At 42.6% G+C, this 237,313-nt stretch overlaps 1 protein-coding gene, 4 long non-coding RNA genes and 1 pseudogene across 8 annotated transcripts in view; 3 read left to right on the forward strand and 3 right to left on the reverse strand.

Annotated features, from left to right (window-relative positions):
* LOC125391287 (uncharacterized) overlaps positions 1-279 on the forward strand; it is a 2,797-nt gene extending 2,518 nt beyond the window's left edge. Inside the window, exon 3 of the long non-coding RNA XR_007229050.2 lies at positions 124-279. This is a non-coding gene — a long non-coding RNA (uncharacterized LOC125391287). The remainder of the gene's footprint in view (positions 1-123) is intronic.
* Positions 280-17,869: 17,590 nt separating this feature from the next.
* On the reverse strand, positions 17,870-79,346 carry LOC146891410 (uncharacterized). The gene is made up of 3 exons (XR_015735088.1): positions 78,520-79,346; positions 23,888-23,998; positions 17,870-21,769 (listed from the first exon to the last, which is right to left on the reverse strand). It is a non-coding gene; the product is annotated as an uncharacterized LOC146891410 (long non-coding RNA).
* LOC125391018 (small ribosomal subunit protein uS14 pseudogene) lies at positions 32,744-33,069 on the reverse strand (annotated as a pseudogene).
* On the forward strand, positions 77,988-189,316 carry Lpar1 (lysophosphatidic acid receptor 1). 4 transcript variants are annotated; one of them, XM_048420354.3, is made up of 4 exons: positions 77,988-78,179; positions 120,602-120,760; positions 139,204-139,951; positions 186,937-189,316. In XM_048420354.3, exons 2-4 carry the CDS (start codon positions 120,716-120,718, stop codon positions 187,236-187,238), a joined length of 1,095 nt encoding a protein of 364 aa, XP_048276311.1. In that variant the 5' UTR covers positions 77,988-78,179; positions 120,602-120,715; the 3' UTR covers positions 187,239-189,316. The 4 variants fall into 4 exon arrangements, with proteins under 4 accessions (XP_048276311.1, XP_048276312.1, XP_048276313.1 ...); XM_048420355.3 differs by lacking the exon at positions 77,988-78,179 and adding an exon at positions 78,332-78,463; XM_048420356.3 differs by lacking the exon at positions 77,988-78,179 and adding an exon at positions 80,629-80,808.
* A 7,402-nt stretch (positions 189,317-196,718) lies between these two features.
* Positions 196,719-204,197, forward strand: LOC148119536 (uncharacterized). Its single transcript, XR_015735089.1, has 3 exons — positions 196,719-197,010; positions 202,454-202,556; positions 203,305-204,197. It is a non-coding gene; the product is annotated as an uncharacterized LOC148119536 (long non-coding RNA).
* Positions 204,198-215,430: 11,233 nt separating this feature from the next.
* Positions 215,431-225,082, reverse strand: LOC125391347 (uncharacterized). The gene is made up of 5 exons (XR_015735175.1): positions 224,885-225,082; positions 219,820-219,899; positions 217,592-217,707; positions 217,384-217,482; positions 215,431-216,392 (listed from the first exon to the last, which is right to left on the reverse strand). It is a non-coding gene; the product is annotated as an uncharacterized LOC125391347 (long non-coding RNA).
* Between the last annotated feature and the right edge of the window lie 12,231 nt (positions 225,083-237,313).

Here is a 237,313-nt window from a genome sequence, read left to right on the forward strand (position 1 = left end):
AATAGTCGTTTAATCTAAACTAACCTGTACAACTAAAAAATGCTCTTCATTTTACCAGATATAAGTTGCCAAAAGAGAATCCAAATTTAGGGTTGGGTAAGGGTTTTGTTTCTGTCTTTTCAGGAGAATAAAGGTATCCCGCTAAGGAATCTGAAGACCACTGGACAATGAGAAAGGACAAATCATCCAGAAAAAAAAAAATGTGTCAAGAAAAAGAGTAAATTGGCCTATTTGTATATCACATTTCCAACAGGATAAAATTTTATAAATCTTCCTAAATGTTTGTTTCTGCTTTTCTCTACAGATATATAATATAAATACAGTCTTCTTTAAGTACCAGTCCAGCTAAAGATTAAAGCTCACATTGGAGTTGGAGTGTGACTCTATTCTCTTAACTCAAACATTCTTGTTAATATAAAATCCAAAATCTCTGTCCCATGTTGAAGGGCCACCTGATATGGGACAGAAGAGCAAAAGTTTAAGGACTGTTTTATTGCTACTAATATCATAATCCTTTGGCTTTATATTGACCATTTGACAGCTTTTCTTAAGGTATAAGACTTATACATACACACACACACACACACACACACATATTAAACTTTTTTTGTCATGGTATTAAAGGTCATAAAGAGTGCTTACCTAATTCTAGAAAAAGGTTTCATCTACCTTCTTGTACATGATTTCGGGTTTGAGTCTCTTCTCTATCAGTTTTCTACAGTGAACACCTAATAGCGATGCTTGAAGTCTCCAAAAGGAAGATGGGGTCCCACAATGACAACCCCTCCAGGACTATGGTAACAACACTAAACTGAAATACACCAGTTAAGGATCAGCTATGGACTACAAACTGCTCAGAATAATTTCTAAATGCCTGGCTGAGATGATTCAGCCTAATAGACAACTCTAGCCAGTACTTGAGACAAGCCCTGCACTTTCCCATTACACAGAGACTGGACAGCAAATGATACAGCTACCTTTCCCAGGACTTGACAATTAATTTACATTTTTCTTTTCTGGATCCCATAATAATATTGTCACACCCCCCCTAGACAGCAGGAAGTAAATTTAAGACGACCACACCCACATTCCCAAGAGGTGGGGTGGGTGATTTTTGGTCATTCATTGGGTTACAGATATTTGACATTGTTTAGGGGCTTGGCTGTCAGTTGTTACTAGTTACAGCCAGAAGAAAAGTTTAACAAAGATTAGATTCAGAGTTCTTGTTTTGAAAAGAAAAAATGAGGATACAGACATGATAGGATTAAAAGGTAGATTATTGAATCTATTCTGAAAAGGAAAAAGGTAGGATATAGATATGATATGATAAAAAGATAGCTTATTGAACATACTTTTAAAAAACAACTATTAGTTTTAAGTACTTTGCATTGGACTGTTGTATATTGTATACAAATTTTGTATATTGATACAAATTTGAGATTAATTTTGTTAGAACATACTGTACATAATTTCTACTCTTGTTTATGATATTGTACCTATACACCTAATTTAACAATGTAATGCAAATTTATAGCCCTTGAAAACTATTATTACCAGCTGTACAGGATAATAAAGTATTGCATGTTAGTAGTTAATCGCCTATTACAATTGAACTTATAGTCACATTAGGTATGTTTTCAAGGTCAAATAAAGATATATTTTATATAGACAGGCCATCTTCGAAAACTTTAGAGATCTACAGAATATGACATTTTAAAATTTTAATAACATATACTCTTTTTTATGACATTGAGACGCATCTGCTTCTGGCAGCACCAATCTACTTCAGAGAAGAGAATGGGCACTGAAGAAACTCCACATGGAGTTTATTTTCTTTGTGACAAAAGTAAGCCACTGTGCAAGGAAGTGCCCTTGCCTCAACTGCTGACAGTATGTTGTCCTAAATGGACAAGGAGGACACAAAAGGGAGTGATTGTCAAACACTGTCAAGAAAAGTTTGAGAATATCCTGCTTCTCAGAAAAGTCTGTTGGATATTCTAAGTCTGTAGGCCAAGGATGGATGCCCTAACATTGCAGAGGAACTTTGGGTAACTGTCCAGACAGCCAACTGTTTCTGTCATTTCTCACACTTTTTTGGAAGTTGCTTGCTTGCACTTTCTGCTTACTCAGTTAATATTATTTCCTTCTTGGGTCCGTGAGGGAGCTGAAGACTAGATAGTTATAGTTTATTTTTCCTTGATTATCAGACATAGAAAGCTTGTTATGATAGAAAATAAATTAGGTACAAGATTTTGGACTCACCAAGAAAGGATAGATAATGGAGTATTTTCTCTGAACTTGTCACATGCAAATGGACTAGGCATTGTTGATGTATTTATTGCCTGTATATATTGTACATAGTTATAGAGCTTATTGTATATAGTTTTTCTTATATTAGTTATAGCCTTCTTTTTAATTTTAGGCAAAAGGGGAAATATAGTGGTATATTGTTTGAGCTTTAATAAATAAGACTTGTCTGAAGATCAGAGGGGAAAGTATCCACTGCCTGGTCATACAGGCCAGGGAGTGGTGGCACACACCTTTAATCCCAGGACTCGGGAGACAGAGGCAGACGGATCTTTGTGAGTTCAAGGTTACCCCGGGGTACACAATATCGATTCAGAAACAGATTTTGGTGGTGGTGATTCACACGTTTAACCCCAATGTTTTAGAGTCACACACTTTTAACCCAAGCAGGTAGAGGTGGAGACCAGAGTGATATGATGGCTGGGCAGAGAGAGGAATATAAAGGGGAAGAGACAGGAACTCACTGGAGTGTGGAGTCTGAAGATTCATGGAGATAGGATTTTGCCCCTTTGGTCTGAAGATTTGGTAGAGGTAAAATGTCTCTCTAGGGGTTGACTGCCTTGCTTTTCTGATCTTTAGCTTGAACGCCAATATCACTTTCTGGGTTTTTATTATTCGTGCTACAATTCTGAACTGAAGCAACCTGGCCCTGGGCTTTTTTTCTTTTGGACGGTAGACTTTTGATGACTGCTTCTATTTCCTTGGGGGTTATATGTCTATTTAAGTTGTTTATTTGGTCTTGATTAATTTTGGTGTGTGGTACCTATTTAGAATATTGTCCATTTCTTTTACATTTTCCAGTTTTATGGAGTACAGGTTTTTGTAGTATGACCTAATGATTCTCTGTATTTCTTCCTTGTCTGTTGTTATATCCGCCTTTTAATTTCTGATTTTGTTAATTTGGGTGTTCTCTCTCTCTGCCTTTTGATTAGTTTAGATAAGGGTTTGCCTATCTTGTTGATTTTCTCAAAGAATCAGCTTTTCATTTCCTTGATTCTTTGTATTATTTTCTTTGTTTTTATTTTATTGATTTCAGCCCTCAATTTGATTATTTCCTGTTATCTGCTCCTCCTGGATGAGTCTGCTTCTTTTTGTTCTAGAGCTTTCAGGTGTGCTGTTAAGTTGCTAGTGTGAGATTTCTCCACTTTCTTTGTGTGGGCACTTAGTGCTATGAACTTTCCTCTTAAAACTGCTTTCAGAGTGTCCCATAGGTTTGGGTACATTGTGCCTTCACTTTTGTTGAAGTCTAGGAAATCTTTAATTTTTTTTCTTTATTTCTTCTTTGACCTAGGGGTGATTCAACTGAGCACTGTTCAATTTCCATGTGTTTGTAGATTTTCTGCAGTTAGTGTTGTTGTTGAATTCTAACTTTAAACCATGGTGATCCGATAAGCTACAGGGGGTTATTCCAAATTTTTTATTCCATTGAGGTTTGCTTTGTTTCTGAGTATGTGGTCAGTTTTAGAGAAGGTTCCATGAAGTTCTAAAAAGTTATATTCTTTTGTGTTTGAGTGAAATGTTTTATAGATGTCTGTTAAGTCCTTTTGAGTCATGATATCTGTTAGTTCTCTTATTTCTCTGTTAAATTTCTGTCTGGTTGACCTGTACATTGGGGAGAATGGGGTGTTGAAATCTCCAATGATTAGTGTGTAGGGTTTGATGTGCAATTTAAGTTTTAGTAATGTTTCTTTTACATATGTGGGTGTTCTTTTATTTGGGGCATAGATGTTCAGAATTGAGACTTCATCTTGATGGAATTTTTCCTGTGATGAGTATGGTATGTCCTTCTCCATCTCTTCTGACTAATTTTAGTTGGAAATCAATTTTGTTAGCTATTAGAATAGCTACACCCACTTGTTTCTTAGGTCCATTTGACTGGAAAATCTTTTCCCAATCCATTACTCTGAGGTAATGTCTGTTTTTGAGGTTGAGGTGTGTTTCTGGTATACAGTAGAATAATGGATCTTGCTTTGGTATCCATTCTCTTAGTCTGTGTCTTTTTATAGGTGAATTAAGTCCATTGATAATAAGAGATATTAATGATCAATGATTGTTAATTTCTGTTATTTTTCAGTGGTAGTGTTTGTGCGTTCCCCTTCTTTGGGGTTTGCTGATGGGAGGTTATCTGTTGCCTATATTTCTGTGGGTGAAGTTAGCTTCCTTGGGTTGGAGTTTTCCTTCTAGTACTTTCTGTAGGGCTGGATTTGTGGATAGGCATTGTTTAAATCTTGTTTTGTAATGGGCTATCTTGTTTTCTCCATTGATGGTGATTAAAGGCTTTACTGGATATAGTAGTCTCCACTTGCTTCCCTGGTCTCTTAGTGTCAGCAGCACATCTGCCCAGGATCTTCTGGCTTTCATGGTTTCCATTGAGTAGTTGAGTGTAATTCTGACAGGTTTGCTTTTAAATATTACTTGACCTTTTTCTTTTGCAGCTCTTAATATTCTTTTTTTATTCTGTATGTTTTGTGTTCTGATTATTATATGGTGAGGGGACTTTTTTGGTTCAGTCTATTTGGTGTTCTGCAAGCTTCTTGTACCTTCATAGGGATATCCTTCTTTAGGTTGGGAAAGATTTCTTCTATGATTTTGTTGAATATATTTTCTGTGCCTTTGAGCTGGAATTTTTCTCCTTCTTCTACCACTATTATGCTTAGGTTTGGTCTTTTCATGGCACCCCAGGTTTCCTGGATGTTTTCTGTTAAGAATTTGTTGGATTTAATGTATTTTTTCGACCATCGAGTCTATTTTCTCTATTGTATCTTCAACTCATGAGTTTCTCTCTTCCATCTCTTGTATTCTGATGGTCATGCTTGCATCTGTAGTTCCGGTTCATTTACCCAACTTTTCCATTTCCAGAATTCCCTCTTTTTGCATTTTCTTTATTGTCTTTATTTCAGTTTTCAACTCAAATGGCTGGGCATATCTGTGAGAGATTTTTTTCTTTAATTAAATTATTTAGATCTGAGAAATGGGAAGATCCCCTTTTAATCTGGACCATACCTTTTGCTGGCAGCCTACATAAAGGACATGGAAGAAAGAAACTTGTTCTCTCTCTCTCTCTCTCTCTCTCTCTCTCTCTCTCTCTCTCTCTCTCTCTCTCCTCTGCCTTCTTGCTCTTGTTAGCATCTTCATTTCTTCACTGACATTAGAACCTACTTCTTTTAGATTTGGGTACGTACTGAAGACCAGCTGAGATACCAGCCCCATGGGCTCAACAACTACTGGATTCTTGGACTGTCCATTGGTAGACATATATATGTGGTACTGTCTCCCCTGCTTTAAGTCACCCCCATTATTCCCCTTTTAGTTTCTTGGGTTTTTAAGGTTAGCACACAAAACTGAAGAGTCAGGGCATAGATGCATGTACCAGAAAAAGCATACAGTATTTGTCCTTCTAAGTCTGGGTTACCTCGCTCACTATACTATTTTCTAGCTTCAGTCATTTTTTGCAAATTGCAGTTTTCTTTACAGCTGAGTAATATTCCATTGTATATGTGTGCCTCATTTGATGGGGATCTGGGTTGACTTTATTTCCTAGGTTTTGTGAATAGAAATTCAAAGAAAATGGATGTGTGTCTTTGCTATAGAATTTGGAACCTGTGGGATGTATGCCCAGGATATATGTATATGTATATGTATGCCCAGGATACACAGGATATATGTATGCCCAGGATATGCCAGGATGTATGTACAGCTCATACAGCTCATTTATTTCTAGTTTTCTTTAGGAACCTGGTTTCCAAAGTGAGAATCTAGCCTATACTCCCACTATCAGTAAGTGAGGATCCCCTTTTCCCCACACCCACGCTGGTTACTGGCTTATCCAATGTGTTTGTCCATACAGAGAGACTGAGGAAGAGAGTAGGGTCCTTTCAACACCACCCTACAAAAAAAGCTTTAAGTTGAGTTGAACAAACATCAGTCATCCCTACAGATCATTGGGAAATCATTTGTAGAAATATCTTCCATCAAAGCTACATATTTTACTACATTTGTGTAACGTGTGTGCGCATGCTACACGTACATGTTCTCATGTCACACTGCACCTGTGGAGGTGAAAAGAACAACTTTTGGGAGTCGATTCTCTCTTTTCACCCCGTGGGCTCTGGGGATTAAACTCCAATCCTTAGGATTGGAGGTAGGCTCCTTTAGTCACTGAGCCATCTTGCCAACCTCAGTGCTACATCGTTTAAGTAGTCCATCTGGTGTAATCCTGTTATCATAATAAAATGATATACTTTCATTCTTCACGCATCTCTATGCTGTTGATTTCTATCCCCTCCTTGCTGTCCAGTGTGTTATCTTGTCCTCTTTGTTGTTATTAGCCTAGGAATCTAGGCTCTTCCCACAGCTCACTGAGGTTTCCTTGCTACCTAGATTCCAGGGGGTCTAATTATTGGTAATGAGATGTGGTGATGGTGGTGAGGGTGGTGGTGATGGTGGTGGTGGTGGTGGTGGTGGTATGTTTGTGTGTGTGTGTGTGTGTGTGTGTGTGTGTGTGAGAGAGAGAGAGAGAGAGAGAGAGCACACACAAAATATTTATTCCTTACCGGATTCAGCAACTTTTCTACAAATGTCGTTCCATATTAGTGACCCAGGGCACCACAGTGACTGTCCTAGTTAGGGTTTCTACTGCTAAGATAAAACACCATGGCTAAAAATCAAGTTGTGGAGGACAAGGTTTATTTGTTTTATACATCCACATTGCTGTTTATCAATGAAGGAAGTCAAGGACAGGAACTCAAGCAGGGCAGGAGCCTGGAGGCAGGAGCTGATGCAGAGGCCATGGAGGATACTGCTTACTGACTTGCCTCCCATGACTTGCTCAGCCTGCTTTCTTACAGAATGCAGTCCCAGCAGCCTGGAGTTGTCCTTACCCTCAGTGGGCTCTCCCCCATTAGTCACTAATTAAGAAAATGTTCTACAGGTTTGCCTACAGCCTGATGTTATGGAGGCGTTTTCTCAGCTGAGGTTCCTTCCTCTCTGCTGACTTTTGCTTGGATCAAGTTCACATAAGAGCAGGCAGCACAGTAACTATTTTCCCTCCATATCCCTCATGCTCACAGACCCGTAAGAGATCCCATCAGTGATGCTCCCCAGGTCCCCAAAACGACTACTCACACTCCTGTGAGCAAAGGTTTCCTCAAGTTCAGCATCTGCCAGGATTGAGTCTGGTGATGTGGATCCGCTCGGTATGCTGTGAGTACCATTGGTTAATAAAGAAACTGTCTTGGCCTGTGATAGGGCAAAGGAATAGAGGTAGGTGGGGAAAAGTAAACTGAATGCTGGGAGAAAGGAGGTGGAGTCAGAGTTAGAAGCCGTGTAGCCCCGTTGGAGATAGATGCCAGAACTTTACCTGGTAAACCCCAGCCATGTGGCAATACACGGATTAATAGAAATGGGTTAAATTAATACCTAGGAGTTAGCATTTAGAAGCTAGAGCTAATGGGGCAAGCAGTGATTTAATTAATACAGTTTCTGTGTGGTTATTTCGGGGCTGAGCAGTTGGGAACCAACAAGCAGCCTCCTACAAGAGCAGCTTGCAAATAGTACTCTGAAGATGAGAATTCTTGGACAAAATTTCCCTCTGATTTAATGAAGGAAGGTTATGTGTGGTCCCAGCAGCACAGATTTTCTCAGACTGATTTGTCTGTTAAGCTGATTGCCTACCCTGCTGATAAGCAATACCAACTTGAAGGGCTTACTACAGCAGCCTTCTCCAAGGTGACCTGCCATCACCAGCAGGTAGGAGGCAATGGTTTGTCCTCAGGAAAATACATGCACATTCCTCACAGAGCTGTGCCCTGCCATAACAGCGCTGACCGCTGATTTTAGATACTTCCCTATGTGATAATGGGAAATCATTACACATTTCTCCTACACAAGACACGTGGAAGAATACACTAGAGAGCGTAAGTCCTATTATGCTCTAGATCCACTGATGTAACCCTACACTTCATCTCTCCAAGCAGGGCGAGGCCTGTTGAAGGAGCTGGGCGTGATAGCCATGCCCTTGGATGTTACTCTGCAGGGTGCAACATATGCTTCAGATCAACACAGATATTTATTACATCACGTGATGCTTTCGGGCTTTCCAACATCTGGTCTCGATTTCTCTCCGAACTCTCAGATCTGGCTTGTTCTAGGCCACCCCTTTAGCTGGCATGAGCGTTGTTCAGCAACTCCCATCCGTGCAGTGTCTGAAGTACTTCCATTACTGCAGAGGTGTCGCAATGAACAGCCACGTCTTGCTGGAGGATTTCAGTTGTTTGGTCAAAGCAAAGCAAGCACTTTTCAATGCCTTGCTAATGGCGGTGTCTGCTTTCCTCCTTTATTTCATTAAAATGGATATACATTCATGAATATTATTCATTAGTTTTGAAATATCTTTCGTGAATATGAATTGTCTTATTAGGCTCAATTTAGGGTTTTGCTTTTACTTCATATTCATGTGACCATATAATGTGACAATATTTTCATTTTGCTAGTATTGCTCTGATATTTTTGACTATATCTTTTTAAAAATGGGGGGGGTGAAATGTGTGTGTATGTGTGTATATGTGCATGTATGTTTGTATATGTATGTGACATGTGAGCATATGAGAATCTGTGCCTGTTTTTATATGTGAGTGCAAGTGACTGTGGATCCTGGCTTTTCTTTGGAGTCAAGGTCTCTTTGGTTCTGTGTAGGCCAGGCTAGCCCATGAGTATAGATCTTTGGGAGAGTTCTGAGGCTCTGAAATCAGGTTGTCAAGCTCGTGTGGTGAGCCCCTTTACTCAAGCTCCCTCCCGATTTTCAGAAATCTATTTTGTGGCATACTCTTGCTCTGTAGCCCAGTGCTGGGATCAGTTTGACTTATCTTTTCAGAATGTTTTGCTGTTTTTTATTATGAATTTTGTAGAAATGGAATATAGCTGAACTATGTTTCCTGACATACCAGGGAGAGTTTTATTCACTAGAGATGGTGGTGACTGAATTCATTTAAGTCTTTCTGGGATTTTCTGCACTGTCTTTTTCCTTTCTCTATATTTTCTGTCTTTTCTCTATGGGTCATATATTCTTTTTTCCCCCACTCCACAGTGATTTGAATTTTATACAATTGCTGAGGCAGTTTTAAAAATCACCCTTCAGCTTCAATTTCTCTGATTATCAGAGAGTGGAGTGGGTTGTAACAGTGAGTACCCTCACCCATTATTTTGCTTCTTTTCTGTCTCATGTTACCTTTGGTATTAAAAAAAAACTATATAGAAATACACATCTAATATTTTTTTTCCAGAAAAATATCTGTGGATGATACATTTAAAAGCCTACTAGGAAGTTCTTAAGTCATGGGGGGGCAGTCAGGAAAGATTATTACAGGGACAGATACTTGTAAAACGGATACATGTGGGGTCTGGGAAAGCTCTCAGTTGGTAAAGCGCTCGCTGCACACGCATGAGGGCCTGATCATGCATGGTGGATCCTCAGCAATGATGTAAAGAGTCAGGGATGGTGGTATGTGCCTGCCATCCCAGTGTTGGGGAGGCAGAGATGGGAGGATCCTGGGGCTTCCTGGTCAGCTAGTTTAGCCCAAGCTATGACGAGCCCCAGGCTAATGAAAGACCCTGCCTGAAAAGTAACATGGCAGAGCAATCAAGGGAGATGCTTGAAGTCAACCTCCCATCTCCATACCTGTGGGCAAATAGAGGCAAGAAGAGAAACAGCTCAAGGGCAAGCTTGGCTTCTTAACAAGTTTGAGGCTAGTCTAGGTGACACGAGGCCCTATTGCATTAGCCTCCAAAAGTCAAGCTGTTTGCCCTCACTGTTTCTCCTGCCCTCCCTCTCTTCTTTCCCTCTCTCCTCCTCTCCCACTTCCCACTCCTTCTCTGATCCACTAAGAAGACTGCTGGAGACTGACCCCATGACCCTGGACCTCTTGGCTTCTAGTTCTCCGAGCCACGTGTGTTCTTGTTTATTATAAATCTCTCAGCCTGAAGCTGGGCGTGGTGCTTCACAACTGGAATCCCATCTCCGGGGAGGATGAGGCAGCACAATCAGGAGTCCAAAGTCAGCTCTGGATCTACAGTGAGTTTGAGGTCAGACTGAGCACTGTAGTGACGTGCCCCATCTCAAAAAATAAAATAAATAAATGAAGTTTTTAAAAGTACCCAGTCCGTGGCGTTCCATTGTAATAGTATAAAATAGAGGACTCAAACCCTCTTCCTACAAAGCAGACAAGCAGGCAGAAGTCCACCCCAGCCCTGTGGCCCGCCTCATCTCTGTGAGAGCCTGGAGAAGGTGATCCTGGTGGGTGGAGAATTTGTGCCTCGCTTTTGTGTATTACCATAACATTTTAACAAGAGAATGTTCTGAAGTTTGAAAGCCTCTGATCTAACCCGAGGGAGGCATGGATCCCTTGGGAACCCTGCTGGGGTCCTGCCTATGAAGGGCTCCCGGGCTCCCAGGCATCCAGTTAGAGAACATTCAGAGTCCTGTTATGGCAGCACCTGGGTGCATGGCTCCTTCCTCGATCAACCTGTTTCCTGTCCTCTGAAACACACCTGCTGACACCAGCTGTGAGCAGGATTAGCATGGGGGCAGCACGCGTACAGTCCTTGGTGTTCGGTAAAGGTAGCTCCTTGGTTTCATTGAGATAAACATGCAGGGTGTTCCTCAGCGGGTTATGGGAGCACCAGGGAAATTGCAATCTGTGGATCTGAACTTTTATCGCTTGTTTGTCTTATGGAAAAGAACGTGGCTTTTGGTCCCACACTGAGTGTTGGGAAAATGGAAGAAAAAAGACCTATAGTGATGATTGGTGGTACAGTAACCTTCATGGAAAAGAAGTAGCATCATGTAACATGAAGGGCCGGCTTGTTGGGGTTTCTATCCCGCCCGGTACCCCACAGCTGGCATGCTCCAAAGAGAAAATCACACACAGGACTCCATAAGATTATAAACTGTTTGGCCCATTAGGTCAGGCTACTTATTAGCTCTTATAACTTATGTTACCCCATTATCCTTTTCTACGTTACCACATGACTCAGTACCTTTTCCAGCGGGGCAGCTTACATCTTTCCTCTCCAGTGGTCTGGGCAGAACTGGAAGCTTCCTGCTTCCCAGAATACTCCCAGTCTCTTTGCTCCACCCCTACTTCCTGTCTGGCTTTCCCGCCTATACTGCCTGCCTGGTCAATCAGCGTTTTATGAAAATATGATTGACAGAATACAAACAATTCTCCCACACCAGCGTCAGGTCTAGGGAAGGCATACTTACCACAAATAATGGAGAAGCAAGGACGAGGGTGGATGTGGAGCCCAGCTTGGGGGTTTAGTTCTCCTAACCACGGGTGAGACACCTTAACATAAGGGCACAGTGAGGACCTGTGGCAGACTTTTCCTCTCCTTTGACAGCACAAGAAGTGCCTAGAATTATTCTAACTTACTGATGTGGAAGGCCCCTCTGTGTGCTGTGATCACCATTAATGAATAAAGAAACTGCCTTGGCTTGTTGATACGGCAGAACTTAGGCAGGCGGGAAAGACAGAACAACATTCTGGGAGGAAGAAGGCAGAGACTGGGGGACTCCATGAAGCCGCCACCACTGGAGACAGACATGCCGAATCTTTGCCGGTAAGCCTCTGCCACGTGGCAATATACAGATTAATAGAAATGGGTTAAATTAATATAAGAGTTAGCCATTAAGAAACTAGAGCTAATGGGGCAAGCAGTGTTTTAATTAATATAGTTTCTGTGTGATTATTTTTGGTGTAAGCTCGCCAGATGGCCGGGAAGAACAAGTGGTCCCCTCCCTCCAACAACTTACTTTTTCATAAATTAGACATTTTTAAGGAAGGTTTTCTATTCTTCTCCATTGACAAAATGACTTAAATAATGCTTGCTTTGCAGGATATGAAGCCTGCTTTCTAACTATGCACGTAGAATTTAACTTATTTCCCCCCCACAAATTATCAGATATTTTAACGAAGGGCCTTCCCAGGTACCTCCTTTCAGTGTGCGACTGTTTCATGTCCTTCCACAGGGTCTTTATTTGTACAGCTCAGTTTTCATATTACTGCTTTGTATGTATTTAGTTCTGGGGATTGAACCCAGAGTCAAACGTAGTCTAAGCATATGCTCTACCTCCGAGTTACATGTGAAGCAATGATTGGCCTTGAACACATCTTACTTACTTTAATAGATTAGAAATCAACTTAGAAGTAAAATCTAAGTCTTTCTTTATGTACTCTAAATGGTTATACAAGGGCCAGATCATAGTGTTTACTCTATTCATGTAGTTCGATAATACTCCTTACATCCTGTGAAGTATTAGTGAAATCCTTTTATCAATTGAGAAGATGAGTCTTAGAGGATTCAATAGCTTGTTCTAGATTGAGTCTAGATAGTGACATGGTAGAGATTTGAAATTAGCTCCACACCCTGCCCTCCTTTTTGAGTCAGGTTCTCATGTAGCACAGGCTAGCCTAAACCTTCCTGTCTCCACATCCCGAGTGCTGGGCTTACAGATATGTGTCATAATGCCTGGCTTATGAGGTGCTCGGAATCAGGGCTTTGTGTTGACTCGACAAGTGCTCTACCAATGAACTACAGTCTCAGCCCCAAAGTTATTGCTTCATGATGCCTCTGTCTTATGAGAGTTATTCTTCTGTGTTTTATACCTTTGCATTTCCTACAGATTTAGCTTTAGCTTTCTTTCTAAGGCTTTGTAGATCTTCTCTTGGTGGGTACAAATGGTCTATGTGACCCACCAGGTTTAATTTTCCTCAGATATTTCTTTTGGATATGACATACTATATTACTCAAACAACTACAACTCTGTTTTCTTTCATCTGGAGGAACTAGTCAGGGTCTTGAAGTTCTTATATGTCTTAAGTCTCTGATGACAAAACTCTTCCCCCAAACACAGCGTTCTCAATAGATATAATTTTGTGATTTCTTCATATATGTATTTAAAGGACTCACAGGCCTCATCTGGAATTCAAGAGGAACGAATGGACATGTATTATTTAACAAAATATGGGGAAATATACCAAGAATGTGGAATTTAAAGCTGATGTTCTAGAATTGAAAAATTCAACCAGTGCCAGTTGGTGGTGGTGCATGCCTTTAATCCCAGTACTCAGGAGGCAGAGGCAGGCAGTTTGAGGCCAGCCTGATCTACAAGAGCTAGTTTCAAGAGAGGCGCCAAAGAGAAACCCTGTCTTGAGAAACAAAAGAAAGAAAGAAAGAAAGAAAGAAAGAAAGAAAGAAAGAAAGAAAGAGAAAGAAAAATTCAATCAAAGAAAAATTCAAATCATACAATTAAAAAAGAAAAAAACCCCAAAAGATTGCTTTGACAACACATTTGTGTTGCTTCCTATTTTCGGAGGGCGATATGTTGAAATATTTTTTGTTAAAATTATTCATGCATGGAAAAACAGATACCAAAGGAAGAAATGGAATAAAAAAAAAAGCAAGAAGTCTCTTTACACTTTCTGTCTTGTGTTCTGTGAGATTTCCTGTTTAATTAATTTATGACTCGGTAATTGGAGAAATTGCTGGTGAGACTAATTATCATTAAGCATGTCTCCTTTGTATAGCTAAGCTTCCTGAGTCATGGCATTTAAATTGCACCTGAAGATGCCCTGTCCAAGTGCTTCCTAGGCAGTTGAAGGTTCCTGACATTAACTCCCGGTCCACGGCATCTGGGAAACATCCATGTTTTTGTTCTAACTATTTCTAGTCTCGTTGGTAAATGCCCCACTTACTCTGCATATTTTGTTGAACTTTAATTCATCACTACGATTGTACTACAGATTGGGCAAAAAAAAAAAATCAAGGAGAGGCAACATAGTTTAAGCATGCCTGCATTTCCTGTGTGTTTTCATGACTTCACCTCTGCATCACACGTACAGCATCTCAGATCATTTCCCTCCAGTCACTTCAGGATTCTTCCGTTCCAAGTTACAGCCTCTCAAAGGCAGGAGAAGTAACGAAGGGATCCCAACAGGTCTGATCTCAGCGCAGGCATTTCTAGACCGAGCGAAGACTGGAGATGTGTGAGGGCTCCCCCAAACACCCATGGCTGACTCCAAACTGGGCCCTGGTCCTGACTTCCGTTCTTTTCTGCTTGTTTTGTCTTTCTTCTAAAGCAAGATGGGAGCTGCTGACATTGCAACTGTAGGCTGCGAAGGGCCTTAAAATGTGTAGGATTCTAAACATCTTGATTCTTCATTTAAAATATCTGTAGAATTTAGACTGGATATATCGATGCTACAGAAGCCATAAAGCACTACTTTTTCGTTGGGATTGAAATCATTCAGAGCAATCTCACAATAGTTTCCTAGTATTTAGACAAAATGGAAACTATCAGTCAAACTACGATGTATACAACAGGTCTTTAAAGTCACCACTGATAAAATATTTCAGGAGTTATTTTAAAAATCATTCTTTCTTTTAAAATTTGCACTGAACCACTAAAGGATAGTTGTAAAACATTTTTTTTCTCTGTATTATTGGTAAGATTTTTATAAAAATGTTATTTTACGTGTATGGGTGTTTTGCCTGTGTGTATATCCATGCACTATTTGCATGATATTCCTGTAGAGGCCAGAAATAAGCACCAGATCCCCTGGACCTGAAGTTAGAGACAGTTGTGAGCCACCCTGTGGGTGCTGGGAATGTGAACCTGGGTCCTCTGAAAGAGTAGCCAGTGCTCTGAACTTTAGAGCCGTCGCTCCTGCATTGGTAGGATGCTCAGCAATATGAACAGAACCCAAGCTTTGAAACCAAACACAAAAACTTGAAAACGTTTCTGAAAAACAAGCACGTGTATTTCAGCTCTGAGAATTGGATCTGGTGGGGTGCTCGAGGCTCCTTTGCTCTGCGAGTCTTCTGTTTCAAACTTTGTGCTTTGCAGCCCCCTTTGGAATCCAGGAAGCCTGTATTTCTAACTGCCAGCTTGTCAAAACAATCTTTCATTCTACTTTCTGCTCAGTGTATCAGAGAGATTAAATTCAGTGAGGACTTCCGGTTAGCCATTTCTAATCAGGGCAGAGAAGTGCCATCAAAGTTGCTACCAGGATTCTGTTGGCCTCAGATGTAGAATCCTTTGATGGTAAATAAATCTTGATTCAGAACAAAGGGCACACTAGGGAGGTACAGTGGTTGACTTAGCTGGACGGAGATGTTGACATCAAAATTCTGATGTCTTAGTTTTTCCTGCTGCTGACTCATTGTTTACAATCCTTGTGTTTGCTAAGTCGGCTACCTTTTTTTTTTTTTTCCTGTTCTTAGCTTCAAAAACTCATAGTTGCTAAGTTATTCTGGTTCAACTAGAGGATCATTACTACAGATCCCACTTTCTGAGGGACATGATGCCTTGTGAGGCATGGGTTACCTGGAAATTTGTTGTATTTGAATTTTAAATGAGGACCTGGGGTGCTTTATGTGACTTTGAAGTTTATCTATTTGACAAAAATGTCTGCCCAGGGAATAAGAGGAGAAGGTTCCACTCACTCCTTCCCTGCTGGTGAGACAATGTTCCCTCAGGTCGGGGTCTGCCTGCAGTGACCATCTTCTGCTTTCTTGTCAAGACACAGCTTCCTTTGCTCATGTGAAGTTGTTACTACTGAGGCCAGTGGGAGCCAAGTCAGGACCCATCTTGTCCCCTGTGTCCTGTGGGTCCTGTTCCTTTCACAGACTACTCATTTGTGACTCTTTGGAAGGGTTAGCCCTACAAGTCATCCAGATACAAATCTACTTCTCTTTATTTCCTGTCAACCTGAAACCTGCACAGTGCCCTGGAGGAGTGGGCCAGAAGCCATAGCTTTTTCTGGCTAGGATGCTGGGTCATTTTCTGCACACAGCTAAGTTCCAGCCACAAAGTTCTTCTGACAGCCAATCTCCTTCCTGCATCAATATCTTGCCTCAGAACAAAGGAACACATTCACTATGAGACTATAGGCAGAAGAGTATGATAAACCAGGGACCAAAAAACAGCCAAAAAGTACCAAGCATCCATAGGGGAAGACCCCGTGAGTGAATGAGGTCATAAATAAGGTTTTAGGCTCACCACAACCAGATAGCAAAGGCGATGATAAGACCATACAGTCCTGGCAGTGACTAATGCTTCTGCTACCGGTCCTAGTACATCGCCCACCCCTACCCCATCTGATACAGGTCTTTCTTCCCTCTGTCCTTTCAGGTCAAAGGAGACACTGGTTTCCTTTACTTACTAGATTCATAGTGCATCCATATTCCTGGGTTTTTTCCATCAAGATCTTTGTAAATAGATCCTCCATTAAAATGTCTTCAAGAATTCAATCTGGCAGAGAGAGAGAGAGAGAGAGAGAGAGAGAGAGAGAGAGAGAGAGAGAGAGAGAAAGAGAAAGAGAGAATATGAATGAATGAATTATCCTTTTCTTTTCTAGGGTGTGACCATTAGTCAGTTTCCTATACCTCAGTGAATGGATCTAAACCCATGTACATATGGACAGCAGTAAGTGGACTTAGTGGCAGATAAAAAGGGGAAGGAAGAGAAGGAAGAAGGAGAAGGAGGAGCCAGAGCAGCAGGAGGAGGTAGAGACATGAACTTGGAAAGAGGGAGCTGAGGAGGAATGGACATCGTTTATTTCATTGTACATATATTTAAAATTCTCAAGAATAAAGAAAAATCATTTTGAAAATAAATTTCAAAAATTATTTTGAAAAGAACCCTGTCAGATAGCCAGGCATGAACATGTATGCCTATAATCCTAGTATTTGAGAGATAGAGGCAACAATGAACATGTATGCCTATCATCCTAGTATTTGGGAAATAGAGGAAACAGGATTGTGAGTTCTAGGACAGCCTGGGATATGTGAGATTTTGTCTCAAAAAAAAAAAAAACCCTCTTATCTAAGAGTGTGAATGGCTTCCAGTAATGTCTCCAACTGATAAAATTTTGTGGATTCTGAAACCTTGGGGACAAAGATTAAATTCTGTAAGTGTGGAAGTGGAGTTGGCAGCTTGGGAGGGGTGTCGACAAAGATTGATTTTAGATTTCTCGACAGCATTAGAGGAAGCCTGAAACCAATGAGTCAGTTTCTTGCAAATCTTGAATAAAAAGATATTTTCAGTCTAGAATCCGATTCCCAGTTAGGACATCAATTATGCATGAAATAGACCGAAGACATTATCAGAGACTGGGGTTCTCTGTGACTGTGCCATTCAGACATCCATTCCCAGAAAGCAGGAGGCAGGGCAACACAGCACAAGAGGATACACAAATGAAAACGAAGCTATTACCCTGGAGATTGGAGAGCCACGTGCAAGACCGAGAAGGAATCCTCAGAGTGAGGGGCCGGAGGTTGACAGCTGTTTAGCAGGCATAGGGAGCCCCCAGAACAAGAGCAAGCTGCAGAAAGCAGCTGCAAAGAGAGTAACTGAATGGAATAGTGCCACCAAGAGATCCCCAGAACAGGAAGGATTGAAGGGTTATTGATAAACAAAAACAAACAAACAAACAAATATTGAAATTCCTAATATCACTGAGAGCCAAATTTGTATGAAAATTAAAAAAAATGATTACAGAAAGACTTCTGGTTCAGCCAGTTTAATGTCATTCCTACTGATTTTAAGAAACCAAGAAACTAAATTAGTATTTTAAAAAGTGATATAGTGTTGGTATTAATTGTTTGATCATTTCAAGTGTGCATCTAGGGTATTTTGATCATCTTGGGGGTGAAAGGGAATAGGATTGGTGTATATATGTGTCTATGAGTGTGTGTATGTGCATGTGTGGATGAACGGGATGTGTGTAAGTACACGAGTGCATATGTGTATGTGGTATAGGTATGTTTGCATGCATGTGAAGTAACTAGACATGTGTGTGAATATATGGTGTGTGTATGTGCATGTGTGGATGAACAGAATGTGTGTAAGTACACGAGTGCATATGTGTATGTGGTATAGGAATGTTTGCATGCATGTGAAGTGACTAGACGTGTGTGTGTGTGTGTGTGTGTGTGTGTGTGTGTGTGTGTGTGTGCAGAGATGGTGGACCTGCAGGAGAGACAGAGAAGTAGTGTAGGCATAGGAGACAATAGGCAATGCCAAACTGATAAATCAAGAAATATGGATATGCAGTCATTATGTGATATATGGGAGGAGATGAAAAGAGAGGTGACTGCAGATTAAAGGGCTTTGTCACCCCAAAGCGGGGAACAAGAAGGAACTATGATGTGATGGACTGTGGGCTTTGCTTTTTGTTTTGTGGCTAATTGTCCTTTTTATAATAAGCCTTATACATTTTTAAGCTATGTGCAGGTATTCCTTTGTAAAATATAAAAACTAAGTTTAACATTGTAATCAGGTATTTGGAAAAGAGGACCTTAATGCAATTGATTTTATATTGTAAGAAGCAGAAATCAAGTGTAAACTCCCCCATTGACAGTCAACAATAAACCCTAGCACTTGGAAGGCTAAGGCAGGGGTTCAAGGCCAGCCTGTGCTGTACAAAAATATTCCAGACTAGCAGAGTCCCATCTAGCTGCTGCAAAACCAAACAAATGAGCAAACACACACATGCTTGTTTCCTTCCCAGTCATGGTGGGGGGTTTCTGTGTTCCAATCTCTCACTCTGGCTTCCCTGCCTCTGGACAGGTAAGCGGACTCTTGGCTCCTCAAAAGATATGTCCAAACTTGAAGCCTGGGTTTCCTCTGTAGTTATATTGGAATCAGAGACTGCAGATATAGGAAGGCTAAGGATCTTCAGTGAAAACATCTTAGCCTTGGGGTGGCTTTTAAGTCAGGCGGTGTCCTTTCATAGGAGAAGAGGAAGCGTGAATGGCAGGCACAGGAGACACAGGAAGGAGGCTAGCTGCAGGTGGACGCAGAGCTGGAGATGACCAGAGGCTGGAAGAGGCAGTGAAGGGGCTGGTCTAGGACTTTTGAAGCATGTTTGGCTCTGCAAAGCTTTGGTTTGGGTTTCTGGGCTTCCATTCTGTGAGAATGAGTTTCTGTTGTTTAGATCATCAACCATTGTGGCCACCTGTAGCCCATGCTGGTGCTGATGCAGGACACTTGGGCAGCACACCTTTATCAGGCTTCCTTTTCTACAGATGATGCTTACTGAGCACCTGCTCTTTGCTCAGCCCTTGCAGGGCCTCGGGCCTGAGTAGGTCGCTTGACAAAGGCCACCTAAAAGGCCTGTCTCAGAAATCGCTCGTAGACGTTGAAGGATTGTAAATCTGAGTTCCATGCTTCAGAGAAAAATCTCAGGGTATGGGGCAGTAGGAGGATTAGACCGTCCTGAGGAAAGCTGGTGAAATGTCAAACAGCTGTCGCTTGGGTTTTGAATGTGCCCCCAAGGCTCGCTCATGTGTTCAGGTCTTGAGTCTCAGCCTGTGGGACTAGCAGGTGGTGGAGCAACCTTTGAGAATGGAGTCCAGTGGTAGGCCCTTAGATATGACAAATGTCCAGTGGGGTGTCCTCTCTAGGGATTTGAGGTACCCCCCGCTCTGCCTTTCTCTGTCCTCCCTGACTCTTGAGAGAAGCAGTTTCTCTCAGTCATGTATTCCACGATGTGCAGTCTCACCACAGATCCAAAAGCAGCAGAGCCAACTGATTACTGATGGCTGCAACCAAAACTGTGAGCTGAAGGAAATCTTTCCTCTTCGGAGGTTGCTTGTGTCGGGTACTTTACTATAGCAACAGAAAGTTAGCAAGACTGGCATTGTGAGTTTCCATGTGAAGAACATTTGGTTTCCTTATTGACTGTCTCAAAGTCTTAGGCATGAGATTTGAGGAAGAAAAGACAATATGTCTCTTGCTTTTATAGCATAAATTATAAGGAACATGGATTGAATGTGGCTGGCACAATTGTGCACAAAAAGCATGGTAAACATTGTACAGTCATGAATTTTAGAGTTTGATAGAACGATTAGTGTTTCTGATTGTTTCAGCATGTACTATCCTGAATGCTGGGGTGTTTTTTTTTTAATTTTACTTCCTCTCTAAGAGTATTATGAGGCATTGCTGTGAACTCATTTCACGTATGTGAAGGTTTGGAGGCTTCTCTTTAGGCGAGGCTTTCCAATTATTAAGAGACGGAGCTGGGACTCTGACCCAAGCAGCTGTTCTCTTTGACAGTTACCCTACACTGTATACCCACCCACCTCAAGGCCTCGTTAGGTGGATGATAGAGCGATCCAAAAGTTAAGTGGGGTTGAATAACAGCAGTGTCAGGCAGCACTGATGGGGGAAAGTGATATAAAGGACAACTCAAAAGTTCCATCCATCAGACAGGCAACAAATGGATCTAGAGAAAGGGAAGTTAAGGAGGACATGGGCCTCTACGTTACCCATGTGTTTTTCTTTCTGCTTCTGAAGTGTCACGTGATGCTTAGAAATTTGGGCTTCTAACATTAAGAGTTTTGTATGTTTAACTCATTGTGATCTGGCCAAGGCAGATCTAAGCCTTTAGCTACAACGGAAAGGCTTATTCACCTGCCCTACTAAGTAATTATCATTTCATGGCTCTCTCTAAGATCTCTCTAAGGAGAGAGGATACTCAAGTAGCCACACACTTGTGTCTCTTCTGGGTGGTTTGACTGCTAGATACCTTGTAAATAGAGACGTGCGTTCTATAGAACACAAGTCTGCATATCAGCGCCCTACCTGCAAAGCAAGTCATATTTTTCTCTCCATCTAAGTTCTTCTGGGAGCACTGTGGGGCATACCTTATGTCACGTTAAATAAAACATTCCCTGAGTTGCTTTGCCAAGCTTGCCATAACAAGGAATCATCTAGCCTAGCTGCTAAACCAGAGAGGTTTTTTTTTTCTATCATCCTGAAGGTCTACAGTCTGATGTCAAAGTGTCGCCAGCATCTTTCTTCTCGGCTTGGAGACTGTTGTCCTCCCGTGTGTTCCCACCTGGCCTTCCTTCTGCAGCCGCTCTCGTCTTCATCCATAGCATCTCTTCAAGTCGCTTACAGTCCACCCTCAGGACCTAATTTCAGCCAACTTGTCCGTTACGAGACTTGGATCCCAAGATGTTTACTGGGAGGTTAAGTCATCGAGATCAGCTCACAGGCTTGTTCAAGGTCACGGAGTTCAGAACCGAATTCAGACTGTTCCAAGCTGTTTGTGGAGGGGAGGAGTTCCAGAACGCAGGCCATTCACATATTCAGAACAGAGCCAACAGTGACTTCATGTGGGACACTTAGGGGAGTTCCCTCCCTCCTTCTTCTAAACAGACGAGGTTTCAGTCAGCCCTTGGCTCTGTTGATGGCCATGGGGACATCCATGTCTGATACTGAAAGTGATGGGAACATGGGTGAGTGGACGCTGAAACTATTGCTGGTTTAGGCTCAGGAACAGGGAGAGGCTGAATGAAGTGGGCTGTTCTCAGGGGGCGGGCTGGAGCTTGAAGGAAAAGTTGGAGGTCTGTCCGATTGGCTAAAGGGGAAAATTCCTTGGGAACGTGTATATATTCCCTAAAAAGCAAAATGAGAGGAATATTATTTTTGCTACATTTTATTTTATCATGTTTGCATGTATGTACATGATGTGTGTATGTGTGTATGCATGTGTGGGCATTCACATGTGTGGGGGTTCATATATGGATGGAGGTTGACATTGAGTGGCTTCCTTGATCATGCACCACCTTTCAGGATATTGAGACATGTATCTCACATGCATCCAGAGCTCACAGTTAGTTCAGCTAGCCTGCTTACTTCAAGGATCTCTGGTCTCTGTCTCCAGCATCCTGAGATGATTGGCAGGCTGACATGACCAGCTGGCTTTCAACACTTTTACATGGATTCTGGGGATCTGACCTCAGGCACTCAGCTTGTATAGCACGTGCTTTACCCATTGAGCCATTTCTACAGTCCCTTTTTGTGACATTATATATATAACATACATACATATGTTATTAAACACACACGCTTTTTATACTTCACCTAGTTTATCTCTATCAACTTCTAAAAATACCCCAGTGAGTGAGTGAAAAAGTATATATATGATGGTTAGCTTTTCTTTTCTTTTCTTTTTTTTTTTTTAAACAAAGGAAAATACCCATAGTCCATTTGTTGGGAATGTGGGCGTAGTATTTTAGGCTACTTCCTGCTGGTTGGGGGCGCTGATGATCTTCTGGGGACCTAAAGAAAATTTAGAGTTATAATCAAGTCCTGACTGAAGTATCCTGGGAGATGGCCCAGATGTCTGAGTTCTACATCCAGAACAGATTCAAGACTGCTGCCTGAGATGATCAAGACTCCCAGGATGGTTAGCTTTACTTGTGAAATTGACCCAACCTAGAATCACCTGGGAAGACAGATTCAATGGGGATGTCTGTGGAGGACTGTCATAACTTAGTTGATTGACAGGTAAAGACATAGTCTACTGTGGGCAACACCATTCCCTAGGCAGGTCCTGAACTGTAAAAATGTGGAGAAATAAAGCTGCACATAGTTCAGCAAACAAATAGTCATGTGTGCGTTCACTGTTCTCTGCTCTCCATTACGGCTGTGACGTGACTAGCTGTTTTCAGTTCCGGCTCCCTTGAATTCCTACGGACAGCAACTTGGACCGATGAGCAAAAAGAATCCCATTCTTCCTTTTTATCAGGATAGTTTATCACGGGAACAGAAACGAATCCAGAGCAGAGGAACTATTTTCAAAGCGAGCACTGTTGGAAGTGATTCAGTCTCGGGGACCTATCCCTCATTAAGTAGTGACACTGAAGATAGAATTATTTCTCAAAAAAAATCCAACCTATTCTCAAATAAAGATAAGAAACGGGGTCAAACATACATAGAGAAAATTGTATCAGCCTAGAAACGAGTAGCCAAATGAGTCAACATATATTTTTGTTCACCCGAATGATCTGTAGGCTAACAGATCCTTTCAGTATTTTGGGGGGGGGGAAGACAGAGCAGGGAGGAGAGCACTGGTTTTGTGCCTAGAAAGAAGAAGCCCGCCCCTCCCCATCCCCAGACATACCAAGTTTATATTTACACAAGGCAGCATAGTTCCTAGTAGAGACGAGGCATACTCTGATGAATACAGCCATACCTTTGACTCTGTCCAGAGCAGGAAGGGAATGAGCTTATTGTCTTGGTGTAATTAACAAAGCCCCCTTTCGGTTTATAAATCGCCCCTGCTTAGGCAATGAAGTGTATGTCCATCTAAACCCTCACACATCACAAATGAATCAACAAATCAGTGGCTGAGGGATTTCCTAGTCTCCTCCCCCCTTGAGGGACCCGAAGATAAACGTCTGTGCTGTAGCTTTCTGTATTACACTCTCCTGCAGAAATCTGGTGAGCAGGGCATAACTCAGCGGCAGAAGGCAAGACTCTGCCTTCCTAATATAGAAGTAAAGTGACTCCCCTTCTAGCCCAGGTCTCTGAACTATTAACTCCTCCATTTTCTTCTTTGGAAAACGAATACAGAGATCAGGTCTGATAGAACCTTGGAGTCAATGAGGGTCTGGGGAGGGAAGCGCTGTGGGGACAGAAACAGAGACATCCTTGTGGATCAGCAGACTTGGCGACAATTTTCTAATCATATGGAGTTCAACTTTAACCCAGTGGTGAGTGAATACTTACTATGGTTTTAACATTGGTGCCACTTGATGGGGAATTTGAGTTGTCCAAACCAGGGTTAATATTTATTCATTAGCTTGTTAGGTTTGTCCTTTGGCCTTCATTTCAGAACATCTTGAGATCATGAGACAAAATGTAAGACATGAAAAATAAACAAACGCTTGCCCCTCCTATACTTTAGAATGAATGCACATTAATAGAAGTTTTCTGTGCTCCGTGACAGCAGGCGGAGGCCTGCTGATGAAGTCCTGTCAAATCTACAAAGTGTGGCACAACCATTAACATTAGCATTTAGCAGGAGTGGCCAGGCCCCCTGTCTCTAAGGGTTGCAAAAGCTCCCCAAATCGCAGGTATTTACTTAACACCTGTAAACCCAGACAAAGGGAAGTTCATGGGAAGGAGCTCTAAAGGAGGAAACGCCTAAGGGAGTGGAGAAAGCTAATTAAGGGGGAACCAGAAGCCTGCTGGGATTTCATTTCCTTAAGAGCGCCAACAATTATAGACTGGTTTTCTGGACTCTGCCGTGTCATGTTGTGGTCCTGCCTTCACTGCAAATGTCAGCCTGCTGCCTGTGGGAACACCTGCTTGGACAGCCAGTGGAGTACAGCCTCTCATCTGAAGTCTGGGAGCTGACCATGGGAAATACAGACAGGGTAAAATAGGCTGACAGTGTGGAGAAAATGCTCTATTTCATGATTGGCAGTTGGATGAGAGACCAGCTAGAGAGATGCGAACATAGCACAGAACCCAGGACAGTGTTTCAAGGTGTCAGAAAACATGCAGGAAAGTGTCGAGCCTAGAAATACTACACAAGAGTGTCTGGGTGTCATAGAAGCCATGGCTTTGGCTTCTGAGAGTCTCACAGGGACGGAAGGCATGTGGGGAAGAGGAGACACCCGTGGGGCCATTGAGATCATCAGAGTTAAGGTGGAGAACAGAACACTGCCCTGTATGCCCTTGACAGCAGCAGCCAGAGTCTAGGGACTGGCATTGCAGAGAAGCACACTATGCAAGGATGTGGAGAAGGATGAGGCTTATATGAGTTCAAGGGGGTAAAATGGGGGCACAGACTCTTAACGGAGGACTCCAGTTCAAAAGTTTCTGTGACCTACCTCTACGCGTTATGCTTTCATTAAGAACAATTGCTTCCTGAAGGAAGAGGCGAGTGGGGCTCTTGAGTGTTTAGAGGCCTTAAGTTCATGAATGAACTGCAGGTACAGTTGACCTGGTGGAGCCTGACTAAGCAAAGGCACATTCTTCCCTCCCGCGAGCTGAGTTGTTTTCCTGCGCTGACGTCTTGTTTAGCATGGCTCAATGCCACCTTAGCACAACCTGCCTTTGCCTATTTTGACCATGAGTAGAGTCGGGCAGATGGTTAGTAAGGAGAGGGGATTAACAGAATGGTTGTGATTCCTCTTTGTGTAAAGACTTTGTGTAAAGACTGATTCAAGCTCTTTGCCCCTTCTTAGAGCTTTCTCAGCAGTAAGTGAAGTAATTGGCGATTAGGTGTGAGACTTTAGAGTTAAACCCTCATTGTAAAGGCGAAATGATTGTTGGAGAGACCTGTTGGGGGCAGGAAGAGGCACCTTGTAGCTCCTTCAAACACTTGAGCCAGGGGTCTGGATCTCTCAACTCATTCACTCTAAGCTCTCAGAAGTTGCCTGTTGGTAAATCATTAACAAGCTGTAGATTTTCTTGACAAGTCCCTACCTGGGACTTCTTTTCATAAAGATGTAAATCTCATTAAGACCCTAAGGATGGTCCCTGAGGAGAGCAGGATAGAGACAGACAACTCCCCAATCTATTTCAGTCTAGGCTGCACAAGATTCATTGTCACAATAAAACTAATATCAAATCACAGAGGAATTACAGGACAGTGAACACACCATGTATCTATAAACTAAAATAACTCGATATTAAAAAAATGTCACCAAGAGGGCAGATTTATAGCAATTTAGTTTAATGACCTTAAATAACTTCTTTTTAGAAGTTCTAGAATTAAGACTTTTTAAAAAAATAAAACAGAATTATTATTTCAATGAACTCAGAAGAAAAAAATTGTTTTTTTTTTATAGATGGAAAAGGACTGGAAGAAAACAGAAAATAAAAGTAGTAGTTACAAAGAAAGCAAGCAGGTAAACAAACACAAAACAGAAGGGGACTAGTCATTCCAAAGTTACTTCCCCTGAGCTATAGAGACAGTGAGACAGAGGAGAACAATCCCGGCCAGTCCACCTCAGATTACATCTTTTGCTGTAAGGGTTCTATGCCCCGGAAACTTCCTTATCGCTCCAATTGGAACCGACCTGGTAGAGGAGCTGGGCTGTTATCCCGAACACTGATTTCTCAAGTCAGGTAGGTAGCTTGGTGTTCAACTCTGTGCCACAAATCTAGTGTGGGAACTTTGTCTAAAGCAGTAGCCTTTTGTCATTCTCACTCAACTATGCTGCAAAGGTAGATGTAAGGCATTATCTTCTTGTCTAAAGAAGGGGCTCTGAGTCCTTTCGGTGGGCCACTGTAGGTTCATCACTTGTAATAAACCACTCAGTTAGGGTTTTGATGGGACTGGGAGAAAATGAGAAATATCTGTGCCTCTCTCACACTATTGCTGAGTCTAAAACTGTTCTCTGAAAAAGTATTTTTAATCATTTTTTTATTTTTGAGATTATGATATAATTACATAATTCTCTCTTCCCTTTCCTCCCTCCAAACCCTCCCTTAGTCCTTGATCTCTTTCCAATTCATGGCCTTGGTTTTCATTAATCATTGTTACATGCCCTGTTTTTTGTTGTTGTTTTGTTTTTTGTTTTTTTTTTTGTTTGTTTTGTTTTTTGAGATAGGATTTCTCTGTAGCTTTGAAGCCTGTCCTGGAACTAGCTCTTGTAGACCAGGCTGGCCTCGAACTCACAGAGATCTGCCTGCCTCTGCCTCCCGAGTGCTGGGATTAAGGCATGTGCCACCACTGCCTGGCCTATTACATGCATATATATATATATATATATATATATATATATATATATATATATATTCCTGAATATAACCTATTCATATACAGAATGCCACAGTGTGTATGTTTTCAGGGCTGACCATTTGGTACTGGATAACCAAGTTGGTATTTCTTCTCTTGGGTAAGACTATTTCTCCTGTTCTCATCATTTCTTAGTTGCCTGCAGTTTACTACATAGGGTTGAGGCCTCATGGGCTTTCCCTGGCCACTTTGGCATATCTATTTTTATCTTTGTTTAGCTCATGCTTAGGCAGATTTGTTGAGTTTTTATGGGTGCTGCTTAAGGCAAAAATGGAAAAAGACTTGAAGCAATTCCATTGAAGTCAGGAACAAGATAGGGGTGTCCACTATTCCCAATCTTTTCAATATTGTGCCCAAAATGCTAGCTGGAGCAATAAGACAAGAGAAGAAATTGAAGGAAGATAAACAGGGAAAGAAGAAGGCAAGCTACTCTTGTTTGTAGGTGACATTCACTATACATTAGAGATTTCAAAAATAATACGAGAAAACTTATAGAAATGATAAACACACAACAAAGTGGCAGGATACAGAATCAACTCCCAAAAATAAAAAAATATTTTTAATACAACTATACAACACCAGCAAAAGTATAGACAAAGAGATCTTGGACACACTCCCATTCACAACAGCCTCAAAAAGATAAAGTTTCTAGAAACAGACCTGTCCAAGGAAGGGAAGAACCCCTGCAATGAGATGAAGACCCTGAGAATGGAAAGACATCTCATGCTCATTGGTTGATAGAATCAATGTTGTAAAAATGATCATTTAACAAATTCTATTTATAGATTCAACAAAATCCTAAGAAAGCCCCATGCCATTCTTCACAGAAATAGAATAGCCTATACTAAAATTCATATGGAATCATAAAAGACCCTGGATAGCTAACACAATCCTGAGAAAAGAGAGGATGTTGGAAAGATTTCCATTCCAGGTCTTAAAAGATATTATAGCAACACAAGCCATATGGTGCTGCCACAAAAAAAGACACGTAGGTCAATGGAACAAAATTGAAGACCTAAACATGGACACATGTAACCAGCCATTTAATATTTGACCCAAATGCCAACAACACAAGATGGAGGGAAAAAAGCATCTTCAACAAATGGTGCTAGGAAAATCAGATATCCACATGTAGAGGAATGAAATTAGACCCAGAGCTATCACACTGCACAAAACTAGATCCAAACGAATCAAAGACCTAAACCTGAAACAAGAAACACTGAAGAAAAGGTACATTCTCTTTAAAATTTCACTACACACCAGGAACTATCTTTAATGCCTTAAATTTCTTTTCTCTTCTAATCCAATAATGATTCCCATGGACAACCAATATTAACTTTAAGTTCAGGCTTTCTAAAGAAGTATTGGGCAATTAAACAAAAATTTGAGGGTTCCTTTTTCATTCCCAGCACAACTGACACATGACTTGCTGAAGTTTTGTGAGCAAGTTTTTTGCTTGCATCTTTTTAGAGAGGCATGGTGCTTTTATAGAATTGGGGCTTTGGGCAGTGCTCTTTTATGTTGAGCTCATCTGTGTCTTTTTAGTCTTCATCCAACAGACTAAGATGGGCTTTGGGGAGCAGCAATTCAAAACTTAACAGTTTTCTGAGATGGTTGAAATAGTAAAGAACGCTGCTGTTCTTAGGAGCTGATCAGACAGGAAGCATTCCATCAGGACAGACACCATCTCTACCGTCTGTGCATTCCCAAGAAGTGTACTCCACAGTTCTTTCTTTCTCCTTGTGAGCAGCTATCTTGCCTCACCTAGATCATTCCTTACGGCTCCCCAGTCCTATACTCTGAGCCCTCATGGGCTCTCTTTCCCAGGTTCTTCTATTTTGTTGTGTTGAGAGTAGTGAATTTCAAATGTGATGCAGTCTTTGGATTCTGACTGGGGCTTCTGAAAATACAGAACTTCATTCTCCATTCCAGACTTAACAAAGGAAACTATCTATAGATGAGGCAGTGACAATCTACATCTTAGTCCTCAGCTCAGTCACTGATTTCTTATAGTCAGGTTTGATAATCAATACAGAAAAATTAGTCTTATGTCTCCCAGGGAACCTAAATATTTCATGGAAATCGTCACTTTCTATGAAGCTGTTAGATTAAAAGGACAGAAAGCATCTTCCTATGGCAGTGACTCCCAGCCCAGAGTTTATATAAAAACCTTGGAGGTGGGGGTCTGTAGAAGGAAGTTTCTGTCCCACCTTGTCCCACAGCCATTAAGTCCCAAACAAACACACAGAGGTTTATCTTAATTGTAAATTTGTTCAGCCTATTAGCTCGGGCTTATTACTAACTAGCTCTTACTACCTAAATTCACCCATAATTATTGTCTATTTAGCCACATGGCTTGGTACCTTTTCTCAGTAAGAAATTCTCATTTTTGCTTCCTCTGTATCTGACTGGTGTCTGACTCTCTGTCTTTCCTCTTCCCAGGATTCTTTTAGTCTGATTGCCCTGCCTATACTTCCTGCCTGGCTACTGTCCAATCAGTATTTTAGTAAACCAATATGAGTGTTAAATCTTTACAGTGTACAAGACCATTATCCCATAGCAAGAGCCTTTAAATTCAAACCACTGCATGAACTACACTCACATACGACTAAATCAATTTCCAGGGGGAGTCATGCACCATGATTTTAAAATGGCCCTTTCTGGTGATTCCAATCTATACTTATGAACTCCAGTTCCACGGAATGGAGAGCAGGTACAGAACACAAGAGCCACACAGATCACCTGATCTTATATTAAAACTCAAGTGGGTGACTCTGTGATCTGAATGGTGCACAGGAATTTGTTTCTGTGTTTCTGGTATGTTTGTTCATTTGTTTGCTTGCTTGGTTGGTTTTGTTTTGATTTAAGGCAGGGTCTCACTATGTAACCCAGGCTGATCTTGAATTTGAGTTCCTCTTGCCTCTGCTTTCTACTGCTGAGAGCACAGGCATGTACCATCTTGTTCTCTGGGAATTTGTATTTGTAAATAAGCAGCCATGTCCCTGGACTATACCCTGAGTACTAAGGCACAAAATCCCTCATTCCCAAATGTTGCTACCTACCAGAACCAACTAAAGGAGTTTACAGTACCTTAGGTTTTTTTTTTTTAAAATCTCTTTGAGTAGAATTAGACATCAGTAGGATTTTTATTTGTTTTTAAACTTTCCAGGTAAATGTGACACACAGCATGGACTGTGAAACAGTACAGAACAGGAACAAAGAATTCATAACAAATCTTAAAGAAGACTGGGGCTTCAAACACACTGAAACCTCAGAGAGCAGAGAGCTTGATTCCTTAACTGACGACAAGCTAACATCATCAACAGATTCTCAAAATTGACTAGTAGGGAATTATATGTTGTTCTTAAGCCTCCACATCCGCCTAACAACGGTAACAACAACAGCCACCACCATCATACACACACACTCCATACACACAGACACACACTGTTACACCCCTAGGGTGATTGTGTTTCCTGTTTCCCATCATGCCTGAGGTGAGTTTGTGGTTGGTTACCTTGTCATATTCCATTATTTTGCCCAGACATGGTCTATGTTGATTTTCTAACTAAGATGTGAAGCCTAGAGAATTTAAGAACACATGAAATCTGTTTAATAAAAAAACCAGACAACTTGGTGCCCATAGAAAACATTTAGTAATATTGTCCAAGAAAACTTTCTGGAAGGGTCCTCTCTGCATTCAAACTGGTCTAAGTTATCAGCTTCTGGGAGCATCTAAACTGACTGGGTGCACATTGGGGTGACATGTCAGGGCTATTAGACAGGGATTTCAGTATCCTGCTTTGTGCTCAACTCCACAGGAACAGCTAGCTTATCTCCCCACTGTGATCTAACAGAGGATACTGCTTTTCAATAGGAAGGTCTAAAAATAAGTTCATATCAGCACTATGTCATCTGGCCTCCACATTTTCCCAGTGTGTGAGGGGTGCTGCTTAACATGTTAGCCAGCTTTACTTTGCTGTGACAACAGATTTGAGAATGTCAGCTCCAAGGAAGGACATTTTATTTTGACTCTTAGTTTTAAAGATTTCAGTCCGTTGCCAGCTGGCTCTGTCGATAAGGCAAAGAATCAAGGCAGGAGCATGTTGCAGGAGGCTGCTCATCTTGTGAGGTCCAGGAAGCAGATAGAAGGGCCCAGAATAAGAAGGGCACACCACCAGTTGGATTCCACTTCCTAAGTCTCTATCAACCCCCCACCATAGACTACCAAATTATAAAATCACAGCTTCCATAGTCCATTGGCTTCTGCAGAGTCCCATCTCTTGAGTCTCGCTGCACTGAAGGGCAAAGTTCCATACTTGAACCTCTGGAGACATGCCAGACACTAGAATGTCACCTTAGTTCTTTACCTGAACCTATTGCTTTTCTTCTAATGTTGTTCCAGAATGCTCAGTAATCACACAGTTCCTACCTGGTGGGGTTTTTTTTGGTGGTGGTGGGGATCCTAGAGGATACGGCACACACATTCCCTCGCTTCCTTGCCTGCATCTTCTGGTCCTATCTTGAGAGAGGTCTTAGCACTGTAGCCATGATCTCTTCTTTGCAGCAGAAAGCTGATGAAGGCAGTCTGCTCAGAAGAGTCCTCTGGAGGAAGATGAACATAGGCGGCACATGAACAGCTCACCAAGGACATAGTGGTGTTGTTCTGGAAACCTATATGTAGAGGAAGCATCTATAAATTCGAATAGTTTGATTTGGATAACCTTAGACAATCTTACTCTACCTTCTAAGACACCAAGAGCAATGGGTGCTTGGCTGTAGTCCCATTATTAAATGTTCTGTTCTACTTTCAATAGCCCAGTTTTCGCGGTCATGCTGAATTTGCACAGGCAGGATCCCATCTGCACAGCCTCTCCTGGATCCTTCTGGTACCTCAGCCTCCTTTTCTCTACCCCTCGTTCTTTGAAGACTTTTCTTGGTTTCTTATTTTCTAGAACTCAGAACGTCTCTCCACTTTGACGAATCAGAGAGGCGTTCTGGAGATATTCCACACTTGGAACCTGTGTTAGTCAGCTTTCCGTCACTGTGATAAAATCACTGAGGTCATCAACTCCTCAGGAAGAAAGGTTTTGGTTTTGATTTCAGATTTCAGTCCATGGGCATTTAGCCTTGATGGCTTTGGGCCTGTGTTCCCATGGAGCATGACAGGGACTCATGCTATAGGGTGTTCATATTATGGTACAAAGGAAGCAAAGGAACAGCCAGGGTCTCAGTAGACCCGGGAAGGGCATGCCTCCAACTAACCAGTTTGCTCCATAAGATCCTCCCATTCTACTCCACCTATCTAAGGGCTGGCCTTTCAAAAAGGCCAAGGCAGTCTCTTTATTAACCAATGAAAGTAACAATAGACAGATGACCCTCCTCCATCAGACCTCCATGGGCTCATATATTTGAATGCTTGGTTCCAAGTTAGTAATATTGTCTGGGAAGAGTTAGGAGGTGTGTCAGAAATAGCTTCAGAGAGAGAAACCTTGGGGATTGGGTGTCACAGTATGTTAGAGGGGTGTGTGCATGTGTGCACATGTAAATATACATGTAACTTGTAGATCTAGGGCTCCAGCAGGACTAAACAACAGCCACTATTAGGGTTTATTTAAGAATTTAATTCATAGGTATAAGAGCAATTCAGAATTTCGGTGTTTTTTTTTTTGTTGTGTCAGTTTCAGGACTTGATCAGGAATTTACTTATTTCACTTAAGTTGTCAAAGTTACAAACAACTAATAGCTTCTTATTTTTAACATCGTTAGGATTTATGCTGCCTCCTTGCTTCTTCTGATATTAACGGTTTGTGGGTTTTTTTTGAGATGTGTTCTTTTTTTTTTTTTTTTGACGGTCTTCACTTTTTTTTAATTCTTATGTACAAAGACTGGCATCGATCTGTTTCACTGGGTAGAGTCTTGAAGAATCCAATCAAGGTCGCTTAGTCCAACTTAATGAAGCCGATGTCTTTCGCGTACTGCTGGAAACACTGGCAGCACATGTTCAGCCTGTATTTCCGGATCAGACCATGGCGGTTTGAGCAGACGCGGCAGGAGGGGGATCCCTGGCCGAACTTCCGCGGGTGACTCCAGTAGAGCTGCTGGTGACCCATGTTGCCTCACTGACGGTCGACGAGCCAAAAGGCTGAGATGTGTTCTTAAGATAACAGTTCTTTAAAGGATTTTAGTATTTTTTTAATTAATTAATTAATTTGTGTGTGTGTGTGTATGTATGTATGTGTTTGAGCATGTCTGCCTATCATGGTGTATGTTTGGAGGTCAGACTCCTTGTGGAAGTCAATTCTCTCCTGTCACCCTCTGGGAACCCTCTTTGTAGACAGAAGTTTCCATCTTGCCTGGTCCAGCAGCTGTTCAATCTCAAAGAAACACACAGAGGCTTATATTAATTATAAACTGTTTGGTCCATTAGCTCAGGCTTATTATTAACTAACTTTTACAACTTAAATTAACTCATAATTCTTATCTATGTTTAGCCATATAGCTTGGTACATTTTCTCAGTGCAGAATTTTTATCTTGCTTCCCCAGTATTTGGGTGGTGACCATAGACTGAGCCTTTCCTCTTCCCAGAATACTGCTAGTCTGGTAGCCCTGTCTATACTTCCTGCCTGACTACTGTCCAATTAGCGTTTTATTTAACCAATACAAGAGATAAATCTTTACAGGGTACAAGAACATTATCCCACAGCACTTTCTCCTCTTTCCTCTCACTCTCTCTCCTCTCTCTCCCTTTCCTCTTTTATCACAGCTTCGCAATGAAGGACACTTGCTTAATAGATCCAAGACTAGAACTCAAGACCCGGTGTTCTCTCTGTAGAATTTGATTATTCCTATTTTCTTGTTCTCAGTCCAGTATCATCTTTTTGACTTTCTCTTACCTGTTAAATATAGATGTTAGAACTTCTTTAAAAACCATTTGGTTTTTATTTTTTAATTTTACAGCTGACTGCCTTTCTCTGGGATAAGAAAACCACATAATGAAAGATAAAATAATGTGTTTGTTTTATTCCTTTTCTTGGTGAAAGGTCTTGGCTTGTGGGATAAGTTAGCTTTACTTGGCGATTTGAGATAATCAGGAATTAATGATCTGAATGGTTTTAATCTCTTTATCATTTTAATCTTTGCATGCAGAATTAGAGGGCCACAGGCATGAGAGTTGTAATACATGTTTCTTTTTCTAAGGAAAAACAAAAACAAAACAGACCAAAACAAATAAACAAAAAACCAAACAAACAAACACCACAACAAAACTAAGTCAGAACAGCAACAATAACAAAACAAACCAATTAGAAGACAGTAGTGTGGGTACAATGAGGGCTTTGGGCAACCTCTGAGATACCGGTTGAAGCCCACCCACGTGACTCAGTCACTGGACCATTGTCATCTCCATTATAAGATGGAGATCATTTTGTGCCTTGAAAGGATTGTGCTAAATGTAGCGATGTAAGGGAAGTTTCTTGAAAGCAGCAGTTGCTATTATGTGTTCCTTATCAGGATTATGGAGGATGCTGGTGTGTGGAAAAAAACACACAAATACGACTTTAGTCAGATCCTTGCCCCTCCTCACCCCTCGGTCCTTAAAATGTATCAGCAAGAGAATTGCTGTGCAAGTCTCAGAAAGAACTGGTAGACTAGATGTTTCCTTCCTTTGGACTGGTCTCTGAGGGAGCTCAGTGGTCAAAAGACTTGGTCCTGTGGTCAGGCCATCTGAGACACTTTAGCTCTGAGCATGTAAGTTTCATTTTCAAAGTCTATTAGAAGGAAATGATGACAATTTCATTCATTAAAGATTAAGTTAAAATGAAATATGAGTCACCACATAGAAGTCAAAACACGCTGCTTCATATTGGCCAGATGGGGAAAGGCCTGGAGTGAGCGGAGGGTGGACAGACTTCCCAGAGTCTCCTTGGCCTCTGCTTTAACTCCTAACCATAACGAGGTATTTGTTAGATCCTCTCCCATTTTAATTATATTTTTATTCTCTTCCCCTTCTCCCCCTACCCTTCCTCTCTCTCTTGTTTTATTTGAGACGTGGAACCAAGCAGGCCTTGGACTTGATTCTCCTTGTCCTTGCCTAGTGATAGGAGTGCAGACCCAGTTCTATATTTCTTAATTGTTTTAAAAAATTGTTTATTTTATTTTATGTGTATGAGTGCTCTATCTGCATGTACACCTGCATGCCAGATCAGGATCCCATCATGAATGGTCGTGAGCCACCATGTGGTTGCTGGGAATTGAACTCAGGACCTCTACAAGAGCAGTTGGTGCTCTTAACCGCTGAGCCATCTCTCCAGTACCCCTCCATTTCTTAGTTTTACTTATTTTGTGTTGTGTGGTATAGGCCATGGTACATGCATGGAGGTGCAGGTTTGCATATCCATGGTTGTGCAGTGGTTGGGGAGGACATCTGGTGCCCTGCTCTTTCTCTCTCTGCCTCATTCACTGCACAGGACTGACAAGTTTGTGGGACCACACTCAGCGTGTGTGTGTGAGTGTGTGTGAGTGTGTGTGTGTGTGTATGCAAAAGAGAGAGAGAGAGAGAGACTTCAGTGCTCTTTATTTCAGACTGTAGCAGAGACTACTACAAAATGCACTCCTGTACGTACCTCCTGCACAGTACCCTGTATTGCTGCGAGCCCAGCCATCAAGTCCTGCTGGCCATTTTGTAATGGAGTCATAAGAATATCCTTGAAACTCAAGGTCTCGCCATTGCCCCCTCCCAAAAACATCCAGGGAGAGGTTTGCACCTGGAAGAAATGGAAACACTGAACCTGGGGCACTACCTTGAGCTCCACTTCAGTAGAACAAACTGGCCCTAGGGTATTTAAACAGGTCTTTTTCTTTTAGCCCACCAACCAGCTCCCAAATCATGACACAGAGACTTATTATTAGTTTTGAATGCTCAGCCTTAGCTTAGTTCTTACTTTAATCTATTTCTCTTTATCTACATTTGGCCTCAGGGTTTTTTACCTTTCATTCTTTCTGTATGTCTTACTTTCCTGCTGTCTCCAGTGTCTGGCCGGCTGGCGGCTACCAGGATTCTGGCCCCAGGCATGTCCCTTTCTTTCTCTTTTGTTTGCTTTTTCTCTTCTCATTTTCTCTCCTGTTCATTCTCTCTGCGTACCAGCCCCATCTATCCCTCTCCAGCCTAACTCTTGGCCGTTCCGTTTTTTATTAGACCTTTGGCAGGCAAGGTAAAAGAAGTGCAACACATCTTTACAGAATTAAACACACATCCTTACATCATTAAAACAAAGGCAGCATACACAAATATAACACTGTTACACAGTTAGAGTAACATCCTGCATTACAAACAAATGTAACTCATCTTTGCCTCGTTAAAATAATATTCCCAAACAGACATTCCTCAGTGTGGAAAGGTCAATTTTGTCTTGGTTGAGCTAGAATTCTTTTTCACTGATAATTTGGGGGGAGTGACTGGGCAGAAGTTCATTTTCACACAAGAAAACCCGTTCAGGAGAGGAGCACTCCTGATGGGCCCAAGTCTGAGAGTTCTGTGAGTGGAATATTTTCTGTTGTGACCCATGGCTTCTGGTCTTTATTGTGGTCTGATCTCCATGCTCAGTTTTTTGTGTGTTTTATGGGTGCTGTGTGACTAGAAGTTAAGGCCTCACAGTGCTCTAACTCATGGAACCAATTCCCCAGCCCCTAGTTCTTTAATTTTTCTTCAAGACTCTTAAGTACTAAAAGGCTTCCTCCTTCTCCATCTTTCCTTTTCTTTGTGTCTTTCTCCCTCTCTCTGTCTCTCTCTCTGTTTCTTCATCACTGTTTCTCTCTGTGTGTCTCTCAGTTTCTGACATATACACACATTCTCTCTTTCCCTTTTTTTTAACCTTATTTCCCTCCTAACAACCCCTCACTTCCTCCTTCCATTCCCCCTTTGTACTCTGAAAATTGAACTACAGAGAAAGCATTGAAGGTGTGGTAGGTCAGAACAAGAGATGCTATTTAAGGTAGGCTGACGCTGGGCACTGGCCAAAGATTCACCCATAAGAGGGACAGAAAGGTTACTGAGAAGGATATGCAACCAGCAGAGAAGGATGCAGGATGGAGTCCAGAAGGAGCTTGTGGAAATGATGTTCATTATGGTAGATAGCAAGTATTGGGAGAAATTGTGAGGGTAACAAGGGGTTTAGGGAACAACACTATGTGTAGGGTCTTTAGGGAGCCAAATAATAAATTTTGCTAGTGACAGTCTAACAAGAGGACAAAGAGGAAACAGAAAAGCCACAAAGGGTTTACCAGCCAGAGGTCTCAGAAGTCAACTGCACTGGGCAGTTCTTCTGTTTTTGTTAGTGTCATTTACCCGCCATCTCACTAATCCTGGGAGCAACCCCATTGGGAAGCACTATTATCAAATCACCCTTATAGTAATCAAAATGCATTAAACAACACACTGAAAATTTTGTAATAATTTGATAATAATAAAGCAGACTTCATTTTGAATCAATAGAAAGGCGTTTTGAAAGCTCACTTTTCCAAACTCGTATAAAAGTCAATGTTAGAAGACCTCATCTTATTTCACCCATTGTGTCATAGGTAATTTGCCTTAGGAATGAAGCTGTGCAATAAATCCACTGATGATAACAAATTCAATAGGAAAATTATGTGGCGGTATCTTTGCTAGAAATCGGTGTAGCTAAGTAAATAAATACACTAGACAAAGAAGGCTTGGAGGTGAATTTAGCTTGAACATAAAACTATTGGGAAGCTATATGTACCGCAAATGCCAATCTTGATACAAACTAAGTTGTTAATAATTGTTCAAATGAAAACTGCATGCATAAAATAATCTTTTTTTTCTATAAAATTTACCCCTTTGCTACAATGACAATATTCACAACTTGTCATACTTAGGGTTTCTATTGCCATGATAAAACACCATGACCTAAAGCAACTTGGGAAGGAAGGGGCTTATTTCATTGACACTCTACACCAGACTCTGTCATCGAAGGAACCCAGGGCAGGGCCTCAGGGCAGTAACCTAGCAACAGCAGCTGAAGCAGAAGTCATGGAGGAGTGCTACTTACCAACTTTCTCCGCACAGTTTGCTCAGCCTGCTTCCCTATATCATCCAGGACCACCTCCTTATACTGTCCAGGACCAGGAATGGCACTGCCACATCAATCACCAATCAAGAAAATGCTTCACAGACTTGTCTATGGGCCAGTCCTCTGGAGGCATTTTCTCAATTACGATTCCTTCTTCCCAGATGGTTCTAGTTCATGTCAAGTTGACATAAAAACCAGCCAGCACACAATCTTATCTAGATTCTTAGAAATCTGGGCCAAAGGAGTTTCCCTAGATCTTTTCAGGGAGCACATGGTTCAAAGAGCTCTTGCCAAAATTCTTTCACAAAACCCAAAGAGTTCCTACTGATCACATATGGCAGCTTAGCCTTCACAGGTCTCCACTGGAGTCGAAGCAGGCCACAGGGTATTTATCAATTTAAAATATTTGTCCAGATGTTTGGTCTGTTTTGGCATTGACCCTTACCTCATTAACTACTGCTAGGTGAGAGTTATCCTAAGGCGTTCCGATTCACTGCCTCCACACACTCTAGGACACTGGGATGGGGAGATTACACTATCCCTGTAGACTTCTTTTGAACTGGATCCTTCTAGAAATGATGGTTGGTATGACAAGTGACATCAGACTTCGCTGGAGTCCAGCAGAGTATCTACCCAATAGTAGCATTCAGTCATCTGAGTCATTGCTCGGCCATCACCTTCTCTAAAGAGGTCACAGAGAACCGGCTGAGGACTCTGGAGACCCACAGGATGGCCGTTTTCCATCTGATCTCATCGTGGTTCAGGATCCACTCAACTCTGGCTCTTTTAGAGATTCTGTCGGCCATGTGTAATCTGAGTTTCTGCCCCTACGACTGAGGTCATGAGAGCCATGCCTCTAGAAATTGCCTTTGCTTGACTCAGTTGTCCCAATACTACTTTAATTCAATGAATTGTTTCTGTATTTTGCCCAAGTATTCCCCAAAATGGTGCAGCCAAAACGTAACTCACAGCTCTCAAAGTTTCCCCTGGAGACAAGTTTCCACAGCTCTGCTGTTGATTTCAGGATGGGCAAACCTCTTTCTCAGTTGCCTCTTTCTGCCCGCTAGTCCCACACAGTTTTCCTAGTATGGACAGCTCAAGGCATTCTCTGAGGCGCTTCCCATTTTTTTTTTCTTAGACGGCACTATCAATTATTATAGTTTCCCACCCTAGGCCAGAGTGGAGTGTATAGATGGATGGATAGTCCCTTCCAGTTGAGATATCATTAAAGTTACTTTTTTTATTTGAAAAAAATGAATGAATATAATTAGATCATTTCCCTCTCCTCCTCCCTCCTACCTCTTCCATGTCTACCCATGCTCTCTCCCAAATTTACAGCCTCCTCTTCTTTAATCATTGTTGTTATGTATATATATATATATATATATATATATATATATATATATATAAACAAATAAATATATAAATATAGCCTGCTGGATTCATCCAGTATGGCTTGCTAACCACTTGGGTTGGCAACTCAGTGTTCAACAACTAACCAGGGGGCACATCCCTGAGGAAGACGAATTTTCTCTCTCTCAGAAGCTGTTAATTTCTTGGATCTCTTCATCTATGGGTGGGGTCCCATGAGATTTCTCCCCTCTATGTTAGGTGTCTGTTAACCAGTGTGGGGATCATTCAGGTTTTGTTTAGGCAGCCGTTTTGAGATTGCACGCATGTAACTTCCATATCACGGCTAGAAGGCACAACCTCACAGCGGGCTTGCTAGTCCTCTGGCTCTTAAAATCCTACCACCCACTCTTCTGTGATGCTCCTTGACTATTAGGTGCAGCAATTGTATTGCAGACATATCTGTTGGGATTGGGCGAGCCATAGTCTGTTGTTCTCCCCCTTTTGAGTAGCTTTTGCTTTTGGTAATGAAGTCCCTTGGAGCTTTGGGCAAAAGGAGGAAGTGAGTTTAAAAGGAAAAAAAAAGAAAAAGAAAAAAAAATTGACAAAGACTGAGAGAGACAGGTTCAGATCTTTTCCTTTTTCCCTTCTCCTTCTTCATCTAAGGGTAGGAGAAAATAATATTAGTTTTCAAAAGTCTCTAAATTCTGTTTATTTAGGGCAATAGAGATGGAATCCCGAAGGAATAGCAAAAACTAGAAACAACCTCACGTTAACACTGTTGGGAGACTTTCAAATTGTGACATTTCTAGACATAGTCTTAAGGTCTCTTTTCCATCCTACTGGAACATGAAAAAATATTTTCCCCTGGTGTATTGTTGTTGTTTGTTTGTTTTGGTACCTGTCAATTCTTTCAAACCAAATTCTAGAGATTAATAAGCTCGTGTGAACAGAAACACGAAAAGAGCACAACACAGCTAAGGGCAAATTTGAGAACCTTGCCTGTCCTATGCATTGGTTGGATCTGGGAGAGAAGCATGAACCAGTGGAGGAAGGGATGTTGTGTTACAAGGATAGCATTAACAGGGAGGAAAGGTCACAAGGTTGTTACCTAAGAAAGAGGAGTCGTCTGTGACGTCATCTAGGGCTTTGGCTTCCCTTTCTAGGCTAAGTGCTCAGCAAATGTTCTGACGAAAGTTCTCACGAAAGGATGCTATCAGTAGGGGCAGCTTTGATTCCTGATTAAAGCATTGTCAGTTCAAAGCTTCTAGCAGTTGTGTGAATGCATATGTGTGTCTGTGCATCTCTCTGTGTGCCTCTCTGTCTCTCTGTCTCTGTCTCTCTCTCTCTCTCTGTCTCTGTCTCTCTCTCTCTCTCTCTCTCTCTCTGTGTGTGTGTGTGTGTGTGTGTGTGTGTGTGTGTGTGTGTATGTGTTGGTAGCAAACATTTCTGTTGGGGAAAGTCCATTACAAATAATCCAATATTGGGCTGGAGACGAGAGATAAGGTTGAGCTTTCTATAGCATAAAGTCCTTCCGATTCTTGCAAAAAGTCGCCCTCATTATAGAGTTATAGATTTTGCATTCTCAAAAAAATGTTGCCTTTCTAGATTCTGAAATCTAAATGACAAACTATCACTGCAAATTATCCGTTCTTCTTACTAAGTTAGGTGTGCGTGTGTGTATGAGTGTGTATGTGTTTTCACAATTGTCCACTGGACACGGGAGAAAGGGCATGATTTCAGAAAGTACAGTATTTCCCAAACAGTGAAGTAATAATTCTCTTATAAAGAACATTCCTAGAAATTCATGGTGCTATTCCAACCTGAATAACCTAGACTTTGGAGATACTCCCATATCAGACATCTTCATCTTTTCCATCTTCCATACCAGACAGCTTTTAGTATGAGAAAGAAATTTAATTTTTTAATTTCAAATATCTTAACAACTCACTAGTTCTTTGATATTTAGAATTAAAATATTAAACGAAGTCACATGATCAGTGTCTTATTATAAATTGTAAACCTTCCTGAAAGTGATTCTGAATTCTAGAAATGACTTCTCTTTTTACTAGATAGGACAATGATTCTCTTAATATCCTTCTTTTTTTTTCTTTTTTCAATAATAATTTTAACCAGATTTATAGGAAATATTTACTATGCTGGGGCTGTCCAATTTAAAGCTAACCTTTATTTTGGAAATAGCATCGTGTCTGAGTTTTGGCAGAGGACTAGACTGATTCCTGCTTCATAAGGTCAAACTTGTGGTTCTTTCTTTCTTTTTCCAGATTCCCTTAAAGCTAAGAAATGGATACACAACTTAGGGTCAGCCAATCAAACAGGAATACCTCCCTTGTTCCTTGAATTTTGAGGTAGTAACTCAAGCAGTCGAGACCAGAAGAGAAAGACAGAAATCCTCAGTACCCATGAACATGTGTGACTGTGCTGTTTTGGGGTCCAGAGGTAGTAGTGATCAGGGTGCGAGCTGCAGCGTGGTGTGTTCAAAACAGCAGTGGCAGAGGAGCTATTACGTATGATCTGGTTGTGAACTACTTAAGAGTAGTTGAACAGCCAAGATGGCTGACATCTGGGAACTAATGAAGACTTTTTGCAGAGAGATACTGTGGGTCCTTACTTCCGAAAGATATTTAGACTGTAGAAACAAGTAAAATGGAGCTCATATACAAAATGTTGAAATTTGATAACAAATGAAATTTAGCCTTCAATGGAATTTTATGGAAATGGCCCTGTATTTGGGTCTGAGATTTCAGTTTGATATTGTCAGGAGGCCAATAATGGAAGCCAATTACCTCTCTGATGGAGAATGCTTCCTAGCTGGGAGAGACAGTTCCTTCTCTTTTTTTTTTTTTTAAGATGAAAATCCCTTCTCTAGACTTTTTGCTGGGACCAAATAAGCTTTTGAAGACACACTTTCTTGGTTGGTTAGTGTTGACTGAGGTTTCTGTCCTGCCAGGTACCACAATAGTTCAGTCCCAAAGAAACACACAGAGACCTACATTAACTATAAACTGTTTGGCCTATTATCTCAAGTTTCTTATTAACTCTTATAACCTATATTAGCCCATAATTCTTGTCTGTGTTAGCCACATGACTTGGTACCTTTTTCAGTGAGACGGTCACATCCTGTGTCCTCTGTGTCTGGGTAACAACTGCAGACTGAGTCTTTCCTCTTCCCAGAATTCCTCTTCCCTGCTATTATTGGCCCCCCTCTACTTCCTGCCTGGCTACTGGCCAATCCACATTTTATTAAACAAGTACAAGAAATAAATTTTTGCAGGGTAAAACCATTGTCCCATATCAGGTTAAGGTGTGAGTATGCAGAATTGGAAATATCTGTGCACTTTGCCTAGTTAAAATGTGAGTATGCGGGACTGGCAATGACTCTGTGTCTTTGTTTGTGGCCTCAGGAACCCTTAGGGCAGGGATCCTCTGTCAGAAGACCCTGGGATCACTTGAAAAAAAAAAGTTCAAGTCCTACCTAGAAAAAAACTCTAGTCAGCATTTCTCTGGTTAGGATCTAAGAACTGATATTGTTTTAAGGTGTGTCAAGGAATTTTAATGTGCAGCTAGTTTGAGAATCATTGGTTCTGAGCAGCTGCTGGTGATCTGAATCCAGGGCCTGGCTTGCACTAGACAAGCACTCAACCACCCCGTTACAACCATTCATTTGAGACACGGTCTCACTAATTGCCCAGGTTGGCCTTGAATTCACTCTGTAATCCAGGTTGGACTGAATCTGTGATTCTCCTGCCTCATTCTTTCTGAGTATTTGTGACTACAGACTTGCACTGCTAGGCCAGGCTCTGTGCTTATTTTGTGTATGAAATGGTCTAAACATCATTTTTGTTTGTTTATTTTAATTCCCCAACTTTAGTCCACTGCTAAAGGAGCTTTTCAAAGTATTCTTTGACATGTTACTAAAAGTAAACTTCTGTCATACAAAAATGATAAACTTTATATTATTGCATGAAAAAGAATATAGTATTATGTGTTAAGGAAATACGAACAGGTAGAAGTCTGCTTAAGTCTGAGAAATAGCAATTGTCTTAGCTACTTTTCTCTTGCCCTGACCAAACACCATGACTGAGGCAACTCATAAAAGAAAGAGTTTAATTTGGGGTTCATTCTTCCAAAGGATTAGACTCCATGATCATCATGGCAGGTACATAGTGGTGGGCAGACAAACATTGTGTGGTGCTGGAGCAATTGCTGAGAGCTTCCATTCTCATCCACAAACAAGAAGCAGAATGCTAACTAGGAATGTTGTGGGCTTGACTCCGAATCCTTCCCAAACAGTTCCACCAACATGGAACTCAGTATTTAAATAGATGCGTCTATGGGAGACATGACATTACCATTCAAATTACCACAATTTAAAATTATAAACATTCTTGAACCATCAGCTCCAGAAGATAGCAATGCCATAGACACAGTGCAAACAGAAGATGGCTCTTATGGTATATATGTATTTTGCGCAAATTATATATTATATAAACTATGTTCAATGAAAATGCAAACCTACGTAGCATAATAATTATAGAGGATAATTATAGAGAATAATATGTGGGTGAACAGTCAAGGAATAACTATCCTTATCTAACTTTCTCTGAAAAGGCCTCTAAGGAAAGCTAAAATTGCAAGAGCACTTACATACAAGACTAGGGTTAGAACGGGAACTGGGATAAGGAGGACATACCCTCGTCAAAGTCAAAGCCGGGAACGAATGTAGGGTGACTGGAATAAGAGGGCAGCAAGGGGTCTATGAAGAAAGATGGAAAGATGCTGTACACTGGAGAAGCTTGGTGAAAACTAAAGGTGGGTGATTCAGATTTTGCCAGCTGTGATTTGAGCAATAAAGAGGAGGCTTGTTTACCATAGAATCTTCATTTTTAAGCCTAGAAGGGACTTTGGAGGTGGGAAAAACACGCTGAGAACTCAATACCAAGCATGATCCTTTTACATGTTTCTGGTCACGGGAGGCACTAGCTTTGAAACCTGTTAGACAGAAATTCAAATCCTGGTTTTGTCACTGCCTTGTTCTGTGTGACTCTGGCCAATGAGCCTTTTGAGTTCCTCTTTCCCTGTGTTTGAGACACACAGAGAGAAAGCCCTCCTTTCCAAGGGCTCACTGTGAATGAAACTGAAACCGTGCCTGTAATGAACTAGACACGTAACCACCCTGGCTCTTAACTGTGGTCTCAAAATGCTTTGTCCAGCCTCCCCCGGCCCCCACCTTACAGGTCTTTTGCATATTTATTATGGCTTCCATTTTTTATAGAATTTCTGTGTGTACAAATGTGTGCTTCTACATCTATATGTGTTTCTTGTGCTTTTTCTTTGGCTCTTTCTTCTGTTTGTTTTGTCCTATTCTGGTTTGATTTTGTTTTATCTTATTATTAATTTTTAGATGCCTGTTTGTTTTCTAAGGAGAGAGAAAGAAAGGGTGTGGATTTGGATGAGAGGTGAGGCGGGAAGGATCTGGGAAGAGCTAAGGGAGGGAACCACAGTCGGAATATAGTGTATGAAAAAATTCCATTTTCAATAAAAGAAAAGAACTATATGCTATTCCTTTAATAGTGCGTTATGGTTTAGAGATTACTCATGTAGCTCAGGCTGGCCTCAAAACTGCTCCATAGCCGAGGATGACTTTGAACTAGAAGTTTGGCTAGATTTAGTCTTTCACCCTTTATAAGCTACTCAAATATGAATGGCCCCTAGTAGGCAAACCTGAATACACCCAGCAATTCTAGGCAACTATGCTGTTCCCATGGAGGTGAGAATTCCTTTCTGCCTCCTGGAAACTAGTAGAAATCATCCACGGTGTGGAGCTAGAAAGGCGAATGACCCCACCAGCTACAACTGTGGGCTTGTGATCCAATCTGATGATGAGCTACACACACAAACTCTGTGCAGTAGCACGCTCTAGTAAGGTAGTGGGCACGGAGCACATCAGAGCCAACCAAGGCTTTGGCTTATTGTGGATACGGGATGAAAAATGGTTTTTATTTTTTATTTTATTTTTTTTTGAGATAATATTCATGTCATTCATTTCCTGAGATGACCAGCTGGGTGTTCACAAGGCAGTGATGGATCCCAGAGCTCACATTTGGGAATTCTTGGGGGAACTGAAGCTTCAGAGTCTGTTGTTTGGGGGGATTATATGCTTACCTAAACACTCTGACACTCGCGGGCTGTCTTAGTCATGCTGGACAGATGTAAGAAGACACTGGATCAAACGCCTTTCTTCCTCGTTTTCTTTTCCCTCCTCCTATAACACGTGCAAGGATGATTACAAGCCAATCGCCACACGACTTGTGGTTTTACGAACTTACTGGTAGCTCTTTCCAGCGTGGAAGGTTCACCCTGCTTCTGAGACTACACCCCAGAAACAGAAAATGTAGATTTTCTGATGTGCAGACATGATTCAGAGAGCCCTTCCTGGGGTGGATGATCCCCAAAGGGCAGATGGGAAACAGGCAGGCTGAGCTGTGCTCTCAATTAGCAACAGGAAAGGCTGATGTCACTGTTGAGTCACTATTTCACAACAAGGCTTTACGCCTAGTTTTCATCCTTTCCGAGCTGACCCAAGGGCGTAAGCCTGCAAAAAGTAAACTAAAAGCATACTATGAAGAACGTAACCTATTCTATGCGCAGGAGGCGGGGGCAAAGCGAATGCAAACGGGAATCATTGTAGATGACTGAGTACCTCGGCTCACAGACACGTGGGCCCTGACGACCGACTGCCAAAGTCTTTTGGGGGCAAAAGAAAATATTATCTACCGGAGATGGATATTTAGCTGTTTTTTCTAAATGTGATACAGTGCAGATTTTCTGTGTTTTTCCAATTTCTGTGCTCTGGAGAAAGGATTTTAACCAAGTGAAGGGACAGACCCCTGGCACAGGGCACACAATGCTGGTCTAATCAGAGAGGGGAAAGACGTATCATTTAGAATAAACAAGAAGGGAAGAGCAATTTAATTGGCTCCTTATGTTCTGTCTAACACAGGCCAGAAGTCTTAAAACCTAGAGGCTTATTTTTATTTGTGAGTATATTTATTTGTATTTTTTTAAGTGAGTTTTCCATCTGTGTTGATAGAAATCCAGTCAAGGAACGTCCATCCTGGCCTCTTTGATCTTGGGCTCACCTTTCTGAAGCCTGGGAAGGTCTTCTATTTCCCTTACGTAGAAGTACTGCCAGCCAGCGGCTAATGGGAAGGAGATGTTTATCGTACTTGGGATAGGCATATCGAAGCTAGCCCGCGGTTGGCCCTTTCTCTCCTGTGCTCTTCTTTTTTCTCATAGTCACAATCTTCCCCATTGCTATCCTCAACTCACCGTGTCTCCTAACAGCGTTTTGTACAGGCAAAGCGTTGTTCTGAGAGTGAGGGAGAATCATAATGAGAAGGAACCAGACAGGCCTTCTGGGAAGCCTCTCCCCGACAGTGGGGCCGCGAAGGTTCCTGGGCTGACGGTTTCAGCACCTCCGGTTTGGCAGACCTTGATGAGAAGAGCAGGCTTCAAGGCAGTCCCTGGAAGATGATTCTCAGTGGGGGTCCCCTTGCATTTTCTTTCCCCCATATCTTGGGAAGCTATCTGTCCATGAATTATTTAAGTTCAGCAGACCAAACATGTCTCGCTGAACTCTTTTTAAAATAAAACAGTTTGTTTTCCAAAACAGCTGGTGACTATACTGGTGAAGATATGTTCCCTCTCAAATGAAAAGAGTACCCCTTCTTGGGCCACGAAGCCTAGGGATCAGAGAAGACTCTAGAACAAACTAGCATTTTGTTTTTGTTTTTCAAGCATGATTTCTCTGTGTAACAGTCCTGGCTGTCTTGGAACTCACTCTGTAGACCTGGCTGGCCTCGCTCTCACAGAGGTCCACCTGCTTCAGCTTCCTGAATCCTGGGATCAAAGGCATGCACCACTCTCCAGATCAAATTAGCATTTTTAAAATTCACTTGCCACAATTTTTCTTAAAATAAGCTGTGGTGCTTATTAGTTAGCTTATGTGTTGTGTGTGTGTTTTCTCATTCAATGGAAGCATGCTTATGAAATTTATATTTTCCAATCTTTTAAACAAAACATTCATCAAGTTAAAATGCTTCAACTTTAAGGGAAATTGATTTCTTCTTTCCTGTTTTATTATTCTTATTTTAAACAGGGTATCATATAGCCCAGGCTGTCCTTGAACTTGCAATATAGCCAAGTTTGATTCTGAACTCCTGATCCTCCTGCTTCTACCTCCAGATTCTGGAATCACAGGCAAGTGCCCCAAAATTTTTGGCCAACCTTAACTTACAAAATGTGGCAAAGTAAGATCAGCAGTTAGTTGTATAGCAAACAGAATCCATTAGTGGCCCAAAATTTTACTAAGTTTTCTCCAAACAATAGACTCTGGGGATACAGTTTGGGTGTAGTTTCATTTCCTATAATCCAATTAATATGCAACTTTTTAGTAGCTGTAGATTGTAATAAAAAGCAATAAACTTCTAAACAGTCTTCTTTGAACTTTCTGTTTTAATAAAATGACCCCCACGGTCTCTGCCTGTCTCCCGACTTCTGCACCTAGAGAGTTTGGAAGAAATTTCTTCGTCTGCTCGCACGACTTGAATGTCACATGGAACAATTAAGCCCTTTCCATGGAAGTTCTGTAGGGGGAAGGTTTCCTGGAAGACACCAAGTCAGTAAAATTCAGTGAAGGAGAAAGTAGGCGATGCTCTGTCAGCGCGTAGAGCCCCCTTTGTTATACATTCCAGACAACGGAAATGGACAGCAGGAGCAGGGGTGCAGCTTGTTTCTCTCTGAGTCAAAGAAGGGGGAGCTTGGCAGACGCCAGCCAGCTGTGCTTACTCTGGGGTTTCCTGGCTCTGTGCTCCTCAGTCGACGTGTCCAAACCTCGGGGGACGCTCTGTCCAGCGCAAGCCAGTCCCCTGCCTCTCCTTCCCTCCTGTTTCAGAAATGAAGAAGATCAGTTATGTGTAATACTCCTGGATGACCTGAGATACCAAGGGGGGGGGGAGGATAATGAGAATGGAAGGGAGTGTGGAGGAAAGGAAGGAGGGAGAGGAGGAGGCTAAGGAGGAGGGAGAAGAGGAGGAGAAGGAAGAGACACAAGGAAAAAGAAAGGACCAGAAACTTGAAAGTGAGTCCAGGGTGGTCCATTAAATTTCAAGAAAGGAAGAAGGGAAGGATGGAAAATAAAAATGGAAGCAGCTAAAGTGAAGAATTGACAGGAAGAAGGAGCCTTACCTAATAGGTCAGTGGTTCTTAAAAGTAAACGTGCTTCCGAGTCTTCCTTCAGAAGGCTTGCCAAATACGGAGTTCAGGATCTACCAAAACTGCTGATTTGTTGGGGCTACAGTGAGGCCTGGGAGTCTGCATTTTAACAAGAGAGAACTTACCGAGACATGCTAGAGTTGAAAATAAAGCAGGTTTGTGGGCTGGGAGAGGCTGGCTGTAGATGGGTTACATAGCATAGCATGGCATCTTGAGAGCAGAGGGGATCTGGGCTTCAGAGGGAATGGGGACAGGGAGGTGACAGGTAGAAGTGACACTAAATAGTGGGAGGAAGGGAGGTGAGGACGGACAGGTCCCTTAAGTGGTTCAGTGTGCAGGTTTGCCCAAAGAAGTCAAGCAGAAGACTGGGGCAAAAGAAGAAATAAGAACACACTGGCTTCTAGCTAAGGCCTTGATTAAAGTGGTTGAAAGTTGTATCTAGGTGCTCAAGTCTCTTGATCAGTCCTGTTTCCCAATGTAGACATGGGGTCTGGAGATGCAGATCAGTCATAGCATGCGTCATTTGTTGAAATAACCAGGCTAGCTATTGGCTAACAAGGTTCCCCATCACTCATATGTGCAGTGCCCTGGACTCGGTCCTGGCTTCACATGGTGAGCTGAATGAGTCAAGGAATAAAACTTAGTGCATGGTAATGGAGAAATGAATTGTGGAGAAATAGAGGGAGGGGGATTGTGGATGGTGTTGGGGTAATCCCAACACCATTTTTTGTTGTTGTTGTTGTTGTTAGATGCTGATAACCAGGCTACTCGCTTCTAAAAGTCTGCACAAAGCAGACTCACACAATGCCTCCCTAAAGCATCTACAAAACCACAGCAGGACAAACCAAAAACTGAGTCTTAAGAGAGACTGAAAAATGGCCTTTAACTTCCGGAATGGATGAATTGACTAGTAGAACTTGGTGTGCACATCCTACCACCTGAATGGAACAAGGGGAGATGTCTTTGCCTTCAGAGACACTTTGTTTTAACAGTGGTATTTACTGCTAATCTACTCAGTACCCCTGCGAAGGTACACGGGAACAACTGATTCTCTGTGTGGCTCACCCAAGGGGTGAAGAGCCTTCCATCTACCTAGCCACTCCTCTGTGGAAGTGCTGTGTCATACCTCTGTGGCTTTGCTGGGCTCACACTTTGAGCATGTCTAACCCTGGCTTCTCGTAGGTCTAGAAGAGCTGCACCGGAGCTCCAGGGTCCTGTTTCCCCAACCCCTTTTCTAGATTTTTTCATTGCCCTTTGCCCTACAACTACAAACGTGAGGATTATAAATCAGACACTCAGAATTTTGCAAATGTTTAAGGCACCGTTTAATACTCATTGCAATTTAATAAAAGAGGCAATGCAAACTCAAATAATCAGTGAGGACATCTTGGCCTCCTAGCATGGCCCTTTAGAAAGACTGCCTGAGACAGCACAAACTCAACAGCCAAAGGGAAACGGGCTATGATTTCAACCCAGGTTGTCTAATGTACTGGCTGCAACCCCATGACAGCACAGGTTACACTGTGTCCGAGACATGAAGTAATACACATAGCCTATTAGTTTGGTTTTCTGCAGGGTCCATTTTGCAATCAGTTTTGTTTTCATATTTTAGCAATAATATTTCAAATCTATGAGAATCCATCATTACTATCCATTTCCTACTTGCTACTACATCCTAATGGAAGCTCATTTTTATTGGAACTTCTAATTATCTTTTAAATCTCCTGGGAAACACTAGTTGGAATGTTTTCCAAGTCCTACTTGGTTTTCTCCATTACATTATCCTTCTGGGACCATTTTCTCTTGTTTTACACTCAGTGTCCCTCTTCCTGGTGGCCGGGGCTCTTCTAGTGAGGTCTCCCTGTCTGTGCACTTGTTTAGGAAGGGTTAGAATGACCAGCATAAGTAGTTGACTTGGGCTTTCTTCACAGTCTTGTTGAGTCACATTAAGTGTCCTTTGGCAGGCTTCTTATCTGCCTTGTCCTTTCCTCGTGCTGACATTTGGTTGCTGTTAAAACAGTATTAAGAGGTGGGACACTTATGAAGAAACTAGGTTATGAGAGCTCCACCCTCACTAGCAGATCTGTGTGATTTTAGCCAAATGGGTTTGGTTGTGATGTCAGTGGGCCTGATAAAAGGCTAAGTAAGCTCCAATCTTTCTATCCCGTGTGTCACTTCTTTGCCTCATTGTGAGGCAGCAAAAGTTGGTGCTGTGCACTTAGACTTCCCAGCCTTTGGAACATGCTATGGAATTCTGTTAAAGTGACAGAAAAATCCAGTGGGACACACCCACTCCCCGTCTTTGTGTAGAGAAGGTAGATGAAAGCATCTTCCTGTCCCAGATAAAACAAAATCATTTCGGCTAGGCCAGGAACCTTGCTTCTTTGAAAGATGTAAAGGCTACATCCACGTTTATTAATTCATAGCATGGAACAGCCTAGACATACACCAACAGATGCATGGATGAAAATGTGTGTGTACACAGCGGAGTTCCCTAAGCTGGAAAGAGGAAGGAAAGGATGTTCTTTTCAGGAGAGTGAGACAAACAGGTGGAGTCTGGAGAGATGGAGAAGAATGTGAAAGTGGAAGGAGGACTTTGAGTTGGGTAGAAGAGAGCCCCAAAGAAAGGGGACAGGAGAGGGTGGTGGGGAAGAGAAAGTCATAAACAATAAAAAATACAGACTGATGCCGGATAGTTCAGCACTCTGCCACCAAAACTGCCTACCTGAATTCAATCCCATGGATCCATGGAGTGGAAGGAGAGAACTGATTAGAGAGATAGATAGATAGATAGATAGATAGATAGATAGATAGATAATAGATAGACAGACAGATAGAGATAGATATACAGACAGAGAGAGAGAGAGAGAGAGAGAGAGAGAGAGAGAGAGAGATGATAGATAGACAGACAGATAGATGATAGATAGATAGATGAATACATAGATAGATGATAGATACATAGATAGATAGACAGACAGACAGACAGACAGATGATAGATAGATAGATAGATAGATAGATAGATAGATAGATATGAGAGAGAGAGAGAGAAGGACAGAGAGAGCAGATACCCAGAAACACACACACAGAATGGCAAGTAATACTCCCCAACATAAATAACTAGATGGATAGATAAAAAGATAAAATTAGATAATTAAAAAAATAAAAGAAAAAGATGTACAGACTACAACCAGATCCGAATAATAGTTTCCTTGTAGCACTTTTTCCAGTCATTGTGAACTGAGCCTCATTTAGTTAAAGCGAAGATCAGGCTGAGGGACATGCCAGCCACTCAGTGCATTGTCTGTAAATGGCTTTTATGTCCGTTCTTCAGGTGACTAAATGACTTTAGTCTACCCACTCACACACACAGCCTTTGCTCGTGGCAAATCTTGGAATTCCGGCACCTGATTGGAAATGCAGTTGCCACTGAGAAGCAGGAAGGAATTACCATGGTGACTAAGCATGAGTGGGCTTCTATCCTTAACTTGGACAGTTTTCTGTATGTGGTTTATGGTGGAAAATTCCATGTAGTAGAATTTTGAAATTCAACATTAACTTTAGAAGTCATCCACTGTGTTTATCTGAGCTGTGCTTGCCGAATGAACCTTGAAAGTAAACGCAAAAATATTTACAGTATGAGTTTCATGGATTGTATATTCATCATATTAATATGATGGTCCTCCTTATCTACAGGGATGTGTCCCAAGATCTCCAGTGCTCTGATAGCGCCAAACCCTATGTAGGGTTTTCTCCTTTATATACACAACTGTGGCAAGGTTTAATTGATAAGGTAGATATAGTAGGGGGTTAAGAATAATAACAATAAATTAAATAATCATTATGATATATTATAAGCAATTATGAATTATTATTTTTAATAATTGATATATAAATAGCATAATATTATCCAAATAATTGAGAATAGTCTAGAGGTAACCTAAACTATGGAAGGTAAAGTCATCAAAGGTTGGGAATGCAGTTCAGTGGTAGAGCATTTGCCTAGCATTCATGAGGCCCTGGGTTCAATCCCTAGCATTGCAGAAATCATAACTACAGCAACAAACAATGTTCCCCAACAAAATGACAATAAGAAGCATGGATAAGGGAGAACGAGAGTGTAAAAGTTAGCCATCAGACTTGCTTTGCTCAATGTCATGGTTAAGAAACATTCTTCTCCATCTATCCCAGAGTTCTGCAGCAGAGCCTTCTGTCACGCCACCACACTGGAGGCAGTGGAGATGAGAGGAGTCTGTGACCAGAGGGGATTCTTTCTCATGAGGAAATGTGGAACAAAAAGGTTTTATCCAGCTGACTAAACTTGGCTAACCAGATCCTCGTTCTTAAGAACTAAGATAATGACAGAGAGAGAGAGAGAGAGAGAGAGAGAGAGAGAGAGAGAGAAAGAAACACACATCGAGACAGAGAGAGACAGAGGGAAATGGGAAAGAAACATAGACACAGAGAAAGAGACACATAGAGAGACCAAGAGAGACACAGACAGAAACAGACAGAGACAGAGAGAGATAGAGAAGAGAGATGGGGAGGGAGAAGGAAAGAAAGACAGAGAGACAGAGAGAAAGGAAGAGAGAGGGGGGGAGATGCAAGAAAAACAGGGAAGAATAAAGAACACAGAGAGAGGAGCCCTGAGGTTCCTCAAGGGTCCCAAGCAAGCTCAAGTTATGGAGAAGAAAACATGTCATTTGAATTAAAGACATACTTAAATAGATGAATTCCACTGACAACAGTAACCAGGGTGAGTAGAAACTGGGATATGAATTGAATCACAGGTGTGTGGGCTTACCTGCTGCTCTCAGAGAGCCAGGATTCTCCATGGGTTGAGAGCAGAGCAGCAGGGTGCAGCTAGTCTGAGAACAGTGGACAGTGATACTCTCTAACTTTGGCTGGGGGAGACAATGGCGTTCTTGTTCATGAAGCAGTGCACAATATTGAAGGTAAGAAAAATAGAAACATTTCATCTACTTCATGGAGAAACAGCTTTTCAATTTTCTTTCCTCCTACTTGTTGCACCTAAAGTTACAGCACAAAATGCAGTATTTTGTTTGGAAATATCCCATGAGAATGATTAGGGGAGCAGAGAAAGACTTCCAGATGACGGAGAACGACACCACATTGCCCTCATGAGATCCAAACTAGGGAGGCTTTTTGGAAATGAATAAAATCCAATCTGACAGCACAGGGGCTCCTGCTTAAAAAAGTCGCTGAGCAGAGATGTTTTCTCAGTATTGTTTGATAAAAGTTTCAGTTTGTGGTGTGGGAGGTCCTTCTGTATATGTGTTGCTTTTATTGGTTAATGAATAAAAAAAACTGTCTTGGCCTGTGATAGGGCGAAAGAACAGAGCTAGGCAGGGAAAACTAAAGTGAATGCTAGGAGAAAGAAGGTGGGGTCAGAGAGAAGCCATGGAGCTGCTACCAGAGACAGATGTGCTGAAACTTTGCTGGTAGGCCACAGTCTTGTGGTGATGCACAGATTAATGGAGATAGGTTAAATTAATATGTAAGAGTTATCCAATAAGAAGCTAGAGCTAATGGGCCAAGCAGTGATTTAAATAATACAGTTTCTATGTGATTATTTCGGGTCTAAGCTAGCTGGTCAGCCAGGAACCAAAAACAGCTTTCTCCCTCCAACAAATTTGGTTGTCAGAGAGAAAGTAACTGAGTGATTGTTGCAGCCACTGATAGAAGTTGTCTGAAAGACCATAGTGAGACACGGCATGTGTGATGGTTTGAAAGAAAATGGCTCTGTAGATTGCTTTCTTTCTTTCTTTCTTTTTTAAAATGGCATCCAAAGGACAAAGGGAGTAGCGCTATTAGTAGCTGTGACCTTGTTGGAGGAGGTGTGGTCTTGTTGGAGTTGTTGGAGTATCTCACTGAAAGGCAGGCTTTAAGGTCTCCTATATGCTCAAGCCACGCTCAGCAAGACAGGCCACTTTTTGTTGCCTTTGTGTCAAGATGTAGGACTCTCAGCTCCTTCTCCAGCACCACATCTGCTTGCATGCCACGTCTCACTGTTATGATAATATGTTATGATAATACCCCACTGTCACTTTGAACTGTAAGCCACAATTCAGTGTTTTCCTTTACAAGAGTTGCTGTGGCCAATGGTGTCTGTTCATAGCAACAGAAACCCTATCTAAGACGGTGTGGTTTAAGGGAATTATGGGATGGAAATGACTTATTAGGGGAAGATGGACAAGGCTGTGCTTCATGATGCTAAAAATAAAGGTATTAGAGTATGTGTCGGGCAGCGAGAAAAAAGAGCCCCCAAATTCAGGTGTGTGTATATTTTTTTTTCTTTCCTGGGCCAAGTAACAATCTACTGTTAAGTAGTCCAGATTCAGGGAATAGCTCTCCTGCCTTCAGATAGCCATTTGGGGACACTGTTTGATCTTACTTCTTCAATTCCCAGGGTGTTGATTTAGCTGGTTGAAATTAGATGAAGCTAGAAAGAGAAAGCACAGAGATGGCCATGCCTCTTGCTTCCGCCGATGAGTATGAGTCACGTGACCCTACCTGCTACAAAATAGTCTGGCAGAATGGAAGCTTCAGGTGAGTGTCCATGTGCCTAGCTAAAATTCGGCTACTTGGGAAGAAGAGAAAAAAGTGTTTCTGGTGACTACTTGGATTCTGCTCTCTTGGGTCTGGAAATCCAGGTCAGCCTCATTTTCCAAAGCACTGGAAGCCATCTGTGGCTCATGGGCCAAAAGGTCAGCCTCTGAAGTCACACAGCAACACAAGTGGACCCTCTTAGCAACCACCATAAAACTTCACTTGCCTTTTAATTGCTGGAATCATTTGTTGGAGTCATTTCCTACCCACCCCGAGGATTTGCTGTTAAAGTGAATTCGGTGTTATTTTTCCTAAAGGAGCAGTGTGGATCCTCTAGTCTGAAGACCTGAAAGATTAGCTCAGCCCAGGGCTATTCTAAAGTCCTGTCTTGTTCTCTCTAGGACCTTCTTCAAATGCTTCACTCTTTTTCTCTCACAAACTCTTCTTAAATGGTTCCTTCCTCTTATAACTCTTTGATAGAAAGGAAGAATGTAAAAAGCTGAAATTTGTTGGCATTTGTTGACTTTTTAATTGTGAAAGTTCAGGGGTGGAGTGTGGGTGCAACTTGATACAGGTGTCTAAATATATCAAGAGTGCTGACTTACTCCCCCTTCCAAGTCCTTGTTCTTGGGGGTCTCTAGCATTGTAAGCTTCCAGACTCACAGTGTCAGTTCCAGAGGAAATCTAATTATTTCCCTTTTCAGTAGTGCCTGCAAAAGTCCCAAGATCACCTCTCTAGAGCTTGACTCCAGGCAGATTCCTGGCTCATTTAATTAATCAAAGTGATGAGGAACCCTGTGTGCTGGATGGTTAGGATCGCATCCTACATCAGGGGCAAAAGTTGGAAAACAGGAAATAATAGGATGTAAAGGCACACTGCTGTGAGGTCTTGTGAGCAAGGGAGCCAGGTGAGGGAAAGAAAGCTCCTACCTAGTTCATTTGCTTGCAAAGTTGAAGGGTGTGCAGTCATTTTATAGTGACTTAAATAATTAATTTCTTAAATTTTAAAAATTACGTCTTAAATGTGTAGATGTGGACTGGACATATGGGCCCAGGTCCCCCAGGATACATATGGGAATCAGAAGATGGCTTGTGTAGGCCAGTTCTCTTTTCTCATCACGTGGGTTCTGGGGATTGAACTCTGGTCTCTGGGCTAGAACTCAGGTTGTTGGGCTTGGTGAGAAACACTTTCCTTCATTGAGCTAGCTCCCCAGCCTTTGACTAGGCAATTCCCTACAGCCTCTAACTGCTCCCTTGCTTATGGAGTGTCTGGCAGTGTCACAGTTCAAATGCTTGTCTGCACGTAGCATGTCTCGACGTCCTGTCACTTGAGGACAGGCGTACATTGACCCGTCAAGACCTAGTGCACTGTAGTGTGTTACATCATGGTATTCACCACATCCTAACTACAGCTTTTCATAACTCTGACTTTCTATTCCACTTCTTCTTCTTTTTTTTTTTAATGTGCTTCCTGACCCTCATGTGCTCTGACATAATGGAGGCTACCAAGGGTCAGATTATAGGAAATCAAACCTTTGTTGCTTGAATGCACAAATATAGTTTTCCACTATTCAGTAGTATATTAGTTTTAATGGCAGGTGGTTAGACACCCTGGGCTAGTATCTCAGGCTTGCAGTAGACAAGATATGTCCTCAACGATAGCAAGATCATTCACATCAATGAGGACCAGGGAGCCGAGCATGCTAGCATCTGCTTGTAATTCTAGGATCTGGGAGGCATTGGCAAGAGGATTAAAAGTCCAAGGTCATGCTCAGTCACATAGTTAATATGAGGCCAACCTGAGCTACATGAGACCCTGTCTCAAAGAATGAGGGGGCGGGGGGAATTGGATAGGTATCAGAGAACAGACTGTTGCTATTGTACCCTTGCAGTGAGATGGGTTGGTTGGCACTTAGAACAGTTAAGTGTGTGGTAAGGTGCTTAATAACACAGAATCTGGCCTAAAATCAGTTTCACCATTTACTGCCTACCTAGGTTTAGGTATATATATATAACCTGACCTCATTATACCTTAGCTTGTCAGAATAGAAATAATAATGTTCACCTCATAGCACTGATGTGATGCTGAGATGTATCAATATTAATATATATAAAATGTGTAAAACGATTTAGGATCCAAGAAAGTCCCACAAAAGAGTCACATAACTATGTAATCCTAACTTTGTTAGTGTTATAATTTTTCCATGAAAATTCGTGTGTCAACGTTCCATGAACAAAGTGAGGGAAGCATTGTTCAGTAGCAAGTTCCCCAAAATGGGGGAAAAAAATCCCGAAGCACAAAACGCAGTTTTCTGTTTATGAACCTTGTCTGCATTATCCACCTCTGAGTAAGAAAGTGGGAATGACATACTAATGGAAAAACCGACTAATAAGCCCGCTCCGGCTTCACATTCGAAGGGTGGAATCATTTATGGGAACACTCTCCAAACTTTCTAAATGCTGCAATCAAATCCCTGCATGGAGAAAGCTACAAAACCAAGTTCCAAACAATGAAAACATCAGTTTCTCAGTGGAGCCGTTCCAACCATCTGGCATTCATATGTTGTCTGGGGGGTGGTGACCGTACAGGCGAGCAATGACCCAACCCCACCTCTAGGCAAGTGACTTTCATGCAGGAAGCTTTCTCTGGTCACTTGTGGCTGGTTAGGATTACCAGAAGCCTTCTCCCCCCACTTCCCTTGTTAATGTTTTAAATTCAGACAGATCTTTCTACAAAAGCACACAAAAAGAGACTGTGAGTGCATCTGTGGGTTTCAAGGCAGCGAGGGTTCAATATTTCATAAATAAACATGTTCTTTAAAGTGATTTTTCAGAAACAAAGGGCCCACCCTGTTATGCAGGCTGAATACAGTTTTAATGATAGTTGTCTCTTCTAAATGAATCTAAATCAAATATTGATAATCTTAGATCATGTTAAAGCTGATTTCGGATAAAACTTGGAACACAGACACTTGATACATCTTTCTTTGTTCTAAACTGTCAATTTTGTTAGCATTTTATCTTTTCCCTAGAGTGAGGAACTTGACATACAGTGAAAGCTACATTCTTTTTTTTTTTCATTTAAAATAATTAATCTAACGAGTGTTTGCTGAGCTACTAAGGGCTGGGTGCTAAGTTAGGGTCACTTATTTAGTGGTCTATAAGGTGTGGTTTAGAAATACTGGGACAGGTGTGTTGTGAAAAGGGAATATTGCTATAAAATGCTGAAAGTATGATAGGATTTTCTTTTAAATCCAGGAAGAGATAAAAATGAAGCTAGAAAACGGAAGAGAGTCTTCTGAGACAATGTAAACAAACTGAATAAGATATACATTGGGGAGATTGAAGGGAAACCTCAGTGGATAATGGGACTGGTCATGTGAATTCACAATCCTTGCACTATTCTGGTATTTGGGTGGTATGGTGATTCGAATTAGAATGGCTTCCATAGGCTCATTTATTTGAATGCTTGATCTTCAGTGGAACTATTTGAGAAGGATTGAGGATGTGTGCTTCTGAGAGTGAGCTTTGAGGTATCCAAAGCCCATCTCAAGAATTTAACCATACTCTAGTGAGTATATAGATAACACAAATTGGACTTATTTTTTTTCCTATTTTTATTTTGTTGGGTGGAGGAGTGGGCGTGGAAGGACTGGAAATTGGGTGTGATCCACATGTATGATGTGATCCTACTGCTCCAGTGCCATGCCTGGTTGGTTTCTACCATGAGGATCATGGACTAACCCTTTAAAACTGTAAGCAAGCTCCCAGTTAAATACTTTTTTTTTTTTTAGAAGAGTTTCCTTAGTCCTGGCATCTCTTCACAGCAATAGAACAGTAACTAAAACAACTGGGAAAGACAAAGGAATAAAAAATGACAACAGAGTACCTAAATGCTAAAAGACAGAGGACATGGAGTCAGTGCAGAGGTAGAGCTGACCCCAAAGGAGGCAGAGCTAATGAAGCAATAGCACCAACTACAGGGATAAATGTTCTCCAGCCTGTTTTGTTAAGGATTATAAACCCACACAGAAGTCCATTTTTAACTTGGAATATAGCTCAGTGGTACAGTGTTTGCCTAGCAGGCAAGCGGTCCTGGGTTCGGTACACAGTATGAGAGTGGGACAGGAGCGGTGGTACCTAGTTTTGAACACCTTGATGAATGTCTAGGTTTTATCAGCACCCCTGTCTCCCTCTGTCTCCTCCCTCCCTCTTTTCTCTTCTTCCTTTTGAAAACGACAAAGAAAGTCTAATATGTACAGGGATTGAAATACATACCAGTGATGTGGACCATTTATATTACTGAGATGAAACACATTAAACTGGCTAGTTAATCTTATTTTGTTTTGAGATGTTGCTTAATATGTGTAAGGACCTAGGCACAATCCCCAGCACTTGCAAAAGAGACTTCAATGGACAAATAATAATTGTGTGCATCATAGGGTATGGGCAAATTTTAAACAGAAGAAATTCGTGGATCATAGCTCTAAAGCTAGGATGTCCAATGTCAAGACACTGGCAGACTTGTGTCTGGTGAGGGGCTTATTTCTTATGTAGTTGATGTCTTCTCATGTTGTCCTTGAAAATGGCAGCATGGGTAAGGAAGTTTTCTAGGGCCTGTTATCCGTAAGTTCATCCATCTTACTCATGACCAGAGAATCCTCACCATCTAATCACCTCTTATGCCCCCTCCTTCTTATACTGTCACCCTTATTGTTGGGATTCAACATATGAATTTGGGTGGGACACAGATATTTAGAGCCTGGAAATCAGTCACAATGTCTTGTTCAAAAGTATAAAGTTGTATGCCAATTTTTAAATTAAAAAAAAAATTTAAAAAGTCTTTAAAAGGAAAGTCTTGCAGATGGATTTTTCTTTTCTTTTCTGCCAGCTCTCTCCCCACCCTCCCTTACACAACAAACCAACATGGATACTTATTATTAATTATAAAAACTCGACTTTAGCCTAAGCCTGTTCCACTAGCTCTTATAAGTTAAATTAACCCGTTTCTACTAACTTACATATCCTCCTGAATGTCTTGCTCCCTCTGAGTCCAGCTGGCAACTTTACCTTTCTTTTTCCCAGAGCTTTCTCTTTCCAAATGTCTCAACTATGCCTCCTGCCTAGCTATTGGCCATTCAGCTCTTTATTAAACCAATGAAAAGGCACCTTGGCAAAGACATATCTGCACAATTTACAAAAAATATTATTCCACAACAAAAAAATAAAATAAACTGAGTAGTGTTGTTAGTTTTTTCTTTTTCTCTTTGGGGGCCTACCACTCAGCTCCCAAATACACAGAGACTTAGTCTTACTTATGAATGTTTGGCTTTACCTTGGCTTATTTCTAGCTAGCTTGTTAAACCTAGATTATCTCATCTACCGTTTGCCTTTGTCCTTTTACCTTTCTCTATTCTCTATTCCTTTCTTCCCTTCTTACTCTATGGCTGGTTGTATGGTTGGGTGGCAGACCCTGCTGTCCTTTCTCTTTTTCTTTTTTCTCATTCCTCCTCCTCCTTTCTCTCTCTATTCTCTTTGCCTGCCAGCCCTGCCTGTTTTTCTCCTGCTTAACTATTGACCATTCAGCTCTTTATTAGATCAGTCCGTAAACTTGACAAAATAACACAGCTTTACAGAGTTAAACAAATACAACAGAAAAGAATGTAACACATCTTTGCATCATTAAACAAATATTCTATAGCATAAATGAATGTAATACATCTTAAACTAATATTTCATATTTCCCCCTTTGTGTCTAAGTAAAAATGTAAGGTTTTAATTTTAACATAATAAAACTACATACAACAAAACAGTTTTATCAAGTAAGAATTATATTTACAATATTCAGTCCATTTTTATTTAGCAACTTCAGAGAAAATACTTTATTATTTCTTATCTTAGTGATTCCAAAGTTTTATATCTAATTTATTTTCTATCATAAACTAAGAAAAACTATAGCTCGAATTATTCCTATTTAACCCCACCAGAGACTCCCAGAAAAATGTAACATTACCTAACAACAGTGATATCTGGCTGCTTGGTTAGTCACTCAAAGTTCCTCTACAATATTGGGGCAAATTTGGCCTATAGGCCTAGAATATCTGGCAGACTTCTAAGTGAAGCAGAAAATTTGAAGGATTATTCCACCTTGTATTGCCAAAGTTTTTCAGTAGCTTTCTTCTGTGTCATGCAGAATATCTGATAGACTTTTTTATCAAACAAGAATTTTGAAGTACTGTCCCAGCTTATTTTGGCAAAGTCTGACAGTACCTTTCCTGTGTGCCCTGCATATCCAGTCTGTATAGCATATTGCCAGCAGTCAAGGCAAGAGCGGTTTCTTTGCCCAGTGACTAACCTTGCCACAATGAAAGCAAACTCTATAAGGAGTTTCTTTGATGCCCATCATCTTCTCTGAAGTAAATTGGTATTGCCAGGAACAGATATGTCTCATTGTCATGAAAAACCTATGTTTTTTTTAACATCTATCTAAAATATATTTCTACATGATCTTGAAAGCCTACTTAATGTGACAATAAGTTTGATTTTTATAGATTAACTGCTAACCTCATTTCTTAATTGTACATTGCATTTTTGAAAGAGCTGCTTAAGCATGATGTGCTAAATAAGAGTAGAAACATATATAGTATAACAAAAATAACTTTAAATTTGGATCAGTATACCAAAATCCCTAACAATGCAATATATCCAGAGATTAATAGTTGTCTTCTTACCCTATATTCCTACATTCCCCTAAATAATAACATTCATAACCCACCAAATAATGAATGACCACCCACCCCATCTCTTGGGAAAGTGGGTATTCAGTCTCCAGACTGTTTCCTGTTATCGTGGGCAAACGCATCTTTAGGGGTTCCTGAGAAAATTGAGATAATGGCCAAGTCCTGAGAAGATCAGCTGTAACCGTTCTTGGTCTATATCACCCATCAAGATTCAGGAGTTCTCCTCCAATCAAACCTGATCCATATCAACTCTGAAAGAAGGCACAGACTTTTATTTCCTAGGGAAATAAAAGCAAAGCCTTTTTTTCCAAAGCAATGCATGTTTTGAGTCTCATTTTAAAGAAGTTAAGGCATTCCTAAAGTATCCCGGCTGGTTTATTTCATCAGTCCTTCTTTCAATCCCATGTCTCTTAGAAGCTGTTGTTTGCTTATCAGCAATCAAATATTTTAAGGGCCATACAGCAACATACAGGATTGTTGTAGAATAGTGCTCTTATACATAATAAAGATTCTTCATTTGTATTGGTTTAATAAAATGCTGATTGGCCAGCAGCCTAGCAGGAAGTATAGGTGGAAGAGTCAGGCTAGGAGAATTCCAGGTAGAGGAAAGGCAGAGATGCAGTCATCATCCAGAAGTGGAGGAAACAAGATGAGAATGTCTTACCTAGGAAAGGTACCAAGCCACATGGCTGAATATAGATAATACTTATGAGTTAATTTAAGTTGTAAGAGGTAGTTAGTAATAGGCCTAAACAATAGGCCAAGTAGTTTATGATTAATATAATCCTCTGTGTGTTTATTTGGGACTGAATGGCTGTGGGACTAGGTGTGACAGAGACTTCCATCTACAAATGGTGTCCAATATGGAATTGGAACCCGTGACCCTGGGATTGAGTCCCATGATCTACCTACTTAAGCATTATCCACAGCACAGGATCCAGACTCCCTGTGCATTTTCCATCTTTATACATCTCTATGTGGCTTATCCTATTTTTTTATTATATTACTTCATTTCTCTCTTTAAAGACTTTATTATTCTTAAAGTACTTGATTTTTTCTATGACCATTACAAACTTTCTCTTTTCTTAAGCCTATGCACATTGTCAGACATACTGTAACTTGTTTAGAGTTCTTTCTATGTCTGGAACTGTCTTTACTGTGTATCTCTAGTCTTTTTGTCTGCATGAGCCTTTAAACTGCTAAGTGGTGCAGTTAGGGCCTCCACCATGACTGGCTCCACTTGCTTCTCAAGTTGTGAGTGACAAGCCTAAAGCTTGTGGCTCTGTGAAGGTGCATTTGATCAGAAACTGCATTCGGGTCCTCCAGAGCTCTAGAATGCCGATGCTTGTGATATAGCAGGCATTCTTTTTTCACTTAGCTCTTTTCTTTTCTTTTCTTTTCTTTTCTTTTCTTTTCTTTACTTTTCTTTTCAACTTAATGTACTGGCTGCTCAAGGGCTTGCTATAAGAGAGAAACTCTTAAAGAAACTGTGTCCATTATTTATATTTTAAACTTTCTTGGGCTCTAGGTGGATATTCAAGCCTCATGTTGGTACACCAAAATGTAGTTGGTGTTTTATTTTTTAAAACTTTTTGTTCTTTGTGGGTCCTAGTGACCTATTCTCCTCCTTTTCTTGCTCCTCCCTTCTCCTATTTATTCTCTCTGCCTGCCAGTCCTGCCTGTCCCTCTCCTGCCTTGCTATTGACCATTCGGCTCTTTATTAGATCATCAGGTGTTTGAGGCAGGTAAAGAATCATAACTTCACAGAGTAAACAAATGCAGCATAAACAAAAGCAACATATCTTTACAGCATTAAACAAATGTTCCACATAATAAACAAAAGTAACACACCTTAAAATAATATTCTACAACAAACAAACAAGAAATGCATCTATTAGACAGCAACATCTAAGGAAGGAAGAGGTGACTAAGCAGTGAAGGCGGGGGAATGCCACCAAACCATGATGCAGTCTTCCCCACCCCTGCAAAACCTTTGCTAGCCCAATTTGGGCCTTGGGAGCAAAGGTGGCCCATCAGAGATGTTTCCCTTTATACAGAAACTGCCAGGCCTAACCTTTCTTAATCATTGGCCATGGTCCACCGTGAGAAGAGAATCATCTTGGCTATCACCACTTTGCTCACCACTGGTTGGAAGAATGTGCTGAGGAAAATTAAGTTCTATCTCAAAAGACACAGAGGACTGTCCAGATACCAACTACCTGCTAGCCACATCCTTTGAAAGAGATCTGGCTCAGGCTACAAGGATAGGAGATATAATGATATATCCAGAATAAAAACCACTACTCTTTCCAAGATGGAAGAAGCCTAATCTAGTCAACTGACTACAAGTTGCCAGCTAGTCTCCTTCAGTAATAACATATTCTAGGAATTCAGTGTTGGCTTCTGTATCTGGCAGTTTGCGTATTAAAAAACAACATTTGGTAGACTGGATTTGGTAGACAGAGACTATGCTGAGTAATCTTCATTTCTTCATTAGATTTTGGAGTCACCTAGGAGATACACCTCTGGGACATCTGTTGCTGATTGTGTGTGTTTGTGTTTGTGAGTGATGGTGTGTGTTTGTGTTTGTGAGTGATGTGTGTATGTTTTGTTGCCATTAGAATTTCCAAAGAGGCATAAGTGTGGAGGGAAGACTAGATGGTTAGTCCATAGACTGGGGTTCTAGACCGAATAAAAAAGGAAAAAAAAAACAAGCTGAACACTAACATTTACTTCTCTGTCTCCTGACTGGGGCACAGCGTGGCCAATTTCCCCATACTCCCACCGTAGCTAGAGCAGTTTTCTCTACTACTCCTTCCTTGTCATGATAGAGTGTTCTCTCAAACTGTGTTCTGACATACTTCCTTTCTTAAGCTGCTTTTGTTGGGTGGGTGTTTTACTGTAGCAGTGAGAAAAGTAGCTAAGACAGAGCCTACAACGCCAAACATACATGTGTTCTTCCTCTCTCCTTTGCTGGCCAATTCATTCCTCTGTTTTATGAGGTCAGACTGACCCAGACTGGCTCAGCCTCCCTGGCTGTGTAAATGAACAGGCATTGTGCTTTTGACCTCTTCTTTACAGTAAGATTTATAGGAGGACTATGTCTACTCTAGTTCACTTGGGAGTTATAATCATCTCGTTTGCACCTGCCAAGACTCGTCACTACAGGGTCAAGTCTATCTTCTCTTAATCAAGTTTCTACACACCAGTGCAGATCTCTTCTGGAGAAAAAGTTTATCTGCTTTTATTATTAATCTTTCAGAAACTTGAAGTCCCAGAAAGGACTGTCAGTGTGACCATATTCCTTTTCTGGATGTTTTTATGGACATGGGAGCTCAATTTCATCATCAGTGAAATCTGTCAAGGCTCAGTTGTTATAACTTCTCTTCTTTAATTATACATTTTATTTTTACTTTGTCGTTGTCTTGAGGCAGGGTCTCTTGTGCTTCATGCTGGCTTTGAACTCAGCATGTATCCAAGGACAATCTTGACCTTTTAATCTTTCTACAGGTACACTCCTAATTCCTTCCTCGTCCTTTTCTATAGGGTGAGTTGGAGCCCTGGTCCCTAGAGGGTAGCTTTGCCACTTGGACCCTCTACCTTAACATTCTTTGCAGTGTTTCCCCCTCTGAGGTCTTCCTGTCCTCTAACTCCACTTCCATGAAGCAGGGGCCCTCTGATGCTGAATACGCAGACCTCACTCAGCTACTGTACCACTCCTGAACTTGTTTCGCTGTCAGGCCTAGTCACACCACTCTGTGAATGACCTCTTAATCTTTCTGGAAATATTTTTGGCTCTTCTGTTTTCTGTCTTGTTATATACGTGCCTGAGTAACAAATTCAGGGCAAAAGGGAGAAGACAATATGGAATAAAACTCTCAAAATAGAGGTCTGTCTTGAATTATTATATCCTATTAAACCCAGAACATTCAGAGAACATTCAGTATACCCCTGTCTGCCGCAGAACTGTTTTATTTTTTTTAAAACAGGACCTTTTTTTTTTTTTTTTTTTTTTTTTTTTTTTTTTTTTTTTTTTTTTTTTTTTGCTGACCTGGAATCTCACTCTGTAGACCAGGCTGCCCTCGAACTCACAGATATCCACCTTCTTCTGCCTGCTGAATTCTGGGATTAAAGGTGTGTGCCACCACCACCAAGCTATGATTTTTTTTTATTGATATTTATTGAACTCTACATTTTTCTCTGCTCCCTTCCCTGCCTCTCCCCTCCAACCCTCTCCCATGATCCACATGCTCCCAATTTACTCGGGAGATCTTTCTTTTTCTATTTCTCATGTATATTAGATCCATGTATGTCTGTCTTAGAATCCTCATTGTTGTCTAGGTTCTCTAGGATTCTGATTTGTAGGCTGGTTTTCTTTGCTTTATGTTTAAAAACTACTTAAGAGTGAGTTCATGTTATAATTGTCTTTTGTGTCTGGGTTACTTCACTCAATATGATGTTGTCTAGATCCATCCACTTGCCTGCAAATTTCCAGATGTCATTATTTTTTTCTGCTGCATAGTAATACATTGTGTAAATGTACCACATTTTTCTTATCCATTCTTCAGTCGAGGGGCATTTAGGTTGTTTCCAGGTTCTGGCTATGACGAACAATGCTGCTATGAACATAGTTGAGCACATGTCTTCTGGCACAATTGAGCATCCTTTGGATATATACCCAAAAGTGGTATTTCTGTGTCTTGAGGAAGGTTGTTTCCTAATTTTCTGAAAAATCATCATACTGATATCCAAAGCAGATGTACCAGCTTACACTGCCACCAGCAATGCAGGAGTGTTCTCTTTACCCCACATCCTCTCCAGCATAGGCTGTCATCAGTGTTTTTGATCTTGGCCATTCTTACAGGTGTAAGATGGAATCTCAAAGTTGTTTTGATTTGCATTTCTCTGATGACTAAAGATGTTGAACATTTCCTTAAGTGTCTTTCGGCCATTTTAGATTCCTCTATTGAAAGTTCTCTGTTTAGGTCTGTACTCTGTTTTTTATTGGATTATTTATTCTTTTAATGATCAATTTCTTGAGTTCTTTGTATATTTTGGAGATCAGACCTCTCTCTGATGTGGGGTTGGTGAAGATCTTTTTCCATTCTCTGGACTGTCGTTTTGTCTTGTTGACCATGTCCTTTGCTTTACAGAAGCTTTTCAGTTTCAGGAGGTCCCATTTATCAATTGTTTCTCTCAGTGTCTGTGCTGCTGGGGTTATATTTAGGAAGTGGTCTCCTGTGCCAACGAGTTCAAGTATACTTCCCACTTTCTCTTCTACGAGGTTCAGTGTGGCTGGCTTTATGTTGAGGTCTTTGATCCATTTGGACTTGAGTTTTGTGTATAGTGATAGATATGGATCTATTTTCATTCTTCTACATGTTGATATCCAGTTATGCCAGCATCATTTGTTAAGTATGCGTCACTAAAAAAGATATAAGTAAGACATTTTCCTAGCCATAGAAACTTTCCTTGTATGCCTTTGAGTCTGTCTCCATTCTTTAGGCAACCACTGTTTTTGTTTCTATTATGATCGATTAGCTTCACCAATTTTAAAACCTTATATAATTATATAACATGCAGTATTTTGTGCCTGTCATCTTTTATTCAATCTTGTTTTACAATTATGTATTTATTTGTATGTGGTGTGTTGTGTATTCGATGGGGTGCATCTGCCACGGTGAGCAGGTGAAGGTCAGAAAGTTTCCTTTTCTTCTGTGTAGATGCTGGGGATGGAACTCGTCAGGCATGGTGACAAGTTCATACCCACTGAGCCATTTTGCTGTCTTCAACATGAGTTTTATTCATTTGGGATATATCAAGAGCTTGTTCCCAGTGTTGCCAATTGTCATGTCTGCGTGCGTGCGCGCGCGTGTGTGTGCGTGTGTGTGTGTGTGTGTGTGTGTGTGTGTGTGTGTGTGTGAATTCTGGAATGGAATGTTCTCTGGCCAGTCTCTGAGAAATGCAGGGGATTGGCAGAGCCAGTCATCTAGACACAATGCTTAATCAGGTAGCGTTTGCACAAAGGTGTAAAATCTCTCTATCTTGCCCTCTTTTAGAGAGATTCAGTCTAAGAGATTCTCTCTTGTTCTCTGACTCATCCACAGAGTCTTGGATGATAAGTTCAGTGGAGGCTCTGACCAACACTTAGAATGTCTGTAAATGTATGCCCAAGTTAAGCTAAGGCAGCAGGCAGATTCCCCAAAGTTAGTATCACAGAGAATAAGATTTATTGTTTTGTAAAATGAAAATTCAAATAGCAAGTTTATGTCAGCAGAAATGGGCTACAGGAGTCTTAGTGAAGTGCCACACACTGGACAATTGTGGGGGGAGAGGGAGGCATCTGTCAGTTGGAGGCCAGCCTGGCCTAACTAGTGAGTTATGGGTAAGTCAGGACTACATAGTGAGATGCTGTCTCAAAATAAAAAAAATAAAATATAAAGTAAGAAAAAAGAAAAGGGTACTTTTCCCATTTGATCACTTAGGTATCAAGATTATGACTGCCTATCATCTTTAATACATACCCTCCAGGACTGGTGTTGGAATTGCCACCTCAGAGAGCCACAGTGGACAAAAGGCTTGAAGAAATGCGTGTTGGAGGATTTTCTCAGATGATCCTACAGTTAAAAGAAGCCATCTGTATTGTATTTTGCTGGAGACAGCTTTGAGTTTGACTCTTTAATGTTCCCACTAGCTTGTGTTTAAGGGCTTTTCCATGTTTTAGTGGAGGTATATCGGGAGGCTGCCATGCTTCTTTGGGCATGGGGCCTGGCTGGTGGTCGCAGGTTACTAGGACTGGGCCTTTGAATATCATAGCCCAGACCGTGACTAGGGCTTGGTCTTCTGCTACCTGGTCCACTAAGCTGTGAACTGCCTCTACCACATGCCCTGCTGCTGTTTACCAGGTCACTCCACTATGCCTTGCCTAAAGGACTGACATCCTTTGACATGTGAGCCGAAACAGCCCCTTCCTTTCTAGGTTGCTTCTTTTCATTAGTTTAGCCACAGAGATATAAACTTACTAAAGCAATATCCTTAACTAAGTGCTAGAAGAGTCTGAGAAGTCTAAACTAGCTGGGTGCTGAAGAATATATACTATAGATAAGATGGTGATCACAAAACAAAATGAGTATACTTAAGGGTGCAGAAGTTTTATAGCGTTGATTGGTGTTAGAGGGGGGCTGCTTGTTCGTCCCAGCTGCCCAGAACTGAAATAATCATACAGAAACTATATTAATAAAAACACTGCTTGGCCCATTAGCTCTAACTTCTTATTGGCTGATTCTTACATATTAATTTAACCCATTTCTATTAATCTGTGTATCACCACATGGCTGTGGATTACTGGCTAAAGTTTCAGCATCCATCTCTGGTCGGGCTAGTTAGCTTCTCTCTGACTCTGCCTTCTTTCTCCCAGCATTCAGTTTAGTCTTCCAAGCCTAGCTATGTTCTACCCTATCAGGCTAAGCCAGTTTCTTTATTCATTAACCAATAAAAGTAGCACACACACAGAAAGACCTCCTACACCATTTCCTATTTTCTGTTTAAACAAAAATGGAAGACTTTAACTTTAACATAGTAAAATTACATACAAAAAACAAGTATCAAGCAAGAATTACAGTTATAATATTTATATCTACTTTATCTTTTATTATAACTAAGGAAAACTATAACTATAAATTCTTCAACTCCATCAAAGATTCCAGAAAGATATAATATTACCTAAGAAAACAAGAAGTGCACTGTAAGCAACTTCCAAAACTCTAGAATCGACAGAGACATCTTACTGCCTGGACAGTCACCTAAAGTTCTTCTGTACCTTTGAGGCATCCATCTTCAGCCTATAGGTTCATGGTATCTAGAAGACTTTTCCACAAAGCAGGACATTTCAAAGATAGTTTCACCCATATTGGCAGTTTGTCAGTCATGTTCTTCTGTGTTCTACAGAATGTCTGGCAGACACATATTAATGGGGATGGGTTAAATTAAGATATAAGAGTTAGCCCATAAGAAGCTAGAGCTAATGGGCCAAGCAGTGATTTAAATAATACAGTTCCTGTGTGATTCTTTCGGGGCTAAGTGACCGCGAACTAACTAGTGGCCCTATTCCAACAAATTGGGTTCTCAAAGGTTGACTCAATATCCAAAACACCTTCAGCACTTCCGGTTGAGGGGACATTAGCTGTATTGCCTTCACCTTGCTCTAGAAGGTATAAGGGGGCCGACAAGATAGAACAATAGAAATGACACAAAATATACAAAATACATGCCGTACAGAAAAATCCTTCTTTCTCACTGTTGCCCAGGGTGGCCCAATGCCCCTCACAGTTCTTGGAATGTTCTCATTGTGTGACTTGGCACAGATGGACAAACAATTCCTTGAGCTCAAGAAAACCCAGCCTATTATGCCACTCATATTTTATCTGAAAGAAAGGGCCATATTATTTTATGGGGCTTGTACTTTTTTACATCATGTGAAACATTTCCTGCTATTCAGTGACAAAGAGTCTAAACCTTTTAAGTTTTGCTTTGAAAAGTTAGGTTTTTAACTTATTAAAAACATGTAAAAGCAAGGCTGGAGAGGTGGCTCAGTGGGCAAGAGAAGGCAAGGTTCAATTCCCAGCACCCACATGGGGGCTCTCTATTGTCATCCCACAGCCATCTGTAACTTCAGTTCCAGGGGAACCCACAGTCTCTTCTGACCTCTGCTAGTACCAGGCACATATGTGATACACATACATACGAGTAAACAAAACACTCAAACACATAGAAGAAAATAAAAAAGCAGCATCTCAAAATGCTTGTAACGTTGGTACAAAGAAAGGAGTTATTGTTTTCTTTATATAGAGTGCCAGTCATCTTAGAACTAATTTGATTGATTCATCAGTTAATTATATGGAATACTATTTCTGGACTTTTAGTTTTTTTGGTGTCTATCAGTCATGGTTCCTTTTCTTAAGAATTTTCTTGATTATGTTAATCTCCTTATATTCTTCAATTAGTCCCATGATGTTTAGAGTCATTGTCTTTGTTTGGGTTTCTATTGCTGTGAAGAGACACCATGCCTACGGCAATTCTTAAAAAGGAAAATATTTAATTGGTGATGGTTTGCAGTTTCAGAGGTCCAGTCCATTATCATCATGGTGGGACATGGAGGTGTGCAGGCAGACATGGTGCTGGAGGTAGCTGAGAGTTCTACATCTGGATCCACAGGCAGTAGAAAGAGAGAGTGAACCACTGGTTCTGACTTGAGCTTCTGAAACCTCTAAGACCATGTCCTACTGACATGCTTCCTCCAACAAAGCCACGCCTACTCCAACGAGGACATACCTCCAATATGCCACTCTCTATATGGGGTCATTTTTATTCAAATCGACACATTCTACTCCCTGGCCCCCATATGCCTGTAGCCATATCATAGCGCAAAACGCATTTAGTCCAACTTCAAAAGTCCTCATAGTCTCTAACAGTCTCAACCCTGTTTAAAATGTGCAACGTCTCTTCAGAGACTCATGGCAATCTCTTAACTGTAACACCTGTAAATTCAAAATGAAAAAGCAGATCACATACTTCCAACATACAACAGCACAGGTATACATTACCATTCCAAAACATAGGTGCGAAGAGTGAGGAGATGCTGAACCAAAGCAAGACTGAAAACCAGCTGGGCACACTCCAAGCCCTCCATCTCCATGTCTGTTGCCAAAATGCTCTTCAGATCTCCAGCTCCTCTCAGCTTTGTTGACTACAACACACTTCTTTCTCTTGGGCTGGTTCCACTCCTTGTTAGCAGCAACCCTTGGCAGGTATCCCATGGCTTTGGCATCTCCAGTGGGGTCTCTAAGGCAATCCAGGCTTCACCTTCACAGCTTCCCACACTGATCTCTCTAGGCCTCTATTCAGGGACACGCTGACACACACCTGGCCCCAGTGGCTCTCCTTAGTTATGGAGAAAGATTCCATAACCCCTTTCATCTGTCCTTGACTTCCAAGCTAGAACCATGTGGCTGCAGCTGTCCAGTTCTGCTGCTTGCTAGGACTGGAACACGGCCTCCTCATTCAACGAAATCTTCACTAGTTTTCTGGTTGTGATGGTTACCTTCGCTGGTTAAGTTTAGCTGTCCTTGAACTCACTCTATAGACCAGACTGGCCTCGAACTCACAGAGGTCTGCCAGTCTCTGCTTCTGACGTACTGGTATAAAAGGTGTTCATCACCACATTGGGCTCTAAGTTTTTCTTTAATTCCTTTCCACAAGTTGGAAAATTAGCTGGGTGGAATCTTACCCTGAGGTTACCACTCTCCCTTTATTCCATTTCTTAATCTGTCTATCTCCTTGAACAAAGGACTTAGCTCCATTCTACTTTCTGGTGCTCCTTTTCTCAATCTCTACATTTTGTCTTTTTACTTGCTAGCTTGCTCCTTTTCATTATAAATCTTCATCAGAGTTAACACTAATAACCACCCGACAGTGTCTAAATTACACTGTTTTGAGGTTTCCTCTACCAAGGGAATTAATCCAAAACTTTCCACTTTTGCCTCAGGCAGACTCTTCTGACAAGGGCAAAAGGCAGCCATGCACTTCACAAAACTATCCCCAAACCAGCCTTCTAGGTCACGTCCTAACATTCTTCGCCTCTGCAGGCTCTTGGGCCAGGCCCCTAGAGTTCAGATCATCCTCATCACCACTGTCTTCCATGCCCCTACTAAATGCCCATTAAGCCCAACTTAAAACATTCAACTGCTTTCCTAATCCACAGTCCCAAGTTCCAGATCCCTTGAAACAAAAACATTGTCCAACCTATCACAGCAATATTACTGTCCCTGGTACCAACATCTGTGTTAGGGTTTCTATTGCTGTGAAGAGACATCAGGACCATGGCAACTCTTAAATCTCTCTCTCTTTCTCTTTCTCTCTCTCTCTTCCCTTTTTACATTCTGGCCTCAGTTTCCCCCTCCTTTCTTCCGAGCCCCTCCCTCACCTCCATTCTGCCTCCCCCCAACTCCTCCTTCATTTCTACTCAGGAAAGGTCAGGCCTCCCGTGGATAACAAGAAAACATGGCATATCAAGTTGGAGTAAGATTAGGCACCTTCACTCATATTAAGGCTGGTCAAGGCAACCCAGTATGAGGAATAGGGCCTCCAAAACCAGCAAAAGGGTCAGTGACAGCTCCTATTCCCACCCTTAGGAGCCCACAAGATTAAGTTACCCAACCATACCGCATGTACCTCTGTACATGGCCTAGGTCAGTGCCATGCAGGCTCCCTGATTGTTGGTTCAGCCTCTGTGAGTCCCTGCGAGCTCAGTTAGTTGGTTCTGTGGATTGTCTTGCACCACTGCAGTTCTTATAAAGGAAAACATTTAACCGAGGGTGGTTTGCAGTTTCAGAGTTTTAGTCCTTTATCATCATGGCAGGGCACGAGGCCTGCAGGCAGACACGGTGCTGGAGAAGGAGCTGAGAGTTCTACAACTTGATCCACAGGCAACAGGAGCAACTGTGTGTCACACAGAGCATAGCTTAGCATAGGAGACCTCAAAGCCTCTCTGCACCCCCCCCCCCGCTCCACCCCCACAGCGACGACACTTCCTCTAACAAAGTTACACCTATTCCAACAAAGCCACACCTCCCAATAGTGCCACTCCCGGGGGGGGGCATTTTCTTTCAAACCACCATAATCATTTTGTCAAGGTCTGCAAAAATTATCTTAATAGAGTTCTATGCACTACTTTATAAAATGTGTTTAGCTATCTTAAGATGACACTATGTTATCTATAAATGATGGCCCCCTTGTTTTTAACCTTTATATCATCTAATTTCTTTCTCTTGCCTTCCTTTGTTGGCAAGGGGCCAGAGTTCACTGTTGAATGTACATGATGCAAGCTGTCTTTGTCACTAACCTGAATAAGACCTCAACAGAAGGATCACTAACAGAAGTACCTCCAGACCAGTTTGTTGGTAGCAATGCCTGATTTTGCCTGAGAAATTCTTCCAAAACTGTAATTGAAATCTTCACATTCATAGTTAATTCTTCTTTCTTGTCTGTTTTGCGAGAAGCGTTCCTACCCTCTGTCTGATGCAGTAATATTTTGATTTGTCCACCTTTCCGACCCTTGCTTTGTAGTTATGTTTATCGTGAGCCCGAAAACTGTCAGCACAACACATGCACCTGTGCTCTCACCCTCTTTGCCCTCCCTTACTTGTGGGTCTCTGCTGTTTACTCAACTAGGTAGGGCGAAGGAATTACCAGCCCCGGGTCTGCTTCCAGCATCCTCCCAGTTATTCACACGGAGATGTGTGATTAGGCACAGGCAAATGCGTGATCACTCGGCTTCAGGTTCTAGTTTTCTTGCCGGCCTTATGTACACTGGGAAGCTCCATGTGCAGCCCCAGCTTCTAGTGCCCTTTCCTGGAATGTCCTTAGGCCCATCCCAGGGAAAAACACTAGAGAAGCTGAATGCGGGGAGATGGAAGAGACCCTTTGTCAAGCAAGCTGAAACCCTAAAAGATGCCATTTCCCCAAATTTATTCTTGAATCAATTTCTCCACCAAAGAGGGGAGGGAACATTCCAGCAAATCTCTGAGCTGAGAGTTTTGGTTGCACGCTAGTAATTTTTTGTTTGCTTTATTTCCAGAGGGAAGGGAACTCAGGGAGGAAGAGGGAAGTAGGGAGAACAGGCAGCAAACCCTCTGAACCAACGACAGTATCAAAGGAGCAGCAGATGGCTCTTCAAAACCCAGTAATGCTTTTCTGTTTACAAGTTTTGGGTCACTAGATAATCCGTGTGCTTTGAGATGTTTCGTGTGTGTGTGTGTGTGTGTGTGTGTGTGTGTGTGTGTGTGTGTGTGGTGTATGCACAGGCACCCATGTATGTGGAGGCCACATGACATCAGGTGCCCTACTCTGTCACTGCCTTCAAATCCAAGTCTTTCACCGAGCCAATTCCTAGCAATCCTTCCATGCTGCTGCGAGTGTTTTGCCTCTTGCTTGACAGCAGGAGCAGCTTGCTTGCCTTTTTTTTTTTTTGCCACTGCTGAAGAAGCACATTCGACTTAGCAATACCCAGGAGAGACACATTAGCACTAGGGTGACCATCCAAAGAGAGTTGGGGGACAGGAGGGCTCCAGACAGACATTAAATAAAGTGTGTCTAGACATCCTCTTCTCTTCACATCCAGACAACATCATAGATGTTAGGATTTTAAGGAACTTATTCAAATACATTTTCCTGGATAAAGACAACTTGGAACATGGCTCATGCCTGTGACGCCAGCCTTATGGAGGCTAAAGGATTGCTGAGAGTTTGAGACCAGCCAGCCTTGGATACATGGTGCCTTCCAGGCCAGGATGGGCTACATTGTGAGACCTTGTATCATAACAACATGTAAAATCAAAACAAGACAGCTTGGAATTCTGTGAAATACAGTGCACGGTTGCATCCTGTTTTACAGACTTGGACCTCATTTGGAACTGGCTTTGATGGTTTAGTCTAGGTTTGGCCCTACTGTTGGATTGTAGCTTACTGTCTCTCTTTTGTGCTGGACACCTAACCTACTTCTGGTTGTTGACCTAAAGCTGGTTGCGGAGCTGTCTCATTCAGACAGGCCTTTGCTTGTCAGCCAGACAGGTCTGTCCAGCCAGACCTCTTGTTTATTTCATCTTTGGCTGTGGTAGATGGAATAAGGAAGAGATAAAGCAAGTAACTTGGTATGTGTGTTTATGTGTATATGTGCATACATGTGTATATGTGTGTATGTGTGTGTGTGTGTGTGTGTGTGTGTGTGTGTGTGTGTGTGTGTGGTGGGCATCAAAACCAGCACATGCTAGGTTAGCAATCTACTCCTGAGGAACATCTTTTCACCCCTACTGTCCTGGTGAATACATGTGTTGAATGAAGAGAGACATCCCTGTTTGAGGTTGGGAAGGACCACAGAGTAGCTAAAGTAGTTAATACTGCAATAGTTGGGATAGAAGCAACTACATTCCTCAAGAAGGCAAGGGATGAAGCCAACATATTAAAATTAATCAATGTGAGTGCAAGCTAAGAGAAGCCCACTTATCGTGTGCCTTTAACCAGTGAGGAATGGCTAGCCATGGCAATCCCTTTAAAATATTCTTCTCTTTAAGTATGGATGTTGAGAAACAGAACAGGTGGGGTGAGTAGAAAGAGAAAGAAAATTAAGCGATAAATAAGATTATTATGAATTTAGTGGTGCTATAGTGAAAGCCCCTTTCAATGTATTCTTAGATTTTTTAAAATACATATGTATACTACCTGATGGTTTTCTATTCATCCCAACTTCCTAATAGTTTAAGATCAGCCATCATTATTTGTGATAGGAAGTAGTTTATATTTATAGGTTTATTTATCACTTATTTTTGTGGTGCTGGGGCTCAAGCTCAGGGCTTTGTACTTGGCAGGCACTGTACCTCCGACTAACACCTGCCATGGGATGCGTTTCTGCTTGTTGTCAAGAACAGAGTTGCTACTGGGTATGACAATATTAGCAATATTAAGGAGTACTTTTTATATTTTAAGTAGATAATTATAAAATAAGTCATAACTTGGTAGAAAAGGAGTTTGGAAAGCAGAGTCTTTTAAAAAGAGATTTAAAGAGTTTTTAGAGAGGGGGTCTTGGCCATGTAGTACAGACTGTCTCAAGCTCCCCTGGGCTGAGATTACAAGAGGGTGTCACCAAGCCTGTGGAGCTCGAACCATACTTTTTAGAAGTAAACAGGTTTGGATAATAAATGACCAGCTTTTCAGTTCAGCCTTGAACACTACGAAACACCACGGACAGGAAATGGCCATGGTCCTTTCAAGTCACAACCTGCTGAAGGCTTGAGAACTTTCCACCCCCACCAGGGTCTTATCAATGGAGCCCATTGCTGTTGGCAGGGACCTCTTTCTACCAGGCAAGGGCTTGGCGGTCAGATCCATTCTCTCACTGCCTTTCATTCCCCATCAGCTATGGTTACCTCAGCTGGTGCTACTTTACTGTGGTCCGACAATCCTCCATGTCCCCCAGGCTAGAGATGGTTAGGCCTTTTACTCCTAGGGGTCTGCTTTTGACGCATGGAGGACACAGCTATGGATAGAGGTGAAGAATTCCGATGACCCGGGAAAGCCTGGGGTGGGGCTGGAAGCAGGTGGATGGGCTGGCACCGAGAGACCTCTCTCTCTCTGCTGCTCTGTCTACTGAGTCACGTTAGGCTTCTGGGCTGGTACTCTCCAGAAAGTGATTCTTATGCCCTGCTCCCGCCCACACCTCCAGGTGTGCTCCCCCTCCCCGCCCTGCATTTAATTACTCCCTGAAAATCATAGCTTGCCCTTGCAAAGTTACACTAGGAGAGCGGAAGAGAAATTTATAATCATAGAGCCAGGGGCACAAAGCCGCAGTCACTTTGATTTGCAGTTGCAAAGACACGGAGACTTATGCACCTTTTTCTTCTTCTTTTTTTCTAGCGGCAAAGCCAACCCTTTGGCCTGCCGCTTTAGGGCCTCGCCGGTAGAAAGTTTGCTCTTACTGCAAAGTTTAGAAACTCAACTAGGAGGAGGCCCACATCAAGTCACCAAGTCTTTTTCCTTTTCTTTTCCCTTTTCGGCTCTACTGTTCGGGCTTTTCAAACGAGGGAAAAACAACAAGACAAAAATGTACCATGCAGGGAGTCAACCAAAGCTGTGCAAGCGGCTAGGCGCTGGGGTGAGCGCAGGAGGGGGCAGGGGTAACGGGGTGGGTGTGTCCGATGTGGAGGGTTGGGGGAGAGCACCAGGAAGGTACTGAATGGGAGGCTTAGGCTACCCTCATCCGCCACCCCCCCCCCCCCCGCCATAGCAGCTCGGGAAGTTCAGTGAATAACTGGGGGAGGGGACCTCAGGAGTTAGGGGCACTGGGGGAGTCACGCAGGTAAGGGGAGCTGCTGGGGAAAGGCGCCGGGGGCGGGGTGCGGGGAGTTGCTGATTTGTGCAACGTGGATGGGGCAGAAAGAGCCAGAAGGCGGAGGGAGAGGAAAGGAGGCTGGCACCAAGGCTTCTTTCCCTGCCGCCCGCCTGCTCGCAGAGTCCGGGAAGTCGGGACTGGGCGGCAGTGACGCCCCAGGACTCTTTTTTCCCCCTCCGAGCGAGCGCAGCGCTACACTCATAGCCTCCTGGCCGTGCCCGGGTGAGGCTTGGGCTAGGCTGGCCCCGAGGCTGCGGGGACTGCGGAGCTGGACGTAGCAGGTAAAGGCGCGGGCGGCCGGGTGTCCCCCGGCGCGGGTGGCGACGGCCCCGCCTCCCATCGGCGCGCTCGGCTCGCGCGGTCCCACCACCCGCGGCTTTGTGGCCCTGCGCGTGAGCGCCTGGGTGTGCGCGCGCCCGCGGGCCCGGAGTGGGTGGGTGTGCGCGCGTGTGTGAGGCCGCCTGCAGGAGGCGAGGCTGCCCTGGCCTCCCGCACCAGCCGGTGGAAGCCAGCCGGGGAGGGAAGTCGCCTCAGCCGCCCGGCGGCCCTCCTGCCCTTTGGCCAGGTCAGTGCGCCCCAGGGTCCGTCCGAGTGACGCGGAGGTGGCCTCCGGTTGGTTACCTGGGGTCGGATTGGGGGCGCGAGAGGGCTGGCGTGGGGCACTCCGAGTTCCTTGATGCCGCGTCCCCGAGGACTTAGATGGCCCGGGTTGTCCCAGCGTCCCTGCGCTCCGCTTGCTGGTGACTTAGTCGTCCCTTGACTCTAAGGAATTTAAAGTTAACATGAAGTCGCCTGAGGCTTAGTCAGTACCTGGGAAAAGCAAGGCAGGGGAGGGACCTGGCTTTGCCTGAATGGGTTGATCCGTTGTGCTGGCTCCTGTAGGAAGAGTTTACTGCGAATGCTTTTAAACTTTAGGCTGTTTTTTCTTTGCTGCCATTTGGCCTTTGATGTGAGGCATCTAGGGCTTGTTGCTGCTTCCAGGCTAGGGTCCTGGACAGTCTCTTTTCTTCCTCTCCTCCCCTTTTCTTTCTTTCTCCCTTTCGCTCGACGGTTTTCTTTTTTCTTTTTAGTTCACAGCTACGGGGATTTCTTCCATGTGGGTTTCCAGCGAGTACTGGCTTGTGAACGTTTCACTCTTAAGCTGTACCCATCGTCATCGATGCCTATTGCTCTCTGCAAACAGAAGGTAGCTGGTTATTAACGCAGAATCCTCTATTCTTTCCAGCAGTGCTGTGTGCTTGTGCTTTTGTGTAAGTGTCCTTTGCTCGCCGAACAAGACTGTGAAGTCGGAGGTCTGAGTTTCAAAGTCTTAGGAAAACGGAAGAACATATTCTTTGGTCAGATAGAATGGATACCAAGGAAGAGAAGTCAATTAGGCGTAAGGCCATGTGCATCGCAGTGAATACTGTTTCTGCCCTTGGTTCTCCAAATGCAACATTATGAATAATAATCACCAGGGCTCTGGTATATGAAAGTCGAATTTTTTTTTTAAAAAAAAAACTTTTATTTCCCCTTTCTTTGGTCTTGAGTGTTAATTTGAGGGAAAAGAAATGCAGAAAGAGAGGAAAGTCGCCGGAGGCAGGAAGGTTGAGGAGCGTGGCTGCAGAGCTGGGCCTTGTCCTCAGAGCCCCCGGTACACAGCGTCCCCTAGCGGCGCAACCCGGGCCTGCTCTGAGCTCCTGGTCTTGGTGTCAGGAAAAGGAATGGGTGGTATGATCTTTGCTGTTCCATCTATCTTTCCAATAACTGGGAGCTGGTGGTTATTGCGGGGGACTTCTCAATGATAGAATAAGTCGAGCGGGGAAATGGTAGTGCAACAGAAAGAAAACGGGGAAAAAAATAAAGAAAGAAACCCATTATACAGGGGTGCTTGGAGGTAAGGAACTTCCAGTTTTTCCTTTCTTTGCCCACGAGGGAACCGGCAATACGGTCTACTTATTATTACAACCCGGTGAGGCTGCTTAAAGCTGACATCAGGACTAAGTGATCCTTGATGTCTGACTGTCTGCAGGGTCAAACCTGCAGGGCAGAATCACCTGCCCTCTGTGCTCCTTGCATCCTCAGGTCAGGAGAGGGGCTGTGGCTCTCCAGAGCTCAGCATCCCTGTGGGTGATGGGTAAGAAGTCACAGAAGTGAGAATTTAAGTGGCAGCGTTTTGGAAACTTCTGTTTTCATTCAAAGCTAGTACTTTCCAGAATGTAATTTGATTTTGTTTTTCAGATTGTATCACAGATGTCGGGTTGTACAGAATCGGCTCTGTTTGCCCTAGTGGGACACTCAAGGGAAGAGTAAATTCTAGTTGCTGAGTCTTTGGGCTCACAAGAACAGTCTGAAATCTGTGATTTCTAGGGAAAAGGATTGCTCCAGATGCTTGGTAGAAAAGTCTGTACTCCGTGCTGACTTCGCTGGGAAGCTACGAGTGTGCGGCTCTTAATATCTTTAGAAGTTTAGTTTAAGGGCAAATTTTTAATGCTGTGCTTAATATGTGGTCGCCTTACCCTCAGTATATCCTTCCTTCCCTCCTTCCCTCTCATCCTTTCTCCTTCTCCCCTCCCACCATCCCTTCTCCTTCCTCCCTCCCTCCATCCCTCCCTCATTTCCTCCCTTCCTCCTTGCATCCCTCGCTGCTCTCCTCCTCTCTCCACCCCTTTCTCCCTCCCTCCCTCCTTGCATCCCCACCTGCCCTCCCCCTGTCTCCCTTCTTCCCCTCCTTTCTCTCTTCCTGCCTTCGTCCCGACTTTCTGCCCTTCGTTCTTTCCTTCCCCCTTTGCTCCCATTTCTTCCTCCTTTCTTTCCTGCCTCCCCTCTTTGGTACCATCACGCCTACACATGAGGAACATGCTTTCCTTTGAAGGTGAAGAAGGATGTCCTACAAACTGACCCATAGCCAGCTCTGACTCTGTCCACGAGGTCAGCATCTTGCTCCTGTCTGGTTTCTTACCTTTTGCAAAGCAGGATAATTCCAAGTCTCTATCGTGTTAGCAGTTAAGTAGCTGTTGTGGGTGTGTTAGACTGTTGGGAGCGAAGGAGAAAACTCTAATCCAACAAGCAGCCATTGAATTCTTGTTGTAACAGGTACAAAGAGGGTGAGGAGAAAGTTCTAGAGGGAACTGAAGTGCAGACGGTGGGAAATACAGATAACCGTGGTGTAGATAGTGAAGAGGGTAGCTGGGTCTTATTGCTTCACTGTGGGGTCACGGAGAAACCTGAAGAACCTGGACAGGCCAGGGAGCCAAACAGCCGGAAGAATGGCCTGTGTCTCCAAGATCAGTGGGGAGAGTGAGGACCTCTCAGAGGTGGCTGTAATCAGGGTCCCTGGCGATGAAGGAGGCCTGGGTGTTATTTTAAGATGCTGTGCTGCGACATTATTTAATCCTAAGATGCGTGAAGCCCCCGACTTGGACAGCCTAGCAGCAGGGTGGAGGTGAAATGCTTGAGAGCTGATTGAACAAGTGTTCTCTGCGTTCCATTGTAAGCTCGTAGCTAGGAAGGTGTGTGGCACCATCGCCAGTTTATTTCATGTTATCATATAAAGCGTCTGGAACAATCTGCGTGTCATTTCTTTCCCCCTTTACTCCCTCCAGACGACAGCTTCCTTTTGGGAAACTTAGTTTGGTGAAAACGGATGAGGCCCGTGGGTTGCACAGGGCCTCGTGGGGCCTTTTGAGCGTGTGTGTTCAAGCCCCTCCGCAGACACAAAGCTGTGCATCGGTGGGTGCTTTTCCTGTTTGGGGAACAGCTTGTGGGTTAATGCTAATTTAAACACAACTCTTCTCCACACTGGAATTCTTGACCCTGTTTATATTATACATAGCATCTTAACCACAGTGTGGAATATGTGTAGTACAGACGAGAGAGGCTTGTTATTCGCGCAAAAATCGGGCTAAAGGCTCTTTTAAAGATCCGGGAGGTATAGAGCCCTACAAACCCTCTATGGTGTTTGATTTCCAGTACTCCCTTAGAAGTGCCCTGCGGGGTGATGTGCACGGATTTTATTTTCTCATCTCTGAGGCAGTTAGCTCGTTATATCTCAGGGGAATCTCAGTGGAATTCCTTCAGGGGAGCAAGGACCCCTCTCCTGCCTTTTGGATCACTCCTGGGAAAGGCCGAGCTTTTCAGCTGCAAGTCAACCTGACTGGGGTGAAGATTCTGAGTTACCCTTGAGTCTAGAATGCAAGGCTGCCTCGGAGACTGATCACTAAAAGAGATTTGGTTAGCGTTTGTGATCTTCTGGATGCAATTTGAAGGCATGAACCTTTTAGTAACTTTTAATTTGTTCATTTACTTATTTTTTTAAAAATCTTCAGCAAGGTGTGAGGACTTAGGCTTGCAATGGCTAAAAAAAATCAGCTAGTTGACTAATTTTGGTAAGTCCCAGGCTAATGTACTTTATTTTAGGGTTCTCAATGGGTTACTTTTTTTTTTTTAAGTGAGTGGGGGATTATATTGCAATTTCTTGGCCCTTTGTTTTAGTAAGTTCATGCATAATGCACTTTACTTTAGGATTCTCAAGGGGTCATATTTCTTTTTGTTAGTGAGTGGGGGATGGTGTTGACATTTCTTGGCTCTTTGTTTTAGTAAGTTCATGTATTTATTTATTTAGTAAGTTCATGCGTTCATCCTTATACTACCTGGTTGCTGGCACAGGGCCAAGGGAATTGTATCACTACCTGGACAGTCTCTTCCACCACCCCAACGCTGTTCCGGGAGGCTTTAACCCTGGAGCTCACATGAAAGCCAGGGCTTCCCTCCCCGCTTCTGGAAATGAAAGGGAACTATTTTAATGCATCCACGGATTTAGGTTATAATTTATTTTCTTTTTGTGGTGCCGTTTTTAAAAAAGCGATATAATAACAGGGCAGACTCTTCACTTTAGTCCAGCGCTAAAACAAACATGTACGAGCCTGAGTGAGCCGGGGTGTGCTTATGGTAGAATAGGAAGAAAGGAAAGCGCTTTCAAAACCAGTCTCTTCCTCTAAAGGGGAGAGAGAAAGCTTCACTATTGGCATGAAACTTTGGATCTCCGCTGAAGTTGAAGCTGTCACTTAGAGGATATTTTATCAGTTGTGGACATTCTGTGTGCCTGTGCTTCCAGGATGCAAGTTATCCTGGGGGGGCTGTGCAAACTGTTCCCCACAGCAGGTTCACCACCTCCCCCTTCATTTACTCCAGCCCTCCCCTTTCCCTTGCTCTTGTGATAGGGTCTTATAAGGTAGCTCAGGTTAGCCTGAGCCATGAGACACTGCCTGGCCTCTGACTCATAGCAACCCTTCCTGCCTCAACAACACCCCAAGGGTTTGGATGAGCCACCACCACACCCGGATTTCCTTTTTTATCCCCCATTATCTAAATTTGAAAATCGGCTAGATTAGTCTTCCTGTCAGTGTACTCCATTCAGGTCTCTTTCCCTGTATCCCGGTGATTCTCCCAACTCTTCGCTGAATTTCCGCCCCAGTGAAGATAGTCCTTGCTCTTTGGAGGGAGGTAGATACGGGGCAGAGGAGGTAAGATCCTCTCACGCCCAGAGGTATGTATGTAACTGACTGTTGGTGCAGATAAGTCTTGCTAAGTACCAGGAATGGACAGACATGAACAATGCAAGACCCCCCCCCCCCCCCCGCCCTGCTCCCCAACCAAGAATCCAGTGAGGGTTCCCAATGATGGGTTCCTGGTACTCTGGGAACATCAAAGGCAAAGGGGCAGGGACACCTGGCCTTAGGAGTCAAGGGTCAAGGCAGTGGAAGTGGAAATGCTGAAGATGGGGGAGGACCCATAGATTAGAATCTGGAAGATTAACTAAACCTGGGGAGAACAAAAGAGATCAAGCTGGAGGGCGTTAGGAGGCCTGGAGACTGAGCTCTGCTGTGTCTGGTAAGTCAAAGGGCTTTTCTTTTTACATTTGTGAACTAGGAACACTATTTGTTTCTACTATTTGTTTCCCAAGTCTAGTTTCCATTCTTCATGTAACCCCATCTATGGCTCATTCAGGCATCCCAAGTTCAGTGGGTATTAGTTAGTTGTGCATCTACGTCTGGGGGACAGTCGGAAACAAGCTGTGTAAGGCCTCTTCTCTCTTCTATCATGGAGATGGCGTTCCATCATGTTTCTCTCTCTCTCTCTCTCTCTCTCTCTCTCTCTCTCTCTCTCTCCACTCCTTCACACCAGGTCCATCATGTTCTCTCTCTCTCTCTCTCTCTCTCTCTCTCTCTCTCTCTCTCGCTTCACTCCTTCACACCAGGATCACACCATGTAGCTCAAGCTGGCCTTCAACCTGCAGTTTGTCTTTCTCTGGTTCCTAAGCGCTGGAATCACAGTTATACACCGCCATGCCTCATTGTTTTTCTGTCGTATTATGTGACCAGCTGAAGGTTTTCTGAAACGCCTTCACTCAAAACGGCTTTTGAGTGGATTCTTCTGTTTCAGCAGCTTCTTCAAAGTCCTCCCAGTGTTTCTCCTGGGTGAAGGAGGCAGAGCCTGGTATCCAGGCCTTCGATTTATAAGCTTAAAACAGTTGACCGAGATGTCCCTGTAAATGTGGAGCCAGACACAGCCGTGCCTTGTCTGTAGCTTGCTTTCTTTCCCTTCTGGATACCCCTCCTTCTGACCCAACTTGTGTTTGAGTTTCTGCACTCAGTTTATGGCTGTCTTCCTAGAAAATTTCGAGTCTGGTGTTTGACTTTGATGGTTTTGGTGGGATCACCTAAGATCCAAACATTGTAGAAAGCGTCCAACCAGAAGAGAGGCACTGTGTGCCTTTGCGAGTGCAGACGGTTTTTAGTGATCCAAACCGTACACGTATGTCAAAGTAACAGATGTGATCTCTGCCACTTCTGCTGCCTATCTAAGGCAGCTGCTCCGTCATCTATTTGCCCCCTCCTCCACCCAGCCTTCCGTTCTTGACTTGATTGCTCACGCCTAGATCGCTGTGTATACTTTGTTTGCACGCACGGATGTATTTTCATACATTTGTGTGTAATCACGCCAATGTGGTTCCATTTGTCTCTCCTCCCCCTGGTCTTAGCCAGGCTGTACCCAAGGTTGCCATCAAAGGTGACTAGCGGAAGCCCGAATAACATGGCCTCGTCTTGCCTACAGCCTGACTTTGTTCAGTAGAGTTCTTGTCAATGATTTAAGGGAGACTTATGAAGCGGGGAGGGAGGGGGTGGGGGGTGGGGAGGCACAACAGAAAACTGTTTCCAGCTGCGTGACACTCAAGATGAATAATGTCATTGCAGGGTGTGTTCTTTCCACAAGGGCTCTGCTGCCCCTGGGTCTCCAGCAAGCCGGGGGGGGGGGGGAGGAGGGACATCTGGGGGCCTTTTGTGAGGTGGAAAATGAAGTACCAGGGGAAGACCTGGATCTACTTGTGGAACGGAGACAGGTGGAGTTATTCATTGTAGGGCAGGTTTCACTGTGGGAGCCTTAAACAAAGCCTCCCTCCCCCAGCTCCTTAGAAGTCTAATCAGGCCATGATAAGGATGGCCTGTCTCAGGTTGGAGGAGCACAGCACCGCTAAAGCGGGACTGCCTTTTGTTAAGGGGTCACCTGCCTCCCCGGACTCTTGTTTGTTGGGGAAGGATTGCCGTCACATCAGGAAAATGAAGCTTTCCTTCTGCCACTCTGTTCACTGCAGTTCCACGGAGAAGCCCCTGACCTCCTTGCTGAGGAGACCCAGACAGAACAGTTCAAAGGCCAGGGCAGTCAGACTGATGTTTCCAGATTCAGCAACATCTGCTTTCTAGTCGTTTTTATCTGAGATCCTGTCAGTGAACGCTCATGCATCTAATCTCTTAGAGGATTCTGGGTCTTCATGCACGGCTGAGAACACTTAGGAAGAGAAATTCAACAGCGGACCAAAAAAGCCCAGGTCTTGCTCTCAATTAGATTATAAACATGGAAAGATTCAAGCCAAGGATGACTCAAATCAGGCAGCTAGTGATAAATACTCCAAACCAAAGTTTAAACAGAATTCTCCGCACACTTCTGAGGGTGGAGGGAGAGCTCCCTCTGCCTTGGAGAAGATGAGTGATTGGCATGACAGCTGGGTGCTGGTGTCAGGGCCCTGGCTAAGTTTATTCCATGCCTAAGAATAAGAAGAGAGACTCAGAAGGAATGCGTGTGAGCAACAGGCTTGGGAAGATGCCTGGAATATATGGTTTGACAAACGGTGCGGGTGTGCAGGGGCCTGTCTTATAGGCTGAAGAAGGCACCGAACTATGAACTAAAATGAATGCCATTACCAAATAAGACACCAGAGTATGAGAGGGTTGCCATGAGGTTTGCTCGTTCTAGATATATCTACAACTACAGAGGCAGGTGTGTTCTCCTGGGAGTGGGAAATCTGGGTGCAAAGCTTAGTTTCGAAGACAGAGTTTGCCATGTTCAGGAAGACTCACAATACATAGGATATGATTTATTAAACACCATTGAAATGTATGTGGAAAGCTAGTTGGAACTTTCAAAGTTAGAGGATGTATTCAGACCTGGGATATGTTTCGGTAAAGTGCTTGCTTAGCCCACGTGAAACCCTGGGTATGATCTCTGCCATGGCACAAACTTAAGTGTGTTGGTGCAAGCAATATAGATGTAGGAGAATTCCTGAGAGTTCAAGGTCAGCCTTGCCTGCAGGAGACTCTGTCTGGGAAGAGAAAATCTACAATAATGGTTTAACAAGGACAAGATGTAATTTTGATCTTTGAGTGTTTTTCTCTAGTAGAGAACTGAACGCAACCAGTCACTCCTTGAGCATACATTATGGCTTCTCTTGATGGCATGGTTCTGGGTGGGTGGCTTAGACATGTAATTCCTGCTACTTGGGAGGCTGAAGCAGGAGGGTCTCAAGTTCAGGGCCTGCCTAGGCCCTGGAAATAAAATATTTTATATGTGATGGGATAAAATTCAAATGATGGGGTAAGTTCAAAGCTGGCCTAGGCAACTTCAACAGAGTCTCTCCCAATGAAGTTAAAAGAGGATCCGGGATAGCTCGGTGGTGGAGCAATTGCCTAGCCCCGTCCAAGGCTATAATGTCAGTCCCAGGCACCACCCAAACCACCCAAACCCCAAACAGGAAACGGTGTGGATTTTGGCATGATATTCTTTGGTGAGCACAACTCTCACCTCACCCCCAGCAGTCCTTTCCAGTTAGGATTGTCTGAGAAATAGTCTTAAAATTGTTGGGAGATTAATGGTGATTTGGGGGCTAGCGGAAGGAACAAAGCAGTTTTAATTAGCGCTAGAACTTGCTGTGGGACTCCTGTTGCCGCCATGACTAATAAAGGGAAAACTGAATCCTCGGAGGAACTTGGAAATCCCAGGAGCCTAAAAGAGCATTCTGAGAAACCCTAGCAGGCTCCCATGGAGGTTCTAGAAAAATCTAGTGAACTGCTTCATTGAGGTAAACAGTAGAACTTGGTCCAACTCTTTTTTTTTTAAACCTGGATTTAAACAACAACAAAATAAACTTTTTCTGAATAAGATTTTATTTCTACTTTAGATAATTATAGTGTCATGTCTCTTACATGACACTAAGATAAATTTTTTTTAAGCTGTTATGATTCTTTAAGTGTGTGCATATTTCATTTGGTAGTGAAAGCAGGGCCCACATTTGGGAATACTTGGACTGGATAGGAGATTCATCTGTAGTCTCTCTGCTCAGTAAAGTCTTCCTGATGCTGGCTGTGGTGGCTCACACCTATTGTCCTGGCACTTGGGAGGTGGAGGCAAGAGGACCAGGGACCCAAGGTCATCTGCGGCTATATAGCAAATTTCAGCCCAACCTGGGTGGAATGAGACCATGTCTTCAAAACCCAAATCAAAACCAAACTTCTTTATTGCATTTTGGAATAATTCCTTGCAGTTCTTAAACTACTAGGACCTACTGAATATTTAATAACGTTTTGCTTTGTAGCTAAACTGTCGATGCAATCTATGAAAGTATTTTATATTAAATGTCCAATGATAGGGAGAATAATCACGACATGTGATAAGCTCCATATTTAATTATCACCTTCTATCTCTGTTTATCTCTCATCAGTCTCTCCAGGGCTTGTGTTTCTTGGCCCATTGTTACCGGCTATTGACTTCTTTATCCCTACTCCAAACAGTCTCTACACCTGAGCCTACCCACACAAGGACCGTGGCCTCCAGGGCTTTCTGTTGACTGTTGTCTCTGTTGAGAAGTTTTTCTCTCCAATGATCTAAACGCATATTGTCACCAGGTCTTTACTCAAAGCTCACTACCTTCTCAGCGAGGCCGAAGCCATCTCTAGCTCCTGCCTGTAAAATAGAATGATCTTTCCTGTGTGTCCAGCTTGCTCCCTAGTCCCTTCTTCACTGTATTTTTGACTTCTTAGTTGAGGAAAAAATACTTTTTTTAAAAAAATTTTCATTTTGTTTTCTGATGTTTTCCAAGTGTTCAGCACAATACACTATACACGGCAGAAAGTTTTTTGAATAAAAAACTTGAATGAATGAATTTAATTGTCATAGTTAATTACATTTAATTATGATAAATAAATAAATAACTACATAAAGAAATGTATTTGTGGTTGTTGAGCATGCTAGAATAACTCAGATATAGCCTTGACTTCATGATGTTTACAGTTCAGTGAAGGCGGAGATGGCTTTTGGGGGGCTCACCCCGTAGCTTTAGGAAAACACAGTGGAAGAGGCAAGGCTGCCATTGTTTCTGAGATGGAGGAAAATGGGCCTGCGATTTGAAGGGGGAGCTAAATGAACTGAAAATGCGATGTGGGGTTGGAACAGGAATGGGGGGCGGGTGATGAAGACAAAGAAAAGTTGGTTCCTGGGAAAGAAAATGGGACCCAGCTTTTCATGTCTTGAGTTGAAATGAAGTCATTGGTTTTAAATGATGAGATTATGTAAGGGTAGGCATTTGTCATACTTATTGGTATTTTTGATGGGCAGAGCTTCATTTTGAATGCTTTTTAAAATCATCAGCAGTATTTTTATTTTAAACTTTGCTCATTTGTGAGGGAGTAGGGATTTTCCACTTGAAAGTGGGAATTTAAGCCCATGGAAGTAGCTTCAGTTCTGTGTCCGGCAGATGATGGCTCTGTGGACTGTATGCCTAAATTCTTTGTTTTATGCTAATGTTATTTCCTGCAAAATTTGAAACAGTACAGGAGAACAAATGTTCCTACAGGGAAGAGAGGTTCCTGGAACAGATACTAAAGCAAGGTCAGACTTGAAGCTCACTGCAACAAGAGTTCCAATAAAAAGCTTCTTTGAAAAAACAAAATAAACAAAAAATAGGAGTTATAAAGTGAAATGTATAAATAAATTGAAAAGGAAAACCACAAAATTCTTTGATGGGTGTCAGAGTTAGATTGAAACTTATTATTTGAACATTGACATTGCAAACAGAGAAACTTACGGACATACTGTTAAACAAGCAGCAACCAGCAAACCTGAAGACCAGATGTGCCCAGCTCACCATGCTGCAGATGTACAGAGCAAACAAGACATGGAAACAAGACAAAAAGAAAAGGCCAAGAAATACAACAGTAGGCAGAACAATGTAAAATTGCCTTTTTTTTTTGCAGTATAAGATCAAGTACAAGACATCCTATGTGATTTAACCCATCAATGATGGTAACTGTAATGGCGGCTCTTACACTAATAAGGTCAGATTCTTCATTTGGGCACTTCCTTATGTCTAGCTCATTCCTGAGACTGATCACCAAGGTCTAACAATCCGATTTCTTTATTTGTCTAAACTGGCTAACATGTCCAACCAGGACTTAATAACTCATCCTAGCCCAGGCTTCCCCATTTTCTCCCTAAAAACCACTCCAGCAGAGACACCTACTGTTGTCTTTGTCTGATCCAGAGGTAGCAACCCCCCCCAAATTAAGCCCTCCAGGGTATTAAATCTCCTTTGTGCTGAGAATTTGATGTCTGGGTGTGTTCTGTGCTGACTCCGAGGCCCCTTCATCCATTATAACAATAAATTTAAAAGAAATGTTTCCTCATCGAGAGATATCGCAGAACAAAATCCAGTTCAGTCTTGCTTACAGGCAAATACATGATAAAAATAACATGCAAAGTTTAAAATCAGACCTGCAAATGAAGGCATTTCAGATACAAGCACCACACACACACACTCAAAAAAAAAAAAAATTAGCAACATTTACTTGAGTGAAAAAAAAAGTTCCTAATGCAGAGGTTTATTTACACAGTAACTCACATTGTGTATTTAACACAGAAATTGTCAGAAAGTAGTTGACATTGGAGAGACAGACAGAGAGAGAGAAAGAGAGAGAGAGAGAGAGAGAGAGAGAGAAAACCACTTGTAGAAACATCATGCTAAGGGGGCATTATTGGTCTATAACAGCTCAAATAGGCTAACAGAATCTAGAGTTTATGAATATTAGTACTGTAGGTCAACTAATAAGCACATATTGTACTTATCACCCAGAGGAAAACAGGCTCAGAAACCCGAATCCCCAAGAAGTAAAAACTACAAAATCCACACTCACGAGAATCAACAGAACTAGCCATGGGAAGTCTACACCTACGGCTCACTTTTGAACAAATTTGAAGTATATGAGACTATCTCATTATTATTATTTTGAGACAGGGTCTCATATAGCCCAGGCTAGTCTTGAACTCACCGTACCGTAACCACTCATAAATAGTATTAACTATGGTCACTGTTTCCCATCAGGTCTGTGGAACTTAGCCATCTCACAACCAATACTTGGTAGGCCCTGGCCACCATTTTCCCATTTTCCCCCTCCAGTGCAGGTTTTCTTACCAGCGTGCTAAAATCAACTGATTTAAAGATGCCTAAGCCTCATTTGTGTCATTCAAATCATTCAGTCTTCTAGATCACATATTTCAATATGAAGATTTTATTATATTTCTTTTTTGTTATTTAGAAATTAAGGGGGAAAATAAGACATAGACCTTTTATTTAACTCTACCTAATTTCTCTTTTATAATCAGTACTTATCCTGGAAGTCCAGGCAACTGAGGATTTAGTATGTGCTTGGGGCTGATTCATCTGCTTGTTTCCCTGTTGAGTTCTTTCTCCTTAGTCTGACTGATACATGGAAACCAGACAGGTCTCCAGGCTCTCAATCTGAAACACAGGTATAGGCAGTGTTTGGGATTAGATGAGGTGTGGGTTCAGGCAGGTAATAGGCATGGGTGTTGCTTCAGGCTAATACCAGAGATAGGTTGGTCCAGGAGGGGGCAGAGACATGTGGTTAGTTCAGCCTTAAGCCTTAAGGCAGAGCCAGGAAGAATTCAAAGCACCCCTATGTGCTGTGAAGGTTCTGAAAGAGTCCTTCTGTGTGGGTCTGAGGGAAAAAGCAGTATAGATGAAAGACTAAAGCTTCCATGAAAAATGTCATTTTTAGAATTGGAAGCAGCAGGTGAATGTCTTGGTTTCAAGTGATCTCAACCCTGAGCCACTTGTTAGGCAATGAATATTCAAGAAAAGTCCCAGCTAATTAAGCATCTGGCTGTTCCCAAGGAGAGGGCCACGGGACCACAAATCCTCACCTGAATGAGTACTATCTTTCTAGGCGTAGGAATCAGAGCTTTCATGTGTCAACACATTTCTACCGCAGGAAAGATGAGTAGTAAACTGTATTCAGTATGGACAGAGTGCCCCTCCCCGACCAGTAGGATTGAAGCTTGAACCCCAGACATACCTGTGTTTGGGGAGAGGCCTTTTGGGGAGAGCTGTCATTAAGAGAAGTCGTAGGAGTATGAGTGGCGCGTCGATCCAATAGGATCCTTCCAGAAGAGTTAGCTCTCCAGATGTGCGCGCACTGAGGAAAGTCTGTGTGTACAGGAAGGAACGCCCTCACGAGAGCCAGCAGCTCAGTCAGCCATGCTCTACCCTGAGCTCCCATGTCCAGGCACTGTTACTCAAACTCCGCAATCACTGGTAGTATGCTATGACAGACTGTAGCAAGCTCTCTTGTTGGACTATCTTTGGACAGCCAGCCTGCAAGCAATGACCCGGAGACTTATTATTAATTATGAAAGCTTGGCTGTATCTTAGGCTTTTTCTCAACTAGCTCTTATAGCTTAATTAATCCATATTAATTTTTAATCAGTGTTCTGCGATGTGGCTTGGTTACCTCTTCTTATTACGAAACATCTGACTTGCTCCGGGTCTGCTGGCGAAATGGCGTGCCTAGAGTCTGCCTCCTCTCTTCCTCTCCCCGGAAATCCCGCCTATCCTTTCCTGCCTAGTTACTGGGCACTCAGTTCTTTATTAAACCAATCAGAAGGTGCCTTAGGAGAGACACATCTTTACAGGGTCCACAAATATTCTGCAGCAGTAGGCTAAGCTGACCGATAACATTCTTCGTTGATTTTGACTGGGAAGAAAGTATTAATTCTGGCCAGCAGTTGTCCTGGTAGATGCTGGTGGCTGACTTTGAGATTGTTATCACACACGAAGAATGCACATCACTTCTTTGCCTCTCCTTCTTCCATCTTTCCACCCCATTTTAATGACAAAATAACCCCAGGTGTAAAATTTTTCATTAAACACACTTCAAATATGTTAAAACTTCATCTCTCCTTCAAAATTGTTTTTACATGAAGTTGTGCTCAAAATATTAAAATGTTTTGAAACTACAAACAGTATATAAAGAACAAACCCAATCATCATGTCTACATTTCTATAATAAGTAGAATTATTATTTAATCTTTTTTTTCTTTTATGGTCTTTTTCCATTATTGCCTGTTTTATGGTCTGCTTCTTTGTAGAGGTAGTGAATGTGTGTTTTGTTTCTATAGGCCATGTTCTAAAGCCACTGTTGCACATGGTAACATGTTTGGAGTCAAATTTTAATAGCTTGATAATGAACCATTAAGTTGTTCAGTATTCCATTTAACCACTGTGCTCTCTAGTTTTATGCCAGCTTAGCACAAGTTAGAGTCATCAGAGAGGGAGCCTTAACAGAGAACATGGTCCATAAGATCAGGCTGTAGGCAAGCCTCTAGGGTATTTTCTTCATTAGTGATTGATGTGGGAGGGCTGGCTTACTGTTGGTGCCAGTCGTCCCTGGGATGGGAGTCCTGGTATCTATAAGAAAGCAGGCTGAGAAAGCCATGGGGAGCAAGCCAGTAAATAGCATGGCCTCTACATCAGCGCCTGTCCTAATGTAGCTCCTGCCTCTTTTGTGTTCCTGTCCAGGCTTCTTTCTTTGATGATGAACAGTGATGTGGACGCATAGTCAGATAAACCCTCTCCTCCCCGAGTTGCTTTAGTCGTGGTGTCCCACCCCAGCAATCCCAGCTCTAATAAGACAGCCGTTATAGTTTTGGAGTTGTATTTTCTGTCTCTTTACTGTCTTAAAAAAGTCTCACTCACAACTTGTCATGCATTTCCTTACACTGTACAACCGGAGTCACTGGTTTGAGAAAAATAGTACTTGGTTTTCAAGAAGACAAAAATATCCTTGAACTTTTTAACTCTCTGTAGAAAATAAAAAGTATAATGAGAAAAAGGAAGCCATAATTATTCTGATTGAGAGACAGCCACTGTCAAATTTGTGGGATGTTTTCCTCTAATGTTTCTCTGGTTCGGATCTTTTCTAGGCATGTCCTTCTGTCCCCTTAGCACAGTGACATAAGTAGGTGGTTTCCTTGCTCTCTCTCTCTCTCTCTCTCTCTCTCTCTCTCTCTCTCTGTGTGTGTGTGTGTGTGTGTGTGTGTGTGTGAATGCATGTGGAGATCAGTGCAAGAACCTTGGGTTTTGTTTCTCAGGTGCCATCTCTATTTTGAGACGGGGTCTCTTGCTGGCCTAGAACTCACCCATCAGGTTAGGCTAGACAGTGAGCCCTGGGGATCTGCTCGCTTCTGCCTCCCTAGCACTGACCTTCCAGGCGCTTGCCACAAAGGCTTGCTCTTTTAAGATGCTGCTTCTGGGCATCAAACTCATTTTCTTGTGGTGGCAAGGGGAGCATTTTCTTGGTGAGCCATCTTCATAATCTCTCAAGCGATTACTTTTGAGTGCATTCCCCAGTGACAGACAAACTGCAAAGACATTTTTTACTAGTCAGTGATAGTGATGGTGAAACTGATGTCCAAGCGATGCTCACATTTCATACTTCATGCCGCACAATCAGAGTGAAAACAGAAATTAGTGTCACCAAGGGGCATGACTTTTCATAGTGGGGAGGAGACAAGATGTTCTCTGTAGTTTGTCAAACTATAGACAGTTAAAATAGTGGGCAGTGCCTCTAAACACAATTTGTTGTTGTTATTATTATTATTATTATTATCAAAGACAAGGTCTAACACAGTAGCCCAAGAAAGCCTTGAATGACAGCCATCCTCCTGTCTCAGCTCCCCATGGGGTGAGATTACATGCGTGAACCACCATGCCTTATTCCAAACACTATCTTTACAGTAAGCGAAGTTTGAACAAAGCCACATTTAGTACAGGTCTGTGGCGTAGCGCCAAAGCTTATCTTAGGAAAGCAACTGTGAGCCAAAGGGAGACAGTTCAGACAAGTAGCCCTGCTGCCTCAGTCGGAGGGAGATGCTGCATGTTCCACATTCCTTGCGGAACGATGGGCTGGCAGCTTTCCGGATATCGCCTATAAATACTACGTTGCACATAATCATAGGCTTGAGAGTTGCTGAATGGGATCAAGCTCACGCTTACACAATCTAACGCTGCACCCTTTCCTTGTTGTCAAGCTATGTGTGGATCTCTGTGCTTCCAGCCTTGGCTCCACGGAGGACAGCATCAATGATGATCAGCCCGTGACCACAGTAGGGTATGCTGAAGAGTCAGAGGCAGGAGGATCACATTATAGGAATGGCAACACTATCCTGGCCAGTAGTAGCCCACTATGGATTACTTTCTAAATTCCACGGTGGCAAGGTTTGGCATAGTAACATGTGTGAGATCCTCATTTCAGACCATTTGATGGTCTAGTGGCTGAGGCAGCCCCTGGCAGGTCTATGTGTCTAAGGAGGGGAAGATGAGTGTGGTCCACAGACTGGAGAACAGAGGTAGAAGAACAGCCCGGATCGCTCATGGGGTGGAAGGTAGCAGGGAGAGGAAAGGGTGAGAGGAGAGGGCCCTGGAGCTTCCTGAGTAACGCCCACTGCCTTCTCCATGAGGGACCTGCATACTGTGGGCTGTCTTGGAGGGAAGAGGCCGTATGAGGGATGGAGAGAGCAAAGGGAAGTGGCAGATTTAGGGCTCAACTGGGATTAGAATACCTTGATTCATAGTGACAGCCTTATCTGCTCTCTGGTCATCTCCACAGGGCCCCTGGTGACTGTGAATGAGAACAGAACAGCAGTGTGGGGTTTCCTGGGGATGGTAGTGTCAAAGGGCGGACTGGCAGAAAGGACTGTGGGAGGGAGCAGGCTGGTCCAGAGGAGCTCAAGGACCGAGCATGCTGGTAAACTTGGGAGAGCTGTGTTCAGTTCCAATTAGAAAGGGGGATGTCGAGGACAGTCTTGGTGACAAGGGACTAAGCTACATAGTCAGTCACTCAAGGAAATATTGAGAAGTTGTTGTCTTTGTTGAAATTGCCCTCGACAGTGGTATGCCTGATGGCTGGTAAATCTGGAGAAAGACGGCACCGAAAGTCCCTTCCAGTCTTAGAATTTTTTTCCACAAAAATTCATTTATTGGGGAGGGGGCACTGCTTTCCTTTCCTTTCAATACATATTATTTTCAGTCAAAAGACCAGAACAAACTGTTAAAGAACTATTTAGCAATCTCATTTTTATTGATCTCCTTGTAATTGTAAATGTTTGACAGATTATGGCCTCTGTAAAGGCCTTAGGATCCTTTAACGCAGGCTGCACTGGGTTCACTCCGGGTCAAGGAGTACAATGGTCGGAAAGTGTTCCTTTTTTCTCTGTATCCCACCACATGCTGGCTTCTGAAGTCCTGTGATGGCCAATTAGGACCGGAAAGCAAGGAGTTGCTTGAGCTGTTTTTAAGGGAACATTAATTGGCTTCATCTTGTACCACATGGTCCGGGTCATGGTTAGTCCATTTACCGTTTGGAGGTTTGGCGTTTCACCTCTTGCTTGTGGAATGGATGGTTCCGGGCATTTTCAGAATAAGTTCTGTGGGTTTTATCTGAAGTTTGCATCAGTATTTGGAACTCAAGTAGAGTGCAGGTTGGAAAACTAGGACCCCAAGTGACAGAAAAGATTCTGTGAGTACATTCTATAATTGATATTTGAATACTGTCTTGATATGTGAAGAAGGGAATCCAGTCCTCATCCTGGAACATAGAAGAATGACCCTTTAGGATATATTATTATTATTATTGTTGTTGCAACCATCAACTAGCTTGAGTTTGAGCTTGCTTATTTGGGAAGATCGTTGTATCACCACATGAAACTGATACGAGAGACATTTGGAACTTGAACTTGGAGGGATGACATTCTAGCCTTCAGAAAGGCTGCAGGCTGTCTGGTGCAGTGGGAGGAATTCCTTGTTCTGGGGTTAGAGCTTCTTTCCTGTGTTTCCCCTCCCTCACTTTACTCTCTCTTTTTCTCTCTTGAAAGATTTCTCCACACTTGTGTTTTTAGTCCCAGAACAAAGTCATCAAGGTGAGAGAACAGTCACATTAGGTGGCTTTATCCCTACCAATTCAACCCCATCGGGACCACCCTGCCCCAGCCTTCCACATCGGAGATGCTGTCTTCTTTACTCAGCTTCTTAAACAGCGGATCATGACTCTCCGTGGGATCAGATAATTGAGTGCATTACAGGTTCCACTGCAGTCATGGTTCTATAAACCCACGACTTGCATTGCATGGGCCACCAAAGCTGCCCTAAACACTTCAACTCAGATTTGAGAGTATGGTATGTTATGGGTGGCAGTAGGCTTTTGGTTTTTGTTTTTTCTCTCTTCTGTACATGTCAGGTTTTCTTATAGAATCTTAGTGGCTTAGTCATGGAGAACAAACTTGTAGTGTTTTCCATGTGTCAATCCTCAGCCTGTAACTATCAAATTAATATGTCTTTGGATTCTGTTGTTTCAGAAAGTTGGATTTTTAAAATTACTGTTTGAATCGCTAACTTGAATTCCTTCCTAAATGGTCCAGTGAATTCGGGCTTGAGATTCGACAGACTCTCTTGCAATTTCTGAAATGACCTGAAAGTTACATTTGTATTTTGTATGGTGTACTTGTTTAAAAAGGCATTCCCAGTATTGTCAAATATATTCTTTATGATTTATTATCTGTGGAACCCTTGACCCGTCTTCCTGCTTTAAATACCTGTTTACCTGGGGTCACAGTGGAAAAGCTCCGAAGCCCTGTTTTAGATGACAGCTTTGGATTGGCAGGAAGATTTCCGAGGACTCCGCTCTGCTCTCAGCCTTCCAGTCAGCTACAACCACAGGGCACGCCTGCTCACTTCGTGTCTGCTTTGGTAGATTTATGGGGGGGCGTGTGTTTGAGTACATAGATGTGCATACCTGTCGAAGATAGAGTATTGGACTGTGACCACGGAAAGGAGTTGAAAACGTCAGAAGTAGGGATTGTGAGTAAGAAGCGAGGATATCATCTTTGACTTCATCATGTGATAAGCCTGGAGTGTTTGATGGATCAAAATTAAAAAAAAAAACAAAAAAAAAAAGCAAAAAACATTTGGTTGCAGGAGGAGCTAGCTGCCTTTGGTGGGCTCTTAATGTATTTATGTGTGTATGTATGTATGTGTGTATGTATGTATGTATGTATGTATTTATTTTGTGGTAGAAAGGATTGAACCCAGGGCATTGTACATCACAGGAAAGTATCATACCACTGAGCTACATCCCCTCTCCATCTTGATTGGCTTTTTAGGCACCATGGTTTGAACTATACTTAAGAGAGGATTTGAACGAGTGACTTGCCCAAGGACTTCACCGCTGGCTTTGGAAGGTAGTGAGCTTCCTGTAATGAAAGGATTCCCCGGCAGAGATTCCACAACAGATATCCTGTTGAGTGAAAACGCTGGATAAGGGGAGCTAGATAATTCTAAAAGTTTCTTTCCAGTTGCGAGAGATGTGTTCAATTTTATAATAAACACCACGCACAAACTACCTTGAGAACACTCTACAAGAAGCTAGATCTGAAGTAAGCCGAGTTAAACTCCAGTCTGTCGATTGATCATTAAAAGCAAACACGGACACACCCATCGTCCACTTATGCACACATGATAAGGGCAGGAGAGCGCTGCATTGCCTTTGAAGCTCACGATTTGCAGGTCGCAGTGTTTCTAGGAGTGAAGAGATTTCCAACCGTCTTTGACGACCTGATCTCTTCCTGTGTCCTCTGTGAATCTGGGAAGAACCGCAGAGTCGCTCCTTTACAGCCCAGGCAAATACTGGACAGATAACATTTACGTTTTCCACTGAATTTTGGTGCTCTTGTTCTCTGGCTGGGGATCAGCCTGCAGAGGTCTGCTTCTGGAAGAAGAGGGGAGGAAGTCATGATATTTTGTGTGAGCTCAAGCAGGCAGAGAGGTTTCTCTGTCATTAGATAATCATATGTATCCAAGGTCACATTAAGGGGCACTGCCTGTGGTCTGTGTTTTTACTCCCGACGAAATGGGTGATTAAGATCTGTGGCTTCCAGAAAGTTCAAGGATACCACAGCAAACAGTTTTATTTCTGATGCAGTTTTGATGCCATTAAAAAGGGAACCAGCAGGCAGATGCTCTCAGCTAGGCCCTGTCTTGAAAGGCCTCGGTAAATGTTGACTTTGCCTCTATGATTGCCGGGGATTGTAAATTTGAATGTGCTTTGGGACAGGTGGTCTCAGCTCCTACCTTACTTTCCGGTCTTTGTGCTTCCACCGCTCGGGTTCCCAAGAGGCAAAATTGGTGCCAGATGTGTGTCAACATCAAGACTCCCCCACGGACTTTCTTGTTCCCCCAATCCTCTCCCTGCTCCCCAGATACCAATGCAAGAAGGACACTCAGACCCCAGGGGCAGCCACTGTTAACACGACCTGCAGCAGGCCATCTGTGAGACCTGCAGGCAAGTTGTTCTGAGCTTGAGAATGTTCACACTCATAGACGAGCATATTTGATGTATTGTGTTAGCCACTGGTCTAGAAAATTCTGGGCTTTTTTTTTTTGCCTGCGTTATTTTTATGTTTCTATTTTCTGATTCTGAGGACACAGGTCTGCTTCTAATTCTGGGACTTATTTATTTATTTATTTGTTTATTTATTTTGTTAAGGCATAGCCCAGACTGGCCTCAAACTCAGAGAAATCTTTCTACTTCAGCCTCCCTAGTGCTGGGATTACAGGCCCGAGCCGCACGTGGTCTGTGGGATTGTCTCTTTTAAGCCTATTTCTTTACTCATGCTGCCTCTGTAGGTTGGCTATCTGCTCAGAAGTTTCTGAGGTTGCAACCCTGCCTGCCTCTACTCTTCACTTTCTGATCTTTTTTTTTCTGCCGCTGTTGACTGCTCTGTATAATTTCTTCTCAGTAAAACTCTCAAGTATTAATTCTCTCTTCAGCTGTTCTTTGCTGTATTATTAGTCTCTATTGAGTTTCCCAACATAAATATGGTACTTTCTGTTTCTGGAAACACTGAATCATTTTCAATTTTTTTTTTTTTACCATTTATTGACTTATTGGTGGGTGAGGGGTGGCCATGCATGCTTTTGGGGGTCAGAGGACAAGCTGCTGGAGTCTGCAGTTGGTTCGCTCCTTCTACCCTGTGGGCTCAGGTGATCAAACTCATACCATCAGATTTGGCAAGTACCTTTATGTTGTTGAGCCATCTTGATGGCCCCGTTTTCAAATGGAATAATTTTAAATCTATTGTCCTATTAATAATTAATATTTTTTAAGTTTAAATTTTTTAAGTTTTTAAATTTTTAAGTTTAAATATAATTTTCCATTATCATTTTATAAACTGTTTCTGACAACTCCAGTATGTATAGACTTTGCATTTATTGGCTTTGATGACTTCAGTATGTGCTGGCTTGTTTCCAAATGTTTTGTGCCCCTCCAGTCCCAACCTCTTCTTCCTGCCTCTGACCCTATCCTATTCCTGTATAATCTTATGTGGTTTTTTTTCCCTCTGGGAATTGAGAACATAAGGTAAATCAGTTTGGAAAAAAAATATGCCCTTGCTTTTGCTTCAACCCACGGCCACTACAGTTTCAATTTTCACTTTGAGTTTTTTTTTTTGTTGTTGTTGGCCAGACGAATAGAATTAATTTTCAGTCTCTAGTTAATTAATAGCGGATGTCTGGCTGTACGTTCTCCGAGAATTCTTTGCAACTTTCATCTAAGTCCCGAGGCAGTCACACTTCTGTGCCCCATCCCTTGTGACACACATCTGTGTTTACGTCTCTGCTTCACCTGCTGACATCCGGCTTGTTGCAGAGATCTTTGATGTGAGTCTGCTGTCCTGATTTCTGCCTGTAAACCCCAGAGCTAAGTGTTAACTGGGATTGGGATCTCAACATGGGCCATATTCAGCCTTCTTTCACGTCAGCTGATTGTTAATGTAGTTTGTTTCCTCGTATACATGTTGCTTTTTCCAACTTGACTGGAAAGCACACAGGTAGCTAGCTACTTGTGGGTTTTTGGAGGCATTTATGCCCTCAATGAGTTCAGTTGCTTTAACGCTGGAAGGATTTCAGGGTATTTGGTCCTTAATATTCCTGGAAAGACACCTACAGTATAACTTATTTTTTTAAAAAAATAAAGGATGTATTTCATCCTCTGAATGCATTTTGTAAAAAGATCTATTTATCTTTATGCATGTATGTATATGGCTGCATGAGTTTATACACACTCTGTGTGTATGGAAGCCCATGTAGGTCAGAAGAGGGCATCGGATCCCCTGGGACTGGAGTTTTGAATCACCATGTGGTATTGGGAACCTATCTGGGTCGGCTATAAGAGCAGTGAATATGTGTAATCACTGAACTATCTCTCCAATGCCTGGACTATATTTTATTTACCAAATAATCCCACTCTTCAGACTGTCACGTTGTTTTCGGGTTCACTGTCAGTTTTGTGCTGCTGCCTTTGTATAGCAGCAGTGTAGATTGCTGGTTATCTCCCACAGTGCTATCTTGAGGCAGAATTCGTAGGTCAAAGGGTGTGTCTGATTCTTGATGGACACTGCCAGAATTAGCCTGAAGGAGTAAAAGCACTTTGTCTCATAGAAACCTTCCTCACATTAGTGGGTAAACTGATAAAAAAAAAAAATCAGTAGGTTGGGAGAAATTGCACTTTAGATTTAAATTTAGGTTTAAATTCTGTTGATCAATCGAAAAGCACATTTTTCTGGCTTATTGACCACTTGTATCTCATGTTTATATTTCTTGTTTGTGCTTCTCAGTTTTTATATTAGGAATATCATTTTACAGCTTATTGTTGTTTAGCTTGTATATTAATAATATAGCTCTTGTCTTTTCAAGTTATTAATAGTCTATCCAAGATACAAAATGTGCTTCCAGTTGTGTGTTCCTTTCTTCCCATTCTTCCATTTAAATAGAAAGTGGCTTTATCTGTTTGTGTGGTTTCTTTTATTAGCCTTTTCTTTTTTAAGGTTTTGCATTATGATGAAACATACTCCTCCCATTCTAAGATGTTATAAACACTTAATTTTTGTTTAGCTCATGTAAGACTTTTTTAAAAATCATTTCTAGTTGTAGGGTATACAACATTTGCTTATGTACTGTTCAAAGTTTACCTGACATTGCAAGTTTTAAGTTGCTTGCCTAGGTACCAGTTAAGTGGTCTCTCTTCTTAGTTAGCAATCTCACTTGAGCACTGTTAGTATGCCTGTCCAACTGAGTGTCTGAGTGAAAAGGTTAATTATGGTGAGCTCTCCGTCTTTAAGATGTTCAAGGTCCAAGTGCTGATGCCTGGATGATAGAGGTCAGTGTGGTTAATGTCACTATGTGCAAGGTGCAGAGGTGACGGCAGACAGGGTACAACCAACTCCCTGCCAACGGTGATGGGTGTGTGTGGGAATGAGGAAGGAGGAGACTTCTGAGACTTTGGCCAGCCCTGGAAGATTGACAGATAAAAGAGTTCACGTTGTGGCAAGGGACTGGCAAGGGACTGGCAAGGGACTGGAAAGGGCCATTCTGATCAGTGAAAACAGGACATAAAGGGACATGAAATAGCCTGGTGTTTTCTAGCAACTCTGAGTAGTTTTCTTGGGTCACCGTGGAAGCCTTGCGAGTGGATGAGGCAGAGCCCAAATCGGGGAGTGTCTTCTTGGTCCCCTCCCTTCAGATCCTTGACAATAGCAAACATGTTCATGGTTTTATGTTAGATTGTGGGAGGTTAAGTTAGAGAGAGAGACAGAGAAGTGAAATAAGAAATAAGATTAAATATCCTTGCCATTGATCAGGGAGGTGACTGGAGCTACGTGTCAGTGAGTGGAGCAGGGGAGAGAATGGATTTACATCTCCTAAGAAGAGATGGCCAGATCTAATGACGTAGTTGGCACAAGGAAATACCAGGTTAGATTTGTCTCGACTCTGTTTACGATAGTAAAGTCCCAGGCTTATCCTCACTTCAAACAAGATTTGTACCTCATTGCTCTCAGAAAGCAATGGACCCTGTCAGATGATCTTCCTCCCTGGTTCCCTTCGTTTGTTACGTTGGGGGGCAGTTTCCCCATTTTTGAAAAGTTCTTTCATATTTCCCCCCTATCAGGTTATACTTCTGGGTTCGTGTGATGCTCTTGGCAAAATAAAATGGTTTGGTAAAATAAAATGATTTTTTTTTGTCCCCCAGATAGCTAGACTACACAGATGTATGGCTGTGATTCAGTTAGCAGACAGAATAAGGCACACATCAAATTGGTTTCTCATATGGGATGGTTTTGCAAAGGGGGAGATGAGTCTCAACTTAAAACCTTGTTCCTTTTAAAATAAGGAAGTGAACAGCTTTATTAGAACAGTTGTCATTTGATTAGCAACCTCGCTAAATCTGGCTCTGGAAGTGAATGCCCTGACAGTGGTTTGGTGCTGTTTTTAATCCGCTGAGATAACAATATTATATCGGTAGAGACAGCTGTTAACCTAAGTTAGAGATTAAAAAATAAAACACTGTTATTTTCATGCACGATATTTGATTTTGAGACAAGACGGACATATATCAAGATTAAATCTTACCCTACTGCTAATGGCGTCCTTCATGTGAGTTTTCATTTGGATATTTCTATCCAGTGGATTTTAATTATTCATGCAGCATTTGAGAAGGTATAACGTTTGTTTTCAAAACTGGATTCTAAATGGGCTTTTAAAGATGTGCTGCCTGAACCAGGAGCCTACCATGGCTTTGCTTGGTGTGGAAGGGAGACAGTGGTTAGTTCTTAGGGCTCAAAACACCTTCAAGTGCCATCACATTCTTAAAATTCCCATCTCTGTCCTGTTTCTTGAAAGCCACAGCTTTTCCTTCATGAGTCTTAGCATAGATGGCAGTACAAGGGTTCAGGAACAAAGCCAGAGCCAGGGTAGCTCAGTAACAGAGTGCTTGCCTAACACGCCCAAGGCACTAGGTTCAATCCCTATTGCTCCAAGTGAGAGAATAGAATAAAGAGGAATCGAAGCTAAATGGGAGGAAAATGTGAGCATGTCAAACAGGGCCTTGGTGTTTTCCTGGGTCAGACAGTCCTGCTAAGGGCTGTAAACCACTAGGGTGTTAGTTCTGTGTGTGATGTGACTTGGGGGTCTGCTTACTCCTCAGTCAGTATCTCTAGAGGAATAGAACATATATGTACATGTGTGTAAATCCTATATGTGTATGTATATAAATTCTGAAGTCCCAGTCTAATGCTGAAGATTTGGAAACTCCCTGGAAAGTCATTTGCATGTGGAAGGCTGAAGAAGCTGTGGTCTCAGGTCTTTGCTTCTTCCTGTATAAAGCCCATCATGTTTAGGAGGCTGTGGACCAACTGGCAAATTATTTATTATGCTTACTGATTTATGAACGAACATTTGAAAGTGGTCAGTGTAAATGAACATTTCTAGTCCTGACTGCCTGGTCCCAAATAATCACTCAGAGGCTTAATATTACTTATAAATGCTTCCTCGATAGCTCAGGCTTGTTACTAGTTAACTCTCACAATTTAATTAACCTGTATTTCTATTTATGCTTTGCCATGTGCCTCATGGCTTGTTATCTCATTTTTTATGCATCCTACTTTCTCGGTGACTGACTGGCATCTCCCTGACTCCCTTCTTTACATCAGTCTCAGTTTGGCTTTCCCACCTAACTTCCTGCCTGTCTGTCAGCTTTTTATTAACCAATGAGAGTATTACATATTCACAGTGTAGAAAAGGGTTGTTCCACAGCAGATCAGCGAAGGGGGAATGGTGGTACCATGGCCTAATGTTTCTACCCCCCCATCTCCTGGTTTCATATGCTAAAATCCTAATGCCCAGGGCTAGTGACATGAGGAGATGGTGGTAGAGATCTTTGGAAGTGATTACGTCAGGAGAGTGGTGGTGACTTTGCAGGAGAGGCCCTGAGAGTCCCCTTTGTTGGCTTGTGAGGATGCAGTGGGAAGATGGAATCTTCCACCTGACAAAAGTCCCTCATTAGTACCCAGATCTGCTGGGAGCATGGATCTTAGACTTCAGATCTTCAGAACAATGAGAAATACATGTGTGTATTTTGGAAGCCACTCAGGCAACAGTAAGGGCCAGGGCCGTTCAAATGCACCAAACAGAAGCTGGTTGCCCACCCGTGCAGGAAGCGGAGCAGCACAGGGTGCTGGCTTTCTTTGGGACTCGTCTTCTGGAGAGCTAGACGGTCAGGAGGACGTGTGACCCTCTAATTCCAGCTCTCCTTCCTTTTCAGCAAGCTTGGCTTCCGTCACTGCTGCTAACTCAGCTCCTTCTGCATCACAGGTGGTGGTCCTCCCAGGTTCCTCTCAACCACTGTTCTTGACTTCTGAGCCGTTTGGAGGTGTTTGCCCCTTTTGTTTCTGTTTGTCTGTATTTTAACTGGAAATTGGGTGTGCCCTGTGACCAATTGGGGATGATGTCCTCTTCACTCAGAAGTTACCGCCTTATTGATTAACTACAGCTGTCAATGCTAATGAACTTTCCCTGGGTTGAGCTGGTGTGGAAGATGTGAGGCTCTCATGTTCCTTAAGGACTGGCACAGCCACCCCAGGAAGAATGCGCTGTGCGGGAACGATCTGTCGATGGATCACATTTCTTCGGCAAATAACAGAAAAACCTGCCCACATCCACATTCTTCTGCCTTCTTTTAATATTACAATCTAATAACTTTTTTTAAAAGGCCTTTGTGTAAATTAGAATTGCCTTTCCAGTTGAGCTGTGATATGAGCGCAGGTCTGTGAACAGGATATGAATGTAGGCAATCTCAGACCCTTTGGCCGGCTCCTTTAGCGGAGGAGAGCTTGCTGCTGACTTTGTCTAAACTAAAGTCTGCTGCTTTTGGCAGCAGACTCCCCCAGGAAGATGCTCGGCAGCCAGCGGTTACGTCCTGTAGGCCAACCCCATGACAATGAGGGTAAAGCTCTGTTTAAAAAGCGATGTGTTCCTAGGCTCTTGGCGGAGTGGTTTTGTATCCAGGAGTAAGAAACGGCAACACCTACTCCCAGAACAGTGCCTCCCTGGCCCATAGGCTTTCAACTAATGTGTTTAATGAATGAGTCAGAAGATACATTCTGCCAGTCTTTGTAACTGAACATGTGAAATGACTCATGTTGTTTTAGTTTTTAAGAGAAAATACCCAATTTGTCTCTTAGGTTGGGTGTTAAAAACACATTCAGTTGTGTTTAGCCTATAGTCTTGAGTTATCTGCTTTCAGCTCTGCGCAGGGACATGTGGTGGCCTTGCTCTTTGCAATGGCCAGTCTGGTGAGGAGTCCCTCAGAACCGCTAACACTGGCACGGCCTGGGAACTTGTTGGTAAATCCAGGTTCACTGGCCCAGGCTGTGCGTCCTGAGTCAGAAACTCAGTGGCTTGAGGCCTGCTCCCTCTTTCTGAGGAGCTCTCCCTCCAGCGAACACTCAGAACGCCATGTGGCTTGCGGACTGGTTGAATGCACAGTCAGGTTTTCTGGGTCATGAGCTCCCTTTTTGAAGCTTGTTAAAATATGGACTTTTGGTCCTGCCCACAGAGGGGGCGTCAGGGGGATTTAGCAGGGTCCAGGAATCGGTTGTTTTGTTTTTGGTGGAAAAGCTTACTCCGTTCCCCTCCCTATCCCACGTGATCACCCTGTAGCTATCTGGGTCGACTATAACAGCTTGGTCCTATTCGGTATCTTTAAAGAATCCAGGTTACAAATAATCTAAGGTTTACTTCAGAGTTACTTAAGGAGATTTCAGAAATACAGGCATCTAAGAATATCTAGGTTCTACTAATTCAAAGCCCCTCACTAAGTTATGGTTAAATCTGGTTTGTTTAGTGTTTAAGTTTTGTTAATATATTATGCCATCTGAGAAACATGGTTTTTTCTCTTTAGCATTGATTGACGGTTGCTAGAAGGTATTACCATAGTAGTATCTTGTATTTTGTATCATGGGATGACTCTTACCAATATTCAGGAAAAGAAAATCTCAGTAATATACAACTTGTTCGTCCCCAGAGTTCTCAGAGTAAAATCTTACTTTAAAATAATATTTATTTACTTTTATGTATATTTGTATGCCTGTGTGGGTGTGTGTATATCACATGCATCAGGTGACCTGGAAGCCAGAAGAGGCCTTTGGATGCCCTGTAGCTGGAGTTACAGATGGTTGGGAGCTGCCTGATGTGAGTTCTGGGAACTAAGTCCTGGTCCTCTGCAAGAGCAATAAGCGCTCTTAACTACTGAGCCATTTCTCCAGGCTCTAATGTGTGATTAAAAAAATCTATCTATCTATCTGTACGTCTATCTATCTATCTATCTATCTATGTATCTACCTATCATCTATCTATCTGTCTATCTATCTATCTACCTACCTATCTATCCGTCTGTCTGTCTATCTATCTATCTATCTATCTATCTATCTATCTATCTATCTATCTATCTATCTAATTTATCTGTATTTCTGTATCGTGGCTGGGCATTGTTGGAGTCTCAAAACTAAGTGCTTGGTGAAATATCTGCTTTTTCCTTTGAAATGAGTTCCCTATTTAGTGCTTTTGTCTAAGCTAATGTCTTTCATTGGTCTCCTTCCACCTGATTGGCTGCACTGTGAGTACTGCTAGCCTGGCTATGAAAGGGTTAACGCTTTCCAATACCAAGCGAAGTCATAGGCGATGGGGAAAATCTGGTTCATTTTGTTTCAAAATAAACCATACCTCAAGTAAGTACAAACAGCTGCAATGCGGGCTGGGCGCCAAAAGAAACCAGTGTGGTGCTAGGAACTCCAGCCGAGAGGAGTTCATGTATCATGGATTTGAGGGCAGGCTCCATCTCGAAATCATTAGGTCCCAGCAGGTCACAGTCCTTGCTTGTCACGCTGGGCTGGTCGCCTCCCCAGTTACCAACCCAAGGAAAACTGAGGTGGCCTTTTTTCTTTCTTTTTTCTTCATTTAAAAAAAATTACACATGTACAAAAAAACAAAAACAAAAACCCACCAAAATACTCCTTCCTCGGCCCCAGAACACTGAACACACTACACCTGTACCTACAAAACAGGGAACTCTGGGGTGCAAGGCATTTTCCTCTTTGCTGCCTGCTCTTTTTAAATCCCCACTCGATTGGCTTCAGCAGCAGGCACACTCACCCTGGCCCTGGGGCACAGCGCTTCCTTCTGTAGAGTCCGGAAAGTGTTGGTCAGAGGAGAGGGCCTTTGGGGTGGTTTCTCCTCCCAAGACAACAGCTTATCAGGTTGGGAACACCTCTCCCCACCACAGGACTAGGGATGGAGCCCAGGACCTTACACAGTTAGGCAAGCTCTCTATCACTCACTGAGTTGTATGTAACCCTAGCTACACCTGTGTTGTTCTTCAGCTTGGCCACCGGCTCCCTCTGCATGCCAGTTAGAAGGCTGTGTGTGACATTTACTGTTTGCGTGCCATAGCCTCTTGGGGCTTTCTGGCCATGCAGGATGGTGTCGTTCCGGCTAATGATGAGATGGTTTGAAGCCTCCTAGACGTTAGGTCTCCATTTGGTTTTCCAGGTGATTCTGTGAGGGGAGGCTTGCTGGGTGATATCTTAGGAGTTTTACTAATTTCTTCACAGTTTCTTTAGATAAAGGAAGGGAGGTTCTTCCTTTGCATTTTCCGAGGTTTTCATGATAGAGAGCTTTAACAGTTATCTTAAAAGGTATTACCATTAGATAGTGATTGGACTACAGTTCGGGGGAGGGGGGGCGGTGAGAGCCAGGATGCTATCCCTGTGAGTTAGGCCCCACTTTTTTTCCCATTAGTCCTCATACTTTCTAAAATCACTGTGAATAGATAAGAACCGCTTGATTTTCTTTGTATCCGTTTCCTTGTTTCTTCAGTAGAGCCGCAAGGTTGAAATGCAGTTCTTAGGATTGCTATATGAAAAAATAGAACTCAGCTGTAAAGCACTTGCCTTGTAAGAATGGAGACTTGAGTTCAACCCCCTAGAACTCACACAAAGAAGTCAGCTGTGGCAAGTACTTGTAACCCAGCCCTGTGGAGGTGGACCCTGTCAGGTCCCTGAGGTGTGCTGGCCAGTCAGCCTAGTCTAGTGACATATTCCAGGCCAAGGGGAGAACCTGTCTCAACAAAGAATGTGGCCAGTGCCAGAGGAACAATGGCTAAAGTTGTCCTACACACACACACACACACACACACACACACACACACACACACACATAAATAGAAAATGAGGCCAGGGCAGGCTGTTCTTACTGATCCTTCAAGTTGGTAAAAATCATGTATGTGAATTGTCAGGAAATGGGAATATTCATATATGTTACACCCAGCTAGGAGTCATTGCCCTCCAACACAAGGCTCAGTTTTATTAGTTTCTCCTGTGTACTTGTAGAGAGAGTTCACTGAGGTGGAGTGGTGCATCCTGGGAGCAGGAAAGGAAAGGAAATTTGGCGCCTCGTTATTTTTCCAGTGCTAAAGTAGTCTACATCTCTTTGTTGCTGTTGCTAAACTGTTGGCGTGTGTGTATGTTCGATGCAGGCTTCATACCGATTTTCTTTAAAGCTGCCCTTTGTCTTCGGTTTGATTGGCGTATTACGGGGAAGCTAGGTTTCTTGTTGGGCTCTAGAACTTCGAAAATAAACAGAACTTTCACGTTTTCGAACAGCACTTTGTGGGCTGAACGACATCTGGAAGAGGTTATTCTCCTGGTAGGCGGAAGAAATCTCACAATCTTCTGTCTTCAAAGAACACAGCACCTTGTCACATTGCTTCTAGATCCTTGAAACAGAAGCCAGAGGGTCATGCTGCTGGGTCATCTCCTCTCTGTTGTGTAGCAGACATAAGTGCGTCGAACACTAAAGGCTTCTGTGGCTTTTGAAAACAGAGCCAAATGTGGTGGTCTGGGGTTGCCGACTTTCCTCTGAGTCTAGACTTCTTTTCTGGGAATCCTATTTGAGTTTTGGCAACATACTCTAAGTTTTGATTTGTCTGAGATGTCTTTTCTTGTCTTCTCTAAGACCAGGCGGGCACATGTGTGTCTGGGATGGTAATCTAATTTTTAACAATAACTTCTGCCCAGTTTGAAAATTACAAAATTGAGTTTATTCCTGGCCTTGTATGGGTAGTATAGCAAAATATGAATACTTTCATCTGTAATTTTTTTTTTAATCACAGATGTTTCTGGAGTAAAAGGACCTCACCTGGTCTTTCTTCCCCTCTTTTGATTCCATTTCTCTCTCGAGCCTATAGGAAAGTTGCAATTGCGGCACAGAGTATGAAGAACCTTTATCTCAGCAGTCAGTTGAGGGTGATTTGCTTACATTTATATTCAACCGTGAGCTTCAAGTACTTTATAATGTAATCCTCCCAAATGAGGACATTGTCCCACATAGCCAAAAACAGCTTTCCAAATCAATCAAGATTGTACTGTCTTCTGGTTTTCACATCCCATTCATGTTTTCTCAGATCACCATAGTTACATCCTTGGCAGCTAATGGTTCAGTTCATGACTTCACACTGTCTATACCTGTCCCAGCTCTGCCTAGTCTCTTTCATATGGAATACTCAGGGGCTGCACACAGTAACTTCAACCTTGCTTCACCTCCCTGTCCTCCCAGGCCTTCCTCTGAAATCTTGATGGAAGCCTTAACAACCGCTAACTCTTACATTCTACTTGACTGCAAAACCAGGATCACCTCTATGATACCCAAATCTGCCTGGTTGAGCAATAGTCAGCTTGGTGGATCAAAAATAAGGAGCTTCTTTGATGGGTGGTGCCTAAATGTCTTGTACTTACTCCCCTGGAGCAAGACAGTTCTCCTTTTAGTACAGAAAAGTGTTTCAAGATCAGCATGCTGCGTGTGTTTGTTGACATACGATTTCTCCCAGCGTTGTCATTGTGAGGACACATTTATACTTATCCTTTTTTTTTTTTTAACCTCTTTTCTGATTGGATACCAGACTGAATTCTCCCTCACTGGAATATCTGATATTTTGATGCTTCTGTGTGTTATACCCAGCGGCCCATGAATTAGATGGTCTTCCAGCTTTCCTGGTGGTATAGAGACTGATTCTCAGGTCTGAGCCGGTGAAGATCGGGTACCATTTCCTTTACTCAGGTGGCTGTCTCTGCTTCTCACAGTTTTCTCACCTGCATTCTCTGATAAGTTTTCTTTGAAACCTAAAGGAAAAGTACTTTGAATCTCTTGAGCTTTCTTTCTGTTTTCTCATAGTCAATTCTTGGAGCTGTAGTTTTTTTGAAGCTTCTTGGAGTGCCCGATCTATCTCCTCAACTCAGTAAGTGACCTGTGCTCCACCTGGAATTTCTTTGTATGGTATGTTTGACACTTTGAAAATTCTTTTAAAGGTGTAGGAACTGAACCCAGGACTTTGTGCATGCTGCCCCCAAGCCACACTCTCAGCTCACATGGACTTGAGTCAGGAAGTAGTTGGGGCAATTATACAGCATACTCTGTCGTTTTTCCACTTCTCTAGGATCATTGTCCTTTGTGTCTAGTGTCTAATCTTTGTATTATTTAATCATCATCTTCATCTTATTTATCATCATCATCCTAATTATTCCTATTATTATTATCATCATCATCATTGGTTATTAGATAAACTTTTTCATCTGGTCCATGTTACTTCCCTTGAGTACATTCTTTTTTAATAGAAAAATTAAATACACATACCACCTCAGAGAACAAAACCTGTTTAAGTATTACATAGTTTTCTGTGTGTTTCCCCACATAAGAGAAAGATATTTGAACACCATCTAGTCTTATTGGTTAGATACACCTGGATTGAATGTAAACATATCTTTAATAACTTAGTTAATAATACTATATTACTGGGTGTTCAGATGATTTCATTTTTTTCTGTCATATGATTTTGCATTAAAAATTCTTGGAGCTAAATATTTGCATGTAATACTCATTCCAGCATACTGTAGAGTCACACAGCTTCAGACTCAAAATAGTGTTTAAGGATTCTGATATATACCATGTATACACATGCCTGTCTATAATAGATTCCAGAAAGGGGTTAGCAATTGCATCCATGCTAGGTATATTTTTAAGTGGCTGTTCCTTATTCTTTACAAATCCACCAGACAAGTATCTTTTAAGCATGACTTTTGTTAGGTAAAATCTTAGGAAAAACCTCTCTACTGACACAAAATAACTTCAATTAAAACAGATTAGGCCAAATCAAAAATGCCCACATTTAATGAATACAGTGCTCCTGGGTGGACCGGGATACCATGGCAGGGAGAGGAGTCCATGCAAACCCCGGAGACCATGTGTTCCTTTTGCCAGCGGGAGCCTAAATAGCCTGTGGGAGTGGTCCTGACCCTTCATGGGGAGGGGTCAGCGCTTAGCAGGCTGGGAGTTAGAGTCCAGACCAAGGCAACTCCCAGGCCAGGGCCTGGGGTGACGCTTCCAATTGTTCCAGACTTCTTGGATATAGGGGTGTCCAAGGGCTGGGGTCCCACTTTCAATCAAATAACGTTTTTATGCTTAGCTATACTTGTTTTTAAAACACTTTTGTATCTTTTGTTATTGTTGTTCTAAACACTCAAAATTGATTTTGGTGTATTCTTCCAAAGAAGGATGAATGTCAGCTCCTTTGAATCTTAGATGTTGGGTAATACCCCTGGCAACAGAATCCCCACCTTTAAGAAACTGTTGTAGGGCTGGATCACTCTTACTGACACAACCACAGACCTCTATATTATGACTGTTTGTCCTCTCCCCAACTTGCCCTTACTTCTTCCTTTCGTTCATGCCCCTCTTCCTCCAATCTGCTTATATACTCGTTTCCTTAATTGAGACCATTTGAGACCTACTTCTGATGTTAGAAGTACATGTGTGTTCTTAGGAGGAAGCTTCAGCCTCTCAAGCGCAAGAGTTTTTCTTCCTCTTTAAAGGTTCTAGTACCATCGTTGGAGCCCCACGCCCACTCACTCATCATCTGCCTCCGCTTCCAAGAACCATTGGTGTAAACAGTGAATATGGGGATGGAATCGCCAATGTATAAACTTAAAAGATTTCTTTTTAGATTTCGTTTGTTTAATTTGTGTGAGTGTTTTACTTTCATGTATTTCCATCCACCATATGTGTTCCTGGTGCCCAAGAAGATTAGAAGGAGGTATTTGGACCCCCTGGGACTGTAGCTATGGATGGCTCTGAGCTTCTTTGTGGGTATAGGTGCAGGGAACCGAACTTGGGACCTTTGCAAGAGCAACATATGCTATTAACCACTGAGCAACCTCTTCAGCCCCAACACACAAGCTTTTAAGGTCACATCAAACCATAGCATGTAGCCAGTCTCTGTATTACAAGATTGTAATTCTATGCTCATTAAACATTACCCTCTGGCCCATTTTTTTTTTTCATTGTCTGGTAACACCGGTATGCGACCAGCTTCTTTCCCTTAGCAAAATGTCATTAAGGTCCACCTTTATTGTTGCCTACGTCAGGGCTTATTTCCTTTTTAAGCCATAATAATATTCCATTTTACATACCAACCAGTTTATTTATCCATTTATATGTGTGTATCCATTACTGGACACTTGGGTTTTTCTACCCCTGGGCCATTCTATCTATGCTATGTGAACACAGGTATGTGATTAGCTCCTAAAGGTCCCATGTTAATTACTTTGGAAATGTGTTCCAACGTGGGGTTGCTGCTCATAGTTTGAGTTATCTGAGGCTCTTCCATACTGCTTCTGTGTTGACTGCAGCATTTTACAGTCCTATGACCTTTATTCAAGGGCTCTAATCTTTTACTTCCTCCTTTTCATGACCCCTTGTTATAGTTTTTCTTTGAAACTTCTTAGTAGTCAGTGCTGTGGAGTTTTCCTTTGGCTGTTTTCTGTTCGCCTACACACGTCCTTTAAGGAAGTAGTTGCTCTATTCCTCCGCCCATCCTTTGTCACAGCGTTTGTTCTGGAGCTAAGAAAATAACTTTCCCTGATAGATCATCTCTGTTCCATTTGTTTTCCTCAAGTGGGCTGGTTATCCCTTTTTGAATGGTTTCTATGCTGTGAGCCATGATTTCTAACAAACACGGCATTCTGTCACCATGAATACCTGGTGCTCCCTCACCCACAAGGGCTTTCCATGATACCATTTTGGATTTCTCCACTGACACTTTACCTTTTGTGTGGTTCTAAACTGTTTGATTTTGGGTGTTGTTCTTTGCACTTCATTTTTTTTTTAAAAAATTGATCAGTTATAGATATTTGTAAAGTGTTAGCCCCATGGAGCTTGCTAAGAAAACTGAGTCTTTTTCTTCTGATTTCCCTGTTGTCCCAATGTGTGTTAGGTCTTTGTTTCAGTCGGGTCAGTGTTTATACCTGTCTATTGTCGTGCTGGGGATTGCATTTGAGGCTTTAAACCTGTGGACTGGCACACATGAGGTATGCACTGTATGGCTCAGCTGTATCTCCAGTCCTTCGTGATTGGGTCCTTCTTGGTATCATTCAGTCCCAGACCATGTGAAAAGTGTGTGGATCCCTTTCCTCTGAAAAATGTTTGAGTCTGTTTTAAGTCCATCATCTCTTTCATGCTGGCTTAGTTTTCTTTGTATTAACTCTTCATGCAATACCAGGCTCTCTTAGTGTTATAGACTCATTCTCAGTCTATCCGGATGAACAACTGGTCTACCAAGGATACCATCTCCGATTCCTGTGTGTGTCACCCAGGGATTGCTCTTCACAGTTAATTTCCTTTGAGTTTCTCTGTGTTAGCACTTACTGTCCTAGTTGTCACCTTCCTTTTCTTCCCTTTCCTTCCTGTCACATCTGCTAATTACTTCCCTCATCATTGTTCCTTTGTCTTCTTGCATCTAGGGATCTTATTCAATAGTCTGAAGGCACTTGGATTCCCACCTATTGGTTTACGAGTTTCTCTCCCTCCCCCTTTCCTGAGGTCTGTCAAGATTTTTAATTAAATTTAGGTTGCTGTTGTGGCTTTTCCAGCGTTGGTTTTTGCAGCGCTAGGCTCCAGTCCCACTGCTGCACACGTGTTCAACGTGCACTTGTGCTCTCCTGCTAAGCTGCAGCCTGTTTAGCTCCTCTAGGACTTTGAAATCTCTATGTTAATGGGATCCTATCAAAGCTCATTGATGTGGGTAGGCTCTTGTGGACCTTTTCACTCTACAGAAAGGACTTTCCATTTTAGGGGCTGTTTTGTGGTCTTCCCTCTCTCCCACCTTCTTTCTTTCTTAAACCCAGGGCCACGGATGTGTTAGTCAAGTATTCTGACACTGATCCATACTCCAGGAAGTACAGATCCTCTACTTATCACTTTTGATCTTGAGACAGGGTCTCCTTAAGTTGCCCTGGCTACCCTTTAACTTGTAGCCCTCCTGCCCCAGCTTGCATTCCTTTACTCCTTTATTCTTCTGATTCATCTCTTAGGGCTTCTACTCTAGTTCTCTATTCCTTTGCTCTGTTCTCCCGTTTTTTGTTGTTTTTTTTTTTTTTCTGAAAATTCTGGCCAGCTTTCTTAAGTTCACATTCTAATCCTTTTAAATTTGGAATTATCGCTTTTAAAGCATCCTGTTTTGGTTCCGGTGACCGCAGCATCTCTGTCTGGAACTTACTGTTGTTAAGTCTTTTCCTTCTGACCAGAGATCCTGGAGGACAAGCCTTTCTGTCTTATGCTTCTGGGGAGGGAAGTCTGGTGGCAGATGCTGTCTTGTTCTGGTGGAGGGACAGATGGGGACAGACATTAAGAAAGACAAGCTGGCTTGCCTGTGTCCCATCTTCTTGATACTCTAGGTCTTGGGTCCAGAAATTTTCTACTGAGTCTTCTGCCAGACTGTCAAGCTTGTTGCAGAACAATACACAGATAAAGTCTGAATTTTCCCCTATTTCATCTCAAGTGTGTATCTGTATAACAGTTATCTGAAAATTGGGGCATAATTTTATATTTCTTGATTTCAGCAATGATGATGATAATTTTTTTCATGTAAAAAATTTTTATACAGAATCTCTTGTAACCCAGGCTAACACCAAACTTGCCACGTAGCTGAGAACGACCTTGAGCTTCTGATCCTCCTGTCTCTGCCTCCTGAGCCCAGGATTATAGGCATGTGCTGTCATTTCCATCTTTCTTCCTGCTAGGATTTTGTTCACCTGTCCTGCGTTGGCGTTGGTCTTTAAATGCAGGTTTTCCCACCTCGAGGATCTGGTTTGCCTTCTCTTCACTGATTATTTTCTGTTTTCTGTTTCCTTCACTGCCTTCGCTTCAGGTCACAGTCCAGACGTACCTTTCTTCATCCCTTTGGTTAATGCTAACTCTTTTCTGACCTTGTGTCCTACTGTGGTGACATGCTCTGTGTTCAGAAATATACTGCAGTGTCCTCAGCCATCTTACGAACATGAACTAGGAGTTTCTCCTCTAAGACGTATACTTACTGCTTAAGTAAATATCGGCTCTGATTCTGGAATCTCTTTACTTAAACTCTGTCTTATGGGCTTAGTGCATTTGAAGGTCTCTCTGTTGCTAGTCTTTGGAGAAAGCCGGTGTCTACTCAGTCTTTCTTCTTTTCTCCCCCTCACCCTTTCTTTGCTGCAGATCTACCCTGCGATTTTTTTCAAGAGACTTGTATGAGTCACTCCTTGACCAAAATCCAGTACAAGGAAAAAGGTTAGGCTTGGAGTAGATTAATTTGCCAATTAGAGGTTTATCGTCTTGTGAGGCCTGGGGAGGGAGCCAGCTCCAGTTGAAGCAGTCAGAAGGAAATTTGCTTCCAACCAGAGTTTTTCTTTTAGGTCTTTGGTGTGGCATTCGCTAATTAGCATAGCCATTGTCATCTGGCATGGCTGGCCCCCTCAGCAGCCAGCTTGTGGCATTCTTCTCTCACAGTTTTCTGGTGAAATCTTCATAGCCTATGCAAAACAGGAGTAAGGCAGCCAGAGCTGACTTGCTTAGTTAGCTTCTGGAGGCAGAGGCTCTCTTGAAAGAGTTAGTGTGTTTCAACAGAGTCCCATCTCTCCCAGGCCTGGCGCCCTCCCACTGCTGAACATACTTCCAGGTCTGCTGGATTCTCGTTTGCTTATTTTCTGTATGTGCACTTGGAACTCACAGTTTCTCATGAAGAGGGTGTGGTGCCTTGGCTCATCGTGGCCCATCCATGTCTGTTTTCTTCAGCATGTGTTTATGGAGGTGTAGGCAATGGTTTCTGCAGTTTCTAGGACTGATTCCTAAGGTTTCTACCATCATCAGTCGATCTGGTAATCTATCACAAGGGATGGACCTGTGTGTAATATTTATTAGAAAATTTTAGTTTCCCCCTAAAATGATACTTAATTGCTTGCGATCCTTGGCACTCCATTTCGATTTGTATAATGTTTCTATTCCTTGGATGAGAGTCTAGATACAGCTTTCCACGTTGCTTTCCTATACCATAAGTAGCTTCCATTTCATTCCTTACTGTTTGTATTCATAATCCCTTTGTAAATTAAAAAAATTATTTTGTGTTTGTGATGCATAGGTGAATATGTGTTCATGTGTGTGTGTGTGTGACTCATATTTGTATGCATGTGATAGCCAGAGGGTAACTTGCTGTGTTGGCTTCTGGAGGCCAGATGTCTTTCTCAATGGCTTAACACCTCATTTCTTTGTAGGTAGAGTTTTAATGAGAGAGTGGCCACTACCAAATAATCATTCAGAAACTTAATATTAATTGTAAATGCTCAGCTGATAGTTCAGGCTTATTACTAAGTAGCTCTTAAAACTTAAATCAATCCATTTTTAATTAATCTATGTATTGCCATGTGGCTCATGGTTTTACCTGTTCTCCAGCATGTTTTGTTCCCTCTGCATCTCCTGGCAGCTCTAGACTCTGCCCTTCTTCTCCCAAGCATTCTCAGTTTGGTTCGCCTGCCTAACTTTATCCTGTTCAGCTATTGGCCATTCATCTTCTTTGTTAAACCAATCACAGTGACATCTATTCACACAGTATAAAGGAATATTCCTCATTTCTTCAGATGAGGAGCTCAATCATTTAGCTAGACTGTTTGAACAGTAAACCCAGAGAATCTCCTATCTCTTCCTCCTCAGAACTGGGATCATAGGATTCTCCCCGCCCCCATATATTTGTATACGTATGTGTACATGTGCCTATGCATGTTGAACCGGATGATAATCTTAGGTGTCATCCTCATCCTTAGGAATAATGTCTACCTCCTTTGAGACAGAGCCGAGGCAGGGTCTCTCATTGATCCATCAGTCACTGATTAGGCTGGACAGTCTGTGAACCCCAGAGACCCTCCCATCTGTACCTCCCCAGTCCTGAGCCCATGGACACATGCTACCACACCTAGAGTTTTGTGTGGATGCTGGGGCTCAAACTCATGTCCTCATGCCTGCTCTTACTAAATGAGCTACCTGCCCAGTCTAGCAGACTCTTTCAGTTGGAGGGTTGGCCTGTAGAAAGAACCTGGGTCCTGGCATCAAGTCAGTCCCGCTCCAGGTCTTAGAGCTCTCCTGACTTTGTGACTGTGACTGGGTCATGTAACCTTTTGAAGTCTAAGAAATCTCCCTTGCAACATGAGCTAAGGGCGTCTAACTGAGACCATGTGGAATGACTGCTACTGAGCTTGGTGTGCCGAGGGCTTTCCTTAACTCCTGGCCCCTCTCTCTTTTCTCTTGTTGTTAGTAATGATGACATATGACAGCTTGGTTTCGGGGGTGGGGGAGCATATCCTTTTATTGTTATAGACGAGGTGCTTGTGTTCCCCTCTGGGCAGTCTTTGTACTGAGGCAACTGAAGTTATCTTGCGCTAAAAGAAATGAACCAGATTATACAGTAGGAGTCTTCTAGAATAGAATCCTATTTACCGGCTTTTCGTTGTTATCCTGCTCTTTTTGTCTTCATTTATGAATATGGAAAGATGATATGAATTATAAATGCACAAGGAAAATAGAGAAATGAAAGTAGGGGTGAACACAAGGTCATGTGTTGCTATGAAACAGTGTGCCGTGGGTCCGACAATTTTCCTAGGGTAGAACCCACAGTCTAGAAGCTGTTGTAAAGAAAGACATCGCCCCTTCCCCCGGGCCTTTCATTTCAATTGTCAATGTCCTTCTCTTCCTCCTAAGAGTAGAGCTGAGGAAGATATCAGCATTGGCTCAGAAGAGCTGTGGCATCCCATGTAGACACTGGGCCAGGACAGCTTTCGAAGCTTGCTTGCTGTGCTTTTGTTCATAAAGTGGTTACCCTTCATTTAGAATCAGTAAAAGCTGATATGAGCCAAACTGTGGTGTGATGGCTTATTTTATTCTTATGCAAGAATAAAAATGAAAACTTGCAGGCCGTGGGAGTTGCTGTGTGACTGCGGCATTTCTACAGAGGCTCAGCAGCCTGGAGCCGGTAGCACAGCACACTGTGGGATCAAAGGACTGGGATTAACTGTCCAGCTTCGCTGTTCCCCCTGCACAAGGCTCGAATCGTTTGACCCTTGGTTTGTGACTCTTACTATTAAGGAAGCTGTCATTCTCCAAGAGCTGAACAATATTCAGGCATCTCCTTGTATCTTGGTGAAATTAGAAAGTGTGTTTGCAGCAGGGGCTGGCTCAGACCTATGTTCTCCTGGTTTCCTTGAGGTGCTCAGTCAATACATCTGCCTTCTCTTTTCCCCTTTCCCTCTCTTCTCTCCCACCCTTTTCCTTCTATCAGTTTTTCCTTTTCTCCCATCTCTAGAGCCCTTCTCTCCTTCTCCCAGCCTCCCTCCTCCTTTTCCCCCTTTCTCTCATCTCTCTTCTCTTCTTTTCTTCATATTTTTAACACCGGGGCCTTACTGTATAGCACAGGCTAGCATAGAACTCTTGATCCTCCTGCTTCTGCCTTGAATATTGAGATTAGAGGTGTGAACCACCACATGCCATCCTTGACCAATCTCTTCTAAGGGATTGCTAGGTGAGATGGAAGCTGTTGGAAGTGCAAGGTTTACTTAGAAGAAAGGGACGCTCATAGTTTCTTCAGGTGAAAATTTTCCCTTTATGAACTAAATTGCAATGCTCACACAACATGATTATGGAAGATACTCCCCACACCCCCATATTTTTAAGACAGGGCCTCATTGTGTAACTTTAGGTGGCCTGGGACTCACTTTGTAGACCAGAATAGCCTTGAACTCACAAATATCTGCTTGCCTCTGCATCTTCAGTACTGGGATTAAAGGTGTGGGGCACTACCTCTGGCCAGTCTTTGGACAGAACCAAGGTCCTAGCTCACTGCTGGAACTTCAGCATTTTTTGAGTTTCCTTAGTGAACATACAAATGAGAAAAGTGTGGGTTTTACTTGGTTGTTTAGCACCCTCTCCTTGAGAAAGTCAAAGAATTTTAGGAATTCCTTCTCTCTTACCTGTAGGCAGGAAGTCTGATTTGTGGAACCCCCCCACCTCCCTGAGTTCCTGTGATAGCTGGCCTTAAATCTTCAGAGCATGATGGTTGGGTACTTGGTCTTAAATCTCTAAAATGTTCACCATGCTTTTTTAAGAAATGTAACTGTGGAATTTCATCCCTTTCTTATGTCTTAACAAAAGTGTACAAGTCTCTAGACTCCTTTCTCCAAGCCTCAGGGTTGTTTTTGGTTTTGTTTCCACAAAAGGGTATGGAGGGCTAAAGCTGAACTGTAGTCTTTCCTAACTGCTTGGTGGATCGTCTCCTCACCCTTTGTATATAGATTATCAGATCTCAAATGTAGATTTTAAGAAAGCATTATTTAATGACAAGGTAGCTTCTCCTCTTGGGACAGTCTTCATGTGTCCCCAACTTGATGCTGTCTCTCCAGGACATCAAGTGTGAGTAGATGGTTTGGGAGTCATGCCTTTCATTGGTTGATGGCACGGGAGTCATGCCTTCATTGGTAGATGGTTTGGGAGTCATGCCTTTCCTTGGCAGATGGCATGGGAGCCATGCCTTTTGCTGGCAGATGGCACGGGAGCCATGCCTTTCATTGGTGGATGGTACGGGAGCCATGACTTTGATTGGTAGATCTACCTCAGCAGGCCCCTGTGCTCATTCAACTGTTATTTGTTTTTTGTTTTTTTTGTGAGTGACTTTTGCCTCACCTTGCCGGCGACTCTTCCCTAGCCCATGTGAGTCCTCTCCTCCTCACTCTGGGCTTCCTTATGTTTTTGCAGGTTTACAGTTCCTCCTAGCATGACCGAGATCTGATCAGCCAAGGCAAGCATTGTTTCCTGTGCCTGACTCTGCAGTGCTGGGGCCTCCTCATTGCCCCAAACTACGGCACTGTCATGGCGGCTGCCTCTACTTCCATCCCTGTAATTTCACAGCCCCAGGTAAGTGATTTGACCTGGGAGATGTTTTGTTGTTGTTGTTGTTGTTAACCATGGCTTTGTGAGTTTTAAGGAAGCATACTTTAATGAATCAAGCACACCTCTCATTGTCACTTACTGGTACTTTGACGGGGTGCCTTGGAGAGAGAGATGCTGTGTAGTTCAGGAAGCAGCTAGAACTGACCTCTGTTCACAGGGGACATGTTTACCACACGCAGGATGAGAATGCCCAATTGGCGCTCTTGCCATCAAACTCTGAAACAAGACACGCCAGAAGTGAATTCTGCTTCTCTTGTTTCTGCCTTCTTTGGGGGGAGGGTGGTAGTACAAATTTCTCCAAGACTTCTTCATTAGCCTTTTTCTGTAATTGTTATTTCGCCTTGACCCATTCTGGAAAACTTGAAAACAAAATGGAGTTCTAGAAACTTCTGAGCACTTGTCCCAGGAAGTTCTTTGGCTGTACACGGGGAGCAGAGATTCTTCCAAGATGCCTTCTTTGTTTAGATTATGGTGTTACCCGCTGCTCTGAGTGTGCTAGTATATTAGTCTCAGCAGGCAGTATGTGCAATGGGAGGGAAACAGACTTGAACTCATTAGGCCTTGGTTCATCTCCCTGTTCCTTGGACTGACGCCTCCTTGTCCCTCCCCAGCTTCAAACTCCACCCATGTTATTATCCTTCACACAGTATTCCAGTGGAGGAAACAGTAGCTGGTATGCAAAACACTCAAAAGCGTACAGTTTCCCAATCTTCTCTCCCTTTCTCTTGACTCTTCTTTATCCTGTGTGGCTTCTCATTTATGATGCTCAATGTTAGGCAAAGGTTTAAGAAAAAATGGGTACCTTTGAGCAAGAGACATTTTAAATGCTTATAGTTAGTACACAAAATACTGGGTTCCATTGTAACATTTTCATGTATCTTTGTATGCTCATTTTCCCTGATCCCTCTTTTGCCCTGCCTCTGTCCTCCCTCTTTCTGGTCTCCCCCCCTCCATCCACACCCCCCTCTCTCCATGCCATGCATATGGACTGTATTCGTTACTTTTTGCTGCTGTTCTAAAACACCATGAACAATGCAACTAAGAGAAGAGAGTGTTTATTTGGGCTTCTGGTTCCAAAGGTGTAAGAGTCCATCATTGTCATGGAAATGCAGCAGGCATGGCCTCTGGAGCAGCAAGCTCAGAGCTCACAGCTTGAAACATAAGCAGAAGCAGAGAATGTCCTGGAAGTGGCTTGAGAATGTTAACTCTTTAGGCCCACTTCCAGGGACATACTTCCTCCTGCAAAGCCACACCTCCTGAGTCTCCCAAACAGTGTTACCAGATCGGGACCAAGTGTTCAAATGCATGAGCCTATGGTGGACATTCTAACTCAAACCACCACGTGGGCATAGTTTTTAAATCTAGGTTCTGTATATGAGGGAACCGGAAGTCTTTTGTCTTCCCCAATCACCCAGTCTTGATGGTGCAGGACATTGTTTTACCCTTTTGTTTTCTGTCTCATTTAGAAACCTATTATATTTTGTCCATATTTAAAATAAGGGCATCTGGTTTTGTTATTTTTTTTCAAGAGAAAGTCAAGAAAGAGGGGGAAAGAAGGACGGGTCATTCTTCATTGCCTGTAGATCAGCAGTTCTCGACCTGTGGGTCATGACCCCTTAGGGGGAGTTAAATGACCTTTTCACAGGGATCACCTAAGACTATCAGAAAACACAGATATTTACATTATGAATCATAACAGTAGCACAATTATAGTTGTGAAGTAGCAATGAAAATAATTTTATGGTTGGGGGTTACCACAACATGAGAAAATGTATTAAAGAGTAACAGCATTCGGAAGGTGTAACAAGTTTTTCTTAGAGGAATATCTTTGGATTACCAACCCCCAAATAGCAACCCAGAGACTTATTTTTAATTATGAAAGTTCAGTCTTAGCTTAGGCTTGTCCCACTAGCTCTTATAACTTAAATTAGGCTGCTTCTTTTAATCTACATTTTACCATGTGGCTTTTTATCTTTCGTTTTGTATGTCCGACTCCCTCTGTGTCTTGTTGGTATCTCCACCTTTCTTGCCAGAGTCCTCTCTGTCCCTGGAAGTCCTGCCTACTTCTTCCTGCCTAGTTATTGGCCATGCAGCTCTTTATTAAACCAATCAGAAGGCTCCTTGGCAAAGACACTCTTCACAGTGTAGACAGATCCTCTACAACAGGAAGGTTGAGGACTACTGCTATCGATTAACTGGGGGTTTTCCACCAGGAATAAAGTTCTTGCTATTCTTTGACTTTTCCAGGAGTGTTTTTGGGGATGTTTGATGCTTGGTGTCATCCCCATCACGCCATTTCTCTTTAAGTAGCTGATCCATCATGGTTTCAACACTTGACTACTTGGGTGTCTTGCTTCTCTTAACCCCTGTAGATCTTTGGCACCACAGGGACTTAGAGAATGGATCAAGAGATTTAGTTTGTTTTACTTTAGGCTACCATTTCAAAGCCCGAGGCAACTGTTCCTGAGAGTGACAATTCTTGACCTTTTTTGGGGAAGTGAGTTAGGTCCTAGCATGGGCTTCCCTGACCAGACATTTCAGCATCTCTCACCGTTGTGTGTCAGCTTTTCCACTAACACTGACTTACCCACCATGCTCCCTGTTATGTAAACTACTATGGTTTGATGAGTAATATAAATGCTTTCAAGTGACTCATTCCATCAAAATGTCCAGTACTCTCCAAAGTAGAAGGGGATCCTATTTAATATAAACACTGAGAGAAATAGATACTCTTGAAAACTTTCTGGGGGGTTAAATTGGCATAGCTACTTAAGTGGGCGGGTATTAATCAGTATTAGTCAGTATTAATAAATACTGATGAGGCAGTATTTATTGAAGTCAGGTACCTTTGCAGTCATTCTGCTGCCTAAATAATAAGACCAAGGGAGAGTGTAAAAAGATAATCGCATCAAAAATTTCAAAGTTCCTGTTAGTCAGTTGTGGTTATTAATGAAGTTAGGTGTATGGATATGATTTAAATGGCACATAGCAGTTAAAACAGGCATTTCAGCATGCCTATGTTGTCATAAGACACCTTATAAAAGGAAAAGAAAGAAAGACATAGAATAATCCTCACAGGAAGAGATCATTAAAACTATAAAACAAGACCATGTGTTTTTTAAGCACTAACATATGGCTCATAAACAGAACTGCAGAGGGAAAAAGCCAGTGCATACATTTTCAATAGAATTCTATTGCCCCCCAGAGGGCCCAAATTGGATCTGGGGAGATGATAAATCCCTCCAAAGCTTAAGCCTACCCTAAAGAACTGCATTTTGTAGCGTGTGACTTCCTTCATTAGGGAGAATTTAAATTTAATTAAAATTTTCTCCTTGAGGATCATTATTAAAAAAATAAACAAAAATGGCATGAAACACCGTTTTTCGGAAGCATGCACACGGGTCCTCTAGCCACACTGCTTGAGCTCAGATCCTCCAGAGCCTGGGGGTGTGTGTTTACCCTCTCATTGCCTCCACATCCCGCTTGCAGAAGAAACAGGGCAGTAAAGAAGCCGGCCTTCTGGCATTGTTCGGAAAGTGTCATGTGCAATTATGCATTCAGCTCAGAACAACGGCTGGTGCATATTGTCCATGCACATTGGCATGTGTTGCCGTTACTGCTCAGCCACTGGACAGGCTTCTACGTGCAAGAGTAAGTGAGATAAATAAGGTTGTTGCCTTCCTAGAGTTGAGAAACGTGGTAGATGAGCAGATAAGGAAACCACAAGTTAAAATGCTGGGTCACCATCACAGTGGCGCAGAAGTATGGCTGTTCTTGGAATTAGCACTTTGGCTTCTTGCAGGAAGACCACCAGACCAGGAGCCCGTGCGTGGCTACGAGCTCCTTTGACAGGGGAGAAGAAAGAGCGTGTGCAAATGCCTGGCGGGCTATGGTGAGGAGAGCCACAGCCTTGGGATTAGTTCAGAGTGAGCACAGTGAGGTGAGGCATGGGGCTGTCTCCAGAGGCTCCTCTACTGGACCACAGATCTGACTGTTGGACTTTGAAGAATTCTGTGAAGGGCTCGGTACATAACTTAGTACTTAAGAGTGTGTATTGTTCTCTCAGAGGACCCGAGTTTGATTCCCAGCATCGTATAGAGGGCACCTGTACTCATGTGTGTGCATAAGCACGTGCGCACACACACACACACACCCCTAAATATAAAATAAATCTTTTTAAAAACCAAACCAAACCAAACCCAGCATCTGGTGAGCTGGTTGAAACCAGCCATGGTGTAGTATTTACACTGCAGAAGTTGACAAAGTCTTAGTGTTGGAATGGGTGGGTTATTGGGGGTTTGCAGGATTTTGAAAGTCATGTTAAGGAAATGAACAATATCTTAATGAAGCCTGTAGTGGTAGAATGCTTGGAGTCTTAGACCTTTGCTTGAACCCTGTCTTGACAATGTTCTTGACAAATTCTATAGCAATGCCAACCACAGTAAGCAAGTCCCATTCTCAGCCCACGCCGGCCATCCTTGATATAGCAATAGTCTTTTATATTTGGGAACCAAGACATTTGGGAGGAGTTAGCTGCGAGCTGGGATGATTATATCACAGAGCAAGGTGGTTTATTTTTCAGGAGAGATACAGACCTTTGGACCTAGGCTCTAGGAGTCTGGCTCTGGTCATGATGAGCCTCCTGATTATAAGCCAATTCTTTCTCTGGACTTTGTAGGCAGGATTTCCTTCAAGACAGGCTTGCCTGTACATCTCAGCCCATACTGATGATTGCTCCCCTATCAGCTGTTGTCTCCTGGTGCAGAGAAGGCTTGAATTATATGAAGGCAGCCTCTCTTTAGGTGGCACCTAATGAGCAGCTCAGACAGAGCCATCACCCTACCCTGACATTATCCAGCCCGCCAACTGCTCCTGCAAAGGGGACTGACTATCCAGGGTGAGGATAAACCCACATTCAAGTGGGAAAGGCCTGGAAATCCCTTTCCAAGGCAAAGGCAAGAAGTGGAAGAACAAGAAAAGAATGTGGGTTTTTTTTTGTTTGCTTTTCTATTCATCTTGGAACAAAGAACATTTCTCCAGTGAAGGCTGCCTAACACCAGACATAAACTAATTAATATGAACAAATAGCCGGCGATTGTTTCAAATAACAATAGGGAAGAAAGCCCTCGTTGTCACTCCCGATGTCTTCTCTGTTTAGTCAGCCAGGCATCAGCCTTGTGCTTTGCAGTGAGACAAATTTGTGTTCTCTGCTTGGCTGCTGCCTGGTCTCCAAGATGCAGGCTTGTTTTCTTGTGCTGGGCCAGCAGCACCCAGTCCTGACGTCACTAAGGTGAGTCCCAGGCTGACAGCTACAGGAAGTCGCCTCCACTGATTTATAGCTACTTTAGTCCAGAGTTGGTAAGAAGCTTCCATATCCACGGGAACCTGAGGATGCGTTTGTAGACAGGAATCCCTGAGATTGGTGATGTGTTCCTCCTGTCCTGTGGATGCTGAGGGGGTGGGGTAGTTGCCGTGTTCTGTTTCTATAACTCAGCTAAATATTTATTCCGTTGTGGTTGATGAGGTTCCGGGGAGTCGAATAGTAACATTTGGATTTCAATGTTAATGGAAGGGTCAGTAGCTCAATACCAGAGTCTGTCATGTGGTGATATGCCCTGGTGATAGAGTCCCCAGATGGGTGTCTGAGATCTTACAAGGTGCTTGGCTGCCATCCCTGGGATTCCAGTAAGGAAGGGACCTTTGCCTTCAGTGTTGTGGATGCTGTTCCCTTCTGCCTCTCCAGTGTAAGATGGCATTTGTGTTCACACTAGTGACCCAGAGAGAGTTTGATCCCCTTAAGTGATTTTGTTTTCATTAAAGGTATATGTTTGTGATGGTTTTCAGTGCCTTCCGGTTCTGCTCTGATGTTTTGAACTGTTTTAAAGCCTTTGTGTTTTCAAAAAGTCTTAGAAGCTTTTACTTTGAGTTGGATGAAAGCAACAGTTCTGCATTCCAACTCTGGATATGTTACTCTGAGTTTGAAGATTCTCTCTCTCCACTTCTTCCTCCCTCCCTCTTTTCCTCCCTCCATCTGCCGTGTGTGTGTGTTGTTGTTGTTGTAGAAGCTCATATCAAGGAGGTTTCAAACAGTCTCAAGAATGATCACAAGCCCCTGCTACAATCTAGAGTCACCAGTTACCAAAGCTTGGCCCATTCACTTCACTTGTAGAAAGATGAGACACTTTAAATCCACAGCTTTGCTCCATCTCTTATCTGTCTGTGTATCTCACTATTCATCGGCCAGATATAACTTGTTTATATAACCACAATTCCATTATCACACTTAAGAATTGAAAGCAACTGCTGACATCACATTGTGCTCCATCATGTTGTCTTGGAAGGTCAGCAGACAGAGTCATTCGTTCTTCTGTTACTAATCCATCCCATGAACTCTCATAGTTTAAAAAGGCAGTTACATTTTTTTTTCTCTTTACTTTCTGAAGGAGATGGGAATTATAACAAGACTTTCACCAACAAAGACTACAAAAATGAGATGCTCACTCTAGTGTTCCATGTAAGGAAGTTAAGGCAATAGGTGCCTTTAAAATTTGATTGCCAAGGAGTCAGGCATGATTTTTCTTAGGCAAAAACATGAATAATTAATAGTATAAAATATTATTTTAGTATGAATTATTCATTGCAGTATGATGTTCCCTGGGCCACACAATGAAGGCATAGCGTGATCTGGCGTTACATACATGGACCCGAGAAAGATAGAGAGTTCATAGACTTAGATCCCTATAGACCTTGCAAGTTTGAGCTGTTATACAGAGTGGCTAAGAGGCCTTTCACTATAGGTTTTTCTTTTAGCTTTATTTTTCATGTTGTAGAATCAAAACAACGTGCGCCTTACTTGAAAGTATAGACGGGAAGACAGGGGCTTAGTGCTTTGTGGAGTCTTTAATAGATACTAGGTAGCTGTTAGCTCTCGCCATGTGCCCCATGGTGGCTGTGAGAGTTCCTTATAGGGAGCAAGTGGTAGCTGCATAACAGTTTGTGTGTGTGATGTGCATCTTTCCTATGCCAGGAGACCCATCAGAGGAAAGCAAGTTAGATAAACACTCTATGGAAAACTCCCACGTGTTGCCAAGAATAAATGCACGTGGAGATAAACACCGAGATTTCTGACTTATTCCATCTTGATCTCTGCTCCGATTAGAAGTTAAGTTTCTTCTTATATTGCTATTTAAATTCATTTATGCCCCTTCTGTGTTTATAAACTCAGCAAGTTTGGGAGGGTATCTTATTTTGCAATCTGAGAGTGCATTTTCAATTTTTCTTTCCTAAGATAAAAATCACATGGGTGGTGGTGGGGAGCCTAGGGTAAACCACAAAAGATACCTATGGAGTTTGCTTATTTATCTTTCTAATATGTCCTTGTAATTGGTTCAGTCTGTGACGGTTAGTGAAGCTGCTTCTTTGTCCCTGAAGGGCCTGTGGCTTTCTTTTTCGCACCCACCCTGGTGCGTGTCATTTTTACGCCTAGGTTCTCCCGACACTTGGACTTGTGTTGCAGAGTCAGCAGAGATGTCGGAGTGTCACGGTGTCCTATTTTTACCATAATCACAGGGTCTAGGGACACCATCTTTTGAGCTCTGGATTGTGCTGTAACGAGCCTGTCATTAAAGAAATGAGCCTGAATTTGCTGGGTGATGACCCCGCCATACCATAGTTGCAGAGTGTCACTTAAGCACTGCCCTGGGGTAACTCGCAGTTGTAGGCCTGTGGAGAAGGGAAAGGTGTGTTTCTTCTCTGTGTTCCTTAGTGAGAACTGGGACTGTGCTTCAGACTCGTTTCTGAAGCCTGGGTTGGCCATGGAGCAACTTTGAGAGATGCATTCAGCTTCCAGCAGAGCTGTAAGACCTGGCTACTAGAAGGACGGGGTGTGTGCTTATGGGTGAACAACGGTTGTGTAACTTCACATTCGGGATGTCCAGAGGGTGATCTCCACACACCAACGTCAGGACAGCCTGAACCAGTCAGCAAAGGGGGGTTTAGGAGTCTAGGTTCAGGCCCAGGTAGGAGATGTTCACTGAATTGATGCATGAGGCCCAGCTCTGAGCACTTTGCTCCGGAATTCTGCTTAGCAAGGCCTTAACTACGGTTGGTAAGCCAATAAAGCCAACCAGGAGAATTGCAGTTCCATGGCTTAGTGGCACAGGTCATAGTTCAGGGCTAAACTGGAGGGATGAGTTGGGTTGTGTAGAGATGACGTGGTCAGGTGATCCCACCTCTGTGAGTCATGGCCACATGGAGGGACTCACCTGCAACATCACACTTTCATGAGGAGCCTGAGCCCTAGGGCTCCACTGAGTCTGCGTGTGGGAAGCGGGTAGTGAGAGGGCATGCCACTGATGTGAGGACCACAGTCCGCAGACACACTGGACAGCATACGTTTAATTAGAACTAAAAACAACTGTTTTGTCAGACAGGATTTCCCACCACAGCCCAACATAGCCTTGAACTTGTGGTAATTTACCTACCCACTCCTCTTTTTTTTCTTTCTTCATTTTGAGGCAGGGTTTCTCTATGTAGCAGTCCTGGCTGTCCTAGAACTCACTTTGTAGACCAGGCTGACCCTGAACTCACAGAGATCTGCTTGCCACTGTCTCCCAAGTGCTGGGATTAAAGTTGTGAGCCACCATCACCCAGCTTGACCCCATCCTCTTGTGTGCTGGGATAACAGATTTAAGCCATACTACCTGGTTAAAGTGGATTTTTTTCCTTTTCTTTTCTTTTTAAATTACATTTTGACCTCGATGGTGGCATACGCCTTTAATCTCAACACTCAAGAGGTAGAGGCTGGCAGATCTCTGTGTTCAAGACCAGCTCAGTTTGTCTACATACAGAGTTTCAGGCCAGCTAGGGCTACACAGTGAGACCTTGTCTTCAAAACAACTAAAAATATATGTCACTTTAGTTGTTTATCTTGCGCTCCCCGTGTAGGTGTGTGTGTGTGTGTATGTGTGCACTTGCGTGTGTGCATGCTTGTGTGTACTCACATGTGTGCACTCATGCATACACATGCCATGGCACATACGTGGGGGTCAGAGGACAATGCAATAGAGTCTGTCACCTCCATCCACTAGGTAGTGTTGCCAACAAGGTAGGACCTAGGGACTGAACCCTGGAAGTGAGGCTTGACTGCAGATGCCACTGTCTACTGAGCTAGCTCACCAGCCCCAGAATTCTTATAAGTACCTTTGGTCCAAGTTGTTTCTTAAAGTTATTAAATTTTTCTCTTGATATGTAATATAGGGAAAGTGGCTTTTTATTGAATATTGTATTACTTGATTCTTAGTCTACTCAAAGCAAAAGCAGTTTCCCAGAGCAGTTTTTCCAGTAAGGAAATGACAAGAGAAAGTGGTAGATGATGCTTTAAAAAAAAGAAAGAAAGAAAGAACGAAAGAAGGAAAGGAAGAAAGAAAGAAAGAAAGAAAGAAAGAAAGAAAGAAAGAAAGAAAGAAAGAAAGAAAGAAGTGTTTGCTGCTTATGTTCTAAAACTGGAACAGAGTAAGTTGTAAGTAGGATATGTTTCAGAAAACTTAATGCACACTGAATATGTAGCTTTGGCCTATCCGTTCAGTTACGACTGCTTTACAGACACTGTCTGCGGTCCATGAATTCTCAGTCCCTGAGGGTTTTGATTTTTGTGTTAGCAGAACAGATGCAATAGAAATGAGTACCTGATGCTCAGTCTGAAAACAAGGTGGGTTTAGGTTGAGTGTGGTGGCGCATGCCTTTAAATCCCAGGATTCAGGAGGCAGAGGCAGGTAGATCATTCTGTGGAGCTGAGAGGGCCAACCTGGTCTGTATAAGGATTTGCAGGTGAGCCAGAATTGCATAGTGAGTCCCCATTCCCCCTTCCTTAAAAAGGTAACTTTTTCTTCTCCAATTTTAGACGAAGAAATTACACTCTGTTCTGTTCATGCACACATGTGCTGGCGGAGGTCAGAGGTTCTATGTTATTTTTTGAGACAGGGTCTCTTACTGCTTTTGGAGGCCCTGATTCAGCCAGAGTAGCTGACTAGCAAGCCCCAGCAGGGCCCTTCCTGTCTGCTGCCCCCAGCACTGGAGTTCCAGGTGTACTCCACATGGAGCTGTACCTGGTTGCTGGTGGTCTGAACTTAGGTCCTCTTGCTTCTCTGGCAAGCACATTACATCTTTAGCCATGATGTCCCCATCCCCACCTCCTTCTTTTAATGGCTTAGACTGAATCATTTTTGCAATGAAATATGTTAAACAACGGTGAAACATGCAGGAATGTGTCCATTATTTTGCTTTGTAAAAGCTTAACCTTTTGATGCAATTTCTCAGTCTTTTGTGTTTGAATAAATAAAGGAAATGAATACTTACCACCCAACAAGGCCATTGAAGTCCTTCCTACTCTTTTCCCAATGCTGTGAATTTTTCATCCAGATCAGAAACTGACGATTATTATTCTCTCTGCATGTATTTGAGGGCATTCAGTTCTGTGAGAAAACATGAATAATTACAATCAATTTCTACAATTTTTAAATGCAAGAATTATATGCTACATGTTTACCTGTGCAAACTGCCTTCATGGTTAGTGTATGTGAACTGGCTTTATTTTATTTCTTTTTAGCAGTTCCTTGCCTATATTTTAATTCATTCCTCCTCTGGTGGTTCAGTATTTATGTTGCTTCTTAATTTTAAATTATACGATATTGGCTCTCCTTAGGCCCATTTGCGATCCTCCCCACCCCCTCCAGAGTCCAGTGTCTGAATATGTGAATTTGAGTCATTTCTGTGAGACCGTTTTTCAAAGCCGTTGTACTGAGTTTCCATTCTCTGGCATTGTACGACTGCCCTCGCCGGCAGTGACATTTTCAGACACGTTTATTGTGCTGTGTTGGAAACAATTGGCCCTTTCTGTCGATGCCGCTCAGCCTTATCTGGTTCCTTCTGAGGAGAATTTTCATGTGGCTCTCGGCTGGTATGGCTTTCTCCTGGGGATTGTCTGTCCATGTCTTTGCACATGTTTTTTTTTTTTTTTTCACTGAAATCTTATATTTTTTTTGATTAGCTAAATTTGGTCAATGTTTTGGTTTCATTTGGAAAAAAAATCTTCCCACTATTCACAGGTTATAAAGTTATAAATACATTTTTTATTTTCTTTCAATTTTTTCAGATTATATATATTATATATAATAACATATAAAATAATATATAATAGATACAGCACAATAATACTTAATAGAATGAAAATAATATGTATTATATAATAATATAATATGTATTTTACATATATATATAATGCCTCAAATGGCATTCTGTATATAAAAGTGACTTATATAGCCTGATGTGAGTTTCTATCCATGATATAGGTTATTATTTTTAAATAATTGCATAGTTGATGGGTATAGTTTGTTGTTTTACTCTTTGATTCTTTTGCTGGGCCTGCCACAGCTCCCAAATGGAGAGTCTTACTATTACTTATAGCTATTTGGCCTCAACTTAGCTTGTTTCTGGCCCTCTTAGCTTAAATTATCTTGTCTGTCTTTTGCCTCCAGACTTTTATCTTTCTCTATCTCTGTATACCTTTCTTTACTTCTTACCCCACGGTTTTGCTGTGTAGCTGGGTGGCTGGCCCCTGGAGTCCTCCCCTCCTTCTTTTCTCATTCCTTGATCTCCCCCGCGCCCCCCACCCGATTTCTTCTCTATTTATTCTCTCTGCCTGCTGGCCCTGCCCATCCTTTCTCTTGCCTTACTATTGACAGTTCAGCTCTTTATTAGACCAATCAGGTGTTTTAGGCAAGCAAAGTAACACAGCTTTTCAGAGTTAAATAAAAACAACAGAAAAGAATGCAATACATATTTACATCACTAAACAAATATCCAACAGCATAAATATGTGTAACACATCTTAAAATAATGCTCCACAACAGATGGAGAAAGCCATGCTACCCTATCAAGCCGCCATGTGTGTGTTTCAGCCTCTCAGGCTAGTTCCAGAGGGTTTTCATGTTTGTCTGTGCTTCCTTGACTTGCGTATTTCACCTGGGCCTCCTGAGTACTGGAATTACAGGTCCACACCACCATTCCTAGTTGGGTAAATCCTTATTCCTCTAATCGTTTTTCTCCATTGAAGCTGATCTTCTTATTACCTGCACTGTGTGCGAACTGATCTTTTTCCTTATCCATTATTTTACTAATGTGGAGACTATTAAGACTTCTGACACTACTGGTGGTGTTTAGTTCAAACTCACAGCCTCAGGCATCACCATTTCTGTTTCTCAGTAGCATTTGGGAGCTGGAGAGATGGTTCAGCAGTTAGGAGCACTGCCTGCTCTTCCTAAGGTCCTGAGTTCAATTCCCAACAACAACATGGTGGCTCATAACCATGTGTAATGAGTCTGATGCCCTCTTGAGGAAGGGACCTGGTCAGTCGTCCTCATCAACTTAGACCATGAAACCCAATATGGACAAGTTCAACAGAACTGCCACACATGGGCTGCCTAAATTTCATTCATTCAAAATTTCCTCATTGACCACCTTAATCTGCCACAGGTGTAGCCCATTAACCTTGCTTTGTAGTTCTTAATTGGCTCAGAGAAGCATCTAAAAGACTTGCTATATTTAATACTGCACATCTTTGGTATTATTAATGGCTTTTATCATTCCTCCTCTTAGCAACAACTTAAAATTCTCTGGGAATCTGCCAGTTTGATGATGTTTCCCTTTCTTTAGCTTGGTAGAGAAGAATCTTCAGGAGAAGGCTCTCATGATATAATCTTACTGACCATATATATATATAATCAGTTTGCTCTCCACATGTAAACATAGTATTATCCTGCTACTTGCTTTATAAGACAAACCACTGGAGGTATTATTTTCGGTGAATTTCTAAAATACTAATTATTGCATCTTCTTCAGCATCCTAAGGAACCTAGAATTAAGCCATCTTGTAATTTGTCAGTGTTGCATTCTAATGAGAAAGCATGCCATTTTTCTTATTTTTAATTTGAGACTCTAAGAAGGATGAGAGATTATTTTCCTGGTAGTAAACCTAGTAACATTTGAGTAAATTCCATGTTACCTATTTTTCTACTCTTGTCGGGAGAATGGTGTAAATGGTTTGATTATTTTAGAGTTAATAGCTGGAAATGAAAAGGACCTAGAGATCCTTTATGCTTCCATTTCAAAAAGAGAGAACGGGACTAGGAGCCATCGCCTACCTTTTGATCACATGACTTGGTGAACATTGGACACAGGAAGAGTCTAAAACTCCGAGCCGCACATGCCCTCACACATTCCATTGTGTTAATAGAAATGGAACCGTGTGATCCTGAGGAAATGGAGACAGGTGGCTCCTCAGTGCACATGGGCCAACCAGCCTAGTCTATTCAGCCAAATCCAGGCCACTGAGAGATCCTGTCTCTATAGCCAAAGTGGATGAAAAACAGTACCCAAGGTGGACCTCTGGCTTCCACATGTGCACACACATATGTGCCTGTGCTCTGACACACACAGACCTATGTGCACATATGCATACACAGAAGTGGGGAGCAAGTTGACTTCACTTATATCATACTGCGGGTTCTTTACCCAGAGTAGATTAAGATGCCCTTAAAGCATGCCAGGGGAGTACATATTTACTTTCTTCTCGGACTCTCTACTAAACCGCAGAGGTCTAATTAGTGTCTTGTGAGCTTTATGCCAGGTGTTTGTTTTTCCTTTTGGCTAATGAGTGTGTAATTACCTTCTGGGAGATTAAAAGGCGTGTCAAATAGACAGGAAGTGGCTTCAGCAGGCACTCAGGTGTATCTATTGTTTGGTGCCCTTTGAAGGCATAGGGTTGAGCTGCATTCATGCCTGACATTCCTTAATTCCTGGGAAGACAGAGAGGGGTGCATGAAGGTCAGAGACCCCAGACAGCGCCATAACAACACCCTTTAGAGTTCAGGATCGACAGACTGCCGTGACTGAAGATCACGGGTAGGGTGAGGAGATTCCCAAGAGGGACATCTGCGCAGAATAGCCACTGAGGCCCCACCCCACCCCATGATTCCTTTCTGGGATACAGTGACCACTGAGGCTCCACCCCCACCCCATGATTCCCTTCTGGGATGCAGTGACCACCGAGGCTCCACCCCCACCCCATGATTCCTTTCTGGGATGCAGTGACCACTGAGGCTCCACCCCACCCCATGATTCCTTTCTGGGATGCAGTGACCACTGAGGCTCCACCCCACCTCATGATTCCTTTCTGGGATACAGTGACCACTGAGGCTCCACCCCCACCCCATGATTCCTTTCTGGGATGCAGTGACCACTGAGGCTCCACCCCACCCCATGATTCCTTTCTGGGATGCAGTGACCACTGAGGCTCCACCCCACCCCATGATTCCTTTCTGTGATGCAGTGACCAGTGCAGGATGGATGCGTGTGAATGCCGACTTTCTGCCATCGAGAGACATTTCATTTAAAAGTAATTTTATCTGATCTGCATGTTTAGTCCCTCTCCAGGACAGCATTTGGCAGCTTCTTACTGGACAAGGATCTTGACCTGGAGTGATTTATCCTGTAGAGCAAACGCTTTCACTGAAAAGTACTTACTGAATTCTGTCTGAGTGTGTGTTTGTGTTGTTCCTCTGATTCTAACAGTAACTGCTGGTTTCTCAAAGTAAAAACCACTTAAGATCTTACATAGATACATTTGCTGCTTGCATCCGTGTTTGCCTTTTGCCCTTTACTTCAGTACAGGCAGCTGGAGACCAAATGCTCATTTTCCTCAGAGGTGTGGAAAGTGACCTTACTTCAGTAACTACCCAAAGCCACTGTGTTTACCTCTGCCCATTCCGGTAATTTCTGCCGATTGTCACAATTTAAATAGTATGTTCAGTATGTTTGGATTTCTTCCTCCTCCTCTTCGTCTCTCCCTTATAGGATTCTTTCCGAAACAGTAAGAGAAAATGGACAGACATTTACATCCTACTCCCCCAGCTCAAGGACTTTTGGTGCAATGATAGATTTATGCCAATATTATTAAATTATGTCTTGTGTAATTGGTTTTAGGAGTTATTTTTATGTTTCCATTTTTGACCATTTGAAAACAATTATATGTCTTATGAATTTTATACACCAGGGATTTTGGCTGCATGTGTGTACATGTGTGTGTACATGTGTGTGTGTATGCAGAAGTTTTGTGTTTATTAGTCACTTTCCTTGTCACTGTGGTCAAGCTCCTCATGAGCCTGTCGGGGGTTTCCTGTACCTAAAGATTCTCTCTACAGAGCAAAGTTTTTCATACATTGGGTTTTGTCCTAAAGCAGTGGTTCTCAACCTTCCTGATGCTCTGACCCCTTTAATACAGTTCCTCATGTTGTGGTGACCCCAACCATAAAATTATTTTTGTTGTTACTTTATAACTGTAATTTTGCTATTGTTATGAATTGTGATGTAAAAATCTGATTTGTAGAAAATTGTAATGTAAAATCCAATATACAGGATATCTGATATACGACCCTGGTGAAAGGGGCATTTGACCCCCAGAGGGGTCGCGATCCACAGGTTGAGAATCTCTGTCCTAAAGCTCTCACATCAGAAACACTTGGGTTATTCTGTTCTCTCCACCTTCCTCATTTGGTGAGCTTGCTTTTTCTTTATTTTTCCTTTATGCTTATAGAACCTTCCTTTACCTTTAAGATTCCAAAATCTTATTAAGCTATAGGAAAATTTTGACCTGCTTTTAACATTGTTCTGTAATTTATCTAAATGTAAACCGGTAATTAATGTATCTTCTTAAGCTGTGGCTTTTCCTTGTGTGAAGCTCTGCCTCTCCAACTCCACCCTAGTCCTTGGGTCTCCAGGTGTTTGTTTTAATCCACGCCTCCATTTCCTTCTTGTTGTTTCTGACCCTCTCTATGAATGCTGGGTGGATATATTACATCTTTTATTTTATTTGGCATTTCTACTCTCCAGGAATTTTGTCTTTCTTTTTTCCATTTATTTATTTATTTTTGGTTTTGGTTCTTGGTTTTTTGAGACATGGTTTTTCTGTGTCATGGCTGTCTTGGAACTCACTCTGTAGACGAGGCCGACCTGGAACTCACAGAGATTCATCTGCCTCTGCCTCCCGAGTGCTGGGATTAAAAGTGTACACCAACGCTGCCCAGTTCTACTTCATTTTTTTTATTTAGAAATTATTTTTTATTGTGTTCTGTCTGACAAGTACAATCATGGCTTCCCAAGATAACCATTACTAAAACCACAGAACTTCTGAATAAATGACCTTAGTTGGCAGAAGGGATTTTTTAGAAGTGGTTTTATAGGAGATTTGAAATGAAGAGATGATCTTATAGATTCAGGCTTCTTAAAAATGTTCTACTCACAACCCTTTTGTGCCTGAAAACTGTTCACAAATCTCTGGACATGTCTGCTAGGAAGTTTCATGATTGAGAAGATTAAAGTGGGAAGGCCTACGCTAACTATGTGTGTGGGGGGGGGGACGGGGGAGGCGACATTCCCTAGCCTGGAGTCCTGGAGTGAATACAAAGCAAAAAGCCAGTTGACTATAGCATTCTATGCTCCTGCATCCTGAGTGTGGATTCAGTTGTTGCTTCCCATTCTACTGGCAAGACTTTCTGATAGAGCAGACCACATCTTCACACCATCAGCCCGAAACGAGCCCTTCCATCCTTGACTTACTTTTGCCAGTAATATTGCTACAGCAATAAAAGAAACAATTAGCACAGTAGCTGTTGTTAATATAATCAGAAAATTTCGAATTCAGGTCACCTTGATGTCTTCGAGAAGAGACTATGTTCCTGTGTTCACAATAAAGGGACTGAATCAATCGCTGTGGAACCTGAGTTGGATGAAAGAGGAAATGCAAAATAGGGAGGGTGATCCAGCAAAAAATAGATCGAGAAAATGGATACCTTAAAAAGACACAGGTACTAGACATCACATGAGAAAAATTGAAAAATGAGAAATTATGATTAGTAATTAGAATGTCTCGAGTAAGTATTTTCGAAAGCAGGCAGTTCTGGGTAGGTGTGGTCTTGGGTGTGGGTCACTGGGATGTAATGGAATAGGTCACTAGAGGTGAAGGCAAGGAAAAGACAGGTAAGGAAGGTTGATGAATGACCTAGAATAAAGGCAAGATCTGAGGTGGAATGGAACACTAATAGCCGAGTTCTCTGATGTGTAGTGAGAAAGACACTCTGGACTGTGTAGAAGATGCCAAGAGATGTAAGACAAGGTTGTGGAGTATAACTTCTTTAATGAAGAGAAGAACCTAGAGGTAACCATACAGCAGCACATTTGCTTAGTGATTTAGGACTCAAAGCAAGAGAAGAAAAAACAGAGTGTGAAATTTCTTCAGGGACTAGTTTCTAATTCTAGAAGTTTCCAGTGAACTGAAGGACTCAGGAAGAGAGTTGGTTTTTTTTTTTCCTTTTTCTAGCTGATATGCATTTCCCCCTTTTGTGTTCTCCATTATCTTTTATTTTCTAACTTTGCTTTACTGTTCACTGATTACCCGTATTCTATTTAGACCGCCTTAAACCTTTCTGTACTAATGTGTAAGTATAAATAGTATGCAAATATATTCCAACTGTTTCTGATTAAAAGAAAAAAAAGTAAGTAAACACATTACAAAGCAGCATCATTCCACACTGGGAGGCCTGCATGTCCTCTAAGCTAATTATATTTTACTTCTTGGGGGAGTAGTGTCAGGTATCAGCTGCTTACAGTAAGCCTTCCAAGGGGGAAGAAAGTTCTCAAGAGTCACAGACTGGTAGCTGGATGCTATTCTGGGGATGGGGAGTTCTGGGGGTGGGTTGTGCTGACCACAGGAATGTTGAACAGTACATGCTGGCTTTGACTAAAGGATCTTTGATGCATAGTATGACCTTTGAAATGTTGGGCCCGATGGCCCTTCTGCGAGCTTGTGTTACAAAATGTCTGTCACAGGTCAAAGCCACTGTGTGAGGTGAGAAACGCAGACTAATTGGCCAAAGATACCATATCCAGAAACTACCTCTGTTACTAAATAACAGGGCAGAGTAAATTTCAATAGGATAAACACTTCAATTGCAAAGTTCTGCAAGATTTTTGACTGTTTGGGGTATTTTAAGAAAGTTTTTTTTAAAATTTTTTATGCATGCCATGTGGCTTTTCTTGAAGACTTCAATGACACAGAACCACCAAGTAGAGACCTTGTCATTTATATGTCTCACTGTCTTTAATCTTGAGTACTAAGTGGCCAATGTGGCTGTTGGACATTATTCTGAGTCAGGTTTCCAGATTCTTTGATTTTATTGTTTCATTTGCAGATGTTTTAAGAGTCTTGTGTTGTCTGTCAATCTTTATATTTGGATCTGTGGTTTCATTCATTCATTCATTCATTCATTGCTTCATTCATTCTTCTTCTTTCTCAGTTCACAGCCATGAACGAACCGCAGTGCTTCTACAATGAGTCTATCGCCTTCTTTTACAATCGGAGTGGGAAATATCTTGCTACGGAATGGAACACAGTGAGCAAGCTGGTAATGGGACTGGGGATCACTGTCTGCGTGTTCATCATGCTGGCCAACCTACTGGTCATGGTGGCAATCTACGTCAACCGTCGCTTCCATTTCCCTATTTATTACTTGATGGCCAACCTGGCTGCTGCAGACTTCTTTGCTGGATTGGCCTACTTCTACCTGATGTTCAACACGGGACCCAATACGCGGAGACTGACTGTTAGCACCTGGCTCCTCCGGCAGGGCCTCATCGACACCAGCCTGACGGCCTCTGTGGCCAACCTGCTAGCTATTGCCATCGAGAGGCACATCACAGTTTTCCGCATGCAGCTCCACACACGGATGAGCAACAGGCGTGTGGTGGTGGTGATTGTGGTCATCTGGACGATGGCCATCGTGATGGGCGCCATACCCAGTGTGGGCTGGAACTGTATCTGTGATATTGATCATTGTTCCAACATGGCACCCCTCTACAGTGACTCCTACTTAGTCTTCTGGGCCATTTTCAACCTGGTAACCTTCGTGGTCATGGTGGTTCTCTATGCGCACATCTTTGGCTATGTTCGCCAGAGGACTATGAGAATGTCTCGGCATAGTTCTGGACCCAGGAGGAATCGGGACACCATGATGAGCCTTCTGAAGACCGTGGTCATTGTGCTTGGTGAGTTCCGTCTTAACTCTTGTCTCCTTTACAGATTCTCAATGTTGTCATGTAGCCACATTAATTTATGGTAATGATAAACAAGGGTGTGGATATTTACCTGGCATATATGCAACATTATGAGAGAACAGGGGAATTCATTTTGCAAGTCTACGGCAATATCAGCTTACCATTCTTTTTGCTAAATACTGGTCTCAGTGTTGTGGTGTAAATGATGAAATGAGAGATATCATAGAAGATGTTTCCTCCCTAGAATACCATAGCATTCAAGGCCCCACACCACCAAAATCAAAACAAACAAAAGCCTCAGCAGAATAAAAGATTTTATTAGAGGCCACATCATACGATACTTGCCCTGAGGTCTTTGCTTCACAGATGTCCAAATGGATGGTGCTTTATAGGATATGAACACCCTAGATGCTTTCCTACATAGTTATCTATTAGTTCAAAAAATAACTACAGCATGTAGTTATTTTTTATTTTATTTTTGAGAATTTGAACCATGTATACAAATATCATCATATGTACCTCCACTTCCTCCACTGGTTCTCCCTCTATCTCCCCAATAAGCCCCTCCCAACTTCATGTCTTTGATTTTGTCTGTTTCTTTTAATTTTTTTGACAACCCACTAAGTCCCATGTGCATGGATGTGAGGTATGGGAAACCTACCAGTATTGATTGCCTTCCTCCATAAACAATGATTCTTCATCCCCCGGCAACTACCCACGAGCAATAGCTCCTTGGTATGGAGTGGGTCCTGAAGATCATCTACCAGTCTATGCTGGGATGAACTTGGGAACCTTTTGGCTGTCTTGTTCATGTGATGGTCCAGTGTAGGTAACCACTGCACTGTGAGGTCATGATTTAGATAGCTCTGCTATGTACGGGAGCAGCATTCCTCAGCACCCACCTCTCCCCTCTGGCTCTTACATTCTGTGTGCCTCCTCTCCTGTGATGGTCCCTCAGCCTTGGTGGTGGAGATGGGTGTTCTGTGTAGAGCTGAGCACTCAGGGTCTCCTTCTCTGTGACCAGTTCTGTGCCTCTCCATTGACTGCTGTCCAATGTCTAGGGAAAGAAACTTCTTGGGCCAAGGTGGAGAGCAGCCCAGGGCTGTCGGTAGCAGAACCTGGGAAAACTCTCTATAATTCTTAACAAATTCTAGGCAAATAGTTCAAGGTTTTATAGAAATCTATGGCAGAAAGCTTTAGGGAAATTAGTTTTGCAAAACTAATTTTCTCTTCATATTAATAGACATTACTTCACAGTTCAAAATTAAAAATGATGATGTTCCTTCTATAAACTCAAATAATCTTTGTATTGTCTATTTAAAAAATTAAAGTATAATTATATCATTTCTTCCTCCCTTTCCTCTTTCCTCTCTGCAATCAGTCCCATGTTTCTCCCCCTACCTATCTATCTATCTATCTGTCTGTCTGTCTGCCTGCCTGCCTGTCTGTCTGTCTATCCGTCTATCCGTCTGTCTGTCTATCTATCTACTATTGATTTAATTTTGTGTTGGCCATCTGCTTCTAGGTGTGGGACCTGCCCATGTGTGGTTTGGATACCCAGTGAGACTTTGTTGGAGAAAACTTAACTTTTCCTTTGTGAGCAGTTGTCAGTTGGAGATAGTTTCTTGGTAAGAGATGGGGCTGGTGTTCACTTTCGCTCTTAGCCCTGGGACCCCATATGACTTAGGCCTGTGCAGGTCCTGTGCAGGCTGCCCCAGTCTTGGTGAGTTCGTGTGTGTGTGTGTGTGTGTGTGTGTGTGTGTGTGTCCAGAAGGTCTTGTTTTCTCGATGTCTTCTACCCCCATTGGCTCTTTCCATTTTTCCACCTTCTCTTCTACAAAGTTCCCTAAGCTCTGAGGGGAAGGATTGGAAGGAGACATCCCATTTAGGACAGATGGTTCCAAGGTGTCTCATTCTCTGTCCACTGTCCAGTTGCGGGTCTCTTTATTTGTTCCCATTTACTGTAGGAGGAAGCGTCTCTCATGATGATTGAGCAGGTCACTGATCCATGAGGATATCAAAATGTTACTACGAGTCATTTTATTGTTTCATTCCTTTAGTAGAACAATTGTATCTGGTTTACCCCTAGGTCTGTGGCCTATCTAGTCTAGGATTCTTGGCTTCCTGAGCACTGTTTAGCATTGGCTACATTTCATGGAATGGGCCTGAAATCCAATGAAATAGTTGTTGGTTCTTCCTACAGCTTTTGTGGCACTGTTGCACCAGCATGTCTGGCAGGTGGGTCATCATTGTAAACTGAAGGGTTTGTAGCTAACTTGGTATTTACCTTTTCTTCTGAAGTGTCCTCTGAGTCCTTTTAGTACCAGACACTCCAGTCAGTAGGGAATAAAGACTCTAGGTAATCACTAGGTCTACTTTTCCCTATTGAGTGAGTGCTGGAGATGTTGTCTTCAGCAATAGGGACTTACTACCAGTGTCTGAAGGGCCATCAATAGCTTTGGCAGTATCCAGTGTTATTTGGGAGTTTCCTTGGGGCCCCTTTGTCTAACCCTCCAATTAGACATAACCCATTCATGGTACTGAGGGTTTCATTTGGTGTTGAAAGGTAGACTTTTTCTAGCAGGTTTAAGGCCCCAGATTAGATCCCCAACAATGCAAACACACAGACAAACAAACTTTCTTTCATCTTTGCTTCAGAAGTTGAGTGAAAAGGTCCTGTAATCCTCTGCTCTCTGGAAAGCACAGTGGGGTGAATAACTAAGGATTATGTGACATCTCTGAAACTGTGGTTTTCACTCATTTTAGTCCATAGAAGCAGATGGAACCCAGATTACCCTTAAGTGAATTAGCATCCCTGAGAGAGCCTTCGTCCCATTCTTTTGGGTCAGGGCAAGCGTGTCATGATGATCCTCTATGGCTCTATTGAGTGTGACCTGTAGACCTGGGAGAATGAGATTTGGGCCATAGATTCAACAGCCCCCCTGAATTTGCTGTCTAACTGAATATTCAGGAAGCATCCTCACTGGGGACATGAGATATCTAATTCCACCCAATGAGCTCAAAAACAGCTTCTTCCTCATTTAATTACAGTAAAACCTTGGCGCATCTCTGAGCCTCCAGACAGCTTTACCTGATCTGAAGAAAACACGTTTCAGTTTGCCATGGACATTATCTGTGTATGAGATGAGGTGCATAACCTGAGACATTTTGCTTCCATATTGACGCAGACATTTGTTTGCTGGCCGTCAAACGTTGATGGACACTGTGATATGCGTGCGTGTCTTTTCCTTTATAATCTCAGACACTGTTTAGTTCACGGAGCTCTAAACGACTGTGGCATTTGGACTATGAACCCATCAAGTTCTTACTTTAATCTTGACCTTTGCATAAGATTCCACATATCTGCATCACGCACTACACTTAATGATTCATGTAAAATTAACAATTGTACCTCATGGGTGGTTTGTCCTCCACCTTAAGCAACACTTCTGCCACCTATCACACGAATTTCAAATGTGTGTAGCAGAAGTCGTGTCTTTTGAGGCTCACACTGTCAACCTTCACAGACATCTAATGCAGTTAATTTTCTCTGGAATAAATAATAATAGTTCTCTGGCCATGAAATGGAACAAGTTTTAGAACAAGGAAAACTCCAGTCAGAATGATGCGTGAAAACAACTTGAAGCAAGATGGAAATATGTTTGTAATTTAGGAAACAGAGGTCAATAAATGAATAACAACCTTTTTGAGAAGAGCAGTAGGAGTGAGAGGGTGGGTGGGCTCCGCATGGGAAAGTGGTAGAAAGCCCCAAGAGGGAAGTCACGGCCCGAAGCAGCCACGCGTTTGTCACAGTGCTGCCCAGTGTCTCTTGTGCTGTTCGCTCTCTGGCTGGAAGCGGTGGATCTGGATATTTGGAAACCATGGCTTCGTCTTGTGAAATGAGCGCTGTCATTGGCCTGGCGATCATCTCATTATTGGTTCACTGACTAACAATGTGGATCTTTGACTTTGGCTCTGGCACAAATGGTGTTTAATATCCGAGAACTATGATCTGTGAAGATTTTGGCCTGGGGAAGGTGAGTGGGATCGACTATTTTGTTGTCTCTTTTCTCTGTGTGTTCTTTCACAGCTGTCTGGCTCCAAGTAGGTACGCAGCAAATAATTGCTGGATGAATGGATGGATATGGTGGGGAAAGCAACTTTCTGAGCTTTCAAGATGAAAAAGCAGAGAGCCTCTGTGAATTTTCTATGGTATCACTTTAGCCAGCTATAAGGGGAGACATACCTGCCTATACTTTTATTATGTTCTGTGAGTTTAAAATAAAGTCAGCTTTTTATTGAGACAGGGTCTCACCATGTAGCCCAGGATATCCCTGAATTCATGATTCTTCTGCCTCATTCTCCTGAGGCTTAAATTAAAGGCATGCCCCACCATGATAGGCTAGTAGTTCATGGCTGCTAACTAGAATGTGAACAACTTAGAAAATGACTGGCTATTGTGGGTGTTCAGTTAATAGCAAATTAATTTTACTGTGATTTGTTCTGGGCTTGCTATGACTTATCACTTATGTGGAACAGCCTTTGGTTTTTGCTATATGAGAATGGTCTACGGCATTTAGACCTGTTCAGTGTCCGTGTTCAAGCGAGCATTTGTTGGTCAGCAGCTGAGTTCTTAGAGAAGAGGCATCTTGGAGTTTCACAATGGCAGCACCAGCAGGGAAGGAAGCATGAGCGTGCAGATAGCTGCTTTTGAGTGAGTATTGCGTCTTAATAAGAATCTTATTTCACATGTGTACAGCATTACTTGCTCACTCAGCACTCAGACTACCTTGGAGGTCTGGATTTGGAAATAACAACCCTACTGAGCATGGGTACCATGATCGATTTTCTGTCTTTTCCCTGGGTGGTAAAAAAGGAAGTCTAGGGACTCTGGGTAGCTTGCCTGAAGTCACACAGGTAGTAAGTGTAGGAGCTAGAATTCTATACAGCTCCTGACTTGGATTCTATGATCTGTGTGGGTTTTACCTCCACATCATGCTATCCTGCGTCTTCTTGGACAGTTTGCCGGCCAGCGGGTTTTTTTGTGTTGATCCTAATACTTTTCCTTGATGCTGCCAAACCCCACCTTTGCCCTTTTTCCAGGGGCCAAAGAAATACTTGAAGGTGTGTTCTTTTCCTTTCTCTCCCTTCTGATACCGCTCAGGATTCCCATGCCGGCCACCGTTCCCCATGGAATTACAGCATCCACAAACCAGCTGCTTCTCACTGAGGGAATGTTTTGTTCAAGGTGTAGTTGACTCCCCATTCCTTGCCCCAGCGTGAAGCTAGAGATCGCCTCCCCATCTCAGGCTTCTATCTGCTTGACATCTTACCAAGAATTCCTTGAGTCGGTTCCCCCAGTGACTCAGGCAGTGGAGGCGTTCTTCCTTATTTGACCACAGGCTGTCTCAGGATGGGAGTCCTTTCCCTTTCTGCTCTGTTATTTGTGGTGACACATCTGAGGACAATCAGCAAAGAGGAGAACCAGAGTTCAGAAAGGAAAGGGAGCCCAGGGAAGGTGTGGAGGCTTTGACATCTGATCCATGGGAGGCATAGAAAATAGAACAAATGTAGGGGTCATCTCTCTTGGCAAAAAGGATGCATTTTTTTTCTAGTTTGATCATTGCAATGGCCAGTGGTCACCAGTAAGGATAAATTACCCACTATTATCCATGTACTTCGTGCCAGAGTCAACACTCGCCACCACTCTTAATGTTGTTTGGACCAAATATTAGGGAAGGTTTCTTTTTTCCTCCCATTTTAAACGGCAGGTTATTTGTGGACAGCCTTCTCTTTGGAAGTGGCAAAACAGTCCAACTGTAGGGATGGGCTTTGCGCACTTCCAGCACAGGGTGCTGAGCGTGAGTTCTCCTGGTTTTACTTCAGCGAATCTGATGGTGCTAACAATATGCTCAGGAATAAACAGACCAATTAGGACAACCCTTAACGGAGCTTGCTTTGGAGAAGAAGCCAAGAAAGTACTGTAAAGCAGTTGCCTCCTTGTTTTGGTAGGGATGGGGCAGAGACCTTGAGTGACGGGAAGGCAGGACTCCAGAAGAGACAATATTGAGTAGATTCATAGTCTCTCTCCCTTCCTCTGTCTCCCCCCATGTATGTGTGTGTGTGTGTGTGTGTATGTGTGTGTGTATACATGTGCATGTGCACGCACACAGGCCACAGTTTGACACCATGTGTCTCCCTCAATTGCTTCCTCACCTTATGTTTTGAGGCAGGGTTTCTCACTGAGCCCAGAGCTTTGGTTTAGCTAGACTCACTTGGCCAGCAAGTCTGAGGCTCCCATGAGCCTTCCCTCGCCGGCCTCTTCAGCATTGGCATCACAGGTGTGTGACACCACACTGGGCCTTTTACGTGGGTGCCGGGGACCCACGCTCACGTCCTCACGCTTGTGTAGCACATACTTTACCCTGAGTGGATTTTGGAAAGGTGTAGAAGAGGAGTTAGTCATACCATAGTGTGGAGGTACAGGGTGGGGGGCGCCAGTGGGGGCAAGAAGTAGCGTGAGCAATGTTTATCTTCCTTGCGAAACTGAAAGTACTCAGGCATGATTTACATGCCATGGTTATGCTGGGTAGAATGTTGACCAGATGGGGGGAAACTTCAAAATGTACTCTGGCGTCTGGGCTTTAGGGTGACTGATAGGAAACACTAAAGTACATTTCCTAATGAGCATCAAATCTTATGGGTAGGGCAGTGGACTAGCTGTGATCCAAACAAACATACTTGCAGTACCAAAACCGGACACTGATTGGTTGGAATGCTGGTACCACAAACGAACCCATGTATCTTCAGGAGACTTGGCGTATCTGGTTCTTTTTTTCCTATGCATACTTTCTGGGTTCCTGTTCTTTGCTGTTCAAGTGTGAATGTTCTTACTACATAAACATGATAGGAAGAATTATTTTTTTAAAGACGAATGTCTTTTTTTATTTGTAATTTCAGAACTTCGAGGGTCTTTAAAAACCACTCCATTTTTCCCCCCTTCATCTGAAGAGTCTCAAGCTCTCATGTTGAATAATTAACCCAAACCAGGGACCAGTGCGCTGTCTCCTGTACCCCAGTCCCATCCATACTCTGTTTTTTCCTTCTTTCTGAACACCAGCGTGGTTTTGTGAGTGTAGCTGGAACTCGCTCTAAACATAGTGAAAGGTAGCTCTATGGGAAGGGCCTCTCTGAATTTGGTCTCATTAGCAGCTGGTAGTATCTGGCCAAAGACTTTGTCACATGACAACCAAAACCAAATTGCTTGCATATTTTGTAGCTTTGACATATTCTTTTGACATATTTTTACAATTTTGTTGACTTTCTTAGGAAGAGTAGGATATTAATGCCTTTATTCAGGTATGTGTGTTCTTACTTTTATTGACTCACTTGGTTGCCTCAGATCCTCACTCTGGCATTGATTATCTGGGCAATGATGGGTAAATTACATCCTCTTTGTGTTAATTAATATCTTTTTACCTTTGCCCATAGGATAAGTTGGCCAGGTTGATTTTCAAGATTACTTAAGGTTCTATTATTTTATGAATAAGATTGTAAGGATAAAATGACCAACCTGTAGATCTTTCTAGTGGAAAAATAAGAAATGGTATAAAAATAAAAATTATAGACTACTTGTTCTCTCTATACAAAGTGCTTCCTTCTTCAGTGATTCCTGTTAAGATGCCCTGTTGACCATTCAATGCCGTGGCGCCTTTAGAATCGTCTCTGAGAAGTCTGGTTTTAACATTTTATTTTCTCAGAGACCTGGGTGGCAGTGAAGGAGGGCTTCCCAGTTGGTCCTGCTGGTCAGAGAAGGGAATAGACACAGAGTCTCTTCTTCCCTGGCCACAGGTGACTGAGCTGCATACACATCCTGCACTGTGGAAGGGAATTCAAGCTACCTCAAGTGTCCTTCGGTCCCCGTGGCATCCCTGTGAAGGCTTCTTTGAAGAAGAATCTGAGGGAGAATTCATGAGCGCCTTGGCTGTTTGGCCAGTCCTAGGTTGGTTTGGACTTATGAGTAGTGGCCAGGAGGGACACTCTGCAGGCGTAGTGCTGCCCTGGCCCAAGCCCCAGAGAAAACACCTTTCCAGCGGCAGCTCTTTGTTGCCCATCTCCGTTCAAATATTTTTATTCCAAGGAAACAGTCAAACAGAAACAAAACCCCCAGACCACATGGACCCAAGAGTATTCCTTTTGAGGTGTGGATAGATGATCTTACGTGGAGCTCTTTCTTATTTTAGGTCTATTGGAGTGACTCAGGCCTCTAAAGCTGAGATACTGAATGCTAAGGTCATGTTCTTGTCCTTACACGGAATAAAAGACGCACGTGTTCAATTACTTTGGTGATTTTGATGAAGGTGGGAATAGCTGTTGCCAGGGGTTATAAACTTAGATTCGGAGTGAGATGGGACAGTTTGAACCTTGGCTTCTCACCACAAGCTCCCAGAAACTAAGAAAAAAATGACTTTAACTTTCTTTAACCTCTGTTTCAGAATTCGGGTTCTATGAACTGATTTCTTAATGTAAAACACATTGTTCAGCCTCTCCCAGAGAACACTTACTATAGGAAAGAAAGGCGTCCCAGACTAGTAAATCTTAGCCACACAAGCAACTGTCCCTCTGTCTGTTTCAGACACATTCATGTCCACAACTACCCACACACCAAGCCCACTATTGCACACAATGGTGTAGTTTCATTTCTCTGACAAAGAAGAAAAGAACCATTGTGTTTTGGTAGCTGGCACTGAGAGTAGGTTGTACATTTCGTTTCTAATGTCTTTGCCTTTTCCATGCAAAGGAAATGGCAGTTTTGATCTGCTTCACTCCCCACAGGTGAATTTAACTGGGTTTGCTATTGAGAAATGTTTGGGAGCAAAAGAGACCCCTTGGTCAGTATCTGTTTGAATGCCATTGTCTTTTGTAGGTAGATCCACAATAGCTATAATAATTAAGGTGCAGCCAGCAGCCCAAAGTCCTGCAGAACTAATTCCTTTCTCTTTCCTTTTGATGAGTGGTAAAAGACCATGTCTGGAGAACATGGAAAAACTGTCAGATGAACAATATATTACTTACTTTTCTGATGCTGGGTAAAGCACCATGGTCAAAGGCAGCTTAAGCAAGAAAGAGTTTGTTTGGGTTTATGGTTCCAGAGGGATAAGAATCCTCATGTGGTGGCAGAACGGAGGCACAGCAGCAAGTGTCGGGCAGTGAGAGCAGGAAGCTGAGAGCTCACATCTCAATCCCAAGCACAAGAGAGAGAGAGAGGAAGAAAGCAGGTTTATTTTTGTTTTGTTTTGTTTTTCTCAAAACCCATCTGCAGTGAAATACTTCTCCCAGAAACTAAAACCTAAACCTTCTAAACCACCTAGCCCTCCCCCAAACAGCCCCTCCAGCTGAGGATCAAGTGTTCACATAAATGCCCAAGACACTGGGGGGTGTTTCTCATTCAAAACACTACGTATAAAATCATGATACCTTGTGCCATCCTCAACTGCTCCCAACTTCATAGTGGGACCACCTATGGGACCTGGAATGTGGCTTCTGTCACTATTCCCCTGGGAAGAAAAGGCCATGAGCTCTCAGCTTCTCGCTCCAACTGTCTTTCTGAGCGAACTCTCCCTCTGGAACTGTGAGCCAGAATTGACCCTTTCTTCCATCGGTTGGTTTTTGTCATGGTTACACAACAGCAGAAAGTAACTAGCTTGCTCTTTTTTTTTCTATTTCTCCTTTTTACTTAGAGTTGTCTGGAAATAAATAAAGAACTGTAGGGTTGTTTCTCAGAAATGACACATGCACCTGTTTGTGAACAAGTGATTGTGCACACCACTGGGTCAAAACGGAATTATTTTCTTCTTTTATGTGTTCATTGTCCTATTAGCTGAAAAGAAGCACTTTAGTTATGTTTGCTTGTCATAGGAGCAAAAACTTATGGTTTACTTTTCTACATAGGGTCTTATACCGTTCAAAGGTGGTTTGGAATTCACCATGAAGTCTAGGTTGGCCTTGAACTCATGATAGCCCTATTTCAGCCTTTCTTATGTTGAGATAATGCATATGATTTGCCACACCAGGCTTGTAAAAGATTTGTTTTCTTGTATTTATTATAACTTCAGTATTTTTTCTCTGTGGTCAAAGCTCCATCCTTAGCCTCTGAGAAGCTTTTTATTCGTGTATTTGCTTGAAGATGACAGAGTCTAGACTGAATGTGGTCACAGCTTTACTTAAACCCTGGCAGGTCTCCTTCCTCAATAGAGGACATATCACAGTGGTCCAAAGCAAACACGAAGTTCTCCCAGGGCGACACAGCAATAGCAGGGTCTTTCTGAAGAAGTGGGATTTAATTTGGCATCAGGAGACTGGAACTTCATGGCTTCACCTATTTATCCTCCCTAAGTAGGCTCTTATTGACACAGAGAGCACCGCATTTGAAGCAGGGTTTCCATGAGTTCATTCTACATGGGCATTTCTGGGCTTCAGAAAGCGTCCCTATGTGGCAAGGGTGAATTTATTTACTGGGGTTATTTTTTCTTTTCTCTTTAGAAAAGGGAAATTAGGTGTAAAGAAGCCTCACCTTAAAGGACCCATGAAAGACAGCCAGCAACAAAATGTTGTGCTGTAGCCAATGGGTCGCCATTTTGTAGTGAAGTGATTTGCCCAGCTGACCTTGCTGATGCCATGACGTGCGGCCTGGCGCTTTCATACACTGACCTGATTCCAAAGGAAAGGCTATGCTGTGAACCACACTGCAGTCAGAACAAAAACTGGAGAAGCCAGAGACATCCTCCAAAGAGTATCCGTGGTACATGCGTGCGTGTGTGTGTGTGTGTGTGTGTGTGTGTGTGTGTATGTGTGTGTGTGCGTGCGTGTGTGTGTGTGTGTGTATGTGTGTGTGGTATAGCGATTAAATAATCAAACAAAAGTTGTGGAGATAAAGCCCTATCTTTATCTTATTTAGCAAAAGGGGAGATGTTTTCATTGCAAACACTTTCTAAGTCTTGATGCATATATATCCCATAGTATTTAAAACCACTAATAACTGAGAAAAGTTATTTAAAAATGGGAGCAGATGCAGTCGAGACAAGGTGACAGTAATGCCACTGCACTCTAGATACTGACAGTGTGGTACAGTGGGAAGACCGATGGAGTTCTGTGCTAGAATTTTCCAGGGTTTTATTTAGTTTTACCGGAATCTTACCCACCTCTGAAGCACGGAATCCATGACTTATGCATCTGCGCATGAAACAATACATACTATAGTTGGAAACGGGTGCAGAAAGTGTATCTCCATGTGTGTGCTTTGAGCTCTGTATAGCATACTGCGTAACTGCTTGGCTGCTGTCCTAGGATGACTGTGCTATCCCTTGTCAGTCACTGACTCATAGCTATTATTGTGGCCATGCATGTAGTTATGTTTCTGTGTGGCTAATTGTGTCGAGCAATAGTTTGACCCATTGTTGTAGTTAGATTCTGATTACAATAATGTAACTGTGGATGTTTGAGTGCTAATCCACATGTAAGTGGATTGTGTTGAGAAGGGTACTTTCTGAACTGTCTCTTCTTAGTTAACTTCTACCTCTTCAGTAGTTTAACTCATAAACATACTTGAAATATCTTCAGTTTGCTTCACTTTTTGACTCAACTAAAAAATCTGCAGGGTTAAATCTTTTCAAATAAGTTACACAAATGCTAATTTTTAAAAATTCATTTATTTTAATATAAATATTGACAACTAAATCATTTGCCACTATAAATTTTTATTTGACTTCATCTTTCAATACATATCATATTAAAGGGTATAGCATTTGACTGATTTCAGTTTTATTGCCATTTTTCCCCTAACCAGTTTAAGCTTTTGCTGGGTCAGTATTTTTAGTCTTTAGAGAGTTTCTATAAACATATGTGGATGGTAATGGCGAGCGTGAAGTGCTCACTAATCACCAGGGCTCATTGAGTCCTGCTTTGCCATACATGGGTAAGGTTTTCAACAAGAATTCCTCCCCCTTTTATTTCAGTTCTCTGAGAACTTCCTGCCGTGCATTTTCATTACATCCGCTTACCACTCCCCATTCCTCCGAGGTCCCCTTCCTTACCCACCCAGCTTTGCGTCATCATTAAAAAAAAGCCCCAAATTATCAAGTCCAATTCTGAGCAAGAGTATTACCCTCTTTGAACTTCTGCCCCCTTATCAGTCAAACACAGGAAATACTTTCCCAATGATCATCTGTGATGGTCAAGAAAGATCTTTTTATAGGAAGTCCTGCCCATGTGTCAAGCGCGGGTGCTTTTGCAGCTGCTTATATATAGCTTACAATTTATAGGGCAGCGGCCCGAAGTTTGAAAAATGTTTGGCATGCTACACGAGAAACACGCCGTGGTGTGAAAGGCTCTAACTAGTCTTGCTCCAGGTTAGCTGCTTGGTGGCCGACGTGCTGTTGGGTTACCCACTTAACGTCCGTGACAGCTTCCTGTGCACGCCACGCCGGCCTGCGCTGCGTCAATGTGTTGTCAAAGGACCACCTGCGTGTGAGTCACCTGGGATGCTCGTTAAATAGGATTGGGTCTCTGCCCAGACCTACTGTAGTGGAATCTTTGTGTTGGCATCCAGACATGAACACGTCAGTCACACCAGCCTGGCGGTGCCACCAGTCTCTAGCTTTGCTTTAAATGACCTGGTAGTCAACTTGGTTTTGTTCAATTTTCAATCCAACTTTTCACCTTCTCCTCTAAACTTGGCAAATTTTTTTTTTTGGTTCCGTTTAAATATTGAGTTCTCGTGATAGTCCCAGACAAATCTGTTGCCATGCTGGCTTTATGTAAGCGAGGATGAAACGGGAGAGAAAGAGAAAGGAATGGGGAGCTTCTGGGCAAAGCTCAAAAGTATAAAGATAAAATTCTCGAGTCCTGAAGAAACTTCCTATCAATGAAAATTGATATTTTTATACAGAATGGTTGTTCTCAACGTATTTGAAATGACGACTCCAGGTACAGTACCCTGGGAAAATGTGTCATATGCAGTTTAAGGACTGAAAAACGGACATGGTACAGCAATACCTTCAGAAATCACAAAATCTCTAAGCATATTTCATGAAGACATGAGAGCTGATGCTGTTTTAAGACTCTTTATTTTCCTCAAGAGAAGAGATGGAACACAATGCCTGGCTTTGTATCAATCCAATAAGAGTTGTGTGTGTCTGCATAGGGACTTTTGTTGAGAAGGAAACACTGACATTACTCTTTCCCAGGCTAAATAGGGAACGGGAAATTTTCCTTTCCTTGGTTCAACATGGTATAAAGTTTGAGATTTGGAACCGCATGTACTTGTGTTTAAAGTCCCAATTATACTGATACATTAACCCCGTAATGGATCTGATCTTCCTGGAGTTTCTTTTGCATTTCTAATACAGAGAATACTGTATTGGCTATTTTTTTCTGTTGCTTTGACAAAATACCCTGACAAAAAGTGACTTAGGAAGGGAAGGGTTTATTCTGGCTTATAGTTCCAGAGGGATAAAGTCCATCACAGTAGAGAAGACACGGCACTACACAGGGAAGGCCTGGTAGCAAGAAGCTGGAGGATCCCATTGCATTCAGGAAGCAGAGATGGGGTGGAGAGCGAAGGCAGGAGGAACAGAAAGTGGGGACAAGCCCTCAAAGCCCATCCCCAGGGACATCCTTCTTCTGGCAAGGCTCTACCTCCTAGCGGTTCTATAGCCTTCCCAAATAGCATCATGAACCTGATTGGGACCAATGTTCAAATACATGAGCCTATGGGGACATTTCTCATTCAACCCACTATAGCCGCTGTTTCACAAACGGGGAAATGCAATGAGATGTTCAGATGCTTAGCACAGTGCCTGGTACACACTGAACACGACCTTCTCCCGCCTTCCCTCTGACTCACAGACATGAAGGTACCATCTCTGTCATCAGTTGGCTGAAACTGTTTTCCCAGAATGCTCTTTGGAGCAGTGTAGCTTCGTTCCCAGGCTTCTGCAATGAAGAGCAGCATCTTCCCACTCCCTGGGAGCCAGGGGCTCTGTATGTGAATCATCCTATTAGTGTCATGTTATTTCTTTATCTGTCCATTACAGCATTATCTTCTACCACTCATTTTACCAACTAGTGTAGAACTGTGACAGTTTGGTGTTGGGATGGAACTGTAAGGATTATAATATCTGTATCCTTTTTGAAAGCCAGGCTTGAGTTGTCTATATTGTAGCAATTATAGATAGGTGTGTGTGTGTGTGTGTGTGTGTGTGTGTGTGTGAGTGAGGGAAAGAGAGAGAATGAGACTTGTGTGTGATCCATATGTATCTGTGTATTATAATATGCATGCATATCTATAGAAAGGAGTCAGACTTCAGATCGATGGAGTATGCACGTACAGACACATGTGTGCACATGTTTATCACTGTATTAGTTATTTTTCTGTTGCTGTGGTAGATTACCATTACCAAGATAGCTTATGTAAGAAAGAGCTAATTGTGACAGAGGGGTAAGAGTCCATCACAGCAGAGAGGTGTGGCAGCAGCTGGCAGGTGTGGGGAGGAACAGGAGCTGAGAGACCATACCTTCAACCTCAGCCCAAAGCAGAGCATGAACTGGAACTGGTTCAAGGTTGTGAACGCTTAAAACCCACCCCTAAAGATATTATACTTCCTCCAGTAAGACTGTAGCACCTCCCCAAACAGGGCCACCAACTGGGGACCAAGTGTTCAAATCTCTGAGCTTATGGGGGCTTCTCATTCAAGCCACCACAGTCCCAAATCTAGGGAAGAATATGCTGATATATTTGGGAAGGCCATCTGCCGGATCTGATTCTGTTTGCTCTCCGCCATCAAGAGCACTGCAACCATGAATGCCCCATTCAGCACCAGGGACGTGATTTCTTCCAGTCATTGGGGAAGGTAGATGTCCAAGTGTCTCCTGCTCCTCTAGAAATCTGGGTAAGAAATAAGAGGGAGTGGTAGACAGTCTGCGGCAGATGTATTTATGAGGCAGAGGGAGCCTTGCCATTCTCAAGTCTGCAGGGACATGGCAAGGGTGCTCTGTATAAACATGTATTGGCATGGAAGGCAAGCGGTGATGGAACTGCCCTAGAAGAGGTGCAGATGACGCTGGAAGAGACAGAGACTCTCTGTCAGTGGTGGCCTCAGGAAACTATGTAAATGACCTGTTAACTTGGCTGTGAAAACACAGGCAAGGTCTGGGGACTAAGTTAATCTATTCATCACTTTTACCTTTTTAAATACTGAATGCTGTTTCAACAGCAGTTATTTTTAAAGTTAGTGTACACACTGATTTGGAAATAAAAGAAAACCAATGAACTAATTTAAATGATTTCGAATTTTATTTCTTATAAAAAATCCAAGTATTAAAACACGGATACTTTTTATATTTCTGCATGCTAATTAATACCATTGAAGTCATGTAATATATGTAGTTTTCTGAATGATTTTTAAAGTGAGGAGCATTTCATATGTCATTAAGGAATCTGTGAAAACGTGTTTCCTTCTCTACATTTTATTACATAAATATGATAGAATATTGCATACTTAATGGGTATTTAAATTTGTCCTCTTTTCCCTTTGCTAGTATAAGCAGAATTGAGATAAATATGGAATATAAGTACTATCTGTGAGATTATGAATTCTACCTATTCTTAAATGATTGTGTGTAAGTTCATGTCAGTTTCTATACTTATCATACAGGAACAAGTTGTTTTGCTGCTTTTATGTCCAAACCAAGTGGTTACTTTTTTCTTAACATTCTTATTTTGTAACTACTATCGTTCCTGAGAATAAACACCAGCAAACACTCTTCTGACAAAAGAGCAGACACAGCAGCGATTCTGAAACTACGAATAAATAGAAACAGGGATGCATCTGGTCATGTTTTAAATATGTGTCCCACTTGAAAATTCTTTGTGCCCTATAAAGTCTAAACTTACTTCTTCCAGAACCTGGATCCTGCTCCTCACAGCACTGCATACCAAGGGAGTCAACTTGGGCATAGTATTCAGCTTGTCTGTAGAATGAGCGATAAAGCTGAACTTCAAGAGGTTAAAGGAAGATAGGTCACTGTGTGAAATGCTGAGGCTGTCAGTACAAAGAAAACACGTAACTCAATGCTTTCATCTAGTGACTTGATTTCTCCCCTGAAATCCGAAGCCCCATCTTTTCCCTTGCTGTGGGAGACGGTCATCACACTGTGAGAAAGCTCAGCCTCAAGGAGGGACCAATCTTGGCTTTGCAGCTTCCTGGGATGTGTGTCCCTGGGCTGGACCATGGCAGGGTCAGAGGTTCCTGAGACTTGGGGAGCAGATGTGCAGTTCACTTGGAAGAACCTTCACTGAACTGTCTTTCCAGGCAGATTAATCCCTGGATGATGTTCCCGTCCCTGGTCAGTGCAGTGTTCTTACTGCAGATTTAATCTCTGGATGATGCTCCCATCCCTGGTCAGTGCAGTGTTCTTATTGCTCTACAATTTTTCAGCGCCCTTTTGCCTACCACCCCCCAAATTCTTCCAAGTTACATTCAAAAGATTAAATCAGTGTAGTAAGCATATAGATCCTAACCACGTAGTAACTGTTTGATAAAATGAAACACAGCTACATAACTTCAAGACCGTTATTTTAAATCTCTTTCCTATGCTCCGAGCTTTCCTGTTGGGGTGTGCACACTGTCTTAAAACCCAGATTCAGGCGGGACACTGCCATCTTCACTTCCTGTTCCGCACTGAGTTTCCATTTTGATCTCATTCACATTCCCCTTGTGGATCTCAGCTGGCCTCCTATTGGCAAAGGCATGCTGTCATCAGCATTGCTGTCTAATGCTCAAACCGAAACCACCCCATAGTAGCAGCTCAGAGGGCGGAAGTCAAATGTCACCATTTCTTATAATACTTGAGAAATTGTCATTTTGGAGATGATAAAACCGAGGCTCCCTGGAAAGATGGCTCAGTGATTAAGAGCAGTTGCTGCTCTTGCAAAAGACCCCGGTTCAGGTCCCAGCTCTTCTGTGGTGACTCGAGCCATGTGTATCTCCTGTTGAGGGAACCTGTTGCCCTCTTCTGGCTTCCATGGATGATGCACATATACACTTGTAGGCAAAACTTCACATACATTAAACAACAACAAAAAAATAAAACAAAACCAGCAAACAAGTGAAACCCCCCAAGGCTCCAAGAGACTGTGTGGAAGGCTCAAGATAATTTAACATTTGCCAGACCTTTGTCAGCTTCTGTGGGTTGCTTCTCACTTGCTGTGCTACTGGCTTCATTGTTTCATGAGTTCTAAATTTAAGAGGAAGGGATGAAGAAAGGAAGAAACAAGAAAGAAAGAAAGAAAGAAAGAAAGAAAGAAAGAAAGAAAGGAAGGAAGGAAGGAAGGAAGGAAGGAAGGAAGGAAGGAAGGAAGGAAGAAAGAAAGAAAGAAAGAAAGAAAGAAAGAAAAGATGTTTATTTCTTAATTGTTCTAAGTTATAAAATTGTGTTATTCTGTTTTGTCTGGCACCTCCGAGTGTTACTGTGACTTTAATTGGTGTTTTAGAATTAAGACCATTGGAAGAAAATGGCCATGTTTTATATTAAAAGCAAGCAATTTTACAGACCCTAATTGGACCGCATATCAAAAGCATTGTATTCACACTTCGGAAAAGTGTAAAGGAAGAATATCGAAGCTTGGTTTCCAATGGGCAGACAAATGATTCTGAAAAACGGAAAGCCATTCCCCGTTTCTCCTTTCCTCTAAATGGCCACATGCCTCGTCCATCACCCACGCGCGTGCTGCTGCTTCCTGACCGCTTTCTGGGCACAGCTGCATGGAAAGACATCGTCAGGGTGTAATTTTGTGCAGAGCACAGAGAACATTGCTATTACAGAGCAGGGGCTCGGCTGAATAGCTTGGCCGTGGACTGTGTTTTGGTCTCTGTGTTAAAAAGGGAATGGAACAGTGCCTCTTCCACTCAGGCCTGTTAGGAAGTTTCTGGTCCTGGTCGTGTGCCTGTTGGTGATCTTCATAACTGAAGAGCAGAGCCAATAGGGAGAGCCAATCTTTCGATCAATTGCGGTCGGAGGCCTGGACTTGAGTTACTGGAACGGTGACTTTAGATTGTTATTATGCTGAGTCACTCACAATCTAAAAATGTGACCGACTGAAAAGCTGTGGAAGCCACAGACTGGCCAGACTGGACATTGTCTGGCTTATTAATAGAGGCAGGTGTCTTCGGATGAGCAAGCACGGATGTTCTCTGACTGACCCTGGTTCTTCAGCGTGGCACCTCAGGAATGGAGACAGCCATGCCAGTTTACTACCAGTAGCACACTTGTGAGAGAGCTTGACCAAGTGTGATGTGGGAAGTTGAGAAGGGAGTTTGAGGATTCCGATATTTTTTTTCTTTCTTAGTTAACAGAAGGCAATGCTCATGCAAATTGACTCTCATTTTTTTTAGATGTTGCACTGGTTTTCTCTGCTGTACAACAAATCACTCCAAATTTATAGGTTTTCAAAATAACTATCTAGTATTGCTTGCTTTCTATAGGTTAGGAGTTAAGATTTGTCTTAGCTGGATTTAGGGCTCAGGGGTTGCTAACTGAAGTCCACACACTGGCTAAGCTACATTCTCTTACGGAGACATGACAGGGAGCCCATTGCCAGTTTGCTTAGCTTGTTAGTAGATTTAATTTCCTTGGGTCTGTACAGTCATGGCAGCTTTCTTTTAAAAGGTCAGCAACAGGGTTCCATCTCTGAAGCTTCCAGTTTCTGACTTACCCTGTCTTCCAGTATACTCACTAATTAGATCCAGTTGACCTAGGATTAATATCCCCATTGATTACCTTAAAGCAAATTTAATGACGTCGGCAAAACCCCTTCATCTTTGAATTTAACAGATCCTAATCAAGGACGTGACAGCCTGTAGATGGTGCCATGTTCTATTTGTGGGAAGCAAATTATAAGCATTGTGAGATTATAGGTTCAGGTTCCAAGAAACCACAAGAGAAATCAAACTAAACTAAGCATCATCATCACCATCGTCATCATCATCATCATTATAGGTCTACTCACATCTGTGAGACAGAGGAAACTAGGCAGGGTGGGAAGTCATGTCACCTTAGATGTTACCATCATGATGTTCAGTGTGCTTGAGTATTGCCAAAGAAAAAGTAGCTTTTCAACCAAGGTATTTCAAAAAGAATTATTGTCTTAACCAAGGTATTTAAAAAAGAATTATTGTCTTATATTGAAAGCATGGGATATAACTTATTTAAATCCATGCTGGTTTTGTTGCTGTTGTTTCACGTTCTGCACCAAGAATATGTGTCTTCCCTTGAAGAATGCAATTCTTAGTGCATTTCCCCTTCCTTTGGCTCCTGAGGCGTTGCTTCTCTGAGCTCCTATCTTTCATTCTTGTCTGGTACTTCCTTCTCCCTCTCTGAGTGTTGATTTTTAAAATGCCACATCTCTAACCTTGGCTTACTCATGACAAGAATAGTTCAAAGTCCTACCTGCTACTCACTTCCTGAGCACGGTGGCGTGCGAACACATAACATGATGCAATTGTTACCTTGCAGGTAAGCCAGCACTGCAATGCTGGGGTCACAGTGTAATCTGCGTGTCTGCAGCATGGCTGTGGGTGACAGACCTTAGTCTACCTGTTAAAACAGAAGCAGATACTTCAGAGTCTATAAGAGACATTCTGGTGTCATTTATGTAGGTAATTTTAATGTCCAGAAGCAGTATTATATAAACACTCTTAGAGATCTTTGCAGAGTATAGATTGGCCTGTGTTTATACATAAACTCATAACAAAAGAGTTCAGGATAGCTTAAACATGTGTATGTGTGTATATATGTATATAGTATATATATATATATACATAAGTATGTATAGTTCACATACACATATATACTATATATGTAGTTAAACATATACACACACTTATATGCGCGCGCGTGTGTGTGTGTGTGTGTGTGTGTGTGTGTGTGTGTGTGTGTGTGTAGTCCAGAGGACGAAGGGAACTGGAGATGGCTCAGCAGTAAAGAACATTTTCTTTGTTATCATGAGAAGTGGCATTAAGATCCCAGCACCCATGGAACAAGTCAGGCATCTGACACATGTCTGTAGCTCCAGCTCTGAGTCAGGCAGAGTCAAGAGAACTACTGGGACCTGCTGACTTCCATCCTAGCCAGGAAAAGGTATACTCCCAGTTCAGAGAGAGACGCCCCAGCAATGGAATGGCTACAGGCTCATAGAGGAGGGTAACCACACCATCTTCTGGCCTCTCTGCATCTGCACAGATAAATACATGTGCATGCCCACGCATGTGCATGCACACACACATATGCATGTGCACACAAACAGGTAATTAATTACCAAGGCAAAGGAAGGAAAGGGAAAATAAATATAATAGAGTAGCAGGGGGTCAGACAGAGATATCTTTCCCTGCAGTTACTACAATCTAAGCATAACTGGTTCTTCTGGTACCAACATTCTTGGGGCAGTTTGTTATCTGTGCATTGTGAGAAGGAACGGCTCCTGTGTGTCTGACTCCTCCACTATACCTAGTAACATCCCTGACAACAGAGAGAAAGCAAAGAGAGAGAAAGCAAACCGCATCTTTATTTTACCTAATTTGAAAGAGTAAGATCTTGAGTTTGCCATGTGTGTTATAAAGTTTTCTCCAAGTTTTATTTTCCAATTGTCTTTCTTGAAATCTGGACAGACTAAACAAAATGTATATCTCACCATGTGTAAAATGGTTGAAGTTGCTGTAGTCAGAGGGTGGGTAATTAGCATTCCCTAATCCTCTAGGAGCTTAAGACACATCTGCCTCATTAGAGGGCTTTTATACCTCAACTACAAAGAGAGGAGAAAGGACTTTAAGGCAGGCCAAGGGTCACCACCTTATAATAATGGGTGTCCCCTAGCTCTGGGCCTTATGGTTGAGTCACAAAGTCTGTATGCAGGACTTACTTATTATTCTCTCCCTTAGTCCTGGTTATGAAGTAATCATACCCAGTGCCATTTCTTTAAAACATGCAGAAATGCAAAAAATAAGAATATAAGTTTCCTCATTTGTAAACTAGAAAGAATCCTGTTTCCATAGGCCTCAATGGATGTGTGTGTGTGTGTGTGTGTGTGGTGGGGGAGAATTGATGTTGCACCCAGTGCCGTTTCCTTTATTTTATGTCTGAAGCCTGACTTCTGATCAGAAAGTCCTACTGCCCTGGGCAGAGCTGTTTGCCTTTTGCTCACTCACATTGCTGTTTTATCGTGACTTTAATGTTTACGGTTTGATAATGTATGAAGTTATGAGGTCAGATGCTCAAAACTAAGCAGAAAAATGTAAAAGAAGATAGGCTGGCTACGTGTAAAAGTTTATTACATTTACTTCCTGACTGTGGGGATGGCGCACTGTGTCACTGTGTGTGTGTGGAGGTAAGGGACAACTGTGCAGAACCGGTTCTCTGAGACTGAACTCACGCTGTCGGGCTAAGCAGCAAGCACCCTTACCCACTCAGCCATCTTGCCTCATCAAGCCCCAATTTCTCTTTTTCAAGAAGTCAGTTGCTGTTTCTTTACTGCTGACAAGAATGAAAATGTACATCTAAAGAGTTTAAACCGTTTCTTTTTTTTTACTCCTTTGTACCGTTAAAAGTTTGTTTTAAGAAAATTACCTTTAAAGATATGTGCGATGTGTATGTGCGTATGGGTATGTTCATGTGTGTGTTCATACTATGTATATATTTGGTACAGGATGTTCACAGGTCAGATTCCATAGGTAGTATTATAGATAAATTTTTATATATTTCATTTTTACACTAGTATTTTCAAAGTAAAACAAAGAAAAAGCATCAAATCATAACTACAGTTTAAGGGTGTAATTTTATAGTGAATTTAAAGATTCCTTGAGTCTAAAGTCAGCCTGTTTAGTCGATGACTTTTATACTAAGTGCAAGCTTGAACAAAGGAATGCTTGTCATCCCCAAAGATTGGTCTTTGTCCTGTTTTGGTTTTGTTTTCTTTTTCAGTTTGTGAGATTTGTATGTCCCTTAACTTCCTGGGCAAGCCAGGTGGCTAGGCTCTGTTCTCATTGTTAAGGATGGGGTCAGCCTGGGAACCAAAACATTTCTTTGTACAGAGACATGAAACCAAGAAGTACCGTCTCAGCAAGCAAAATAAAACAAGACACCTCCCACTCCCCACCCTTCATCCCCTACCCTCCCCCACCCCGCTCTGGGTCTTACAGGAGACAGGAAGTGGAAGGAGATGAGGGGTCTTTTCTTACATACTTTTTAAATTACTTTCCATGTAAGTATCAATGTCTGTCACTCTTGGTAAGACTGTCCCGTGTCTGGGGAAGAAAGAAGCAGAAGTTTGTGGAACATGATGCTAAAGACATCATGTAGATGGGAAGAAGGCACTGGGGGTTGCAGTTAGAACCCCATCCGTGGGTGTGGGGAGCTTACATCCTAGGGAACTGATCTACCTCACAGAGGCTTACAACTTTTTGGAGAAACAAGCAAGGGAAAAAAGTCATGTCCCAAAAGGAAACACCTTTTGTCCCATGTCTCCTGCTGAAGATAAACGGAAGTAAGTGGCACTTCTCAAGCCTGGTCCTAGGATGTTAATAAATATGATGATGATGATGATGATATGATGATGATGATGATGATATGATATGATATGATGATGATGATGGTGGTGGTGACGTGATATGATGATAAGATGATGATATGATGATGATGATGATGACATGATGATGAAATGATGATGATAATATGATGATGATATGATGATGATGATGATGATATGATGATAATGATGGTGGTGATGATATGATGATGACGATATGATGATGATATGATATGATATGATGGTGATGATGGTGGTGACGATGGTGATGATATGATGATGATGATGATGGTGGTAATGATGATATGATGATGGTGATGATGATGATGATGATGGTGATGATGCTGGTGATGATGGTGATGATGGTGATGATGACGGTGGTGGTGGTGATGGTGATGATGATGGTGGTGGTGGTGGTGGTAGCGATGATGATGATGGTGATATGATGGTGATGATGATGGTGATGATGATGGTGATGATGGTGATGATGCTCCTTCCTTTCTGTGGAGGGATGCTGCAGGTGCCCAGTTAAGCTACCTAGCCATTCTCTCTACTTTCAGCATTCCATCCTGTGCTTCACCCTCCAGAGCATCCCTTTGAGGCTCCTCTGCCTAAGAAAGCTGCATTGTAGTCTGCCCTTCAGCCTTAAGGCAGACTGTTCCACTTGCCTATTCTTCTCCATCTAAAATGGATTTATTAGTCATTAAACATATAAGCTTGTCTCCATTCTGTGCTGCAGCACAGAGGTTTGTATATCTAAAGACAATAATGGACACATTTATTAAGATAGTCTTACCCAAAGAAGAGCACACCAATTAATTTTGCAATATCAAATGGCCATCCCTGAAAACATATATATGAGTAACATTATAAAGTCTGAGCAGGCTGTATTTATGTATTTAAGAATTTATAGGTATATACAGAAACATATATGTATATAACAACAATTAATTAAAAAAAGAGGCCATAAATTTGAAAGAGCAAGGAGGGGTATATGGGAGGTTTTGGAAAGAGAAAAGGGAAGAGGGCAATTATATAATTACATTATAATTCCATAATAAAAATATACAAATAAGTACACATGCACACTTACATTTAGCACTATCTGTTAAGGTGTTTGTAGACCTTTGACTGAGAAACTTTTAGAATCAATCAAATGTCACCATGCAGAATGATAGATTGGTATTGACTTTCCTTTGGTAATAGAGGGAACCTTTCTGACTTTATTATAGGATTGATACTAACATGGTAACTGACTCCTTCAGAAATCTACATTGAATCTGTCAGTTGCTCTAAAAGTCTATATGTTCCTTATTTACTTTTTACTAATTAAGCTTGTTCTTTTGACAATTTTGTTTATGTATATCATGCATCCTAGCTGCTCTCATCCATACCTCTTCCCTCTCTACTTCCTCTGCCCACCTCCTTCCTACTAATCTCTTTTCCACATTCATATCTTTTAACTGTGTCCCTCTTGGTTTGATCAGGACATCTGTGTGACCGTAGGATTGAAATTATCCACTGGAACCTGGTGTATTCATCAGGGGGTACACAGATAAGGGCCATGACTCCCTTCATTCTCAGAGTCTGTTACAACACAATGCACCATTCCCATTATAGAGCTATTGATATGTATGCAGATATGATAGACAGATGATAGATTGTAACACAGTTCAACACTTCCATTATAAAGCTATAGATACATATGCAGATAGAATAGACAGACAGACAGACAGACAGATGGAAGGATGGATGGATGGGTAATAATAGGTAGATGGATGATAGAAAAATATATTGCAACACAGTTTAGCACTTATATAGATACAGAAACATATGCAGATAGATGATAGAGACAGAAAATGTAGATAAATAAATATATAGAGAGAAGGAACTTAGTACATATCAGATGAATTCTAAGTCAGAATGTAACAAAAAAAATCTAGATTTAAACAAACTTCTGCTTGCATGGTAGTGAGATGAGGGGCCTTATTTTAGCATTTTAGTTTTAGATCCTTCACTTTGGAAAGAGCATGGACATCTCATCTTCAGGTGCTTGTGGAAGAGTCAATGACAATGAGATCCTCAGGCAGTGTCCACCAGCCTCCTTACCACCTTCCTGTACTGAACTACCTGAGGTTGACCAGATGACCGTCCTTAGTTTCCCGCTTGCTCTTTCCTTCTGAGGTCTTTCATTCATTCCAGCTGTCCCAAGAGAGGCACAATTTAGCATCCTGTGAACTGAGAGTGAACTTTTTCATTGGGTGTGGTGGGGTGGTGAGTAAGGAAAGACAGAGTGTCCGTGGTGGTGTTTAAAGTGGAATGTTGAGCCCTTTTGCCGGCACACAGTGGAACCATGAAGAAACCCGTTGTCTTGATAGTCTTCTCTAAGAAACATGGGACTGAATTTTAAAGTTGGTTCCAATTTAGATTGTGTCATCTTCTGTAGTCTAATGCACAGTTGAATAGCCAAACACTGACTCCATTATGAAATCTCAGTGCTCTCTGACTAGCCAACATCTAAGGATGGGTTTTATGGTGAAAGAAAACTGTCCTTTATGTTTCCCCTCTGTTTCTAAAATGAGAAAAAAGTAATTAAATGAGAACTCAGTAGTTGGCAAAAGATCTTTGCCTCATAATAAATCTCTTTATATATTAAGTGTGTGTGTGTGTGTGTGTGTGTGTGTGTGTGTGTTCATTAAAAGGCAAGAGTTTCTTTTTTCACAGTTTGATGTTCCATCTCCGAGTCAGGAATGAGATGTCTGCATTTGTGAAGAACAAGACCTTTTTAGAATGGAAAGTTCTAGTAATACTTGAGCTCCCAGGTTCAGCACAGCTCTGTGCTGGGTAGTTCTGGTTACTTTAGTGGTGAAAAGGGTTATGGTGAAGTGACTTGGTCTTCTGGGTGGTCAAGTGCTGGGTGTGTGTATGAAGAAACTGTGGTTTTCTCTCCAGTTTCTATTATTGTTAAAGAGCCACGATTTATGCCTTTGTTTCTGCATTACGCTTGTGCTTTCATTTCTCCCTTCTGCAGCCTTTTTTCTCAACTTCCTCTATCACTAGAGGTTTCCTGCCCAGTAGATTTTCAGTGGACTGTTGCCTTTCCTCTCCATGACTCAATAAAACACACCCTTTGCCTTTCTATCTATTGTAAGTATTCATGTTCATCTCAGCTGAGAAACATAAAATAATGAAACCATGGGAAAGATGAAGGAAGATGTAGATACTTCCAAACGTTTACTCTCTGATTGGTAATTCTCTTGTTTTTTTCTGAAATTGAAACTAAAACGTCTTCATATGTGAGGATACCAACACCTCTCAAAGGATGCTAAATATGTAATAACTGTTCACCACTGTAACAAGATATCTGAGGCAAAAACTTAAATGGGGGGGATTAGTTTATCGAATGATTTCAAAGGTAATCGGCACATCATTGTTGACTCTGCATGTCTGGGCCAGTGATGAGGAAGTAAATTATGATGGAAGGGTGTGTTAGAAGCCACTCATTTCATGGCATCCAGGAAGCAGAGAGAAGCAGGGAGCATCTTGGGTCAGGCGTGACAAGGTCTACTTTCAGAGTCACACCCTGCTGACTTGCTTCTGGGGGCAGACCCCACCTCCTGCTTCCTGCTGTTCTCAGTGATGCCACTGTCTGATAAATCAATCAGTGAGTTCATCTGTCAGTCAGGTCAGAGTCCTCTTGATCTGTCGCCTCTCAACCACTGGATCCACCACCTGGGGCACAAGTCTGCAACACGTGTGCTTCCTATGGGAACACTCATGTCCTAATGGCACTAGGCATGTTATCTATGGGAACACACATGTCCAAACCATACTAGGCATGCTTTCTACAAGAATACCCATGCCCAAACAGTACTAGGCATGCTTTCTACAAGAACACACATGTCCAAACAGTACTAGGCATACTTTTCTTTTTTCTTTAGCATGGTTTTGTGGGTGGGTTTAGCCAGCACCCCTAGAAGCTGTCCCTTAGAGTTTGCAAGGCCCTCTGGGAAGCTGTACTCATATGACTGTTTTGTTTTGTTTTGTTTTTGTCTACAGAGAAAAAGGCATTCCTTTATAATGTCTAGTTAATTGCACTGCCTAATGAATCTCTTTTCAAGAGATTAGAGTGTTTTACTCAATGTATTTATTAAAATCCATTTATTCTTTCAAGCTATTATTCTACTTTATAATTTGTTTAGATTTCTTTTAAAGATATGATGTCATTGATTTAACTCAGAATTTTCTGATTTAATACTTTAACAACTAAAATCAAAGCCATTATAACTCAGTTTATTTATATTGTCTCAGTGAAATAGCCATGTAAAAAATAGTTTATTAAAATTCCATTAAGAATTAATAATTTACTACAGATTTATCTAAATCAATATTCTAAAAATTATAAAAGTTAAAATATTTTAACTAGCTTACCATTTCTAAATATTTAAATAAGTAATTTAACAGTTATTTAATTTCTAGATTAAATGGAAAAAAATTCCAAAAATGTGCTTAGATGAAAAATACACTCCTCAGTCCCAAGAACATGATGAGAGCCTCAGCTGTTGGTTGGGTTTGGGTTGATCTCTGTCTTTAGTAATACAGATTCCTGACTTAAAATCAAGGCATCCTGTTTATACATGTAAAGTATAATTTGCATGATTCAGTGCATGTATAATACATAGTAATTAAATCCATCTTCAAAAATTCACTTGTTTCTATTCATATTCCAATTATATGAAATATGCCATATTGTTGTCCATAGACTAGGGTTTCCCTGCTGTGCATGGGACACCAGAACCAACCCTTCCTCTGTGTTCAATGCTGTGTGTTTAACTTATTTTCAGTCTTTGTCGTCTGCAACTGCTCCTCCCAGTCCTTAATGACTCCTTCTCCAGGCTATTATTTTATAGGATCAACTGTTTCCTGTCTGTAAGTGAGATAAAGTGTGAGACTCACGGTTTACTGTCTTATTTAAGTCAGCATCATTTCCATTTCCAGGCATGCTGCTGTAACTGTTAGCGACCCATGCTTGTTGTGGCTGTATGGTATTCCTTGATGCATATGTATGTATGTCCAGGGTTTCCAGCAACAGAATTCATGGTAACTAAAATGTGGTGTCAGCTATCAAAATCTTTAAATTTAGGGCTTTATTCAGATCCATTATTATCTCTTCCTGCTTGTTAAAACAGCATGATTAGTGCAATCCTTAATATTTTTAGATTTGTACTAACTTTTGTGACAAGGTAAATGCATGACAATACCAGAAAATACGTAGGCATTCATAGATAGCGTTTCATTGTCAATTCTAGATTTTTTGAAAACTGTTGCAGGGGGAGGCCACTTGTTTGTCCCAGCTGCCCGGCTAGCTTAGCCCTGAGAAAACCACACAGAAACTGTATTAATTAGATCACTGCTTGGCCCATTAGCTCTAGCTTCTTATTGACTAAGTCTTACATTAATTTAACCCATTTCTATTGATCTGTGTATCACCATGTGGCAGTGGCTTACTGGCAAAGATTCTAACCAGCATCTGTCTCAGGTGGAGGATCCAGGATTTCTCTCTCCATCTCTTCTTTCCAGCATTTAGTTCCGTCTTCCCCACCTACCTAAGCTCTGACCTATCCACAGGCCAAGGCAGTTTCTTTATTAATCAATGAAAGCAGCACATAGACAGAAGGATCTCCTATACCAGAAAACTATTGCCTATCCATAAAATCTTTCTTTATATCATAGTTCTTAGACATACATTTCCTTTATCCTTAGGACTGGAGAGCAAGGGGGAGGGGGAGAGGGGATAGTGGGAGGGAAATGGGAGGAGGTGGAAATTTTTAATTAATAAATAAAAAAAATATATCTAAGGTCACTTTTAAAACTTCAGGACTTGATTAGATGCATAATTCACAAATTTCATAGAATATATTTGTTAATTAGGCTTTTTTATTGTTGTTGTTGTTTTTGCTGAGCATATTGTGCATTTTATACGGAAAAACATTTTCATTCAAAGAGTTTTTCCTGGAAGAGACATGGCGGGCAAAGCATTTGCAAAAGGCTTTGATGGTGTGTTATCTCCTCCAAGAGCTATGTTGTTGTGAAGCATTTCATTCTCCTCATGGTGAGAATCAACCCAAGAAAAATATTTAAATATGAAAAAAGCCCTACCACAGAATGAGAGGAATGTGTACTTTTAATTTTCGAGGCAACCATGTTGGCAAATGTTGGGTTGATGTTTACAAGGAACAAAGAAGCGTGGTCTCTACCACAGGCTAGAATGTGGTGATGATGGTATTCCTCGTCATTGATGACTTTACCCAGAAGTCTGCTACTTGGAAAAAGAGTACACAGCTTGAAATAAGCTTTGGAAGAAAGCACTCGTGTCCTGTTTACAGCATACTCACACGCACGCACGTACACACACACACACCCACACACGCACAGAGCTTACCCAGTTAATGGAACACATTATACCATGAGTGGAAAGGGTCGGCACTCTCCCATCATGGAATGTGGCAGTGTGTTTGATCTGAGAGTCTCCCCCTCTTCAGGTCCCAAACATAAGCACAGGAGAACTTTGGCTCCAGTGGTGACATCTGTCAGCTCTCTAGAACTTGATGTCTCTTTTTGTTCCCTGATCCTCACTGAGCTGACTTCCTGAAATTTTATCTAAAGCCTTACTGCCTCTGATAACAAAGTTTCTTGCAAAAGGCTTGTCCTGGATTAGAACAGCTACTGTGGAATGTGCCTCTCATGCCAAGAACTTTAAATGTATAAGTCCATTTGGTTCTGCTAGCAGTCCTTCAAAGTGGGGGTTGTCATGTGCTTTTATAAATGAAGAAACTGAGGCCCAGGGTGGTAAGCCAGGACACTGCCAATAAGTACACAAGCTGGGACATTCTAGCCCAGGCGCATCTGACACCAAAGCCCGATGCTTAACCACTAAGCTGGGTGCAATCCTGAGACACTCCATCTGCTTCTATCTCGGAAATAGAATTCCATTTCGCTATAGAAAACAGAGAGATGGAGGGAAAAACAAAGTCTTTTGAATCCTACATTCTGTGAATTAAAAAGAAAGACCTTAATAAGTCAAAGTAAACCAAGGCATCCAAACTTGTTTACAAAACACAATAGTGACCTGTTTTTGTTTCAAATGCCTTTCTTTGTTTACTGTGTGAAGCTCTCTGCGATGACTGCTGACTTCCCAAAGGTAAATGATCTTTGACCTCTGCAGACAAGGTAGGTGGAAGAGTGAACTGAAGCAAAGTTGAAGGTGTGTTGAATAGGAGTACCACAGTCAGCATCAGCCGATTTTCAATTTCTTTACTTGTGGATTTCAGGGTGGATCTAAAAGTGGGGACTCAGTGAGCAGTGGGAGGTAGCTAACTGTCTCATTCTTCCCCCTGCCAGTAAGAAAGGAACATCCATCTGGGCGAAAATGGTCCATGTACCAGCGAGTCTGTTACATATTCCTCCAAATCTCTCCTCAATTCTCTGGGACCCCTGAGAGCACCGAGTATATTATACGATAGTGACCTTGCATCAGAAACTGGATTCAGAGGTTTTCGGTCCATTCTCAGAGAACTGCGCATCACATGCAACAATGTAGGATGGGTGTAGAAGAGAGATTTGGAAGAGTTGACGTGATTAGTTCTGGAGATCGTCTTACCTTCACAATCACCTCCTTGGAAGGTGGTATGCTGGAGCCCAGAAAGTTCTAGTAACCTACATTCCTAGTTAGAATTGGGTTTGTCCCAGAGTAGCATAGGCTTCCTTTCTAGTGCTGGGGTTGCAAGTTTGTGCCAACATACTTGTTTTGTTTTGAGTGGTATGTTTTAGGGATCAAACCCAGGTCTTTGTGCATGGCAAGCACTTTCCTGACTGAGTTGCCTGCCCTGGACCAGCTTCACACTCTCCTGGATGACTTTATGTTTTTATTTATATCGAATCACCTAATGAATAGAATTCCAAATAAACATTTGGGCTTTTGGAATTGCACCTTAATTTATTTTTAGTATATCTTCTTGCATAGTTTTCTTATTGGTTGCTCTCCTTTAAATGTTTATTTTTTTCACAATTCCGTGCATACATAGTGTTCTTTGAGTAGTTTATACCACTGTTATCCCTCCTATCTGCCTCCAACAGAATCCCTGCTTCCCGGGTTCCCATCCTGTTTGCAAGTCTTCAGAGCTAGATTTTTGTGAACCACTGCATCTAATTGCAATCGTCTGCATGAGCATGGGCAAGGCTTTTTAGCTTGCTGGGGAGCATCGTGCATGTGGTTAAACCACTGAAGATTAGGATTCCCTCACCCCACCCCCACCCGTAGTCTTTGGTTGCTTATAGCTCCAAATTGCCTCCTGTTACTACAGATAGATAGACAAACAGATGGTATTTATCATAACAAGCCAAGGCTGGTATTTTTATCACTTTGAAGTGTGGAAGCATTGCTTCTTTACCTTCCTCCTTTTGAAATATTTTGTCTGGTGCATCTGGTGGTGTTTAAATGCTTGTTCTAGTGGTTTGTCCTGTAGTGCTCATGGGTGGCCATCTACAGAGGTGACCACGTTTCTGCCTCCTCTTTTCTCTTTTCTTTTACTGGATGTTCTAAAGATTCCTTTTTGCACCACTTCTTCCTGTTTGGAAAAAGATTATCTTTAAAGCTATTCCAATAAGGATAGGTCTACTAGCAAGCCCTAACCCTTTATCTGATAATGCCTTTATTTCCCCTGCATCTCTAAGAGTTAGTTTTTTTGAATACAGAATTTGAAGACCATGTCTCTTGTGTTTACTCATTGGAAAGTGACCCATTTCCTTGGGAGCTCATGGTTTCAGATGACAAATTCACCATATCCCAAGTCCTGGGGCTCTGCTTTCCACTCAATTTCAGTCTTTTTTCTCTGTTGTTCAGATAGAGTGAATTCTACAGCACTGTTTTTTCTGTCATTGCTGCTTTGCTATTGAACCCATTAAGCTAATTTTCATCATTGGTTTTATAATTTCCATTTTTTTAAAAAAAAATAAAATGGTTTTAAAATTTTTGCTGAGGTTTGCTGTACTTTCAACTGTTTATAAAGAATTTGAAATTATTTGTTGAAGCATTCTTGTAATGGCTGCTTTGAAATATTGTTAATTATTCCATCATCTGTTTCTCTGCATCATTTGTCATTTCTCCAAGTTATGATTTTTCCAAGGTTTCATTTGATCAGTGAATTTTTGCTGAATCCTGGACACTTGGCTACTGTGTTAGGAGACTCACAGTCACACTTAACATTTCCTTTTAGCAGACTTTTATCCCTGTTACTTTTAGCATATAAGTCGTAATGTATTGGATGTACTTTCACTGAGAACATGATTTTCTGGGACTCTGCTGCTACCTTGGTCTGCTTGGTGTATCGGATCTAGTAAGCTTCCACCAATCTCCAGGTGTCACGTGGTGGGATCTGGGTGGGGCTTTCTGATTCCTCCTGTGTAAGAAGGAAAAGACAAGTAGATTTCTTAAAGTCCAACACTTCTGATGCCCTTCCCCAACCAGGTGCAACACCTCAAATGGAGTCCTTTGCTGTTAAGGCCCCTCACCTGCCTTCCCATTGAGACTAAAGAGTTTTAAACCTATAGTGTGGGAATAGTGCTTTCCCTGCTCAGTCTTCTTACTGAAAAGTGAGCATGACCCTTCCCTTCACTATTACACTGGCTCCAAGACTGAGCCAGTGACCTAGGCCAGAGCAGACCTGAGACAGCAAACTCCACAGGAGCAAGTACAGGGGAGCTACTGCACTGGCTTTCTGGTATTATTTGAAGGATGCCTGTAGGATATGGGGTGAGAGGAGGAAAGGAGTGAGCTTGCCTGGGCTGCCTGGGCTGCCTGGGCTGCCTGTTCCTACTATGCTGGGCATCCAAAAACTCTGGGCCTGGGTCAGCCTATTTTGTGTGCTTTGGATTGTGAGATGCCCTGATACTATGATGTTCCTCTAGTTTTAGGATCCCATCCCAGTTCATCTTCATCTTTGTACCCTAGAGTTCTCTTTGCCTCTGATGTGTCTTTCCATGGTTTACATGTATACTTAACCGGGAGGATCAGGGAGAAAGCCTATACTGTCTTGTCTATACTAGACTGAGGGATCTTTTTTTTTCTTTAGGGGTTGGAAAATCTTAAGCCTACTCATAATAGAAAAAAATATGCATTTGGTTCGTGACTTTTTTTCCCAAAAGTCTTCCATCAGAAGTGTCCAACCTGTGGCCTGTAGACTGCTTCTCACCATACATGGCCAAGACAGCTATGAACACCGTCCAACACAAAATTGTGACATTTAAAGTATTATGAACATTCCTGGGGTCTGAATTGCAAGGTGCTTGAGCATGCCCTTTATTCATGATCGCGTCATTCATCCATACCAAAGGTTGATGTGCATGCATAAGCCTTTTAGTTTCTGCCCCTCCTAGCTCTCTGTGAAAACAAAACTGAAACAAACTTGGCTCTCTACTCTTTGCCTTCCTCCTGCTCTGTGATTAATCCGGGTCTGTGGGTTTCAGTGGGTGGAGGTCCCATGTCTTTAGGAGTGCAGAAGAAAAGTTGATCAAAGTCCCAGTCTCAGCTGGCCACACTTTCTGTGGCCAAGTGAGTCAACTAGTCTTCCCATCCGCAGGCCACTACTTCTCCTTTCCCTTTCCACCAAGCCCAACTTCTCAAACCTGGAGAAACTGGCTTTTTTAAGACAGTTAGTTGAATCTTGAACATATCAAACTTCTAATGGGGAGAAACCCCAAGTTTCTCTGGACTCTGCGTCTCCTAGGAGGCTTGTGACATTTTTTCTTTTTGGTTCTGGGAACTGAATGCATTCTAGACAATCCCCCATCTATTTTAGAAACCACCAGCTTTTATTCTAAAGAACAGCTCCTGGTAACAGATTGAAGAATTTGTTTAAAACCATTTGGAGCAATATTATGTTTACTTAATGTTGTCACTAAGTGTTTTGCAACTTGAGATGCCTCACCTTGAGTACACATGAGCAAAACCATAAAAATTATAGGCAGGTTGCTAAGAGGAAGACGTTGAGACTACTCTAAGGGGTCTAAACCCTATTCTGGACTCTGTGAGGAATCCACACACATGTGAGGACTGCACACACATGTGAGGATTGCATACACATGTGAGGATTGCATACACAGACCATGATGCTCTCATATTCATATACACATCAGTGAAAATAAAAGTAAATCTTTTAAAAGAAATTCTTCTCTGTTCACTTACATTTCAATTTTATTGACCTTACCAAGTTTTTGTATTTTAATTGCTTTTAATTAATTGCTTTTTATTTTGGCGGAAGCTCACTTTTAAACTTATGGTGGACAGGCATGAGTCATTTCACTTATCCTTACTCTGTTATGAAAGGATGGCTTTCTGAACTATCCTAGACAGTCTTTATCCTGTAGATTGATGTTTTTTTTTTAATCTTAGCATAACTTCTTTATTGATTCCTTGGGAATTTCATATCATACACCCCAATTCTGCTCATTTCCCAGTCTCTCCATATCGGCCCTTCATCCTTGTAGCACCTTCCCGCAAAAGAAAATTTAAAAGAAAAAATTAAAACCAAAACAAAACAAACAAAGAAAAAAACATCTTTTCTGGCTCTCTGACACTTCTCCATTTGTCTCAGTGGCAGTGGGAGCTGAGGTGTGTCACACAGGACACCCTTTTGACCTACCAGCTTTCCTTGCACATGTCCCTTTCATTGAGTTGGTGGTGGTTCAAGGCCTCTGGCTTCTGGCATCACCGTTACTGAACCAATCACCACAATTCCTCTGGGATATCTGGGATATGGCCTAGATACTAGTTGAGCTGGTCAGACCTGTCTGCTATGGCTGCCCCTGCCGGGTGCAGTCTGGAGTCAACTCTTCTAAGCCCACACCATCAGGGCCAGCTCTCCCACACCCATGGTGAGGGCTGGGGCCATCTCTTCTGAATGCAGTGGGCCAGTTCTCCTGTGAGAATCAGGGCCAGATCTCTTGCTGCAGTGTCCAGCAAGGGGCTTAGTCCAACCCTCGGATCTCATCTTGCATGGTTTTTATGCCCCTCTGTGGAAATGGGCCACAGACATCAACACAGACCCCCAACTGCAGCAGGACCATGAACCCAGACATGGCCCTTGGCAGCATCTGGGGCCCAGATGTCACCATGGCCTCTGTGGCCATTCAGGTCACCCAGATCAGTATGGCCCCAGTGGCAGAATGGCTCTCAGACACCATCATGGTCTCAAGTGACTGACTAGAACTCAGGCATCTGCAAGGCCCTTGGTGTCCCAGACTTCAGATCCTAGCTGGACTCAGACATGGTCCTTGGAAATCGGGCCTGGAAGTCACCGTGGTCCCAGGTGGCAGCTCAGTCTACTCAGATTGGCATGACCCTTGGACAGACAGTGACATGGCCCCAGGTGGCAGCCCAGACCCCAGACATCCGCATGGTCTTTGATGGTTACAGAGACCACGTATAGCAACACAGGCCCTGGCCTCAGCAGGCCATGTATCCAGACATGGCCCTCAGCTGCAGCTCTGGTCTGGATGTTACCATGGCCCCAGAGTGGGTCAGCACAGGCCACCAGATCAGCATGGTCCCGGCAGCAGCAAGGTTCTTGGATACCAACATGAACACAGATGGTGGCTCAGATCCAGACATCTGTGCAGCCCTTGGAGGCAACATGAGCCATGGATGTTAACACAGGCCCCAGCTGTAGTAAGACCACGGGCACATATATGGCCCTCGGCAGCAGCCCGGGGCCCGGAGGTCATCATGGCTCTGGGGTGCAGCATAGGCTACCCAGATGAGCACAGCACAGCTAGCTGCAGCATGGCTCTTGGACACCAACATGACCTCAGGAGGCAGGCCAGACCCTGGGCATCCCCATGGCCTTTGGTGATAATAAGAACCAAGGACATCAACTCAGACCCTGGCTACAGTAGGGCCATAAACTCAGACATAGCTCTCAGTTGCAGTTGGGCCCCCAGCATCGCCATGACACAAGGTGTCAGTGCAGGTCACTCAGATTGGCAAGGTCCTCGTGGCAGCACTGTCCTCCGACACCTGCATAGCCACAAGTGACACTGGGCATCCTCATGGCTTTGGTGACAACATGGGCCATGGATGTCAACACAGACCCCAGCTGTGATAGGACCATGGACCCAGACCCAAAGCAGTAGCCTGGAGCCCAAAAGTCACCGTGGCCCGAGGTGACAAGCAGTCTGCCCATATTATTCCGCTCCTCATCGCCTTTACTCTGTCTCATTCTAGCTCTTTCCACGACACATGATCCATTCTGCCTCATTTTCTCCCATTTCTCCACCATAAATTTGCTCATCACAATGGCACCCTCCTGTCCAATGCCTTGTGACACCATGTGGGCCTAAGAATGTCCTCAGCCAGTCCAGACCTGGAGGATCCAGGCTGACCTGTGGGTACTTTCCACCTGCCTGAGCTGAGTGACATCAGGCAAGCCTATCGAGTTTTTAAAAATCTGCCTTGGATCTAATGCAGTCATTTGCTTGGCTTACATGATGAATTCCTTATCAAAAATACCTATTCTAGTGCAGACTGACTGAGGTGTAATGAACTTCTGGCGGTTTAGCTCACCACCAAGTATGGTAATGGTGGCAGTGGTGGGCTCCATATGATTGACTTTAGAGTTAATTGCCAAAATAGTGATTATGGTAAAAAAAATGTCCATGAAGAGAAATAGACAGGGAAGCAGTGTTCTCATGACAACTCTCATGAGAGTTCTCATAAGTGGCAATAACCCAGCTCTAATGTAGTTTTCTAAGAACAGACTCTGTCATGAGGATGTGTAGGTAGGCAGGGGTGAACATGCCTTGGTATTTGCACTATTAGTCTTCCTTTCAAGGGAAGAGGAGAAGATAAGGTCTCATGGAGCCCAGGCTGGCCTCAAACCCACCCTGTAGCCACGGATGACCTTGAACTAAGGACCCTCCTGCTGCCACCTCTTAGGACTACCTGTGTCCATGCCAACTGATTCATGCAGCACTGGGGATTGAACCTATGGATTTGTTCATACTAAACCAATGCTCTCCATTCCCAACCCACACATTTGTTCTTAATCACCTCTCTGCCAACAGGATATAAATTATAACTTTATAAAAGGTAGCAGTAAATGCCTCAGCCACTTTCCCTTCTGCTGCAGGAAAACTGCGCCCAATTCGACTTTGCTTGCGCTGCCCGTTTTCTTTCCTCTCTTGAACCTGTTACAACGAGGCTTCTGTCCTCAACGCCACCCACTCACCAGCAGCAACCTTCTTGTCACTAAATCCACTTTTTACGTTGTTCTCAGGCTTGACTCCTTTCCCCCTCAAATCAAGTCCACAAATCATATCACCTGGGCCATTGAAATGTCACCTGCCTGTGTTCAAAGGCAGCAGCATCTCTTGTGGTCACACTGAGGAGCCACCTGTATCACCACTACAGGGGTTCCTCACGGTTCTGCTTACTCTGTCTCCAAACACCATCCCCTATTAAGAAGCATTGCACTTACCTTTCTGGTTGCTTTTCTCATTCCTTCTAGAACCTACTACCTTAAAAATGCTTGATGTGTTTGTGCTTGCATGATTTAAAAAGAAAGAAAGAAAGAAAATAGTACAGTATCACTTAAAGGTCAATAATTTAACTCCTGACAGTTACCAATATCCAATTGTTTTTGTTCCTAAAACTTTACACCAAACTATCATAATTACATAATTTCATGTTATCCAACAAATAGTGATTGCAAACAAAGAAAGCATGAAAGTGTCAATTAGGTGAATATTTTCCTAAGATTAAATAAAAGCAAATGGAAAAGAAAGATGTTTGAGAACATCTGGGGAAAAGTTCTGCAGGGACTTCACAGTCAGACTGCTGTGGAAGACTGACTGCTGTCAGGCGTGGGGGTGCTCACCCCCAATCTTAACCTTTGGGAGGCACAGTGGATCAGAAGTTCATCGCTAGAGTTAGGGAGTAAAACCATGTCTCAAAAACAAAAGCAAAAATTAGGGGGTTGGGTGGTTCGGCAGGTTAAGGCTCCTGCCCCCAAGCCTGATGACCCTAGTTCAGCCCCTGACCCCCCACAGAGAGGAAGAAGAGAAGCCGTAAGTTGTCTTCTCATCTCCACATCCACACCAGGACACGTGTGTAGCCACACACCTGAAGACACACAAAATAAAAATGTAAATGTGATTTTTTTTTTGAAAAAAAAAAAGCATTTTAAAACAAAAAGGAAGAAGAAAGGAAGGAATCGTAAGTGCTGACTCCATATTGGAGGAGCCGAGTGGGAAGGGGCTCGTGATGACCTTTTCTTGGAAGATGACACAGGGCTTCAGTCCAAAGACCCAAGCTCAGATGAACAGTCTGGACTGTGTTTCAAAGCACTGGCAGACGCAAACAAATTTTGCTTTTCAAGTTGAGTAGCACGTCTAATGTATCATCTTTATGACATTCTAAATTGACGATTAGTCTTAATTGAGGCCCATGTTGTGCAATTCTTGGTTGTTGCTCTTCTCAACACAAAGCTGGTGGCAAATTATTCATATTTTACATTTTGTTCTTTTTAACTAATACAGTTATTTTTAGATCATTTGGTAGCAATAAAGACAGAACATCCTAGTCTTAGACATTATTATGAGTTTACCTTTTGTATACAATGTGATTTGTTTTATTTTCTATGGCAGTTGTTATTCTTAATTTTTTTTGAATAAGCAGTATTGCAAAGAATTCCTTGATCGTACATAGTTCGTACAATGGTTGGATACATTTATAGAATAAATTTCCAGAAATGATATTGCTGGAATTTACATTTAAAATTTTATTTATTTTATATGTATGAGTGTTCTACCTGTATATCTGTGTTTCATATCTGTGCCTGGTACTGGAGGAGGCCAGAAGAAACTATTATAGCCCCTGGGACTGGAGTTACAGACAGTTGGAAGACCCCTTGTGGGACTAGAAATTGAACCCTGGTCCTCCGGAAGAGCAACCAGTGCTCTTAATCCCCCAGCTACCTCTCAAGCCCCTATAGTTTATCTTTAAAGCATTTAGAAAACATAGATTGATGTTGCTTAGGTATTCTGTGCTACAAAACCTCACTAAACTACATTTAAAGTTGCTTTGTCAGAGCTGACCCACTAGGTTTTCACTCAATAACTGTTATTAAAATAATTGATATTCATGCATAAAAAATTACTTATAACCATGGAAATCTTAACCATAAATACCTCTAACACTCATTTCTCAATTACATTTTTTAAACCTGTATTTTTTTAAAAAAAAATTAACCATTTTTGATAACAGGAGATATCTTCAGCACACGGCTGTCATATTAGTGTAGAACAGACAGTACCTCCCTCCCACTCTGCCAGGAATCTGTACTTTGGGAAGGTCAGCCCAGGACATCTGGCAGCCAGAAGAGACTCAACAGATCTCCAAAAAACAATCACATTGACAATTTGAGCCATTCTTCTTTTCATGTCTTTTGGACACTAGGTAAAGAATACAAGTAATAAACATTTTTAGATTGCAAAAAACCACACAAAAATATTTGCCTTTGGACTAAACTCTAATTTCCCCCCTTTTGACAGTAAAAACAAAAAAAAAATATGAGTAAATGAAGTTTCCATTATGTCTCTGCCCCTCTAAGTGGCACACATCGTGCTATCTGTGTAAGCGGCTCACGAAGCACAAAGATTAAAATCCTCTGGATTTTGTCCCTTGCTATAATCTGTGAGCTTTTGCAGCCAGATTTCAGCACTTGTTTAGATGCTCACCACTTTGGAAGAATCTTAATTCATAGCTAAAAATGAAATACACTGCAAAACCATTTATAAACTTCCTGTTTATGCTGAACTTTTGCAAGGGAAAGATTTAGGGGAGTTCATTTATCCCTTAAATGGGATAAATATTATTCAAGTTACCTTGGTAACAGCTGGTCAATAGTCACGCTGTAAGTTTAATGTTACTTTTTCAGTTAACTGATGTCAGTCTAGAATTGACAACAATAATTTTCCTGGGAGAGCTAAGGGCTTTTAAGAAAATCTTTGGTAAGGCTGTGGGGTGGCATTGATGTTTGGTTATCGATGGGCAGTAATTCTCTGTTAAGACAGCCTCAGCTTCTACGACATCTTTACTTTGAGACGGAGGTAGAGGTACTTGAGAAAGCATATACAGGGAGGAGGGGACAGGTGGTGACCCCTCTTACCATTGTTTAGACTACTATACAGTTTGTTCTGCTAAGGGTAAATTAAGTAATTTCCTGTTTTGTATGCTCACAGAGAGAGACCTCAGATATCATGTTCTACTCCTGAGCGTCTTAGCTGCTGCTGAAAGCAGTAACTGCGTGTTTGAAAGGATGTCTGGCCCTGGGTATCCTGGAGCTGACTAGGGAGACTGCGTGTGTGTGTGTGTGTGTGTGTGTGTGTGTGTGTGTGTGTGCGGGTATGCATGCATGCACATGTGCGTGTTTGAAAGGATGTACGGCCTGAGTATCCTGGAGCTGACTAGGATGACTGTGTGTGTGTGTGTGTGTGTGTGTGTGTGTGTGTATGCTGGCATGCATGCATGCACATGTACGTGTTTCTTGTCCTCTCTTCATGTGGTTATCTAACTGCATTTGCCTACACACCAGATTGTCATCACTGGAGATGTAAGTATAGGCAAAACTGTTTTGGACGCAGTTCATTATACTATCCTCCACAAAATAAGAAGTCCTTTGTGTAGACTTTTTTGCAATGGGAAGCCCCTCGCCGAAGCATGGTGGCCTCCAGTGTAGTTGAAGGTAAAGTGACAGCTTACATGGAAGCCGAAGCACAAATACTAAAAACTCAGGGGTAGATGTTGGGGTTCAACCTGAAGACCAGAATAACAAAGCAGCCAACCACTGGCTCTTACCTTGACCTCCATCCAAAAATGGCGATCCTGCCTCCAGGAATCTCAGAATGAGACTGAGATGGAGCGCTGTCTCCTCCCGTTTTATATTCCTCTCTAGGAATTGTCCTCTGACCTCCACACAGGCACTATGGCATAGCTGCAACCACATTCACACAGAAGAACACACACATGGACACACACAGACAGACACATACACACATGCACACAAACACACAAAGCATGCACAAGGGTTACAAAACAGATGTAGAAATTATCGACATTAACTAGGTGGAGTACAATTGGCGTTAAGATAGATATTATAACATGGGGCTTGTGGAAAGATGGCTCAAAGGGTAAGAATGGATATTGTTCTTACAGAGGACCTGGTTTTGATGCCCAGCACCCATGTCAGGCAACTCACAACTGCCTGTAACTCAGGCTCCATGGGTCTCAACACCTCTGGTTTCCATACTTTCTGCCAAGTACCCACAAACATGGCATCCATGGACACAGACAAACATATACATATGATTAAAAATATTTTTTAAAAAAATATAGACATAAAACCAATAAATCAATTCTTTTCAATGGGCAGGGAAATTAATGTATGATAATCTAGAGGTTAGGTTAGTCTTCTAGAAAGAACTTTCACCCCAGAGGCCACCGCAAGCTGGAACTGGTGGCACAAGCCTAGAATCACAACTGCGCGGGAGGCTGAGGTAGGAAGGCTGAAATCTTAAGGCCCAACTGGGCAAGATTTTTCTAGCTCAGGATTCCCCTGGGCAACTTGGTAAGAGTATCTCTCAAAATAATGTTAAAAGACATTGGGGATTTATCTTAGTGTAAAGCATTTGTCTAACATGCTTGAGGCTCTGGGTTTAGTCCCCATTCCTGCCTAAAAACACCACCTGGAGTTATATCACAATGACCCCTTAGCTACTGAACAGAAGAATAAGCTTTATAATATCCATGGTCCGCTACCTGAAGCATTTATTCTGATTATATTCAATAATTCAATAATATCTGATTATTCTTTATCAGTAAAAACTTGGGAGGCAGATATCAGGGAAAGAAACTAATTGGTTAGAGAAATGGCAGAAAAGCAACCAGTGACCTCCTCTCTCTCTCTTTCTCTCTCTCTCTCTCCCCCCTCCTCTATCCAAAAGTCTGAGATTTTTTTTCCTCAATCCCTCCCTACTACTTCCTGTGTCTTTCTTTATGTCCTGACTCCTCTACAACCTCTATGGCTAATTTTGGTCAGCTAGTAACTAGTTCTGCCCTCTGATTCAAAGTAAACTTAATTGGCAGTCTCAGGAGTGTCAGCTTGCAATCAAACTATCCCACAACAGCCACCTCACAGAGTCCTTTAAAATGTATTAGGTGAGAACTGTTACAGCAGAATCACAAAGCACCTTAAGAGTGAACTGGAATTTGAATGGGTCCTGGGCTACAACTGGCCTACCCGGAGGGAAGACACAAATTCAATGGCACTAACGGAAAAAAAGAAGTTTCTGGCATCTTCATCAGAGACATGAAAAGAACCAGGACATGGAGAGGTTAATCCGGGTGTGGGGCTAGTGTAGAATTGATTTTCTTTGACTAGTTCCAAATCTGTGGAATTGTTGTTTTTTTTTTTTTTTTTTTTTTTTTTTTTGTGAAAACACAATTTTGCCAGCCCAGGCTGGAAATGCTTTCTGCTTTGCTCATCCGAAATCTTGGGCTCTCTTCCTAGGGGTCCTTTCTGGCCCCTGCTGCCTGTTTTTTCTTTGGTTTTTGTGCTTCATATGGAAGAAAAGAAGCAAAGATCAACCGGCTAGGAAAGAGCCATTCCAGAAGAGTGGCTGAGTGGTGGTGAGCACCGTGCTGCTGGGGGGCTGTGTAGTCGGAGGGATGGTACGGTTGTATGACTGTGGCCTGCAGCTGTGACGTGTTGTTCTAAAGCTGCTCCCTTCCTCCCTGCCTCTTGCACCAACATTCCAGCACCTATCTTTCCATTTATGTGAGTATCAGGCCCTCCAAGATTGCCTTGACAGATGTGTAAGAAAGGCAATCAAAGAAAGGCAACCCTCAGACACATTTTGAATAGTTCCATCTTCCTTATGACTGAGACAAATTGGGGAACCTTTCTGCACCCTGAGAGGCTCCCCAGCCTCAGCCTTCCAGGAGCCTAACAGGGTGACTTGAAGTGTCCCCATCTGATATCCTTCAGACACCTCAGACAAAACACACATGACTACCCAGTCTCCTCACTATTGCTCCCTGCCTCCACCAACAAAATGCCAGTCTAGTACTTTCTCTTGCTTCCTCCCTCAGCACAAGGCACTACCCGTGATGCTTCATTTAGTTTGACAACCCCAGATATCACCCCAGACTCTCCATCTTTCTTGCCATCGGGGGAGGACAGCCTCATAAGTCTTTTCCCAGGCTTTTACACTTCTTTCTCTTTATTGCTGCCCTGATTCAGCAATAAATTATTTTATTCCCATTGTATGAACTAGAAATAACTGAGTATGCATACATGTATGTGTGGTGCATGCATGCACGCCCACACATTCTATTTATCTTAGTCATTTCTTCTTCCACTCTCACTAATCTGTGTCTTAAATGGAAATCTGATGGCTGAGGCTGGTGAGATTAAAATGACGGTCATTACTCCTTGCAAGCCTCTACTTCCATTATTATTACATGAGACTTAGGCTGAGAACCAGTGCTAGGCTGGAAAATGAATGTCTTAGCCAGTACACAGCGTTTTTCTGGCCTTGGACATCTCTTCTGCCACTTCTGGCTTTGAAGGATGTAACCACAAACTATTTGTGCTTCCTCTTTTTCGTACGGTTGAATATCATCCTTTGGTTTTGTGCCTGGGTCTGTAGAGAATCTGCCATCAGAAATATGCCACATTAATATTAATAGACAGAACACCAAAAGCAGTCTTCCCGCTGGCATTCTTTATTATTTTTATTTTCTATCTTGTGAAGCGGGGAGCTGAAAAGCTGCAGAGCCATCTGAGGCTGAGTTGCTTCCTTGGGATCTCCCCCCGCCCCCCGGCCTTCTTGTTTCTTTTTCATGCCTAACTGTGAGTCCAGGGACACTCTGGCCATCTGTGTAGCTCTGTAAATGCCAAATCTTCATGGCGCTTCTCACATTCTCTTTTGGGCCGAGGGTCTATGCCCAAGCTGCATGCACAAGCTCTCTCATCTGTGACACTCCTGATGGCACTGGGGAGCTCCTTGTACCCCATGGGGTAGGAAGAGAGCTGATGCTTCTCTGCTTTACAGGTAATGAAATGGGAATTTTGTCCAGCTCATCCTCACGTCTCTACACATGCGGATGGATGTGTGTGCACAGCCACTCTCTGCAGACTCGATATGGTCCATCATGCACACATGGAGTTGTGCGACCCAACTCAGTTAGAGTTGACTACATATTTTTAAAAAGAAAAAAAAGATGGATGAGACTTTCATTCTTAGAAGCTCAGAGAGAAATCTGTAACTTGAGCAAATTTGATTTTTTTTTTTTTTGCTATGCATTTCCTATGATTTAGGAGCCCAATCACAGTGGACTTTTCCAGGCCTCTTGTTGCCCTTCTATTATACACTGTTGTCTCTGGGTCACTTTGATTCAAGACTCCCCGAGAAAGAGAAGGAAAAGAGGAAGGGAAAGGTCCATGCGATTGGGTTTCAGTGTGGATTTCTGAGGCTGTCAAATATTCATCACTAAGACATTTGATTGCGTCTTGAAGATTCCGAGACAATGTGGTTGGGCCTAATCACAATTCTGAAACCAGTTCCTTCCAGTAACAGATCAGGGAGAGGACTCTGGAGTTTCCTCACACAGTGTTCACCTGAGCTGGCTCCTGTCAGGTTGTGGCATATCCCACTTCCTGTAGCCAAATCTAACAGGTGGGGTTGCTTTGTTATTTGAAGACAGGGTCTCTCTCTGTGCAGCCTTGGCTGTCCTGGAGATCAGGCTGGCCTCCAACTCACAGAGATCTGTCTGCCTCTGAATTAAAGGCACGTGCCACCCACTACCCACATTTTTTTTTTTGTCTAAAAATGAAGGCCAGAGTCTCATTTCCAGAGCCCTCTCTTTCCTAAAAAGACCACATTCTTGTTGAATTTTAGCATTGGAAGAAATCATAAACAACCCATGACTGTATCTGGATTCTTTTCTGGTCAAGTCAAGCCGACTGAGCAACTGCATGAGAATAAGGGCTTTTCCTTACTGTTGCCAGCAGGGGAAAAGAGGTTGTTTTATTTAAAATATATCTGCCTGTGCTTGTAGCCAGTCAAGTTCTGAAGTTGAGCTCAATTAGAGCTTTGATAAAGGAAAAGGGAAAAGGAACTTTTAGAATTGCACACCCATTCGTGTGTGTGTGTGTGTGTGTGTGTGTGTGTGTGTGTGTGTGTGTGTTCCAAGTAGATGAATAATGGGACCGTGCATTTTCCATCCAAGCATTTTCCACCCGGAGAATAATTTCTTTCCTGGCTTCTCAATGAATAAGGCATTATTTCTGAAACCCAAGAGGCATTCCTTTGATTTCCCTTCATGTTTAGCTTTCTGAGTGGTTTTCAATAAAGGAAATTTGGTGACTTGGAGTGAAGGCTCTGTTAACACTTTTAGCAAGGTTCAGAGAGTGGCCTGGCTATTATCTGCTGTGATTTGGAATATTATTTTCCCTCTCTGAGGAGAGCCGAGAGTATTGTATTTATAAGAAAAACGAAGCACCTTGGATGGTCTTCAAAGTGAACAGTGGTTTAAAATCAATGCACATTAGTGTTACCGAACAAAGAGCTTTAGGGGGCCTTTGCTTCTTGCTTTATTTGTATTTCCCTGCTGAAAAGGTTCGGGGAAAAAAGAGAGAAAGAGAGGTAGGAAGGAAGAGAGAGAGAGAGAGAGAGAGAGAGAGAGAGAGAGAGAGAGAGAAGAGAAAGAGAGGAGGGAGAGAGAGAGAAATAAAGAAAAAGAAGAATGCTCACATTCAAGATTCAAGGCTGGGCAGTTTAGAAACTAAACCGTATTTGTTTACTGTTAATGAAACTTGTTCCTTGAGACGGATCCACGCTGAGTACTCCTGCCTAAGTTGACGTCCACCAAGGCCAGCATCACTGTGTGTATCTGTTGGATATAGAGATTCCAGTGCATGCGAGGGCTCTCCCAACTCAGCCTCTGTGCACTAGATAGCTGTCTATCCAACATGGGGCCTCTTAGACAAGGTCTAATGGTACACTCTGCTCTACTGGCTCCCATTCCTTCAGTGGAAGACGCCCAGCACATGCTAAGAGAACATAGTCATCAGGGCCAATTAATCATCTTGCGACTTACACATCCCCTCAGATCCAAATGGAAAGCAATCCCAGGAACTAAATGAGACAGGATGATATCTTTTCCTATCTGAATTTCCAAACCACGTGTGATCATAGAAGAAAATCTTAATAATACAGGGTAGTTGTTGGGGAGAAAGCAGAGAATTGATCTAAATTAGAGAACAGCTGAAGTATAACATTTGGGTACAAATGCTTAGCTTTGGAACTCCCTCGGAGTGGAAGGACAGTGTAGTGCTCTCAGGAATGTGGACTCCAGAGCCAGGCTCCTGGAGGAGAGAACCTGGGATTTGCTGCTTGCTCACTCCTTTCCAGTGTAGTGGTCCTTTTAAGCAAGGTATTTAAACTTCCTCGGTCTCAGTTTCTCTGTTTGTACAGTGAGGGTTAATTTTGCCTGCTATATGTGCAGAGTAGATGAGTTATCATTTGTAAAGTATGGGCAAGAACTTTGATTGTTGAGTTAAAAACTAGAGCATTCATCGCCGGAAGCTCCTTTTTCCATGCCGCAGAGCGCGGAAAAACGACGTTGTTGACTGGGGTTGTGAATGTACACTGGGTATTTTCTTTGTATCCATTTGCAGTTTATAACCAAACCCAAGAGGTAACAGACCATGCCTGTTTTTCAGATGAGAAAACATGAGACAAAAATTTAAACCACCTAGTTCCCCAAAAGGCAAAGAAAGCAATGATTTATGCACTGATAGACAGACAGCAGAAATTGTGCCTTTACTAATCGTGGAGGCGTGTTTATTAATGTCTAGCTTTTACCCCACTCTCACTGCAACCATGCCTTTAGGAGATTTCTTTTTCTAAGGACTTAGGAGGTGGTGTGTATTTCTGATGCATTTTCTTGTGGAACAGCTGTTATCAAACTCTGTGTTCTGTTCAAAATAATTAATATGTCATACATCCTCAGATTTAAGTGGGACTTGAATCAACAGCACATCGTTAAGGTGATTATTTCTTGTGTTTCAGAAGCAAACATTTCATTTGTTTCCATGATTGATGGCTCTGGTCTTATGATTTGCACACAGCCTTGAAGTCATATCACTTTTTGGTTATATCCATTTCACAATGATATTCATTATTCTCCTCCTAATGCATGATCCCTCTCCTGTTGCCGTAGGTGCCTTTATTGTCTGCTGGACTCCAGGACTGGTCTTGTTACTGCTGGACGTGTGTTGCCCACAATGCGACGTCCTGGCCTATGAGAAGTTCTTCCTCCTCCTTGCTGAGTTCAACTCTGCCATGAACCCCATCATCTACTCGTACCGCGACAAAGAGATGAGCGCCACCTTCAGGCAGATCCTGTGTTGCCAACGCAATGAGAATCCCAATGGCCCCACAGAAGGCTCTGACCGCTCAGCCTCCTCCCTCAACCACACCATTCTGGCTGGAGTTCACAGCAATGACCACTCTGTGGTTTAGAAGGAAGCTAGCCAACCTCTGTGAAGCTGTGAACCCCCACCCCTGCCCCATTGCCAGGGCAAGGTGGGGAGCCAGAGGACAGGAAGACACTCCCATACTTAAACACTAACCAATGGCAGTATTTGTCCCGAGACCCAAGAGACTTGACATAGCCTGAAGATGACCTATGTGGCAGCCCCCATCTTCTCCTTTGAAAAATAGAAAGTGTTTGTCTGGCCGTGGCATTCAGAAACGGACTCTGGGGTAACCATGTAGCCGTCACTAACTAGACTTAAAAGATTTTTATGTGGTTTGGCCTAAGCCAGAAAAAAAAAAAAATCTGCCAAATTGAGTGCACAACTTCATACAGGCTTCCCCTTTAAAATATAAAACAAAGCAAAACAAAAAAGTCTGGAGGATACATTTCATCTAATAAGTATGTTTATTTCTGTCAGCATGTTTGTGATGGAAAAGACTGCTAAATTGACATAGGAGATTTTTTTTTCCACTATGGAGAAAAACTGTAAATTGGAATGATTTTTGTGTTTGTTTAGAAAGCAAGCATGTGGCGTGTGTATACAGTATGTTTTCTTTAAAGATAAAAGGATACTATTTTAAATCTCCTAGGTGATAGAACAATCTAGTAAAAAATCAGTATTCGGTTAGGCTAGGGAAGAGACAGTAATATCCTTACCACTTTATCTTACAATGAAGGTTTTGGAGCACACACGGGAGGCAGGGAGTGTGTGTTTTTCACCCAAAAATCATGTACTCTAAGATCATGAGATGAAGTGCACTAGTGTTGTCCCTGCATAGATAAGATCTTCAAGTGCATTCTTAGAGCCAGGACAGTAGTGGATTTTTTCTAAAGCCTGTGGTTTTCCAAGTTATAAAATAATGCATACTTACTATAGAAAACTTGAAAATTGCAGAACTGTGTGAAAAAGAATGAAAAAAGAAAGATTGTTGATATTATAACCTGGAAGTAACCATCTTTACCAACTCATGCATGTATGCCTACAGACATATATTATATACTTTTGACATAATTGGGATGATATTGTAAAATGTTTTGTAACTTTTTCTTTCAGAATTGCCAGGTTTTCCTATGGCATTAATTTTTTTTTTTTACAAAAACAGTGTTAGTGGCTATATAATATTCCATTTAATGGATGCAGCTCAGTTTATTTAACCATTCCTGTATTGTTGACTAGGTTTTTTTTAATTTTTATTGTTATAATATTGGAAGAATCTTGTGTACATAAAATGTTGCCAGTATCATTGGTTATTTACTTAGGAACTGCTCCCATGAAGGACCTACTTCTTAGAATGTGAATTGTCCTCGTGTGTTTTCATTCTATAAAAAGGGACATTCTACTTCCAAACTGCAGGGGTGGCAGTGCTAAGTGCTCCCCAAATTACCTTCTTACACAAGAAACACAGTGGTTACTCTAGTTGAGAAGGACTTCTTAACAAGCTGTTTCCCAATAACCAATATGCCCTAAAGTAACTAGCAATTTCAATGTCGTGTTTTGAGGAAATGGCGATCCCGTTCTTGGCAGCCATGGCTGCCGTGTAGCATTGAAGAAAACAAAAAGAAGTGAGTCCAGCATTGCTGTACCAAGTAGCCTGGGTGGGGTATGTTAGCAACTGGCTGCTGTGTGGTCTCCACAATCGCCCAATCGCTTGTGTGCAGAGATGCCTGGTACATTGTCTGGGTGACTAGTGGTTCTACTGGTGCGCTGCAAGGAGCAACAAGGAAGAAATACAGCCCTGAAGCAGGTGTGGAAAGGTCAGGAGGATGTCTGAGAGAAAGAAGTCCTGGGGAGAGCGGCATTCTAGGGAGGAGGAAGGTGGAGGGTGGACTTCGTCTGCACAGAGGGATGGCACATAAATTGCACCTGTTTTTGTTTTTGTTTTTATTAAGTAGGTGGAGAACCAGTTAGCAGGAAAAAAGATTTGTTCAGAGTTTACACAATGTGCAGACAATTTATACTGGAAATGAGTGAAATGAATTTGGAGTTTTATTGATGGGGTGATAAGGGCTATTTGAATTGAAAAGCATACTAATTGGACCTTAATAAATCATTCTCAATCAGTGTTTGGCAATGTGTGGTTCTCATCGGTGCTATTTCTACTGTTCAAGAAGCTTCTGGTTTGTGCTGGGATGTCTTCCCTCTCCGACCTTTAAGTCAGCAGTGTGAGGCGAAGCAATCGCTGTCCCTCCAGCCCAGAGACTTGTTCCTGTCCTGTGAGGTTCATGAAGGACTTGTTACCTCCGCAGCATGACTGCTAGAGCAAGGTGTTTCCAAGAGATTTATTATAATTATTATTATTTATTTTAAATAAAATAAATATAGTATAGTAAGATAAAATAAAAAACTGACATTGGAATTGGACAAAACAAATAGACAGAAGAAAGAGAGCCCAAGAGAAGGGACAGGAAACTGAGGCCTCATTTGTACACTCAGGAATCCCACATAAGCACTAGACTAGGAGCATACACACACACACACACACACACACACTTATAGGACCTGGTGCAGACCCTTTCAGGTCCTGTGCAGGCTGCTACAGCCTGAGTTCCTAGAAGCTTTGGTCTTGTTAATTTAGAGAGCCTTGCTTTCTTGGTGTCCTCCATACCTTCTGGCTCCCACACTCTGCCTTCTCTTCTGCAGGGTTCTCTGATCCCCGAGGGGAGGGATTTGCTGGAGACATCCTGGTTAGGGCTGAGTATTCCAAGGTTTCTCACTCTCAACCTCTCCATGTTCAGTGAGTTGTGTAGGTGTCGACTTTAGCAATGGGCCCTTGGTGTCAGTTTGTGGAGAGCAACTTAGTCGTGGCAATATCCCGGGGCATTTGGGGGATTGCTATGGAACCCCTTTGTCCAACAACTCAATTAGAAGTGACTCGGTTCTAATATTGGTAGCTGCCTTGGTGACAAGAGATAGCTGTTGTTTGGTGACTTCATTTAGATTGCCTTCACATATGTATCTATGTTAGGAAGTTTCTACTGTGTTGGGTTTCCATACTACCCCTCAAATGATTCTTAATTTTAGCTGTTTTTCCCCCATATTTTCTCCCTCATTCCCACATCTCCCTACCCCACCTGTTCTTCCCATTCCACCTCCCATCCATCCATAGTTATACTCTATTTCCCTTTCCTAATGAGATCTATCTGCTGATACCCCATTATTTATTATCTACCAAACCTCTTCAGTTCTGTGGACTATAGCTTGGTTATTATTGACTTAAGAACTAATATCCACATATAAGTGAATACATATCATGTTTCTCTTTCTGGGTCTGGGATACCTCACAATGATTTTTTTCCTACTGCCATCCATTTACCTATAAATTTTATTGTTTTTAATGGTTGAGTAAATGTACCATTGTGTAAATGTACATATTTTTATCCATTCTTCTGTTGAGAGACATCTAAGTTGTTTCCAATTTCTAGCTATTAAGAATAGAGTACCTATGAAGATGGTTGAACACGTGTCTTTGTGGTAGGATGAAGCAACCTTTGGGTATGTGCCCAAGTGTTGTATAGATGAATCCCCATCTTCATGAAGAACTGCCACACTGGTTTCCACACTGTGGTCGCTGTACAAGTTTGTATTCCCACCACCGATGGATGAATGTTCCCCTTACTCCACATCCTTGCCAACATGAGCTGTCACTTGTTTTATGTATCTTATCCATTCTATGGATGTAAGATAAAGTCTCAAAGTAGTTTTGATTTGTATTTCCTTGATGGCTACAGATGATGTTGAACATATTTTTAAGTGTTCCACAGCCATTTGAGTTTCCTTTTTTCAGAATTCTGTTTAGATCTGTACCCCACTTTTCAATTGGGCTATTCCTAGTTATTTGAGGTCTTTTTATATATTTTGGATATTAGCCCTATATCTGATGTGTAGTTTGTAAAAAAGAAACCTTTTCCCATTCTGTAGGCTGCCACTTTGTCTGAATGACAGTATTCTTTGCTGTGCAGGAGCGTCTCAGTTTCGTGAGGTTCTGTCTATCATTTGTTGATCTTAGTGCCTGTGCTAATGGCCTTCTGTTCGGAAAGTCGTCTTCTGTGCCAAACAGTCCAAGGCTATCCCCACGCTGTCTCTTCTGTCAGGCTCAGTGTATCTAGTTTTTTGTTGCGGTCTTTGATCCACATTGAATTGAATTTTGTGCAGGGTGATAAGTATGGATCTATTTGGAATAGGTCTATATACCCCAGTCCCCAAAGCATGCACACCCATCTCTGGGGTCAATACTGTCCAGGCAGAGGTACAGAGGTCCAGTCTGGCACTTCCTGGGGTACCTTGGACAAGGTTATGAAAAGTGAGGTGTTTCTTTGAGAAACAAATCTGATAGGAACAGCTGGTCCACTCATCGTCCTGTACACTTGCACTTTGGGAGCCCAGGGCAGGCCCCTCCTCCCATTTCCCAACAGGGGAAGGGGATTTCCTGTAGTGAAAAGGAGTGGTGGGCTGTGTTCCCACCAGGATCCCAGCTCCCCGGCTAGTTTTACACCCAAAATAATTACACGGAAACTGTATTCTTTTAAACATTGCCTGGCCCATTAGTTCTACCCTCTTATTGGCTAACTCTTACATATTGATTCAGCCCATTTCTAATAATCTGTATGTCACCACGAGCTCATGGCTTACTGGGAAAGATTCAGCATATCTGACCTGGCGGCTGGTTCCATGGCATCTGCCTCATTGCCTTCTTCCCAGCATTCTGTCTGTTCTGTCTACTCCACCCACCTATGTTCTGACCTATCAGGCCAAGCAGTTTTTTTATTAACCAATGAAAGTAACACATAGGCAGATGACCCTCCTACATCAATTTCCTTAAATGTCAGTTTTAGAACAGCACTCATTAGCCCAACAGCCCCCTTTTGACATTTCAGGCAAGCATGTGGATTTCCCCTGGGCTGACTATGCACCCCTTTACCTGCAGGACAATTCCTTTTGAAATGTCCCAGTGGCCTGAAATGAAAACAAGTCTTTGGTCTAGCTCCACCTTGATGTCCCTAAGAGCAGAAGCAATTACCTATCCCATAACATGAATGTCATCAATGTTCTTGCATAACCGGATATAGTCATTTAAACTCCTATTTCTATGGGGACATAGAGCCTCATGACAGTATTTGTTAGCATTTTTGAAGACCAATTGCTTTATGATGGGCATATCTGTGTTCATATCCCCAAAAATGAGAACCCCCCAGCTGTAACAGATGGTCAACAAATTCAGAATAAGGTTCTGAGGGTCTGTGAAGGATCTTAGACAGTTGTTCCCCTGCTCCTTTGTTAGGTAGAGCTTTCTACACGTAAAGGGTCACAGAACCCATCTGAGCATAAACAGCAGGGTCATAAGTAATCTGTGCTGCTAAGCCCATGTACAGTTCTGCACCAGTTAACATGTCAAGGTTACTCTGGGGGAAACCCATGGCCCCGTTAAGCTGCATGGTATCTGTGCAATTTTCCTGTATTTAAAGGCTGAAGGAGTATACTGTCTGATCTGCTATCCTTGCGGACCAATAACCTCCAAAACAGGATAAATTTGCCTCTTTCTACTTAGATTATTTAGTCTATTTTGGATTTATCAGATTCCCGCTTCTAAGTCAATAGGGGCAGAGGCAGCAACAAAAGGATCGAGGCATCAAGGAATGGATTCTGCTGCGGGTGTCTCATAGAGACATCTCTGTTTGCTTTCTTCCTTTCTTCTTCTTCCAAATTTGAAGAAGAATGCCTAAAGAGAATAATAGATGGTTATTTATTTAGGGGTAGACTCACAAATCAATATCCTCTGCTAGAATGGAGAACAGCAACCGAATCCCGCAGCCAGAAAAGAGGCCAGACGCAAGCCTTACATTGGCGTATATAGTATAAGAGGCCATGTCCCAGTGTGTGTTTGTGTGTGTGGGGGGGGTAACTTAAGGTCTACTGACTGTAGGATTTCCTACAACACAATTCCATTTTTAGTAGTACAATCTCCCTTTCTAAAGTCTTTTCTTCCTCTTCTATATCCCTTTTAGTACTTTTAACTTCCCCCTCCTCAAAGCTTTTAATAGACTTCACAGATTCTTCATCCTGAATCTCTTCAAAGAGATTTGAATTGGTTTTGGCCAAATTCTCTAATTGTTCTTTTTTCTTTTTTTCTTTTTTTCTTTTCTTTTTTTTTTTTTTACATCATCACTGAAAAGAGCATCTTTGCCTAAATGCCATAGTGAAAATGCTCTATGGAAAATTCTTCTGGCCCTCGCTCTTTTAACACTTTTTGAAAGTCAGCTTTCACCTGCTCCCAGTCAGGAGTATTAAAGCCCCCTGCTTGTAGAAACTAGGGACTAAACTCTAAAACTGTCTTAATGAACTCTTGTGCTATCTCAGTTTTAAAACCAGTGCCTTGCTTCTCCAAAAGAGCTATCAATTGATCCATCAATTGACTCATCAATATTGGAACAGAATTACGAGCATCCATCCTCAGTTCACCCTCACCATCAATATCTTACCTGCTGGCCAGCCTTTCGAGGGTGATCTCTCAGGGGTCCCTACTTCCCAATCTTGCTGTTGGCCTCCAACTGTAATGCCTGTGCTACTGGGTTCATGAGTTGGGCAAAGGGCTGGAGATTGAAACACAAGAGACACTGGTCATCCATTAAGAAAGAATGCTGAATGCCATTTATTCAAGCTTAGAAAAAACCTTATATACCTAACTGCTACACAGTGGAAATCCCCCCCAGGCAGGTAGAAAATTACCAGGCCCAAAACAGAGTAAATAACAGCCCTGTAGCTAACCACTGGCGGGGGGGTAGAGGGAGCACAGGAACAAGCAGAATGTTTTGCTGGAAAATGCAACAAGTGGTTTACCAGAAACTGCAACCTATCCTCAAAATGAGCCCTGGGAGGAGGGGTAGACCTGTGGGCTCTACACTGTCGTAATGGTTAAAATCAAAAATACTGAGGACAGCTTATATTGGAGAGAATCTGGAGTTAATGGAACACTCCACTACTTTTCAGAACAAGATACCTGAATCTGATCTCTTTTGTTATGTTTTTTTTTCCCCCTGGCCATTCCCAATAACAACTTATAGCTAATCCCCCCCTTAAATGATAACAAACATCTATAACCCAACTTTTGGCAATGGGGTCTCATTCTCTAAACTACTGATTGTTGTCTGTGGGCTCTGGTGTCTTTAGGGGAACCTTAAGAGAAACAAGATAATTTTTAGGTCCTGGTTGGAGTAGTTTGTGAGGTTGGACCATTTCAGTCAGCAGCCTTGAAGCTGTCTTAGATACAGAACTCTCAGGAGACTGTAACAGAGGCATTCTGAGATGCTGGGTCACCAGGGCCATCCATTTTTATTGGTGTCCAGTCTCCTTTTTCTGAAAATTCATAAACTTTTAAAGGTAACATATATTACAAGTATTGAATATGTGGTATACACAAGTCAATTAAAGATATTTTTGTTTTATATTTAAACAGGTAAAATATACATTATGTGTTTTGTGTTTTCTAGGTTTATTTCTTTATGTATATAGTCAGGATTTTCAGAGGTCTTTCCTGATCAAACATGACCTATATCAATCTGAAACAGATACGTAGCCTCTCGTTTTCTGTGGAAATAAAAGCATAACCTCTCTCCCAAAGCAACAAGCCTTTTGACTTCCATGTTGAACTTAAATTATTTTTAAAATATATAGATTGGTTTAATCTAACAGCTTTCATAATCCAGTGTCTCTTAGTAGCCAAAAAATTTAAAAACACAATAACATACAAGATTCAGACTCTGTGTATTTTCCATCTTTACAAAGATTTGTAAAATATATTACTTTATTTCCTTATAAGGACTTTATTTTATTATTTTTAAACTATTTTAATCTATAACTGTATATACCCTTTATCTGTTCTCTCTCAAGCCTATATATATTTTTAAACACATTCTAACCCATTTAGAGTTTTGTTTTGTTTTTGTTTTTTCCCCATCTGGATCTGTCTTTATTAAGCATCTGTAACCTTTTCTGTCTGCATGAGCAAAACCCAAAGCCCGCTATGCAGTGTGCTGGGAGAGCTTGTATTAGTATCTCAAGCCTGCAAGCAACAGCTGGGAGATGACATTCTGTGTTGCAGCTGGCATGAGAGACATGAGACTAGAAGACATTTTTGTGTGCTTAGAAACTCTTTTTAAAGCTTTCTCAGGTTTTATGTGGATGTAGGTGTGCCACATTGGAGCATTGTACATAGGTGGAGTTTTCCTGTCCCACAGCCACTCCCAAATAACCATTCAGAGATTTAACACCAATTATTAATGCTTGGCCAATACCTCAGACTTATTACTAACTAGCTCTTACAACTTAAATTAACCAATTTCTATTGCTCTATGTGCTGCTAAGTGACTCATGACTTTACCTATCCTCCAGCAAGTCTTGCTGCCTCTGCATCTCCTGGTGACTCCTCTGACTCCACCTTTCTTCTTCTTCTTAGCATTCTCTCTGTCCCTCAAATCCTGTCTAGCTATTAGCCAATCAGCTTTTTATTAATAATGAAAGCAATACATATTTACAGTACACAGCAATTGTTTCACAGCAGTACTCACAGGTCTATTCTTATATAATTGGCATATTTCCCAGATGCCATTTATTGGCACAAATAAATCAATTAGTCTCTTCTGGTGTGCAGATGAAGTTATTTACTTGGGTAACAGATGACAGTCCTTCTTTCTCAATGCTTATACTCAAAATAGATTAACTCAAATCAAAATTGTTGTTTCACAAAATTGTATCATTCTAGGTGAGACAAGACCTTAAAACAGATATTCCATTCAGGAAATAGTAACACAGAGCCAGCTAGCTTGCTCTTCTTACTAACAAAGTGCTCACTGGTGAGAAACTAAGAGCTAGAAGATTTCTCCTTAAGATCTGGAAGAAGACAAAAATATTTCTCCTCATCACTCCTTATCAACATGGTCATGGAAGTCTTAGCTAAAACAATATGAGAAGAAAAGGCTACAAAGAGTACAAAATTAAAACCAAAACTATACTTACCTGTTTATGGTATGGTAGCCCATATGGAAAATCTGCAGGAACTGATAAAGAAAAACCCTCCTGTAATTAGTTATTATGACTGTCATTATCTTGATTTCTTTTCTATTTCTAATAATAGAAATAATAATTTCTATTATTCATTATCTTGATAAAAATACACAAAAAGAGAAAGGGTTTGTTTTAGTCGATACTCCTTGGTTGTCTCCAAGGAAGTTAAGGTAGGAGGAACTTAAAAGAGCTAACCACATCATTAGCACAGTGAAGAACAGGGAGAAGTGAGTGCATGTATGCCAATGCCCAACTCACGTATAGAGTACAGGACCAAAGACCAGGGAATGGTGTAGAGAGCTGTGTGGAGCCGTGCCTTTAAGATGACGCTGGCTGCCACCCTCCGCGAGCCGAAAGTGAGCGCTCTCTGTGACAAAGAACTCCTTTTATGGTTATGGCCCATAACTCGCTATGATCGTGTGTCGCTTGCATATGCTTGAGCCTGTGGGCGATGTCCACGTGGCACTCCAGGATAGGCAACCATAGCCTATATAAGGGCTGGGAGAGGTCTGCCCGGGGAGAGAAACGAGAAAGAAGCGAGAGAGAAGCCATTGTTCAAGGTCCTGAATAAACTGCCTGTAAGAAGAGCTCCGGTGTCACATCGTGGCAAGTGGTGGCCCATACAGGGATTTCGTCCACTTTCTCTCCGCGGAGCCCAGAACTTGCAGCAGTCGGGGGTGCACCAATAAAGTCCTCGGGTAAGTTTGGGGATCTGCGATAAAAGCAGGATTAGTGACCGCGTCCAGAGTGGGGATTAGTGACCGCGTCCAGAGCGGGGGAATCAGTGACCGCGTCAAGAGTGGGGTTAGAGTTTCACGAAGCAGATAGTCTAGGTAGGAAATCAAAAGCAAAAGCAGCGCCACAGGCTGTAAGAGCGCTGCCGAGAGTTGTCAAGCCGACAAGTGGCTTCGCGAGCTGTCAAATCGAAACCGAAAGAAGCGGTATCACAAACTCTCAGACCGAAGCGATTTAGCAAGCTGTCAGACCGAAGCAGTTTCGCGAGCTGTCAGAATTGCCAGGCACTATTGATACAGTGCTCTGGTTCATCATTTTTACTTGTGTGTGTAGGGAGTGTATTGAGAATTCTCAGTGAACATGGGGAATTCTCCTTCACACCCAATTTTTCTGACTCTTAATGAGCTACTTGGATCTAAGAGTCTGAAAACAAGAAAAGGCACGTTGGACAGATTTTTAAATGAATGCGATACAGTGGCTCCCTGGTTTGCAGTCTCAGGCAATCTTAATGTAGCGTCTTGGGAAAAGCTGGGACATGATCTTGATTTTGCTGCGGAACAGGGTACACTAAAAAAAGGGGGTTAGGCCGATTTGGAGACTAGTATGAGGGTGCCTGGAAGATCAAAGGTGTAGTAAAGCTATGGCGCACAGTCAGGCTGCTTTAGAAATATTACAGGAAGAGAGATCTGAGTGAGCGGCGTCAGAAAAAGCCAAGTCAGATACGGGGTCAGACAAGAAGGAAAAGGGAAAGGCAAGAAAGAAAGGCAAGAAAGGACAGACAAGACTATACCCTAGTCTGTCAGAGTTAGAGGATTCAGATACCAGCATCTTGATGGAGTCAGAGGAAGATGAGGAAGAAGAAGAGGTGAATATGACTCCCCTAGAATCTCTTCGACAGTCTGTGTATCAGATGAAGATCAGGAAAAAGGCCAGGAAGAAACAAAATTCAGGACAAAATAAAGAAGGAGGGCGAAGCTTAACCCCTTCGGCTCCACCTCTGTATCTGGAAGTGGTTGGCGCTGAAGGAGGAATGACTTTCAACCCGGAAGTGTGGAGGGAAGTAAGGACAGGGATGTTGACAGCTTTTCCAGTATTTCAAGACCAGCAAGGTAATAGATATCATGAGCCATTAGATTTCAAAACTGTTAAGGCCTTAGCAGAGTCCGTTCAGACTTACCGCATTTCCACTGCCTTTACAATGGCTCAAGTGGAAGCCTTACACAGATATGCGATGACTCCAGCAGATTGGACGAACCTTGCAAGGGCTTGTCTTCCCCTGGTCAATATCTAGATTGGAAAGCATTTTTCATTGAATTTGCCAATATTCAGGCAGCAAGGAATTTAGCTGCTGGGGATGCTCAAGCAGCTTGGGATGCAGATATGCTATTGGGCCAGGGCAGATTTACTGCTCAACAAAATGGATATCCCCCCCAGGTGTACGATCAAATTAATACTCTTGCCACTCGCGCATGAAAATCTCTGCCCAATAAAGGGGAAGTTATTGGCAATTTAACTAAGATCACACAGGGACCCGTAGAGCCTTTCTCTGATTTTATAGCCAGAATGGTGGAGGCAGCAGGTAGAATATTTGGGGATCCTGATACTGCTATGCCCTTTGTTAAGCAATTAGTGTATGAGCAGTGCAATAAGGAATGTAGGGCTGCAATTAACCCGCATAGGAGCAGAGGGCTAGAGTATTGGATGAAAGCATGCAGAGAGGTTGGAGGTCCTTTGACGAATGCGGGCTTAGCAGCTACTATCTTGAGATTAGGAAAAGGCAGAGAGAATTCAGGAGCCTGCTTTGCTTGTGGCCAAACAGGCCATCTAAAGTGTAACTGCCCCCAAAGATTTAACCCTCGACAGGGCACCCAAGGACCACAAACAGGCCGGCAGCTACAACCAGGAACGTGTCCTCGATGTAAAAAGGGAAAACTCTGGGCAAATGAGTGTAGATCAGTGAAGGACATTAATGGACAGTCCCTCAGTCCCATGTCAAAAAACGGGCAATGGGGCCCTCGCCTTCAGGGCCCACAAATATATGGGGCAATGGAGGAGCAGGAACAGGAAGTGAGCCACGAGCAATGGCCAATACTCAGGGACCCCAAGAACCGAGGAGAGCCACTGCAGGTTCAGCGGGGTTAGACCTCCGTGCCACCACCAGACTCATATTAGCACCCCAAATGGGAGTCCAGGTAGTGGATTCTGATTTTGCAGGTCCTCTACAGCCAGGTACAGTGGGACTGTTAATTGGAAGATCATCCATGACTCTGAGAGGCCTAAAAGTTTATCCTGGCATAATTGACCCTGATTACACAGGCATTGTAAAGATCATGGTGGAATCGCCGAAAGGCATTACAGCAATTTCCCCAGGTGATAGAATAGCTCAGCTAGTGATACTACCCAGTCTACATGAACAACATCCCGCTAAAAAGAAAGACAGAGAAGAGAAAGGATTTGGTTCTTCAGGAACTGACTTGACATTTCTATCCTTAGATTTGGACCAAAGACCTACCTTACACTTGACAGTTAATGACACAAAAATTACAGGCCTATTGGACACAGGAGCAGATAAGAGCATTATAGCCAGCAAAGATTGGCCAAAAGGATGGCCTATTCAGAATTCGTCTCACACCTTGCAGGGATTAGGATATGCTAATGCCCCTGACATCAGTACTAACCTATTAAACTGGCAAGATTCAGAAGGGCATTCAGGAATCATCCAACCTTATGTTCTTGAGCTCCCCGTATCTCTATGGGGGAGGGGACTTAATGAGGGAAATGGGCTATAAATTGAGTAATGAATATTCAGAGAAGGCGCAATCCTTTATGAAAGATATGGGATGTCATCCAGATTTTGGACTGGGAAAATTTCTACAAGGTCGCAAGGATCCTATCACACCACAACCTAGAAAGCCCAGACAGGGGCTGGGTTTTTCCTAGGGGTCACTGAGGAAGGTGTCCCCATTTCCTGGAAATCGGACATGCCAATGTGAGTTCCTCAGTGGTCACTTTCTTCCGAAAAACTGCATGCAGCCCATCAGTTAGTTCAAGAACAACTAGACAATGGACATATAATACCTTCCCTTTCCCCATGGAATACACCCATTTTTTGTTTTCAAGAAAAAAATCTGGAAAATGGAGATTGCTACATGATCTTAGAGCCATTAATGAGCGGATGAATATGATGGGACCAGTTCAACATGGTCTCCCTTTATTATCTGCTCTTCCTACTAACTGGCCAATAATTGTAGTGGATATTAAGGATTGATTTTTTTCTATACCCTTATGTGGCAAAGACAGTGAACACCTTGCTTTTACTTTACCATCTGTGAACCATGAAGAGTCTGACAAAAGATATCAGTGGGTTGTCCTGCCTCAAGGAATGGCCAATAGTCCCACAATGTGCCAGCTATTGGTAGCTGCTGCATTAAGACCTCTGAGGACTCGTTTCCCAAGTTTGAAATGCCTCCATTACATGGACGATATTCTTTTATGTGCCAAGGAAGAGTCCATGTTACAAGAAGCCTACTGTGTCTTTGTACACCTGTTGCAGGCAAAAGGGCTACATATAGCCCCAGAAAAGGTACAACAAGATAAGATGATTAATTATTTGGGATCTAAAGTGACACATGATCAAATTGTTCTGCAAAAGGTGGAAATTAGAAAGGACCATTTACATACTTTGAATGATTTTCAAAAATTATTAGGAGATATAAACTGGATAAGAGGCAGCTTAGGTATGACTAATGATGAATTAAGACCTCTATATGAGATCCTGTCGGGGGATGAAGCCCTGGACTCCCCCAGGTACTTGACTGACCTGCACTTGCTTTGGTAGAAGAAAGACTATCCAAGGCATTCTTTAAAAGAGTAAAATCTGTGGAGAATATCGCACTGTGTATTCTACCTACAAATTTACAACCTACAGGTATATTATGGCAAGAGGGACCACTGCTGTGGATCCATCCTAAAATTTCCCCTGCTAAATCTATAGAATATTATCCCACTGCTGTGGCTATACTTGCTCAGCAGGGTGTCCTAACCTGTTTACAACATTTTGGATGCCCACCTAAGATGTTGCTAGTCCCATATGATAATACTCAAATAAAAGTGTTATGTGCCACTGTCGAAGATTGGGCCATCTTGCATTGCTCTTATTTCGGATACATTGATTGTCATTTTCCTAAGCATCCTCTCCTGTCATTCTTTAAAGAACACCCCGTAATTTTCCCTAAAATAATTGCTACACAGCCTATAACAGGGGCCAGTGTTATATTTACAGATGGATCCAAAAACGGTTGTGGAGTCTACATGGTGGATTCTGCAGAGCCTGTTACACACCAATTTTCCCCAGGAACCCCCCAACATGTGGAATTAGCTATAGTAGTAGAGGTCTTTAAGGCCTGTTCCTTTGCATTTAATTTGATTTCTGATTCGGCTTATGTAGTTAATGCTTTAAAACATCTTGAATGTGCTGGACCTTTAAAAGCATCAAGTTCAGTATATGCATTATTTGTCCAACTACAGTGCCTTTTCTGGCAGAGAAAACATCCCTTTTTTGTGCAACATATTCGAGCACATACAGGTTTGCCAGGCCCTCTAGCTGCTGGCAATGACAAGGTTGATCAGTGTACCAGACAAGAATGGATGTTTCTTGCCTCTGCCCTGCAGAGGGCTCATGACTTTCATAAAGAGTTTCATGTTAACGCCAAAACACTACAACAAAAATTTGCCATTTCCCGTGCTGATGCATGCAAGGTGGTTGTGGATTGTCCACAATGTGTCATACATCATCACCCTCAAACTTTGGGGGTCAATCCGCATGGATTGCTCTCCCTTAAACTGTGGCAAATGGATGTTACTCATATTTCAGAATTTGGCAAACTGAAGTATGTGCATGTTTCTGTGGATACTTATTCTGGTATCATGCATGCCACTCCCATGACAGAGGAAAAGGCGAACAATGTGATTGCCCACTGTTTAGAAGCATGGGCAGCATGGGGCAAGCCCCAACAGCTAAAAACAGATAATGGCCCTGCCTATACTGGTAAACAGTTTACATCGTTTTGCCAACGTATGGGTGTTCACCTTGTACATGGACTGCCTTATAATCCACAAGGCCAAGGCATTGTGGAGCATGCCCATCGCTCCTTAAAAGAAATGCTTCAAAAACAGAAAGGGGGAATTGGCTTAGAACAATCCCCTAAGAATAGACTTTCTTTGGCCTTATTTACCTTGAATTTTTTAAATTTGGATAATTCCAACCAATCTTCAGCAGACAGACATGCTTGTCCAAATAGCCAACCTAAAGGTCTAGTGAAGTGGAAGGACATTCTGACAGGGGTCTTGTATAGCCCTAATCCCGTGCTGGCATGGACACGAGGTTCTGTTTGTGTTTTTCCACAGGATCATTTGGACCTTATTTGGGTACCGGAGTGCTTGGTGAGAAAAGTACAGGTGCAGAGGAACGACAAGCAAGATGAAGCCTCAGACTGTGATCGTACTGATGGTGACGGTCCTGATGTCCCCATTGTTGATCCAGGCCAATGAACAAATCTTGTGGGCCATAGCAAAAGCATGGCAAATTCCTATACCTGTTCATTCTATGTCAAAAGTTTTAAAATACTTGGCCCTGGTTTCAATGGATTCTTTCTAATGAAAGAGGGGCCTTTTCATCCCTAGAGCCTTTTGCTGCCCTTCGTAATTTGACTGTTCGGCTACTTAACATCTCTGCCAGCAGAGATACGAAGGGTGTTCCTTCAAATGTTACTGTATGACTAATATTACCAATGCCACAGAGGATGTGATCTATTGTAATTCCTCTAAGGCAACTTGCCTTGCAAGTCAATGCTGGAATGGTACTTATGACACAGCTGTGGTGATGAGAGTTCCCACATATGTTCCCATCCCGGTCAGAGTTGATACCAGTACCTTCCCAATCGCTCATTTGCTCAGAACAAAACAAGACTTTGGGATAACAGCAGCCCTAGTCTCCGCAATTGCTGTATCTGCTGCAGCTGCCATGACAGCTGCTGTTGCCATGGCTGCAACAACTCAGATTGCAGAGACAGTTAATGAAATTGTGGAAAGAACAGCCTCCACAATGACCACTTTGAAATCCATCAATGGTCATTTTAAAGATGGCATTTTGACAGTAAACCAAAGAGTAGACCTCTTGCAAGAGCAAGTAGATAATTTAATAACCTTAACCAGTGTAGGATGTATTCATTCCCTCTCCTCTTTATGTATTACTTCAGATTGGCTGAGAATTTTACAAAGAACGGTATCCTGAGCCGACAGCTGAGTGCATACCTCCAGGGAAAATGGAGCAAGGGGTTTGAGAACCTGACGGACACCTTGACCAACCAGATTATTTCCCTGAATGTCACATGGCTGGAGTTACCTACTGCTGATGCTTTTCTTAACATGCTGAAATGAACTTTTAGTTACTTTAAGGAGTGGGCGGGAATAGGAGCCCTGACAGGCCTAATGGTGCTTGCCTCCTTGGTGTGTTTGTGGTACATATATCGCATACGGACCTCACAGTGTCACAACGCAGCTATGATCATCCAGGCTTTTATGGCCATTGAAGCAGGACAGTCTCCCCAAATATGGCTAGCTACGTTAAAAGATTGTTGACACAGGTTGCAAGGCTTGTGCACTGCACTTGAGAGCTCGTAATGTTGGTCTCAAGAAGAGCAAGTCTGATTGCATGTGGGTTGGTGCCTGATCTCCCACCTCTGCACAAAAGGCACCAGGCGGATCTGGCGTTTCTCTGGGTGGACAGCACCTGGCTAGACATCAGTATATTGTTCCTAATTTTTTGACAGAGATCAGACCCCTACTCTTACCTATTGCTTGTGTGAAAACAAAAAAGGGGGAACTGTAGAGAGCTGCGTGGAGACGCACCTTTAAGATGGCGCTGGCTGCCGCCCTCCGCGAGCCCGAAAGCGAGCGCTCTCTGTGACAAAAAACTCCTTTTATGGTGATGGCCTGTGACCTGCTATGATCGTGTGTCGTTTGCGTATGCTTGAGCCTATGGGCAATGTCCACGTGGTACTCCAGGATAGGCGGCCATAGCCTATATAAGGGCTGGGAGAGGTCTGCCCGGGGAGAGAAATGACAGAGAAGCCATTGTTCAAGGTCCTGAATAAACTGCCTGCAAGAAGAGCTCTGGTGTCGTGTCGTCCTTGCTGGTTTGAGGCGGTCGTGACAGAATGGTGCCACCCATAGTGGATTGAGTCAACCCACATTAATTAACATTATATGAAGACAATCCCCCACAGCCATGTCCACAGGCCAGCCTGATCTAGACAATCCTTCAGTGACAAGATCATCCCAGGTGACTCTAAATTATATAATCAAGTTGATGATTAAGACTATTGCGAAAAGAAGTAAGAGCAACAAAAAATCTAAAATACTGATAACACCAAACATGGGTGAGGATGTGGAACAATGGAAACTCATTTACTGCTTGTAGAGACACACAGTGGTGTAGTCACTTTGGAAGACAGTTTGGCAATCCCTTATAAAGTAAACATACATTAAATGTGACCCAGATGTCAAGACCTTTGGTATTTACCCAAATTATTTGAAATGTTACTTCCACATAAAGGTTTGCACATGACTCCTTATAGCCATTTTATTTATAGCTGTCCCAAATTGGAAGTAGCTACCATGATCTTCAGCAGGTGAATGTATGAATAAACCATGGCACAGCTTGACCTGGAAATGTTATTTAGCATTCAGAAGACGTGAGCAACCAATCCATGAAGACACATTGAGAAACATCAACAACATGTTCCTAAGGAAGAGATTAGACTGAAAAGACTGCATACTGCAACCGTGAGACATTCTGGACATACAGACCTGTGGAGGCAGTAAAATGATCAGTGCCCGCCAAGACTTAGAGAGGAGGAAAGGGTGCCTCGACAGAATAGGGACATTAGCGAAGAGCCTGCAGGGACTATCAGCTTTCAGTATGCCTCATCTACACTGACTCAAGGAAGCTATTCTGAACAATGGTGTGAACATATTGGATGCCCTTCTCTACACCCACAGCAAGTGTAACTCCCAGAAGTGAGCTATAACGCTGATTGGCTGATTCTAATAAGTGCACAATGTCAACAGTGTGGGAGCTCATGCGTGTGGAGAAGTACTGAGGATGTGCCAAAGTTGATTGGCTTATTCTAATAAGTGTAGGGTGTCGACAGTGTGGGAGCTTATGTGTGTGGTTCTGAGGGCATCTGAGAACTTTGCACTCTTCCTCACTTTTGTTGTGAATCTAAAACTGCCGCTCAACAAAGGGTGAATCACACATGCGTCGTCTTCCCTGATGCTGCTTAGCTTGCAAACGGTCCATTATTCTGCCGTCGGTAGGCCCTTCATCTGTGATGCTCCCAGTGTTAACTTCCCACTTCTCCTGAGCACTGATGGTTCACGTTTTGTCATCTCTGTGGTCTAACCTCTTCTCTGAGCCCCTGTCTCTGTCATCAGGCTAAGGACATCACCACAGCTTCCTAGCGTTTCTAGTCCAGTGATTCTTCATCTGTCTTTCATTTATCTTTTTTTTTCCTTCAGTGCTTCTGGAAAGAGTCCCTGCTGAGCTCTTCTCAATTTTTATTCATTGTACAATATAGACAGGTCATAGTCCGTGGTCTAGCTCTCAGCAATAGGATAAAGTGGAAAAAAAACCTACCATGTGCTTCAAGAAATCTCCCTTGGGGGCTGGAGAGATGGCCAAGTAGTTAAGAGAACTTGTTACTCTGCAGTGGACTCAGATTCAGTTCCCAGTCAGTACCCATATGGTAACTCACAACCATCTTTAACTCCAGTTCCAGGAGATCCATCATCCTCTTCTGGTCTCTGTGGGCACTGCACAAACATGGTATGCACAGCTGCATGCAAGGAAAACACTCATAACGATAAAAATAAAAAATGAAAGTAATAAACAAAAATAGTTTTTTAAAACTTCAAAAATAAATTTATCAGGGCCTCAAAGAGTGGCACCTCCCCCACAATAATTCAGTTAAGAATGTCTATGTGTTTCTATTCATCACAGCTGAGTATCTTATGATTTACATGGTCATTAGATCATATCTGTCTTTACTCTTACTCCAGAAATAAATGTATACCTTTCTTTCTAAACTTCTTTTCAATTTTTGTAGCAGCCAGCAGAGAATTTTTTAAGCACCTGGAATGTAAGAGTTCTGAGATGTGTCTCCCATAGCCCTGTGAAGAAGGTGCTGAAGTGCGTTTACTTTCTTTCTCAATTATGTTCCAGGTGCTTAAAAAATTCTCCGCTGGCTGCTTATGTGAGGCGTTTCTCCAAGAATAAATTTCTGTGGTCAATAGGCTTTCCTGAGAAAGCAACTGTAAATTTTGTAGCTGACGACTATTTAGAAAAGACATAAGTGAACTTGGGGGCGCCGGAAAGCTGGTGGAATGTCAGGTGTTAGATTTAAAAGCCTATACTTACAGCCTGGCTAAGATTATATGCATGGAGCATGAAACGCATTGGGATAATTGTCAGGAACTGCGTTAAGACGAGCCCTGTAATTTACGCTAGAGAGATTTCTCTTTATCCTGAGGAACAAGCTGCCGAAGGGCTGCAAGACTGGGAAGAAAATAATGAGCTAGGCAGTGTCAAAGATGGCCGACCGCCACCGTGAAGAAGGGGATATGAACAGGTAAGGGAGAGCAACAGAATGCCACCAATATGTCTGAGGGCGGAAACGAAGTAGCTTAGATCACGGTGGTGCTGAAGGGGTGGATGAAAAGGTGCAATCATGTTTTAGATACAGTAAGAGGTCAACCAACCAGAGGCCAGAAGACTGGTGGCCGGGCTGTGGGTGACACAGGAAAAGGAGATGGTGAGGAAGACGGTTTTTCTTTTGATTTAACCACCTGCGTGAATAGTGGGGTCATTTACTAAGATGGGAATTTTCAGAGAATAACAGATTGAAGGTCAGAGTGGTGGAAGACCAGAAGTTCACATATATATTTAGATAGTATTTGTCTCTGGGATGCTCTGCAAAAGCATCTTATAATAGGACACTGCTCTTGCCTAGAAGAGCAATGTCAGAGATGAAGACCAACAATTCACTGACTAATAGGTGGCTCTGGAAAATATGTGTTTCCAGGACGCTTGCATATTGCTCAGAATGGGGACACACCTGTAAAGGACACATCTGGAGAAAAAAAATGCTAACATTCATGGAAATAAATGGGTTTAAAGAGGAATCCATATCAGAATCTGTAGAGGCACAATTTAAAGAGAATTGACATTCAGACACTTGGAATCTTTCTGTCTTTACAACTTTTAAGTCTTCCAGTTACATTGTAGGGCCTTTGATGCTGTTGCTAGCCATTTTCCATGTGTTTATATCTACGTAGTTAATGTGTTGTTAACAGCTACTGAGGGGAGGAAGCAATTAATAGTCCCAGCCTGCTGTGACTTTTATGAAGCACAACGAAGACCAACGTGGCAAAGCAAAGGTACAGTAAGTGATCCTCACATGCTGGTGGCGACCAATATTTGCCTAATTGGACTTAAGCCTTACTCAACTGGAAGGAATTCTTGCTGGGTGCCAGAAACCTACCCAACTACCCAGGGCTAATGAGTTCATGGACCTTAGAGTCTACTTAGAGCTACTACTGCCACTTTGCTAGGCCAGCATAATTCCTGACTACATTCTAAATGTTATTCTTATAGCACAGATAAGGGGTGTAACTACCACCTTCCCTTTGGGGAAAAAAAAAAAGGAGACCGTTACAGAAAACCACAACAGGACACAAAGCAGAATTCAATGGCTAGTGGGGAGCCCAGCCTAGATGGATATTTCTGCAGCACAGCTCCTGAACAGCTAGCTCTGGGGACATCACAGAAGAGTGGGTAGAAAGATTACCAGATCCAGAATCCCAGGAAGTCTGCTGTGCGGGTCCCTCTCTTAGAAAGAGCAGCACAAAGCAGATAAGAATTATGGCAAACGCAATAGATGTGTTAATGTCGGTGGAGGGAAAGCTCAGTGGTCCCAGCCCTAGACAAAGAACTACAGGCCGCAATGACTGCAGGGAGAAGGAGAGTTGGATTCTTCCAGGATGAGGCCCATATTGACTGTCTAAGGCAGAGTGGTTAACACTGAAACCATAGTTACACAAAAAACAAAAACAGATTCACCAGGGTGTGTTTATGTATTTCCGCACTTGTAACAATAATAATAAAAGAAAAATAAGCTATCCATTTGAGATCGGGGGGTGACATGGGAAAGGTTGGAGGGAGTGACGTGGGAGGAACTGGAGGGAGAAAAGGAAGAGTAAGAAGCAATATAATTATATTTTAATTAAAATGTATTCAATTTGTAAAGGAAAAACTTGAGTGGAATGTTTTCTTATATTTTTTTAATTGGTTATTACTATTAGAACACTAATTTTTGTATGCTCATTTATAATTAATGACCATTCTAAACATTCTATGAAATAAAGAAAAGAAGATAGAAAGAGCGAGGTGGTGAACTGGCTCAGTGGTTAAGAGCACCCACAAAACCAGAGTTCAGTTCTCAGCACCCACATTGGGTGGTTCACAACCACTGAAACTTCAGGGAATCCAACATCGCCTTTTGGCCTCTTCTGGTAGTGCACTTATGTGCACTCCCCACACATATTTTTGTAAAAATAAAAATCTTTTAAAAATAAAAATAAACAGACTGTGTAATTTGCCATCTTAGAACATTAGTTAGGTTTTTGGGAGGCAGGGTTTGCAGTTGTGAAAAAAAGGCAGAGGGAGTTCTCCCGTTTTGACATTGCATTGTTTCCTTGGGGGAGGTCTGAAGTTTTGCATATATATTCTTAGTTAGGTTTTTTGGGGGCAGGGTTTGCAGTTGTTGTAGTACAGTCTTACCTTGGCAAAGTTAAAACAGAAATTAGTTGAAAGGAAATTTCAAGTTCTATAAAGTTAATTAGACTATTAAGAAATTAGGTTTGGGAATCAACAGGCTAAGAAGTAAGAATAACGAAAACAATCTTGGTTCAGCTAAGATGAATAAATTCTCATAATTTTTGGTCAAGATTTATATTCCATTAAGATATGTCTTAGATCACATCCCAGTGCCTGGACTTCAGGCGATCAGAGCATAGCACATGCATAGGAGTCTGTACTCAAAAGAAATGGTAGCTATGTAAATAATAATTAGGGGATAATTAAAAAAAAACAAAGAAAACACTGGTCAGTAATGACATGAAATGTCTGCTATTCAGGATTTTCACAGGGAGAATCACAAGATCAGCAAAGGACAGCAATTCCTCTTCTGTCCATATGTCTCCCATTCTTTGGTTTCTTTATCCACACAGAAGCATGTGGGCAAAGTAATTGAACAGATATTAGTTTGGGGGGAATAATGGTCACTCTGGAGTCCAACACAGCCTCACCACGTTGTTTTAGAGCCCTGGGTTGGAGCAGAAGTGCTGTGGTAGTGCTCAATACTCTAAGCTGCAAAAGTTTTCCGATCACCTCTATGAGGCCAGAAGAGAGCTTCGGGTCCCCTGGAGCTGCCCCTGGTGGGTGCTGGGAGAGGACTTTGGTCCTCTGGAAGGGTAGGCTGTGCTCTTAAGCACTGAGCTAGCTTTCCAGGCGCATCAGATTCTCATATCATCATAATAGCTTCCCTCGGGTGAGATTCAGGAAGCAAACCACCAGTTCAGTACATGTGCTCAATTCTCTCTACTTCCGGCTGTCCTTCAGGATTGCCAGTTCTGCACAAGCCTGTTCTCTTCGCCTGTACTAGTTAGGAAGCAATTCTTTGATTTTTTTTTTTTGCAAAATTGGAATATATTTCTCACTTTTAATTTTAATTTCTTTTGCTCATTGACAACACTGGTGATGGTTTTTTATAAGTTGCTTTTCCTTTCCATCGCCTTTGTCTATTTTTATAAGTTGGTTATGTTTTTTTAAAATTTGCAGCAATTTATCTATCAACTTCTTAATTCTTTCTTAGATATTGAGAATGATTGAATACATCTTTAATCAATCAAAGTTTTGCTTATTTGTTTGACTTCACATTTCTTTAAACATCAGCATTCCTAAGACTCCTGCTTACCCCTCAGCTCATTTTTAAGTTCCTGTTACATGGGTAATGTATCCTACGAACAGAAGAATTTTTTTTTTGCTTTCTTTTACTCTTCATTTCACAAGGCTTTGTATATTAGGGTTATTTAATTGACTCTCTTTATTTATCCTTATTATGCATGTGTGCCTCCCTTTCTCTGTTCTAATTTGCCATCCTGAAATTATTTGTTCAATTACTTTGAAGTTTTGTGCATTTAAAAGATGGCTTTCAGAAACATGCTAACATCTGTCAATGCAAATCCATGTGTTTCCCTTTCTCAAATTCAGTAATTTGCTACCCATTCACCAATTTACTTCCTTCCCACCCCTTTCTCCAGCATTCTTCATTCATTAAAATAATTTGCCTATTTATCCCCCAATCCTTATTTTCCACAGTTTAATTTTGCTTTGAAGGGTTTTTGCTAACTTCTGCCAGTGAGTCCTAAGATAACATCCCTGCTGGTCAGTGACGTGGGCTTCGTTTCTGTTTGTTTGTTTGTTTAGAAATCTCAGATTTCATCTTCTCTTTCCTTTGCATCTTTAACAATTTAATTATTATTATTTTTGGCTTTCCTAAATGACTTCACCACCAACCCAAGAAAACAGACTCGTGACAGTTTAGGTGTGTGGCATGTGTTTCATCTTTCTTCTGCAATTTTGAACATAATATTTTCCTTAAGAAATGTTAAGGCACGGCTCTATCTCCTCCAACCTACATATTACAGACTGATAAAGCATGACAATCTGGACCGTTAGCGTATTTCAGCTTTATTCTGAAATTCAGAAATCACAACTGTGCATCGGTATCCATCTTCTCAGTGTAGTTCCATGGCTGGGTAGAGCTAGCATCCTCCCAGAGTTGAGTGCAAAATTCTGCATTTTTGTTAGACTGAGCCTGTTGATTGTGTCTTAAGATCCCTGCTGTCCTCTTGCCTTTCCTGGCAGTGACTGAAAAAGGCAGAGTGAGGTCTCCCATTTTGACAGTGCATTGTTTCCTTGGGGGAGGGTCTGAATTTTTGGATATATATTCTATTTCATTAGCAATAATCATGTTTAAAATATTCTTTCTAGTTAGTTCAATTTGATGTCACTCTCTTTCTTTTTGTAATTCTTTGAGATTTTACACAATGTGTCTTAATCTTATTCTCCTCTAGCCTCCAACTCTTCCCAGATCCATTATTCCCTTCCCTACCAGGCCAAATTTATGTCTTTGTGTTTTGTTTGTTTAAACCCACCAAGTCCAATTTATATTGTTCATATAGTTTTAGGTGTGTGCTCATCTACTAGAGCATGATCAAACACCTGCGAGGTGCACACTTTTAAAGCAAATGGACTTTTTTGCTCATAGCATCTCTTAATTGCCAATAATTCCACAGCTAGGAGTGGGATTTCATGCCTACCTCCCCATTCCTGGATGAGATTTTTGTCTGAGGCACGAACAGTCAAGGAGCAGAGAATATGTGGCTATCTGTGGTAGTTTGAATGAGAAGGGCCCCAATAGGCTTATGTGTTTGGATGCGTGGTCCCCAGTTAGTGAAACTGTTTGGGAGAATTAGGAGGCGTGGCCTTATTGGAGAAGGTATGACCTTGTTGAAGAAGGTGTGTCACTGAGGGTGAGCTTTGAGGTTTCAAAAGCCCATCAAAGGCCCAATCTCACTCTCTTTCTGTGTGCAACTTGCAGATCAATGACCTCTCAACTACTGCTCCGGCGCCATGCCTACCTAGCTGCCTCCCGCCTGCCTGCCTCCCACCTCCCTGCCTTGGCGATCATGGACTAGCCCTCTAAGACTGCAAGCAAGGCCGCAGTTAAATGCTGTGTTTTAAAAGTTGCCTTGGTCATAGCGTCTCGTTTAGGGTTTCTATTGCTGTGAAAAGACACCATGAGCACAGCAACTCCTGTCAAACAAACATTTAATTGGGGTGGCTCGCTTATAATTTTAGTTGTTCAGTCCATTATCAACATGGCGGGGAGCATGGTGACATGCAGGCAGACATGATGCTGGAGAAGTAGCCGAGAGTCCTCTATCTTGTGGGCAACAGGAAGTTGACTGTGACACCCATCAAGGCTTAAGCAAAAGAGACCTCAAAGCCTGTCTGCACCGTGACGCACTTCCTCCAACAAGACCACGCCCCCTCCAACGCGGCCATGACTCCTAATACTGCCCCTCCCTATGAGTTGATGGGAGCCAATTACATTCAAATTACCACACATGGTGATTCATCACAGAAACAGTAATGAAGACACTATACTTAAAAATACCTTTTAGCAGGGTGGTGGTGGCATTCACTATTAATCCCAGCACTCAGGAGGTAGAGGCAGGTGGATGTCTGTGAGTTTGAGACAAGCCTGGTTTACAGAGCAAGTTACAGGACAGCCAGGGCTACAGAGAGAAATCCTGTCTTAAAAAACCAAAAATAAAATAAAATACCTTTTAAATTAAAACACTTTAAAATTTGAAATTATTATAACTTATTTTCTTTGAACAATTTCTGCTGAGGGCGCGGTGAGTCCTTTGGATGCAAACCTCTGTGAGCTCAAACAAATTTTCTACTGTCATTTCTTAAATTACAGTGAAAATACACATTACACTTCCCCAAAGCCCCATGCCCCATTTCAGCCATGTAGAATGATTCAAGCCAGCCATCCCTGGATTTCACCACTAATCTGGAAGGTCTACAGCCCTCTTTTAAGCCACGGGGCAGTGCTCAGCCCCATTCTTCATGGTCAGGCGATTCTCATACAACTTTGTGTCTTTGCTTTGCCTTCTTACCCAGCTGTCAGCAGAGTAAGCCCCCTTGATTGCTCCAAAGCCCAAGAGATCGAATTTCCTCTCCCTTCTTTTTCAAGTTCTGTTGAAGCTGGAGGAGACAGTCAAAATCATATTCAGAGATGTCTTAGGGAATCATACTTACTTTTTTTCCCCCTGTGTGGCTTTCTGAATGTTTCACTTCAGACTTTTTGGAACTATCTCTTCTATCATTACTCTCTTCAATATCTTTTAAATTTGGTAATTATGATAGTTTTACAGTTTTGGAGCATTGGTAGACACAAATTTTTGGCCACACAATTTCAGCCACAAAATTTCATCTGTGAAAGTTTTTTTTTTTCCAGACAATGTGAGTTAAGTTTTGTCCTGCCTTGGCAAGTTTAAGGTTTAACCTGCCTTTGTCCAGAAAGTTAGATATATCCATCATACCCACCCCTGGTACCCATACATGGGCATGTGGGCATGTGGTTCATCAGGCTGTGGATATATTGGTCCTGGACAATCACCACCAAAGGTTTTGGATATAACCATCCATAGCCTCACAGGAATGGAAAAGTGTGGTTAGCATTCATCACAGACATGGATAAGGAAAGTCAAGGCCTTAGGTAGAGAAAGGCTGGTATTTTATGAGATGATCTGATGGGTCTCTCTGTAGAACTTACCATAGACACAGGCATGGCTGATTTTTCTCGACCTTCTACCTACGTGGAAAGTGACTGATCTCAGGCTAATCTATTATCTATTATAATATTAATATAGTTTCTGTTTATGTTGTCGAGGGCATGCTCCAAGAAGCTACTGAGTAAAAGTTGAAGGTCCAAAGACTTACGTTCAGGATTTGGTTGCCTTTGGAGACCCCTCAAGTCCATGGGGGAATAAAAAGAGTTAAGGGGGCGACAGTTGACACACACAACTTTCCGGTTGCAGAATTTACTGCCCTGATGAAATGATGAACTTAATGATGGGCAGAATGCGCAGGAAAATGTTTATGCTTCAGAAGCCAGCAAGATGCTAGTAGGCTTCTCCAAGGTTGCCACGTGCTGGCTAAGGTTCAAACTGTTTATTACCCAAGGAAGGCTTCTGCCCTCCTGGTCACCTGCCCTGGTAGTGGCAGAACCTGGGGTGGGGCTGTGGGTGAGGTAGAGAGGCTCATTCGTGGTTGCGGTTGAGGGGAAGAGGGACATCTAGTGGTAGTTCGCAATCAGGACGACACGTAGGAACACAACTTCGGTGCTCCAGATCTGAGACCCCCTGAAATTAAATATTAAGTTGTTTCCCAGGAATTTGGCCACCCCTCAGCCTCAAGTTTAGGAAGGAGGAGCCCACTTTGAAGTTACCTGAAAGCAGAGTTACAAAGGCGGTGACAAATAGCCGAGACAGAAGCACAGCAGGAAATGAGACTATAAATGAGTTTCTGGGCTCCCTACTTAAGTGTTTCTCTCTCTCTCTCTCTCTCTCTCTCTCTCTCTCTCTCTCTCTCTCTCTGTGTGTGTGTGTGTGTGTGTGCGAGCGTGCCTGCACGTGTATTGTTGTAGGGTAGAGTTTAATTTTGACTAGAGAAGAAGAAAAACTTAGCAAAAAAGCCTTATTAATCTATATAAATCACTGAACATGTCACCTCTCCTGAGAGATTTTTTTTTTCTAATTTGCTTTGGGAGAATGGGAGACAGAGATACATATGAAGTCAATCTCCATGGTAACTCGGGAGGAAGACAAGGATTTGAACCAGGTACTATTTGCCACTGTTGTTGCTAAGGACCAGTATTTGTTTCCAACTCCCACATGGCGGCTTGCGTCTACCTGTAACCTCAGCTCCAGGGGACCTGGGGGGCTTGTGTGGACCCTTGTACTTACACTATGCATCTATACTCACGAAGACATACACATACACATAGGTGAAAAGGTAAGAATAAAAAAGATTTAAGATAGGTGCATTTTTCTGATGAAATATTTCAAGTTCTTCAGCAAAAGATTGTATATGATATATAGCCTCTTGTCTAATTGAAGAAATAGGTTGGAAGAACATTTCTGGCACATGACTTCGGGAAGCAGCAATCTTTTAAAGGGATCTGCATCAGAAGGACACCAGTCTCCACAGAGTCTAGAGATCTGTACCCAGAGAATGAGAGAGTCATTAATCTCCACCCTAGTTCAGAGAGGAGGACATTTCTGCCTGGAAGGGGTAGTTACTCCCTACTGGAATTGTCCTGTAAGGGTTTTGTTTGTTTGGTTGGTTTTTCTCCACCATTTTGTTGGGGTTCAATGTTCTCTAAGAATTTATGTAAGGATATTTCTTTGTACAAGACTGTTACTATTTTCATAGTAAAGTTGTAACTTTATATAAAATATGTTTAAAAATAGAAAGTAATTGGTTATCCAATACTAAGTGTTCAGTTCTGAAGTCATATAATACAAGCAATACTAAATGGACTCAACAGGCTATAGTTATTTGTTTCTGAGCAATTACAATTAAAGAAAAAGAGACCACGAATTTGAGATGGAGTTAGGTGCATATGGAAAGGGTTGGAGAAGGGGGGACAATGTAATTATATTTAATTTTTAACTTTCTTTTTATTTATTCTGTGTCTTTCACATCATGCATCTTGATCTCATTCACTTCCGGTCCCTTCATACTTGCCCTCTGCCTCTGTAACCTCCCCCACCAAAATAAAATAAAATTTAAGAGAGGAAAATAAAAAAGGAAAAGTCTCATCATGGAAGCTATGGTGTGACACAGTGAATCACACAGCAAACCCTTTTACTCATACAGCTTTACTTGCAAGGGTTCATTGCAAAGAGTCGTTGATCTGGTTCGAGCTTCTGATTTCTGCTACACTATTGATGCTGGGCCCTCACTGAACTCCTCTTGGTTTTTCTGTTGTTGTCCTGTGTGTGGAGATCCTGTATCTTTGCATCCGCGGGACTGGTCCCTTCATGTGATCTCCAGCAGATCACAGATAGGGTGGATGTTGGTGTGAGCCGACTCATAACCCTAGTTCCGGGTCTGGGCAGTTGCAGGGTTGGTCAGCCCGCCAGTTCTTCCCTGTCTTCATCACCAGGATAAGTTCTCCAGCATTGCCCTGGCTAGTTCACTCCTGGTATTGATAAGCAAGGGGCAGGGCCAGTTCTCCCACCTTCACATCCTCGGGGTGGCTCTCCCAAACCTACCTTTAGGACCAGCTTACTATGCTGCCCAGGCGAGATGTAGGGGGCCCTTCTCCCAAGTGCCGCAGCTGGTGAGGAGCAGGGACAGCTCCCACTCTTAGGACCTCATGGCCAACTCTCCCAACTGCTACAGGCCGCCGGGGTGGGGGATGCATTTCCCCCCTGCCCTTGCCACTGTATGGCAGATGAGGGACGGGGCCAGATATCCAATGCTCACATTCTCAGATGGTTCATTTGCACCTCTGTCAGTAGGGTCAGCTCTCTGTACTACCCAGGGAAGGTGCAGGATCCACTCTCCGGAGTGCTGCAGCTGGTAAGGGGTGGGGGGGAAGGTCAGCTCTCCTGCCCACCACAGGTGGCATGGGAAAGGGGCAGAGGACATCTTTCCTTTGCCCTTACCACCATATGGCAGATGGTGGGTTGGGGGGGAGTGGCCAGCTAGTCCACCTATCACACCCTGGGGCCAGCTCACCTACTCCTCTACCACTGGGGGCCGCTCTACTGTGCTATCCAGGCGAGGTTTCCTGAGTTTTGCCCCTGGTAAGGAAGAGGGCCAACCCCCCCGCCCCCCCCGGCGGTCTGTCTCAGACAATGAGGGGCAAGGGGTAAGGGGGGCATCTCTCCCCTGCCCACATCAACACATCAACACATGACAGATGAATAGTGAGGGCAACTCTCTCATGCTCACAGTTTTGGGGCTGGCTCATCCACACCTCCTACAAAACAGGGTTGGCTCTATTGTGCTGCCCAGGCAAGATGCAGGGCCCCTTCTCCCGAGTGCTGCTGCTAGTGAGGGGTTGGGTCAGGGGAGGAGGACATCTTTCCCTCATCCATGCTACCACATGGCAAAAGAGAGGGCGCAACCTGCGCATCCTTTCTCACACCCTCAGCGCCAGCTTGCACACACCCCTGCGAATAGGGTCAGCTCTATTTTGCTGCCCAGGTGAGATGCTGGATCCTCTGTCCTGAGTGCTTCAGCCCGTGAGGGGCAGGACCAGTTCTCCCTAGTGTTATAGCCAGTGAGGGGTGGGGCCAACTCGGCACAAGGTAGCAGGAGCCTCTGGCATCACCAACACAGACCATGGCTGCGTCAGGGCCATGAACCTAGACATGGGCCCCAGCAGCGGCCCAGATGTAAACATCACCGTGGCCCCAGGTGGCATGCGAGCCACCCGCCTCAGCCTTCTCCTCACCTCTCTCACCTCCTCAGATCTGCCTCTGTCCACACATTCTCTCTCTCTCTCTCTCTCTCTCTCTCTCTCTCTCTCTCTCTCTCTCTCTCTCTCTCTCCCACAACACACCTTAGGTTTGTTCACCATAATAGGGCCCATGTTTTCTCTTCAAAGTCTGGGGTGGTCCCGCATGTTGAGTCTCTTGGCCGCACTTAGTCTGCCATGGCACTGGGCAGGATAGAAAAGCAGAACAATTTTTAAAAGATCGATTTAACTTCCATAACAGTCACTTTGGACACGTATGTTATATGAATACATGATAATAATGTAAACATACTTCTCCTTTGGAGTTTTCCTAGAATATAACAGATAAGCACGTTCTCCCGAGAGCTTTATCATGACCACAGTCTTCACTCTTTGTGTCCCTGCAGCATCACAAGGGTTGCCACTTGTCTATAAAACACAAAGGAATTAAATACAAAATTACTTCATCACAATGTGAAAAGTTTTATGACAGAGGTTGTTCAAATCTTACCAGTATGACTGGCCCTTACCACGCTCAAGGTTGGATGACTCTAAGCAACTACAGCAAACCTTTGCGTGAGTGTGGGAAGTGGCTACTCAGATTGCCTTTCTCTGGATTCCCACAAGCTCCTCCACTGCTCCTTCCTCTGGATTTGGCAGTGAGTGTGGAATGTGAGCGCGTCTTTTGACTTTGGCATCGTCCCAAGACCATGCCTCTCAGATTTCCTCTCTTCCTGACAAAGGGCTGACCTACATTCCCTTGTATAAGACGGAATTTTCTGGAAAACCGAACCTCTGATAGACAGATTTCAAATCTTTGCTTATGGCAAAGAGACGTTTTGAACAAAAGCTATGAGAAGTTAATGGACGTTTACTTGTAAAGCATTTCAAGGTCTTCCTGATCCAAAAGCGCTGATCTCTGTGACAGACAAAGGTTAAAATTGGTTAGACAATCAGATGTTTGTCCCCACGATTCTCCTATCTGTAAATAAAAGATGTGTAGATCTCATACTCAAAAACATACTGTTTGGGTTAGAGAACTTACTCCTTAAAGAAAAGGGCTGAAGGTTCCATTTATCTGAGGTAAATGTTATAAGTCAAACAGAACGATTCTCTGTCTCTCTGTCTCTTTCTCTTTGTCTCTCTCTCTCTGTGTTTATCTGTCTCTTTATCTCTGTCTCTGTCTCTTTGTCTGTCTCTGTCCTTCTGTATGCTGTATGTGTGTCTGTGTCTAGCTCTTTGTCTCTGTCTCTCTCTCTCTGTGTGCGTGCATGTGTGTGGTGTACACACAACTGTGTGCCTAATGACCAGAGGAGGATACCAGGTGCGCTGTCTTGAAACAGAGTCTCTCTTTGAACTTGAATCTTGCCTGGGAGGCAGTCATCCCTAGAGATCCCTCTTGTCCCCAGCAGCCACAGCACTGTGTTTACAGGTGGGTGCTGAGGATGGGAACTCAGCTGCTAACACCTGTGCTGCAAGTGAAGCGCTCTCTCCCTCGAGCCCCATCTCCAGCCTCAGAGTTTCCCTTCAAAGGACAGTCTTCGCGTGCAGAATTCAGTTCTTGGTTGGAAGCGGAGATAGGCTAGATAGGAATGGCGGAAGATCAAGGGGCTGGCATTGCTTTCTTAATTTTCTCGGAGAGCAGTGGAAGAAGGCAAGAGCACTGTGGGAGAACGAGTGATAAGCCACACCTGAGAGACAGCTGCCTTGGCTAGCTCTGTGTTAGCTTGACACAATCTAAAGTCAGTTGAGAGAAGGGAGCCTCAACGCCTCCGTAAGACCAGGCAGTAGGCAAGCAAGCCTGTAGGGCATTTTCTTAATTAGTGATCAATAGAGGCCAGCCTAGTAGGTAAGAATATACCTGAGCTGATGGTCCTGGGTTCTATCAGAAAACAGACTGAGCAAGCCAGGAGGAGCAAGCCAGTAAGCAGTACCCTTCCAAGGCCTCTGCATCAACTCCTGACTCTAGAATTTTACTGGGTTTGAGTTCTTGCTTTGACTTCCCTGGATGGACTGTGATTCAGAAAAGGACGCGAAATAAATGCTTTCCTCCCTAAGTTGCTTTAGGTTATGGTGCTTCATCACAGCAATAGTAACCCTAAGAGACCAGCTAAGCTACTGCTACAATAAACTGAATAGCCACCAATCTCAATTTCATATAATAAGTGAGCATTCGCACCAGAAGGTCAACTGATTAAAGCTAGACTCAGTTAGGTCAACTCATTGGAGAAACTCTGGTCCAGGTACACTGGATAAACTGGGATAAACTGGATAAACTCAGAATCATTTTTTTAATAGCAGTGTTAGCAGATTCCTTAAAGGGACTTAGAAGTGATATATTATCTCTGCTTCTGAGGTTTTATGAAACAAGACATTAGCCAAGTGCAAAGTGAAGGTCTCGGGAAGTATGTTTTCATTATGGTGAGGATACAGCAAAAATCTAAATGCAAGGACTGGAAATGTGGCTCCTTAGTTACGAGCCAATACTGCTCATGCAGAAGGTCTGAATTTGCTTCCCAATATCTATGTTGGTCATCTCACCTGTAACTCTAGCTCCAGGTGATCTGGTAACCTCTCCTGGCCTCTGCTGAAGAGCAAGGTCTTCTGGCATTTGCACTCACCTGCACAGACAGCCCCAGCCCCACAGAAATACACATAATTAAAAATAAATCTTAAAAATTGCAAATACAGAAAGCTGTAAATTGTTGTGGTCACTAATGCACATTGGGGATAAGGGATAAACTGCAAGACGGTCCAGCGAACTTGATCCTAGGAGAATGAGAAAACAAACAAAAAAACATATTGGGGTTTGGAATGGCATTCCATCAGAAGGAGCATATAGCAGGGAGGAAAGGACCCATGGGTCAACATATTGTGCCTGGAGAAAACAAAAGATATAACCGGAGAGCAAGAGATGTGGGGAGACGCCTGGAAGATGAGAGTGGAGAGAAAGTGTGAGGCCAGATCATAAAGGGTCTAGAGTATAAACAGTCGAGCTTAAATAACCTTACAGACACAGGGAGCCGTGCACGAGTCCCAGACTCTTTGACAGAAGGCCTCTGTGGGAGGAGTATGTAAGAGAAGTTGGTGGGGTCAAGCAAGGTATAAAGGGATCAGTTCAGAGGGTAGGGGGCGAGAGAAGAAAGATTTGGTGATCTTGAATTAGGGAAGTGGAGGCAAGGCTGATAAAGAGCAAGGGAATTAGACAGGTAGAACGCACATCTAATCTAGTTGTTGAAGTTATGAGAAAAAGCCTTGCTTCTCAAAATTACTACTTAAATCATTAATCACAACATTAGCTTCACCCAAGACATTGTTATGAAGACCTGATCTGGGAAGTGTGAGGAGGCATGGTAGGCGTTGGGACTGGGGCCTGTGGAGGTTACATTTTTGGGCTTTCGCTGGATGAAAATATGAAATCTGTAGTCTGAGTCTCAGGATGAATGCCCAGAACTTTAGTGTGTCACCTTGGGTGAGGCTATGCAGGGAAAGCAATTTTAAATCTAAGTAACTGAGTTCTTGGTGCAGATACTAAATGCTATAGGTGGACAAGTGAGTATGGTAAAGGATCAGACGACATGAGAAATCTAAATCCATGAAAGTAGGAGTGCACTTGAGGGAAGGAGCTCAGCAGGGGGAGGGAAGGGGGATAGGAAAAGGTACTTACTAGGTTGTATGTGATCAGAATACATTATAGAGATGCGTGAAGCTGGTGTAATAAGCTGCTGACAGGTGGTAGGAAAACCCAAAGGTACGTCATGAAGGGTAAGGAGGGAGAGCACACACAGCAATCAGTCAAATAAGGCTGAAATAGCAAAGGCCACTGGGCCTGATAATCAGCGGGTGATTAGGAACATTGATGAGGGTGAGTGTAGAGGGTCAGTGGCGTAGGTGGCCCAGCCAAGATCACACACTGATATCTATAGCACAATTAATAAAATCTCAAGGGACTAATATTGGGGTTCAACCTAAAGGTCAGAAAAACAAAACAGTCAACCACTGGCTCTTCTCAGTTCCAAATGGTGATTCTGCTTCTAGAAATCTCAGAATGAGACTGTATCTGAGAACTGTCTCCTCCCATTTTATATTCCTCTCTAGGGCTGGGATTAAAGGCGTGCACCACTACCACCCGGTTTCTATGGCAAATTAGTGTGGCTACTGGAATTAAAGGTGTGCGTCACCACTGCCTGGTCTGTAAGGCTGACCAGTGGGGTTGTTTTACTCTCTGAGCTTCAGGCCAGCTTTATTTACTAAAATACAAATGAAATATCACTACAGATATCTCTGTGGGTAATTTGAGGCTGAGACCAATGTTTCTGACTCTCAGTCCATTTTTAGGTGGAACACCTCAGATGCTTGCCTAGCTCTGAAGATCAATCAAAATGCTGACATCTGAAAGCCTCAGTGTGAGGGAGGCTAGTGAAGATGCATAAGTAGACGATCCATCAAATTGCTCAGTAAGCATGTTAGGTCCAAGTTCTTGGGATAAAAATAACCTTTAGCTGAACAGAGGTATTTGAGCTCCCGGCAGAGCAAAGCTTAAGGCTGAACAGGTCCCTAGTGGCTTGAGTGTCCCGTAAGATGTTCTATGACAGGGATCTTCTGTGCTCTGTCATTTCCTCAAAGCCACAGACTACAAAGCTCTCTGGGGTCCTTTCTGCTGACTCCTCAAAACAGGAAGTTTCAACTAGCAGGTCAAGGAGGAGAGCAATACATAAAATTGGCTTAGTTTTGCAACTGTTCTTCTGGAGAAGCCGTCCCCTTTTCTGCATTCGCGATAAACGTCAAATCACCATAACTTGAGGATCTATGAAAACCATCTCCTCTTTCTTCCAGCTAAAATACTGGCATATTGACGCACAAAAATAATTTCTTCATCCTGCATTGTGGTTTTAAGTATTTTTCCAGGCATAATAAGCAAGGGAAAAGAATGTAAAGAATGCTAACTGGTATTCATTCTTGGGAGATGAAATAGGACTTACTGATTCCAAGTTTATGGGGACCATTCAGCCTGAAAGATAGATTTGAGCTTTAACCCCGACCTCCTGCCTCCACATTACCGCTTCTGTCTCCGCACATACTTAATTTTTTTGTTCTTAATTTTTTTATTTTTATTTTATGTGTTTGACTGTCTTGCCTGTGTGTATGCTTGTACATCTTGTACATGCAGTACATTTGGAGGTCAGAAAAGGGCATTGGATTCCTCGGAAATGGAGTTGCACAATCGTTCCATATGAGTGCTGAATCTGAACACAAGACCACTGGCAGAGCAGCCAAAGCTGTTATCTGCAAAGCAATCTCTCCAGCCTCATCTTCTTGCTTTTTTTAAAGTTTCATTTCTTCAATTTTTGACCTTCTGAACTCTCAAAAATGATTAATAGCTCACTTATCTGTTGGAACAATTTACTGCATAGAAATAACTATTTTGAAATTTCATTTTAATAGCAACCTCATTTTTACTAACAACACATTGATCAAAACTCAAACATGATAACAAGGACAGATTTGTGTCATTCATAATTATTTTTATCAGTCGTCCTGTGTTAAGATGAAGTATTATGGCTACTACAAGTGGATCTTTTTATTCTTATTTACTAAGAGGATTTTTCCAATTAATTTTTTCCCCTCTTAGAAATAGATACTGAGAGCTATCTAATGCCTCTGGAAATATGATTTTAAAATTTGTAATTATTGACCAGATGGTGGTGACACATGCCTTTAATCCCAGCACTCAAGAGGCAGAGATAGGCAGATCTCTGTGAGTTCAAGGCCAGCTCGGTCTACAGAGCAAATCCCAGGACAAAATCCAAAAGCTATAGAGAAATCCTATCTCGAAAAACCAAAAAAATGTATAATTATTTATAGAATAAATTGATGTGGAATATTCCTTTACACTGTTGCTGTGGTTAGTTTAATAAAGAAGCTGACTAGCTAATAGCTGGACAGGATAAAGTTAGATAGGAAAAACAAACTAAGGACAATGGAAAAAGAAGGGCGAAGTTAGAGTAGTTGCCATTGAAACACAGACAGGGAAGAGAAGGTAACTCCATGTGGCAGAACATAGATTAATATAAATGGGTTTGAAGGCAGAGACTGCTTGTTCATTTCCCGACTTCCCAAACCTGAATTATAATGCAGAAACTATATTGATTACAACACCGTTTGGCCAATAGCTTAGGCATATTTCTAGTTAACTCTTACATCTTAAATTAACCCATTTCTATTAACCTGTGTATCACCATGAGGCTGTGGCCTACTGGTAAGGTTCTGGTTGGCGTCTGGCATCTTTCTCCTTCAGCACCTACATGGCATCTCCCTGACTCCGCCTACTTTCTCTCTGTTTAGATTTCATACCTGGCTTTATCTACGAAGCCGTTGGCCAAAACAGCTCCTTTGATAACCAATGGTAATAAAACATAGTAATAGCATGCAGAGAAGAAGCCCACCTCATGGGTTAATTTAAATTATGAGATTTAACTAGTAAGAAGCTTGAGCTATTGGCTGAGCATTTGTAATTCATACTGTCCCCATGTTGGCTATTTGGGAACTGGCAGGCAGAAAAGAAAAGTCCACCTACAATAAATAACATTACTATTTTTTTTTCAAGTTGCACCATCTTTACATCCCTGAGATAACTCCTAGGTGTTTTTGAGCTTTTATTTCTGTAATCTAACATAGTGGTGATATGTCAGAGCAGTCCAGAGAATGTGTCCTGGCAGCAGGCTGGCTGTTTGTGCCCAACTTCTAGTTCACTGCTTTCTGGTTGCTTAACCATTAGCAGGTTTCTCATCCTCTCTATACCTCATCTGTATAGAGGGATATTGTCTCCTATAATAAAAGGCTACTGCAGCAGGACAGAGCACACAAGGGAAATGCTAGTAGGCCGCCTAGGGTGTAAGGAGACAGAGGATGGCTGGGGGGTGGGAATTGTATGTTACCACCAATGGTATCTTGGCAAATATGAGTTTCCATAACAGCATTTATTGTAACATACTAGTTTCTATAATAGTATTTTGTACTGTGACAAATTCCTTAAGGGTTGCCTTGTTCAGGTCACATCTACTAGCAGTGTGATGTCAGGCAAGTTACTTACCTTTTGATGGATGTGTCTTTATACACACACATACACGTATATGTGTTACAATTCTTTATTGCTTCTTTGGGAGTTTCACATCATGCATCCCAATCCCACTCACCTCCCAATCTCTCCATACCCTTCCCTCACCCCTGAAGCATACCCCCTCAAAGAGTCTCAAAGTTAATTAAAAACAAAAGAGCCACCTTCCTCCTGTCTTTCCCACTTCTTTGCTCATCTTTGTGGCATTGTGTGCTTCAGTGTGCCTTGCATTATACCCTTTTGTCCAATCAGCCCCACCCACACAATGCTCATTGCAGTGAGTCATTGGTCTGTGTAGTATGAAGGCTGGCTTGTTGGGGTTTTTGTCCCTCCCAGTACCCCAACAGCCGGCAAGCAACAAAGAAAAATTACACACAGGACTCCATAAGGTTATAAACTGATTGGCCCATTAGGTCAGGCTTCTTGTTAACTCTTATAACATATATTACCCCATTATCCTTATCTATGTTAGCCACATGGGCTCAGTACCTTTCTCAGTGTGACAGCTTACATGTTGCCTCTTCGGTGGTCTGCGCAGGAGTGGCTGAGAGAGAGCTTCTGCTTCCAGAATACTCCCAGTCTCTTTGCTCCACCCCTACTTCCTGTCTGGCTTTCCCGCCTATACTGCCTGCCTGGCCAATCAGCGTTTTATTAAAATATGATTGACAGAATACAGATAATTCTCCCGCACCAGGTCTGGTTGAAGGCCTTTAGCACCCCTTCATCACAAGATGGGATCCTCACTGAAACTTCTCTCAGACACCCTGCTGTGCCCCAACTCATGGAGATCTTGTGGTTATTTTTCCACAGGACCAGTCCCTTCGCATACTCCAGCAGGTCATAGATGGGGTAGATGTTAGGGTGGGCCACCCCAAGGCCCAAGATATTGGGATGGGTGGTAGCTGAGCTCATTGGTCCAGGCCACTAGTTGCTCCCTTCTAGGAAGAGGCAGAGTCAACTCCTCTAGGCCCATGCCATCAGGGTCACCTCTTCCATGTCCATGATTAGGGGTGGGGCCAGCTCTCCCAAGTACAGGGGGCCAGCTCTCCCTGTGGGGGCTGGGGCCAGTTCTCCTGCTGCGGTGTCTAGTGAAATTCAGAACCAGATCAGCAAGGCCCTTCGATTTCAACATGCCTGGTTTCTATGACCTCCTGTCATACATGCCATGGACTTCATCAAAGACCCCAGCTATAGCAGGAACACTGATGCAGACATGGCCAGCAGCAGCGGCTTGGTTCAGATGTCACCATGGCCCCCAGTGGCATAACAGGCCACCTACACCAAAATGACCCTGGTGGCAGCAAGACCTTTGGACACTGACATGGTCTCAGGTGGCTGTCCACACCACAGGCATCGGTGTAGCCCTTGGTAGCAACAGAAACCATGGACATCAATCAAGACCTTGGCTGTTGCTGGGCCATGAGCCCAGACATGGCCCTAGGCAGCAGCCTGGGCCCAGATAATGCCATGGTCCTGTGTAGAAGCACATGCCACCCTCTTCAGCAAGGCTCTGATGATGGCACAGCCTCCAGGCACCAACATGGGTACAGGTTATGGCTAGACCCCAGGCATCCATGTGGCCTTTGGTGTCACCATGGGCCACGGACATCAATACAGACCCTTGTTGTAGTAGGACCATAGACCCAGACATGTTCCTCAGCAGCAGCCCATGACCCAATGTCACCATGAACCCAGGTGGCAATGCATGACACCCAGATCATCATGGCCCCTGAGGCAATATAGCCCTTGGGCACCAACATGGTCCAGACCCCTGGCATCAGCATGCCCTTGATGGCACCAGGAGACACAGACACCAACAAAGACCGTGGCTGCTCTAGGGCCATGGATCCAGACACGGCCCTCAACAGTGGATGTAGCCTGAATGACACCATGGCCAGGGTCTGGGTTGAGGTCCATGGCATCTGTCACCATGAAGGGTCATGTGGATGCCCAGGATCTGGTCTCCAAACTGGGGCAGTGTTGGGGCCTGAGGGCCACCCTACAGCAAGGGTGATGCTGAACTGAGGGCCCTGGCTGCTTCTGAGGACCATGTTTGGCTCTCTCTTTCTATCATGTTGGTTCTGTAATAAAACTTAGGCCATCAAGCTTGGAGAGAGGTACCTTTAATGGCTGAGCCATCTCGCTGTCTCCCATTAGGGTCTTCGTGTGTGAAGAGTTGGAGGGTTATTTTTTTCCTCTTCTTCTAATGGTTCTCTCTCTCTCCCCCCCCCTCCTCTATCTTCCCCCAGACTGGAAAGTTAGAGCCTGCAGTTTCGACATATATGTATAATACGTACATAATCATCATATGTATTTATTTTGGGGGTGATTTGGGTTTTGTTGACTGAGTGTATTTTGTGGGACTTAGCTTGGCAAGGCAGACACAGAAAGTGAAAGACGCCCGTCCACTGAGGTAGAAATCAGCAACTGAGCTCTTAGGCAGCAAGTATAGGTGCAGTACCCCAATGCGGCATCAAGTCGGCTTGCCTAGACCTGCCCCATGGCTTTGGGTGCCACACCTGGTGACACTCCTTCCTGCTCCCATGCCTTCTTAATGGTTCTGCAAGCCACTTAGCTCCAGGCAATAAGTTCCTTTCTGCTTACACTTGTTAATGAAGACAATGACCTTTTGTAACTGAATGTGACAGAAACACAATGGTTCTAACTTTAATTTTCCAAAACACAATATACTAGCTGATCCATATATACTAGAAGTCTAACTGCTGATTTCAAATGTGGCTGTTATCATATGTCAAATGCTTATATTTGAAATCATTAAACTGATCTCTTCTTATTTGTCCTATTTCCAACAGGACAATATTATTTTACTTCTGAGGTTGTTTTTTATTCATTCTTTGGCAATTCCTCCCATGTGCAGACTGTATTTAGATCGTATTCCCCCCACCCCGTTCTCCTCCTACAATCCCCTCGCAACCTGGAGCTCTCCGAACACCACCCCTTCTATTTCCAGGTAGTACCGCACCATTTTAAACTACTGTAGATTTATGGTAATTTTAGTACGTGTTTAGGTAAATGCTCTCTTCCCAATTCATTCATCAAACATTTTCCTAGAGCCAGTGGGCTTTTATGTAAGATGAACACTTATGCTATAATATTCTAAGCATGCCTTGGTGCGTTTAAACTGAATTCAGGATATGATATGAGTATTAGTTGACTCATCTCCAAACAGACCTCTTCATTTAAGCAGTTGTTCTGTAATTATGATTTATGGTTTTGTTCTTGCTACATTTTATGCATACTTTACTCATGATTTCAAGTTCTTTCCGAGACTCATTCTTTTCAAGCAGTGCCTTTCAGTTGGTGTCATTGAGGACTTACCGTGTTTATCTGTAAAACACCCGATGCTTTCCTGAGCTTTATAACTTCTAGTTTCTCCCGGGTCATCAGAGGGGTAAGTGTTCTCCATAAACTGATCACTTCTGAGGTTCAGTGGCTAAGAGCATTGACTGCTCTTCCATAGGGTTTGTGTTTGATTCTCTGCACTCTCATGGTGGCTCACAGCCACCTGTAGATGTAGTTTCAGGGGATCTGATGCCCCCTCCTGGTCTCCTAGGGTACCAGGTACTCATGTGGGACCAAGACGTGCATTCGGGGAAAAACAACTATACACATGATATAAAATCTGACAATTACACATTTTAAATGAGCATTTCCTCCATTGTAGTTACACCCATTTTGTTGAGTGAAGCTATAATCACTGTAGTACAGCTATGCATCAGCAGTGTTCATCAGTGGGATCTTGAGCAGAGCAAATCCTTATGCACCCAGCAGTCTCAAAGAGACCCAGATGATTTCACCATGTTCCGTTCCTCTTTGACGGTGACATAGCACACACCCACCCATCCTCTGCTCATTCCTTCAAAGCTTCAATAGCTTGCTGTGATTTTTTTATTCCATATTGAGCCACAGATGATCTCATCATTTTTCCAATGGAGGTAAACAACATTTATCAATAGGAGCCTCTCTTCTCTGTGTTTTCATCTCTTCCTGGTATTTATTCCTTCTGTTGTTTGTTTGGTGTGTGTGTGTGTGTGTGTGTGTGTGTGTGTGTGTGTGTGTGTGTGCGTTAACCCATGGTATATGAAAGTTACATTTCAATACTAGCAGTCATTGGGATATATCTAAGAATTTGTAATGATTCAAAGGAATGGACATATCTAGAGTTAATAGTCTGAGTAGAGAAAAAGTCTCCTCTTTTTGGCTGAATGAAGGTATGCTCCCTCTGGAAAACAAATTGGCAACCTGCTTCAGAATCTTTATAATATGCATATGTATAATATGCTAATACACATTCGGAGGCACAAGTGAAAGGATGTAGCTTGTATTAGCATAAAGAAAACTAGTTGAGATCTTTGCTGTGGTGTTAAGGGAGATACTGAGGCAGCCTAAGGGCAGAGTATCTGCCGGGCCTTAAAAGGTGTCAGAACAGTTTAAGAGAGGTGCGAAGAGCCCAGTTCTTGAGCTCTTGTCTCCTCCATGTACCTCCTCTACCTTCCTTTACCTGTAATTTACCTATGGTTCTTGTTCTCTGTTGCCATGGAGCTTGATTCTTTATGATAGAATAGTAAGTGCCTGCCAGTATCTAGCATTAGTTCTTCCTTGAGTTCCTTGCGGACTCTGCTGTGTGGGCACTTTTGATGGCTGCTTCCTGTTCGGTATCCTTGAGTTTTTGCTTTGGCATGTTCTCAGTTTTTGCCCAACATTTACATTCTGTCTGTCTGTCTGTCTCCCCCTCTTATCTTTCCTCTTCCAGGCATCTGAACTTATTTTGTGTTTTGTTTCTTCTTTGCAAATGGGCCACATCTGACATTTTTATCATAAAATAAGGTGTCTGAAATTGCATCGATAAGAAGGCAAATGGCCTTTCAAAGTTTTTTTTTTTATATTATGAATCAACTCTCAGCTTAATTTGTGGGCTCCCTCTGTATTAGGGCAGGTGTGATAGTTGAAAGTGCAAACTGATTTCTGGTGTGGAGTCTGCTTGGAAGAGGAGGAAGATTTGTTTGCTAAAATTTGGGGGTGTCATCCTCAGTCAGGACAGTGAAGACGCAGTCTAACCGACACTCACATTTAAGCTCCCTTGGCTTCCAACTACAATGACTCAGCTTGGGGTTTATAAAGCGGTGAGTCAACTCGAACTATGGAATGGAGTATAGTACTTGTATTTACTAAGCGTAGTCATCCTGTGTATGCCCTTCTCCCACCCTGACTACGCATACCCACTACACTGCTCTATTGTTCACTCTCTGTCGCTATTACGCGGCCACTGGTTAGCTCCAACGGCAGATTGTAAGAGGTCAAGTTTAGTCTTCAATGCCTATTTTGGTTTTAATGGACAGTAGCATCATCATGTTCATTTTTCTGGGTTTTAGGGGTGTATTCTTGCTTTCTTTGAAACATAGAAAGGCTGTTTTTTGGTCCCTTGTGGTGTGTTGATGGTTAGGGGAGGAGATTTGAGGGAAGACATATAAAATGTTGTGGCAGCTGAGCTGGAGCAGAGTGGAGACACATCTTGGGCTTCAGGCAGGGAAAAGGGTCTTTCACGAGGTGAATGTTTCTTGAAAGCTCTTCCGGCCTTACTCAGAAAATGCCATTTCCAATGGTCCATTCCCAATTAAAGGTAATACAGGGATGGCCACCCACTTCTCTGCATGCTGGAAGTCACCAGAAGTAGCAGTCTGACATCATTCAGAAAATGTCTCCAGGCTTAGAAGATGGCTTAGTCAGCTTAGTGGTGGCCTTACAAACATAAAGATAGGGGTTCGATACTCAGAACCTATGTTTAAAAAGTTGGATGTGTTTGCATATTTTTAAATCTTAGCCTTGGCAAGCAAAGACAGGTGGATCCCTGAAGTTTACCAGCCAACCAGCTTAGGGCTAGAGAGTTCAGGCCAGTGTGAGAATTCAAGAAGAAAAGATGGGTGGTGGCTGAGGAACAAGACCTGAGTCTGTGTCTGGCCTCCACCTGCAAACACATTCATATGTACCACATATGAATGGTACACACACACACACACACACACACACACAGAGAGAGAGAGAGAGAGAGAGAGAGAGAGAGAGAGAGAGAGAGAGAGAGATATTCTCACTCATTTTGAAGTTTTCCGGAGACTGTTAATAGTTAATAGAGCCTTTTTACTTTCACAGCCTTTAGAGGAACAAACCTCCTGCCTCTTTCAAAACTGAGTTCTGACGTGTAGTCTATCCCCAAGTGAGGGAGGTTTTGTAGTTTGTAGTACTGGTAACTTTGGAGAGAGAACTTGCCGATTGTGGTTAACAGATACTTGTATGGAAGATTAATCGCTTCATTCTTTCAAGGGGCATTCTTCCCCATATGCCTGAAAATGTCCACTTTCGTTTGTTGTGGGCCACTACTCAACGTGCAGGCTGCTGATCCTCTCGCATGCTTTTCAGCGGCTGGTCTCCAGCCAAGCATTGAGTCATTCAAGTGCTGCTGCCAGGGCCTTTTCTGTGTGACCGCCCCCCGCCACACACACACCCCACACACGCCTCCCCATTTCTGGAGACTTCTGTTCCTCCTGAATATCCCTGCCTGGGAAAGATTATCTTGGCAAAGAAGGGGGGACATTGGGAAATCAGAGAGACAGCGTCTTGTTGCCAGGCTAGTGGTGCCTAGCTGGCTTCAGAGAAATGGCGGGGGGGGGGGGGGCAGGGGGAGCTTGGAGAGCCTCTGTCTTTGAGGCATAGAAGTGATCTCACTTCTTCCCTTGGATGACTTCAGCCCCATAAGGCAAAGAATGATGTCTGCGAGCCCATCAGTCCTCTTCTAACATAGCCTCGAGAATGCACTGAGATCCAGAAATAGCAACGCATGGCACGGGAACTCTAGCAGGTGGTATAGAGCAGACCTCCTTTCTTTAATGTGTGTGTGTGTGTGTGTGTGTGTGTGTGTGTGTGTGTGTGTGTACCATGGCACACATGGAGAGGTAAGATGAAAACCTTCAGGAGCTGTCTCCTTCTACCTTGTTTATTCCAGGAATCAAACTCAGGTCACCAGGCTTGGTGGCAAGCACCTTTACTTCTGGGCCATCTTGCCAGACCAGCCAGAAGAATTTTATGCAACTTGGGTGTGTTTATATATAAAATAGGTATATACATCAAACATTTCCTGATACATTTACTTTAAAGCAATTCTTTGGTATCCATCTGATTTTACCATTTATTCAAGATGAAAGGTATTTTCATACTAATGAGTGGGATAGGTTAGTTTATTTTTTAATAAATGGTTACGTGAGGCCCGAACATCTGCTACTGCAGGATGTGGAACATCTAAACATTTTTTCAGAGTTTATTAATATTTCATAATTCTTCACTATTTAGCACATATTTTGGTCATCAGTCCTACTACCAAGCTTGTTTACAATTTTTCCCCAGACCAAAGCATTCACTCTTTTTAAATTTATTTATTCAGCAAATACTGCTCAGCTGCCTAATGAAAGGCCTTGTTGCAGGTGCCAGAAGCACACTTGATAATAAGAGAGTCGAGGTTCATTTCCTTCTACTAGAGAGAACCAACAGTGATCATGGACAAACAGAAACAAGATGACTACTTTGGTTATGGGTTGCTATGAGTTAGGCATGATGGAACATACCTGTAATACTACTGCTGGGGAAACTGAGGCAGGTGGATCACTAGTTTAAGGTGAATGTATAGCAAGACTCTTCCAATATACATTATTGGAATGTATATTGTATACATTATTTTGTACTAAAATTATACTATTTATTGTATAGTAAATGTATATTTATCTATCTATCTAGATAAATAGATAGATAGATAGTCAGACAGACAGATAGATAGACAGACACATGGATAGATAGATAGATAGATAGATAGATAGATAGACAGACAGACAGACAGACAGACAGATAGATAGATAGACAGGTGATAGATAAAAGAGAGAGAGAGAGATGGAGGTAGTATAAAGGTAAAAAGGCCATTGTAAAAGGAGGTGTCCCAAAGGAAGAACGTTTCTCAGACACTTGAATGGTAATCTTGGGTTCGTTAGGGCTGATACTGTACCCACAGGTGGTTAGGCTGCCTGGCTCCCTTCATCCCACCGCTGCCTAGAAGTCTGGATCAGGAGCTCTCTATGGCGACTGCCAAAGGAAAGCAGAAGAGCACACCTTCCCAGGTCCTGCTGTGATGTCGCCAGCATCATTGACCAAGGCAAATAACACAGACAGGACCTGGGACAGAGAAAAGGGGTGCCACGAAGTGAGATGGGAAGGACCTGAAGGAAGTGATGGATGGAGGAATAATACCATCTGCGCAGCCAGCCAGCCAGCCATATACTTCTACTGACTTTTATTTTTTTGCTTTTTACTACAATAATAGAAGTGTTTTAAGGCTTATTTTTCCTACCTTTTCCACAGTAGGCTGTTCTTGGTTTCTGGATACAATATCTTAGCATCTTCTCAAGCTTCTCTAGGATAAGGATTAGAGCCCTGGAGACCTCACACCTGCAGGAAGTGCCTTTTTCCTGGGGTGCATTCTTATTGCTGCTGCTGCTGTCTGTTCATTTGGGGCCCTCTTGGTGCTGTGGCGCATCTCAGACCTTCTGTGTTGAGGTCTCTTCCATTTGTGAAGGTCTGGGCTGGCCAATATCAAATGCAGCTGTGAGCTTTGACCTCCAATGGGCCTGACTTGAACAGGCAACACTAATGACCGCAGCCTTGCCCTGCTCGGCAGGGGTTAGGTCAGAAAGTAAAAAGCAAGGACCACAGAGACCATTAGCAAAATAACGACGGTTTCACCTATAGGAACCAGTACGCACTAACACATCCTGATGGTCCAGATAAATCATGTGATACTTCAGACAACAGACACTACATTTGCTTTGTGGTTAAGTTGGAGCCTGTCATCAGGCCAGGCCCGGGGCATGGCTAGCAGAAACTAGCTGTACAGGAGATCCCCGGTTCACCTTTGTCTTCCGCTCTTCATCTGCTTCTGTCTGGGCGGAGCCCTAGCCAGGCTCAGCCAGGAAAGACAGCTCCCACTTTTATTATCTCCCTTTCTTAGTTGATGGTCATCATTTATCTACCAGCAGGACCCCTCCCACTTGCCATCTTCCGAATTGATGGCCAACTGGAGCTTCCATGAGGAGATAAAGATACATATTTCTTCCTCTTCTGTCTTAAACTGGAAGTGATTTAAAGCTTGAGACTGGAAACCCCACAGTTACTGCCTCCCCACACCTCCCAGCAAAGAAGACTACCAATCATGAAATCCTCAGGTTCAGGAGTAGAAACAACTTCACTGATATCTAAGACTGTCAATCCCACGGCTCTTATGGCCTCTTTTTCATTTTTTTTCCTTTGTAGCAAAATGACAACAAAAAAGAGTGTCCATTTAAAATATCTCCCTTCAAAAGGTGCATACCCATCAAATCCGTTAGGGGTCAGCTGCTGGTTGCTGTTACCAAGTCTAGCAGCGAATTACTCATAGCGTTGGCAGACCAGACTTACCATTAAATGAATCCTCTTGCCTTTCAGCCTGCTCTAGTCCTCTAAGCATGTCCACGATCACTTTGGGAAAGGTGTATTTAGATATGAAGGGAGGTTCTTCTGAAAGTTCTCAATTTAAATCATCTCCAGACAGTAGCCTGTCCTCTTGCTAAGCCTCCCCACCCCCTCTTCTCAGAGAAGAAATGTCCCGGAGATAAACTCCCAAAGGGATGATCCAACCTTAAAGATCTCACAACCGTTTCAGGCAAATACCCGCCCTGCACGGCTGATCCACAGCCACTGATTAGCCACAGCCTAAAGACGAAAGCTCTTCTTTTGCTGTCTTTATCTCCGAGCTTAAGATTTAGGGTAGGTAAATGACTGCTTTATCTCTGTCTTCAAGGTTTGGTGGGAGGTTCTTCCCTCTGTCCCAGTTTGGAGCTTTGAAAAGCAACTCTAGACCCTGCCACCATATCATGGTTGGCTCTTGGCACATTCAGGGTAATGGAAAACTTATCACTGGCTGGAATTTTATTTGATCATTGAATTATGAAGAGCATATAATATCTAGAACTTAAAAATGGATTATTTTGGAATACATCAACTTCAATTAACCAGCACCTTTAAAAAGTAAAGAGCGTGTGTCAAATCCATTAGGTGTTTGCACTCACATTTTGAGAGAAATCCTGCACTGGCTGCTCTAGTGTCCTAAGTATTTCTTAACATTTTGATTATTTCCAGTTAAGCTCCTTCATTTCGACTGAACTATCTCATTATCTGACTATAAGAGATGTAGAAACCTTGTGGTCTAAAGCTGAATAACTTACGATAAGAGCAGTTCCGCCTCAGTGGTCACGATCCAGGACGGACACAGATAATCTTCGCGATCCAGTGGCATTGCCTACCATCATAGATGCCCAGGTGCCATTTCCCCCACTGTCGCAAGGTCACAAGATCCCTTTGCCACTTGTTTAGGTCCCACTCTGAAGAACAAAGGATGGATTCATGAATCCACAAGGAAAAATCTAGAAAACCAATGGCAGAGATTACATTGGCCACTCACAGCAGAGGGGAGAGCAAGATGTGTACCTCCCATGGAGTTGCATGTTGATAAAGCATGGTTTGGAGAAAATTATTCTGGGTGATAGAAGACCAGAGATCTTTGGGGATGAGTGGTAAGAGGCATTTCCTCTCTAGATACCCTATTAATGTGGAGAGACTCCTGGAGACACTGGGTGCTCAAAGCACTTAAAGCCACAGGACCTTAGATATCCGACTAGATTTTCAGACTAGGTTTATAATAATTTAAAAGCTCATGTGTGTCATGGAAAAGTGGCTGAGCTCTCAGATTTAAGTGATTCCCTGAAATAGAGTAATGGGTATGTCAGCGGTGAACAGGACAAGTTAAATTCTAGGCCATTCTTCCCAAACACTGTCCTGAATAAGCTCTTGGGATTTTTCCCTGAAGCCCCCACTCCCCCAAAAAATGACCAAGAACAAAAGTGCATTTCTGCTTTGATTCAAGAGATTATGATCCTGTCACTTTTACAGTTGGTTTTCTTGCTCATAAAGTAAAGCTGTGCATTCCTGCAAGCCTGTCTTTGAATATTTGAAAATACCTAATTCTGCAGAGGACTGGTATAGGTCCCCTTTGCCTTTCAACACATTGCTAGGGGAGGGTTTTGGGGTTGTTTTTTTTTTTAGAATAAACTCCACACTCTTAGAGACATGATAGGCCCTTCAACTCGGAGTGTTCCCCGTGTGTATAGAGGGATGAACACAGGTGAGGGCCCTGCCTTAATCTGGTTTTGTTTATCCCTCTGTGGGGAGATGGGATAGATGTCCCTTCTCCTCTCAGAGGTCTATCAAGGATCTATCCCTTAATACTTAATTGAAGCCTTGTCCGCCTCAGGAAGAATCCCCAACTCCGTGACTTAGGGCTGAATTCCCTTTACTACACGCTCATGCAGCAAGCGAACCGTTCATTTGCACCTTGTCCATTCTCTTGTTATAATTAAGCAAGTTTATTGTTATTTTTCTCCAATCAAATATTGATTTTTTAAAAATACTGATTCCACAGAAGATTCAGGTGCATTTCAGATTTCTCCAAGGATGTAAAATCATATTTGAATGATAAAATGATGCAGGCTTTGAAACCTTATTGCATGGGAACATCATGGACCCAATACTTACTGTATGGCCTGATGTAGGTTACCTAACTCCCTAGAAGTATATATCCTAGAAGAATGTTGTGGTAAAAGTGAATATATATATATATATATATATATATATATATATATATATATATATATATACACACACACACACATATATATATGTGTGTGTGTGTGTGTGTGTGTGTGTGTGTGTGTGTGTGTATGTGTGTATGTATATGTATGGTGCCGGAGAACTGTCTGTATTCTGTCAATCATATTTTAAATAAATGCTGATTGGCCAGGCAGGAAGTATAGGTGGGTCAACCAGACAGGAAGTAGAGGCAGGGTAAGGAGAACAGGGGTATTCTGGGAAGAAGGAAGCCCATTCCTCCCAGTCCTTCCCAGACCACCTAGAAGCAAGATGTAAGCTGCCCTGCTGAGAAAGATACAGAGTCATGTGGCTAACATAGATAAGAATAATGGGTTAATATAAGCTTCAAGAGCAAATAAGAAGACTGAGCTAATGGGCCAATCAGTTTTATAACTTATGGAGATCTCTGTGTGATTTTCTTTGGGGTTTGCCAGTTGTGGGGAACTGGGCAATACATAAACCACTGGCCCTCATTGTTACATATATATATGTGTGTGTGTGTGTGTGTGTGTGTGTGTGAGAGAGAGAGAGAGAGAGAGAGAGAGAGAGAGAGAGAGAGAGAGAGAATAAGAGAGCCCACACGTGTGCTTTTGAGAGAACCTGATATACAATGCTCCCCACAGGCTCATATGCCTAAACGCTTGGTCCCCAGGTGGTGGTACTGTTTGGAAGACTGTGGAAAGTTGAAGCGGTGACACACAGCTGGAGAAAGCGGGTTCCTAGGGACAGGCCTCAAGGCTGGATCTGCTTGCTGTCCTCTTTGTTTCCTGATCTATAGAACTGTAACAAACTATACAGTCAGCTCCTGCTACCACGGATGAAGCCTCATCCACCAGTTCCCACCCTTTCTATGGCCCCCACCCCTGTGAAATTCTTGCTTAAGATAAATTTTTCTTTGTTTAAGTTGCGTCTTGTCGGCTCTTTGGTCTTAGTGAGGAGAGTGACATACACGGACTTTTCAGGATCTGCAGTCTTTAGCGTGCTTTGCTGGAATACGATGTGGAAGAAATGAGCTGTGGACTCCGGCCTTCTCATTCCTTTTTCCATCCTTATATCTGCCCAACACATGAAGGACACAGATTTATATCTCTTTTCATTACAATCGCTTTTTAGCCAAGTCCC

This window comes from Myodes glareolus, chromosome 16, assembly GCF_982192425.1.
Source record: "Myodes glareolus chromosome 16, mMyoGla1.1, whole genome shotgun sequence".
NCBI lineage: Eukaryota > Metazoa > Chordata > Mammalia > Rodentia > Cricetidae > Myodes > Myodes glareolus.

What these genes read in the sequence shown, in the direction of transcription:
- Lpar1 (XM_048420354.3), top strand. Translation starts at nt 120,716, where the DNA reads ATGGCGGCTGCCTCTACTTCCATCCCTGTAATTTCACAGCCCCAG. An exon ending in CTGTAATTTCACAGCCCCAG is followed by an intron (nt 120,761 to 139,203) that starts GTAAGTGATTTG and finishes CTTCTTTCTCAG; the next exon opens with TTCACAGCCATGAACGAACC. An exon ending in GACCGTGGTCATTGTGCTTG is followed by an intron (nt 139,952 to 186,936) that starts GTGAGTTCCGTC and finishes CTGTTGCCGTAG; the next exon opens with GTGCCTTTATTGTCTGCTGG.